The 288,358-nt window shown below is 40.8% G+C and overlaps 9 protein-coding genes and 2 pseudogenes across 19 annotated transcripts; 9 read left to right on the top strand and 2 right to left on the bottom strand.

The window, feature by feature from the left end:
- Positions 1-10,134: 10,134 nt before the first annotated feature.
- On the top strand, positions 10,135-11,172 carry LOC140531861 (taste receptor type 2 member 39-like; annotated as a pseudogene).
- A 21,574-nt stretch (positions 11,173-32,746) lies between these two features.
- Positions 32,747-33,715, top strand: TAS2R40 (taste 2 receptor member 40). The gene has a single exon (XM_072650531.1). The coding sequence runs from the start codon at positions 32,747-32,749 to the stop codon at positions 33,713-33,715; it is 969 nt and encodes a 322-aa protein (XP_072506632.1).
- Positions 33,716-65,937: 32,222 nt separating this feature from the next.
- Positions 65,938-72,658, top strand: GSTK1 (glutathione S-transferase kappa 1). Of its 3 annotated transcripts, none has more exons than XM_072652490.1 (8): positions 65,938-66,215; positions 66,975-67,056; positions 67,391-67,519; positions 68,172-68,272; positions 69,190-69,225; positions 71,336-71,452; positions 71,834-71,927; positions 72,347-72,658. In XM_072652490.1, exons 1-8 carry the CDS (start codon positions 66,144-66,146, stop codon positions 72,394-72,396), a joined length of 681 nt encoding a protein of 226 aa, XP_072508591.1. In that variant the 5' UTR covers positions 65,938-66,143; the 3' UTR covers positions 72,397-72,658. The 3 variants fall into 3 exon arrangements, with proteins under 3 accessions (XP_072508591.1, XP_072508590.1, XP_072508592.1); XM_072652489.1 differs by having other exon boundaries at positions 72,310-72,658; XM_072652491.1 differs by having other exon boundaries at positions 65,991-66,215; positions 66,975-67,275; positions 72,310-72,658.
- Positions 72,659-79,264: 6,606 nt separating this feature from the next.
- LOC140533125 (glutathione S-transferase kappa 1-like) lies at positions 79,265-85,656 on the top strand (annotated as a pseudogene).
- Positions 85,657-93,381: 7,725 nt separating this feature from the next.
- TMEM139 (transmembrane protein 139) lies at positions 93,382-98,865 on the top strand. The gene is made up of 3 exons (XM_072652488.1): positions 93,382-93,550; positions 94,849-95,098; positions 95,310-98,865. Exons 2-3 carry the CDS (start codon positions 94,866-94,868, stop codon positions 95,698-95,700), a joined length of 624 nt encoding a protein of 207 aa, XP_072508589.1. The 5' UTR covers positions 93,382-93,550; positions 94,849-94,865; the 3' UTR covers positions 95,701-98,865.
- Positions 98,866-99,472: 607 nt separating this feature from the next.
- Positions 99,473-114,932, top strand: CASP2 (caspase 2). 5 transcript variants are annotated; one of them, XM_072652480.1, is made up of 12 exons: positions 99,473-99,613; positions 99,961-100,047; positions 102,579-102,729; positions 103,129-103,296; positions 103,469-103,550; positions 104,026-104,120; positions 104,418-104,594; positions 109,459-109,587; positions 109,742-109,832; positions 111,917-112,066; positions 112,434-112,543; positions 112,728-114,932. In XM_072652480.1, the coding sequence occupies exons 3-12, from the start codon at positions 102,580-102,582 to the stop codon at positions 112,860-112,862; spliced, it is 1,287 nt and encodes a 428-aa protein (XP_072508581.1). In that variant the 5' UTR covers positions 99,473-99,613; positions 99,961-100,047; position 102,579; the 3' UTR covers positions 112,863-114,932. The 5 variants fall into 5 exon arrangements, with proteins under 5 accessions (XP_072508581.1, XP_072508580.1, XP_072508584.1 ...); XM_072652482.1 differs by lacking the exon at positions 99,473-99,613 and adding an exon at positions 100,376-100,479 and having other exon boundaries at positions 99,975-100,047; XM_072652479.1 differs by lacking the exon at positions 99,961-100,047 and having other exon boundaries at positions 99,476-99,613.
- Positions 114,933-115,516: 584 nt separating this feature from the next.
- CLCN1 (chloride voltage-gated channel 1) lies at positions 115,517-152,488 on the top strand. Its single transcript, XM_072652487.1, has 23 exons — positions 115,517-120,114; positions 126,086-126,215; positions 126,747-126,878; positions 127,279-127,407; positions 127,657-127,790; positions 128,002-128,079; positions 129,230-129,308; positions 134,804-134,929; positions 135,247-135,331; positions 135,546-135,647; positions 136,084-136,168; positions 136,731-136,880; positions 137,758-137,827; positions 138,025-138,135; positions 139,301-139,514; positions 140,583-140,716; positions 141,892-142,139; positions 142,574-142,676; positions 142,934-143,013; positions 143,218-143,256; positions 150,757-150,861; positions 151,071-151,157; positions 151,777-152,488. The coding sequence occupies exons 1-23, from the start codon at positions 119,938-119,940 to the stop codon at positions 152,146-152,148; spliced, it is 2,970 nt and encodes a 989-aa protein (XP_072508588.1). The 5' UTR covers positions 115,517-119,937; the 3' UTR covers positions 152,149-152,488.
- Positions 152,489-152,777: 289 nt separating this feature from the next.
- On the bottom strand, positions 152,778-163,916 carry FAM131B (family with sequence similarity 131 member B). Of its 2 annotated transcripts, none has more exons than XM_072652485.1 (7): positions 163,810-163,916; positions 161,148-161,257; positions 160,699-160,734; positions 159,512-159,605; positions 158,989-159,186; positions 157,596-157,739; positions 152,778-157,351 (listed from the first exon to the last, which is right to left on the bottom strand). In XM_072652485.1, the coding sequence occupies exons 2-7, from the start codon at positions 161,199-161,201 to the stop codon at positions 156,885-156,887; spliced, it is 993 nt and encodes a 330-aa protein (XP_072508586.1). In that variant the 5' UTR covers positions 161,202-161,257; positions 163,810-163,916; the 3' UTR covers positions 152,778-156,884. The 2 variants fall into 2 exon arrangements, with proteins under 2 accessions (XP_072508586.1, XP_072508585.1); XM_072652484.1 differs by lacking the exon at positions 163,810-163,916 and adding an exon at positions 163,446-163,655.
- Positions 163,917-164,099: 183 nt separating this feature from the next.
- Positions 164,100-181,432, top strand: TAS2R60 (taste 2 receptor member 60). 3 transcript variants are annotated; one of them, XR_011976807.1, is made up of 4 exons: positions 164,100-164,180; positions 168,652-168,862; positions 177,490-177,568; positions 178,872-181,432. XR_011976807.1 is itself a non-coding variant. In XM_072652486.1 (2 exons), the coding sequence occupies exon 1, from the start codon at positions 171,178-171,180 to the stop codon at positions 172,084-172,086; it is 909 nt and encodes a 302-aa protein (XP_072508587.1). In that variant the 5' UTR covers positions 170,080-171,177; the 3' UTR covers positions 172,087-177,568; positions 178,872-181,432. The 3 variants fall into 3 exon arrangements, 1 of the variants encoding a protein (XP_072508587.1); XR_011976806.1 differs by lacking the exon at positions 164,100-164,180 and having other exon boundaries at positions 168,363-168,862; XM_072652486.1 differs by lacking the exons at positions 164,100-164,180; positions 168,652-168,862 and having other exon boundaries at positions 170,080-177,568.
- A 49,700-nt stretch (positions 181,433-231,132) lies between these two features.
- Positions 231,133-240,924, top strand: ZYX (zyxin). Its single transcript, XM_072652478.1, has 11 exons — positions 231,133-231,147; positions 231,526-231,631; positions 231,801-232,020; positions 232,482-232,672; positions 232,929-233,021; positions 233,338-233,835; positions 237,445-237,565; positions 237,767-237,936; positions 238,127-238,305; positions 239,607-239,727; positions 240,296-240,924. The coding sequence occupies exons 3-11, from the start codon at positions 231,813-231,815 to the stop codon at positions 240,398-240,400; spliced, it is 1,686 nt and encodes a 561-aa protein (XP_072508579.1). The 5' UTR covers positions 231,133-231,147; positions 231,526-231,631; positions 231,801-231,812; the 3' UTR covers positions 240,401-240,924.
- A 78-nt stretch (positions 240,925-241,002) lies between these two features.
- Positions 241,003-259,995, bottom strand: EPHA1 (EPH receptor A1). 2 transcript variants are annotated; one of them, XM_072652476.1, is made up of 18 exons: positions 259,838-259,995; positions 258,569-258,636; positions 256,055-256,336; positions 255,501-255,912; positions 252,102-252,257; positions 251,440-251,784; positions 251,131-251,258; positions 250,792-250,942; positions 249,343-249,439; positions 248,937-248,992; positions 247,910-248,035; positions 245,016-245,201; positions 244,655-244,716; positions 244,160-244,369; positions 243,689-243,838; positions 243,156-243,349; positions 241,547-241,702; positions 241,003-241,381 (listed from the first exon to the last, which is right to left on the bottom strand). In XM_072652476.1, the coding sequence occupies exons 1-18, from the start codon at positions 259,917-259,919 to the stop codon at positions 241,303-241,305; spliced, it is 2,940 nt and encodes a 979-aa protein (XP_072508577.1). In that variant the 5' UTR covers positions 259,920-259,995; the 3' UTR covers positions 241,003-241,302. The 2 variants fall into 2 exon arrangements, with proteins under 2 accessions (XP_072508577.1, XP_072508578.1); XM_072652477.1 differs by having other exon boundaries at positions 256,091-256,336.
- Between the last annotated feature and the right edge of the window lie 28,363 nt (positions 259,996-288,358).

The following is a 288,358-nucleotide window of genomic DNA, read 5'->3' as shown; positions in this document are numbered from 1 at the left end:
GAGAACCTAGTGACTAGCTGCAGTCAATTAACCTCAGTGCCCTCAACAGCTGGGGTATCAATGCCCTAAGCTGAAATGGCAGCAAGTCCCCAGTACCCTTAATGGCAAATTCCCTAGCCCTCACCTAGCTAAGGTTTTTGCATTAATGGCTCAGGTTCTCCACATTCATGGATCTATGGATGATGATACAAGTACTTTTTCTCTGTCATATGGGGAAGTCAGGGAGTCTTTCCTATTCACCACCGCCTCAACTCACACTAATAAGGAATTGAGTTAATAATTACTTTTAAATAAAGGTAAAATCTCCTCTTCCTTTTCCACCTCAACTTCAAGTAAATTTATCTTTCTCCTTACGGACAAAAGGAACTCCTTCTCCCCAATTTCTCCCACTACTATCATTAGCTTCATAAGTCAGAATTAGCAACTGTCATATTTTTGTAGGGAATAATTAAGATAGATGGGAATTGAAAAGGTTACAACTAAAGTAACAAAAGTGTGAGCACTAGTTAATTTGTACTGGCAATATGGGAGAAACAGATGCTTCTGTCTCTTCCTATACTGACTGGAAAGAAGGATATCAGGTAACATATCAGGGAATTAGTGACTTTGAGCCTCTAAGGGATAGAAGGAAGAAGTAGGGCCCAGGTGGTACCTTGCAGTTCAATCCTCAGCAACATATGAGTGGCCACTGATAATCTTTGGGTTATTCCCTGCTAGCTCCCCCTCTCCAATTTCTGCATCAGCAACCCACAATAGTTCTGGTGCATAGGGGTAAATAACTGAGGGAGGAGGGAGAAGTCAGAGAAGGATTCCAATGATGTGTTGTGCCCCTCTCACACCTCTGCCATGTCTTGCACTTCTCTATGAACAAGTATGCTTAAATAAGTCTCTCCCATTTGCCTACTCTCTCCTCCTTCCTACAAGCCTATGGACCCTTTCCTTGGACTGCCATTCAGATTTAGAAGTTTAGCTCCTGGGAACAGAAGGACATATTCTGTGGTCACTGACAAGCAGGAATATGGATCAAATTCTCTGAATCCTTGCTCTTCCACAGGGAAGCCCATTTCTAATATTCCCCAAATCCTTTCTGCCAAGACTACTCCCCCTAGACCAATTCCAAGGACCTCAAAAAAGGAAAAAAATACATTATCCTCCTCATTCTGTGGTTGCTGCTTTATATCTCCCATAAGACCCTTAAAGGATCAAATCAGAGTAGACCCTCAGACTTGAAGATCTAGGTCAATATCATGTATCCAGCAGGATATTCTCCTCCTAGAAGTGTCTATTTCTTCTGGGCATGGGCAAATCAGATTACATCTTTTAAATGACTAAACAACCTATAAGATCCATTAGAACTCTTAACAGTCTGTAAGTCTGAAACTCTAATGATTTTTGCTGCCCCATCTTCCTTCTCAAGCATTGCCTTCTCTCTACAGATGCCCTCAGAAGTCAGTAACCTTTATAACTGCCTGCAGAGACTGCAGCAGAGCAGCTGTGGCATTCTCTTTGAATTTGGGATGTCTTCTCTTTGACCACAATGCTCCCATATAGGTTAGTTAGCACCATGCTTCTCTCTTATAATGGAAATAAATCTGTTCTTGGAGTCAGAATTTGGATAAATAACTCTGCCAGAAAATAGTTGTGTGACTTTGGAGAGCTCATTTTATTTTTCATCTTACTTTCCTTGTTTTTAAAATAAGGGAGACCTACACTGAATGGCCTTAAAGATGTCAGCAATTTCTGAAACTCTAGGGTTCTTTCCATACATACTTTAAAAAAATATTTCAATTAACAAAAATTGATCTCCTCCTCCTCCCTTACCCACTATAGGAAAAAAGAAAAAAGAAAACCCCAAACTAAACTACCCTCACTCTTACTCCCTCCTCTTTCTCTTCTCCCTGTTTTCTTCTGTTTCTGGTTGAACATAATATATTTCTACTCTAAATTCTTTATAACCTGTGTGTCTTGCTTTTCTTTGATCAATTCAGATGAGAGTGGGGTTTCAGTTCTGCTAGTTTCCTATAATCTCTCATTTGCATAAATTTCTTGTACCCCAATTGTATGAGATAATGCTTTCCCCATTTCTTCCTCCCCTTTTTTTCTCTGGTCATCCTTTTTATTCTGTCTCTTTTCTTTGTTCTAATACAATAAAAAAGAAAAAGAAAAAATCATTCCTAGGCTCTCTGTCTCATTTGACTCCTTCTAGAACTACTAGTGACATCAGGGTTCTGAGGATATCCATATCATCCCTCCCAATCAGAATAGGATGCTTCATCCTTGTAAAGCCCCTTCCAATTGCTCATTTGTACATGCCTTTCTTTTTTTTTACTCTAGTGAGTAAAAAAAATTTCACCACAAATAATTTTCACCAGGAATGCCTTGCAGTTTTCTGTTTCATTAAAGATCCATTTTGAGGGACAGAACCAAAATAGCAGCGTAACAGCATAGACTTTTTAGAGCTCTCCCACCAAGCCCAGCCAAATACCTGTAAAAATGGCTCTAAACAAATTCTGGAAGTGTAGAACACACAGAATGATGGAGTGAAACAAATCTCCAGCCCAAGACAGCCTGGAAGATTGTGAGGAAGTGTCTGTCACACCATGCAGGGGCCAGGGCACAGACAAGCCTCAGAAGTGCTGGTACAGACAGCACCTGAGCAGGCCTTAGGGAGACTGAATCTCTCACACCTGTGGCAGTTTCCAGACTTCAGGACCCCAAAACTCTGAGGAAAAATTGGAAGGTCAGTGGAAAAAGCCTGTGGGACTAGTATGGGAGAGTGAAGTGATCCAGCCCCAGCCCCAGGGTGGCAAAGGGGGAAGAGGGCAGAGGACCCTGAGGCAACCACAGCAGTAGGAGGGGCAGAGACAGCAACTGTTTCTGGAGCTCTAGGCCCACAGATTGTGGGGAGATCTGAGTAGCTGACAGTATACCTCCCACCCCTACTGGAAACAGAGATCTACCTTGACAAAGAGCTCAAAAGTCAAGTAAATGGCTGGGGAAATAATCAAAAACTAAAAAAAAAGAATCAGATTATGGAATCTTACTTTAGTGACAAGGAAGACCAAAGCATGCAAACAGAAGAAAACAAAGTCAAAGCTCCTCCATCCAAAGCCCCCAAGAAAAAAAATTGGTCTCAAGCCATGGAAGAGCTCAAAAAAGATTTTGAAAATCAAGTAAGAGAAGTACAGCAAAAATTGGGAAGAGAAATGAGAATGATGCAAGAAAATGATGAAAAATGGAACAACTTGCTTAATAAAAGGAGACTCAAAAAATGCTGAAGAAAATAACACTTTAAAAAATAGACTAACCCAAATGGCAAAAGAGATCCAAAAATCCAATGAAGAAAAGAATACCCTAAAAAACAGAATGGGCCAGATGGAAAAGGAGATCCAAAAAGCTCACTGAAGAAAATAATTCCTTAAAGATTAGAATGGAGCATAAAGAAGACTTTATGAAAAATCAAGAAATTATAAAATAAAACCAAAAGCAAGAAAAAGTAGCAGACAAAGTGAAATATCTCATTGGAAAAACTACTGACCTAGAAAATAGATCCAGGAGAAACAATTTAAGAATTATGGGACTACCTGAAAACTATGGTCAAAAAAAGAGTCTAGACATCATCTTTCATGAAATCATCATAGAAACCTGCCCTAATACTCTAGAACCACAGTGTAAAATAAATATTGAAAGAATCAACCAATCACTTTCTGAAAGAGATCTAAAAAGAAAAACTCCTAGGAATATTGTGGTCAAATTCTAAAGTTCCTGTTATCAAGGAGAAAGTATTGCAAGCAGCCAGAAAGAAACAATTCATGTATTGTGGAAATATAATCAGGATAACACAAGATCTAGCAGCTTCTACATTAAGGGATAGAAGGGCTTGGAATATGATATTCCAGAAGTCAAAGAGCTAGGATTAAAACCAAGAAGCATCTACATAACAAAACTGAGTATAATACTTCAGGGGAAAAAATGGTCACTCAATGAAATAGAGGACTTTCAAGTATTCTTGATGAAAAGACCAGAGCTAAATTTAAAATTTGACTTTCAAACACATGAATCAAGAGAAGCACAAAAAGGTAAACAGGAAAGAGAAATCATAAAGGACTTACTAAAGTTGAACTGTTTACATTTCTACATGGAAAGATAATATTTGCAACTCTTGAGACTTTTCTCAGTATTTGTGTAGTTTGAGTGATTATATACATATGGACAGAAAGCACAGGGTGAGTTGAATAGGAAAGGATGATATCAAAAAAAATAAAATTAAAGGGAGAGAGAGGAATATATTGGGAGGAGAAAGGGAGAAATGGAATGGGGCAAATTATCTCTCATAAAAGAGGCAAGAAAAAGCTTTTTTAATGGAGGGGGGAAAGGGGAAGGTGAGAAGGAAAAAGTGAAGCTTACTCTCATCATATTTGACTTAAGGAGAGAATAACATGAACAATCAATTTGGCATGAAAATCTATCTTACACTATAGGAAAGCAGGAGAGAAGGGGACAAATGGGATGAGGGGAGATGATAGAAGGGAGGACAAATGGGAGGAGGGGGCAATTAGAAGTAAACACTTTTGGGGAAGGAGTAGGTCAAAAGAGAGAATAGAAAAAATAGGGGGCAGGATAGGATGGAGGGAAATATAGTTAGTCTTTCACAATATGATATTTATGGAAGTTTTTTGCATAATTAGACATGGATAACCTATATTGAGTTCCTTGACTTCTCAGTGGGAATGGGTGGGGAGGGAGGAAGGGGGAGAAGTTGGAACTCAAAGCTTTAAAAACGAATGTTTAAATTTCTTTTTACATGCAACTGGGAAATAAGGAATACAGGTAATGGGGTATAGAAATCTATCTTGCCCTACAAGAAAATAGAGGACATGGGGATAAGGAAAGGGAGGGGTGTGATAGAAGGGAGGGCAGATTGGGGGAAGAATTATTGGAAATGCACATTGTCTTGGGGTAGAGGGAGGGGAGAGATGGGGAGAAAATCTGGAACTCAAAATCTTATGAAAATGAATGTTGAAAACCAAAAATAAATAAATAATTTTTTTAAAAAGTTTCATTTCATTTTGCACAATTAAAATTTGTTTTGCTGGGTAACTTACTCGTGGTTGCAAGCTTATGTCTTTTGACATATGAAATAGCATATTCCACGTTTTGTGCTTCTTTATACTGGTAGTTGCAAAATCTTGTGTGATCTTGATATGATTTATCAGTGCTTAAACATTTAGTTTCTGGTTTATTGCAGTATTTTTTCTGACCTAGAAGCTCTGAATTTTGGCTATGACATTCCTAGGACCTTTTATTTGGGTTTTTTTTCAAGAGGGTGATTGGTGGATTCTTTTTATTTTTACTTTGCCCTCTGGTTTTAATATATCTGTACAGTTTTATTTTATGATTTCTTGAAATATAATATCTAGGCTCTTTTTTGGCAGTGGCTTTTAGATACACTTAAATTAGGTCACCTTTTTATGATATGAAATACATTCTATTTTCTTCCCTTTTTTCAATCTTTTTTTAAAAATAATATTTCTTGTTGGCTGATGGATTAATTAATTTTTGTTAAGTCAATTTGAAACTCAGGAGTCTCTTACTTGAATTAGATCTTATAACACTTGGGGTAAGGTATTAATTTTTTTTCCAAGTGTCTCATTTCCTTCATAATTTTTCTATTTTCATTTTCATTTCATTTATAATATTTTTTAAATTCATTTTATTTTTGAAAGAAGCCTTCACTGATCTTGTGGGCAAGTAGAATTTATCTTTGAAGCTTAGCTTGCAATTTGGTAAAAATTCCTAGATTTCCCAATCATTACTCAGGCTGACAGGCTTCTTAAATCTTTTATTCAAGCAATTATCGAGGAAAGAAAGCGTCTACTGCTTTCCTTCTTCTCCTTCATCTTGGCTCCAAAAATTCTTCTTAATAAGAAGACTATTGTTGAGGGTAGAGCCAAGATGGCAGAGTGAGAGCAACTACTCACCTAAGCTCTAAGACCAACTCCTTCAGATACCTCTAAAAAGAGAAACTGAACAAATTTTAGATGACAGAATGCAACAGGAGACAGAGTATGGCAGATTTCCAAACCAGGACAGACTGGAAGGTCAACAAAATGGACTTGTTACATGGGCCTGGGCGAGCGCATAGCACATAGGATGTACTAGTGCAGACCCTGCCATAGCAAAGCTGAGAAGGAATCCCAGGGCGATGTGAAGCAGCATCAGTACTGTGGAATTTCAAACATATCAGCCCAAGAGAGGAGCCCAGTGGAACTGAGCTAAAGAGAACTGCAAAACCCCAGGTAACTGCAGCAGCCCTCCAGAGACTGTCAGCGCTCAGATTAAATGTCTGTAAGTCACCTACTTGAACTTCTGGGAGCCAAGATAGCATAGTGATTGGCAAATGCTCTACCCCTCTGCTTGTTGAGATTGAAAAACTCAGAGGATATTTCCCCAGGAAAAATCCTGGAACAGTGGGATCAGCACTGTTCACCGTGGGATCAGCAAAATCTCAAAAGGGGTACGTAGTACACTGGTTGAAGGGGATCAGTGCAGGACAGGAGTTGTTCCAGACAGCCCTAACTCAGTGAACTGGGAAGAGCTCCTGAGCCCCAGGGGGGTGGAGCCTGCAATCTTCAAATCATGACTCCAGGCATGCCTCAGCACAGTCAGGGGAATAGGGAAGACACTAGCACAAATGGGGTTCAACAACCACTGAACCTGCCTGTGCTTAGGAGAGGAGACTTCCTGTGGCCAAATCACCCCTAGCCCACACTTAATGAAACTAGCTCCAGGTAACTCTGGGGAAACTCAGAAAGATTGCACCTGGTCTCTGCTTTGGCATATCAGCCACCTCAGCACCACGTAAGCTGCAGCAGTCTAGCTTCTAGCTGAAAGAACCAGAAGCCACAATACACAAAGCCTCAAGTTCTAAGCACAAGAACACTGGGACAGAGCCCTCTGTGTCCCAGAAGCAGAGATTCACTTTAAAAACCAGGAAAAGGGTGATCATCATGAGTAAGAAGCAAACCAGAAAAGATAAGACTACAGAATCTTTCTGTGGAGACAAGGACCAAAACATTAACACCAAAGAGGGCAGTATTGAGACTGTACTCCCATCTGAAACTTCAGAAGGGAATATGAACTGGTCTCAAGCCCAAAAAACAATCTTGGAAGAGCTCAGGAAAGATTTTAAAAGCCAAATTAGGGACGCAGAAGAAAAAGTGACCAACGATTTTAAAAATATGAAAAAGGAAATCATGAAAGAATTTAAAGGGAAAATTGGGCAAATGAAAAAGGGAGCACAAAACCTAACTGGGAAAACTGGACGAATGGAAAAGGAAGAATAAAAACTAACTGGAGAAAAGAACTCCTTAAAAGGAACAATTGGACAGATGGAAATGGAGATGCAAAAGTTAACTGAAGAAAACAATTTGATAAAAATTAGAATTGGACAAATAGAAACTAATGACACTATGAGACATCAGCAATCAATCAAACAAAATCTAAAGAATGAAAAGATAGAAGAAAATGTAAAATATCTAAGTGGAAAAACAACTGACACAGAAAATAGATCCAGCAGAGAAAAATCTAAGAATTATTGGTCTACTAGAAAGTTGCCAGGTCCTAGATACAGAGGGTAAAATAGTCATCAAAAGAATCCACCGTTAATCTCTTGAAAAGTATCCAAAACTGAAAACACCAGGGAATATCACTGTCAAATTTCAGAACTATAAAGTGAAGGAGAAAATACTGCAGGCCACCAGAAAGAAACAATTCAAAGATCAAGGAGCTACCCTCAGGATCACACATGACCTTGCAGCTTCTACATTAAAAGATCAGAGGAACTGGAATATTATATTACATAAGGCAAAGGAGTTGGGGCTACAAGAAAGATCAATTACACAGCAAAATTGAGCACAATATTTCAGGCAAGGAGATGAACATTCAATGAATAACGGATTTTCAGAACTTCCTGATGGAAAAGCCAGAGCTCAATAGAAAATTCAATTTTCAAACATAAGTGTCATGAGAGGCATAAAAAGGTAAACAGGAAAAAAACTGGTTATTTAATATGAACAAGCTGTTTATATCTCTATAAGGGAAGATGATACATGTTAATTTTGAGAATTATATATTTATTATGACATATAAAATAGATATACATAGATAGAGGGAGTAGGTATAAAGTAAATCATGTAATGATAAAAATGTGATTTAAGGGCGCAAAGGGACTGGAATGGGAGATGTGAAAAAGAAGAGGCAGAAAAAGGTAAATTACATCACAAAAAGAGGCACAGAAACATATTACAGTAGAGGGAAAGAGGGAAGGGAGATGAACATAGTTTGAGATTTACTCTCATCTGATTAGGTTCAAGGAGGGAAAAACAAACTCAGTTAAGTGTAGAAATCTAGCTAGCTCTACAGGCAGTGGCAGGGGAAAGTGTAAAGAAAAGGGAGGAGAGGCTAAAAGGGAGGGAAGAAGTAGTAAGGGAAAAAGGGAGCAAAAGGGAGGGGGCCTGAAGGAAGGGAGGGAAGACTGAGGGAGGTGGTAGTCAAAAATTAAAACTCTATTGTGGAGGGAAATGGAGAATGGAGAACTAAAAGCAGGGGGAAAAGGATAGATGAAAAGACACAGATATTAATCATAACTGTGAATGTGAATGGGAAGAACTCTCCCATAAAATGGAAATGGATAGCAGAATGGATTAAAAACCATAATTCAACAATATATTGTTTATAAGAAACACATTTGAAATGGGGGGATACACACAGGGTAAAGGTAAAAGATTTGAGCAGAATATATATTGTGCTTCAGCTGATGTAAAGAAGCAGGGGTAGCAATCCTAATCTCAGACAAAGCAAAAGCAGAAATAGATCTAATCAAAAGAGATAAGGAAGGAAACTATATCCTGCTAAAAGACACCATAGACAATGAAGCAATATCATTACTAAACATATATGCTCCAAGTGAAATAGTATCCAAATTCTTAGAGGAGAAGTTAAGGGAGTTTACAGGAAGAAATAGACAGCAAAACCATACTAGTAAGGCATCACAACCTCCCCCTCTCTGAACTTGATAAATCTAACCTCAAAATAAACTAGAAAGAAGTTAAGGCATTAAATAAAATGCTGGATAAGGTAGAGATGAAAGATCTCTGGAGAAAAGTGAAGGGGATAGAAAGGAATATATCTTTTGCTCAGTGGTACATGGCACATATACAAAAATGGACCATGTACTAGGGCATAAAAACATCACAATACAGTGCAGAAAGGCAGAGATAGTCAATGCATCCCTCTCAGATCATAATGCAATAAAAATTATATGTAATAAAAGGTCATGAAAAGATAAACCAAAAATTAATTGGTAAGTAAATAATAGCCCACTCAGGAAAATGGAAGAATTTCTATTTCCATTTTTCTTACTATGATATTTCATTAAATGATTTGATTTGAATTAATTATGTCCATTGGCTGACTATCAGTGGGAACTCAAGAGCTACGGTTTTGAATAAAGAACTACAGAATACCAGTGGTACCTTTTCATAGTTTTTCAAGGGGAACCTTTTTGTAAATCAAGGTGTCCCCAGATGCTGTGCAAAACACTTTATAAACTTAAAATATCATATAATTATCGTTATAATATACAAAAAGACACATCTAAGCTTTAAAAGTCAAGTTGGTCATGAAAGAAATTCTTTTACTCTGGGTCTTCTATAAGAGTTGTTAGTGTCTACTTTTTTATGCAACTCTCTGTAGTCACAGATTAGAAATGATGATTTGGCAAACTAATGAAATAATTCCTGAGACCTCCAAAGGACAAGATTTCAAGGCAGTATCATTGAATTTGAAAGAAGAGAGTAAAATAGTTCAACTCTACTTGAGTCCTTTCCAGAATCCCCTGGCTAGTCCACTGACAACGTGTCTTAAAATAGAGAGATACCTGGGAATGAAATCCTTCAATCATTTGCATATCTAGGCTCAGAGCTAAGAATCCTGAAATAAACAAATCATGTGAATTTAGAAATGTTATATCAATTGCTTCCAATAAGATTAATTCTGGGTACTACTAGGGATCTGCCAGTCAGGTGCCTGAACAACATCTTTCCTCCTAAAATAGAAGATTTGTAGCTGATGATGATTGAAACTTACAGCTTCCCAGAAGATAAGCCATAAATATTTGTAATTACCATATCTTTCACAATTCCAGGAATGGAGTGCATCATTGGCATTATTAGGAACAGTTTCATTACAGTTATAAATGGGGCTAAGTGGATTCAGAACAGAAAGTTCTCCACAAATGGTAGGATTTTGTTTGTCCTCAGCTCATCTAGAATTGTTTTCCAGAGTTGCATGATTATAGAAAGCTCTGTATCTTTAATATTCCCATCCTTTTACAAAGAAGATAATATCTATAATACATTCAAAGTCATTTTCATGTTCTTGACTTTTTGCAGCCTCTGGTTTGCTACTTGGCTCAAAATCTTCTACTTTGTAAAGATTGTCAATTTCAACAACCCCCTGTTCCTCAGGCTAAAGTGGAGAATCACTGGATTAATGCCCTGGCTACTGTGGTCATCAGTAATCATTTCCTTCTGCTATAGTGTCCTTTTTTCCCAGTAGATACATAATACATCCTGCAATCACTTAAACCCTGACCCATGCTCCATTTCCACAAAGAAGACATACATCATCAACAGCAACATGATTAACTTGGCTATTATCTACAATGTGGGAAAGTTCATTCCTCTCATCCTGTTCATGTTTGCAGCCATCCTGTTGATCATCTCTCTCAAGAGACATACCCTACAGATGGAGAGCAATACTACAAGTTCTAGGCATCCCAGCATGGAGGCTCACACAGGAGCCATCAAATCCATAAGTTCCTTCCTCCTCTACATTCTGAATTGTGTTGCTTTGCTGCTCTTCATGTCTAATATTTTTGATAATGACAGTTTCTGCATTGCATTCTGCAAAATCATTATGGGTGCCTATCCCTGTAGTCACTCAGCAATCCAAGCTAAGAAAAGCCTGGGGAAGGTTTCCGTGCCAAATTTGTTCTTGCTATTTTTCCTCATGCAGCTGGACCCTGTCAGGAAAGTGAAGATGAATTTTTCACTTAAGACTCTGAGTTTTCACCATAGAGTCCCCTTGCCTCCTGGGATACCATTCTGAGTCATCATTTGCATTATGTTTTCCTTTGCTTCTCCCTTTCCCTGCCATAGCTGAAGACAGGATTTGGAACTTGAGTTTTTGTTTCCCCTTTTCCACAACACTGCATGGCCCCTCTCCTACAAGTGAAGGTATGAATTACTTAATGGAGGATATCCTCACCAGGAAGGTCATATTAAGTATTTTATCTCCATCCTGTAAAAGGATCACCTATAAATAGAAAGACTTAAAAATGGGGCTAGGCTGCATACCTGACCTATTTGTCCACAAAGAACAATCCCTGTGTTTGTTGTCCTTTTCTTCCTATTGAATGCACATACAGAGTTCCCATAATGAGATTGTGTGACTAGAGATTTAGTCATGTAAGACAAAACGGCACATTCATCTACTCCACCTTAGATTTCAGATGTGATTTTTCCTTATCACACATATTTTTCTTGATTAACACAAAATGATATAATAAAGCAAAAATAAAATGATACAGCCAGGAAATTCCAAGAATGTGGTGAGTTTGAACTTTGCCTCATGTGCTTCCTCTCTCCTCTCAGTACTAAGTGACTTCTACAACTTGTATAAGTGATGCTTTGTACTGGACTGAGAAAGGGAAATAAATCCAGGTCTTCCCAAAGTCTTGGAGAAGAAAGCTGGAAGGAAAAGGTTTGTAACTAAAAGTTATATGACTCGAAAAGATGACAGTACAAAATGATTCCTTCTGACTGAGGGACAGTACCAAACAATCCCACCTAAATTATGTGGCTTATCAGGTAGCTAAGTGGCATAATGGATACAAGTCAAACATGGAGTCAGGAATTTGAATTTTAATCTTGTCTCAGACATTTACTAGCTCTGCGACTTTGAACAAGTCAATTAACTGCCTCAATTTCCTCATTTTTAAAATTGAGATAATAGCACCTACCCTATAGAATCATTGTGACATCAAATAAGATATCATATATAAAGCCCTTTGTAAACCTTAAAACCATCTACCTTAATGATATCCGTGACTGTTGTGCATACCTATTACTACCACATGAGTACTGTTAATCCAGTCAGAAGAAATAATTATACACATCAGAATAGGTGAGTGTTTTAACAAGGCAGGGGTGTGCTGGAGCCAGCTCTAGCCAGTTTGTTAAAACGAATTGTTAAATTTTCAGTATGCATGTTTATACCTCAGAAATCAGCAATTACTATAAACCAGGTTTGATTTGTTGTTTTGTTGATTGTCTAGACTTTATAAAGTATTAATAATGCACATTAAACTTAAAGGTGGTATATCCGTTTTCCCCTACCCAGAAAGTCCAACTGTTAAATATTTATTAGCAAACCCTTCTACTGCTCTATAAATATCACTTGAGCCCAACATAAGAGTAATAGAAGACTCAGAGAACTAGATCATAACCAGACTGGAGACTTAGTGACTCCAGAATAATAAGAACAAGAACAACAATAATGAAAGTTGGGGTATATAAAAATTATATTAAACATAATTCTACCTACAAACAGCTTGCAATCTAGCAGGAAGGTGGAGGGGACATCATAATATACACAAATAACTATAATTCAAAATAACACAAATGGCATGAACTAGGAGTCAACAACAATAATAATAACTGGCATTTAATTAGTGCAAAGTGCTTTACACACATTATCTCATTTGAGTCTCACAAAAACCCTTCAACAAGGTGAGTATAGACAAGGGACAGCAGAGAAACATGGCCTCAGGATTTCCACAGTCAAAATAGGCAAAAGTTGTAAAAAGAATGTTTTGGTGAATGAGATCAGACTCTGCAGAGAAGACTTGGGTAAACTTAGAGGGAAGGATTTCAGATGAATGGTCAAGATGGAAAACATAATGCAGATAGAAGAGAAAATGATGGTGTAGAAGTGGAGGCAATAGGCAGAGGCTACACATGTGCAGAATTTGAGTAACAGTGAAAGGGATGGGAGATACAATGGTTGCTAAAAGCAAGAGCAAAGTAGATTTCTTTTTCATTTCATAAGAGCAATAATTCTCAAAGAGGTTTTTTTTTTAATTCACTTTACTAAATATTAAGTTTCTGCCATTTTCAGAGCATTGTGTGAGACACTGGGAGACAAAAAATTATGTAAAGCTTATTCCCAGAGATGAAGCCAAAATGGCAGAATCAAGATGGTAAAGACAGAGAATCACCTGAACTCTCCTAATTCCTCTCCAAAGAATGTTAAAATAATGCCTCAAAAATGAATTCTGCAGCAGGATAGCCAATAAAAGGATGGGTAAAACAGAAATTGAAAGAATCTACCAATCACCTCCTAAAAGAGATCTCAAAATGAAAACTACCAGGAATACTATAGCCAAATTACAGAACTTCCAGTTCAAGGGAAAAAAATATTGCAAGAACCAGAAACAATTAAAATATCAAGGAGCCACAGTCAAGATAACATGAGATTTATCAGCTTCTATCTTAAATGATCATAGGGTTTAGAATATAATATTCAGGAGGGCAAAGAACTAGGATTACAACCAAGAATCAACTATCCAGCAAAACTGAGTATAATCCTTCAAAGGGAAAAAATAGTTAATTAAATTGAAAATTTTCAAGCATTCTTGATGAAAAGACCAGAGCTGAACAGACAAATAAAATTGACAAATACAAAACTGAAGAGAAGCACAAAAAGGAAAAAGAAAAAAGTCATAAGGGATTCAATAAGGTTAAATTGTTTACATTTCTACATGGAAAGATGGAATTTGTAACTCCTAAGAACTTAATCATTAATAAGACAATTAGAAGAAATGTACATAGACAGAAAGCATGGGTGTGGGTTGACTATGATTGGATGCTATCCAAAAAAATAAAATTAAAAGTTGAGAAAAAAGATACATTGGGAAAAGGGGAAGGGAGAGGTAAAACAGGATAAATTATCTCACATAAAAGAGGCACAAAAGAGTTTTTACAGTAGAAAGGAAAATGGGGGAAGGCAATACTTGAACCTTACTCCCATTGAAATTGGCTCAAAATAAGAATAGCATTCACTCTCAGTGGAGTATAAAAATCCATCTAAACCTATAAGGAAGTAGGAGGGGAAGGGGATAAAAAAGGAGGTATTGTTAGAAGAGGGTGGATTGGAAGATGCAGTACTTTGAAGCAAAATATTTTTGAAGAGGGACAGAGTGAAAGGAGAGAGAAAGAGAAGGATAAATGGGAGAGGGGAAATCAGGATAGAGGGAAATTCATTGTAATCATAACTGTGAAGGTGAATGAGATAAATCCACCTCTGAACTGGAAGCAGATAAAAGAGTAGACTAGAAACCAAAATCCTACAATATATTGTTTATGAGAAACACTCTTGAAGCAGTATACACACATACAAAATAAACCTAAAAGTAAAGGAGGAGATCTATTATGCCTCAACTGAAGTAAAAAAGAGGGGGTGAAGGTGTTAGTAATCATGATCTCAGACAAAACAAAAATAGATCCAATTAAAAGAGAAAAGCAGGGAAACTATATTTTGCTAAAAGATGATACCATAGACAATGAAGCAATATACATGCGCACCAAATGGTATAGCATCAAAATTTTTTAAGGAAGAGTTAAATGAATCACAGGAGGAAACAGTAAAACTAGTTTAGTGGGAAAACCACAACTTTTACCACTCAGAACTTGACAAATCTAACCAAAAAAATAAACAAGAAGGAAGTTAAGAAGGTGAATAGAATTTTAGAAAAGTTAGTATGATAGATCTCTGAAGAAAACGGAATTGTAATAAAAAAAATATAACTTTTTCTCAGTGATACACAGCACCTATACAAAAATTAATCATATATTAGAGCACAAAAACCTCACAGTCAAATGCAGAAAAACAAAAATACTAAATGTTTCCTTTTCACATCATAATGCAATAAAAATTCAGTAAAGGGCTGTGAATCACAGATTAAAAAGTCAACTGGAAACTAAACAATTTAATCCTAAAGAATGACTAGATCTAGGAACAAAACATGGAAACAATAATTTAATTAAAGACAAGGACAACAATGAGACAACATATCAAAATTTATGGGATATAGCCAAAGTAGTACTTAGGAGACAATTTATATCTCTAAATGCATACATCAATAAAATTGAGAAAAAGCAGATCAATGAATTAAGCATGCTACTAAGACAAATGCAAAAACAAGCATCAACTTGGAAATTGAAAGAGACATTAATAAAATTGAAAGTAAGAAAACCATTGAACTAATAAGTAAGGGTAGGAGCTGATTCTATGAAAAAAAGCAATAAAACAGGTAAACCATTGATTAATTTGATTTTTTAAAAACAAAGAAGAAAATCAAATTACCAGTATCAAAAATCAAAAAGGAAAATTTGCTATCAGCAAAGAGGAAATTAAAGTAATTAATAGGAGCTATTTTGCCCAATTATATGTCAACAAATAGACAATCTAAGTGAAATGAATGAATATTTACAAAAATATAAATTGCCCAAATTAACAGAAGAGGAAATACAATACTTAAATAGATCTATCCTTTAAAAAAAAATTGATAGGAGGGCAGAGTCAAGATGGTGGAGTAACAGCACCAGCTTTCTAGAGCTCTCCCACCAAGCCCAGACAAATACCTGTAAAAAATGGCTCTAAGCAAATTCTAGAGCTGCAGAACCCACAGAATGATGTGGTGAAGCAAATCTCCAGCCCAAGACAGCCTGGAAGGTCACTGGGAAGTATCTATTGTACCATGCTAGGAGCAGAGCACAGTCCACTGTGGGCCATACGTGCACAGAGGGGACCTGAGCAGGCATTGGGGAGACTGAATCTCTCATACCTATGGTGGTTTCCAGACTTCAGAAAGTCTGGAAGGTGAGTGGGAAAAGCCTGTGGGACCAGTGCAGGACAGTGGAGTGATCCAGCCCCAGGGTGGCAGAGGGGGGAGGGGGCAGAGGAACCTAAGGCAGCTACAGCAGCAGGAGAGGCAGAGACAGCAACTGTTTCTGGAGCTCTAGGCCCACAGATTGTGGGGGGGATCTGAGTGGCTGACAGTACACAACCCCCCACTCCCACTGAAAGCAGAGAACTATCTTGACAAAGAGCTCAAAAATCAAGTAAAGAGCTGGGGAAATGAACAAAAACCAAAAAAAGAATGAGACTATAGAATCCTACTTTGGTGACAAGAAAGACCAAAGCATGCAAACAGAAGAAAACAAAGTCAAAGTTTATCCATCTAAGACCTCCAAGAAAAATATGAATTGGTCTCAGGCCATGGAAGAGCTCCAAAAGGATTTTGAAAATCAAGTAAGAGAAGTAGAGCAAAAATTGGGAAGAGAAATGAGAGTGATACAAGAAAATCATGAAAAATGAGTCAACTGCTTGCTAAAAAAAAAGATGAAATTAAAGCTAAAATAGATCTAATCAAAAAAGAAAAATAGGGAAACTACACTATATGTCAGTCATATTAATCAATATTACTTTAGACTATTCAAAATCATTAGATAGTATAAGGTCAGAATACTCCTGTAGTATAGGAAGCCCTTTCTAGAAAAATCAAGGATGAAGCAAGGATGGACATTATTACCACTACTATTCAATACTGTAATTAAAAAAATTCACTATATCAATAAGAGAAGAAAAAGAAATTGAACTTATTAGAATGTGGCATAAGGAAAAAAACTATCACTCTTTGCAGATGATATGATGTTACACTTAAATAAATCAACTAAAAACTAGTTGAGATAATTAACAACTTTAGCAAAGTTACAGGATAAAAAATAAGCACACCTAAATCACCAGAATTTTAGGAAAACATTGTACACTGTAAGAGCAATATTGTAAGATGATCGGTTATGAAGCTATTCTCAGCAATACAATGGTTTAGACAATTCCAAAGGATTTAGGATGAAAAATGCCATCCACTACCAGAGAAAAAATTGATGGAGTCTGAATGCAAATAAAAGCATACTTTTGAAACTTTATTTTTCTTGGGTTTTTTTGCTTCTATTTTCTTTCATAACATGACTGATATCGAAATATATTTTGGATGACTACACATACATAACCTATATTAAATTGTTTGCTTTTTCAATGAAGAAGGGAAGAAGGAAGGGAGAGAAAGAACTTGGAACCCAAATTTTTTTTAAATGAATGTTAAAAATGTTTACATGTAATTGGAAAAAATAAAATATTTTTAAAATAGATGTATTCCTTGCCTTCATGCAGCTTCCCAACTAGCATGAAAGGAGATAGGAAATGGTAACATATACAAATATTTGTAATTCAGAATAATGCATAAGTGCATAAACTAGGAGTAAACAATATTCTTATATGGTGTAATATTTATATGTAATAAAAGTCATTATTGTCATATGGTAATAGGATAAATCCCTGGAAAAGGTAGCATTTAAAACCAAAATTTAAAGAAAATGGGTATTATTTCAACAGGCAAAGATGGGAGCAAAGTGAAAGGTAGAAGGGAATACAAGGAATGGTATAAATAAAAGTGTAAAGATAGGAAATCATAGGGAATCTATATAACGTAAGTAGTCCAATTTGACTAGTGTATAGATAAGAATAGTATGAAATAAGACTGAATTGTACAATGATTCCTTATAATAAAGGGCCTTGAACACCATGCAAAGGATTTAAAAATTGTCAAGTAGGTAATAGGAATATATTAAGGATTTTGATCAAAGGAGTGACATAACCAGAAATGTATCTAAGAAAGATAAGTTTGGCAGAAATGTTAGATTTTATTAGATTAAATGTTATTATTTTATTAACTATTTTATTTTTAATTATTAAATATTAGGCAGATTAAAGGGAGGAACAAGTCAATGTGGAAGGATGTCACAATAGACCAGGCAAGTAGCAGATAGGGAATAATGGGAAATAATGAGGAATAATAGGGATAATGACCAGAATATGGATGTAAGAGATGCTATATAGATAGGAATTAAGGAACTGAGGAAAGTTTTAGGGGATATAGGTTAGAATAGTTTAACACTAGGGTCCATTAGTTTTTTAAGGTTTGTTAATTGCTTTACATATGCAATCTGATTTGATCCTCATAATAACCCAGTGGGGCAGGTACTGTTATTGTCACCATTTCACAATGAGGAAACTGTCTTCTTGACTCCAAATCCACTGTACCACTTAGCCAAAATTTAGTGATTCTCCAAGGAAATGGGAAAAGTCAAACATCAAAGTTTTGAATGCGTAATGGATGGGTAATAAATGCTGCCATTGACAGAAAGGGAAATCACAATGAACTCCTCTCCCCCCCCCTCCCCATTTTACAGAAGTAGAAGCCAAACAAAGGGGAATATGCTGTCTAGTCTGAGGTCATGGTGTTGTTGGGTGCAATGGTTCTAGCCTTTGCAAATGTATAGAAAGTACAGTATAGGTCTGGAGGTAGGGAATAACAAAAGGCTGGGGCAATGGACTGAGTTTTTTATCAGAAAGTAATGGCCTGATTTGTCCTCAAAGACTGTTCTCTTTCACCCTGGAAGAAAACTCCAATGCAGAAATCCTTGAATACGCTGAACTTAAACCTAAATCAGAAGAGAGGCAACCTCATTGGCAGAAGACTCTGTGCCAGTAGAAATCAGAGGTAATAATCAGACAATATGAACTCTGACCACCTAAGGAAAGCAGTAATTTCAGCCTTTGCAGATGTAGTTCATTTCAACAGAAGATCCTGGTACTAAAATACTTGTCATCAAGTTGCATTATATTAGAGAGAACATTATAAGACTGAGGGAATTGGATTCTTGTGAATTACTTGTTGTTATACATGTAATCAAAGAACTTTGGATTTAGAGTGAGACAGCATGGCTTCAAATTGTTCTGTTACTTACTGCGTGACATCAGACAGGTTACTTAACCTCTTTGTCCTCAGTTTCCTCATTTCAAAATGAAAGTATGGAATTGTTATCTCCAAGATTCTTTCTAGTTTTAAATCTATGATCTATAAGAATACATGACTGTTTTTTCCTCCTTTCTGAAAACCTTACTTAACCCTTCTATCACATGCCAAAGCCTACAAGCACTCAAAGCTCACCATCAAGTTCCCTCTAAACCTTTAATCCTCCAGGCTAAGGATTCTAAGCTCATTTAAACTATTCTTTTATAGTGTGTTCTACAGGCCTCTCACCCTACTTGCCTTCTTGTGGATATGCTCCAGTTTTGCTATGCTTCTTCTAAAATTTTGTGTGAAGAACTAAACACGTTGTAACAAATATGATGTGACAAGAACACAGTCTAGTTAACAGTTACATTTCTCATTCTAAACACTACACCATTCTTAATGAAACCTCAAATAGCACATTTTGGCTTCCATCTTACACTATTATATTGAGTTTGTGATCTATTAAAACTCCTAAACATTTTTCACATAGATTGTGTTTGTGAAGTTGATTTTGGGAACCTTTTCAAAATATATATTTCTATTAAATGTCTTCTTATTATAACTAAACAGGTATGCTAGCCTGTTGAGATCTTTTTAGATCAGATTCTCACTTAATATATTAATAACTATCTCACAGTTTATCTCTGTATATTTGAGAAACATGTCATTTTGCCTTCGTCTTAGTTATTTGTAAAAATAAAAAGGCTGAATAGCAAATCAACAAGGACAGATCATTCAATCAGCAAGCACTTATTCTGCCAGCTTAATAAGTGCCAGACACCATGTTAGGTGCTGAGAATGTAAAGAAAAAAATTAATTAGTTGACTCCTTTTTAGACCTTCCTTGAAGCCAACAACAATTCATTAAATAACTATTCTTCAGATATAGTCATTTTAGTCCCCAAAGCACCTAATTTTATCAACATATATCTATATAACCTTTCCACAAGGCTAGTGGAAGGGTTCAAGCTCACACTCCTGATCCTAGAAGTCAGTGATAAAAGAAATCGGTTCCTCGGAGCCCATAAACAGACTACCATCAGTCTCTATTTTGTCCTCCCCATGGAAGCTAGGAATGTTTTGAAGGAGAATTCCATAGCTTTATTATTTTAGAGAATATCACACACACACACACACACACACACACATACACACATATACACACACAAATATGAAGATGAGAAAAATGTGATGTACAACCACTCCCCAAACTTGAGGTCAATTCAGGAATGTAAATAGGAGAGAGGTTAAGAGAAAGGGGTGCAATTTCATAACTAATTCATCATCACTTTTGGTCTTCCACTGGATTTATCCTTAGAAAAGTTATTTGATCCATTCCATTTCATTCCTTTCATGTAGCCATGGGTGAAGAGGTTCTGGAGACTGGCTGCCACCTGCTGCTTGTGATTACTGGTTCCTAATTTGGGTCTTGTCCCATCAGTCTCAAAGAGAACCATGACATCAAGAAGATGATGCCATGACTTGCAATTGAATCTGAATTCAGTGACAGAGGGTCATACAAGTCACCAGCTTCATTTTCTCTTCCAGAGCCATGTGGGTCCAGTGGTCAGATATTGATCAGGATGACTGGAGATGGCTCTGGGAGCTGGAAGAGACATTGGCCTTTTTAAGCTAAGATGTTCTCACTTTGAGTGAGACAACACCCATTCAGTGATTAGGCCTCTTTAAGATGTGAGTCTATATAGTGAAAATATATGTGTAGATCCTATATAGAATTATATGCCATCTCGGGGAGGGAGGGGGGAAGTGGGGATAGGTAGGGGGAAAAAAATCTAAGTTTTATGGTAGTGATTGTAGAATACTAAAAATAAATAAAATTAATATTAAATAAAAGATGTGTCAAGATATGGACCCCTTAATAAAAAAAAAATTCAAAACAGGAGGGGAATACCCTCAGGGTTGCTAGCCAAAGGAGAAACAGTTAATATTAACATATTTTGGGACTACCTCATGGTGAAATCAAGGGTGGGATGGGGGAAAGATCAGAATCTAAGGAAAATGCACAAGCTATCTACTAGGACTACAGGAGTCAACACTGGGTGAATGAGTCAAATCTAAAGTGGGGTGCAATTTCTGAGCGACAAGACTAGCGGTTTCTAAGAGTTACATATGTTATATAAGTTGGTGAAACAGAGGAAGGACAAACTCCTTCCCACAATGCTCCTTTGCTCCCCAGCTGACATAAACTGACATTGATCCTTGAAAAGCACTCTCAGATATACAACTCCTTCCCACAATCCTTCCTCCCATTTCTATTTCTTTGAAATCATTGAGGATGGTGAGAAGATTGGATAATGAGATGATTGGGCCTGCAAGTTCTTTTACTTTTTAATTTTGTTCTATCTGAATAAATCATGTGACTGCTAAAAGTTGATTATCTAAGGCTCATGAATAAGGTTAATTAAAAATAACAAGAAATTTCCTAAATATGAGATGCAGAGAGCATGTTCAGATGCAGAGGCAGTGATTAAGCTATAATGAGATTTCCATTATTTTAATTTTTCAAAGTGATACTCTATTACTTTTCACCTAAAACAAACAAAAACCAGTATCTAGCCATTAGCCAGTTCCAGACTAGAGTAGAAGTAGTCTAAGCTCACCCTCTGGTGAGCAACAAAAATATTGCAGGCTTTGAGAAAACCAGCTCATGCCCACTGATTCTCCTCTGACAAAATCATTTGGCTAGTGAGAAGCATCACCCCATGACCAATAAGATCTTACATAAGTAAGTAACTCAAAGTCTACTTTTTTTAGGTTGCAAAAACCAGAAAAACTATCCAAGTATAAGCTGATATTTTTAGTGCAGCCTCAAAGATGTCCACAAAGTAGGCAACTGGCACACACTTATTCAAAGAATATTTAAAGAGTCTTTTCCTCTACCAAATCAAATGGCCTTTATACTCAACACCCAACAAACACAATAGAATTCTGTATATCTCTACAATCAATTGTGAGATGGTAAATTATGGTTCATTTGTTTGTGTATACTTGCTTATTCTCTACCAATAGCTTAATCAAGTATGCCTTCATTGTGTGGAAATAATTTTTATAAAATTTTAATAGCTGGGAACGTGAGAATATATAGGTCAGTAGTCATTAATGGTTTTTGTCTTCCTTTTTACTGTATTAATAAAGTCCAAGATTTCTCCCACATCACTGGAATATTCACTCTTCCCTTTCAAATACCTTCTGAATCAAGGCTTTGATGTATTTTCCATGGTGACACCTTTGGTACATTAACTCCTCTATGGATGGTTGGGCCAATCAGTCTGTTTTTCATTTTTATTCTTTTAGGGCTGCTTCTATAAGCTTATCTATCTCTTGGATAAGCACATCTGGAACTATGATGTCAAAAGTCAGGTGTGGAATTTCTTGGCCTTTATTTTTCCAAAACTATTTTTAATGTTTTAAAAAGTTATGATATCAGATCAACAAGGTAGCAGGGCATAGTGGATAGAAAAAAAAATGATTTTGGAATCAGAAAGACTTGGATTCAAGTCCTTCTTATGATAATATTAGTTGTGCAAACTTAGGCAAATCACTTGACCTCTCAGTTCTCCCAGGCAATTATAAGGATCTAAGTTGCAGAGAAGGTACCAACCTATATTACTAAAGGAAACTCTTCACTGGTAGCTCCTTACACTAATGAAATCACAGATCCAGTCTAAAACTAAAAATTAAATCATCCATATACTCAGGGAAAGTAGTATAATATCATTCATATATGTATGTATGTTTATACATATATGTATGTATATGCATATATTGTATTATATTTTATCTCGAATTTTTTGTTAATTTATTTTTATTTTCAGTTCCAAATTTTCTCCCTTCCTCTACCCTGTATCCCACTCATACAGAAAGGAAGAAATATGATACCCATTGTACATATGAAGTCATGCAAAACATTTTGGTATCAGCCATATTGTGAGGGAGGGAAAAGCAAAAAAAAAAAAGTGAAAACATATGCTTCAATTTGCACTCAGGAGATCATCAGTTTTCTCTCTGGAGGTGGATAGCATTTTTTATCATGAGTTTTTTGAAATTGGCAAGAACAATGTCATTCTAAGATTCCAAAAATTAGATGCAATACTGCCTTGGGTTAGGGGTATGTGGGAGGAGATACCACTGTTTTCACAAAGGAAGAGAAAAAAAATTGCTGCTTTCTTTATTTGTGGTGTTTCTTTTTTTGTTATTTTATCTAGGACATATACCCCAAGGAAATCAAAGGCAAAAAGGTCCCATAGATACCACAATAGTCAGAGCAACATTTTCTATTAGTAAAGAACTGTAAAAAAAAAAAAAAAAAAAAAAAGTAAATGCCAACCAAATGAGAGATGGATAAGCAAACTGTTCTACACCTATGTAACTGGATGCTATCACTGTGATGTAAATGATAAGATGAACACAAGGCAACAGAATAAGCAGAAGCAGGAAAACATGCAAAATAACTATAACGATGTTATGGAAATGCTTTTTTTAATTTCTCAAGTTCAAAATAAAATAAGTTTAAAAAAAGAAAAAGAAAAACGTAAATGGTACTCAACATTTATTAAGTGTCTCCTGTGTGAGAGACACTACACTAAGTCATAAGGATGCAAAGAAAGGTAAAAGACCGTCCCGGGCCTCAAAGATCTCACAATCTGACACAAATAAGCTATAAATGAATGGGAGGAAATAATTAAAAGAAGAAAGGCACTAGAATTTAAGAGGGATCAGGAAAAGTTTCCTATAGAAGGTAGGATTTTAGCCAACACTTGGAGGGAGTCAAGAAAGTTGGGAAGTAGAGATAAAGGAGAATATTTCAGACATAGGGAACAGTCACTGAAAATCCCTAGTGCTGGGAGATGGGGTGTCCTGTTTGAGGAATGGTAAGGAAGCCAGTGTGTCTCTGTATCACAAAGTATGCCTGGGTGAGAAAGGTGCAAGAAGATTGGAAATGTAGGAGGGGTCCAGGTTGTGAGGGGCTTTGAATGCCAAACATAGGCTTTATAAGTGATCCACTAGTGTTTACTGAGTAGGGGTGTAATATGGTCAGATCTGTGTTTTAAGAAAATCACTTTTTCAAGTGGGGGCCAAGTTTGGCCCCCAAAAATGGATTAAAAAAATGAACTCCCCCCAGCTACTTTGTAGAAGTTATGGATATGGAATATTGTATAAACTGTCAGACTCGATTGATATGTTGGTGTCCTCCCTGGACTCCTTTCCCCCTCCCTTTCTTTTTTTAATCTCTGTTATAAAGGATGGTTTTCTGCAGGAGACTAGAGGAAAGAGATCTATCTTACAAAGAATGTGATATAAAAGCAAAAGCTAACAGTAAAAAAAAATCTAAAAACGAAAATCTCAGAAAAGCATGGGAAGACATATAAACAGGCACAGTTAAGCAAGCAGAGATAGAGAAACTGTATACACAATGACTAAAGAACCAAAAAAAAAACCACTGTAAACCATAATGACTGTATTTGTACATACACACACATACATGTGTGCGTTCCCTCAATACCATTTGAAGACAGTAAGGTTCTGAAAGGGTTTGTGTTTTTAAGAGTTTAATGCTACATCATCTTACAATCCATTCCAGTTTTTCAAACAAATTTATCTTTGTATGTTTCTCTTGAGTCTTGTGTTTGCATTTCACAGATCCTACTCTATTCTGGTCTTTTCATCAGACAGACTTGAGAATCCTCTTTTCCATTAAGGATCGTTTTTTCTTTTTTCCATATAGGATTATACTCAGCTTTTCAGGACAAATCATTCTTGGATATGTCAGCATCTGTTGCCTTCTGCAATATTGCAATCCAAGATCTTCTCTTATTTAGAGTAGAAGCTGCCAGATTTTGTGTAAATCTGACTAGTTCTTTCTGAGGGCTTGCAGTATTTTTTTTCCTTTGACATGGGAGCCCTAGATTTTAGCTATGACATTCCCGGGAGTTTTCTTTTTGTTTTGTTTTTTTCCAAAAACTCGCTTTATCCTCATATCCTAATGCGTATTGGAAGATTTGATTTGCAATATTTTTAATGTAGCAATGAAGTTGTTTTTTAATAATAGTTTTCAGGGAGTCCAGGGAAACCTCATTACCTCATCTTGACCTTTTCTTCAGTTCAGTTGTTTTTCATACCAGCTATCTTTCATTTATATTCTATTTTTTCAGTCTTTGTATTTTGTCTAATATTTCTTGTTGTCTCACGGAGTCACTGATTTCTGTTCTGTTTGTTCTACAGTCTCAGGATTTTATTTCTTGTGTTTCTTTTCACTGCTTTGTGGATGTTGCTCAGTCAAGCCTAATTCCTCATGACCCCATGAACTATATTGTCCATGGAGTTTTCTTGGCAAAGATACCAGAGTGGTCTCTCATTTCATTTTCCAATGGATCAAGGCAGACAGATATTAAATGATTTGCCCAGGGCCACACAGCTAGCAAGAATCTTGAGGCCAGATTTTAATTTAGGTCTTCCAGACTAAATGTGCTCAGTCCTTTATCCTCTGAGACACCTAGGTGCCTCATTTCTCTTCTAAAGTGTTTATAATCTTTCCAATTCTTTTCTCCAGAAATTTTTCTTTTCTTTACTCTATTGCTTTATTTCTTAGATATTAATGTAGTCCTTGTGAAAAAGAGTTTTGCTCTTTGTGTCACAGTTTGCAGCTGTTCCAGAGTTACTCCTTTCTTCTTTGGTGGAATCTTTAAATCTACTATTTGTGTGTGTGTACACATATGTACACACATATGTGTGAATATATGTATACATGTGTATATGTGTGTGTAGATATGAATATAAATGTTATTTTGTTCTTTGGTTTACTCAGATTTCCTGAATTGGGGTTTTGTTCCTTAGCTAGACTTTGTTCCCTGTTGACTACACTGAAAGATCCTAGATTCCACTGTTCTTTTGCAAGTTTTCATAAATTTATTTTAAAAACACATAATAAAATTATGGTTATAATTATAAGCAATACCACAAGGAATTTCTGGTTTTGTTAGAGTCAGAGAGGATGAAGAAGAAATGTGCGAATGGAATAAAAAGGCAAATTAGATGTAATTAAATATCCATACACCTGTGGGCACAGAAAATTAGCAGTTCTTTAAAGTGATATCTAGATTATTGTGAATCTAAACCAACATTTACTCTACGAAGAGGGCAATGTACCTCAAGGCTAGACCAGATTAAAACTTGGATTAACAGACTGATTTAGGTTAGCAGGAGTGTGTTCCTTTTGAGAGACACATCCCATAACTCATTAGTCTACAATCCTGGAGTTGTTTTCTACTATTTCTTACACTTCCATCTGCACTCAGTGCCATCAATCTATTCTCCAGTTTCTGGTTTGAATAAGCCACTGATTTATTTGCAGTCTCTGGGGCCACTGGGCCCTGAGATGCAAACAACCAGCTCTCCCTATTGAGAGTTGGTAGTAACAGAATCCTTCCCCAATTTGCATGCTCCTGGCATGCAGGTTTTTTACTGGGCCACATATTTTACAGCTATTGGTTGTTGTTTTACATCTCTGTGACAGCCCCTAACGAACTTGGGAGTGAAAAGGATCATAAGATCCTGGAAAGAACCATAGCAGTCACATAGTCCAATCCTCTTATTGTATAGGTGAGGAAACAGAGAAGACTAAATGACATACCTGAGATCCTACAAGTAAATGGCAAAATCAGAATGTCTTGTGACTCTAAGCTCACCATACTTTCAACAGCAGCACATTGCCTTCCAAGGGAATGTAGGTGAAAGTCAAAGGATATTTGGAGATGATACAGATCTTCCAGTTGAGCAAAAATTAGTGACTAAAGGAGAAATTCTTTGTGGGAAGAGAAAATTACAGTCTGAGGGGTAGTAGAAGCTGAAGATCAGATCTGGAATCTTCTCATACTGAACGATATTATAGGTAGGGCAGCTAGCTGGTGGTGCATCAGATACAGCAAACCAGGTCTGGAGTCTGAAAGACCTAAGTTCAAATCTGGCCTCATATGATTACTAGCTGTGGGACTGTAGGCAAGTCCCTTAACCTCTGTTTGCCTTGGTTTCCATATTTGTAAAATGGGAATAATGAGAGCACCTACTTCCCAGGGCTATTGTGAGGATTAAATAAGATAATATTTGTAAAGTGCTTAGCACAGTTCCTGGTGTATAGTAAATGCTATAAATGTTAGCTATCATCATCATCATCATCACTATTATAAGTTAACTCCTGTCAGGGAAGATTCTAGAATTTGGAAATTCTGTTCATTTACCTAGGTGGCTCTCTATCTAGAAAGAAGAAATGCTATAATGACAGGTTGTTCAGTTCCTACCACTTCCTTATACTTTTCTATTGGTCAATAAATCTAGATCCTTAAGGAGAGTGTGTCTATAATTTCTAGTGTCAACAACTGGTCTTGAATTGCCATAAAAAGTGCTCCACTTATATCAACCAATCCATGCTGATTTTTCAATACTTCTTAATAGTTGATTGAATTCCTTTGGATATTGCCTTTTGATTCAACTTTTATATCATAGCCTTCACAGGTTTCAACTGGCATAAGCCACTTTAGGTTACATTCAACAAATTCAATGGCATTTGCTTGGTGTCAACATCTACAACTGTTTAGAAAAATGATGTTTGATTATTCCAAAAGTATTTCTGTGTATTTTAAACATGTTCACCAAGTATTCTGAGGTTGATGAATCCTCTTTCTCCTTTTGATGAGGAAACAATAATTTTTCTATAGTGAATTTAGGATAATAGGTCCTTCGGTTTCATTAATATTGTATGGAATTTTGGCTGAGATACCCTCCAAATCTGTTGTTACATACTCTACAGTTTCAAAAGCACATGCTAATATTGATATTTTGCATATTTTAATTTCTTTAACTTCTTCCTCCCCCTTTAGCTTTGTATTGCAGAATTACAGCTTTCTCCTTGATGACTTTCTGCTTCCATTGGTTCAATAAATCTCCTGGTGATAAATGAACTAAGTAAATGAAGATCAAAGTGACAAACGTTGGAGAGTATGTGAAAAATTGGGATGCTAATTCATTGCTGTTGGAATTGTGAACTAATCCAACCTTTTTGGAGAGTAATCTGGAAATATGCTCAGAGTTATTAAACTTCCATGCCCTCTGACCCATAAATAGCACTATTAGGTCTAACTCCAAAGATAATTAGGGGAAAAGGAAAAGAATCTATATGTATTTTCTTTGTGGTAGCAAAGAACTGGAAATTGTGGGGATGTCTCTCAATTAAGGAATGGTTGAACAACTTATCGTACATGATTCTGATGAAATACTATTGTGCTGTAAGAAATGATGAGCTCAATGATCTTAGAACAACATGGATAGACTTGTATGAAATAAAACGAGTAAAATGAGCAGAACCAAGAGAATACGGTATACAGTAACAACACTATTATTTTAAGAACAAGTTTGAGTGACAAAATCATTTTGACTATTACAAGTACCTAAATTAATTACAAAGAGCATATGAAAGAAGACACTATATGCATCCAAAGAAAGAACTGATAAATAGAAGTGTGTATAGAATGGCTTTGCATACACACACACACATACACACACATGCATGCACATATATATATATACACACACATTATATGTGTGTACATAAATATATATATTTACATGCATATATACACATATCTGTATGTAATGGGGCCATTTCTAGGGAAGGAAGGAGGAAAGAAAAAAAGAAAGTTACAAAATAACTTCATTATATATTTAAAAGGAACTGAATGATAGATTTTCAGTTTCATATACAATCACCTTTTTTTATATTCTACTATGTTATAGAAATTCTTTTATTTCTTAAGTTGAAAACAAAATAAATATTTTTTTAAAAAAGCAACTGGACTAGTCCAAGTATATGTAGAGTAAGTCTAGCCTGGAAAGAAGAGAATTTTATAGGGATCTTCAAGATAACTAAAAGAGGAGAGTTCAAACATTTGGAAAAATTTAAAAGAACGTATTATTATTTAAAAAAAAAAAAACAATTAAGCAATTGCCAATAGCTGGTATCTCATATGTCTACTTTCCTATCTTTATAAAATAATCTCCTCATATACTGAGGACATTCTTGATGAAATTATGAGAAGAAAAGTGAGCTTTCACAAATGTTTTCTAGTGGGCCCCATCTTAACTATCACAAAACAGGCATAAAGGCAAAATACTATAAAAGATCACTCTACAGAAAAGTAGTGGATAGAGCCTGGAACTAGTGTAAGGGAAACCTGAACTTCAAATTCAGCCTGAAATTCTTACTGGCTATGTGACCCTAGACAACTCACTTAACTTCTGCTTGAGTTTCCTTAATCATAAAATGGGGGGTCATAATAGCATCTAACAGGGTTTTGTGAGAATGAAATGGAATAATATTTATAAAGCATTTAGCACAGTACCTGGCATGTAGCAGGCACTTAATTATTGCATGCTCCCTTATTGTCTCTTTACTATTTAAAAAATTATTTGATTTTGTCAAGCAAAATATCATCTTAAAGTCTCTCCTCTAAAACAGTATCTTCCATGCTTATACAAAAATCATGCAAGTTTCCTTGAAAGATGTAGTAATAGTGCTAATTTTGTTTAGTGCTCTGATTATTAATATCAAGAGAATCATAAAACAAGGAGATATATGTTCACCAAAGGTGTTTGCCATTAATATGGAGAAGGACAAAGGCAAAACCCAGGTCAAGGAGATATTCACTAGAAATGATGAGGGCTTTCCTATCAATGATGATAGCTGTACTTAGTATGGGACCTGGCACATGAAAAGCTCTTAATAGATATTGATCAAATGGCAAAATCTTTATGATGTTCCTGTTTATATATGATATTACACTTAATTTCATCAAACTCTGAAATATTGCAGAACTTCCTAATTGGCAATGCCATTCGTTCCAAAGAGTTCAGTCTAATGTCACACAGTAAAAACCAAGTGGACATAAGTTTGGCAAGCTTTTAAATGTACAACCTATAGTGTTGGTCTGTCAATGCATATGCATGCGCGCACACATACACACACACACACACACACACACACACACGAATTGAACAGGGGGAAAACAGACTAGATTGTTTTGATAATTTGTGTGGTACTTTTAATGTCTAAGATTCTCAACAAAACAGATTTAACATCTATAATTTTCTGTAATGTTATATAGCTGTGATTTCTAGAATAACATGGTCTCTGAGAAATTGAAGCTATTGGTCATCCAAAATGCAATGAAGAGGTACAATGTGCACATGAGCAGGCTGAAAAATTTTATCAACCAAAAATAGCACAAAAATAGTGCTCTGATATGAAGATGTCATACATGGGGCCTACACCACTCCCAAGTACAGCCCAAAACAGATGAAAATGTAATTGGAAAATATTTAACAATATAAGTAAAAATATAATAAAATACAGATAGTATTACATTTTTTTAAAAAGACAACATGCAGCCTGCAGGATTTCAAATATATGGTTCAGTGGTCTATTTTCCATTGTTTGATACCACTGCTCTAAAGAATATTATTGTGAACATTATTGTACCATAAGAAATGACAAAATAGATAGTCTCACAGGAAACTGAGAAGAGATCTATGATCATGTCACCTCCTTTTCATGCCATATATTTCTCTGGTCATATCCTTATAAAATTACAGTCCCTCTGAAAATAGTCTTATCTTAATTTCATAAGGATATGACCAGAGAAATATACGGCATGAAAAGGAGGTGACATGATCAGGTAATAAGAATGGTGAGACCAGCAGATGACAATATACATATTCAACTGTAGCCATACAATATGGAGAAATCCAGATGAAGGTCCCAAATTTACTGTACAGTACTTATAGGCAAACCTAGTTAAGAACTACCTTAGATGAGAAGGTATAAATGGATTGTGATCTATACCTTTGGCAGGACTACCCACATGTATGAAATCATGGACCTATCAAAATATTGAAATATTGACAAAGCTGAGGGAAAGGAGACTAGTATTTTGAAGGAACTTTAAACCAAGACACATGTGGGTCAGAAGTGATGCTCACACATAGTAAGAGTGAAGAAGGTGTTAGGGATATTTAGCTTGGAGAAGTCTTGCCAGAGGAAAGAGGAGTTTTCAAACGTGTGAAGATATGTCATACAGAAAAGAGATAATACATTTTGCTTGGCCTCAGAAGGTAGAACAAAGGATAATGGGTAGAAGTTTCTCAAAGGTAAATTTTTACTCAATATAAAAAACATTTCTCTTACTACAACTGTCCAAAAATGGAATGGGTCCCTTGGTAGATAGTAGATAGTAGTAGATAGTCAATTCTCTATCACAGAAGGTCTTCAAGTAGAACCTACATGGCAACTTAACAAGAATGTGAATAAAAGGAACCCTTGCCCAGTGGCTAATCTCTGACAGTTCTTTCCAACTCATAGTCTATCATTCAGCCACAACTGTAATTCTCTAGAACTTATGTTTATTTTTAAAAGAGACTGCTAAGTGGCATAACGGACAGAGAACTAGGCCTGGAGTCAAGAGTTCAAATTTAGTCTCAGATCCTTACCATCTGTGTGACCCTGGGCAAGTCACTTAACATCCATCTGCCTCAGTTTCCTCAACTATAAAATGAGATTATAACCCTTAAAGGCTTTTGTGAGGATGAAATGATGTAATATTTGTTAAAAATAAAATAAAATAAAATAAAATAAAACCTTAGCACAGTGCCTGAAACATGGTAGGTGCTTAAAAAAATGCATATTCCCTCGCTCCCACACGTTGTAATTGGTTACACACACACACGCACACACGCACACACGCATGCACATGCACACACTGTAAGTGATTACACCCACACACCTACACATCTGTTATGTTTTATTTCTGATTTTTATGAAGTAATTCTAAGGATATGTCCCTTTCTTTCTGATGCCCTCCAAAGAATAAAATATAGGACTCTACATGGCCAAGTCCTGATGGTAATATGAGCAATGATCAGGGCAAATGGAAATATTGTCACAGAACCTTTTTCTAAACATAGTTAAGTAAACTGGTATTTTACTTTGATTTTTCTATTCATTGTTTCATCCCACCATGCTTTCCTGAAGAAATCTGATCCTAAAGTAGCAGCATCTAAGGAATAGGCAATCCAGAAATTCTTATATATAGGCATGAAGATAATATAGACCCAGAATTTCTCATCAGAGAAAGAAAATAAATAAACTTCAGGGCAACTAAGTCAGTAATCTGACCTGCTTCCAAAGTCAAAGGAGGACATTTAAAAGGCCAGTAAACCCAGGTTGAAGAAGGATTCTTCAAAGCCATCAAAGACTGATCAAGGTAAATTGGGCTACATGTTACACAAGGATGGCATATTGGCTATTCCACCAGACATGGAGATGGAGGGACTAATGTGGATTCTGGAGCCAGAAATAAACTGTGACGTCAACTCTTCTCCAGTTCTTTGTAACACGCCCAAATATAATGTGTCTGTGACAAATGGAGACAGGACCAGTAACCAAATTCTGTAGTCATTTGCATTCCCAGCCTCTCAACTTGTGGGCATGTGACAAGTAAATTTAGAAAAATTGGAAATGATCATTAACTGAGTTCAATAAGCTACAGGTACCTTGAGCATCTATCAGCCAGAGGATTATGAAACAAATGTGAACTGAAACCTCGATCTGAGAGTGAAGTCAAGGACACCAAAAAAAATGGCAAGAATAACTACTGATTATACAGATAATGATATATCTAAACTTTTCCTTTTGATCACCTTAATAGTCCCAGGAATTGAGTGTATCACTGGCATGATTGGGAATGGTTTCATTGTGACTACAAATGCCGTTGAGTGGTTCCGGAGCAAAACCATCTCCACTAGTGATTCTATTTTGACAGTTCTGAGCTGTTCAAGGATCCTGCTACAGTTTTGGATGATAATGGAAAATACTTACAGTTTAGTATTCCGACTTTCTTATAATCAAAATACATTGTATAAAACTTTCAAAATCATCTACATGTTCCTGACCTATTCCAACCTCTGGTTTGCTGCTTGGCTCAGTGTTTTCTACTGTGTCAGGATTGCCAACTTCACCCATCCCCTGTTCCTTAGACTAAGGTGGAGAATCGCTGGATTGATGCCCTGGCTCCTCTGTCTATCAGTACTCATTTCTTTGTTCTGCAGTCTTCCCCTTTCAAAGGATATATACAATGTTTATGTTAACACTTCCATCCAAGTTTCCTCCTCCAATGTTAGAGAAAAGAAATACTTTACAGAGACCAATGTGGTTAACTTAGCTATTATCTACAACCTGACCATTTTCATTCCTCTAATCATGTTCTTCTGTGCAGCTATCCTATTGATCATCTCTCTCAAGAGACACACACTGCAAATGAAGAGTAATGCCACAGGTACCAGAAATCCCAGCATGGAAGCTCACATGAGGGCAATCAAAGCTATTAGCTTCTTCTTCCTCCTCTACATTGTCAATTTTGTGGCACTGATCCTCTATATGGCCAATGTCCTTAAAACCAACAGTTTTGGAAGTGCTTTGTGCAAAATTATCATGGCTGCCTACCCTGCTGGTCACTCAGTTCTCCTGATCTTTGGCAATCCCAAACTAAGGAGGACCTTAAAGAATCTTCAATACAATATTAAGTTCAGCCTAAAAGTGTGGAAGTAGTAAATGGTACCCAGGAAAGTCAACAGGGACTTATCTAACAAGCCTGGCCTTTTCCTCATACAGTCTTCAGTGACTCCTATTGCCTCTAGGACAAAATATTCACATCTCTGCCTAGCCTTTAAAGTTCTGCAAAGTCTGTCCCCAACTTACCTTTCCAGAATTATCTCACACTACCCCTCTCCATGCATTCCGTATTCCAACCAAACTGGCCTACTTTCTTTCCCTAGAACTAGATATTCCATCTCCCACCTACATGTTTTTGCCCTTGTCCCCATTCTTGCAATACACTCCCTATTCAACTCTGTGTTCTAAAATCCTGTTTCCTCACCTCTTTTGGGAAATTTTTTGTGATATCACTAGTTACAAGTGCTTTATTCCTCCTCAAGTAATCTTTTATTTATATAGATGTTCACATACATTTCCTCAATAGAATGTAAGCTCCTTGGGGTCAGGCATGAGTTTTTATTTTAGTCTCGTGAATGTCTCATGTCCAGCACAGTGTCTTGTATGTAGTAGGTACTTAATAAAAGCTTGTTGAATTGAATTGCTTTTCCCACTCCCATACCTAAAGGAATCTCTAGCTATCTGAGAGTTAGGGAGTAGACCATTAGACTCTTTTTGTAAATTATAATTATGGATAAAAATTGTTAAGGAGGTGTCACTGTACCTCCAAGCATATGTACTTTCTTCCTCAAAAAAAAAAAAAGTTGACCTATAAAACTAAACTCTTCATCCCCAAACCCTTAAGCAAAAACCTCAAAAAGGAATTTTTTTTTTTTTAATACTTTGTGATCTCAAAACAAACAAAGAAATTTAACCAAACCCTTGTATTCTACATTACCATCACCAGGTCACTCCATACCACCCCGATTCCTTCCCTATCTCCACCTCCCCCACCCGCTCCCCCCCCCACACACCCCCCCACACACAATGTACAAGCTACATAGACAATGTTTAACTAAAGTGGAAGTACCAGAAAAATAAAATATTTATAGAGTCTTTTTTGCTTCAAATGCTTTTTGATAAAATTACTATTTATTGGCATCATATTTAAGCTTAGTACAATTATATCAGGGAAATGTAAAGTCTAGTTCTCTCAAGGTGGAAAGGCTTTGGTTATGGGTCATGGACCACGTACTTTTTATCCAAAGACTAGCCTAGCAGCTTATCTCTAGGTTGTCTGCAATGATGAAATTTTCTGCCACAACACTAGAGAAACAGCAATTGAGTAGCTGCAATCTCTGTCAGTGAAAAGAATGTCTACCACCACAATGAAATCATCAGTCCTGGAAGTTTCTAAGGAAATATATGTAGTGTAAAGAAGTAGCTAGTTTAGATGGTGTTTCAGTCCTAAGAAAACAACCAATATATTTCTAAATGATGACACATTAATAAAGGGTTAACCTATGTTAGAACATGGTTCTTTCCTTTCAATTCCTAATTCCATTGCCTCCACCATAAGCATCCCAGTTGAGGCATTGTGGCAAAGTAGATAGAGGGTTGGATTTAGAATCTGGAAAGTTGGCATTCAAATCTTACCTCTAATATTATCTGTATGACCCAAGGTTAATTACTTAACTTCTCTGGATCTCAGTTTCGTCATCTATGAAAAAAGTGTCAGTCTACTTCTAGTTTTAAATAGTTTAAATATAGTCTCTGAGTCCCTTCTAGCTTTAAATCTATGATCCTATGATCTCTCCCTCCTCAAACTTTATTAGACCACTTTGTCTGAATCTTTCCTTATCGTTATCATATTCCAATTCATATCATATTAATTTGGGCACAAATATATCGGTATTCCCATTAGACATCTTAAGTCCTTAATGGCACAGACTACATCAGTTTTTTTTCCTCTTTAATTCTCTAATCCCTAGCATTATGCTTTGTACATAATGGGAACATTATACATATTTCCTGAATTGAGTTTCATTAAATATGTGTATCCTTTTTTAAATGGGGTTTCCAAACCCATCACAGAGTAACACAGAAAAGGCTCCAAATTTACCAAGCCACTAATTTGAACTGTTCCAGGACAGGAGAATAAATAAGACTTCTAGCATTCTGATTCAAAAACAAGCAAACAAAAAACTGTACAAAAATTGTTGAATCGATCAGAAAACATTGTCAGATTATGTTATATACAATTGTAAAAACTCTACCCTAGGGTTGCCACCACATTTAATCCTTTACAATTTACTTCATCATCACTTTATTTTAAATACCTGTGAGATGGAAAGATCACACAAAGGGAGGACTTAGAGAATCTCCTGTCCTGAAACAAATTGACTTCTGGCAGAGCTGACAGTAGGAGCAGCTAGGTGACACAGTGAACAGAACACTGGACTTGGACTCCTGAGTTCAAATCCAGCCACAGAAACTCCCACTGTGTGATCCTGGGCAAGTTACTTAACCCTGTTTGCCTCAGTTTCCTCAACTGTGTGTGTTCGTCCTGTGTTGCCAAAGAAGAACATGCCATCAGAGAATGATGACATGACCTGCACTTGACTTTGTTTTGAGTGAGGGAGGGCTGTGCAAGTCACCAGCCTCATTTCTCCTCCAGAGTCATCTGAATCCAGTGACCAGATATTCATCAGGATGACTGGAGATGACCCAGGATGAGGCAATTGGGTTAAATGCTTCAGCCAAGGTCACACAGCTAGTGAACGTCAGTTGTCTGAGGTGAGATTTGAAGTCGGGGCCTCCTGACGCCTGCACTGGTGCTCTATCCACTGCACCACCTAGCTTCCCCTTCCTCATCTAAAATGAGCTGCAGAAGGAAATGACATTTCAGTATTTTTGCCAAGAAAACTTCAAATGGAGTCACAAAGAGTTGGGTATTACTGAAACAACTGAACAACAGCAGTAACAAAGAGCTGGTAGTTCCAAACGAAGATCCAAACTGGAACACCTTGGAGTCTAGGACAAGAAGGTAAAACCTGGAGCTGTCCCAAGAAATCTGGAATACCATGTCTCCCAAGTCCTTAGCCTACAAAGGATGGGGTGAATTGTTTTATGATCTCTAGATCTGGAAGAATACAGTTGATCTAAGGAGCAGTTTCTGATCAACTCAATTAACTTGCTGAAGAGCAAAGGGATCTTGACTTTACAAAGGGTTTCAATTCCAAACTTCTCTATTTCTGTTGAGGGCATTCTTTCAGTCACACAGGTCTGGCAGGCTCCTCAATTCTTCCTTCTTTCCTTCTCCACCTCCAGCTGGCAAGTAATACCCTTGTATCTTCCTCTTTTCCCACATTCACACAGCTTCTATGTTTGAGCTATGTCTACCTCAAATCTTTATAACCACTTGCCAAGACTACTGCAATAGCCTCCTACTTGATTTCCATAAATAATAATAATTATTATTATTATAATGAACAAACAGTGCTAGCTAACATTTATATAGTGCTTGCTATGTGCCAGGTACTGTAGTAAGCACTTTTTTTATAAAATATTACCTCATCTCATTTCTTTGTTATTTGGTATTTCATTTTTCCCCCACTATGTATAAAAACAATTTTTAACATTGGTTAAAACACATTCACACAGGGTCCTCCCCACAGCCCATCAAATACCTGTAGAGAGGGACTCTCAACAAATTTTGGAGCAGCAGAAGTGGAGAACAACAGAGTGGAGGAGATTTCCAACCCACAGTGACCTGAAAGGCCCATGGAAACATCTGTTGCACCAGAAACAGAGCCTAGCATGGAGCCCAGCCTAGCCTTGGCCAAGCAGCATGGCACTACGAGACACAGGGAGGAGGACACCTCGGGGGCAGAATCTCCAGTTGCAGTAGAGGGTCCTCAGATCCCTTGGCCAACAGGTGCCAAAGATCAGTGACGGGGTTTTATCAGCTGGCCAGGAAGGGAGAAAGGCCTTCCCATAGCTCCAGCAGCAGGCAGCAGCCACAGAGCCTGCACAGCAGCCCATACAGAAGCTCTGCTGGTGGAGTGTAAAAACCCCTGGGGGCATTGAAGAGCTAAGTCTTACCTCAGCACTGGGTGGAGGCTCTGGCCAAGCTGGTCTTTGTCTCTAACTGAATGGTGGCCCTGACCATCCAGCTTGTCTGAAAATCAGCCCCCAGTGCTGACTTGGGAACTGGAGGCCAGGTGGCTATAGAGAGGTAACTGTTAAAATTCTGGGGATAAAAATCCCTCCCTGTGTCCAGACCAGTACACACTTGATTGTGCCACCTGGGAGGAACTAAGATCTCACAGATTCCCAGAGTATACCCTACTCTTGACAAAGGACTCAAAAGTCAAGTAACTGGTTGGGAAAATGCCCAAAAAAGGGGAAAAAAAATAAGACCATAGAAGGTTACTTTCTTGGTGAAGAGATATCTTCTCCCATCCTTTTGGATGAGGAAGAACAATGCTTACCATCAGGGAAAGACATAGAAGTCAAGGCTTCTGTATCCCAAACATCCAAAGTAAATATTCAAAGGACTCAGGCCATAGAAGAGCTCAAAAAGCATTTTGAAAATCAAGTTCGAGAGGTGGAGGAAAAACTGGGAAGAGAAATGAGAGAGATGCAAGAAAAGTAGGAAAAGCAGGTCAACACCTTGCTAAAGGAGACCCAAAAAAATGCTGAAGAAAATAACACCTTGAAAAATAGGCTAACTCAATTGGCAAAAGAGGTTCAAAAAGCCAATGAGAAGAAGAATGCTTTTAAAAGTGGAATTAGCCAAATGGAAAAGGAGGTCCAAAAGCTCACTGAAGAAAATAGTTCTTTAAAAATCAGAATGGAACAGATGGAGGCTAATGACTTTATGAGAAACCAAGAAATCACAAAAACAAAACCAAAAGAATGAAAAAATGGAAGATAATGTGAAATATCTCATTAGAAAAAACAACTGACCTGGAAAATAGATCCAGGAGAGAGAATTTAAAAATTATGGGACTACCTGAAAGCCACGATCAAAAAAAGAGCCTAGACATCATCTTTCATGAAATAATCAAGGAAAACTGCGCTGATATTCTAAAACCAGAGGGAAAAATAAATATTGAAAAAATCCACCGATCACCACCTGAAGGAGATCCAAAAAGAGAAACTCTTAGGAACATTGTGGCCAAATTCCAGAGTTCCCTGGTCAAAGTGAAAATATTGCAAGCAGCTAGAAAGAAACAATTCAAGTATTGTGGAAATACAATCAGGATAACACAAGATCTAGCAGCTTCTACATTAAGGGATAGAAGAGCGTGGAATATGATATTCCAGAAGTCAAAGACCTAGGACTAAAACCAAGAATCACCTACCCAGCAAAACTGAGTATAATACTTCAGGGAACAAAATGGTCTTTCAATGAAATTGAGGACTTTCAAGCACTCTTGATGAAAAGACCAGAGCTGAAAAGAAAATTTGACCTTCAAACACAAGAATGAAGAGAAGCATGAAAAGATAAACAGCAAAGAGAAGTCATAAGGGACTTACTAAAGTTGAACTGTTTACATTCCTACATGGAAAGACAATATTTGTAACTCTTGAAACTTTTCAGTATCTGGGTAGTGGGTGGGATTACACACACACACACACACACACACACACACACACACACATAAAAACACGAGTGAGTTGAATAGGATGGGATCATATCTTAAAAAAATGAAATTAAGCGATGAGAGAGAAATATATTGGGAGGAAAAAGGGAGAAATGTAATGGGGAAAATTATATCTCATAAAAGAGGCAAGCAAAAGACATTTCAGTGGAGGGAAAAAGAGGGGAGGTGAGAGAAAAACATGAAGCTTACTCTCATCACATTCGACTAAAGGAAGAAATAAAATGCACACTCATTTTGGTATGAAAACCTATCTTACAATGCAGAAAAGTGAGGGAGAAGGAGATAAGAAGGGTGGGGGGGATGATGGAAGGGAGGGCAGTGGGAGGAGGAAGCAATTTGAGGTCAACACTCTTGGGGAGGGACAGGATCCAAAGAGAGAACAGAAGCAATGGGGGGCAGGATAGGATGGAGGGAAATATAGTTAGTCTTACACAACATGACTATTATGGAAGTCATTTGCAAAACTACACAGATATAGCCTATACTGAATTGCTTGCTTCCCAAAGGGAATGGGTGGGGAGGGATGGATGAAGAGAAGTTGGAAGTCAAAGTTTTAGGAACAACTGTCGAGTATTGTTCTTACTACTAGGAAATAAGAAATACAGGTAATGGGGTATAGAAAGTTATCTGGCCCTACAGGACAAAAGAGAAGATGAGGACAAGGGAAGGGAAGGATGTTAGAAGAGAGGGCAGATTGGTGATAGGGGCAATTAGAATGTTTGGAGTTTTGGGGTAGGGGGGAAGAAATGGGGAGGAAATTTGGAACCCAAAATTTTGTGAAAATGAATGTTAAAAGTTAAATAAAGAAAGAAAGAAAATAAATTTAGGGTGAAAAAGACAAGAAAAAAAGTTTTGAGTTTCAAATTCTCTCTCTCTCTCCTCCTCCCTCGAAAAGGCAAGCAATTTGATATAAATTACACATGTGCAGTCATGCAAAATATATTTCCATACTAATTAGGATATGAAAGAAAATACAGACCAAAAAAGGAAAATAAATTTTAAAAAAAAGTATGCTTCTGTCAGCACTCAGACTCTATTTCTTTCTCTGGAGGTAAATAGCATTTTTTATCATAAGTCCTTCAAAACTGTCTTCGATCAATGTACTGCTGAGAATAGGGAAGTCATTCACAGTTGATAATTATACAGTACTACTGTTACTTTATATAATGTTCTCCTGGTTCTGCTCATTTCATTTTACATCAATTCATGTAAGTCTTTTCAGGTTTTTCTGAGAGCATCTTGCTCATCCTTTCTTATTGTACAATAGTATTCCATCACAATCATATACCATAACTTTTTCAGTCATTCCTCAACTGATGTGGATCTCCTCAATTTCCAGTTCTTTGCCATCTTCAAAAAAAGCTACTATAAAAATATTTTGTATACACAGAAGTCCTTTTCCCTTTATAGCACTTTGGGATAAAGACTGGTAGTACTGTTGCTGAGTCAATGGGTATGCACAGTTTTATAACCCTTTGGGAAATATTTCTAAATTGTTCTCCAGAATCATAGAATCAGTTTATAACTCTGTCAAAAATGCATTAGTGTCTCAATTTTCCCACATCCACTTCAACATTTGTCATTTTCCTTTTCTGTCATATTAACCAAACTGATAGGTGTGGGGTGGTACTTAAGAGATATTTTAATTTGCATTTCTCTAATCAATAGAGATTTAGAGAATTTTGTTTCATATGAATATAGATAGTTTTGATTCCTTTGTCTGAAAACTGCCTGTTCATATCCTTTGACCATTTATCAACTAGGGAATGGCTCTTTTATTTAAATTTGACTCAATTTTCTATGCATTTGAGAAATGAGTCCTTTATCAGTGAAACTTGCTATAAAATTTTTTCACAGTTATGATTACCAACTGTATTTCCCTTCATTTTATTCTCTCTCTCTCTCTCTCTCCCTCCCTCTCTCTCCTTTCACCCTCTCCATCCTCAAAAGAATTTTGCTTTTGACTACCACCTCCCTCAATCTTCTTTTTCCTTCTGTTGGCATCACCTCTGCCCCATTCTCTTATCCTTTTCTTCTCCTACTTTCCTGTAAGGAATGTGTATGATATTTCCTCTTTGAGTCAGTTCTGATGAGAGTCAGGTTCAAGTATTCCTCCTCACCTCCCTTATCTTGCCTTCCACTGTAATCATATTTAATTCACACCCATGTCCTCTTTCTATGTTATACTCCTTCTGACTGGCCTATTAATGAAAAAACTCTTAGGAGTTCCAAGTATCAATTTCACATGTAAGAATATAAACAGTTTAACCTTATTGAATGTGTTACGATTTCTCTTTCCAGTTTACCATTTTATGCTTCTCTTCAGCTCTCTGTTTGAATGTCAAATTTTCTATTCAGCTCTGGTCTTTTCATCAGGAAAGCTTAAAAATCCTCAATTACATTAAAGGTCCATTTTACCCCTGATAGATAATACTCAGTTTTGCTAGGGAAATGATTCTTGTTTGTAATTCTAGCTTCTTCACCCTTCTGGATATCGTATTCCAAGCCCTCTGATCCTTTAATGTAGAAGTTACTAAATAAATATTGTGTTCTTCTGACTGTGGCTCCACAAAATTTGTATTGTTTCTTTATGGCTGCATGCAATTTTTCTCCTTGACTTGGGAGCTCTGTTGGCTCCTGAGAGTTTTAATTTTAGGATCTCTTTCAGGAGATGATCAGTAGGTTCTTTTTTTTCTTTTTTTAAAATTTATTTAGTATTTTATTTTCCCCAGTTCATGTAAAAATAATTTTTAGCATTCCTTTTTAAAACTTTGAGATCCAAATTTTCTTCCCTTTTCCCTCCCCATCCCCTTCATTGAGAAGCAATTCAATATACGTTATACATATGTAATCATGCAAAGCATTTCCATATTAGTCATGCTGTGAAAGAAAACAGGCCAAAAAGAGAACTTCAAGAAAAATAAAGTTAAAAAAAAGTATGTTTCAATCTGTATTTAGACACCATCAGTTCTTTCTTTGGGATCGACAGCATTTTTCGTAAGTCCTTCAGAGTTGTCTTGGATTGCTGTATTGCTGAGAAGAGCTAAGTCATTCACAGCTGATCACCTTACAATATTGCTGTTACTTTGTATATAGTACATGTCACTTTGCATCAGCTCCTGTGTCTTTCCAGGTTCTTCTAAGAGTATCCTGTTAATAATTTCTTATAGGACAATAGCATTCCATCATAATAGTATACCACAATTTGTTCAGCCATTCCACAATTGATGGGCATTCCCCCTCAGTTTCTAATTCTTTGCCCCCAGAAATGATCTGCTATAAATATTTTTGTACACATAGGTCCTTTTTATTTTGTTTTTTTTTAATCTCTTTTGGGATACAGACCTAGTAGTGGTATTGCTAAGTCAAAGAGTATGTATGGTTTTATAGTTTTGGGGGCACAGTTCCAAATTGTTCTATAGAATGTTGAATCAGTTCACAACTCTGCCAACAGTGTATTAATTAGACTGTGAGCTCCTTAAAAGCAGAAACTGTCTTTTACTTTCTTTGTATCCTCAGCATTTCACACAGTTCCTGACTTAAATGACTATATTACACATAAATGGAACCATAATCTCACTGATATGGGTATTTCTTTCAATAATGAAGGGCACAAGCCATTCAGTGGAGGAACAGCAGAGCCATCATCCAACACCTAGGCAAAGACCTAATAGAAAACAGCACCAAACAATAAATAGGCCCAAAGAAAGCAACACAATGGCATCACCAGAAGCTACATGTAACCTTGAAGCATGAGCATACAAATTATCCCTCCACCACTGAACTTTTGACACATCTTCTCTCAGTGTATACCTCCACAGGTAACCCTTATACATATTCATTCTTTCCACTGATGCTGTCCATATTTCTGCAAATGTATCTCTAGTTCATGGGATAAATTTCCCACTGCTACTTTTCTTACTCTTATTTCTTACTTACCCTATTTAATTAAATGGATTTGCTTTTAACTTATGGTGTCCTCTGGCTTGTTAGTAAAATTAAACACATCTGTAGGGGCTTATAAGCTATAGTTTGATTGGATACAAACCCATACAGATATATTGCCTGTGCATAGCTTTTCTGGGGGTCTTATTACAAGAGGAGTGCCCCAGACACCATACTTATATTTCAAGCACAGCAAGCAAAATCCATCAAAAATCTCAAACATTGAATGTTCTTTGTATTTTACAAAGAAATTCCCTTTTGAAAACAGTGTGATGCCTTTTCTTTACCAGACTGGTAACATTATATGGTTTTCTTTAGTTATGTAGTTTTGCCATCAAAATGGAAATTAATGTTAAACATATGCTACAAAATGCACTTTAAAGGTCACATGCCTCTGAAACTGCACAGGAGATTTTCCAGGTGGGTAGCTATACTATAATAATTGCCCATACAGAATGACAGGAGAATGTGAAGGACTCAGTCACATGAGTAGAAGTCAGCACTAGGAATTTTTCAGGGGAGTGACTAAAGCATCTTAGAATTTACTATAATAAAGGAAAGAAACTTTGGCATAATCTAACCCTAGATTTGAGGATATTACCTTTCAATAGGGTCAGAGAGAGAATAACTATTCCCTGGACTAAAGGCATACAAGGAAAGTTCACCCACGAGGAGCAAGAATGAAATTCTGAAGACACAATTATAAATTATTCCAATGAGGAGAAAAGAGGGGAAATGTCAAAAGATATGGTCATGGATGCACAAGGAACTCATCCACCTTAGATGCAAGATCATACCACTTAGATGAGTAGGGAGTCTGCAACTACAATCCCGGCAAGATGGTAGAACATGTGTCATAACACTCTCAATAAAGATAGTGAATTTGCTACTAAAGAAGAAAGCATGAGCGAGCTCTGTGGCCCCCTCTGTTAAGTTTCCATATCTGGTCTTCCAGATGCCTATCACTCTCCTTCACCAAAGAGCTTCACCATCATAAGAGCGCAAGAGCTGGGCACTCTTCTCTTGAGTGAGAAAAACAGGAATCAGCTCAGCAAGTAAAGAAAAATGGACCAGGACAGCTCTCACCAACATTTACTTAGCCCTAAGTCTAGTAAATGCTGTCATATGGGGACTCTGGAGCAACATGAGCCAAAAACCAAGACCAATAGACAATGGGAGCAGCTATGTGGTGTTATGGATAGAGCACTGAGCCTCAAGTCAGGGAGACCTGAGTTCAAATCCAGCCTCAGACATTTTAACAACTGCATGACATTGGGCAAGTCACTTAATCCTATTTGCCTCAGTTCCTCATCTGTAAAATGAGCTAGGAGGGGGGAAGGAAAAAAAACTTACATGATAATATTCTTGTATATTTAAAAGGAATAGTAATTTGTACATGGTAGGTTTCCAGCTTCATGTGTAATCATCTTTTTTAATTGTACTATGTTATGAACATGATTGTTTTATTCTATAAATTTTAAAAAATAGTAAAAGACCAACATAGGTAAAGATAAAAGACTAACATAAGCCCTTTAGTCAAGGAAATCACATTCTACTGAGGGAGGAGGAGGAGGAAGGTGGAACATAAGCAAGGGACAAGTTGGATTATATGAACAGAAAAGAGATCTGTAAAAGGTGATCTAAGATTTGTGCAGGAAAGAATCTCTCACTCACACACACACACACACACACACACACACACACACACACACACACTCTCTCTCTCTCTCTCTCTCTCTCTCTCTCTCTCTCTCTCTCTCTCTCCCTCCCTCCCCACCTACCAGGTTCAGTGCATGTAGTGCTACACTTTGATTCAGATCTACTAGCTGTGTGACCCTGGGCAATTCACTTCAATCTTTGCCCTCCTCAATTTCCTCATCCTCATGGGGATAATAACACTGACCTCTCAGAAGTATAAGGATCAAAACAAAGTGCTGTATAAATGAGAGCTATTGTTATAGTTGTGAGATCAAGAAAAAGTTTCATCTAAAGTAGTGAAAGGGAAACCTGAGGTTGGCCTTGAAGGATGAAAAGAATTTCCACAAATGAAGACATGAAGGAAGCTTGCTATAGGTTCAGAGAATAGCCTATGAAAATGCACAGTGGTGATAAAGAACAGGATAAGAGGGGGAAATAACAGTAAAAAGTCCAGTGTGACTGCAGCAGAGTACTTGAATAAAGGTTGGAGAGATAGGCTGGAGCCATATATGGAGAGATTTATATGCCAAATAAGAATCTTCATTTTATCTTTTGGATAATAATAATTAATACTAATAAGTAATACCTAATATTTACACACTGCTTTAAGGTTTGCAAAGCACAGTATATATATATATATATATATATATATATATATATATATATATATATATATATATATATATATATATATATATATATATTATCTCATTTGAGCTTCACAACAGATTTTTGAGGTAGACCTTATCATTATCACTATTTTACAAATGCAGGTGAAACTAAAAGAGATAAAATTGCTTTCTCAGAATCAAAAATTTAGTAACTGTCTGAGGAAGGATTCAAATCAAAGTTTTCTTGACTTGAAGTCTACCTCTTCATTCCAAAAACATTGAAGACTGTTGAGCAAGAGAGTCACGTGATCAGACCTACGCATTGAGAAAGGTATTTGGGCAGTTGTATAAAGGACGAATTGGAAGGGGATGACGCTAGGGGCAGGGAGATTACTTGGCAGTAAACCAATATTAGAGGGATGAAGACCTGAGTCAAGGCGGGCAGTGCAAGGAGAGAGGTGGTAATGAGTGTGAAAGATGCTGTGGAGGGAGAATTTAAAGAATTTGTTGGCAAAGATGTAGTGTAAAGTGGAAGGACAAGTCAGGTAACTGAGTCAGGTAACTAGGTGATTTGGACACATTGTGTAAGAGAAAGACATCTAGGTGAATACATCCACATAGGCATTTAGAAATGTCTCCCATGGGCAATGGAGAGACAAGCAGAGGCAGAGAGAGGGAGGGAGGGAGAGAGAGAGAGAGAGAAAGAGAGAGAAAGAGAGAGAGAGAGAGACCACAAGTACTAGGAGTCATCTGTGCTCAGGTCTTCATCCTCGAGGTCTCTCACCTTGCCTTAAGAGACTTTACACAGCTCCCATCTGAATAACTGTGACTAGGGAGACAATGAAATCACCTAGAGAGAAGGTATAGAGAAATGAATTGATTAGGAGTCACCTGGAGAATAATTGCAGTAAAGAAATGATAGGTTCTTAAAGGAAATTACAGCTAATGAAGTGGGATATGACATTAGCCTTTGAATCTATTGATTCTCTCATCTATTCCTTTTGTACCTTAACTAGGCAAAAAGAGGGGCAGCTAAGTGTCACAGTGAATAAAGCAATGGGCCTGGAGTCTTCATGACAGTTTAAATCTGACCTCAGACACTAGTCTGACAAGCTACGTGGGCAAGTCACTCAACTCTGTTTGCCTGTTTTCTCATCTGTAAAAATGAGCTGGAGGAGGAAATGGCAAACTACTCCAGTATCTTTGCCAAGAAAACCCCGGTGAGGTCACAAAAAGTACAAACAGGATTGAAAAATGACTGGTCAACAATGAAGACAGAAATTGAGGCTGGGCAGACAGTAGATCTAACCCAGGGAATCAATCTATATTTTTATGGTCTCAATGAATGAATTAACCATTTGGTTCAATTCATAATGACAACAGAAAACCCTATATATGTTAAGTGAATTCTGGCAGGGTGTTGTTCTTTCTGATAGCAGGTCTTATTGGGTCAATTAGTAGAGATGATTAAGAGAGCATGAGAGGAAAATAACATGTTTGCTCCATATCCCAGAATGACCCAGATGAGGCTTGGGGATACAAATCAAGCAAAGATCCTATTACCACCAGTGCTTACCAGAAAAAAACTATTGTTTGCATCTCTGGATCAGATCTCTCAGAAAGTGCAAATAAATCAGTGGTTTATTCAAACTAGAAACTAAAATGTAGATTGATATCCTTAGGTGCAGCTGGAACCGGTCTGAGAGAGAGTCTTTTTAAAAAAAAATAGATCAGTAAGTTACCCTAGGAAATCCTAGAACATTCAGTAATTTGACTCAGGTCACCTTCCAACCAGTTCCCTTTCCCCAGTACCCCAAGAGAATAGTACCAACTAGCCACATCTCAACTAGTTAGCAACATGTGAGGAGACTACAGTATGATGCTCTGTTTACTCATCACACTCATAACTCCAAAAGTATGAGCAGAATCCAAGAAGTTACCTTTGAAAATATTGGCAGAGCAACAGAAGCACTTCTACCCAATAGTAGCAAGCCTGAAATGGTTTTAAGTCTCCAAAATCTTATTCCAGCAGTCACTGTCAAAATATCCTTGAGAAAATTTGGCCAGTTTCAAGAGACTATGGCAGGCAGCTGAGAGAGGAGACCACATAGTCAGAGGAAAGAAGGATGTTCATTTTCAGAAGCATAGAATGCAATTGGCTGATGTGGCCTTAGAGATCTTTCAATTTGATCCCCTAGCTTACCTAAGAGGAAAATTTTATAGATGGATAAACTAAAGTGGAAAATGTAGTTAATCTAAGCCCTTACCTTTTCTCCTCTTTTCACAGAGATGAGACAGTACAGGTGTGGAATATTGTATATATTGTCAGATTCAGTCAATTTACTTGCAATATACTTTGCAGATCTGCCTTACTTCCCTTGTTCTTTTTTTTATTCTTTGTTTTAAAATGATCCCCAAAAATCAATAAAAATTTTTCAAAATAATGATCCATTGATTATCCTATCCCACATTACTTTAGTGAGGTAAGAACACTTCTAGATTAAATTTCCCACGCAGAACTAAGTGTGAAAGGCCTGACTGCCTCCTTGAATCAGACATTTCAAATAGACTCATTTTTTCCTGTTTAGGTAAGACATTTGGGTATACCCTGAGGAGTTTGCTATAGAAGCAGGAGCTAGTTCAGAATGGGAGAGAGACTTTGAGTATTTAGCTGTGGAGAAGTGGGGACATCAAGAACCAAGCAAGAAAAGTAGAACTGAGCTGTGGCATGGAAAGGAAAGATGATTAAGGACCATCCATCCAAAGGCATCTCAGAGTGGAAGATTCAGGCTGATATCACCAGTGGCATCCACCTCCTCAAGGCCTGAGGAAAGAAAGTTCTAAGAAAAAGTCTGCTCCCTTTCCTAATTCACCTCCCAGTGATGCTATAACACAGTGATGTCAAACTCAAAAAGAAATAGGGCCACTAAACCATACATAAGGATTCCTGAGAGCCCATATTGACTTAGAAAACCACACATTAACATTACCTATGTTTTATTGAATTTTCATGTATCTTCTTAAAAATTTTCCAGTTATATTTTAATCTAGTTTAGGACACACATGGGAGGAATGTGGGCCACATATTTGATACCTCTGCTGTAATGTACTCTCCTAATTTTTTATCTAAATGTTTCCAGTATCCATGATTTCTGAGCCATGATGGCAGCCCAGGATTTTTTGAATCAAACTGCAAAGGCCCCCAGACCACAAGCTATAAGCCAGGGAGAGCATCTAAGTACTCAGAAGTCATTTGTATGAGACTTTCGTTGAAAAAAAAAATCATAATAATTTAGTCACTTTGAAAAAGTTCATCTGTCAGCTGAAGGTCATACAGCAGAGTAAGCAGGGATGGGGCATCTCTTTTCAGAAGCTCATAGTACTATAAAATTCACGTCATGGAAACAGGACAGCATAAATATAAGGGCATAGGCCCAGGTAGGTTCAATCAGTTTCCTTCAGATCCAGGCAGAGGACCAAGCCGGTTGGCTGCTACAGCACCCTCTGGTGTTGAATAGTGGACCTTTCATGGATAAATCCACAAGAGGCTTGAGGGTATTAAAGTTCAGCTACTTCACTCTGTGGTTTAGAAGAACAAGGATACAGCCACACTCACCTTAAGCTAATCATAGACTTTGTGGATAGCATACCAAACCCTGGTAGAACACTTGAATCCAAGATCAATATAACGAAGCACAGACTTCTAGCTCATTATCTTACTTAAGACCCAATTTTGTTCTGACTCAGGGAAATGAAGCAGTACACAAAGCCACAACCCAAGCAAACAGCTATGTCTAGACTCTAGACAAATGGGGGAATAGGGTCATGGCAATAAAGGGCTGGGAGTTTTTGCAAAGGACTGAGCCTGGAGTCAGGAAAACCTGAATTCAAATCCTGCCTCAGACACTTACTAGCTTTGAGATCCTGGGCAAGGCACTTAATCATGTTTGCCTCAGTTTCCTCATCTGTAAAATGAACTGGAGAAGGACATGGCAAACTACTCTAGTATCTTTACCAAGAAAATCCCAAATGGGATCATGAAGAGTAGGATACAAATGAATAATAGTTGTCACCTAGACACTAGGGTTGCTAAGCTTCAATTATATAGCCATGCCTCGTACCTGCCGTGCCTATCCTAGACAACTGAGTTAGGAAAGGAAGGGAAGGGAAGGAAAAAAACATTAATTATGCACCAACTATGTGCCAGGCATGGCACTTTTACAAATATTATCTCATTTGACCCTTATAACAATCCTAGGAGATGGTTGATATGATTATCCCCATTTTACAGTAAAGCAAACTGAGGCAGACAGAAGTTAAATAACTTGCCCAGGCTCATATAGCTAACAAGTATCCAAGGCTGGATTTGGACTCAAGTTTTCCTGACTTCAGTCCCAATATTCTGTCCATGCACCACCCTAGCTGCCCTTTGTTAGGAAAGCACATACTTTGTGCTACCTAAAAATTCTTCCTCTGGGCATGGGGCAATATTGCAGGGGCTTTGTATATGCCTCTCTCTTGTCTCAGAGTAATAGAATCATTAATTTAAACTGCAAAAGGCCATTATGTTTTATCAAATTTGTCCTCCCCCCATTTTACTGTTGAAAAAATTGCGGTCCAAAGAAATGAAGAGGAGGTAACTTTCTTAAGGTCATGTAGTTAGTAAGCAGCAAACCTAGAATTTGAACCTTTGACTCTAAATGAAATACTCTTTCCACCATACCACAGTGCCCTCCTGAAATAATCTGGAAATCCCATTATGACCTTTAATCTGTTTAGTGAAATAGACAGATGACTAATATGGAAATAAGTTTTGCATGATTGTACATGTATCATCTATATCACACTGCTTACTATCTCAGAGAGGAGGGAGGAGAAAGAGGGGAATTTGGAACTCAAATTTTTTTTTAAATGAACATTAAAAATCGTCCTTACGTATAATTGATAAAAAATAAAATTGCATTTAAAAATAGCCTTTTAGAATAGAAAGGTCATTAGGGATCATCTAGTCCAATTTCCTCCTCTCTAACTCATTCATGCAACAATTATTTAAATTTTTATAATAATTATTTAAATAATTGCTGTCTTCAAGGAGCTTATAATCTGAACTGATGAGGAACATTCAGACCCAAAGACATAAAAGTGAGTAGCCAAAAAGCTAATTCTGCTTTCTTCTCTTCAACTTACCTCTTACTCAGCCAATCAATAAATAAATATTTATTTAGAGCCCATTCTGTGGTAGGCAGTGCACTAAGTGCTGGGCGTATAAAAAGAAGAGGATAAAGTCCCTACCCTAAAGGCACTTACAGTCTACTGGAGAGACAACATGCAAACAAATATATACCAAGTAAACTACATACAGGATAAATAGAAAGCAATTAGCAGAGGGAAAGCACTGGAGGTTTAACAAGGCTTCCAGTTAAAGATAGGATTTTAGTTGATACTAGTTCAAGGCTCAAAATTCAGGTTACTCTCCCCATTCCCTGTTACGGTTCTACTTTTTTTTTTTTATTAGGGAGATTTCCAATGAGCAATTCAATTAAAGAACTGATACTGATCCCCAAATCCTGAGGTCAATGGATGATCAAATGAGTTGAATGATTAAGTTATTGGTGCTAATAACAATTCATGTTTATATAGCACTCTGATATTCAAAAAGTACTTTTCCTTACAATAACCTTGTAAGAAAGGAAATTCATTTTATTATACCCATTCTATAGATGAGGCTGAGGTTTAGAGAGTTTAAGTAAATTGTCCAAGATCGCACAATTAGTGAAGTGCCTACACTAAATATAGAATTGAGGTCTCTTGGTTCTAAGAGCAATGCTCTTCCTCTCTGAGTAGGAGCTCTGCTCACGTTCCCAGGTTTTCTTCAGTGACTCATCACTTATGATAATCATAACTAGTTATGATGATGATGGGGAAGGATTCTTTTTCCCCCACCATCTCCCAAAATTCTTCCCCTTCCATTAGAGTGGTCAGGGAATTTCCAAACTGCACTTCCCTGCAGATAGATTATAGAAAGGGAATAAAGAAAAAGGATAATGTGTTCAGGATCACCAGCTCTGGGTCTTGGAACTGTACCAAATGGAACCTGGGGAAGCTTGAGAAGGATGAGACCATCTGTAGCACCAATGCAATATCCACAATGCCTGCGGTGGCTATGAATATGCCGGCACGGTTCTAAATCATAAAGTATAACAGACTCTCCACACAGAAGACAGAACCAAAACATTTATTCAAACACCAGAAAGCCGAAGCCCAACACTGGAAAACCAAATCCATCACAGGAACAAAGAAATCTATGCACAATAACAAGTACTGCCATCTCCAAGCCTTCCCTCTGTTAGGCTTCCCACAAACCATCTCCCTTAAACAAATCACAAACAGGCTCTCCCACTCCTGCTAGTTGCTGCCTGCTCTTTCTTTCCCAGCTCTGACTCATTTTATGTGAACCAGGCAGGTCACAAGGGCCTATTCATGAGAAATTAATGGGAAAGATCTTCCCATTTAAATTACCATTATACCATCTCCCCATCCATTGCACCAAATTTGGGGATTTTCACTAGCTTCCAGTCTCTGAGGCTCAAGATCTGCCTCTTCTACACTGATCTAAGTCTCTAAGCACTACAGATTTGTTGAGTTTTGAGCTTCTCCTTCTCTAGTCCTTTCCACAGGCAGGCAGAGTCGAGGACTGTGGCAAACAAAGTCTTAGACCTTGGCAGCCTGAAGCCCCTGCAGTATCCATCCCCAAAAATCAGCCAGTATAGTGTTTAGCAGAAAAGACACCAAGCCATCCTGTGTGATCAGCAAGAAGTCTTTCTCAAGGAAAAAGTATAAGGAAACAGGCTGCCCTGAGAATTATACACTCATGCACAGATCCCATCACTTTCTAGTGGCTTAAAAATGTGTTTTCTTCATGGGAACTTCTCAGAGTGAAACAGCATTTCAGAAACATCTACAACAAATGTATATAACATAATCTCCAACCAAATTCTATCATATGTAGATTACAAAATGGAAGGATACGTTTTCATTTTTATCAAAAGTCAGTCTTGAATAAACTAAGTCTGTGCATTCCATCAAATGTTGGAGCTGGAAAAGATCTTCAAGATGAAATCCAATCCTCTTCTCCTTCCCCTAATTTCACAAATGGGAAATTGACACTCAAGATATTTAAGTGATCTGTCCGAGGTCATACAGCTAGGACCCATCACTGCTGGCTGGAATGTGAGCTCAGGTCATGTAATTCTCAATTGAGTGCCATTTCCCCTGGGTTATATAACCTCCTCTGTCTCTAGTCTCATTTTAATGTGTAGCCCAAGATTCTACATCAAGCTTGATGTGGCTTGCTTGTCTTCCTACAGGCCCCTTCTTTTAGCATCTACAAACAACTTAGAGGAAAAAAAAATTTTAATCTAGTAAGAAAATTGGAGATCATGACATATGGCAATAAATTGAAGGAAATTATTATATTTAATTTAGAGCAGTGAAAATTTAATGGAGATTTGATGGCTATTTTCTAATATTTAAAAGCTACCATGGGAAAGAGTGGGAAATAGTAGATTTCCCTTACTGGAGGCATTCAGACAAAGACTAGGTATCGTCAAGGGCACTATAGAGGGAATATCTCCTCAGTTACAGGTTCAACAAATTGATCCCCTAGTCCTCTGATTCTGTGACCTCTAAGGTCCCTTCCAACTCTTCTATTCTGTGATGTTTTTAAAGTGTAGTTTGTAAGTAACAGTTCTGCACAAGAACACTCAAAGGTTACATATAAGCAGGTTACCAAACCTCACATGCATTCTAAACATTTCGGCTCAAGGTTAGCACAAAAATGGCTTAGCCAGTATTATTTATACACTTCAATCTGTATTATTCATTTGCTTCTCCAGTCTTCCTCAAGTCTCACATAATTCTGAGAACAATGACAATGAAAGAGCTCTCCCCCCTTCATAGGTACATACTTGATGTCTTAAATGTTCGTACAATAATCTCATGTTCAGCCAGGTTACTCCAAGAACAGAGCGAGTTTTTTCATCACCAAGTTACACTTTTCCCTTTGATAGTTTTAAAGTGTTTGCAACTTTTACCTTTTCAAATCTGAGTTCATCAGAGGTGGTCCAAGGGGCAAGCAAATCATGAAGGTGCAGATACATGGGCAGCATTGCGGAGGTTCAGCAGTTTGTATCCAAGGCTTCTTCAGGAAAAGATGGAAGTTTGGGCAGATGGAATCAAGACTAAAAGGAAAGAGAAGTATATGAATACAGTATCTAAGCCTATTAAGGAAGCAATTATAAATAACAAGTGTGTTTTGTCTATTTTTTTCTTTTCTTTTAAAGGGGCCATCTCCATGACTACTTTTAATGAAACCTATTCATTGAATGGGCCTAAAGGGGCCAAGGTCTCCCAGTGCATCATGGGTCATCTCCAGTCATGCTGAGGAATATCTGGTCACTGGATTCAGATGGCTCTGGAGGAGATGTGAGGCTGGTGACTTCGCACAGCCCTCCTTCACTCAAAACAAAGTCAAATGTAAGTCATGTCATCATTTCTCTGATGGCATGGTCTTCTTTGAAAACAAAGGATGAACACAACATAAATAACAAATGATTGTTGATCGATATTTTCTCCACTACTACAAAGGTTACAAATGCAATGTTTGGTTGCTCTCCTTATCCAAAGATATCAATTTTATATGTTCCTTGGAATGGCTTCCCTCTCCATTTCTGCTCTTCTTCAATAGAGCCTGCTGCAATAAACACACACACACACACACACACACACACAGACCTACACACACGCACGCACGCACACACAGACACACACACACACACACACACACACACCAGAGCAAGTGGGTTTTTTTTTCCTTTTCTCATGAGCAAACTTGGGAAAAGAACCTATTAATCTATTCCCATCTAATACTAAACTTGTAGGATTCTTTGAAGGGGTCTGCTCCTTCTCACTCTCTCATGTGTTTCACAAGGCTTATAATAAGCCATCACCTGCTATTTTACAACAGCTTTCACAGCTCTAGAACCAAAAGGAACATTAGAGGCCTCCTAGTACAACCTCTTTCATTTACAGATAAGGAAACTGAGGCTCAAATATTAATTCTGGTCCTCTGATCCTAGAACTAGTATTCCTTCTATTCTATTGAACTTCCTCCTTCTATCCCAGAAGTTCAACAACTATTGTGTTCTACTCTGAAAAATCACAAGATCACCTATACTAGGTAAATAGTATGTTAATTCTAGTGACTTTAGTTTAAGTCTTTGTGGGAAAATCAATTGCCTTTTGAGTTCCCAAATCTCTGTTGATTCCAGAATCTAAAATGATAGAAATAGTTTAGTAGTGTAATTCTTTGTTATTTATAAAATGGAGCAACCTTGAAAGGAAGGTATTGTAACCATTATCATCTCCATTTTTGAGAGGAGGAAATTGAGGCTGAGAGAGGTGATAGGACTTACCCACGATCACATAGTAAATACAAAGCCAGGATTCAAACAGCAAGCCATTCCCACACAATGTGTAGAAACTTCCCTTCTTTGTCAAATTAGAACTTGTTAAAGAGAAGTTCTTTAGGGATTCAACCCTATAGTCACCTCCATCCTACAACCTCCAAGCTTTCTCTACATGACTTAGACTCAATTTATTGATTTTTTTAAAATTTTTTTGCTTGTTTTTATCTCTTTCTTTAGCTCTTCCAGGAATCTTGATGGCTTGTGTCCAATCTGCACTTTTCTTTGATGTTTTCGAGTATAAATGTTTTCATAAAGTTCTTTTCTTCTGAGTTTGTGCCTTGAGTTTACCTATCACAATACCAGCTTTTTATGGTCGAGTTCTTTGCTGTTGTTGTTGTTTGTTCATTTTTTATGCCTATTTCTTTACTTTTAACTTTATATTAGAGTTGGGTTCTGCTCAACTGGGGGTGAAGAGGTATTGTCAGAAGCTTCAGACTTTGTCATCCTGATGTTTCCATAACTAGTTCTGGGAGTCTGTAAGTTCTCAGTGTTTCCAAGGTACGTAGTCCAGAGAGAGGTATGGTCACGGTTTTCCTGGTCTGCAGTAAGGCTCACCTTCCTTGCAACTGCAAGCACTAGCTGTCCTTTCCACCATGGAACTGCGACCTGGAACTAGAGCCCCTACTCTGCCCTGGAAGTTGAGGTTAGAGTCTCTACTCCCTTGTGACCACAAGCATTCCTCTCCCCTCTGGAACTATTATCCAGAGCTAGGTAATGGGCAATGGAGTTCCCAGGCATCACAACATCCTGAGCTCAGTGGCAACACAGGAGTTCCCTGTAATCTCTTTCTGACCAGCTGTCCAATCCTCTTAGCATGTCTGGGCTGTGAGAGCTTCTGAAGCTGCTGCTGCTGCTGCTGTCACAGCCACTTCTACTGGCACCACCACTGCCTTTGCAGCAGTCTCCAAGGTCCTCAGCTGGTGATACTGTAGCATGTGCTCCTGGTCTGACCCCACTCAGTGTCACAGACCTCTCCTTCCAACCTCTGAAGCCGTCTTGAGCTGGAAAAATATGCACCTTTACCTTTTTCAGCTAAGCCGCTCCAAAATTCAATTTGATGTGTTCTTTTGAAATTGTTTGGAGGAAAATGTTGGGAGAGTTCAGCTGGAAAGTCATAAGAAATGGAAAAGGAAATAAAGATAATTTGAAGAAAGAATCTGAGGAACATTAATAACTGAGTGAAATAGGAAAGTTTTACTATAGGAAATGGCAAGTGAGGTGAACCATGAAGAAATTTCTACATAGTCTTTTCTCAAGATACACATGTCCCCCATCATTAGGCTCAATTTGAATAGGTCACACAAATCATTTGCCTGATCTATGGATTCTGGAGACTCCCCACGAGAGGGAGCCATTCCTCCTCATTTGATCTGAGCAGAACCAGAGTGCCTACTTTGCTTTGCTCTTCCACTGGAGAAGTAGCCTCGAGAACCCACATGCTCTTCATTTTACATTTCTTATGACTCACTGGCATATAAACAATAATGCCATGTCCTAGGGAAGTAAGTAATAATAAAGGTTTCACCACAACAAGCAGCCTAGCTCTTTTTTTTTTTAATTTTGTGGGGGTTTTTTTTCTGAACAGTCCCTGTAATCTCTTTCATGACCCAGTTTCCTGATAATATATATATAGTTATAACTGCCACCTTTTATACAGCATTTTAAGGTTTACAAAGCACTTTACAAATATCTCATTTTTATCCTCACAGCAACCCTGGGAGAGAGGTGCTATTATTATCCCCATTTTACAAATGAGGAAACTGAGGCAGAGGTTAAATGACTTGCCCAGAGTTACACGGCCAGTTAGTGTTGAAGGTCAGTTTTGAATTAGGGTTTCCCTGACCTCCAGGAACAGTACTTTATCCAACTGCACTATCCAGCTGCCTAAGTCATGAGCTCAGATCTTGACTTCTTCCAGAAGCAGTCAAATTCAGGGACAAGAAGCCCCATCCTCTCCTAGGATATAAAAAGGGAGAAAAAATACCTAGGAAGTAACTAAATCAGAAAAGCAGTAATAATATCATAAGATTTCCTTTAAAGGTTAGAAAGAAAACTTTAAAATAAGGGTCAATTTATACCCACAGAACACCAAAATCAATTATTGTTTATGGATAATTCCAATTTTCATCTTCACATCTTTGATACCTAGAAGTTCTAGCAGGAGGAAATCTGGGACTCAGGTCCAGGCTTCTACAAGAATAATACAAATCAAGGAAAAGACAGATTATGAACGCTATGTGAAAGATCCCAGAATCTAGGAATCTCCTTAAGGAAACTGTACCTCATACAATGGCTCCCCTGATAAGGCCTCCAGAAGATCCTGACTCATAAGAAACAAAGCTACCCAACAGGTATTTATTCAGAAGTCTCCTTTTCACCATAAGGATGCATTAAGGAACACTGAGGCCTGCAAGCCCAAACCCTGATGTGAACAGTTTGATAATTTTCCCACTTATGGCATATAATGTTTCTCCTTTAAAACCCAGAATGCCACAGTTGTTAAAAAGAAATACAAATTAACAACCAAATGAATAAAACTTTGAAATTTCTAATGGAAAAATGCTCATTAAAAACAAACCTCTGAGATTTCACCTAAAACCCTTCAAATGAGCAAGGAGAATTAAAGACAACATAATTCAACATTGATCCGGCCATGGTAAGAGAAGCATGTTATTACATAGCTGGTAACATGAAGTGGCTCAGCCTTCTTGGAAAGTAACATGGAATTATGCAACAAGAATTACAAAAATATACGTACCTTTTTACCTGGCAGTCTCATACTGGGACTATACCCCCAAAAAGTTTATTGCTAGAGAAACGAGCTCTCTGGTCAAAAATACATCAAGCAGTATAATTTATGGGAGCAAAAAATGGAAAGAAATGAGATATACATAAATTGGGGAGAGTTGAACAAATTATGGTATATGAATATAATTGAGTATTATCGAGCCATAGGACAAGATGAATTTTAATAATTTAAAGAAACATGAACATTTTCATGAAATGATACAGAAAGAAAAAAAAGCAGAGATAAAATAAACAATATACATATTGATAGCTGTCAATATAACAATAAGCAATAAATTTATGCTATATACAAATTAAGGTCAGAAATCATCATGAAAACAAGAATAATGTAAGAGCTTTATATTAATGTTAATGTACACATCTTTTGGTATAGAATTAAAACCTGGCAAATAGTTACTTACCAACATATTATAATCATTCATAACCTCTTAAGGGAGCGGTATGTTTGCTTCATCTTTCATGCTCGCTTTTTTGTCTTTTCTTATGCTCTTGTTTACACAAGTGTCTGAGACACAAATGAGTATCTGCATTTTTAAATGGAACTTAAAACTAATATCAATACATTTTCAAAGAAATAGAATGTTACCACAATAAACTAGGTAGGGAAAATGATCAATGGGAGGAGGAAAGTTTCTGGGTATAATTAGTTTTTATACCATGGCTACAGAAGTAATTATATTGACAAAAGGGAAAGTAAGAGAACTTGGTGAGATATCTTGTCTCAGCAATGTGGTTCAAGGAAGTCTGGTTACCTAGATGACTTTCCTTGAATGTTGTATGTTTCTGAATGTCGTACACCTAGGAAAACTCTTGTGGACTGGTCTGTGCTATGTGACAGCTAAAGCTGTTAACATGGGCCTACAGGCCACATACAGTCCACAACACTCTAGAATGCAGCCCAAACCAGATTAAAATGTAACTGGGAAATATTTAACAAAATAAATTAAAATGCAATACGTGAAACCCCAGTCTCAAAGCCCATTGGCGTAGAGCTCTCTCTTTATTGGTGGAGATGAATGTCCTGCCCTGCATGAGGGGCAGAGTAGAGTTTGCAAGAGGGAGACAGAGTTTTCAGTTTTCTTCAAGTTTCGAGTTGCTTCAAGACCTAGGGTCTCTTTAAATGCTTCTGCTTCCAGCTTTTGGAGAGAAGGTGGATGAGGCCAACTCCCCTTCAGTTTACAGAAGGAAAAGACTCTGGGAAGAAGTTGATGTAAGAGGATCTAACAGTCTCCATCTTGTCCCTTGTGCCCAGCTATACTAGAGACTTCAGAAACTTCCCCTTGGGTGAGATTTAAGACTTTTCTCTTGGTTGAGTTGAGTCACCTTGCTCCCAGAGGGAGCACTCTATATTGTCTGGTTTATTCTCCTATGTATACCTTCTTGAATTGTTATTTCACTACAGAGTTGGATAATAGGTTTTCTTGGCTAAGTGCTATGTGTGTTCATTGTAGAACTGGCATATGGGGGGAAACAGGTCAAGCCTTGGATATAAGAAGCTTGGGGTCCTCTTTTCTCCCACCAAATAAGAAACAGAAACTAGAAGTTAGACTGAATCTGATTAATTTCCCTTCCCTGGAGAACTGGGGAGCAACAAGGCTACCTAAGGAAGGGTGAACTAGCCCAAATCAGAAGATCAGAAAAGGAGCAAATCAAAACTGGTAGGATCAGGTTGTGAGTGGCTACTGCATTTCCAACCAGTATAAAATAGGGAGACCCAGACTTAGACATTATTTTTAAATTTTTCTTAAAAGAAAACTCAAGGTCAGTTTTGTTGTTTTCTCTTACTTCATCCCCAGATTAAACCCATTGTTAAATCTTGTGTACTTCCCCCACCCTAATTCAAGCCTAGCTCTTGCCTAGAATGTTAGATTAGATTCCTAACTAATCTCCCTCTCTTTATTCTCTCTCCTCTATAAATGATCCTTCATATATGTCTGACTGACCAGGTCTTTCCTCTGTTCAAATAACTTCAGGGAGTCCCTGTTGCCTTTAAGATAAAATATGAACTCCTCTGTCTGGCATTTAAGTCCATCCACTATCTGGTACATTCAAGCCAAACTAGCATGTCCACAGTATTTATAAAGCACTTCTCATCTCTGCCTTTTAGAACATTTTCCTTCCTTCAAGGATCAACTGAGTTGCTGCCTACTACCGGTAAAGCCTGATCCCACCATGTGAAATTATTCTCCCTCTCCTCAAAAGTACCTGGAACATTTTGTCTGGTTCAGTCACTATACTTTTTATTATAATAATTGTATTATATACATATGTATGTATATGTATATAATATACATATGTACATATATATGTGTATATGTGTTATATACATATCTATATTGTACCTTCTTCTCCCCTATTCTCAATCAGGAGAATGTGAGCATTCCTTGACGGCAAGAAGGGGACAGTTTTTATGTTTGTATCCTTTTGACCAGTGTAACAATAACCAACCTGAGGGTTCTAGATTGTCTCCTTTCCACCAAGCAGCCACTCTGCTTTGGATCCATGTATGCATTGACTAGACTCAGTCCTGGGGAAGGCAGACATTCAAAGAGAGGGGCCAGGCTCTGTTTCATACTTTGTGGTTCTTTAAATGCCCACCCTGGTACTCCAAGGAAAAATATGTAAAGCTTAGCATTGGACTCATTTCTAGAGTCTCTCAAAAGAAGGAAATAGAATGGTAATAATATGTAGGATAGGTCAGCTAAGGGACAGTTTTTTTTTAATTTCCTTCACACATAAACACACATGTGCATGAGTGTGCAAAACACAGTATTCACTGATAGAGATTCAAAAGAGGATACACTAATAATACTGATATACTCTCCTGGGCAGTTGAAACATAAAACTATCGTGGTATTAAGCAAAGCATGGGATCATTAATTTGGCAATTCATATATCACCTCAGCCCTGCACTGTCCAAAAATCTCCCTCCAACTCCATGTCTTCTGGCAAACAAGGTGATGGATTGAGCTTCTGCCCCTGACAGTAGTAATCCTCTCCCATTTAGAAACTTCCTCTGTTGCCAATCAGCTCTGATCAAGAGAAGAAGACTCTCTAGACCTCTTAGACTCACAAAAGGCAACCCTTCCTTCCTGGGACTGCTGTTTAGCTACCTAAGTTCAAAGAAAAAAGCAGAAAGCAGAAAAGGCAGTCAGGCATAGGCTTAGCTCACTTAGCCAATTCCAAATGAAAACATTTGGTAATCTCCAATTACCAAATGAAAACATTCACCATGCAGGGAGGGAAGGGAAGGAAAAGCAATTTCTCTCCTACTTCTTCAAAGGAGAGTCAAAGAGAAGCAGAAAAAGTCTCTCCTTTTTAACTTCTAATAGTATCTCACCCTCCTTACAGCTAGGGAGACTATAAGGGATCTGGGAGGTTTAGTGACTTTTCGAATTACAACGTTCAGGATCTTCCTTTTGGTCATGGATTTCAGGTAGCCCAATAATTATTAAATTATCTCTTGTCTGTTTTTCAGGTCAGTTGTTTCTGCTTTGAGAAACCTTCCATTTTCTTTTGTCCCCCAGTCTTATGGCTTTTTAAAAAATATTTCTTTTTGTCTCGTGGAGGCTCATAGCTTCTATTTTGGTCAATTCTAATTTTAAGGGAGTTATTTTCTTGGGTAAGTATTAAGCTTTGGGAATAACATTTTTTTAACCTTTTCCCAAATTGAGGTTGGAATATAACCTTTTTAAGCAAGGACTACATGCTTTTTTTTTATCCCCTGTTCTTTGCTCAGTACTTAGTACAGAGCAAGCACTTAATAAATGTTTTTCATTCATTCATGGATGCATACATTCATTCATCCATTTCCTAAATTGACGTCAAGGGTAGGGCCAAATTAGAATCACAATCTTCCATTCTTAATTGGTTAGAAAGCTGGAGCTATGGAGCTATTTGATGATTTATTTTCTTGCTATTTTAAGTAAATTGTTCTTATTATATAATATGTCATCACATACTAATAGCAAAAATTGGTCTTCTCAGGAAGAATTCCAAGTGGGAATGAGAGCTCAGAACATTACAGCAAGTAGTTTGAACCCAAAGCTGAATAGATTCTCAGCATATGTTTCTCTGTGTGTGACTGATCAGAGAACTTTTAGGAGTTTGTTTTTAAACCCAGGGCAGGGGTTCTTAACCTGGGGTTCAAGAAATATTGGGGGGTTTTATATATATTTATATATAAACATATACATGTTTATATATATATTTTATATATTTTTGACATATTTCAATATAATTGGTTTTATAACCCTATGTGTTTTATCTCATGCATTTAAAAATATTATACTGAAAAGAAATTCATAGGCTTAACCAGATTGCCAATGGAGTCCATGACATAAACAAGGTTAAGAAGCCCTGATCTAGAGGTTTCTTTGGTATTCATACTGAATACTTAGTCTAGAAAGCAATGAAGCCAGCTAACATTCAAAAGCTGAAAATTTGCCCTATCTTTCAACATTTGATCAGAGAAAAAAAAATGGAGCTGGCTGAATGGTATGGTTTTATAGAATTATAGAATTCTATAATTTATAGAATTATAAATTTCAAAAGCCTTACCTATAGAGACTTAATTATGGTTACTATAGCTTTAAGAGTCATATTAAATGTTGTGGGAATACAAGTTTTCATTGTGAGTTTGGGTAGATTTTTAAGAGTTTTTGTTTGAGAGAAGTGGGATGGAGAGGAAAAGCATTTGTTAAATGTGAACTATGTGTGGAAGATACTATTTTCCTGTCATGACTGTAGAGAAGCGAGAGAATACAAAAGGAAAGAGAATGAACAGGCCTTATTTCTCGATGGAACTCTTTTAACTTTCATCTCCAAAAGAAGACAAACAGAATTCTTACAAAGAGACTTTCTTGATTTATTATCCTGAATGAACTAAATTCATTTTGAAATTGATTGTGATTTTGATCTCAGAAGTAAAGAGAATCACTGCAGCAGTCTTGTATCCTACATCCCAGCTCCTAAAATTCAGGACTCAATGGATGAGATTTGTCATCCTTTTACCCTGCACTCCCACCTAATCTCAATCACTCATTCAACAAATATATACATACAGGTAGAATAATATATATAGACATATATAATAAACAAATATTGAATTCTATGGATATAAAACATTATACACGCACATAACATATGCATATACGCATAAAATACAAATGCATGATATATAAATACTGTGTACAATACACTATGCTAGGCTCCTTTGAGAGGTACAAAGAATATAATTCCATACCTTACAGCCCAAAAGGCACACTTGTTCCAACCTACTGTATCAGCAAGGACTCCAGCTTACACAGGAGGACCTGCTGCACAGGTCCTTAGATCTGCTTTTCTAGAAGGAAAGCAGTGTTTGAGGGGTCAACAAACACTTTAATCAAGTACATATTCCAATAGAGAAATTCCAAACAGGATCAACAGACAGGGCTTCCAACTGTCTGACCACAGGCAATACATACATCATTACTGGAGGGAGAAGCACCAACATCTGGGTTTTCAAAGCCAGGGGCCTCCTTAGCTACTACCCAGAGTCTCATCTGGCACATGAATCTTCTTACAAAAACTAAGCCCCAAAGCAAAATGTCATCTCAGAATATATATGCTCTTTTCAGAGCCAGAGGGCATGACCCCTCATGACCCAGTGCTTCATTAGCAATCAGCAAAAGGTGTGGGCCTACCTAGGAAACAAGCCTCCGCCAATCAAGCCTCCCTCAATTGCCCCACCTGAGGCCTATACATGGGTGCGAAAATTTTTAGCTCTCATTACACTTAACTGTTCCATAGGACTCCATTTCACTTATAAGAAATTCTAGGCATACTGGAATTTTTCAAGGTTTTTTTTTTTTTTCAGTTAAAAAACTTTATTTTCTCTCCCTTTCACCTCCACCTCCATTGGAAAAAGAAAGAAAAAAAAAGAAAAAGAAAATCCTTGTAACAAATATGCAGAGTCAAATAAAATTAATTCCTGCACTGGCCAAGTCCAAAAATAACATGACCCATCCTTCACCCTGAATCTATCATGTCCTAGTCAAGAATGGGTAACATGCTTCATCACTGATCTTTTGGAATTATAATTGGACACTGTATTGATTAGAGTTCTTAAGTCTTTCAAAGCTGTCTTTACAATGTTGCTGTTATTGTCAAAATTGTTCTATTTCTGTTCATGTCACCCTGATTCAGTTCAAGTTCTACCAGGTCCTTTTTCTGAAATAGTCCATTGTATCATTTCTTAGGGCAAAATAGTTTTCCATTACATTACATTTCCATTACATTAATAGACATAATTTGTTCAGCCATTCCCCCAATTGGTGGTTACCCTCTTTGTTTCTATTTCTTTGCCACTCCAAAAAGATATATTTCTTTTAGGGGGGGAGGTTTCCACTTTTTCTCTGATCTCTTTAGAGTTTAGACCTAGTAGTAATATTGCTGGGTCATTGTGTATATACAGTTAAGTAACTTTGAGGAAAGAGTTCTAAATTGCTTTTCAAAATGGTTAGACTAACTCACAGCTGCATCAACAGAACAGCAATGCTCTATTTTCCTGAAGCCCATACAACATTTGTCACTTTTCTCTTTTTGTCATATTTGCCCATTTGAGGGATGAAAGGTGAAACCTCGGAACAGCATTAATTTCTTTAATGATTTAGTAATGTTAAAGCATCCTTCATATGATTCTTGATGACTTGGTTTTCTTCCTCAAAAATTTGGCTATTCATATCCTTTGACCATTTATCAATTGAGAAATGGCTATTATTCTAGTAATTTTTATCAGTTCATTTATATATCTTGGAAAGATATATAAATTATCAGAGAAACTTGCCTCAAAGACATATTTTTCCCACTTATCTGTGTTCCTTATAATTCAGCTGCATTGGTTTGGTCAAAAAACTTTTTATTTTATGTAATCGAAATTATTCATTTTCTCTTCTGTGGTCCTCTCTATTCAATGTTTGGTCATGAACTGCTCTATCAATAGTTCTGAAAAGGAATTTTGTCCTTGTTCCTTTAATCTGTTTATGATATTATCCTTTATATCCATATTTGGAGTTTATCTTGGCATATGGTGATGAGGTGCTGGTCTCCACCTACTTTCTGCCAGACTGTTTTCCAGTTTTCCCAGCAATTTCTATCTAGTAGTGAGTTCTTACTCCAGTAGCTCATGTCTTTAGGTTTATTAATTACTAGGTTACTATATTCTCTTACTTCTGTATGTTGGGCACCTAATCTATTTCACTGATTAACCTATTTTTTTTTAAACAGTAGCAAATCATGTTAATAATTTCTTCCTAGTACAGTTTCAGATCTGGTATTTCTAAGCCTCCTTCCTTCTCTCTCTCTTTTTCAATTATTTTCCTTGAGATTCTTGACCTTTTGTTCCTCCTATTTCATTATAATTTTTTTCTAGCTCTATAATCTTTTTGGTAATATGGCATGGTGCTGAATAAGCAGATGAATTAAGGTAGCATTGTCATTTTTATTTTATTGACTTGACCTAACCATGAGCAATTGATATTTCTCCATTTATCTGGGTCTCAATTTCCGGAAAGATTGTTTTAGATTATTCTCCCTTTCCATCCTGCTTCCTCCAGTCTCTCATGCCTAAAGAGGACTTAAGGCCCTTCTCAATACCTGCCACCCCCTCCTTCCAAGCTTGATCTTCTGAAGTCTCATTCTTTCTTCTAGGCTCAAATTGCACTTAAACCACCCTTCTCTTTTGCATTTATCTCTTTCACCTATCAAAATTATTTTTCTGCTTTTTCTTCTCTTCATTACATTCTAAGCGCCTTAAACAGCCGCATTTGCAACAAATCTCTTTTGGATCTCCGAAGGGCTTGAATGTTGTAAGACTTAACAAACCTTTGTTGACATAAAATGAGAATTGCTGTCAGGTTCACTGTAAAAGGTCTTTCCAGGCTCCGTCCCTAGTAGGACCTCAGCCCCAGCTCTCCCCAGCTCTCCCCAGTGCCCTGCGGGCAGCCCAGAGATGCTTCCTCCACCTGGCCTGCGGGCAAACTTCGCATAGACCCACCCTGGGCGGCCACGAGGAGGCAGCAAGAGCCCATCAAAGTACCAACGTGGCTCCTCCTCCGGGGCCTCCGCCGCCAAGCTTGGCCACCCTCCCCTCTTCCAATCACTACTGCTCTGCTAGGGGCGGATCCCGCCCAGAACCCGTTGAGTCTAGGAGAAATAGAGAGCACCTTTCCAAAAGTAAAATTAAAAAAAGACTCCCTGCGGGCTGCCGCACCGCCGTCCTACTGCTCCAAAAACCAAGACCATGGCAAGCTTGCCTAGGAAGCTGGAGCTGTTCTACGATGTGCTGTCCCCCTATTCCTGGCTGGGCTTTGAGGTGACTGTGGTTCAGGGGGGCTGCGGGGTACCCCCGAACGCACGGACCCGGAGAGGTAGATTGGGTATTTGCGGAGGGGGCTGAGGCTTAGGACTTGGGGGGAGGTCACTGAAGCAAAAGGTAAAAATGTCCAACTTCCGGCTACTAGGGCAGCTGGGCCAGCCCAGACTGGGTGAGGTGAATCAGCGCTGAAGGTTACTCCGTAAGCGCTGTCCCTGAGAATCAAATAGAGTTTGTTTATTTTTTTCTCCTGCTCTACAGAAAAAAGAAAAAAAAAAGATGAAAGAAAAACTCAACTAGCAGAAATTATGATCACTCAACCCCGTCCCCAACAATTCTTTGTCTCAGTTTTCTTATCCAGAAACACAAGCTACTGTCTCCTTTCTTATCCACCATTACTCCTCTGGGGAAGAGGGAAAAACCATTAGAGCAATGGGACTGTGATCCTAAACTGAATTAATCTCTTGGCCACTCCACCCCATATGAGTGGTGAGGTGTAAGTCAGCCCCTGACCCTGTGCGGAGATTGTTCCCCAGCCTCCGGATAGATGAGATAAGCTCCCAGAGCCCCAACTTGAGAAATTATCCCAACTTGAGCCAACAGATTACCCAACCCTGCCAGGAAGAGGGTAGGGGGAACAGTTGCACAGTTATCAGTGATCCTGAAAAATTCACATCTTTATGACGCCACCACTACCCACTCCACAGTCCTGAAAGCATACACAAGGTCGGTCTGCAATCATTGTTGTCTCCCTGGCAGATCCTGTGTCGGTATCGGAACATCTGGAACATCAACCTTCATCTGCGCCCAACCTACATCGCAGGAATCATGAGGAGCAGTGGTAGGGAAAGAATCCCAAGGAAGGGAATGTAGTGCCCAGAATGAGTGCCCAGGGAGGGGTTTTACAAAAGAAGTATCATAGGAGTTGGCTCCATCTGAGTTCTTCGATTGCTGTCATCAAGTTTCTCCCTCATTTTCCTTCTGAATCCCCAACCTAAGGGATATGAGGAGTTTTCTCACCCAAGTCCTCAGTGATCCAACAAAATAGAAATTCCATGAGGTCAGGAACTATGTATTCTTTTTGTCTTTGTGACTCCACATCCAAGCACATTACCTTGTATGTAGCTGGTATTTTTAAAATGTTAACAGAAATGAATTGAATGTCTCACTCACAGGGAACAGACCACCTGCCTTGATACCCCAAAAGGGCAAATACATGTTTATGGACCTCCAATACCTAAGGGAGTTCTACCAGGTTCCCATCCAGGCTCCCAAGGATTTCTTCTCTGTCATACTAGAAAAAGGTAGGTGTAGGTGGGTGTGGGTTGGTGAAGAAAAGGAGAGGAAAGACATGAAGATGAGGCAGAAGGGCAAGGAAGTTAGCATGAAGAAATAATGGATAAGAGCCAAGTTACTAAAGTTGAGCAAAAGATCTCTAGGATCTACTAAAGGGCATAGACAAAATATTCTGGACAACCAGAACTATGTAAACAAGGAATTGTAGGAAAATGCAGAGGAAATGGGGAAAATAGAAGTGTTGGTATATAATGGATAGGGGAAGATAGGAAAAATTGATTTGGCCGGAGGAAGACCCAGAGGAAGATGATGTGCAGTTAGGGAAGAGGCAAAAGAGATCCATCTGTCTCTATGCAATAGAAGAAACTATATAATACCAGAACTGGTTCTAGACTGAGAATCCAGTGAAACTTAGGTTCAGATCCTTCCCCTTAATATGTGCTAGGCATGTGAACATGGGCAAATCACCTGACTATTCTAAGCCTCTGTTTTTTCTTCTGTAAAATGGGGATAATAATACCCAGAATACCTATTTCGTGTGAGGTTTCAATTAGCTAAATGTTCTCTGCAGATCTTAGAATGATGTACAAATCTAGACTGCTATGGAGGTGGTGGTGGTTGTTATTCCCTTGTCTCCCATCTCTGACTTCTTTCTCTCAGGGAGCCTGACTGCCATGCGATTCCTCACTGCTGTCAACATGGAGAACCCTGAGATATTAGAGAGAGTGTCTCGAGAGTTGTGGATGCGTGTCTGGTCACGAGTGAGTTTCTTAAATTTTTTTCAATTATCAAAAATCTATTTTCTTTCCCACCTATTCTCCCTGCCCCAGTGGAGAGACAAATAAGTAAAACCCCTTAACAAGCATAGTCAAGCAAAACAAATTTCTAGAGTGGCAATTATCCAAAAAATACATGTGCCATTCTGCACCCTCAGTCCATCCCACCCCCTTCCCCCCTGCTAGAAGTGTAGGCATTATTCTGTATCATCAGTACTCATGATTTGGTCTTTGCATTGTTCAGTTTATTTTATAAAACAATTACCAAGCATACTTTTTTCCCTCCCTTCTTCCCCATCCACTGAAAAAGAAAAAAGTATAGAACTCTTTTATTACATAAACACAGTTAAAATAAATTCTCATGTTGGTCATATCTAAAAATGTATTTCATATTCTAAATAGTAATTAATCATCTTTTTTCATAAAGTGTGCAGCACTCTTCTTTATCAGTCCTCTGCAATTAGAGAAGAATGTATTAAGTTTATCAGAATTCTTAAGTTTCAGAATTTTTTATTTTTAAATATAAGTGGTTCTTATGGTTCTGCTCACTTCATTCTGCATCAGTTCCTATAAATCATCCCATGTTGCTTTTAAATCATCTTTTTCCTCATTTATTACAAACACTAGATTTTCTTTAAATTCACATACCACAGTTTATTCAAAAATCTAATTCCTGGATTAGACTTTCTAAAATTCCCTGGCCTCTGCATGGGCTTGGCTCCTTTATCAAAAGGAGGAGGGATTCCTTTAACTGTTTTCCTTTATAGTAGTCCATCAGATTAATTTACTTTAGCACCAGTATTTTCCCTGCACCCAAAGTCCACAGCCACATATATCTCCTCTGTATCCCCTGTCCAGGACTTATCTCCCTTTCCCAACTGTATTCTGTCCTTTACTCCTAGGATGAAGATATTACCAAACCTCAGAGTATCCTGGCTGTAAGTATCCCATTTCTGTCCTTATTTTCCCTAACTGAAGTTCTGAGAGGCAGCTAAGTTCACAGTAGGTAGTCTACCTACCAGTACTGGAATTATGAAGACCAGAGTTCAAATTTGGCCTCAGACTCTTACTAGATGAATGACCCTAGGCAAGTCATTTAATCTATATTTGCCTCAATTTCCTTATCTGTGGAGTGGGAATAATAATGGCATCTGCCTCCCAGGGTTGTTGTAAGGATCAAATGAGGTAATAAGGTAAAGCATTTGACACATAGTAAACTCTATGTAAATGTTAGTTATCATCATCATCATCATTCTTACAAATGAGCATCTTTCTTAGGTGAAATATAACATGCTCTGGGGCAATAAAGTATCCAGGGAAGCAAGGTCAAATGACTGACAGATAGAAAGCAGAAATTTGGACAGCAAAATCTTTATATGGTGAGACAGGAAGGGATCACAGTTAAAATATATCTGAAAAGAGACCTCCGTAGTCAGACTCTCACTGAGGGCCCCAACCCAAGCCTCAGCTGGTCATTGTTTGGGGTTTTTTGGCTCAAAGTGAATGTAAATAGCAATTGTTTCTGTTCGGACCAGAAACTCTGAGGGTCTTCCCCTCCCAGATTGATTTTTTTTTTTTTGAGCAAGTGAAAGAGGCCACTTTTTGCTTCATTTCTTACCTAGCCTTAATTACTGAATGAGTATTATGTCAGACAAACTGAGACCTAGGAAGGACCTTAGCTTAAAAAGGCCAAGGTCTCCCACAGCATCCAGTCATCTCCTACCATCCTGATCAGTGCCTTACCACTGGACCCAGTTGGCTTTGGAGGAGAGACTGAGGCTGGTGACTTTGCACAGCCCTACCTCACTTAAATCCAGTTCACTGGTAAGTCAAGACATCACATTCCTGATGTCTCTGGTCCTCTGAGAACAAAGGACAAACAACGATAACAGTGGTGAAAACAGAAAAAGGGAATGGAGTGTGTAGGAAGTCAGACAAAGAGAGAGAGGACATCCAGCAGCTTCTTAGAGGAGGGGATGCTTGTAAGTGTTAAAAGTTCTCAGAACCTTCCTTGTACATGGAAAATCTGAAGGTAATACCACAAAAAATCAAAGGGTTCAGATTGGTATTATTGATCTGAAAGATGAACAATAATAACTCAAAACAGTAATCTTTCTTTTGGCCAGAAAGAGGAGAATGCAAGTTTTCATAACTCAGGCCTGAACCACAGATTGTATCCATTGAAGTGAAATAAGAAGCCAATCTTTAACCAGATTGAGTCAGACTTGAAGGTCTTTCCTCAAAAAACCACTCCACAAATGTTATCCCCATTTTCAAATGAGTGAGCTATGAAGCAGTTAAATGCCTTGGCCTGAGTTTCATAGGTAATAAGCGATAGAAGCAGGATCCAAACCCAACTCCCTGATTCCTAGAAGAGCATTCTTTTCATTTGACCACTATTAGCATTTTGCTAATGTTAAGCATGTATCTCAATCATTTCTTGATAGCTGTGGGGTTAGAGCAGAAAGGATGAGAGATTGTAGCAAGAGCTGCCATCTGATAGACCAGGCTTTATAGAACAAGTCATTTGCTGCTGTCCCTCATTACCTGGCCTTCTTCTCTAAGGTTTTCAAGATTCCCAGTAGGGAGGGGAATGTAGCCCCTCCCTTGCTCCATGAGCCATTCAGCACCTTTATATCTCAAGGCTTCAGGAAAAAGAAAAGTCATTCTTCTAAAGTTTGAGGATTCTTGGACTGAAAGGGATCAAAGAAGGAGGCAGCAAATAATATTAGAAAGAATGATCTTGAACTGGGAGTTTGGAAAACTTTGTGACAAAGTCTTTGGCCTTGGGCAAATTGCTTTCCCTTTCTGGGTCTTAGTTGTGTTACCTGTCAAAAAACAGAGTTGGACTAAATGTTCTCTTAAGTCTTATGAAGACTCAAAATCAAGGTCAAGATAATGGTCATGATGTTAGGAATCTTCATAGACAAAGCCAGAAGCATGTACTATTTACTCCTGACTTTACACTAAGCAGGAGGAGTTCAGATCTAGAGGTTAACCCTTCCACCCAAACTTAATTATATTCCTTTGTCTACCTCACTTCCACAGGCTGCAGAGAAAGCAGGACTTTCTGAAAAACAGGCTAAGAGTCTGCTGGAAAAGTGTTCAAGTGACCAAGTGAAGAATATTCTAAAAGAGACCACAGATGCAGCCTTCAATTATGGGGTGAGGAACCTTGGCCCCAAAACTCAGCCCATGATCCTGGAATGAGCTCTAATGTGTCTACAGACTTCTTCTCATGGACCTCCCTCCCCATATGGCACCTTGCCATTTCCCACCAGTCTTAGCCACCTTAAACCCATGGGAAGAAAGTAAATGAGGGAAGTAGAAAAGGAAAGAAAGGATGAGATAGAGAGGGACTAATGTTAAAAGACAGAAAGAGAGAGACTCTCCTGCCTGTTTCTTGTTAATCCTTTGCCATCTGCACTGATACTGGGCCCCACACCCCTATTTCCCTTGATCAATCAGAAGTCAACAGTGACTCCCACCTTTCAGGGTCCTCTTCCTTGTCTTTTCTGTATGGTACTGTGATCATTCTTTCTCCAGGCCTTTGGGCTGCCCATCGTAGTGGTCCACCTGGATAACAAAGCCCATATGCTCTTTGGCTCTGACAGGATGGAGCTTCTGGCCCATCTGCTAGGTGAGTTGGACACACTTTCCTTTACCATTGTTAAGATATTCCTTGCCCCATGGTCCTGCTTACCTGCCAAACTCACCAGTGAGAAAGAGGTTAGAGGAAGCAGGTGTTCTTGAACAGCAAGTTTTCATTAAGTTTCCAAGAGGCAGAGCCTTGTACTGGACACTTCAAATGAGAACAGGCTCTATCTTGAAAAGTGGAAGCAATCTCTGTTGTAAGGAAACTGTGTATATTGTAGAAGATACGCAGAGAAGCCATCTGCTCCTTTAAACCAAGAATTGCCCCTTCCAAGAATTCCCTGGATCCTTGAGGGCAAGAGAAGGGATGAGGGAAGAGAATAATGGATAACCTATTTTGTGCAGACCCAGATACTCCCTTCCTTTAGGACTGTGTGTAGAAGGTGCCTGGTTTTGTCCTTCCAGGGGAACGGTGGCTGGGCCCAGTGCCCAGCTCTGTGAAAAACAAACTCTGAGCCCTTTAGAGAAGAAGAGATGCTGCCCAACCCTAGGAGCCAGCCCCTTGATCCCCACAGCATCCCCATCATGGAATCCAGGATGCTGGGGCTCTGCATTCCCATAGTCTCATGTTTGGAGGAAATGTGGTATGGCATCCTGAACTTGCATTCCTGGGGTTGTCCTATTCCTACTGCTCACAAGTGCCTTAGGTAGGACCCCAGCTTTCATTGTTTCAACCAAATAAACTCCCCACTGGGGAAGATACTTGTGTGCCTTTCACTATCTGGTGTGTGTCGTATATTCTTAATTCTGTATCTGTTCTTCTCTGGAGTTAATTAAAAGAAGTTCCCCTGTAACTTCCAAGACTGAGTGCCAAGGGAGAGAGAAAAATGACAAACAAGAAAATCACTCATTATACAGATGAAGAAGACTTGTCCAAAGTCACATAACCAGTAATCTGCAAAGGCAGGACTTCCATATCAGGCTACCTATCTTTTGAACATCTTCAGTGGTGGCAAATCTTTATCCTCTGACAATGATGTAAGTTATGGAAACAGCTGGAAATAGTTTGTCAAGGTGAATACAATTCCCTTCTACAAATCATCTTTTGGTAAATCTGCCGGCATATACTAGACTTGCTCAACCATTGGTCTAAAGACTGTGCCAGCTACAAGGAAAGGTGAAACACTCTAGGTTAAAGTGGGGCTGTGCCAGAGACCATATTGAATTTATGGACGGACCACCACAAGCCATTTTGATTCCTAGAGTGACCTAGACCCAGAAGTGATGAGCTGAGAAATGATTGGTCTCTAGGCAGAGATATCAGGTTATGTTACTCACTGGAAGATGAATAATATATAAGATCACAATTAATACAGAATTGGAAAGGACTTCAGAAGTCATCAACCCCTACCTAAACATGAATTACCTGTCCCTCATGTCCTCTACGAGGTCTGTCAGAGCACCAAGAAGCCATATTCAGAAACACACAGTGCTTGGCAGCTGCCACAATAAAATAGAGGAGAACTTGGAATGTGATATTCAGGAGAAAACTGAACATAAACCTATAAGGGGAAAGATAGAGCTTTAATGAGATATGGGACTACCAAGAATTCCTCATGAAAAGCCATAGCTGAGTAGAAACTTTGAACTGCAAATACAGGAGTCAAGAAAATGTAAATTTATTTTATAAACTGGAAGAAACTGATGAATTGTTTACATTCTAAGAGGAAAAAAAACAAGTGTCCTCTCACATTCCTGTCTTCAAGGGTCATAGGGAAAGTTGTATAAGACAGGCAGTATGACCGAAGGTATTCCATTTGGATGATTTGTAAAAGAGAAAATGGAAGGGAAACGGGAATAAATGAGGAGGAAAAAAGGAGGAAGAAGAAAACTTACATTATCATAAATAATAAGAATCCATAAGGTGAAGTATATAAAAATGCACAGGAAAGGTGGGAAGAATGGGCATCTCATGAACCTCCCTTTCCTATCTGCAGGACAAAGAAAAATTGAACACACACACACACACATGCACATGCACACACACGCACACACACAGACTCTGGTATGGAAAAAAACATTAAATTCACCAAGAAAACAGGTAGAGATAGAGAGAATAAAGAGGTGGGATTTAAGAGGAATAAGAAAAACAAACTTCCAACATCAAAATATATTATCAAGGAACTAAAAGGAATATGAAAAAATTAGGAAAAATTAACATAAGAGAGCATATTAATAAAAAATTTCAAAAACATATTTACATCAATAGATGCTGAAAAGGTTTTTGACAAAGTTCAACACCCATTTCTGTTGAAATACCAAAAAGTATAAGAATAACCGGAAGTTTCAGTAATGTGGTAAATTGTTATCTATCTAAAATCCAAAAATAAATAAAAATAAAAGCCAGAACCAGTATTGTATGTAATAAACATGAAAGGCCTTTCTATTAAAATTAGGTGTAAAGATATCCACAAACACTATAGCATGAGAAATCTTAGCTGTAGGGAAAAGAGACTAAACAGGAGCAAAGAGTAAACAAACAGTGATTTTTTACAAATGATATGCTGACTACTTAGAGATGCTTAAAGAGCCAGCTAAAAAGTTATTTGGTGCAATAACCAGAAAAGTATCAGGATATAAAATAAACCTACACAAATTATTAGCATCTCTGCATATTACCAACAAAACCATCAGGACAAGCTAGAAAGAGGAATTCCATCCAAAATAACTACAGAAATTTACAATATAAATAAATGTACCCACCAGGACACACACAGCAATACAGCTACAGAATACTGTTTACAGAAATGCACAGACCTAAGTAATTGGAGAAACATTAATTGCTTGTGCTTAGGTGATGACAATAAAATAAAAATGACAATGATAATTAAATTAATTTAATTTATTCTATACCAAATCAATCAAACTACCAAGTGATTACTTTTTTAAATTTTATTTTATTTTTATTCCAAAGTTGACAAATAATACCTCTCAAAAAATGACCATTTCCATATACTTGTAAGAACAAAAGAAGACTGTAAATGCAATTGCAAATCTTTGTTACACAGAGTTTGTTTTTCTTGTTAAGTGTAATAAATTCAACATGTAACTTTCAAAGCTCTTTTGCTTTGATTTCCTCTGGATTTCCTTCTCCATTTTTTTTTAGGGAGAAGGGACCAAGGGAAATATTGCTACTCTTTTCCCTTTTACCTCCTCTCTCCCCGAAAAAAACTTTTTGCCAGATCTTACAAAGTGATGGCATAACCTTCAAGAACCTCAAGTAACTCCATACCACAGTGAGATGCATAGCTTAATAAAAAAAAAAAAAAAGGTTGATTCAATTGAAATAAATTTAATTTCAGATAAAATGTGCTGACCCCATGCACATCACTGTGCAACAGAAAACTCCCTAGGATATGTATCTACTAAATATCTGATCCCTCATGACTTCATGCACTCATCAGTCAGGCAGGCAGTCAAGAAGCATTGTTTAGCTTTTTGTCGTTCAGTCATGTCAATTTTCCATGACCCAATTTGGGGTTTTCTTGCCAAAGATACTGGAATAGTTCACCATTTCCTTCTCCAGTTCATTTTACTGATGAAGAAACTGAGGCAAAACTACATGACTTGTCCAGGGTCACGTAGCTTATAAGCATCTGAGGGCAGATTTGAACTCAGGAAGAAGGGCCTTTCTGACTTCAAGCTCAGTGCTCTATCCATTGTGCCACTTAGTTGCCTATTGTTTAAGCTCCTTCTATATGCCAGGCATTTGCTAAGTGTTGAGGATACAAAGATAAGGTTTATAATACCTTTTCTTCACTATATTGTGAAATATGCAGCATAAGTTTTATAAGGTTTGTGTTTTGTTTTGTTTTTTACTGGCCTTATGATCTTTATCAGTAGAAGGAGAACCCAAAGGGGATATTCTTCTACAGGGTAGATCAGCACCTAATCTACACATTTCAATCTTAGAGACTTTTCTAGTCACCAAGCAGTAAAGTGAGTTGCCCAGAGTCACACATCAGGGGCTGGTCTTGAACTCAGATCATCCTGACTCAGAAGCCAGCTTTCTATACACCACAATAACCCCCAGTCTATGTGTTACTCTCCCCATTTTACAAACAGAAAAATAGACACAGAGGTGAAATATCTGCCTAAGGTCCTACGGTGAACAGAGGCCAAATTTCTTATGCTGCTATAAAGATTTGATGCATAACATTTACTTACATTTAGCTGTTTTAACAAGGACACAGGTTTTGCTATCAATTTGATTGGTCTAGACCTGTGATTTCATCAGTTTCAAGGGCTCCCTAAAGTGAAGGAACTTTGTCTGCCAAGGCAGATCTGTTTTGCAATTTATAGTCTTGAAATTGTCTGTGACATTGAGAAGAAGCTGGTGGCACAATAGATAGAGTGCTGGGCCTGCAGTCAGGAAGACCCGGAGTTCAAACGTGGTCTCAATCACTGACTAGCTGTGTGACCTTGGGAAAATCACATCACAGGTGCTTTATAAATGCCTACTTCTTTCCCTTCAAGTTTGTGTAAAAAAAAAAAAAAATATCAGGACTTGAACCAGCTCAAGGACTGAGCTCTCAGTCCATTATGGTACAGATCTCTTTAACAGCCATAAATGTGTGCAGGGAGCGGAGGGGTGAGAGTGGAAGGGGGGTAAACTCAAACAGTTGCCCAGTCTGAGAAACAAGTGAGCATCTCACCACAAGTTTCCATGAGTAGGGCACACTGCTGCCCTTAGTTGACAAAATACCAAAGTCCCTTTCTGAACACAGAATAAACTACATTGAGGCTGCAGTTTCAAAAACAAGTCATTTGTGACCTATAATAAATAAATGACAGTCAAGCATATAGCTCTGACTATCCTGATAGAAACTGGATGTTGCCAAACACAGAGCAGTGATCATCTGCTTATAGAATACTAGACTTGGATTCCAGAAGACCTAAGTTTAAAACCTTCCTCACTCTGTGCCTCAGTTTCCTCATCTGTAAAATGAAGGAATTAGACTGGAAGACCACTCAGTTCCCTTCTATGATTCTATAACTTTAACCATTTTCTCAGTAGCAATATTTATCCATGTGTGAAAGAAAAACTGACTACTTCATGGTTATTTGAGGAATTGATGAATAAACTGTGATATAGAAATATGATGTAACATTATTGGAGGCTGCTAGGTGGTACAGTGGATAGAGCACCAGTGTTGGAGTCAGGAGAACTTATCTTCCTGAATTCAATCCTGCCCCATACACTTACTAACTGTGTGACCTTGGAAAAGTCATTTTACCTTGTTTGCCTCAGTTTCTTCCCCTGTAAAATGAGCTGAAGAAGGAAATGGCAAATTACTCCAATGTCTTTGCCAACCAAACCCCAAATGGGATCATGAAGAGTCAGACACAACTGAAAAACCACTAAACAAATTGTGTTATAGAAATATAGTATAACATGATTATATGCTCAGAAGTGGTGAGTATAAACTAATTTGAGGAACTTGGAGAAAGTTGTAGGAAATGATGAGAGAGAATTAAGCAGTACAAGAAGAAAAATATATACAATGAATACAATAATTTTTAAAATTGAAAGGAGACTGAATACTGAGTAGTTGTACTGATCCTAATACTTGTATTTGGTCCTAGAGAGTAGAAAGTGACATACACTTCCGTCCTTTCAAGAGACAGTGTATGTCAGGATGTGACATACACTCTCATTCAAAAACCATCACTTAGATTTATTTAATTTTCTATGGTGGAGGGGTGCTTTCTGTTTCAAATGACTATAATATAAATCAAAAGTCATCAATTAAACATTTTTCAAAACACATAAATCTTTATTGAGATTTTTAAAATAATTCTTATTTATAAAATTTTTGACAGTTATATAATGCTTTACAGTTTACAGAACACTACATACCTGACTTCATTTGATTCTTACTCTAACCTTGTAAGCTAGGAAGTTCAAGTAATAGTATCCTTATTTTACAATGAGGAAACTAAAGCTCAGAGAGGTCAAATGACTTGCCCAAGGTCACATAGCTAAGAGGGGAGAACCTTGGTCTTTCCAGTACAGGTCTCTGTCTTCTGATGTGAAATTCATGGCTATACTAGATTTCAAACAATTCCTTTGTATTTTTCTGTAACTATCACTGTTGCTTCTGAGTACACTGGGGTATATCTAGGAAGGGTAGTTGGGAGGGTAGATTTTCTTTTGTAGAAATGAAAACATTTCTATAAAATCTTTTCAGAGGCTCTGAAATATACCTGTGTTAATCTCTGCTCAACTGCTTCAGACTGTCACTCATACTTCTTTAAATCTCAGCTGAAGGGATTGGCTCTCATAGTCTTCCAATTCTGCCAAGTTCTCTGAAACCTCTTTCAAAATACCTGTAATGCTTTCTCATTATTTGATCCCTGACTCAGAAACAACTGGTATGATGGTCAAATCCTTCCTCCTGGGAAATAAAGTTGAAATTTTGAAGATTTTTGCTGTGAATATAAAGCAATGGATTCAGACTTTCCAAATTTACTTTCAAAACCTAAGACTTCTTTACCATATTTACTTAAATTCACCTAAGAAGTGAAGAAACCTACTAACATTCAAAAGCTACCATAGAGTTTTAGAGTGCAAAAAAAAAGAACCTCATTTCTCAAGTTGGGAAACTGGGACCTAGCAAGGTTAAGTGATTTCCTTCACAAAATTATGGCAGTCAGAACTAGAAACCACTTTTTTGACTCCTTATCTTTTATTCTGTCCATGGCAAGGCATTTCCAAGATGCTTGATCTTTATTCTTTGGCAGGTTACCTGCTGTTTGAGTGGAGATATTTTGTCATGTGAGCAGAACAAATAAATAATAAAACTTAATAAAGAGCAGAACAAAACAAAATGGGGGAGATTTTATTTGTCTTTTTAGCCTTCCTGAATGAATATTGGCTTCTCTAAGGCAACATCAGTTAGTTCACTATGCTGAATTCCTTTTTCAATTCAAATCACGTACTTTGAGCACCAGCCCAGGGATTGGCACCTATGACTCAGAGGGCAGTTTTCTGGCCATCTCTGTACCATCCAGGATCCACCTCTCCATGGAACTCAAATTCCATGGGGGCTCTCTGGTGAGCATTTACTTGATCTTACCTGGCTCCAGATCCACCAAATGACTTGCCAACCACCTTCACACTACGCTGCCTGTATGAACACTTCCTACCTCCTTCCTCTCCCCCTTCCCCCACTTGCCTAGTTCTGAAAACAGCAATCAAATCAAAATGACCATTTCTAGAAAGAACTGTCAATCTACTCAGGCCCCACTTACTCAAAATAACCTTTCTTGATCATCATGTTCTCAGTATTCTCTCCCTGCTCATATTATTATATATTTATTTTTCTATTTACATGTTGCAGTGCTAAGTCCTTCAAAGTAGATATCATTTTTCCTTTTTGTCTTTCAGTTCCCAGCATCTAGTATAGTATTTTGCCCATAGCAAACTATTGGATGTAAGGAGGGGTAGAGAACACTGCTGCCCCCCCAAAAGAAAAGGAGCATGGCCCCAAAGCCTCATCTCCTCAGAGTCATCACCCATGTCAAGCCAGCCAAGGGAAGCTAGAGCTCTTCTACCATTTGATGACCCCCTATTCCTGGCTAAGCTTCACAGGTATACTCCTGGAGTAATAAATTTGAATTGAAAAATGAATTAAATCGAATTGAAGCAGGAGTCTTGTTCCTGTTTTGGTAAAACTTCAATTCAATCCAGTGAATATTTATGAAGCACCTACTATGTGTCAACAATGTGCTAAGCGCTGGAGACACAAAAAGAAGCAAAACACAGTCCCTGCCCTCAAGGAGCTTACAAACCAATAGAGGAGATAATTTAAAATATATATATTTGCATATATATGTATATATACACATATACATGTGTATCTTCATACATATATATATGTGTGTCTACAAATACGTACATATACGTGTGTATATAGGTTGATAGCTATAGACAGATATATCTTGATATCCGATTAACACCATCCTGCAGTGGTTCCCAGTTTATAAGTCCAGAGCTTATGGGTGATTCTGAATACATAAACACATCGAACCGCATCGCTCTCAGATTTATTCCGCTCCAGTGAGATGCAGGGACAGTCACTATAACAGGGAAAACCCGGGATCCCCTAAATAAGTGACGCCACGCAAAGACGGCATCGCTGCACCGAGGCACGTAAAAGGCAATACCGGAGGCTCAGTCTCACTTGGCTAAGTAGCGCCCAGCAGCTGCAGCGCCGCCGCCCAGGGCTCCGCACGTCTGACCCTCTGCTAAGCTCCCAGCACAGGCTCTGCGGGTGGCCGCGCAGAGGTGGTGGGAGCCCAGAGAACGGCTGGCCCGGCTCCTCCTCCTCCTCTGGGGCTTCCGTCGCTAGACTCGTGCGCGCTCCTTCTCCCAACCGAGTCTCCCAGTTGCAGGGACTGGTCCCACCGGGTGGAAGGAGGGGTAAAAAGCGCCGCAGCCCATCCTACCCTACCCCTAAAAAGGAGCGTGGCTGGTTGCCGCGGTGAGACCCCTCGGCTGCCCAGAGCCACCACCATGCGGAACCCGCCGAGGAAGCTGGAGCTCTTCTACTGCGTGCTGGTCCCCTATTCTTGGCTAACCTTCGAGGCGACATTCCTCCGCGGCGGAGGGAAAGGGGACATTGAGGTGGGGGCTTAGGGTCGAGGAGGAGAGGGGGCAGTGGGGCAGCACCGGGGCAGCACCGGGACATCACCGGGACATCACCGGGATAGCGGTTAGACCTGAACCAACTCTGAATCCCCAGCTGCTGAGCAGCCTTGGGTTTTTGATGAGGAGATGGAGAAAGGGAGATTAGGGCTGAGAGGTGATGAGGACAGAAGCAGTGAGGCTGTATCTCCATCCTACTCTGAAATAAAAAGAAAAAGGAAAAAATAAAACGGGAAGTTGTGTGTCTCCCCCACACACACACCCTACTCCTTTTGCCAGTCCTCGCCCCAAGTTGACCCACTGCCTTCACAGACCCAGATGGCAGCCTCCTCCTGCCTATACATCGCTCAGCCTTCAGAAGGATAATCCCAACTTCCCTTGATCTCTTGGGAACAACTCAAGGGAATGATGATGTCCCTGGCCTTGTGAGGAGATTGGTTCCCCAGTCCCTGGATGGCACGTGGTCTGAGCTGGATAAGTTCACAAAGACTAAAATAGAGAGACTATGCCAACTGGAACCAAAGATTCTCCAGCTCTGCCCCAGGTAGCCCATGCCAAGGGCCAGGGATTATTAGCCTATTTAGCCCATAGACAACTCACAATCTTTTTGATCTCTATCAAAACATCTGGAACATAAGCCTGAAGCTTCGACCAAGTTTCCTAGTAGGGATAATGAAAGACAGTGGTATGGAGGAATACCAAGGAAAAGTGTGTGGTGGTCAGAAAATCTGAGTGCCCATAAAGATGGTGTAAAAAAAGAGAAGTGTCAGCCCAAAGGATCTAAGTTCTGTGGCTTTCTTATGTTTCTGGCCTTCGCTAGAAAATGTCTCTCCCCAGAAGTTTCAGTGGCCTACTGGAATGAAAACTCCTTGAGAGCACAAACTTTTTTCTTTTTATATCTCCACAGATTTGAATATTGTCTTGCACAAAAGAGATATTTAGTGAATGTTTGTAGAATTGAATTAAAATGACTCACCTGCAGGGAACCCACGATCTGTCTTAGTACCCTGGAAACAGAAATACTTGATGGATAAACTCCAGTACCTGGCAGAATTTTACCAACTTCCCCTTGTGATTCCCAGAGATCTTTGAGGAGTGATCATAGATAAAGGTGGATGCCTTGTGTGTTTGTGTGGGTGGATGAAGGGAAGGAAAAGAATGAAGATGGAGCATGACAGAGCAAGGGGTTAGGAGGAAAAAAGAGTGGTCCAAGGAAGATGCTTGAGTGGCTAGGGTTTAGCAAGAAGTGCTCTAGGGATACTGAAAGGTAAAAAGAACACGTTTTGAGTAGGGAAAGAACTTTGTCTGTTTAGATGAACAGCCTTGGATAAACAGGGAATTGTAGAAAAATAGAAGGGAAAGGGAAGGAACAGAAATATCAATATATAAAGGATAGCTGACAATAAGAAAACTTGATTCTGGTGAACCTAGAGGCTAAAGATAGTAACCAATAGAAAAGCAGGAAAGTAAATATTATATGTTATACATATTATAAAAATATAATCATAATATTATAATTATATAACAATATACATCATATGTGTGTATATATGCATATATCTGAATGTATGAAAGAGGAAATAATATCATAGGAGAAGAGTTGGTATGTTATAGCAAACTGGCTTCTGACTGGAGGTCTGGAGAGATCTGGATTCAAATTCTTCCTCTTAACACTTAATGCATGTTGCAGGGGCAGCTAGGTGATGCAGTGGATAGAGCACCAGTGCAGGAGTCAGGAGGACCTGAGTTCAAATCTCACCTCAGTCACTTGACAATCACTAGCTGTGTGACCTTGGGCAAGTCACTTAACCCCAGTTGCCTTATCCTGGGTCATCTCCAGTCATCCTGATGAATATATCTGGTCACTGGATTCAGATGGCTCTGGAGGAGAAGTGAGACTGGTGACCTGCACAGCCCTCCCTCACTCAAAACAAAGTCAAGAGCAAGTCATGTCATTATTTCTCAGATGGCACGATCTTCTTAGACAATAAAGGACGAACACACACAATACATGTTGTGACCATGAGAAAGTCACTTAACCTGTCTCTAAGCCTCTTTCTTCATCTGCAAAATGAATCCTACCTAGAATCCTACCCCATAGTGTTGTCGTGAGGTTAAAATGTGGTAATGAGCTTTAGAAACTTTAGAATGCTGAATAAATCTGTTGTTATTTTTGTTATTATTATTATTCACTTCCCACACATCTCTGGCCTCTTTCCATCAGGGAGCCTGGATACCATGAGATTCGTCAGTTGTTCCAAAATGGAGAAGCCTGAGATGTTGGAGAAAGCGTCTAGGGAGCTGTGGATGTGCATCTGATTATGGGTGAGATGCTCAGAGATTCCAACTCCCCCCTTACCTGCCCAACTTTTGGGTTCTACTCTCTACAATTTCTCTTCTCTAGATGGTAAATATATTCAATTCTTGTGACTCTGTGCCTTTAGAGTACTCCATTGATTTACATACGTATTGTCCCTGTATCTATATCCATAGTCCTATATACCCCCACAATATCCCCTATTAATCCTTCTTTTGATTCTCCAATTCTTCATTACTCCCAGCATGAAGATATCATGGAATCCCAGAGCATCCAGACTGTAAGTATCACAGCTTTGCCCCTTTTTACCCTATCTGAAGTGTGGGGTTGTTGAAGGACAAATGAGGGTCATTTCTCTTAGGTGGAAGACAGCATTGTGTTCTGGGGTGATATCTAAAAATCAGGAGGCAAATGACCAAATGACCAACAGTAAAATCTCTGCACAAATCACAATTGAAATTCATTTGAAAAGAGACCTCAGTGGTGAAAAGGAGAAAGGCAGTGGAGTGTGTAGGAGCATTCAGATAAGGAGAGGGAAGACATCCAGCAGCTTCCTGGAGGAGAGGATGGTCATCATGTTTAAAGTTCTAAGAACCAACAGATTATATTCAGTGAAGTGAAATAAGAAGCCCATCTTTAACCAGACCGAGTCAAACTCTAGTATAAAGCTTTAAGGTTTATGAATACTTTCCTCAAAAACAACTCCACAAATGGTATCCCTGTTTTCAGATGGGGGAACTGTAACTCCAGACAATCAAATGTCTTGGCCTGAGTTCCATAGCTAATAAGCAGTAGAAGGAGGATTCAAACCCAGCTCCTTGATTCCTAGAAGAGCATTCTTTTCATTTGACCACTATTAGCATTTGCTAATGTTTAAGCACTAAAGTATCTTGATAATTTCTTGATAGTTCTGGGCTTAGAGCAGAAGGGATCAGGGGCTGTAGCAAGGGCTCTCTTCTGAGAGATCAGGGTTTATGATGGACCTCCAGGTCAGTCCCTGCTCTTTACCTGGGCCTCTTCTCCACTGCTTGACTTTTCTCTAAAGTTTAAGGACCCTTGGAATAAGGAGGCAGCAAAGAATATTAGAAAGAAAGATCCTGAACTAAGAGTTAGGAGAGCTCTGTAACTCTGGGTCAAAGTCTTTGGTCCTGGACAAGTCATTTTCCCTCTCTAGGACTTGGCTTATTTATCTCTCAAAAGATGGAGTTGAACTAGACATTCTCTCAAGTTTTGAATAGCCCCAAAGTCCAGTGGAAAGAAATAGGCATGTTATTCTGATGCTTTCAGAGGGCAAAACCAGAGATAGATGGATCGATATTTAGATAGATATGTATGTATGAATATGTATGTAAATATATGTATGTATATATGTGTATACACATATCCATATACATATATATGTAAATGGATCTGGATCAGGAATAAAGAATATGTTTGTATATATGTGTGCGTATGTATCTACATAATCAACACACACATACTCTTTATTCCTGAGATCCATGACCAGGAGGAGTTCAGATCTAGAAGCTAATCCTTCCACCCCACTCTACTATTGTCTTTCACCTACCTCACTTCCACAGGCTGCAGAGAAAGCAAAATTTTCTGAGGAACACACTAAATATCTACTGGAAAAATGTTCCACTAAAGAGGTAAAGAAGAAACTAAGAGAGACCACAAATACAGCCTGCAGATATGGGGTGAGCAGGCTTGGTCCTCTATGACCCAAAACCCTGCTTATGATCCTTGAAGATACTGGATAAGACATTCTGATGAACTTTAGAATTTATTTCCTCAAGCCCACCTTCCCAATATAACACTTTCCCATTCTTCACCAGTATCAGTCATCTAATAAATGCATAGGAAGAAAGGAAAAGAGAGAAATAGATAAGGAAAGAAGAGATGAGATAGAGAGGTGCCCATGTTAAGAGACAGAAAGAAAGAGACTCTCCTGCCTGTCTCCTGTGTGATCCTTTGCCATCTGCATTGATACTGGGTCCTCTACTCCTACTTCCCTTTGTGAATCTTAAGTCAACATTGACTCCCACCCTTCAGATCCTCTTCCTTGTCTTTTCTGTGTGGTACTATGATCATTCTTTCTCCAGGCCTTTGGGCTACCCACTGTAGTGTTCCACATGCATGACAAATCCCACATGTTCTTTGGCTCTGATAGAATGGAGCTGCTGACCCATCTGCTAGGTGAGTTGGAGACACTTTGTCTTACCATTGTTAAGACATTCCTTGTCCCACAGCCCTGCCTACCTGCCAAAGTACCAGTGAGGCAGAGATTAGAAGAAGGAGGTACTCTTGAGCAAAAAGTTTTCATTAAGTTTCCAAGAGGCAGAGCCTTGTACTAGACACTTCAAATAGGAACAGGGTTCTTTCTTAAAAAGTAGAAGTAATTTCTATTGTAAAGAAACTGTATATGTTGTAGAAGATATGGAGAAGTCATCTGTTCCTTGAAACCAAAAATGAGTCCTTCCAAGAATTCCCTGGGTCCCTGAGGGCAAGAGAAAGGAAGAGAATAGTGTGCAGCATGCTTTACCAGGACCCAGGGATTCCCTTCTTTAAGGACTGTCTGTAGAAAGTACATGGTTTTCTCCATCCAGGGGAACAGTGGCAGGGTCCAGTACCCAATATTATGAAAGGCAAACTCTCAGCAATTGATTAGAAGGAGAAGCTGCCCAATCCTAGGAGCCAGATCCCTCCTCCTCACAATATCCCTTTCATGAAATTCAGGATGCTAGGGCTCTTCATTCCTATATTTTCATGTTTGTGGGGAAAAGGTATGGTATCCTGAACTTAGATCCCTGAAGTTGTCCTGTTCCTTGTACTCAAAAGTGCTTTAGGCCTCCAACCTTCATGGTTAAAATAAAATAAAGTCCCTAGTAGGGAATATGCTCATGTGTCTATCACTGTTCTGGTATGTTTTGTGTATTCTTGATTTTGCATCAACACTTGTTCTGCTTTGGAGTTCATAAAAGAATGTCTCCATAACTGTTTGACCCACACATCAGGAGAAGGAGCCTAGTGGGAAGAAGAAAAATCACTCATTGTAGAGCATTTGAAAACCAAAGAAAAAGCTGAAAGCAGTCACTTATCCAAAATCTTATAGCTTAGTCTGTAGCAAAGCCAAGATTTTGAAAGTATGCTGCCTGTCTTCTGAATATCCTCACTGATGGCAAATTTTTGTTCTTCAGAATTGATTTGAGTTGTAGAAATAGCAAAATATAATCTGTTGAAGTGTCTCCAATACACATCTATAATTCATCTTCTGAAAAGCTGCCAGAGAACAGTAACTTTGGTCAACTATGGGGTTTGACTCATTTGATACTTCTTATGATTAGACAGATGAACTGAGACTGGGTCAGCTCTAATAAAAGTTAAAACTGTACAGGTCAGAATTGGGCCATGCTTGAGAAATGGCTGCTATGAGCTGGAGACTGCCTGGAGTGACCAAGACTCACAAGGGAGTTGGGAATTGACTGGCCTCTAGCCAAAGGAACCAAATTACATTACTGACTGAAATATGAATAGTGGTTGTAAAGTCATGGTATCACAGGGCTGGGAGGAGTCTCAGAGGCCATCTGGTTTAACCGATACCTAAACCAAAACTTCCTCCACAACATACATTATAAATTGTTAGCTAGGTTTAAAGACCTGGTGATGGGGAACCCATCACTCCCTCCCAAAGCATCCCATTCTTCTTTTTTTATAATTCTTATGGTCATTTTCCTTACCTCGCACCTCAATCTCTCTAATATCCACTAGCTCTGCCCTCCAGCACTAAGCAGAAAAAAAGCCCAATTCCTCTTCTGCAGAACAGGTTTTTTTGAATACTTGATGACAACTAACATGTTTCCCCTAAAGCTTCATGTCTCTAGGCTAATCATCACTAGATGCTTCACTTTATGCCAGTATGATATGGTCTCTAGGCCCCTTAACATTCTGTTTACCTTCCTCTGGATATGCTCAAGTTGGGAATTTCTTTCCTAAAATGTGCATAATCATATCTTCAAATCAGGAACCTAAAGCATATAAGGTTGTTATTTGTCTGGGCCTGCAAACTTAGGCATTCGTGTATTCAGTTGTTGTATTGCGCTATTTTATTTACTCTTTTGATTCATCTTTCCCATATCATCCTCCTTGATGGAAAAAAAAAGCAAAGAAAAATAGGAGTGGAGTGAATCTTCCTTTTGTCATCTACTAATATTAGAACATTCTCCCCAAAGAGTGGAATGACCCTCCCTTGTTCTTGTTAAAGTTTAAACATAAATAGGAAAAAGCCCTTTTTTGTACAATTTTTTCATGAAACTTAGCCAGTCTAGGGGCTTTTATGTTATTTTATATTCATCATTTTGCACATAAAATCTTGAACTTGCAAAGAACTTTGGAAGTCAACCTGGTACAACCTCCATTCCCAAGTACCTGTCTTTTCTATATTTATAGCTTTGTGATTACACTTTACACAACAACTGCAACAGACTATCCCTCAGAAACCATAGTTATTTACGTAAAGGGATTTTGCACAGTTGTGACAGAACTCATTCTGTGAGGAATCTGGGAGGGGACCGATTATGATTCTGGAAAAACAGTTAATTGTGTTAATTTGAGAGAGACTGACAGCACATAGAGAAAAGACTAAGATAACTTCTTTTCTGAGAGAAATTGCTTTAATTTGTATCTTGTGAAGAAACAGAGAGTTACTGAGAAGTGCCTGATGGGTGAGATTATGTTTCCCGAAACTTAGAAGGTAGAAATTCCAGTGATGGTTAGAAGTGACTTTCACAGCTGATATATTATGAATAATTTTTTATCTTTGGTTTATTGTTTGTTACTCTTAATAAATTGCATAGCCAGTAACCTTGTTGTTTGTTTAAGTCTAAAGAATTGGGAGTGAGGGGAGAAGTAATATAGAGAATTCAACAAAAACTTATGGGAAAAGAAGTTTCTCTAGTTTATTAAATAGATAGTATTTAATAACTGGGTTGAAGGCTCAGAGCTAAATAATTATTAAGAGGTTGTAAATTTCAGTAATTAATGAGGAAATATCAAATTGCCTTGGAACCTGAAGAATGAAGAAGGAAATTGAGCCAGTAGCAGATAGAAAGAGGGGTAATCATCCCATGAAAATTACATGTAGGATTATGAAAATTGTAGGGAGACTTAGCAGGTAGGTCAGAGAACAAGCATGCAATTATATAGATTGACTAGGGGGGATTGTCAGGAAGCCCCAAAATCAGAGACAGATATGCAGGGAGGAGAGAGAGGGCATTTATTAAACCTTTACTATGTGTCAGGCAACTTACCAAGCACTAGGTATATATAGGTATTCATATGAAAACAAACAAGATTGCTCCTGCCCTGGAAAAGCTTGCATTCTCAAGGGAGAAGACAGCAGAGAGATACTGGAAAGAGAAGGGGCATGCAGAGGAGAATGCAGAAAGTGACGAGTGGCCTGGTTCCTGGCAAGATGATGATGGTGATGGTGGTGTGATGACGATATTTACATAGTGCTATGTGCTAGGCATTGTGTTAAACACTTTGCAGTTTTTAATCTCATTTGATCCTCACAACAACCCTGTGAAGTAGGTGCTATTACTAGCCCCCTTTCACTTATGAGGAAACTGAGGCAGATGGGTTAAGTGACTTGCCCAGGGTCACACAGTTAGTAAATGCTGAGACCAGATTTTTTACCTATCAGAGAGTGGAGCCAGAAATGGCTTCCTGATTTCTGATGGAGCAAAGATGGTTGGAGACAAAAGACAGGATGGAGTACTGCATTAAATTCTGACCAGTATGTTTTTTTAGTAAAGTTATTAATAACAAGACTGAATAGAGGAGAGCCACCTGGATGATAACAGGCCTTGAGAGCATGACATGAAAATCTGCTCCAGGAACTAGCAATGGTTATTCTGTAGAAAAGAAGTCAAGAGAGATAGAAGAGTTATCTCGAAGTATTTGGAAGAGAGATTAGAATTTGCTCTGTTTGGCCTCTCCTGGTACAGATTGAGGAGCAATGACTAGAAGTTGTAAAGAGGGAAATCTGGGCTTGATGTCAGTGAACAAGCATTTATTAAGTGTTAAGGCTTTCCCAAAGTCCACTGGTATGGGACTCAGAGCCCCATGTGTTTACCATGTTTTTGGTACTGAGCTAAGCCATACAAAGAAAAGTCAACCCTCAGCCCCACCAAAAAACTAAAAATAAAATAAACACAAAAAAACAGTACTCACTGTCCTCAAGGAACTCACAGTCTAATGGGAGAGACCACATGAAAACAACTACATAGGAGATGTAGACTGGATAAAATGGAGAACGTCTCAGAGAAATGACACCATCTGCTTCTACCTCTCTGGAAGCTTTTGAGCAAAGCCTGGATGACCACCTGCCAGGTATGGTATAGAAGCATTGTTTTTCAGGCAGTGGTTTAAATTGGAAGGCTTTTGTACTCCCTTCCCTTTCTGACTTTCTGTGATTGTGTGTTGGGGGAGTGGCCGAGGTAGGAAATGGGGAATGACTAGCAGTTAGGGACAGATCAGGAACCAAAGGTCATGGGCATGGAATAAGGGACCTGAGACTAAACAGACAGAAACAACAACAAAACAGGAGGCAGGGTCAGGCTCAAGAAATCTAGAGAGCTAGACAATCGGAGTCTTCTTCCTTGAACTCTGAGATCACTTGGTAGAGTATTCTTTATGAGAGTGCATTTGGTGCTGGTATAAAACACAATCGACCTAAAACAGTGCCCTCATCCTCTCTACACCCACTCAGATCCAGTCAGATCATTGTGGACTATCTTTCCACACATCCTTCAGGCCACAGGTTGCCTTTTCACAAATTTATTTGAATTTGAAATTAATTTTTAGTTTATCTCACCTGTTTATAAATGTGGTACATAAGTATGGATCATAAAATCATATGATTTTGGGGTCTGGAAAGAACTTGAAAGATCACCTAGTCTAACCTCCTTATTTTACATACACAAAAGTTGGGGCAGGAGAGATAAAGTAATTTATCTAAGGTTACACAATAAGAAGCAGAGCCTGGATGGCTATTGTCAGAGGAGTGACCATTATTATTACAGAGACTTATAGGGCTCAGGGACAAACAGATGGCACAGAAATTGAAGGTGGTCAAACAAGTCAGATACCTGGCAGAGGAGACCGTCTTGCTGGGCACTTCCTACCCCCCACTTCCTAACCCATCTGCACTTTTCTCTGCATTTATTCCATCCTGAATAATAGAACCATAGATTGTTAGAACTCCAAGGGTGTTTAGAGAGTCATCTCTCTCATTTTAAAGAAGAGAAAAGTGAGTCCTACTTTCAGTGACTGTCCAAGTCACACAACTTAAGTGGGAGAGTTAGGTTTCATCTTGGGTCTTGTGATGTTCATGCTAATCCCCTTGAATTCAAGAATGGCTATCATACAGGATAGGAATGATCCTTCTTTCACTCATTCATTATGATAATTTTGAAAAAGATTAACAATCCTAAATAAGACACAGACATTTCCCCCTCAATATAGTCACTGTTCTCCAGAAGTTTACAATCTATTAAAAGAGCCCCATGTAAACAACCACAATACAAAGTAAGCCAGAAAAAATAGATTTCAATAAATTGTTATAAATTTCACAGCAGAGAAATATCACTTCTAGCTAAAATGATAAGGAAAGGCTTCATTAAGTAGCCTTTCAGCTAACCCTTAAAGGCTGCCCAAACTTCAACAGTCTGAAATCAGAGAGGGGTCTATTATGAGAGAGGGAAACCACATAAGGAAAGGCATAGAGACTAGAAAATGAGGTGTATATTTTGGAAATGGAGATTAGTATAGTTTACTCATAAATTAAGTAAGAAAGAGAAGACTGGAACTAGATATGTAGGGGACTTTGAATGCTAGGCTGAGTCTGAAATCTATGATGAGAATGATGAAGAGCCACTGAATATTTTTATCATCAGAGTGATTTGATCAGATCTGCACACCATGGAAAGATTAATTAATAAGGCAGCAGTGGGTAGGAAAGATTAAAGAAACATGGGCTTAAATCTGGGAGACCTTAGAAATTATTTATTTCACCCTTTACTTCCTACAGATAAGGAATTGAGGCCCAGAAGAAGTCACTTGCCCCAAGTCACAAGTTAGTAAATGGAAAATTTGGGATTCAAAACCAGGCCCTCCCATTCAAAGCTAGTGCTCCTTTCATGGATACCTCTAGGGAGCAGAAACTGAGGGTGAGGAGATAGTAAAAGACTAGGCAAGGTAACTATGATTCTTGTCAGAAAATAATGTATCTCATGCAAGGGTGGGGTCCTTTGACTGAATCCAAATTTCACAGAACAAATCCCCTTATTAAAGGTTTTGTTTTGTAAAACTTGGATTCAGTCAAAAGGCTGCACCCAAGGACCTAGAAGGCCACATGTATCCTCGAGGTCACAGGTTCCCCACCGGGAAGAAATCTGAAGTGGGAGTGGTAACAAGAAACCAGGCCTGGATTTCACTAGTTGTTATAAACTTGGACAAATAAATCTCTGCAGTGGTCTAGGCCTTTGTTCCCTCATCTATTACATGAGAGGGTTCAGATAAGATGATCTCTTGGGTTTCCTCCAGCTCTGAAATGTAATAAAACTCACCTAGTCCTCGAGATAACTATTCTTCTCCTACCACCAGCCCCACACTTTGGATAAAAGACATCAAGAGATAGACACAAGAGAAATTGAGATTTAGGCTGATACCTCAGTTACAAAAAAACATTCCTTGTGTCACTTTGAGGCAATATAATAGTCATTCAGCAGTCAAATATGCTGGCAGAGCCACCAGACCTACAGTCTCTCTGGAGCCTTTTACCTATAACATGGTCATATGATGGAAGAAGGACAAGACAAGGCACTTCCTTATAAAAGCATAGATAAACCTACACCTAAAAAATGAAACAATGGAATCACCTAAAAACAAAGAGGTGCAGAATCATCTAAGGAATGAAATACTCTCTCCCTTCTCCTCTCAGTGAAGACTTTTCTTTGAGGGATGGGAGAAGGAGGCAGATTTGAATGTAAAAAGTCAGAGGGTAGGAAGGGGTGAGGCTGAGACTGTCAAGAATTGGTGGGGAAGTGGAGATGGGGATCAGAGTTCAGTTAGGAAAAGGAGTTGGGGACAAGGGAGGTAGGACAAGGTCTGTCACATCTGTATTGACAAGGGTAGAGTTGATTGCTTCAAATTTCCTTCTTTAAAAAAATGTCTAAGGACGCACCACCCCCAGCTCACCCTCTCCCCATTGGACAAGACAGTCATAGAGGGGTCATCAGGACCCCCCTCACTGTTAGATAAGAAGACCTTATACTGGTATAGCATTTTACAGAGAGACAGCCAGCACCTTGTTCCTAGGGCCCTTGGCTCCCTCCCTTTTCCACATCCCTCCCTTCTCCTGAGCCTCTCCTTTTCTCATCCAGCACGCACTCTGCCCAATCTGTTTCACTTGTCACTTAGCCAACACACACCCTTCAGCGTACTCTCCCTAGGATTCTCTGCTGTGGTTGTAAAGAGTCCAACAATACACACATCATACCAGGGGGATAGGAAAACTAGGAGGAGGGGAAGAACACAACACACAGACTAATGGGGTTCTCTCTAGCACCCTCAAACTCTCTTAGCCCTCACCTTTCATTTCTACCAACTCAAAATGAAACATGGCAGGATCATAGGATCATAGATTCAGAGCTAGGAGGAAACTTAGCTATCACTATTTAGTCCAATTCTTTTGTTTTATGGATGAGGAAACTGAGGCCCACGGAGATTAAATAACCTATTCAAAGCACATGGGTACCAAGTATCAGAATTTCAAATCCCAAAAGGAATTCAAATCCACCTTTTGTGATTCCAAAGCCAGTATACTTGCAATTGCATCATGTGACATCATCATCATCTTCCCCTTCTATCTCAGATACATACCCCAGGAGAGAAAGAGAGGAGATTTAACTCTAAGAGCTTGTGCTAGTTTTCCTGAAGCAGATCTGCCCCTCTGAACCCCCATTTCTTCATCGATATTTATTAGTTCCTGGAGTGCAAGGAGTCTTGTTTTCTTTATTCAGGTCTGGAGAGCAAATACTCTAGGCAGGGGGCTTCAATCTTCCCCCACTCAACCCTTTTCTCCCTTTCAGACTGACCAATGAATGGGCCCTGTATTCTTCTAACCCTAGTAGGAAGAGGACATTGTTCACTATTATAAGAGACAGAACCTGGGAAACACCGAAGGTCATGTGGGACAGGATTGCTGTAGTTAGTCAGGTAATGAATCTACTGTGAGACAGAGGACACTTTGCCCCTATGTGCAAAGAGCTGGGCAGTGGGGGTGGTGAAGCCACTCCCATTTAAGGCTTTTTGGAGCATGGAGGTAGAGGTTGGAGAACTATATTTGGAGGTGGGGCTGAATGTCAGGGTTCAAAAAGGGGGAAAACGTAGAGGTGTCCTGCTGAGATAAAAACCGGAGGGACTGGGGCGGAGGAAAGGGGTGGGGCTGGTGGACTCCTCCCCTAATACCACCTGATTTCAAAGGAGACTGGCCAAAGACAGGTGAGCTGTACTTACAGACCTGAGGCTGGTGACTGAAGATGAAGAAAGAAGGAAACCTCTAACTTGGGAGATGGGGGAGGTAATCATGCCCTTTTCTTGGCCCCTTTCCCTGACCAAGGGCTCCCTGCTCGTTGGAGCTACTGGATTTGGCTGTAGGGGGCGGAGAGGGAGAGAATGTAGAATTCTGTCCTGGGCTGGGGCTATAAGGAAAGGGTTTTCTGTGCTAGATTCTGGGTGGGGACTCAAGGATCCTGACCTCAAGAAAGATTTTGGAGGAAGGGGGCATAGGTAGATACAGAGAAGAGAAAGAGTTTAGGCTTCTATGTGTCCCAGTTCTTTCAAAGATCCCCTGTCATGTATCCCTGTACTTGTGGTGCTTCGTCTTTGTAGGTGAAGCCTGGTTGGCACAGTATGTGGGGGGAGGAGGGGACTACAACCCCACCCAAAAGGAACAGAGACTGGGGGGAAGGAGGGGAGTCAGACTGAGAAACTGGCATATGTGTTGGTGGAGAGGTAGGGGGAAAGGTAGTACAGGAAATTAATAATGTAAGGACATCAAGCCCCCTCACCTAGATTCCAGAAATTCCTATGTGCATTGAGGCCTGAGGCAGTATCTACCAGTCCAGAGGACTGGAAAAGAGAGAATTGGGGCTACCTAGGAAAACTTTATTAAGGGAAAGGAGACTGGGGGTTCCAACCAGGGAATGTTGGAGCCTCATGTATTGAATCAGGAGGGTAGTTAAAATTAACTTTGTGTAGGGGCTGAGAAAAGCATTCTGGGTTACTTTCTTCTTTGTACTATTAACTGTGTTGTCACTATTAGTCACACTGACCCCTACCCATACCCATACCCTCAAAGTGTGATTGGCATAGAGCAGGGGTTCTTGGTCTTATTTGTGTCATGGCCTCTTTTGGCAGACTGGTAAAGCTTAGTGACCCCTTCTCAGAGTAATGTTTTTATATCATTGGAGGAAATGCTAAATTTTTGTTAGAGGTTAGTAGAAACAAATCTGTAATTTTTTTTCCAAGTTCATGAATCATCTGAAATCTATCCCAGTCCTCTTCTATTGAGTATAAAAATACAAAATATGGTCCACCTAGTATCTGACACCATTTCCCATTCTCCACCCTCCCGAAGCTTTTCTCTTGGTCCTGATTCTGGCTACTAGTATAGACATAGCAATTATGTTTTTCGTAAAAATTTTAAGCAATTTATTCTGCGTTGAACTTTAAACAAGAGAGGCAAATATGCATGCCATTATAACTACTTACACTTAGAAACGAATTTCTGAGTAACCATAGCTATAGTATCCCATTAGTTACTCTGTGTCTATACTCTTCTTTTCTCTAAACGTTCCTTTGCCTTTCTTTTTTCAGGATCCCAGGCAGGAGCAATGTTTCCAGGTCAAGTGTGGAGAAAACTGGTGAAGCCACTGATTCTCTTGTGCTGTTCCTTCATCCTCCTAGGGTTAGCCCTGGTGGGCCTGCAGCCGACCATCAAACCTATTGCTTATTTCTTCCTCACCTTAGGTGGACTTCTTCTCCTTATCTGCTTCCTCTTTTGCTTCGTGGAATGGAGGCTCCAGACAGTGCAAACAGATACCACAGGGGCCTTGAGCTCAGCACGGTAAATTGGGGGCAAGGAGAATAGATGGAGGTACACATATGCCTTGGGCTCCTTCCACTAACTCTGCTCCTATGTCTCAGATATGGGTGGTCTGCTCCCCTACACCACTGGGTTCAGAAAGGGGAAGAACTAGCAAAAGTGGGTAAGGGAATCCCAAGGGTCTCCCAGGGTTTGGTTGGTGGAGTACTGACCCTATCTATCACCTTCTCAGGGACAATGCAGCCTTTGAAGTACCTAGCTATGAGGAAGCTGCGGTATCACCTCAGGGCCCCAATTCAGATTTGGGTGAGCCCCCACCATACAGCACTGTGATCCCCTCACAGCTTCAGGAAGAGGCATCTAACCATTTAGAAGGACTCACAGGAGCTACTATAGAAAGGCGGGGAAGATCAGAAGGTACAATGACTCAGACAGAAGGTTCTTTGGGCACCCCAATCAATCTCCAGCTTCCGGGGCACCAGATAAGGTCTGACACACCCCCACTGCAAAGTCTGCCACCTTTGGAACCTCTCACCCCACCCCCAGCATATGAGTTCAGACCTAATTACCAAGATATCAATGATGATGATGTATTCTATGAAGAGGGCTGGATGCCTCCCTAAAGCTGTGTTCCCTGAACATAAAAGATTTCCCCATTAGTGATCTTCTTTACCTGGATATCCTGAGCAGGCATTGGTACCTGGCAAGAGGAAGAGGCCATCAAGGTGCAATTCCTCTCCCAGACATATGATATGACTGGCACCTCTATTTTGTGTCCATGCTTTGTGCCCACAGTGACAGGGTCTAAATGGCTTCCCCATTTTAATCCTGTAATGACGGGGGTGGACTGGTAAAACCACAGAGAAGGGGAAATGGGGGGTTTCTGTGTTGCTCTTGCCATCCTAATTTCACAAGAAGATGGAGGAACTGTATTTAAAAACCCAACTCTTATCACTAGTTGTAACCTTGGACAAGTCACTCAATAACCAAACTTTGAAGTTAAAGAGACTATAGAGGTAAGCTAGTCTGACTTTATCTGAGTAGGAATCCTTTCTCTGACATTCCTGGCAAGAAGTCATTCAACCTCTCCTTGAGGACTTCCAGTGAAGGGGAATCCACCACCTCCTGAAGCAGCCTTTTCCACTTTGGAACAGTTCTTATGGTTTACAAAGTTCTTCCTCCCACTGAGCCAAAAACTGCCTCTCTCAAACTTCCACCTATTGTTTCTTGCTTTGCTTTGTAGCCAATCAGAGTCTAATTCCTCCTCCTTATAACCCAATCACAGACTAGCTTGCCATCATGTTCTCTCTCCCTGAGTCTTTTTTTCCCCAGACTAAACACTATTTATTTCTTCAGTTGATACTCATTTAGAATGTTCTCCCATCTTCTCATCATTGCTATTTATTCTTTGCACCGTTTGTCAAAAGACAGTCGTAAAATCTTGTCCTCAGAACTGAACATAATACTCCGGATGTGAATTAAGCAGGGTGTTCTGACCTCCCTACTTCTATTCATTTAATCTAAGTTTTCATTAACTTTCCTGACTTTTGTGTCACACTGTTGACTCATAGAATTTATTAACTTCTAGGACCTCTACATTTTTTTTATACACAATCCTAACTTCTTCCTTATTTGATTTTTTTGTACTCATGAGTAGAACTCTATATTTAACCCTATTAAATGTCATCTTATTAAATTCAGCTCTAGCCTCAACCTCAAAAGCCTTAGATTCCTCATTCTTAAAATCAGAATAACAGTTGTGTCAACAAATTCAAAATGTTGTCAAGATCAAATAAGGAAACCTATAAAGTGCTTTGTAAAGTGCAACAATTCATGATTTAATTATTTTGCTGTCCTCCCACTCAATCAATCAAATATTTAATAACTGACTACTATGTAGCACTGTACTAGGCACTGATGATACAAGTATCAGGTTCAAAACACTCCCTCCTTACAAGGAGTTTATTAATGAAGAGAGTATATATAAAAATACGTACAGCATAAAGTTAACAAATGTATATATACATAACATACATACACATGTAACATAATATACATGTGTGTAAATACAGATGTATGTATATATAGATATAGCTGTACACACACATACATTAGAAAAATACAAGGTAATTTGGAAAGGAGGGCACTAACAGTTGGGAGTATCAGGAAAGATTTCGTGAAGAAGATGATGCCTGAGATACTTAAAGGAAAAAGAAGAATTATGAGGTATGGGTAAATGGGGAATACATTCCAAGCATGGGGAACAGCCAGTGATAAGGCACAGAGAAGTGAGTGACATGGAGCGTTGTGAGTGAGAAACAGAGAAGCCTGGTTTCACCTCCTCATGAGCACAGAAAGGGGAGTAATATGTTGATATTAAGGAGATGTGTTGCCATTATAGAGATGCTGCAGAGGTAGAAATGGTTAAGATTTGGCAAATGCTTGGATATTTGGGGTAAAAAGATGTTAGGAGTCCAGGATAGTGCTGAGATTATGAACCTGAAATATTGGAAGGATGGTGGTATCTGACAGAAATAGGGAACTCATCTGATGATGAGTATATATCTGAATTTAGGTGAAAGGAAACTGCTAATTGCTACATAGGTATGAACAATTATTATTGTTATTCGTATTATTTCCAGGGAGAGTTCTGTTAAGGTCCTGGCCAGGTAAACTTGGTTCAGGAATTAGAAGATCCATAAGACCTTTACTGTGGGGATCAAGAAGCCAAGCCAAAGCACAGCATTTTGTATCCAAAAGAGCACCTGACTGGGAGTGAGGAAACCTGGATTCTAATCCAGACTCTGGCACCAATTTGATATTAGGCAAGTTAATTGAATGAATGAACAAAGCTTTCATGAAGTATTTACTAGTACAAAGCACTTTGCTCAGTTCTGGGGATACAAATTTTTAGAAAAAGAGAGAGAATCCCTGCTTTCAAGGAATTCACATTCTAATGAGAAAAACAGCATATATGAAAGAGTCTAGCTGCAAATACAAAAGATGGAAAAGTCCCAAGGTCCTCAAGGGTACAGCAGTAGCAAAGCAGATACTTCTTCTCTAATGTCACTATAAAATGTTATCAATTTCTGATGCTGAACCATTTGACAGTGCCAAGGACTTTGAGGACAAAAACTTTCTTTTCTGGATGACTGTAGTACCTGTAGGCCAGGTTGCCTCTCCCTAGATGCTGGACGAGGGTACTGGGTTGGAAGCATTTCTATCCCTAAGTCTCTTGGGTTCAGGGTCCTGGGCTGTCCGACCATCTCTGCCCTGTGTGAGCCCTGGAATTGATTGGCAGGACCCCTCTCTTGCAGATGATGGCTGGCAGGGCTGGGCTGGAAGCAGGCAGGACCAGCGGGCTGGGAGGTGTGGCCAATCTCAGAGCTTCTGTGCCTATCTGATTATGGTTGCTGGTGGTGATGAGGAAGGTGGGCCCTCCCTTCACTAAGATTTTTCAGCGATGGCTGTGAAGGGTGGGTAGAAAGTAGGTCTGATGGTTCGGGGCACACTCCTGGGCTCAGGGTGCCGGGCTGTCTCCCTCTGCTACCCTCTGTCTGTCCTCCTAACGAGTCAAATTGTTTTTCTGTTTCAAGTTACATAACCCTCTTCTAACTCGAGGCGAGTGGGAGGCAGATAAATGTTTAACGACCGACTCTCCAAAATCACAACAAAATTTAAATCTGAACAATTAACAAAACAATAAATCAAGCCCTTATTTGTCATGTTTGCACATTTCTGGGGTTTAAAGGATCACACTGAAAATTAAATAAACGGCTTTCAACACACCCTGGAACTTCATTCTTTCTTTGGTTGCCCTGAGATCGGAAATGAGATAAGGGCCTGCTCGGCCATTAAAACAGCCCAGGGACCCGGTAGCCCAGGAACCTGGATTCAAGGTCAAGGTCTGCTACTTTTGAACCGGCATGACCTTGGGTCAATCAAAGCTGTCTCTGAGCCTCAGTTTCCACCTCGGGAAAGTGAGAGTGGAGGGGGGGGAGTGAGGTTCTAGGAGTTCATTAAGCCTACTTCCGCTGGCTGTTACTTTAAAAAAAAAAAGGGTTGTTTAAAGGAAGGGAGGTGGTGGGTGGGGTCTTAGAATGGGCGGGCAAATACGTCAGTTTCCGCGGGAATCTACGACCAATCCAATCCCGACGTGGGGAGCGAGCACGTCGTCTCCGTCTTTCCCCGCCTCTTCTGCATCTTCTTCCGGGGGGAGGTCGAAAGCTCCGGAGCGGGGAGCTCTGCGCCTGCGCACGCCTCCCCGTGGCGGCTAGAGTGCTGTAGCTAAAGGTTTGGTCCCGGGACTGAGGTGGAAATGGCCGCGCGCAGGCGCGTTCAGCATCGCGAAGGAGGAGGGAGGAGCTAAAGAAAGCGTCGGGGGCGGGAGCGTGGGACCCGAGGGGGCGTTTCATTTGTTTGTGGAGTGGGCGGCTCTCGCCCGGGCTGAGAAAGGCGGGAAATGGCGGAGGCGCGCGCAGGAGCCCGCCCAGGCCTCGGCCGAAGGGGGTCGACGGCTGTGGACGGGGGGCGCAGGTGAGTGGAGCCCGCGTCAGTCCGAGCAGCCCGGGCAGCCCGAGTCGGGCCTGCTTCTCCAGGCCCGGCGGGGAACCCCGAACCTTGGCCGCGGCTCGCTGCCGGAGGGGCCTGACCCCCGACCCCTGACCCCCAACCCAGGGGGCGCCGACCCCTTCCCCACGGGAGGGCCTGATGCCCGCTAAGGGCGGAGAAAGCCCCTCCTGGGAACCAGCTACCACCTTCCCTTTCCCGTAGGCAGGAAACAGGCATTTGTTAAGCGTCTACTAGGTGCGGTGAGCTGTGCAGACGGTCCCATTGATATCCCCGGGAGGAAGGGAGGGACTCTTATTGGCTCCGTTTTACAGATGAGGAAACTGAGTCAGACTTCCATCCGCTCACATCCTTCGGGACAGTTGCAGGTGTTTGAGGCCCGGGGTCCAGCGCCTCGTAGGGTAAGCTCGGGAGGTGGGGGAGTAGTGGGCACCCACCCCTAGCTCGGCCCCTACCTGCCAGCGAGCTCCCAGGCCCGGGCGTGGTGAGGGAACACATCAGCGCTCCCAGCCTCCTTCGGGGAGGGGGCGGGGTCTGAGCCCCCTGAATCCCCCGGTACCGAAGGAAAAATTGAGAGGGACCTGTAAAAGGCAGGGACTCCTAACCTGGCTGTGGGGGGAGGAAGGGGAGGGTGTCATGGATCTCTTAGACCCAGAATAATGCCACAAAATACAGTGTTGCAAAGGAAACCAGTTCTATTGAAATGCAATTATTTAAATATTTTTAAAGGAAAAAAAATAATTCATGCACCAGCCCCCACCTTGCAAGTCATAAACCCCTGGACTGAGGCTTGGATCAGATGGCCTCTGAGTTTCCCGTGCTCTATTACCAACGTAATTGTTTTTTTTTTACATATTTGTTTATACTTAAAAGGGTTCCAGGCCATTCATTTTGCCTGGAAGAGCAAAAGAAAGAAGATATCCCTGAATTAAAATCGAATAATTAGTGTTGCGTTTCTTTATATATCCCAGTCATTTGTTTTAAATTTTTTTATATCTTTTGTTTTTATGTCCACTTCTTTTCTGAATATCAGTTCACTTTTAGTATATCTAAATGGCAGTTGACACTTTCCTGTCCACTGTGCTAAACAATGGAAGGTCAAAACTTTGGATTTAAATACTGGGTCTGTTACTTTTGCCTGGGTGACCAGGAACAGATAATTTCATCTCTCCAGGACTAGATGGCTTTAAAGGCCATTCCACTTCTAAACCTGAGCAAACCATGAATTGCCTAGTTCTTGAGAGATTTAGTGTGTAGCTAAATGGATGGTATAGAAAATAAGTTCCTGCTCCCTCCCTTAGTTCTACAAGCATTATAATTTTGTGATTCTGAGAGTTAAAGGATTACAAAGAAAGGTATAATCACTGTAGGCCAAGTTGGAGTTTTCACTGAGGAGGTTGGCCTCCAGTCAAGAAATGTTGAGTGTACCCACCATGAGTGGAACACACTCTAGTATTTGGTAGTGGTATGAAGACTAATAAGATTTGATTCCTGCCCTTGAGGGATTTATGGCCTAGGACAGGAAAGCTTCCACTGGGGCTTTAAGGAGAATAAAATTAGAGCAATGCAGAGGGGATTCCAAATATGGGACTGTCAGATTAGAGTTTTCATGGTACTTTTTCCTCACCTTTTGGTACCCCTCTTCATATGCTTTTATACCCTCCCACACATTTGTCTTACCAGTTTATCCATATCTCTGAACTAGACCCTTGGCTACATTTGTCAACTTGTTACCAGTTTACTCTCACTTTCTATTAATAAATGGCATTATGTTGTCTTCCCATATAACAGACTTTCATTTTAAGAGTCCTTTTGAGAATAAGTTGGCAGGTCTTTGGTCGAGCTGTTCTGGGGTAGATAAGTTACCTGTTACAGTCTCCTTTTCCCAAATTGATACAGTAGTATTCAGGTGTTAGGAAATTATTATGTTCCCTCAAGATAAATGGTTTAACATTCCAAGTCAGTGTGAGTAATTGTGGAAAACCTACATTTTCAAATGTCTGTCTACTCTAGAACTTCAAGTTACTTTGAGGATGATGATGAATAATGTTCGTTCTGTGCAAAATTTCTTTTGCAGAAGTGACTTGTTTGTGTGATTTTTTTTCCTGAAAATATTGATAATTTTTGAGATGTTAGTATTATTGCCTTCCAAGTAAAATTATCTTTAGTTATCCTGATACCTTACCTGTACACAATTTTTTGCATATTGTCTCTCCCCTCTTAAGCTGTTTGCAGTATCAATGAGACCCATAGAACTGAGACATCTGTTTTTCTATAATATCATGGCCTTATCACTTAGTAACATTGATTTACTACTTCCTGTCACAGTCTTTTCCTGTCACCCTCTTGCCAGATTCTGACAGTTACTGCAATGTCATTTCCCATTGAGATTGAGTTCTTTTTAACCCAGTTAAAGTTTCATCAGCTTAATTAGACCAGAGATACTGTTTTCACTTAAAAACAGTTTTCATCATGAAATTGTGTAGACTGTGTCTAAAGTTGCTGTATTTTCTTACTAGGCTCATTTTAAACAAATCTGTTGCCAATCTCAGTCAATGATGTCCGTTAGATTTAAGATTTTCCTCTCTTTGCAGAATCCTTTGAAGAAACTGATTTCTCTAAACCCTGAGACCTCACCCAGCCATATATACACCTCTATCAAACTGCATTGTATATGCAGACCTTGAAGTGTGTAAGAAGGAGTTGTATTCTGGGGTAACAGATTTCTTTAAAAGGCCATGTCTATATTTTCTTTATAGACATAATAAAAACAGAATAAAATATATACAAAACTGAGGCTTTGTTAGTCCCATCCCTCTGTTATTCCTCCACCTCATCTCTCCATAATTCCCTCCTTCCTCTCCATCCCCCATGGAAGCAAAAAAGATTCCTTCTCTTGCCAATTTCCTTTCCTTTTCACTTTTCTTAATAGGATGTTGGGAGTCTGGGGAATGGAGCAGAAACATCAGGAAGCTCTGAAGAAGAACCGAGTTGTGCTGGCCAAGCAACTGTTGCTTAGTGAACTCTTAGAGCACCTCTTAGAGAAGGACATCATTACCTTAGAGATGAGAGAGCTTATCCAGGTAGCTGGAGTTTGGAGAGGCATAGCTTAGAGAGAGAAATAGGTTGAGTGTGAGGGAGTGGTACAATGTATGAGCAAGAGGAAAAAGAGGACATGGCCTTATGGAGGGGGTAGAGCTACAGAAACCCTAGGGATACCAAAGATGGTATAGGGTCTCAGGAGCAGGGAAGGGATTGTATTCAATTTTCCTACAAATAATTGGTAAGTTGGGTGATGGTACTTTTCATCACTTTTATTTCCAAACATACCCCTCCTCTATTCATTGAGCCATATCTTATAACTAAGATTTCAAAAGAAAGAAGGAAAAGTAGTTTGGTAAACCTTACTGGGAGTGGGAGGTAGTCTGTGATATGGGGTAAGCGAACATGATTTCTTTTTTTCATCTTTTTGTCTGCCCCAGGCCAAAGTAGGCAGTTTCAGCCAGAATGTCGAATTCCTTAATTTGCTTCCCAAGAGGGGTCCCCATGCTTTTGGGGCTTTCTGTGATGCCTTACGGGAAACCAAGCAAGGGCACCTGGAGGAGCTGTTGCACAGAACCCTCTGCAGCTTTCAGCATTTATTGCCACCGGTATGGGGTATTGGGAATATGATATTTGGGGAAGGAATCCTTCCCAAGTGAGCTTTGTGTTGGCAGTCTTGGATCTATCACAGGGGATTTGGAATATTGAAATAAGATATAGCTGTAGATATAACTGGAATGTCTCTTAAGATTTAGCATGGAAACTGTTGTTTTCTTACAGTTGGGCTGTGATGATGACTCAAGTCTCCTTCTCCCAGTGTGTGAATCCTGTCCCCCTCACAAGCAACTCCGCCTCTCTGTAGGTGAGGATTCAGAGGAGGGGATGATAATTGGATTCCTCATTTCTTATTTGGTTTGACATGGATCACCAAGCCTCCTCTTTCCTCTGTTCTGAAGTTAGTACTTTTAGTTAGTTGGCCAGGACCCAATAAAACTATTGTTTGGATGGATGCCAAGTGTGGCCCCTACCCTATCAGTAGTGAAATGGTTGGTATTCATTAGTCATCTAGCACAGGCTTTCATATACCATGACCATGAAAAGCAACCTGTCTTTCCCCCTGCCTATTTCTGCAAATAGGAAGTCCCCATGATTAGTTGGTCCTTGCATCTGTGGATCTTCCTTAATAAAACTAAGCTTGTTTTTCTAGAACAAGAAATGAAATTACATTCAACTTCTGATTGTAATAATTGAAGCTTTTCCCTCAGAGATAAGAAAAACGATTAAGTTGTAATGCTGGGTTTAACCTTGCAGTTTGAAACTATTTGTCTGTGCCTCAGAGACCATGGAACATTCTCTGGACAATGGAGATGGACCCCCCAGCCTCCAGGTGAAACCTTGCACCCCAGAGTTTTATCGAACACATCACCATTTGGTGAGTCTTACGGAATGACTTGATATGGGAAAGAAGGGGATCCCCTACTTGGAAATGTAGTGTCCATTTTTGTCCACCTCCCCTTTCTGGCCGTGTCAGGCTAAGCAGTAAGTCCTGATGGATGGTTTCCTTGTGTGTAGACCCTCTTATTAGTCCCAGTAGGATGAGAGGAAAAAAAGAATAAAATAGATTCCCTGTCTTCTTGGAGCTTGGAAGAGATAGTTCTTACCCTTGGATAGCTTTTTGGTGAAAACATGGTCTTGGTTCTCACAATCTAACCTAGCCTTTCCTACACAGGCCTATAGATTGCAATCTCGACCTCGTGGCCTAGCACTGGTGCTGAGCAATGTACACTTCAGTGGGGAGAAAGACTTGGAGTTCCGATCTGGTGGGGATGTGGATCACAGTTCGCTGGTAGCCCTCTTCAAGCTCTTGGACTATGATGTTCATGTCCTGCATGATCAGACTGCACAGGTACTACCTGGGAAATGGGAGGAAGGCATTTTGCAATTGTTTAAAGAAGAAAAGCTTGGAACCAAGTGCACAAGGGCTCACAAGGTTAGATAAAGGAGATAAAATATCCCTTTTTTAGAACTTCTGCTGTTACTGTGTACATTGTCACTTAGGGGGCCCTGTGTCACTTTGTAATTTAGTAACAATGGGTAAGACCAACTTACTACTTGAGAATCGTTTTCATAGAGTACCAATGTCCTTCGTGCAATTATGTGTTTAACCTCTTGTGGTAGTTAGATTATAGCTTTAGGCATTGCTTTTCACCTAGTTTGACCAGGGCTCCTTAGGTCCTATGGGATCTAACTATACTGATCACACTCAGAAGAAAGTGATTTCTAAACCAGAATGCCAGTTCTTTTACAATGGAAAATATACTTGTCCCAGTAACCAAGACTAGTCTGTAGTAGGAATTCATTTCTTGGTGAACACAGAAGACTAAAGTAGTGAACAGAAAGTTGCTTGGTGAGCCCAGGATTAGAAAATAAGCAAGTTAATTGTATGTTCTGATGGTTATCCAGGATCAAATGCCTTCTCCCTTGAGCAAGGCTATAGGATGCACTAACAAATTCTGATCCTTTTTCAGTATTCCTTATTGGCATCAAGCCAACTTTAATGGCATCACCTGACTCCTGTTACATATTCCAAGATTACAGTTATTTAACTTTAGTGGAGATATGAAACACAAATAAAGTTCCAGTTCAACATCTCGTGGTCTAGAGGTAACCCTATATTTTCAAAGATTATGCCAGCAGATCACAGGCCCCTGCCAAACTGAAAAGTTGCCTTATATATACCTGAGAATTTTGTAAGTTTGAAGAGGCTGACCAATAAGTGATCATTTTTCTTAGCCACAACAACTCATACAGACCAAGTCATAGAGGAGTTGTGATCTGATTTGGTGGAACTTGAAATACTAAAATAAATTTCACAATTTTTGCTTTTTATAACTATCTTATTTTTATGTTTTTTGCTGTTACTTCACCTTGCTTCACTTTATTTCTGAATGTAACCCTTTCACCTCCACTATCCATTAGCCATCCCTTATAGCAAAGAATTTTTAAAATTAGTGGAAAAGTAGCATGGCAAAACCAATTAATGTGTCAGTTGTGTGATAGAGTTGAAGCAATATTCCATACTAATAGTCATTCCACTCTGCAAAGAGGGGAGGGAGATGAATTTTTTTTTTTTTAGTTCTTTAGGCCCAAGCTCAGTTATTATAGTTGTACATTGTTCTGTTTCTTTTTTTGTTCTTTCCATGTACATTATTATAATAATTGTATATATTGTGTTCCTGGGCCTGTTTATATCACTGTACATCAGTTCATATAAAACTTTCCATGTTTCTTTGCCAAGATTTTGTTGTTTGCTTTTAATACCAGGATAATAATATTTGAACAAACTTAGTTTTGATTTGTTAGCCATAGTATATATTCTTTTAATATTTTTTGTTGTTATATCAACTATATTTCCCCTGGTTCCTTCCCACCCAATCATCCTTTATGACATATTTTCTAAAAAAAGAAAGAAAATAAGAGAAAAGAGGGGAGGGAGAAATTCAGCAAAATCAATATATCAGAAAAACTTGTCAGACATCCTGCAGAGGAATCAGGGGAGATATATTCTCATTTCTCTTCTTTGGGGCCAGATTTGATTTTTACAATTTTATAGCATTCATTTCTTATTGAGTTTTGGTGATTATTCTTTCCACTTACATTGTTGTAGCTGTATTTATTGTTTTCCTGTCTCTGTTTACTTGCAATCAGTTAATATAAATCTTCCCATGCTTCTTTGTATTCATCATATTTATTTCTTACCACATAGTAATATTCCATTATATTCATGTACCACAATTTGTTTAGTCATTCCACAATGGAAATTTCTTATTCGTTTAAGTCCATTTATGTTACTAAATCAGTTTTTATCTACCTGTTCTTGTTTTCTTAAGTAGAACTTTATCATAATCTTAATAAATAATAGTCAAACTTTTTTTATCTGGCTAAACGTATAATTTTGGAGTGTGGGGGGGGTAGTGGAGTGTTTAAGGATAAGGAAGATTCTAGCATGTTTATAGACAAAGGAAAAGGAATAAATTTTAATTCACTAGCGATGTGCAGCCATTCTACCACAAGTAAGTAGTTTTTGAAAAGTGTATATTTAAAAAAAGAAAAACATTTCAATGTAAATCTGTAGGTTGAGTGATGACTTGTACATTCAACTTAGAGGGGTGACCTGTTATAGTGCATGAGTTTGACAGTGCTTGTGATACTTAGCTTTCAATAAAGGATTTTCATTTTTCTAAACAACAGAAAAAAACATACAAGTAAAGTATGGGTTTGAAATGATTGATAGTTAAATTAATAATTTTTAATTTTAGGGTCTGCTGTTTATGTAAGAGAAAGCATGCTATTTTTCTGGTTTCACACACCAAAATTAGAATTGCTTTGCTGGCTCCATTTTTCCCAATATATGGATGTTTCTAAATTCAGCAAACATGAGCATCTCCCTATTGACAGATAAGTTATGTTCTAGGATTTATTCAGCATTCATTCATTTATTCAACACATGTTTGGAATTTGGAACACATTTTCCTGTGGAAACAGTGTTTAAAATGGTGCTTAGAATTGACACAGAAGTCTATTTAAGCCATGTGGCTTAAATTTAGCTGAATTCATACTTAACTTTGAATTGGCATAGATCTGTTGTCTTTTTTCTGTTTGTTTCTTCCATTGTTTCACCTGTGTTTTCAGTCAGACAAGTTTTTGTGGTCCTTTCTGGGAGTCTAACCACTGTGCATATCATTGTTTTTGTGAGAAAATGCTTCAGCAGCTAGAATGAGATCAAGTAGCAGAAGGATTGCATCTTCCTCCTCTCTTTGTCCCTACCACAATGCAGTGGTGACTAATAAAAAAAAAAAATCATTCTGGGGTCATTTGTCACTCGAGGAAGCTTACCTCCATGATATGTTTGTATAACTTTCATAAATCAGGGTGTGTTTATTAAGAATTTCTGCTGTATAGGTGTTTAATCCACTAATTCATGAATCTGGCTCTTTACTTTTAAAAGTATTTTTCATTTTTGTTTTCAAAAACTCTTGTCCCCTTTTATCTGGATTTATAAACACATACTTTGGTAAATATATTTTCCTCTGAATTTTTCGTGTTAGGAAATTGAGTGATCACATTAACCATGCCTCCTTTCTAGTAGGTTTAGTACCTTTTGAATCTGACATTTTAAGCTAAAATATCAGTCTGAATTTTATGTAATATATTCAGTTATGTTGTATCTAACTCATTGATGACAGCAGAGAGAAGAGGCTTCTATGTAAATACTGCTGTTGGGAGAGCTAGGTGAGAGCAAGTAATATGCAAGAATCCAGATTGGTAATAGAAGGAATGCAACATAGGAAAATCAAAGGTAGTCAAATATTGGAGGTCATGATTTGAGCTGAAGACCCCAGGTCCTGGTGGACAGATTATAACAATTGTAATCAATATAGTAAAGTGAGCTTGATTCTGAGATAGTCGAGGCTTTTTCTGTATTCCATAACAGGTTAACGACTGATCCATTCAGGAGGTAAGGTGCATTTAGAGTTACTTTGAGGCCACAGATTAGGCTGTATCAGTTACTACACTCACCTTCCACTAGAGGGCAAGAGAACAGTGGTATGTCCTTACACTAAACAGATTATTTCCTTGAAGAAAGTGCCATTTGAGTAACAACTTTTTCCTCATTATATTTTTTATTAGAATACAGGAATAACCAATTTTTGTGTTAAGGAAGTTCAATCATTTTTATAGTGTAGTTTATAAGATATATTTCTGCCTCATATTTTCAACTATTTTTCTGTATTTTTCAGATGCTGCCATAACTATTACATTAATTATTGATACCTGCTGCTTTCGATAAGTTTTTTTAAGCTATGAGTATATTTTCCACAAAATCAATTTGAATTTAACTTGATATTTTCACTGTACTTAAATTATGAATAATATAAAATCAGTAACTTCCTTGAATTACCATTGAGAGTATTTAGCATTAATACAGTATGAAAAATTGGTTAAAAGTGAAATAAAAATAAATTTGGAGGGAGATTAACATAGGAAGAGGTAGCCCTCAGAAAAGATAGCCGTGTATATTTTGTTCAAGTATTTAATTCTTTCCCACAGTCTACTGTATATACTAAGTTTTTTGAGGAGGTTGTCCAGTGTTTTTTGATGTCAGGTAATATTGACCAAAGGAGAGAAATTCTTCTGTGTCTACTTGTTAGGAAGAAAATGAATGAGAACCCTAGGTCTAGGTACTAACTAGTTTATTGTGGTAAAGATATCTGTCTATCTTGTAGGTAATAAAATATGTAAATTATGGGTGAGCAGATATTCTTTTGAATGCTATTCCTAACATATCAGTCTGAATTCTTACTATAAGATTTGTCTTTGTTGGACATCAGACAATCACAAAAACATCATCCCTATCTTTGGAAATCTTACTGACTCAACATACAAATAATGTATTGCACCTAACTGAAGAAGATTTTACTGTTCACATATTCAGCATGCTTTTTTTATGGTAGATATGTGCTTCATTCATGCTTTTACTTGATAACCCTTATACCTATATGTCTTTATATAAAATGTCTTTCTAAGAGTTCAGTAATTTGAGAAGAAGTAGACCTTAAAATGGGACCTAAAACTGGCCTTAGTAATACCATGCTCTTTCCCATTGACAGTAGGATATATTGAGATATCTGTATAAGAAAAATTTAAAATTGTGGGCTAATTGAAGATCTTGCCTGATTGTTAAGTCATATGGGAATTTTATCTTTCAGGAGATGCATGAGAAGCTCCAGAGGTTTGCACAGCTGTCAGCTCACCAGAGCACAGATTCTTGTATGGTTGCACTCCTTTCTCATGGCATAGAAGGTGGCATCTATGGTGTAGATGGCAAGCTACTCCAGGTACTTGAGTTATCTAGACAGACCAACAAAACTAGGGTTTCTCAATTCTATCCCCTTCTTACATGTAGCAGCTATTCTAAGTATTGTGGAACTCCAAAAGTAGAGTACTGAGGATTGCTTAACTCACTTTTTTCATCTACACTTTCTGCTTCAGCTCCAAGAAGTTTTTCAGCTCTTTGACAATGCCAACTGCCCAAACCTGCAGAATAAGCCCAAGATGTTTTTCATCCAGGCCTGTCGTGGAGGTATGTACTGCAGCCAGCCCAGTGCCTGGGTAGTGGTTCCTGAGCAGCCCCCTTGCTGGCTCTCACTTTCCTGTTTGCTCCTCTCAGGTGCTATTGGATCCCATGGGCACCCCATTCTGTTCACTGCTGCCACCGCCTTTCTCACTCTGTAAGTGTCTTTCCCTGTGCATGGGCTGTGCTAGGACTTGGGCAGCCCATGGCTGTCAAGTTAGTCAGCTCTTTATCCTGCATCTTTATGTCCTGTTCTCATCAGAGCACTCTTAACAGCATCCGCATTTTCCTATTAGGCCTCTCTCTCTCTTTAGTTCTTAACTCTGAGATATTCTCTCTTTGGGTGAGAGTTATGAATAACAAAGTTCTCTATATCTCATCTCTGCCTCTCCTACTTTTATTTCTTCCCTACTTCCCTTCTGTCTTCTCCTTTAAACCCCACTCATCTGTCTCTGTCTTTCCCTTCTTTGTGCCTCTTTCTTTTCTTTCTTAAAATTCTTGACTACCTCTGCATTCTGCAGGTGATCTAGAAGTTACTAAACTTCTGTGCTCTCCAGCTTTTGGACCAGATTGCTGCCTGAAGTGCTTCTCTTTCCCTTATTTCAATGCATTCTAACCTTTTTCTTCTCCTGCATGAGGTTTTTCCAGCTCCCTTAGGAGCTAGGACCTTGAGCATTCTAGTCTTCCATGGCTTCCAACCAATGCAAGCACCTATTTTGAGTCTGTTATGCTAAGAACTGTTAGGGACAGAAAAGAAGATGTGGTCCCTTTCTTCAAAGTGTTTATAGTATAGTTTGTGAGATAAGATACATATCTGTGAAACAAAAAAATTTCTAAAGCAACACATAAGCAAAGATGCAGTGGTGTGGTAAACTGCAAATATAAGCACTGAAGTAAGAGGAAAAGCTCATTGTGGGGGAAGTTACAAGCAGCTGAGGGGATCAAAAAAGGCTTCATGCAGAAGTTGGCTCTTGAGCAGACCCTTGAATAAAACTAGGGCTTCTAAGAGATGAAGGTGAGAGGTGGAGAACAATACAAATATGGAGGACAACCAGGGCAAAGGCAGGAGAGGTGGAAGATGGAGGATTGTGTGTGAATCTGTAAGAAGTCTCATTTGGCTGGACTGGAGTGTGTGAGGTGTAGTTATATAAATGAGGCTGAGAAGATAAACATCAAGTTAGGTTGTGAAGAGCTCTAAGTGCCAAAGAGAGGTGTTCCTATTTGATTCTAGAGGTGATAGGCAACCACTGTAGCTTGATCTGTGGTTTAAGAAACCACATTTTTTAAAAATTTTTTTAAGAAACGCATTTTGGCATCTGTGGAGGATTGACTGGAGCAGGGAGAGTCTTGGGACAAGGATGCCAATTCTTGAATGTTGAAGTAGTCCAGGCAAGAGATGATGAGAATCATAGTTTGGGGTAGTGAGTAGATGAGTCGAGCCAAGGGGGCAGATGTGGAGATAGAAACAAGATATGGCAAGTAATTGAATATTTGGGATGAACTTTCTGGGATTGGAAAAATTTTCTTTCCCTCTAATACATTCATGTACCCATTCTCACTCCACCTTCCCAACTTTTCCATAAAACCTCTGTGGAGTAACCAAGTATCTGTGGTAATTGGAACCTTACCTGCTTGCCATTTTCTCTTGAAGAAAGACTGTATATGTTGGCTTTCACCTCATCTCTCCTTCCCCAATTCTGTTGATTTCAATCCCTGACTCCTCTGTGAGTCTTAGGAAGAGGGAAATACTGTGAGACTCAGAAACTCTTTCTGCTAGAGCAAGCCAGGAGGCAAGAGGCTGAATCATCCTAGAACTGTGGTAAAAGCATTTGCTTTTTCTTTCTGTACAAAGGCAGATGATGGATCAGATGACTTGTAAAGTCCCTTCCACGGTATGGAATCTTAACAGAACTGGAAGGAGCTTAGGACTATTACAGTTGTGTTATGTCAGAAGAGGGAGAGACACTTGTACCTATCTAGCACAAGCTGGCTAAGGCAGGAACCAGAGATGGCTATCCACCTTGGGAAGGGAGGGAATTTTGGTTTCCCGTTGTCAGGTCCAGGGTTATGTGTTTTTTCCGTTCTCCCTGCAGATGAGACAGACCGAGGGGTAGACCTTCGAGATGGAAAAGAACATGTAGCCTCTCCAGGGTGTGAGGAAAGTGATGCTGGCAAAGAAAAGATCCTGAAAATGCGACTGCCCACACGGTCTGATATGATCTGTGGCTATGCATGCCTCAAAGGTACTTGAGGTTCTAGAGTACAGCTTCTTAAACTTCTTTCACTTGTGATCCCTTTGGTGCTTCTTAAACTGTGGGTCATCACCCCATATGGGTCAGTTTAAGAAGCACTGTTCTAGAGCAAAGGGGAAGGGAAGGGAGTAGGCCTTTATATAGCAAATGCTATGTTCCAGGCACTGGGCTAAGTGCTTTTGACAGTGCAGTGGCAAAGGGAGAGGGAGGTGATGAAGGAGTCTTCAGGTCCCCTACTCAGTTTGGTCCTATTTTAGGATAGACTATGGAATGGAGAATAAGCCTGAAGCGGGGGGGGGGGGGGTGGCGCACAGGCGGAGATGTCTCTCATTCTAACATAGTCCTGATCTGATTGTAGGCACTGCTGCCATGCGGAACACCAAGAGGGGATCCTGGTACATTGAGGCCCTGACACAAGTATTCTCTGAAAGGGCTCGAGATATGCATGTGGCAGACATGTTGGTTAAGGCGAGTGTCCCTGTTGGTTGAGTTTGCATGTCTTCATAGTTTTTCCTGTCTTCATTTTGCCTTCTTTCCTGCCTCCATAGTCTTCCTTCCCTGTTACAGCTTGCCTTGCTTTTTTGTAATGTAATTTTGATGTAAAAAGCCTGAAGTCTTTGACTTGAAACTTAGCCAATTTCTTCTTCTCCAGGTTAATGCGCTTATCAAAGATCGAGAAGGCTATGCCCCTGGTACAGAGTTTCATCGATGTAAAGAGATGTCTGAGTACTCCAGCACCCTCTGCCGCCACCTCTACTTATTTCCAGGACATCCTCCCACACGATGAGCACCCATCCTCTCATTTTACCCAGAGTGAGACTATGGGAGGCATGATTGGAACTGTCCTTCAAAATGGACCATTTATTCCTCCCCCTCAGGGAAAATGGGATTCTTCCAGGCTTGTTTTATATACCCTTTATCTTCCACTTTGAAGATGGGACCTGCAGGCCAGATCCTCTTGTGTGTGAAAGTCTAGAGCTATTTCTTGGCAATCTCTGGTCAGAGTCACTGCCAGGAGGAGTGCTTAAGGTATACAATAAGGGAGCCTGGCAGGTAGTTCTAGAACACAATGCTTTTATGGGGTAAGTGAGTTTCAGTCCTAAGTACTAGTGTTGAATACTCAAGCCCCAGCCCTAGCCTTTTGCGGATTTTGAGTTCACTCCCCAGGATTATTGTGAATAGCACTTTGATCATTGTTTTTGTTATGTGAGTTAAGCCATTTTAATGCTTTTCTCCAGTTATTATCCTTTCGGTTTTCAAACACTACTTTCCTTGCCATTCAGGGATATTTTGGATAATGGACTTTACTACCTAATTCAAAATCTATGATTTCTTCATTCTGAGTATTCTCCACTGTTACATAATGAAACCCCTCCATGATTTAGTAAGTAGTAGTTTAGAATTATCATGGTCAAAACATAATTGCCTCCATTCAATTTGGTCATGTTTCTTTTGAAACTTAACTAGATTTCTCTTTGAATAAGAGACATGGGAACCATCACTAGGTCCATTTTTAAAAGCCTTTCCAGCTTAGTGTAGGATCTGTCTGCTAGAGTTTCTATTTCACTAGCTTAAGTCTTTGAGAACCCAGTAGATATCATTTATAAGGGGGTATTTAGTCTTAGAGGGCCAAGCACAACTCAAGACACTGTATCTACAGTAATGACCTATGCATTCTCCTTTTTAGTACTGTAAGGCCTCCCTGTTAGGAGGGGACTGTCTTCCCCTGTTCACCTATTTGGAATTTACTCTAGCCCAATGCTGGAGAAGGGTGAAAGCTACCCTTATTCAAGTGATTAAGGTAATTCTTTCTTAGTCCTCCCCAGGGAGTTTCCCTGGTTTCATACATATAGTTACTTTTTCTTGTATTTTCCCTTTGAAATGGGCAATACAAAGAAAGAATGGAGAATGGATGGGAATGATACCTCAGAGTAATCTAATTCCTTTTTTTCCTTCATCTCCTATCCTGAGTTGTCACCAAGTCCCATTTTCTTCCTTTCAGATGCTTTGCCTTCCTCACTGTTTCCATTTCCCATCCAGTCTACGTTTTCCATGTTTTCTGCCAGGATTGCTATAAGAACCTCCTGGTTAGTATTCCTACTTCCAGTTTTTCACCCTCTATTCCATATGCTACTGTTAGATAAATTTTCTAAATTATTCCCCTGCTAAAGAAACTACAGACTCTCAAACCCTGACTAGTTTTTAAATATCATCTTACTGCCTAGCCTCACTGGATATATTCCAGCTTTCCTTCCTATATTCCCCATAGGCACCCCCTGTACCTCTCAAGCTAGTATTCTCACTTACTTTCCACAACATTCGGTGCCTTTGCTCATATTATCATCCCACCTTTAATGCCCTCCCTCCTTCCCTGTACTTCTGAAAAGCCTTACCTATCCTTTGGTTCAGCTCAGTTCCCACCTCAGTGAAGCCTTTTTTGAATTCCCTTTGCACTTAATAGTACCACAGTTTAGTACTTAACTGTGTTCTGATTTTTTGATGTATGTTTGTTACAGCTGCTCAAAGAAACTAAGCTTCTTGAGAGCAGCGACCATGTGTCATACTTATGTAGCCCCCATAGTGTGGGTACATAGTAAATATAAAGATCATGTATTACACTTTTATCTCCCACAGTGCCCTGCACTATGCAAGGGTCTAAAGGTGCTCAATAAATACTATTGATTGGAGTTGGGGTAGAGGCCCTCCAGGGAAGGTATTTTTTTTTCCAACCTGTCTGCTTAATCCTTGCCTAGGGATTAGTATGATGTGGAAGCATCTGGAAATGAGTCTCTCTTCACTTCCCACTGCCAGGGTTTTGTATTGCTTTCTGGTGCCAAATAAATACTCATGTTTGTTACCAAGTGTCCCCAACACCTCTGTCCCTTTGGCTAACCACATGCCTGAAATCTTTCATTTACCTTGCAAACCTACTTCTCCACCAGCTAATTTCTTCACGTTACCTCCAGAACCTCCCGAAAAAAAAACAACCCCCCCATCCTGCTCTTATGATAATGAACTAACTACACTTCACCTCTGTCATTCTGACCTATGGACAACTACATCAAGCATACAGAGGCCTATCTGAATTAAATCCTAGGAAATTTGGCAGGTGTTAGGTCAGGTAGGTTCAATAAGTCTGTCAAGAGTGTAGAGTAAATGTCTACAGTAGGATTCCATTTCTCTATCTGCATTGGGCTGTGGCCTTGAAGCAGCATATGGGGTCTTGATATATACTTAAAGGAATAACTAGTGGCAGGAAGTAGTGATTGAACTGCATAGAAGTAGGACAGATTTGGGGATCAAAGAGTCAGGATTGGAGTGAATAAAAGGCAATGAGCTTTGGTGACCTTGGTAAAATAGAAGGTGGGGTGAAATGATAGGAATAATAGATTGGTTGTTAAGTTGGTTATAGATTGTAGTGAATTTGTGCAACAATGATGGGAAAAAATATATAAAGATAAGGAACTAGGGTGCCTTGTAAAAGAGCCCTTCCTCTTACCCTTCCCTCCTAAAAAAAGAAGTTAGTGACCCAGTGGAATCACTAATAGGAAAAATAGGCTGAAGGAGATTGACCAGGGTAGTTGTTAACAATTTAGTGTGAGCTTGGAAGGAAATCACTAGTGGAATTCCAGCCCCAGAGATTTGTGTTTGTACTATTTCGTATATTTATCAGTGACTTGGATTTAGGTATAGATGGCATATTTATGTTTGCCACATTTATAGGTGACAACAGAGGGATAACTACTGAAATACAAAATCATCATCTAAAAAGATCCCAACAAGCCAAAAGCTGGGTGAGATCTGATACCCTGAAATTTAATATGGATAATGGAAAGTCTTATACTTGGATTCATAAAGTCAACCTTGTAAAGTACAAGGTGGGGAAGGCTTGACTAGATTGTAGTTCATCAGATGAGTGTAGTATGTTAAGGCACTTAATGTTGTTCTGTTTATCCTTTGTCCTTGAAGAGGACCATGATATCAAGATGATGACATGATTTGCCCTTGACTTTGATCTTGAAAAGGAGGACTGTGCAAGGTCACCATCCTCATCTCCTTGAAAGCCATCTGGGTCCAGTGGCTTGATACTCATTGGATAACTGGAGATGGCCCAGGATGCAATGTGAGACCCTGGCCATTTTAGGCTAAAGTCTTAACAGATACTCACTTTGAGTGAGATACCTAATGTATTTAATATATGTGTAATGGAAGCCTTCAAAGCTAATGCATCTTAGTTTGCATTCAGAGAAACATGATGTGTTGGATTAAGGAGGTGATAGTCATTGACAAACTGGAGAGTCCTAATGCTCATGAGTAGTCTCCACTTCACATCATGAGTGTAGGTGGAAGGAACTTGGGATATTTAACCTGGAGAAAAGTATACTGGGCAAGGAGTGGTGGAAGAGGACATGAAGGTTTGGGTTTGAGTTAGGACAAACTTCCTCACAATTAAAGCTATTTAAAAGTAGAGTAACTTGTCCAGGGAGGCAGTGGGATTTGCTTTACTGGAGCTAGCTTGGCAAAAGCTAGATGGCTACTTGTTGGCAATGTTGTGGAAAGAAATTCCCCATTGTGAGGGCAGGGTTCTATGTAAGTATTTGAGGGGGTGGAATTGAAAAAACTCTTAAGATAGTTTGAGGTATCAGCAGATCAGGGGAAAGTAAGACAGATGAAACAAAGTTGTTCAATGAGACTAAAGTGGGGAAAGGGATTTGTAGAGTGAGGCTGTTTTTCAGTAGTGTGATTAAGAGATGGAGTAAATCCTGTCTCTGAACTGAGGATTCTTTGTCTTTCTCCCACCCCCTTCAACAAGGATTATAGAGATTGGATTGCACAACTCTGTCCCCCTCTCCCTCCTCACCTTCATCTAAAAGGATGTTCTCATAAAATTATCTCTCTCCCTATATTGGAAGGTATCCTTCTCTTTCCCCTACTCACTTCTTTAGAGTTTAGTGGGTAAGAAGTAGGAAAGAGTGGCAAAAGTAAAAAGGAAGATCATGTCAGATGAGAATAAGAGGGAGTTACTTGCTTTATCCCCCAAAATCCATAGAAACCAATCTTAAGATATCAGAGTGAGGAAGTACCATTGATAAGAAAGGTGTCCCTAAATCCTTTGCCTCAGCAAGTTCCCAGATAAGCTCCTTTTCCCTATCCCCCAGTATCCAGACTCTGGCTCAGAAAATCTCATGCCTCCCTACTTGTGAGCCTCAGGCTTTCCTCCAGCCTTCAACATAAAACACACATAATCTGTTTCTTGGTCTTCTCTTCACATTTCTCGTTTTATCCCTTCCTTTTATCGTAATATCTTTTGGTTATGAGAAATGCCCTAATTCAGTAGATAGATCAACTTTCCAAAGCATCCCTGCAGCATTGATATAAGCCCCTTAATCTCAAATCCCTAACCTACTTGCTGTCTTCCCAGACCTTGGCCAAACCCATATAGAGCTTGTAGCTCATTGACTCGGAAATTCAGGAAGTTGCTTCATTTCCTCGAAACTGTTTTCTCTCCTGGTCTCTACTCTCCAATTTGAGAAGCCAGCAGTGGATTAGCAACTATATGAACTGACCAAGTACATGACACCTTTCTCCCACCTATCGACTCCAACTCAAATGTAGAGAGGGAGCTCTAATCCTAGGCATTGTCTTTGAGGTTGTCAGGCTCTTCAAAAGTATTTCTTTACTGTCAAAGTCCCTACCTTTGTATGTATAGTAGGAGTGTGTGCATACATATGTGTGTATGTTTATATATATATATATATATGTATGTATATATATAGATGCATACAAACATACATTAATGTATACACACACATACACAGAGAATTATTTTCCCTAGGATGAGAATCTTTTCTGGTTCTGCAACTACTTTGAGTGATGCTCTAACTCCTCCTTAAGTCACCATTATGTCCCTGCCCACTTCTCCTGTATTCCTCACATATATTCCTCACATATATTCCTGCTACAGAAGGAACTTTGGGTTGCTGTAAGATGTTTATAAAGCTGGTACATGTTTAGTGACCCATTCCTTTCTCCTCCCTTCCCTAACCCTATATGATTTTACTGGTCTTGGCCAGAATTAAATTGAAGGCTAGACCTTTGGGTTTCTCCTTCATGCCATCCCAGAACTCTGGGACAAACCCATACAAATGTCCCCAGAACCCTGTATTACTTTTGTAACACATCATTTCCCATGTTCATACCAATACCACACCTTGCCTCCCATCATCTTGAGGTTTGATCTGCCTGTTCATTTATAAGTTGTCGTTGAGATGCAGGATGTGGGGATATGGGAGTATGGTGGGAGGGTTGATGTATGAGACAAGAGAAAATGTCCCAGGGAGGTGGGGGTGGAGGGAACGTTAGGCTTGTTAGGTTTGACCCTTATCCCGACACATTTATGGAGCTGTAGTGGGCATGGCATAGTTTGCTTGTGCATTGTCTCTTAAGTTTCTGTCAGGCTCATCATGAGTAGGCCTACATATGTGTGTCCTACTCACACATCAGCCCCCAAAACTCACAGCAGACCCTAGATTATAGATTCCCAACCTTTTCCAGTCCCTTTTCTCCAGGATTTTAGTGAAGCTTCCTGTATCCCTTACTCAACATGAAATATTAAAAATTTTAGATCTTACAGCACATATGCACAAGAGAAATAAAGATTAACTTTTCATAAATTGTTCCCTTTGTAGCCTACCATACCCTGTGAGGGTATACATACCCCTCTGCTCTACATCTCTACTTTTCAAATCCTAAATTCAGTCCTATTCCTCTGACTATACTATTCTTTCTATAACTAAGACATCCTGCCAGCTTTCTGAAAACACAGCCCTTCCCACTCTCTGGCTAATACTGTAGAGAAGGTGGCGTTCATAAATCAGCCTGGGATGTGGGAGAGATCAGAGTCCAAGGTCATTATCCCTCTGTTTCCCACAGGCACTTCACACCTCAGGTAGATAAAGGCAGGGACACGGGAATAGCATCAGAGTAGTAATAGCTTTTACTGAACACATGGAAACTAGAAAGATGGAGGAACAAAGGGACTCAAACAGACAGACAAAGGTAGACAGGTGGAAGATGTTGCCAAAGGGTACCAGCCCTTTGAAAGGTAGAGGGCTCGGGATGGGGCAGCAAATAGAGATGGCAGAGCAGCGCCAGCTCCTTTCCAAGGTGAGTACTGACTGGACGTCATCCATCCACTGACCATCGAACCCTTCTTGACCATCATCCTTTCTCACTCTCCCTCCCCTACCCCGAGTGAAGGATGTAGAGGAGATTAGATGAAAGTCCTGAACAAGACTTCATCCTGGCTTCCAAATCAGAGGGACAGATTTTTGCTCGATAGAAAAACTTTCTAACAATAAGATCTGTTCCCATATGGAAAGGACTGTCTTTGTGTGGGTAGTGCCTCATTTCTGGAAGCACTGAAGCAGAGGCTGGATGATCATTTGTGAAGGATGTTGTAAAAAAGATTCCTGTTCAGGTATGAAGCAGACTGAGTAACCTTCCAGTGATGAGACTGTGAGTCCATGTCTGGTATGTTTGGCAGGGAGAGTTGAAAAAAAGGAACATCTATGCCCTCATTAGTGTTAAACTGGAGGAGACACTTGGCAGTGGGATGGGGAAGGGTACTCTTCTCGGGGAGTCCCCTGTGGGCCCTTCCCTTCCCCCCTCCTCACACCTGTTTTGACCCCAAGCAGATCAAATGTGGCAGTGGGGGGGTCATGTGACAGGGGGTGGCTATAAATAGTAGGAGGGTGGGCATGTTGCCCTAGACTCCTTGGGGCCAAGTAGGAGGTGAGGTTCAAGGAACTGTTGGGGAATAGGGGGTCAGTCAGGCCGGGGCCCAGTCTGAGGCTGGGATCATGTCCCGTGCTGGGTCACTGAGACCAGGAGGAGAATCAAGCTGGTGGGGTAGTGCCCCTCAGTACCAGTATGTCTCCTTTGAGCACTGCACCAGTTATGGCCTGCCCTCTGAGAACGGGATCCATGAGCACAGACCTCAGGGGAATACAGGCCCCCGGTCCAACATTCATCCACAGGTATGACGATGGGTTGGAGGGAAATTAGACTTGTTGGGGGAGGGGGAAGTAGGTGGCAAGAAACAGAAAAGGTGCTATGTGAAAGGAGAATTGAACAGATTTGGGACAAGGGGGAAGGAGACTGGGCACAGACTAAGGGAACTAGGAGATAGGGAGAGGAAATAGCAGAAGGTAGAAAGATATTAATATCTTAAAACTGGAGAACAAGTTTTAAAAACACTGTCTTTTTCCCTGTCTCAGAAGTGGAGCTGGATATACTGAGGCCAAGAGAAACAGACATGTCTGTAATTATGTACACATGTTCACATGTGAATTACCTTACATTGCAAAAATAGGCATGTTATGAGTGATCTTTACTTGTACACCCATCACTATGCTCTCCTACTCTCCCCATCTCCCTTTACCACTATGTACACATCAATGTTTGGTTTCCAATCTGTTCTCACTATCATGCATGCATGCATACATGTTTTTATAGAACATTTTGAATTGCATAGGGGCATACATACCCATATGTCCACAACATACTTTCTGAATTGTGTAGAATTATGTATTCTGCTGTGGTTACACCTACCTATGTGCAGACATGCCCACTGCCTTTACACCTATACACAAACATGCCAACACATGCATATATAAGCTATAGAAACTGCTGTTACTTCTAGTGGACACCCCACTCCCCACCTGTGGAAATAAACGCAAGAGTGGAGAAGGTTGAGAAATTGATTAAATGGCCATATTTCAGGTTCAGGATGTTATAGCAAACTTGCTTCATTTAAAGACGGATATCAATTGAACACCTCTGTCCCTGGCATTAGAGTAGCTAGTTGATGCAGTGGATAGAGTGCCAGGCCTGAGGTCAGGAAGATATCTTCCTGAGTTCAACTCCAGTCTCAGACACTTACTAGCTGTGTGACCCTGGGCAAGTCACGTCATCTCTGCCGCCCTCAATTCCTCATCTATAAATGAGTTGGAGAAGAAAATGGCAAACCACTCCAATATCTTTGCTGAGAAAACCCCGAATGAGGTCACAAAAAGTTGGACATGACTGAAAGGACCAAACAACAAAATCCATGGCAATACACCTGGCATGAAAGATGTGCCCTTACTCATGAGGAGTTTACAGTCTAGTTGAAAGAAACTGGACATGTATGAATGAAAAGAGAATACAAGATGCTATTGAAATATGAAGTGAATAATACAGTGTCGTTGGGATTTAGAAGAGGGAGCCATCACTGGAGACTAATAATTCCTAAATTTATGCTAGAATGCAAATTGGAGGTAGAGGAGTGAGGAGGAAACCTAGAAAAGACAGTTGGAGCAAAGACAGACATAGCCAGAGGGAGGAAGAAATCAGGAGAGGTGGAAGGAACCAACTCAGCTGGGGGAAAGAATTGTGGTGTGGCAAGTAAATATGACTGAATAAGGTAGGTGGAAGAAAGAGAAGAGATAGTAGGAAAGAAAAATGGAAATAGGGCTCAATGAGGAAGACAATATATTAATGAAGGATATTTGGGGAACATGTCAAAAAAAAGAGGAAGCCAACAATGAGAAGTACTTTACTTCATGGGGCATTTTGTTGCCTTGGGATGAAGGGGACTCTTGCAGAAGGGGCAGAAGTTCTAGTGTTCTACCAATAAATTTAAAGATGTTTGAATAGCCACTTTGCGTCCAACAAGAGACTACAATTTAGTGGGAAAGATAAGAAAAGTCTGTTTTAAATATTAGAGAGCAGCACAAGACAGTATAAAATTAAGTGATAAACTGATACCAACTAAAAGTGTAATGGTGTTTTTGAGCTGCCAGAGGCTGCAGGGTTCCACCTAGGTACTAACTGCACAGCTTTATCTTCTGTGAGTCTCAGTTTCCTCATTTATAAAATTGGGATAAACTCCTGCCCCTACTTACCACACTGACACAGTTGTATCAGATGAGATCATGTATAACAATGTGCTTTGTAGACAAAGTGAAGCACTATTTCATTGTCAGCAGTTATCCACAGTGTGGTTGAGCTTCCTTTTGACTTTGAAATTCTGTGATTCTTTGGGTTGAAATGGTCAGAGAAGGCTTCATGGAGAATTGTTTCACTTAAACTGAGGCTCTGAAAGATGTAGCATTTCAGCAAGGAGAACAGCCCAAAGAAAGATTTCTGGGTGGGAAGCATGACATTTCAGGGAAAAGAAGGCACTGGCCTATCCAGGAGTGGCAGTACAAGCTGTTAAGTAGTAAAGCATATCAGAAAAGAGGTGAGGTGACATAAAAGGCCTTGAAAATCAGGCTAGAATTTTGTTTCTCCCTTTCCCTGTCCTTTTCTCTCCTCTTCCTTGGGGTAAAGGGTTAGCGCTAAGCCAAAGGGTACATATTTAGCTCTTTTAATCTCCTCCCATCCAGGGTCTGATGTCAACCCTCCCTCCCTGCTGTACATACCTACTTCCCCCTCAGCCTGGGACCCAGAGGAAATCAAGCATCAGGGCCAAAGAAAGTTAAGCAGCTAGCTTTGGGAAGTGGATTCAGTTTTATCAGCCTTGTCTTTGCTGTCAGAGCCCCAGGTGGAGGAGCAGAAACAGCCACTGCCCCAGTAATTAACTCAATGCAGCGAATAAGATGCCCCTAGGAAGGTCTGTGTCTGTCCAGGACTATGAGCTGAAGTTTCCAAACTCAGTGCCTTTTATTGTGAAACCTGATCTCCTACACCAGGCTCTCAGAACCAGCCCTATGGCCTGAACTGACCCTAGTCCCAGAGGATGAGTGGTTGCAGGAGGAATGTCATAGGATCTATATCCCCTCACCATTGTACAGATGCTTGACACTGAGGTGGTAAGGAGGTTGTTTGCTGAACAACCCCCCTTGGTCCTTCTCTGAAACCTCATAACATCTGCTAGATGGAAGGACCTTTGGAGTAAAGGGTTCCTAGGCTATGGAGATCTTCACTCTCAGCCACCACACGTTAGTTGATCTCTGGTTATCTTACTCTGGGGAAAAGTGGATTGATAGCTGTGGAACTTGTTCCAGTTTTGAGTTATTAATTCACCAGGATCTATAGACACAGAGGGAAGGATGGGAAAGATTAAGTGGAAAAAGGGAAGTGAAAGGGGAAGCGTGAGGGAGGGAAGCATCCATGCACTATCTCTCTTTACCTTGATAGGACAACTGAGGCTGTACACACCAAGACAAAGATAGTATAATTTTATAGGTCAGGATGGTCTGGCAAGATAGGATAGGGAGATAGGGAAAGGTCTTGAAGGATTCTATAGGGAAAGGAGCTGGGGAGATGGCCAATATTTTATTATTATGAATAAAATGTATATAAAAGTATCTAATTAACATGGCTTGATTAGAGCCCAAAGTTTTGTGTATTTTGGACCAGAAAAAAAGACTTGACTCTAACACTCAATGCTTCTTGCCTTGCTGTCCAATCGTTTCAGTCATGTCTGACTACACAGTGATCCCATTTGGGGTTTTCTTGTCAAAGATACTTAAATGACTTGCCACTTCCTTCTTCAGCTCATTTTATAGATGAGGAAATTAAGGCAAGCCGGGTTTAATGACTTGCCCAGCGTCACACAGCTAGTAAGTGTCTGAGGCCAGATTTGAACTCAGAGAGACAAGTCTTCCTGATTCTGGGCCCAGCACTCTATCCCTGCCCGATGCCAAAACAAAAAGAAATTGGGAGGTGGATGACAAAAGAAGAAGAGTGGATAGAAAAAGATGGTGATAGAGGGACAAAGGCAGGGGTAGGAAAGACAGAGTCCAGAGGATGTGGAATAAGTGAAGAGGGAGAAATTAGGAATGAATGAGCAAAGGGTAAGAGTGGAGAGTTAAAGATGGAGGAAAAGTTAGACATAGAGAATAAAAGATGGATAGATGGATGAATGGTAGCCCCAACTACTGATGCCTGCTTTTTGATGGTTGAAGAAGCCTATACTCCTAACCTCTTCTATTTCTGTGAGTGGCTCTATCTCTCTCCATCTGCCTCAATTTAACAAACATTGAGTACCTACCAAGTACAAGGCCCAATCCTAGATGACATGTATCCAAAGACAAAAAAAAAATCAGTCTTTGCCCTCTAAGACAATGACAAACTTTTTTGGTTGTGTACTCTCATCAGTAACCAAAAAAAAAGAAATGATGACTCATCTACAATATATGTATATTTATTTATAAATTATATGCTTTAGCTACTATTCTAATATGTTGACATAAAATGTTCACAGAATAGAAATAGGGTAGAGATAAATAATATTTCAAAGAGTTTTGTTTGATTTCTTTAACTGTACAAAAACATTTTGTTCTCACTGAAAATATTGATTGAATATACATCATTATTTTAGAAGACCTTTTGGTTTAACACTTTGTGATAACAGCAATTCAAAGGTCTGCTTCTACATTCAGTTTATTGATTTTTAATAACTATCATAACTGGAAGAAGATACCTCACAATGATATATAGAGCCAGGAACAGTGGTATATGCCTGTAATTCCATTTGAGGCTGAGGCTGGTGGATCTGTTGAGCTCCAGATTTCTAAGCTGCAGAGGATTAAACCAACTGGGGTCCACCTAAAGTTCAATACTACAATGGTAGCACTCAAGATTGGAGGGCCATCAAGTTGCCTATTGAGGAAGCTAGGTGGTGCAGTGCCTAGTGTGCTGGACCTAGAATCAGGAAGCCCTGAATTCAAATCTATCTCTAGACACTAGCCATATGACCCTGGGCAAGTCACTTAATCTCTGTCTTCCTCAGTTTCCTCAACTGTAAAATGAGCATAATCATACCTACCTGGAAGAGTTGTGAGGATCAAAATAATATTTTTAAAACACAGCACAGTTGCCAGGTACATAATAGGCGCTATATAAATGGTTATTCCCTTTCCCTCTCTAACACCTAACCTCTTCTCCCTACCCAAGGAAAAATGAAGTAGCCCTTCTTGGAAATGGAATAGGTCAAAGCTTCCTGACCCAGCAGTAGTGGGGTCAGACCTATGAGTGGCTGCTATATTTCCAGCCTGGGTGAAATAGAAAGACCCAGTCTTAAGTAAAATAAAAATCTAAAAATAAAATGTGTGTGTGTGTGTGTGTGTGTGTGTGTAGGTACAAATCAAACATACTGTTTCTTAGCTAAATCTAAATACTTATTTTCAATCCCAATTAAGGTAATTAAGGTAAAGTTTTGATAAAAGGAGGAAATTTCCATCATTAGGGAACTGGTCTGTGGTCTCTGAAGGACACATCCCAGGCCCAAAGGGTGACTGTACCAGGTAGGGAGAAGAGAGCTGATGTTGCCCAGGTAGCTCTAATTTCCTAGTTGTGAGTGACCTTCTTACTTGCTTCCAAATTGTCCAATGAGTGTTTATTTTGGGGGGGAGGGGGGCAGGGTATTAGGAGCAGGTTGCAGAGCCAAAAGAGTTCTGTGTATGGTGACCTGAGCACCAAGCCCACAAGTAGTCCCCAAAACCTTGCCTTAACTCTTTCTCTAGCAGTTCCTCTCAGACTGTCCTTGCTGCAGTTTTCTGGTCTATTATAAGCCTCCTTTTTCCCCACTCTCCTGAGGATATGATGTGAGGGGAAAAGAAGAACCTGAGCAAGTCTGGAAAAGCACCTAAGCCCAGTTCGGGGGAGATCAGACTTGTGTGCAGCAGGTACTGCTGCTAGTGTCACAGTAAAGGGGTGAGTCAAGCCCAGACAAGGCTCACCTTTCTGACTGCCTGAGGACCAGTGGGTGGCTGAGTATTAATGTCTGGGATGGACACTGGCAGGGAAAGGAGAGCCCAGAGCTGGGCAAGGGTTGTCATTGTACTCAACCACTCTGCAGCTCTCTACACTTCTAATTCCTGACAATGCCCCAAACAAATGGATTATCTTGGGTACTTAGGGGATGTTTTAAGGACCATTGCTCTAGGAACACACATACTCACTTTCCCTTTTCTTGGGTGAAGAGCAAAAACTAATTTGCTTCTTTCCTTTCTTACCTAGATCTATGGCCACCACCCAGAACAACCCTTGGATTTCTCTAGCAGGGAAAAGAACATGGCAAGTCCAGGGCAGAAGGCCCCCAGCTCTGCCATGGACGGCAGTGAGGAAGATCACCATTCCAAATGCCAAGGTAGTAGGGACTGGGGCAGAAGGGATTTGGGGAGCAATGGAGGTACAGAAATCAGGGGCAAGTTAGTCATCTGCCTAAGAAGTGTCATAAACCAGGATTAGAATCTAGGTTTCTTGACAGAAAACTCAGAGCTTTTCCCACGGCAACATAAAAATAGCTATCATTTATATAGTGCCTACTATGTGGCAGGTACTTTATAACCATTGTCCCCTTATATTTTTATGATCATTATTTGATCCTCACAACAACCCTGGGAAGTAAATGCTGTTCTTATCTTCATTTTGCAGTTGTAGAAACTGAGGCAAACAGAGGTTAAGCAACTTGACTAAAGTCAGATAGCTAGTAAGTTTCAGAGGGTGGAAATGAACTCAGGTCTCCTTAACTCCAGACCCAATTCTTTATCCACTGCACCACCAATAAGATACCATCAAAGAGAGAGAATGATACTAAACACAAAATGTAGGAGGGCCCCTTGGGACTCTTCCAATTGTCTATTTGAAGCTGGCCCACCTTGATCTTCCTCTTCCTCAGACTGTGCCCATCGAATGGGACAAATCGTGCGAAGGAAATTGGGAGAGGACTGGATCTTCCTGGTATTGCTAGGATTGGTTATGGCACTGGTTAGCTGGAGCATGGACTATGTCAGTGCCAAGAGTCTGCTGGGTATGTCTGATCCCTTGACCACAACATTCTAGGCCTTGACCCCCAATTCTCTCAGTTCCCAGTTGCTAGTGGATCCTAAGTCCGTTTCTGGGACTTACCTGTTCTTCTGTTCCCCTAATTTATGGGGATAAGATAATTCTAAGATTACTTCCAGCTCTAATTTTCTATGATTCTTCATGTGTTTCTTGGGTCTCTGATCCAAGATGGGCTTATATCATGGGTGAGGGGCAGAATGCCACAAAATGAGGGTCCAGCCCTGCCCTCTTTTTGTCTCTTTAAGTCCCTGAAATTCTGTCCTCATCAGTATTCTCTTGAGCTGTGGTTACCTTTTTGTCTGTCAATCTATCTGTATTTATTTTTTCTGTTCTCCATGTCTGATTGTTTGCCTATACTTCCGCAGCCTACAAGTGGACATACAAGCAGATGAAGCCCAACCTTGCCCTTCAGTACCTGGCTTGGGTCACGTTCCCACTCACCCTCATCCTCTTCAGTGCCCTCTTTTGCCACCTCATTGCCCCACAGGCTGTTGGTGAGATCATCACACTAGACTCCCAAAATTTCCACCCCACTAATCTGTAGAACTCTTTCTTCTCCCCATTCCTGAAAGCTCATTCCTCAGTTTCCTTGAATCTACTGTTGACTCTTTCCCTTCCATTTCCTACTAGCTTCCACTGGTCCCTCATGACTAGACTCTCCTACCCTTCTCCTGGCTAGCATATCCCTTTCAGATCTCAGGGTCAGCCTTAAGCTTGTCAGCCTTGTCGTTCTCCATGTATAGGCTCTGGGATCCCTGAGATGAAGACCATTCTTCGTGGGGTAGTTCTAAAGGAATATCTCACTCTTAAGGCCTTGGTGGCCAAAGTCGTTGCACTGACTGCTGGTCTAGGAAGTGGCATCCCTGTGGGCAAAGAGGTAGGCACAATTGATAGTAGGGTAAGACTACGGGAGAGCTGGGAGGGAGTGACAGAGAGGTAAAAAGGACCTACCTGGAGTAGTGTCATGAGGACATGAGGTATAATGAGAAACATGGGGAACAAGCTAAACTAGGAATTCATAGGCACTGGATAGCTGTCCGACATTAACTTCTGATCCTCTTTCTCTCTCCCTCATGATTCTCCTCTAGGGTCCATTTGTGCACATTGCCAGCATCTGTGCTGCTGTTTTAAGCAAGTTTATGTCTATGTTCTGTGGTGTGTATGAGGTAAGGACTGGGAGGTAGATTGAAGAAGAGGCCAGCCTGGGAAAGGGGAGTTGGGCTAGCTGCTATAATGGAGCCAGATTCCTATTGGGGGGAGGGGAAGGGAAGCATCGCCTTTGCTCTGGGCTGGCCATGATGCTAGGTGAGGTATTGAGGGGAGGGAGGGGCAATGCACTAACCCAGGCTTTAACCCTTAAAATCCGTGGACCTTTGAACCATCATATCCTCCCTCTGCCCTGGTCTGTACCTGTTCCCATACCTGTTCTGTCTTTTCTTGTGACTCCTTGCCATGTCACTTCCCAACAATCTCTTTTTCTTCCATATATTGTCCCTCTGTGCTGCCCCTTCACATCTCCATCTTCTCTCCTGTGCTGATCCCACCCTTTTATGTACCCTCCCCTATGTTGGTCCCTCTCCCCTCTCCTGCCCCATCCCGCCTGCTTCTCTGTTGCAGACCGTGCCTGAGCAGCTTGATCTCCTGGTGTCAGCCTGTGCGGTGGGCGTGGGATGCTGCTTTGCGGCCCCCATTGGAGGCAAGTTTTACTTCCTCCCTTACCCTGATTGCATTGCTTGAGCAAGATTTGGGGGTGGTAGAAGGGGTGTGGCTTTAGGGGCAAGGTATAGAGGATGGCCTTGATTTCCGTAGCAGGAGATGGGGTAAGGACAGGGGTTAGCCATTCAGAGAGTAAACATGGACCTCCAGCCAGGCATCAGCACTTCCTACCAAGGAGAGTATTTCCTAAGGAGCATTGGGAAATGGCTTCCTATTTCTCATAACCCCGAGGATGCTGGCTCTATCTGAAGTCACTCCATGTCTCTCTCTAATGTTAATTCCTGTTCTGGCTGGTTTCTCTGAGTGAAGCTGGTGTTATTAGAGATTGACTACCTTGTCTGTCTAGGCTCTCTGAACTTTTACATCTTTTCCTGTTTCTGGAGGAATGCTATGAGAGGTCATTTCCTGTTTGTCACATTTGCTGATTTTTTTCCCATCTGGAGCAGTAAGGTTTCAGGGGTCATAGAGACTGATGGGGTCACTATAACCAGCCTCAGCCCCATGACTCAGGCCTCTCACTCTGCCCTGTTTTCTGTCTCTCTCTATCCATCACTCTCTCATCTCTTCTATCCGTTCCTTTACCTGTCTCTTCCCCAGTAGCAGCCATACTATTACGCTGACATCCTGACGGTGGGCTGTGCCGTGGGAGTTGGCTGTTGCTTTGGGACGCCGCTTGGAGGCAAGTGATTTCTGACATACTGACCAATTCCCCCATTCCCTTTCTAACCTGAGTTTCCAACTTCCTTTCCGCTCTTCTCTCCCTACTAGTGTTAGGAAATTATATGTATATATGGGTGTGGGTATGAATGGGGGGGGAGGGAGGTATAAGTATGTGTATATACACTGTATGTGACATATAATATGTGTAGTATATGCATAGCTAAAGCTATATATTGTGTGAACACACTAGAAGTTGGCAGGACCAAAGACTCCGCACATATCCTTCCTGCAGGGTACCCCTGTCCCAATTCCCCTAGTCCTGCCCCATTCTGCCCTTTAAAAGTCAACAATTCCATCCCCCTGCTTCTAGCCATAATAATTATTCTTAGTACTGCTATTATATTACTTATCCTCTAGGGAAATTTGCCAGCTTTTTAATGACTCACACCCTCTTGCTAACAGGAAGTTCCTCTTTCTACCCAACCTCAGTTCCTTTTTGCTGCAATATAAATCTTGTTTTGTCATCAGTAGCCAGGGAAAAGCAGCTGGTCATCAGCCTCTTTATCAACCTTTTAAACACACAAAGCCAGAAATGCAGCGTTCCATTAGGTTCTCAGATACCCAGAATCATCATCTTTTCTTATTTTCAAATATAGACCCTGGTTTCTTTGGTCCTTGTCTAGATATTTCTTTTCATCCTCTGACATTTTCACCAATAACACTCCGGAACAAAGATGGATTTTCCTACCCTATTATTTTGGACAAATGTTCTTTAAACTGGTGGGCAAGAAGGGGAGTCGCCCAAACTGGTGTTTTATGTTCCTGCCCAGACTTCTGCTCTGGCTTCCTGTGCAGCAAGGAATTAGTATTGGGATGCTAGGATTGGACCAAGTAACTTAGCTCTTTTCTTGGAACCTCCCAAATTGCTTTGCATTTTGTTTTGACAATTTCAGAATTTAGGTGGTCTTTGCTGAAGTAATTGAGTCATCTTAGATGAAGGATGAAAGGTAAGTGGGAGTTCCAGAGCTGAGGTTAGCTCTCTTCCCACCTATTAGGCAAGCAAAACTCCTCCACATTTTCTTTATAATGAGTAACAGATTAATCAGTGAGGCCCAGAAAAAGAAGTATTTGTACTAGTTTGCCCAGTATACACACTTAGTAGTAACCAGAACCAAAGCCATCCCATTGGACAAGGGGATAGACTTTATTAATAAAATTACTTAGACTTTATTAGACTGAACATTGCTTTGGAAAATATTCTTTCCAGTAATATTTTTACTTGTAATTTTAAAGAAGAGAGGACAGAGCTGCAAGACGGTGATAAAACAATACTAAGTTGGAGGAACAAAACAGTGGAGAAAAAAAAGATATCTATTCCCTGAGGATGAGGCATTGGACTAAGTGAATCTCTAAGGTCCCTTCCAGCTCTCACATTGTATGTCTAAAATGTCAGCAGCATGAGGCATCTTTTCCATTATGCAAATGAAATCAGTGCTTTCAGTCAAGGAGCCAATATTCCCAAGGTTAAGATGACTAAGATGACCTGGATCAGGAGAGGAATGCTAAAGACAAAAGATTCAAGAGACTGACAAGTATGTATGTGTTTGTGTGTGTGTGTATACATATTTGTCTGTAGGTCATGTCATTATTCCATTACAATTCTAATTCATTCTGATCCATTTGATCTTGGGTCACATTCCAATGACTCAAATGCCAATGCTCCTTCCACCATACCAGATTACTTTGTTACAATCCTATTGTGTTACTTGAGAAGGGGTAATACATGAAGACTGTCCTCTTCACAAAAAAATATTCTCTAGGCACACTGGAAGCAATGTTAAAGAACGAATAAAGGCTCATATGGGAATAATAGGATATGAAACACCAGGCAAGTACAAAGATACATTCCATGAATCTGTGTGTCCCTCCCAGGGCCTACAGTCTTTTGTATGCTTTTTTTTCCTGGTTCAGATTCATGATTTTATCAGTGTAGGGAACTTCTTTCAAGAAAAATCTTTCTAGCAATGCAAATCTGGGACTTTTCTGCTAACTTATGGTCCTAGAGAATTGTCTGGAAGACACAGAGATGCCCCAGGCCCCACAGCAAGTGTGTGTCACAGGTGAACCTGGATCTTCTTTGCTCTGAAACTGTGTTTCTGTCCACTATATATCATGTTGCCTCTTATAGTCCTTTGTACATGGTAGGGCCTGAATAAATGATTATTGGATCAGATTTGTCATACTAAAAACAAAATTTTATACTAAAGGGGACTGTTTAATGTCCAGAGGGGACAAATTCATTAATTAAGGTTCTATTTGCTTTTCTGTTGTCAGCTTCAATCACTGTAGTCATTAGTGTCTATCAGTAAATCCGAATTTCCATTAAGTCCCTCAGAATTCAACACTCCTGTTATACCCATAGGAGCCTTATTCAACTTTTAGCTATCTACTAGGCCTAAAGAATATTTTTGGAATGGAGTTTGTTGGTTTGTTTAAGTGGTTTTCTTTTAAGTGTTAAATCAGCTGAATTCCTATGAAACAAAGAGATTTGCCTTTGAACAAGAACTCTTAATTTCAGCATAAGGATCCCTCCCTCTATCTTTCTCCTCCCCCACTGGAATGAGCAAAGAATGCTCTTTTCCTTCCTGTAGATTAGTACATGGCAAAGACCCAGCCCATGGGGAGATACAGACTGCAGTAAGCTATTCCTAGCCTCGGATATTGGAGGCATCCAACTGTCAACTTTGAGAAGCATGCTAAGGTGCCTCATGGTCCTAGCATAAACACAGATACAGATGATATCACTAATGCTCTAAGGAGAAAAAAATCAGACTTAGAACACACACATACGCACACGCACACACACACACACACACACGCAAGATATGTCATCTGTTGAGTTCTTAGATAAAAAAATGGGGGAAAAGTGGCCAGATAATCCCAAATGGTGAGTGATTCCCAAATCATTTCCTGTTTGTTATGCTTTGGGAGCTCATTTCTAATTATAATCAGGTTAGGTTAATGTTAAACTTAGTTTTCATGTCCTGAATGAATACACTGATTGACAGCAGGGGAAGTGTCCGAGAAGTGAGCTGAGGCAAAGGGTGCCATCCAGGGTGGCTTATTGGCCAGATACGACCAAGGAATCAGTCAGTCTACAGCTGGACCGTCAAAAGTGGGCCATCCTTTGTTGCCAATAAAGGAAAGAAGAGGAACTTGCTTCATCTGATTTCTCAAGATATCACTGTGACTAAATGTCTTAGGATCACAGGAAATTTTGACTTGGGAGGGATCTCAGAGACCCTCTAGTCCAACCCTCTCATTTTACAGATGAGGAAACTGAGGCCCAAGGTGGCTGAGAGACTTATCCATGGACCTAGAATTTCCAAGTGACAGAGGCAGAATTTCAGATCAGCTCTTCCCAACACCCTATCTACTTTGCCATAAACATTGCTATCTATACCGTGGTAGACCACTGACCTGCCTGAAAACTAGCATTTCTACTCTTAGACTCAATAGACTTTTCAGGCTGCAACAGACCTTACAGAGGTAACCCTCCCCTCTTGCAGATGAGGAAAATGAGGCCTAGAGAGGGAAACTTGGGCAAAGAGTAATTCACCCCTCATCACAGAGATAAGTAAACAGCAGAATCAGGACTTGATCTTGGGTCACAGTCCAATGACTCAAATGCCAATGCTCCTTCCACTATAACCAATTACTTTGTTAAAATCCTATTGTGTTACTTGAGAAAGGGTAATACATGAAGACTCTGTCCTCTTCACAAAAATTATTTGTTAAGCGGTCACCTGTCAAAGCCAGGTAAACTGAGGAAAACTTGATGAAATGAGAGGAAGTAGGCAGGGGGACAAAAGAGGAATAAATGGTTAAAAAGTAATTGGTATTACTTGAAGAAACTAGGCCAAGTAGGGGCCTTGGGGAGTTGCTACCTAGGCACTGCTTACCAGTATGGGGGTAAAAAGCAGGATGTTTTGTAGTTCTTGTTTTGGAAGTGCTTTAGAGTTTACTAAACATACTATATTGTCTTCCTCTTTTAGACTGCCTTCTGAATCACAAGTTTTTCTAGATCTAGTCGTGTTTCCCACCCACCCTGTTTGTCTAGGGTCTCAGTTCTCAGTTTTGATAAAGATGAAGTTAAAAAGCAAAACAAACACTGAAAAGGCCCCTTTGGTGTCTCTGTTATGAGTTTGTTCTCAATTCATCTCATCAAGGGCCAGCATCTTCTTTCATCTTTGCTGTTTATAGATTAAAAAAAAATCCTGTCAGCTTCTATAAATTGCATCTTATACCAGCATCATCATCTTCTCTTACGTTTTCCCTACCAACCCTTGTGTTTCCTTTGTTTTTTGCTCCTGTCTCCACTCTTGCTAGTATTCCTAACCTGAAATTAGATAACTAACTTTTGTCCTATGAGCCCCACCTTTCTTTGGCACAGGCATGGGCTTGTTTCTGTGGTATCCACCTCTCCCATACTCCTTTGACCCTGGACTTCCCTGCTGAAGAGCTTTTTCAGCTAATTCTTGAATTTGTTTTTCCTTCCTTTTCTCTCCTCTTCTTCCCTCTCCACCCTTCTTCTCCCTTTTCTACCTCACCCTTTCCTCTCCCTTTTCCTTCCCTCCTTTTCTCTCCTCTCACCTCCCCTCACCTCTTCCCTCACCTGTTTCTCTTTTTCATTCCTCTCCTCTCCTCCATGTCCTTTATTCAGAATCTGGAACTTGAACTATCTGATCGTCTTAAATAAAACCCTCTTCATGTTTATATATATACAAAAGAAGGATATTCCTAATTATTTCATCAAACTTCTGCCCTAGACAGTTGCCCTCCTGGTACTTTGAGTCTTGTGCCTAGTGACTGACTTTAGTAGAATGCCCATAACTCTGGTACTCTGGCTTCATAATTCTGTTCAGGGCATGTGTATATCTCAAAGAACCTTACCACTTCCCTGGATCTAGCGGTTTCTCTCAGACTAACATGGAAGTCCCAAGGTTGGGGGAAGGGGGTAGATTGATTGAGAAAATTCTCATTCCCTCACAAGCACCATTTCTTCCTTCCTCATCACCCCCACTGCATTCAGAAGCATAAGTAGGACATTTTTTTGTGAGAAATAATATGGACAATGTAACAGAACTGGGGAGAAAGTGTTGGTTACCTTTAAATAAGTGAGTGGCCCCTAGTACCTGAGTCCTGAGTGTGGTCATGGCCACACTGTATGTGTGCCTTCCATCCTTCCTGAGTGTTGAAGGATGGGATCCACAGCTGTTATTACCCTCATATTTTGCTCACACCAGTCCTCCATTTTGGGTAGAACCATGGTTGCGATTTGTGGAATTTATGCATGGCTTGCCATAAAGCTAGGAAGACCAGGGTTGAGAGAGACTGCTGATCCCTCCTCCTTCCTCAATATCCACATTTACAGCAGAAAATCCTTCCAGCTCTGGGTTGAGGTTGTCAGATTGTTTTTGCCCTGGTCTGACACTGGACCCCATGACTCAACAGGAGTGCTGTTTAGCATTGAAGTTACTTCCACCTATTTTGCTGTCCGAAATTACTGGCGAGGATTCTTTGCGGCTACATTCAGTGCCTTTGTCTTCCGTGTCCTGGCAGTATGGAACAAAGATGCTGGTAAAAGGGGTGAGGGGAGGGTGGCAGGTCTGTGGGAGTGGTGTATAGAATATGGGTGCTAACAATGGGGGGGGTGGTCAGGGGAGGCTTGGGAGGCATCTAGGTGGGACAGATATGTTGGTAATCATGGGGGAAAGAACAAAGAATTCATACATTAGGAAAATAAGGGCAAGGTGATGAGAAGAGGAGATAAGGACCTAGAGATTAGTGTGAAGGAGACATAAAGGAATTGGGAAGTGCCTTATACTTACACTGACTATCTTCCTCTCTCCATTTTTGTATCGTCTCTCCCTCTCCCTCTCCCCGTTGCCCTACAGTTACCATCACAGCCCTATTCAGAACCAACTTCCGAATGGATTTTCCCTTTGACCTACAAGAGCTTCCTGCTTTTGCCATCATTGGGTCAGTGTGGCTAATTGGAGAAGGGGGTGAAAGGGATTTAGTGTGGGCATAAACTGAGAAGGAGGCAGGTCCCTACAGGAGGAAGGGAGGGCCCTGGTAGGGAGGGCCTTGAGAGGGAAGTCTGATGCCTCTTCCTTTTGGAGGGGGGGTAGTATTGTAATCCTTTGATCCTTTTAGTCAGGTTTCATCTACTTAATTTCATGTCTCCTCCCAGGATCTGCTGTGGGTTCTTGGGTGCTGTGTTTGTCTATCTGCATCGACAGGTTATGCTGGGAGTCCGAAGGCATAAGGCTCTCAGCCGGTTCCTTGCTAAGCAGTGAGTCACTGATCTCTAAAGGCCCACCTTCTAACCGTATTCATTTTCTGCCACTCTTTGCCCCCTACTAAAAGCCACTCCTTCAGTGTCTCTGGAGGGCATTATACACTTCCTCAGCAGGACTTGGACTTCTATCCAGGAAGAAACTTGATATTTCAGGGTTGAGGGAGGGAGGGAGGAGGGAGGAGGGGCAGAACTAAGGGACATTTCTCTCTTTCCCAGTCCAGTTCCTGTAAAACCAACCTCTGTCCCTTTTGAAGGCAGTCATTTGGGGGAGGAGAAAAACTCTTTGGTCAGGGAATTGTGACTGTAGGCAATAACCATTTGTAATGCAGACCCTCCCAAATCAAGCTCTATGATTTGGGGTAAGGTGGAGGAATGGGTTCTTGGGAGGGGACTGGGTTGGGGGCAAGTGTCAGTTCTATTTCCCTTGCAGCCGCCTGCTGTACCCAGGGATTGTCACTTTCATCATTGCCACATTCACCTTCCCCCCTGGAATAGGCCAGTTCATGGCTGGAGAGGTCAGCTATAGGGAAACTGGGGGAGGGTCTCTAAAGCCAGCCAAGCATATGCCAGCATTAGGGACTCAGGCTGTAGCTATTCCTTTTCTCTTGGGGGAAGCTAGGTGGAGCAGGGGATAGAGCACCAGTGAAGGAGTCAGGAGGACCTGAGTTAAAATCTCATCTCAGACACTTGACACTCACTAGCTGTGTGACCTTGGGCAAGTCACTTAACCCCAAAGTCATCCTGATGAATATCTGGTCACTGGATTCAGATGGGTCTGGAGGAGAAGTGAGACTGGTGACCTACACAGCCCTTCCTCACTCAAAACAAAGTCAAGTGCAAGTCATGTCGTTATTTCTCTGATGGCATGGTCTTCTTTGGCAACGAAGAACGAACATACATTCCTTTTCTCAGGGGGTTCCTGGACATTCATTCCAGTCACTGCCCAAGGGAGAGTCTTGCCTTGATCCTGAGTAAAAAGCGGGTTAGCTCCCTGGGAGGAGATGGTGACTTTTCTGAGAAAGAGGCTAAGTTTTTGGAGACCCCCTCCCCCATGTAACTCTCCCCCTTCATTAATAGCTTATGCCCCGAGAAGCCATCAGTTCTTTGTTTGACAATTACACATGGGTGAAACATGCAGGTGACCCCCAAAGCCTGGGCTCCTCAGCTGTTTGGATCCACCCCCAGGTCAGCGTCATCATAGTCATCCTCCTCTTCTTTATCATGAAGGTATTATTCCTTTACTCTTCTAACCCTCCTGATCACCCAACCCTCTACTCATACCCAGTGTGGAATCCCAGAGATGTGGGGGTAGGAGCAGGATGAAGGATGGGAGTTCAATCTGATTCTCCCACCTTCCTGAAAAGACAGAATGTCACAAAAGTAAGGACTTTTGCTGACCTCTAAGGAGTGAACCATTGTCAAGGGAAATGGTTCCCTTGGAGGCACACTGTAAAGTACAGTTTGCTGCTTAGCAAATCAAATATAAAATCTAAGTTGGTCATATGATCATCCACAAAGTCATTCAGATTGTTTATAGCTTAGAGCTTGTTTCATGAAGTGTAGAACAGGTGTGGACAAAGGTAGACCCAAAGGCTTCAAGCAGCTTTCTTGTAATGAACATTCTGGGTTTAAGGGAAACTTGAGGACTTAGATCAGTCTTGAGGCAATGGGGAAGGAAAAGGAACTCTGGTCCTCTTATGCTTTCTCCCAGTTCAGTTCCTGATTGACTCTGAAGAATATAGTCACTTTAACTAAGACATATGGTTAGATATTGGGAGTGACTTCCTGATGAGCAAGATGGGGATGTATCAGAAAGAGAAGCCAAGGAATGGAGGAAAGTGCAGAATTAGGGAGCAGACACTTGAGGAGTCCCTGAATCTCTAACTCTTTTTCTCTGCTCCCCCCTCCCCAGTCATCTAACCTTATGGATTGGAAGAAGGAATGGCAACATATTAATTTCCTAAGAATTTAGATAGTAATTGTGACTACTAGGAATGGGGACATAAAAAGGGGAAACTGCCGGGCTGGATTCAGGGAAAAGACTGTCTCAGCACTGGGGGAGGGAGCTGCCTTCTCCCTGCTCTGATATCTCTGTCTGACCCAGTTCTGGATGTCCATTGTGGCCACTACTATGCCCATCCCCTGTGGGGGCTTCATGCCTGTGTTTGTGCTGGGTGAGTTCTTAAAGGGTTGCAGGAGTCTGAGGTCCTGGGAGAGTGATGGAAAACTTGGTTTGGGGGTTCTGGGTTGAGTTTGGGGGCTCTGAGGAGGTGTTGGCTTGATTCTGGAAATCTAGGGGATAGGGGCTTTGGGTGGCTTAGAAGGACTCTAATGCTGTGCCCCTCATTTACACACTCCATCCCTCACCCAGGGGCAGCATTTGGGCGACTGGTGGGAGAAATCATGGCCATGCTCTTCCCTGATGGGATCCTATTTGATGGGATCATCTATAAGATTCTTCCTGGGGGCTATGCAGTAATTGGTGAGACTATTCACTCTCTCCTACCCTACTCTCTTTCCCCACCTCCATCTCCACACACAATCAAATACTCTAAACTCAAGGGCTGTGTCATTAGCAATTAGATGCCTCCACTCTCCTCATCCAGGAACTATTATTGAACAATAATTCTCCAGCTCCTCATACTTAGAGATTGTGTCCTAATAAAGGAGACATTCTCCACTGGATTCCTCTAACCTAGTGACTTCACTGTCATTGGTGAGAATTTTTCTAAAGTCCCTCCATACCATCTTTGGTGAGATTTTCCCAAATAACTTTATCCTCTAAGCCAGGAGGACACATTTTTATCAGTGGGACCCCTTCTCCTCTTCCCTTCCCCTACCCCATCAAAACCTCGACCCTCTAGAATCAGGAGACCCTGACTCAAGTCTCAGCTCTGCTGTTTACTAACTGCAATCATACCAGTTGTGGATTAAGGGCTGGGAAGGACCTTAGAAGTCACCCCAGTCCAGCCCTGTCATCTTTGCACACGGGTAACCAAAAAGCAGTTAAAAGCTGATCTGGGATTTGAATCCTGGACTTCTGATTCTCAATGAAATGCTCTTTTCATTATCCCAAGCTACCATCAATTAAATTTTCTGAGCTTCAGTTTCCTCATATGTATAATGGAGGGGAGAAGTGGATTAGACTAAATAATCACCAGTTTTCATAGTCCATGATACTATGAAAATCCCCATTTGCTAAAAATTCTCTATTTCATCAAGGCCATGCAGAGCTATAATGCCCACCTTCCAAAATGTTTAAGGTCAGGTCTCCCTCAGGTACACAAACACCAGCCACGGTGGCCTTCACAGTTACCATGTTCACTCCTCTTTTGCCCCTTCTTATGTCCCTTCCTGGTGACCAGCTAGTCCCCATAAACCCCTGCCATGTCTGCAGTAACATGTCTTCCCCTTTCCCCTGTATCATTCTCTCATAATTTTCCACTTCTATGCCCCTATCATGGATGTTCACTTCCATATGTTCTTTAGTGTCCTACACTTGCAGTGTACTCCTTATATTCTCCATGTGACCTCTTTTATATCTTCCCTTTCTGAGGGGGAGGAGCAGAGGGGAGGATTGATGCTATGTTTTTCCTAGAGTTGGGCAGCATTGACCAGTGTGGTACAACTCTATGTTCTAAATCCAGGGGCAGCAGCACTTACTGGTGCAGTGTCTCATACAGTTTCTACAGCAGTAATCTGCTTTGAGCTGACTGGCCAGATTGCCCACATCCTGCCCATGATGGTGGCTGTGATCCTTGCCAACATGGTAGCCCAAAGTCTACAGCCCTCACTCTATGACAGCATCATCCAGGTCAAGAAGCTTCCATATTTGCCTGATCTGGGCTGGAACCAGCTCAGGTCAGTAAGAATAACTAAGGTGGGGCAGGGAGACTGCGGCAGGGGGTGGTTGTGGTATTGGGAGAGGAGGAAACAGAGGGTATGTGGAGAATCTTTCCTGTTCAGTCAATCCAGAATTAGATTATGTCTGATACAGAGAAAGTGATTTCATTATCATTGGGAAAATGGAACACTGTGGGATTCAGAGGCAGAAGAGAATATAGGCAGTCCTGGTACTCTGCACAGGAGATTCCCAAGAGCAGTTTCATTAGGACTTTTGGGTCTTAAGAAGAGCTTTACCATTTTATGAAAACTAGGGTTTACTAGGAAGGAGGTATGTTGTATGGGATAGTGGAGAAAAATGCATAGCAGTAGTCAGTGGAGAGAGTTTGGGAGAGAGACTAGTTGATGCTTGAAAATACAGAGTAACTAGGGGGCCCCTGATATTTGGTCCAAAGTCTTTCTTCCCTCATGTTATCACTGTGATGCATAGGGAAGTTAGCTCAATTTCTATTTGTTGTTGTTCAGTCCTTTCATCTGTGTCTGACTTTCCATGACCCCATCTGAGGTTTTCTTGGTAAAAATAATGGAGTGGTTTGCTATCTCCTTCTCCAGATCATTTTACAGATGAGGAAACTGAGGCAAACAGGTTAAGTGACTTGTCTGGGGATTGTCAGTAGTGACAGGAATTGTCCAGGGTCACACAGCCAGTATCTGAGGCCAGATCTGAAGTCAGGTCTTCCTGACTCCAGACCCACTGTGCCACCTAGCTGTCCCCAGTGTTTGTTAATTAGTCTTGGTCTTTGGCTCATGTTGCTCTAGAGTCAACATGTACCAGACTTATGGAAGTAAACACTGGTGAGAGCTGTGGTCAGCTACACCCTAATGCTATTTCTCCATACTTGCTGAGCTGATTCCTGGTTTTCTCACTCAAGAGAAGTGTGCCTAGGTTTTGCACTCTTACGATGGTAAAGCCCTTTGGAGGGGGAGAGATAACCTTAAGAAAGGCATCTAGAAGACTGGACATGGGAACTTGTCAGATGGGGTTCAGCCAGAGCTCACTCATTATGCCTCCTTCTTCTCCAGCAGCAAATACACAATCTCTGTTGAGGACATTATGGTACGAGATGTGAAGTTTATTTCAGCCTCCTGTACTTATCGAGATTTGCGAGCCTTGCTTCAGGCCACTACTATCAAGACCTTACCATTAGTAGACTCCACAGGTCAGTGGAAAAGGAAAGAGGCATATTCCCGAAGGAAGAAGGGGGCTGGGAGTATGCACTCAGAGAACACTTGCTATAATGGAAGAGAAGTGACCTTTTCTCCTTGTGGACATCCTCAGTTGATGACAATTACCCAAATTTAGAGAGAAAAGTCTAAAGCTGGGACACAGACACAAGAAGACAATACCAAGACAGGCAGTGTTACATAGTGAAAAATTTGCTTTCCTACCTTCATGCAGCTCCCAGCTTGGCTGCCAGTGGCTGACTGTATGACACTAGGCAAGGCATTTAAGATCTTTGGAACTAAGTTGCATATTTGTAAAATGAGGGGGTTGGGCTAGATCACCACTGAGGTTTCTTTCAGCTCTGAAGCCATGATTCTAGAATTTAAGATATATTTTTAGCATAGTTATGCTGTCTTCCCAAAGTCTGAACTCATCACAAGTGTCTTAATGGGTTTCATTGTTTGGTGACTTCACATTTGTCTTGCTGATAGACCCAACTTTATTATTTTTTAAGACATAAACTTTAGCAAGATATTTTGTTCTTTAGAATTTCTCCAGCATTTCTCCTAGTATCTCATTCTTTCTTCCCAGACAACCATCCATATAACAAAAATTCTTTTTTTTTATTTAAAAAAGGACAGTTAAAAAAATTAGCAGACTCAATCAATACATCAAAAAAAGTCTGAAGACATATTCCATGTGCTATACTTGTGGACTTTCCTCCTCTGCAAAGCAATGGGAAGTGTCTTCTCACAGCCATTCTTTCGAGGCTATGCTTGTTCTATATGATTTTACAACATTCAATTTGGATTGTTTTGTGGCTGTTCTTTCTGTTGACATTGTTGGGGTCATTGTATATATTGTTTATAGACCATGGACAGCAACTTTCAAAGTGTGTGGTCATTTTATACCAACTGAAATGAGGGTGAAATGAAAGTTGAGGCCCAGAGAGGTGCTCAAGTGGCAGAGACATGATTCTAAGGCCTTCTGGTCTATCCAAATCATGTGCATTTTCCACTATGGTATGCACTGGAGTTGGATTGGATCCATCAAGAAATTTATTGGAGCTGGGTTTTTTTCTTCTGAAGAGCAGCTGATGGGCCTCCTTTGCTTTTAACTTAACATTGTTGACTTATGGAGGGCCTCCTGGTGATCATGGCTTTCCCCTAGACTCGATGATCTTGCTGGGCTCCGTGGAGCGATCAGAGCTGCAGTCCCTACTTCAGCGTCATTTGAGCCCTGAGCGGAGATTGCGGGAAGCCCAAGAGATGGCAAGAAAGTTGGCAGAACTGCCCTTCACTGGGCAAGTGAAGCAGGTGGGTCAGGAACTCCCTAGGAACCGTTCATCACAGGGCCGACCACAGTCCTTTGCCTTTGTGGATGAGGAGGAGGAGGAGGACATCAGCGGAAGGACAGAGGTGATGAAACTAGAGAGGCATGGGGAAGGTTTATCCTCTTTCTGTTCTGGGGATGAGGGGATATGGCAACCAGAGAAAGAGAGATTGGAAAGTAGAGGGGGGAAGGAGGGAGGAGGGAGGAAGGAAGAGAGAGAGATAGAAAGAGAAAGAGAGCAAGAGAGACAGAGAGACAGAGAGATACCTAAGAGACTAGGGGCTTGTGACTCTAGAACTAGGACCTGGAACCCAGGTATTTCTGAGATTTAACACTCATCAGAAGATTAGGTTGTAGGTGGTGGCAAGAGATAAGAGTACAGAAGGACACAAGAAAGACAGAGGAAATATGTGGGGCCTAGCTTTTGATAGACTGGTTAGGATACATCTAGGATGTGGGGGGGATGTGGGTTATGGGTGTGCATGCCTCCTTGCTGAACTCACTCTGCTGTATCTTACAGTTGCCTCCTTCTCCTCACCCTTTAACTGCTCCCTTGCCCCCTGAGGAGTCCAATGGGCCTTTGACCCCCAAAAAGTTGCAACCAGAAGCACAGGATACTGCTGGTAAGAAGCAGCTATTTCTTAACTCTTCCTTCCTGTGGCTATCCCCAACCTCTTCCACCTGCTATAGTGGGAATGGAGTATTCCTGTGTGTGGCTCTCAGGGAAGTCCTCAGAGAATAGGGAAGAGATGTCTCAGTTGAGAAAATGGAGGGAGTTATTTTAAGAGAAGGCCATCTGCAAGCATTGTCTGGAAGGACCCTAGCTACCCTCTGGGGGAAGCCCCAGGAAGGGTATCAGTCATTCCCTCCTTCTGTTAAGGCCAAAGGTTTCCCATCCTACGGTCTTTGCTTCGCTGCTTACTGGGAAATGGCTTCCACACCAAGAAGAGGACGCTACAGGTAAGGGAAATCTCTGAGGGACATTGTGGGAGAGGATCTCAGGGATAAGGATAGCTCCATAGAAGGGAGGGTGCACTTGGGGGGAGTGGATTGTTCCTCAGGTCACAAGTGCTGTGTCCTTGAGGTGGGGCCAGGTGGCCCTTATCTCGGCTAGGTGGCACTCTGAGGCTAGAGGTGACAGTGACCCCAAATCGATTCTTCCAGGATCCTGTCAACTTTGTGGACAACATGCCACCTGAAGAGGTAAATGTGGGACGTGGGTATCAATTGAATGAAGAGGAATGTGGGGAGTAATAGTTTGTGAGGGATAAGGAATAAGACAGGAACCATCATGGTTAAGGTTAGGGAAAGTCTAGGAATCAGATTTATGTTTTGGGTTCTATTGTCACTGAGTGACATTAGCTATCTAACTTCCTTGTAACTAGATTTTTTAAAATTTTAAAACAAAGGTAATAACATCTGCCTTACTTATTATGGGACCATAGGAAGTCCTTCTGATGAAATTAAATGCCCAGTCCAGCGCTAATTTCCTCCTTTGTTCTCTTTTGAGAGCCCCAGGGCTGGGTTGAGTGACTGCCATGGTCCACTGCCACCCAAGCTTTCTCTGGTGACTCATCCCTCAGGTAGTCCTTGGGGAGTGATTTTCAGGAATGCTATCACTACTACTTTACACATGGATACACACACACACATACACACACACACACACACACAGAGTAATAAAAGTGTGCTATTCTTCACCCAAATTCCAAGAAGGTGCTCCTCTTGCACTTCTCAGGGTTTATTGTATGGCTCAAAGTTGATAATAGATGTGAAAGGTTTTTCTTTGAAAATTTAAAATTCTATGCAAGATGGGGGTGGGGAAATAGGAGAGCAGGAGAGGGTGGCAAGATTCCTTTGGCATAGGGCTGGGGAGTTGTCCAAAGGGGAGATGAAGGACAAAGAGGTATAAACACATTGTTTGTAAAGGCAGGACTCCCACAGTACACATCAATGGATCTTAGATTTAGGCCTTAGAAGTCATTTAGTCTGATCCCCTTATTTTTTTTTTTTTTTTGGATAAACAAATAGCTCTTTTATTGCTGAGGGAATTAGAATTGGGACTCCAAGCATGACCTAACTGCTTTTCTTCACAAAATAGTATTAAAGTGCCCATATATGTGTCATTCCCATGATTAAATTAACATAGAACTTTCCCTTTCTTCCCCCAACCCTTCCTATGGCAGTGAGGAACTCATTCTGGCCAGATGGGAGGAAAGGGGCTGCTCCATCATGTCCAGATGACATGCCTGTGAAGGGGAAGGGACTGGTCTGAGGGAGACCTAGATGAGAACTCTCTGTGGTACAGAGGAAGATCATGAAATGTAAAGAGGACCCTTGTGCTGACTTCTTTTCTCTTCTGGAGACATAAAGCCCTGGACAAAGAAACCCTTCCTTTAAGCAGCCTTTGTGGGTCAGTTCACTCATTTTACAAATGAGGAAACTAAGGCTTAAAGAGGTCAAGTGACCTACTCAGGTGAAAACCAAGTCTTTCTTAGTCTAAGTCCTCTCCAAGGGTACCATACTTCTCTGTCCATGAGGTGATGTTGGGATTGTAGCAGGGAAGGTATTTAGGCCATATATAGTCAGTTACGTAAGAGCCTACAGTCTAGAGATCGCCATTATCTACGAGCACCACTAGATCCACCTGTGTAAGAACCTAGGGACAGGCAGAGTCTCAGTCTTAACATATGAAAGAAACTGTGAAACTGGAAGAAGTAGTTTTGTTAATCACTCAGGGTCTTTTAGGGGTGGGAGGTAGAACCTTGCCTAGATATAATACATAAAATCCTGTAGTTTTAACTAATATAGATCTTACCTAGACCCAAATGGTGCCAGACTGTAGGTGCTAATAACTTAAACATAAGAAGAGCTCTGTTTAAACTAAAACTTGTTGGAGGTGGGAAGTTAGTTAGTCATCCAATCTTTACTTTAAGACCTCTATGGCAGCCCATTCCTCTAGTCTAAATTTGACTCTCTACAGCTTCCCCTCATTGTTCTATAGGCCCTTCTTGTCCTGAGTCTAAGTAAAATAGATCTAGTCTCTCTTACAGGTGAACCATTCAAAACTGGAATACAGCTACCACATTCTCCCTAAGTTTCTTTTCTTTAGGCCAAAAATATCCAATTCTTTCAACCAACCCTCAAACAGCATGAACTCCTGGTCACCTTCCTCTAGATGATCTCTAGCTTATTAATATCCTTCGAGTAACATAGCTAATGCATGCAAAGTACTTTGCAAACCTTAAAAAATTATATCAATGTTCATTATTATTACTCTTGGAGCAGTTAAGTACAGTGAACAAGAAAATTGGACCTATGAGTCAGGAAGACCTGGGTTTAAAAGCCTGCCTCAGAAATTCACTATCTAGGTCAGCCTCGATAAGTCATTTTATCACTGTTAGACTCAGTTTCTTCTTCTGCGAAATGAGGATAATTGTAGTGCCTACCTCCCTAGATTGTTGCGAGAATCAAATGAGTTAATAGATATAAAGAGTTTTGTAAACTAAAGTGCTATGTAAATGCGAGCTATTATCATTGTATTATTATCATTGACTTCCTAAAATGGAGTGCCCAAACTGAACACAATACTCTAGGTGTATCCTGATCAGGGCAGAATACAATGATTTTGCTATGCTTCTTTTAATGAAGTCCTAATGAGTGCAGAAGAGCAGAAGCTGAGATGGACAAATTACCTGCCATCATGGCCAACCAATAAGTTGGACAATTGTGACATGGCAGGAAATAACCACAGAATCACAGGTTAATAAGAATGCCTAGCATTTATACAGTACTGTAAGGTCTGCTTGGTGCTTTCCCTATGTCCTTTGTACTTCACAATAACCCTGTGAGGATGTTAGACTTGGAAGGTACCTTAGCAATCATCTGGTCTAATTCCCTTACTTTACAGATGAAGAAAACTAGGCCCAGAGAGTTTGTGATTTTCCCAAGATCACACAGCTATTAAGTGGCCTTCTGACTCCAAGTCCAATCTTTTTTCTAGTGTGTGAAAAGTTTGGGTAATTTGAATATAGACCAAAACAGATCACTTAGCTCTCAGACTTGATGTTGCTTTGGCTCTTAGGGGAAGACCCTAAAATGAAAGCTACCAGTATTGTAGGATATAATAAAAGACAGTAGCCAGCATGGTAGTCTTTTGCTCATAGACATTCTATGTAATGGGATCTTCTACTGGGGAATCACACACTTGGCATAAGACCAGACTCTTGTACAGTATTCCCTGTACTTACAGCTAATTCACTTAATTCAGATTCTATTTATAGCACTACCCATTTCTAAGAGTCTATTAGATCATTTTTTTGGGTAGCTGGGTTAAGGAATAGACAGGTGGGATCAATGCCCTTGAGAGGGTCACAGCTCCCTTCTAGTCCTCCTTCTCACCTTGTCCATATCACCACTCTTTCTTGTCACTTAGCACAATTAATTCTTGAAATACTTGGGATGCTACTTCTAGTGGGAATAGGGCAGCTGCTATACATGGCCCTACTTCAGACCCTGTGCATGTTGCTGATGCCAAGAAACAAAAGCAAACACCAGTTTGCTTGAGCATAGCCTAGAGTAGCTTCCAGGAAAGTAATTTTGCGAGTCCAGAGAAAACTCATATACTCCACCTACATGTTAGTAATCTTGTCTAGTAGTATGGTACTTAGCTCAGTGAGGTGATTGAAAATATAAGAATGGCACAGTATACCAACTAGATGCCCAGGCCTTTTTGAAAACAGGTAAACTGACATCATGAACTGACTGAAAAAGAATAGGACAGGAAAATATTTATTATATCCTAAACTTCACTGCTAGGCTTTTTTTTTATAATGGCCATTTTTCAGTTCCAGTCAGAAAGCTATCCCCATTTGTCTTCCGAATTAATTTTTCTTACTTTGTCCTATCTTTCTCAAGCCTTTGAAGGTTTACAAAGTGTTCTATGAACACTGAGATAGATAGTGCTGATAATATTACCTCCACCTCCACCTTAGAGATGTGGAAGACTAGGACTCAGAGATGTTAAATTGACTTGCCTGGATTAATATTAGCAAGTGCTGGAGCTCCAACTCAAATAATCTGTCATGACTGAAGACTAGTGGTCTTTCAAGTTAGACCAAGCTGTTTTATTTTGTTGTGTTTTATTTAGTTCAGGAAGAGTTAAGATTGTGGGGAGCTAGGTAATAATAAAGGGGACTTGAATTACTCAGACACAGCGTGGTGGAACACCTCACCATGAGGGGATATGAGCAGAGGCTTTTGGCCAGAACAAATGATGACTTACAGGAAGAAATAGTCCTAGAATTCATTTATATGTTGCACTTGGTCCTGAATAGTGAACAAGAACTGGGGCAGGAGGTAACTGAGGGTGAGTGATAATAGCACAATGAAATTCAGTATCCTGGTGAGAGACAGAATGATTAAAAAAAAATCTATCGTTCGGTTATTCAGTTTTAGAAAAAAAGGAACTCTGACAAAATTCAAGCAATAGGAAAAAATGGAAAAGGAAGAATTTAAAAAAGTAACCTACAGGAAGCATGGATCCTATTGTTTAAAAACAATTTCTTGGAAGTCTACAATAAATAGTTTTGAGGATGAAAATATCAAGTGTTTGGTCTGGGGGAGAGGTGAACCATACATGACTAACAGAGGAAAAGACATTTTCCCCTACAGAATAGACTCAAGGGAAGAGAACAGTTCCCTATTTGGACGGAGTGGCATGCCAACATATAAGTGGGTTCTAGAACTAGCTCTCTCTGAAGCCATCATGAGGATCTAATCTAAATGAGGAACACTTTTCAAATGACTCAGAAAGAATCCCTTGTAAGTGACCAGGGTTCAGTTCTGTAGCCAATATTATTCTACATTTTAATAACTGATCAGGACAGCTAAGTGTTCAGAGAGCTCCAAGACTGTAAGTAATGATGGTTAGCATTTATGTATCATTTTAAGGTTTTAAAATTGCTTTACAAATATTATCTCATTTTATCTCCGTGACAGTAGGAGGTTGGTGCTATTATTATTTCATTTTGCAATTGAGGAAACTGAGGCAGACAGAGTTTAAGTGACTTGCCCAAGGTCACACAGCTAGGCAGTGTCTAAGTCAGGATTTGAAGGTCTTCCTGCCTCTAGAGCTTTATCCACCAAACCATCCACAAATGATAGATTCAGGGTGTTAAAGTCAGAAAGGATCTTTGAGATCATTTAGTTCCATCTTCGTGGGCAGCTAGGTGGCACAGTGGATAAAGTACTAGGCCTAGAGTCAGGAAGAATCATCTTCCTAAGTTTATATCTGGCCTCCAACATTTACTAACTATGTGACCCTGGGCAAGTCACTGAACCCTGTTTGTCTTAGTTTCCTCATCTGTAAAAAGAGCTGGAGAAGGGAATGGTAAACCACTCTAGTATCTTTGCCAAGAAAACCCCAAATAGGGTCACAAAGAGTTGAACACAACTGAACAACTCCCCAAAGTCATGCTGTTGACTAATGACAGAGCAGTGACTAAACACCAAGTCATCTGATATGAATTCTCCAGCTCTTTATACTATCCTATGTTGCCTTGTTGTCCTTAAACTTATAAGGTGCTGCTTAGTGTATCTTCTTAAGGAATCATGGATATTTCCTTGGGGGATCCCACTGTGGCATAAAACCCATGGTGCACAACATAGGATTCTGGGCAATAAATCATTGGCAACCTTCACACCTCTGGTGCCTAAGGATACGATGCCTTGCCATAGAATCCATGGTATAAATGTTTGGTGAGCCCTTTGAGGGATACTGAATCACCACTTGGAATTTCATGTGTACCTTTGGTTGTCACACTGCGAGACAGACATAATAGAAGGGGCAGGGATTGCCAAGGGGAATCTACTACCAGTCTAGAATTCTTCAACTGGGGAAAAAAAAAAGACTTCGAGAGTGGTACAGTGCAAATCTTGTTAAATCATAAAGGAAACAAGGTGACATTATACTGGGGTATGTTTTAGTAGGGAATTTCCTTTAGTGCATGAGTTGGACTAGATTGCCACTGAAATCCCTTCCAGCTCTCAAATTCTGTGTTTCCAGGTGAACAAGGCCTTGCTTAACAAATCCTTGTGTATGCTAGATATTGGGGGCATCCCCAGAAGCTTGAAAGAGGTTGTTTAGAGCAAACAATATGACATCTGATTGCACTCAGTGGATAGCAAACATCAGGAGTTCCTTACCCCTAATAGATAATACAGACTGTGTATATGGTGTATGTGTATAATATACACATGTGTATGTACATATATATGTGTGTGTGTGTATGTATAGGTATATATACACACATTTTATATTCATATATACACATTCTAACTTTCTCTTATATATGTGTATACATACACATATGCATTCTATATTTGTATTCATTTATATACATTTTAATTTTCTCTTATACATGTGTATATACATATAAATACATACATTCTAATTTTCTCCTATACATATATGTATACAAGCACACACATATATCCAGCCTACAAAATGTAGGTCAGCATCTGTTCTGTAATATATAGATAGTCTTAGAGAGTTTCCAGGTTTACTGAGAGGTTTAGTGAGCCAGTATATGTCTGAGGTGACACTTAAATCCTAGTGATTCTGACTCAAAGGTCAGAACTCTCCACTCCTTCACACTGCCATGTTTTAAATAAATTCATAGGCAGATCCATAATGAATTATCTAATATAAGGAAGAAGCACAATCTAACAGCTTTCTGCTACACATATACATATGCTACTGTCAGACATAGGAACACATGGCTAGAACGAAGGGTGACCCAGTGTGTCAGCCTTATGGTTTTAGGAGAGGGTTTAGTTCCTTGGTTTCAGGGAGAAGTCTATGGGAGTCTTGTGTTTGTTTATTGTTTCCTTCAGATCATAGATCTAGAATTAGAAGGGACTTTGGAAATCATCTCATTCAAGTTCCTCATTTTATAGATGAGAAAACTGAGACTCAGAGAGGTTTAGTGACTTTTTCAAGATCACACAGGTTGTAAATGGCAGAGACAATGAAAACTCAGGTCCTGCGATTCCAAGACCATCACTCTTTTCGTTGCCCCACAATGACAAAGCAGATTCCAGGGGTTGGAAGGGACTCTGGAGGAACAGAAAGGAACAGAAAGGAAACATATAACTAGATATGAGGAGCTTTGAGTGGTAGTACTTGAGTAATGAATGGGTGGGGGGCAGGGAAGAAGGAATCAGCATTCTGTTAAATGTCTACTATGTTCTGGGCACTATGCTAAGCCCTTTATAAATATCTCATTTGAGCTATACAACAATCCTATGAGATAGGTGCTATTATTATCTCCATTTTACAGTTGAAGAAGCTGAGGCAAATGGAGGTTAAGTAAGTTGACCAAGGTTACACAGCTAGTGAGTGTCTAAAGCTGGATTTGAACTCAGGTCTCCCTGATTCTGGGTTCAGTGTTCTATCTACTGAGCCACTACCAGCCTCTGGGCAAGAAAGGAAGGTAACATTTTTCCTAAAGGGTCTCCATGGGCTGAAAGAGTTTAAATGACAAAAAATTTGATGATGATAGTGGTTGACATAGGAAGCTGAATGCTGGGGCCAGGAAGTCTCTTGGTAGGGTAGATCAGGAGCTCTGTGGCATCAGAGTTTGGTATAATCGAGTGCTGTGGTGACTCTCTGACATCTTATTCTCCTTCCTGGCCCTACAGATTGAGGCTTGGGAGCAGGAACAGCTGAACCAACCTGTCTGCTTTGATTACTGCTGCATAGACCCCTCTCCCTTCCAGCTGGTGGAGCGGACATCCCTGCACAAAGTTAAACCCTAATGCCTCCCTTCTTTCCTTGGTTCCCAATGTGACTTCTCAGCCCTGGATGAAAATGGCATAATCATTCATTTGGTGGGGGGAGGGAGGGAGGTACAGGCAAACTGAAAAAGCAGTTATAGCTTTTGAGTCTTTGGTGGGAGGTATGGAGGGCTGCCATGCTGTTGATCTGACCCTAATTCTCTGATCCTTCCACCCAGACTCACACGCTGTTCTCACTACTTGGCCTCCATCTTGCCTATGTGACTAGCATGGGGAAACTCCGGGGTGTACTGGCTTTGGAAGAGGTAACGGTGACATGTATCCCATCTCCTTATGAATGGAATAAGGCACAAAATCTGGGGTGGGGGACATAAAGAACAGGGTGCTGAGAACAGGTGAGGTGCCAATGCTCTATCAAGTTCCTTTGAGCATATTAACCCCAATTTTCCTCCCATATCTCCCCAGAGAGCCCAAGAACCTAACCTCTCCCACTTCCAATGCTGAAATCCAGAGCCCTGATAGACTTTGGCTTCTCTTCTGTGGCCTGAAGGGGGCAGAGTTCCTCATTCTAGAGATGCTCTGACATATTTATTCATAGGACAATGGTTGGGGAGATGACTTAGGGCACAGCTTCAGTCAAGGGGAAAGAGAGAGAGGGAATGATGAGGAGCGATGGGGAGGTGATACTAATTCGGTAAGGGATAAAAGGAAAGGATGTAGGTACAGAGTATTGATTGATATGTTCCATTCCTCTCTCCATCCATATTTGCTCTTAATACTGTCTCCTTTGATTTCTGCCCTATTGGTCTCTATCTTACTCTGTTATCTTTTTCTTTCTTCCCATTTCCCTTTCCCTGTCACTGCCTTCCACTCCTCTGTTTTTCCATGTCTTTTTCCCCTCTCTCATATCCTACCACTCTCTAGTTACAGAAAGCCATTGAAGGACACACCAAGTCAGGAGTCCAGCTTCGACCCCCCCTTGCCAGTTTCCGTAATACTACTACTACCCGGAAGACCCCAGATGAGCCACCCCTACCCTCTGATGGTTGGAGCCTTCCAGAAGACAGCACTAGGGGTGGTGAGATAGAGGGCATGATGGTTCCAGCCTATCCTGAAACTCCAGAGTCACCCTCCCCTGTCCCTCCTGCCTCCACTGGAGGACTCCCTGCAGAAGGAGAACTAGAGGAGCTAGAGCTAGGGGGAACCTCTGGACCGGAAGAGGACCTGGCTGACATTTTACAAGGCCCCAGCCTTCGATCCACTGATGAAGAGGATGAAGACGAACTGACCCTTTGATATCTAACCCAGTTACCTTCTCATTTGTAATGGAGAGATACCCCTAAGGAAAGGCCCTGGGTTCTCTAATAGTCTTAAAGGAGGAGTTGTAACCTGGTCAGGGAATAACCATGATCAATGTCCCAGTTGCCTTCATCCACCTCACCTGAGTCCTGGCCAGGTGGTCTTGATCCCAAGATCTTTCTATCTTTCCCCCTCCCCACATCTGTCTGTGCTTCAGTTTCCATGAGATCAGGCTGAGGGGGCCCAGAATGGTAGTTCTTTCAAGCTCTTCTGTTGAAGAATTAGGGAGAGGGGCTCCCTTTGGGGTCCTCTCAATAAACCTACAAACTGCAGAATCCCATCTGTTGCTGGTGCCTTCCTGATAACCCCTCTTCTTCCCCCCATTCTCTTTGCACTTGATCCCACCTGCTTCCCATTGGGATCCAAGTAGGAATGGGGGTGTAGATGGTGCATTTTTATGTGATGGTTTGGGCAAAGAAAGAGCATGGATCTTGGCAGAGGGTGCAGAGTGGGAGGGAATTAACTAGCTCTCAGAGGGGTAAGAGGAAAGGAGGAATAACACTAAAAAAATTTACTGAGGCCCTCTAGTCAAGACTGTCCCTTGGGGAATGCAGAGCAGACCACGCTGAGTGCCAACACTTTTTATTCAGGCGAAATTTGGTTAAGATGAATGTCAAGGTCAGCCTTCAAGAAGAGAGATATGCCACAAAAGGGCTGGGGGAGGAGGCTGTTGTTGCCAGGCAGCCAGCACCAGTCCCCCCAGTCATGTGCCCAAGCTTCATGGTTTTTGTTGTTGTTTTTAAGCACCAGCTGGTACAGCCACCACTTTCTCCCCCCTCCCCGACTCAGCCTCTTTGCAGCATCAGCTGCCTAGTCACCCCTAACATCTTCCTTGGGTGGAGAGCAGGACAGTCACCTCAATTTGCCACATCCCAAAGATATCTTAGAGGGTCATCCATTCATTTTCCTTTGTACTGGAAGCCACCCAGCCCAGCTGGAGTTACTGAATGTTAGAGCCATAAAGAAATTCAAAGACCTTCCAGTTCAATTCCCTCCCACCCAAACCTATTTTTCCAAATGAAAAAATGGAAACTCAAGAGGTTAGATGATTTGCTAAAGTCACCCAGCCCTTCTTAATGCCTGGGATATCTACAGAAGTCATCCCAGACACCCTTGCTTTCAGCTCCCTTTCTCAGTTTGACTGTCTAGTTGTTCCCCTTCCTCAGATGGCCACTCCTCCTATTCCCGCCCCACCCTTGCCAAATAAACCACAGTCAGAGTCAAAATATGAGACCACATCCTGTTTAGTGCCAATGAACATGACCCCTGGCCCGCCCCCAACATTATTCCCCATACCTCCCTAGTATAGAGAAGGGGCTGCAAAACGCAAAATGCAGCCCCCTATCCCTAAAGGAGACAGGGCTGAGGCAGGAATACAGAAGACAGAGGGTAGGATATCCACTCCTACCCCATGCCTATTTATATATATATATATATATATACTTCAATACTGAAGTAAGTCTGAGTTTATATAATCTGTAATATCATATATATATATATAATTCTCTCTTTGATATATGTCATAGAATCTCTCTTGGGGATGGAGGGGTGGTCACATTAAGAAAACATGCAAAGAAAACTGGCCACAAAAGTGTGTGTTCCCCAGAGCTGGAAGACAGAAAGTGTAGGATGTGTATGTATGTGGGGAAAGGTCCTCATTTCCTTCCCCCTCCCCAAACATGCCCAGGAAGACTCCCTCCTTCATGGAAGGATGAGGAGGAGGAGACAGGATAAAGTGATGAATGAAGGTGTATGTTTTTCCTTGTTAAATAAAGTGAATATTGATTAAAAATGCCCCACTCCCACCCCATCATTAGCAAGAGCAATTTCATTCACAATATAAAAAAACAGCCCCCAGCTGCTGCAAAACGTGCTGCAAGATCTGGTCCCCCAAAGAAAAGCACCCCAGCACCCCACCCCAAACATCCTCCCTTCTGCACATGCCCCTCCCCCCTACAAAAATTTTTATAATTAACCCCCTCATGCATTCCCCCCCAGGCAAAATCAAGGGGCAGATCCTCCCCCAATCTACCTCCCTACATCTCCTCCTTTATTATGGTGTGTGTGTGGGGGGGTGCTTGTCAGAATGGCAGATACCTTTCCTGCCCTTTGGCCTGCAATGATCCCTTTCTAGCATCCGTGAGCAGGTAATTCTTTTCCCAGAGATGAACCTGCCTATTTACCCTTATTTTGGAATTTCCTCCCCGGCATGGTTTTGCCAGGAGGAAGGCTTGAGCCTTCAGCCTCTTGATTTCCTTCCCAATGGCCTCTACTAGAAAGGAACTGCAGGAAACAGACTTCACATAGGGTGGGCCTCTCTCTCCCTAGGGGACCCATAATGGGCTCAGGGACAGAGATGTAGACTTGGTCCAGAACAAAAAGGGAATGATACATTTCTTGATCATAGGCTGGGTGAGGAGAAACACTGGATCCTGGCTGGAGAGGAGGGATGGAAGATGAGTTTTTAGGAAAGTAAGAGCAGGGGAGGTTGGGGTGGCAGGAGGAGATGCACAGTACTTACTGAAGCACTTGGAAAAGCACTCCTCCTGTTGATGCCTCAGTGAGTCTGGTCACTCACACTCAAATACCTCTTGGTTTTCTAGGAATTGTCATTCAGGCAAGTCTGATGGCTAAACCCACTCCTACATGCCCCCCCAAGATTGTTATTGGAGTGACTGTCCCTTTCTTCTCCAAGCCTTCCAACCCCCAGAGGAGACAACTAGATGAGATCTGCCATGTGCTTAGTGGAAGAGGATGGTCACAGAACAGGCAGACAACCATCCCAAGACCTCTGATTCCAGATGATAATCAGAAGGATCTCATGGGCATCTCTGCTCTAGACCAGGCCTAGGGCAACTGGAAAGAATGTTTCCCAAAAAGTAGCAAGTCATATAACACACCCAGGAGGATTGCCATAAGGGCTGGTACCTGGGGAGCAAGGGAAGAGGGGAGAATAGAGGAGACATGGCACCTTAATTGACTTCTTAGACTTTCTTCCTTTCCAGGGTGCCTTCTTTTGCCAAGGATTTGTATAATGAGTGGCACACTGGAGTATAGAGGGGTATGTCAGTACAGAAGATGAGAGATATAGGAGGGCAGAGTTCAGTTTAATTACCTGTTCAGTCTCCTAGTAGCTGCCTCATTCTCCCCTCCTCCCCTTTAGATCTCTGAACTACCTATCAAAGCCCTGGGGTCCTAGAGCTTAGACTGGTCCCACAATAGACCCAAGGGGTCCCAGAACAACCCAAACACTCTGGGGATGTAAGAGAATGATGATTTCTGGAGTGTGTGCCATACCATCAGACCCCTGCCTATGATGGAAGACCCTGGATCACTACCTATCAGTCTGGAGTGGGAAGGGTTAAGCCATATAAATAGCACTCTGTGGGGTTCTAGATGAAGGGGCAGAACACCCTCCATCCCCAGCAAATGACCCCACTCCAGTCTGGACACTAGGTCCCCCAAACCCCACTATCTCACTCATCCCTGAGTCCCCAAGAATATATAAAAATGTAGAAAAGGCAAAGAGAAAAGTGTAAACAGCTCCAGAGAAGAGAGGGGAATGGATGGGGGACACAGCCCCAAAGCTCAGCCCCCTTGCCAGGGTACCTGAATCAGTATCCTGAGGCCATGTCCCACTTCTCTGCCCAGAGGCGGGCTCCCCAGGCAGAAGCCAGCAGGGCAGGAGGGGTAGGGATGGAAGAAAAGAAGGCTGACACTGAAAGCCAATCAATGCCGCAGCCACCAACCCAGTTAGGGCAGCCCTTAGAGCCTTAGAATCACCTCTCTGACCAAAGCATGTTCTACATCCCAGATGCCAAGCCTGATCCAGAGGGTGATGCTGCTATCTCAGGACAAGTTCTTGACCTCCACTATGATATTCTTTTTACCTGGATGAATCACAACTGGAAATATCCAAGTGTCCTGGCAAACACATTATTGATCCTCAACCTCTGCCTGAAGGCAGCTTCTTTATCCTGGCATTGCAAGTTTCTTCCAAGGAGAGAACCACACAACCACTAACAACATGGGGACTCTTCTTTCTATGTAGCTTCTGCACTCACTTCAAAAGTGGATCCCTTGAAGCGGCATCCACTAGAACTATAGCCAAGTGCCCAGGTGATCTGTTCCTTAGTGTAAGAATAAGCTGGGACCATGGCCACAAAGAACAGTCTGAATAATCAGCCATACTGGGAGGGTGGCAAAGAGGCATCTAGGCTGCCAAAGCCCAGGCCTGGAAGACTAAATGAAAGGGAATGAAGTATTGAGGTCCAATCTGTATCCACAGGCTCCCTATTCCTTATCCAGTTTCTATCATCCATAGACATTGTCTCCATCTCCATTGCCATAGGCTTCATCTACAAATGGATCAGTATTTGCAGGCCCCATGTACCATAGTCACAGCCTTGACATTAACTGCTCAAGGTTCCATATCCACACAGTTGTGTCTCTGTCTCAATTATCAGCCCCACAGTCTTTTGATCTTAAGCAGGGATAACTTCTTTCCTGATATCTTCCATTGCAGGGGTCATGGGGAACTCCCAGGTCCCTCACTGCCCTATGACCCTGCCTTGGCTGTGCTGTTCCCCTTTGCCCTCAGGATGTTTGATGCAGCAATGCCCCTCTGGTAAAATTGGGGAGGGGGAGGGCAGGAGCACATAGATGGGAGGGAACTAATTGTTGGCCTCTCCCTCCTCTTCATCAAAAGACTGTACCCCTGAGGATGTAACATCTGATATTTTCCTACTAAGGACAGCAGATGCCTCAGGCTCCTCTCGTGGGGACAGTGATTCCAGATCCCGGCATCCTGCATCTTCCTCCTCTTCAGCAGGCATTTGCCTCTTCTCAGGCAGATCTCTTATGGGATCCATTCCACCCACTCCTGAAGACCAGTCAGGGTCTCCTCCCAGTAAGGGCTGGGGCCCCTGGGCTGAGTGCCCAGGTGGAGGCTGGGAAGGCCCTACTTCATGCAAACTGGGTTGGGAGTCATCAAAGGCTGGTCCAAGGTAAGAACCAGTGGCTGGAGAGGCTATGAGAGACTGGTCACTTGCCTCCCAGGCATCTGAAGAACCCAAACAATACATGCCTTGAGATACATAGGAATGTGGCCATCCATCCAGTGGGGCCTGGGCTAGGGCATCTGTGAAGAGAAGGATATAAGAAGGGGAGGTCACACGAGTCACAGGCAGCTAAAAAGGTTAGATGGTGGCCATGGGGAATATAGAGGGCATGTGGGGGAATCATGGTGCAATGGGTGATAGATAGGACTAAAAGAACTAGGATACCAATCATAGTCTGGGCATAAGTGACAAGGTTTGGGAGGTCTTAAAACTCAGGAAGAGGTCCTGATCTTTAGGAAATAATGTTCTAGAAACATCTCTTACCCTGACTTTCCATTAGCTCCTGATAGTTATCACTGTAGTTGCAGCCCAATGGCTCCTGGGCAGAATTAACACTCATATCTTCACCATCCATGGAAGACCAAGCCATGAGTGTAGCCTCAGAGATAGCAAACTGTTCCATGACCCCTGGGGAAAAAAGACAATGAATTATCACAGGAAACACTTCTAACCATAGACATAGAACTGGGGTCATCTCAATACAGCTCTCAAATTAGGGATAAAAATGAGGAAAAACTCCTAGGTATTGCAATTGAGAAATTCTAAGTGGAAAGGGTAGGGGCTCCTGCTAAGGAGTCCTTGGGGATAAGGAAGTTGGAACCAAGGGGGATTCCCAGAAAGATGTACTCTAAGGATTAAGACTGGAGATAGTCAAGTGTTTGTGTTTGAGTGTTTCTAGGAATAAGGATTAGGGAATTTTGGTGAGATGCTCCTAACAGATCACAGTTCAAGGTCTTCAAGAGTGACTCTGTGGGTAAATCAAGGTTGGGGGGCTTCAAAGGTCTTAATGGTGGGAGGGTGACATGAGAGAATTTCTCTAGAGATTAGCTGAGTTTAGGGGCCCTGACTGTAAGGAAATTTGTAAACAAGGAACTTTATTTTGCTAGGGTCAGGTTCCCCATTAAATCAACTTCCCTCCTGTGTTAGCATTCCCATGTCCTCCATATTCTTCTTGACCCAACACTCTAAGACTTCCTTAGCTAGAACGCAGAGCCCTGCAGTATGGTTTGCTATCCTGAAACGTCCACTGCAGCAGGTGTTCCATATTCCCCACCCAGGGAATGTAAGAATAGAAAGGACTTTAGAGATTATTTCATCCAACACCTCCATTTTACAGATGAAGAAACTCAGGTGTCTCTGCACCTGAAAGTAAAGTGACTTTCTGAAGGAGATTACACAACTAGTAAGATACATAGCTATGATTCAAACCAGATTCTACTGCTAGCTAAAACTTACCTGTCCCGTATCTCATACCCTTAGGACTCTACTCACAATGCTACTCCTATTACTTGTCATTGCTAGTTAATTTGATAAACTAATTTGTGGCAATGCACTAATAGATGAAGGATCACTACCATCCTCCTGTCTCCTTGGATAATGTGTTTGAACAGTGGCCTTCTGGGGACCTTTGTCTTTGTTTGCAGGTATAGGGCATGGAGGGAGTCACATGGAGGGAATGTGAGACCAGGAAGAGAAATATTCTAGGGCAAATAGGCACTCAAATCCCATAGAATTCTGTCTCTGCATAGGATCGGCCCCAGTAGGGGAGGACTTCAGTTGGAAAGATCAGGGTAAGAAGGCCAGAGAGACTTTTGAGTGACATATGTCTGGGGCCAGGATGTCGGGTGAGGATGTCCAAGACTGGCTATGAAGTTACCTGCAAGGAATCGAGCCTCCTTCTCGCCGTCACTGAGATCAGAGTAGGCATCCGTATCCCTTCGGACAGACTCATGACTGTGCTGTGGTTGAGCAGCTGGAGTCTTCCCCCAGCCCTGCCATTCGATCATGTGGGCCACTCGACCTTGCCCCATGGCTGTAGGCTTTGTCACGTGGTCCTTCATACTACGTGAGATCCCTAAGAAGCCAAAGGTACCCATTCCCTCCAGGCTATTGTTCAGGTCCCCAGACAGATCCTCCAAACCACCCATAATCCATGACCCTCCAACCAACAGACCCTTAGTACACAGGACAAACTCAGGGTGCTATCAATGGGGGCAATTTCTCAAAAGGCAGTGAAGAGAGGTAGAAGACTGAGAGGGAAAGTCTAGAAGTAAAGATAGGGATGGCATTGGGAGAAAATGGACAGAGTTCACAATAAGTGCCAAGGATAAGGAGACATATGGTTGTTGGGATTCCTTGTGTACAGAAGTGCTATGTAAGTCTCAGGACTGGGGTCTCACCTGAGAAAGATGACTTGGCCAAGGCCCCAATACCATAGGCATTGGAGTTCCGCTTCAGCTTGGGAAGGATGGAGGTCGTGTCCTCCATGGAAAGCTGAGGAAGGTGCAGAGAAACAACAGACAGACAACAGCAACAATAATAATAACTCACGTTTATATAGTGCTTCAAAGTTTACACAGTGCTTTCAAAATCCTGTGGTATGGGTACGACAGATATTATTATCCACATCCTACAAGTGAAGACCCTGAGATTCAATGATGTTCCCAAAGTCACATAATTAATAAGTGCTGGTGCTAGACAAAGGGTGTCTGGTTGGCAGGGGGACAGGGGAAGTTGAGTGTGGGTTCATTATTCAGAATTCAGGGTGTCCAGGGCAAGGAAAATGAGACTTACAGGGTTAGGTAAAAGGAGGCAGGGAGAAGATATTCTCCCAATAATCCAAATGAAGCAATCTTCTAAACTAAAAGGTAGGGTGGGTGTGTATGTTTGTGTGTTTATTCATGAGGGTATGTACTCCTGAGGGTGTGAAAGACTGTGTGTGTGTGTTTGTCCTTCATTGCTAAAGAACACCATGCCATCAGAGAAATGATGACATGACTTGCACTTGACTTTGTTTTGAGTGAGGGAGTGCTGTGCAGGTCACCAGCCTTACTTCTCCTCCAGAGCCATCGGAATCCAGTGACCAGATATTCATGAGGATGACTGGAGATGACCCAGGATGAGGCAACTGGGGTTAAGTGACTTGCCCAAGGTCACACAGCTAGTGAGTGTCAAGTGTCTGAGGTGCGATTTGAACTCAGGTCCTCCTGACTCTTGCACTGGTGCTCTATCCACTACACCACCTAGCTACCCCATGAAAGGCTGAGTCAGGCAGAGAATGGATAAAGGGGAGGAGCTAAGTAATGAAAGGAAGGGGAGATTCTAGGAGCAGTGAACCTTACTACTAGAGTGACAGAAGTTACTGTTAGTGGTTAGGAGATGGAGGGATAAGTAGAGGTAGACGATCCCATTCTCCTCAATGGAACTCAGTAAGACTTGAACTCGAGTCCTAAGTCTGACTGGGCTGTGGACGATTGGAGTGAGAAGGAGAGAGGAAGAGTTTTGCTTTCGTATTGGGGCAGGAAAACGAGAAGGATGTTAGGAGGGAAGCAGGTTAGGCCAGGGAGACTCCAGGACAAATACTCACATTGATGCCATCCCAGGAGAAATCTGTTCGAGTTTGCTGTGAGGAGACACAATAGAGAATACATCGTTTGAAGAATTGCTAGTAATGGCCGTAGAATCACTCCTTCCATTGAGCTCCCTCTTCACTACATAGCAGGGTCACCCATGTGTGGTGAAAAGGGATTGAGGCTAGTCTTAATTCTAAGATGAGAATCTGGGGATCCCTGGGGAGAGATTCTGGAGCATTCCTGGAGAGAGGTATCAGATTAGAGGATTGATAGGGTAACAACTGGTGAACACATGGGGAAAGGAATGGAAATTCTTAGGTCAGGACCTAGGAAGGTTTAAGAGGGGCAGGAGACTATACTACAACTACAAAGGATAGATCTCAGGGGGTTTGGGAGATATAAAGGAAGTTCATCGTAGGTAGGGAACATTTGGGATGGGGTTGGGGTGGGGTGAAGGCCTCACCTCAGTGGATGGCCGGTGGATGCTACTCCCATGCAGGGAGCTGGTGCTGTCCATGTTGATTTGGTCAACATCCTTCAGACCTTTCCAATCCACTGCAATCACCTCATTCCCTAGAGGCAGCCAGGGGCCAAAACTCAGCCTCTAGCCCCCCATACTCCATCTGGCACCACCACTGAGTCTAATCTGGGTACCAGCTCAGCCCCACTTCTGTAGAAAGGTTCAGAGTCCCCATTCCAACAAGCTCCACACCACCCCAACCCCGGCTAGAAAAACCTTGCCCTACAATCCCCATCCCTTCTCTCTAGTCCTCTAATACATTATTCAATGACTATTCTTATTCCTCCCAACATTTGATAGTAATAATAGTAATAACAATAAGCCAAATCTTAGCTTCAGATGAGCTAAAGAGAGCACACTATCGTAAAGCAAAGAGAAAACTTTCCATTGGGACTTTTTTTTTTCCCAGTAGGGGGTTACTAGTGAGGTGAACACAGAAATGAGGTGGTCAGTGCAAAGGATAGGATAGAGGAGTTTAGGCTAGGTTTAGGGAGGGCAGGATGAAGCTATTAATGAGGAATGGGCCTTATGATGGGAATAAAATTAAAGGTTGGGGGAGAAGGGAAGCTGTGGGCCCTGACATTCAGAGGAAAGCTAGAGGAAGAAAGGGAGGACTTGGAGACTATGTATGGAGCATTAAAGTGCCTCCTTCCTGAGGTTGCCCGCTTGGGGAAAAGGTGAAGCCAATGGGATGACTGGAAACATCTTGGTAAAGAAGTTGTCTGTGGCTCTGATATCACCACTGGGACCTCCTGGTTGGGGACAGGTCTCAGGGGAAGAGAAAATATTCAGTTTAAGATCCTAGTTGGTATAACTTGCATGGGATGGGGCTATAGGCAAAAAAAAAAAAAAAAAGACAGCTGAGCCCCTTATGTATGGAAAAGCTTCCCTGCACTGTTAGAAGTGTGGGGGTGGGGTGGGGTTTGGGGGGAAGCTAGTGGATCCAAAGGGCAAAAGGTCGAGGGGAGGGCAGGGAAAAAGAATGGGAAGTCTCAGAAAATAAGAGAGAATCTGGGGCGGGTTGGAGGTTCAGAAATATGCTTGATCAGTGTAGGGATCCTTAGAGGTGGGGAAAGGGGGAAGAAAGAGAAGAGGACATTAAATTTGTAGCAATAGGGAGAGCTGAGTCAGAGATGTGGGGGGCAGGAAGAGGAGGGCTGAGGAGAGGAGGTGAGAGTAGAGGAATAGGGGGTATCCATGGAAATGAATAAGGTCTCAAAGACATTAGGCATCAGGACAGTGACAATGTGAGTAACGCTGGGAATTATTCTCTCAGCCTGAGGTTATTGAGGGGGGTAAGTAGGAGAAGTTGGGAATTGGGGTGAGAACAATTTTGGAGACTGAGAAAGAGGGTCAGACAATTGCCAAGCAGTGTGAAGGGTATGGGGGCAGTTTTCCTGAGACCTTTTTTGACCAGCAGGAGCAAAGTGGAGGGAGGAGAGTACAAGAAACCTTCCTCTTCAACACCCATCCCCTAAAACCAGGTAAATAAAGTCAACGCCCCCTCAAGCTGCCCCCACCAACACTGGTACTGTCTTTTATATAGTTTTCCCCTAGATTCCTCTCTCCCCACCCCCTTCACCCCCCCAACCCAGAGTCAAACTCTTCCTCCTTCCCAATCCCATTCCCGTAGGACAAGGAACCCACCCACCTCCCTCGGTTACCGAATCCCCAAGGGTTGATCCCGCCCCCGCCCCAGAGGAAAATGCACGTGAACAAAGCAAATCTGGGGGAGGAAAAAAGAAAAGGCAGAAGAGAGGGAAAGACTAGGAGGGGGTAAAACACAGGGAGACAGATGAAAGGGAGGGGAAATGAAACGGGGGTATGAGAGAACCCAAAAGACACTCAGAGAAATTGAGCCAGGCGGTTGAGGGGAGACAGCAGTTAGAAGAGGAGACTGTTTTAGAAACGAAAAAGAGGGGATCTAGAGAAGGAGGCAGGGGCAGGGCGGGGGGCTAAGGTGATGGAGAAATGAGGAAATAGGGGTTGTAGGAGGAGGATGGAGGGAAGTGATGGGGACAGGGACAGAGGCGTGGGGAGGAGATGGAGGGAGGGAGGATGGAAGGAGAGATAGAGACAGGAGGGAGAGGTGAGTGATGGAGAGAGGGATGGAGGCACAGAGGGGGCGGAGAGAAAGGAGGATGGAGAGAGGGATGGAGAGAGGGGTGAGATGGGGGAGGGGGAGGGCCGAGGGAGCAGGCTGAGCCCAGCCCCCGCGCACTCCCCCGCCGCGGTACCCACCCACAGTCCGGGAGCCGATGCAGCCCATGACTCCGGGGGGCCGGGGCCGGGGCCCTCACAGGCGCTGGGCGGGCGCTGGGGGGAGCAGCCGGGGCCGTGCCGCCGCCCCAGCCGCTCTGCAGCGCCGCCGCCGTCTTCTCTGGGCTCCGGCTCGGCTCCCCCCTCCCTTCTCCTCCATCCCTCCCTCCGGCAGCCTCCGTCGCCGCTGCCGCCGCCGCCGCCGCCGCCGCCGCCGCCGCCGCCGCCGCCGCTTCGCTCCCCCCGCCCCAGCCCAGCTCGACTCAGCTCCCTCGGAGATGGGAGGGGGTGGGTCCGGGGATTGGCTGCTCCCGGGTTCTCCCCGCCCTCTGCCCCGGTCCGCTACCTGCACCCAGATGCAAGCTCCTGCTTCGCCTTCAGGCTCCATCCTCTGTCCAGCCCATGGGCTCTTTGGATGACTCTGTCCCTGTCTCTCCCATTCCCCTTCACTTGCTTCCCACAGTCACGATGCCCATCCTCCCTGCAGTCCCCCTGTCCAGCTTGAGGCGGAGCGGGGGTGGGGAGGATGCCAATGCCCAGTTTGGGTCTTAGGGCCCCATGTGGCTGCACATTTAAGTATAGCTGGACTCATTGTTGGAGAGAGATTGGGAGGCGGCGGGGAGACCGGGGCGAAGTCGTGACTGAGGGCCTTGTCCCCAAGGTTCCCATACAGCTGCTTTTCCTTCCAAAGATCCCATCTGGGACACACACACCAGGGTAATGATCTGCTGCTCCCGCTGCTTTGTATTGTTAGTTTACTGCTTCGTATGTGTAAGCTTTGTCTTCCTAACAAGACTGTTAACTCTGCGAGGGCGGCGCTGATGTGTTAAGCTTGGTTTTTGACATTCCATAAGTATTTATTGACTCATAATCCCAGCCCAAGCAGGAGTAGAAGGGGCTAGAAGAGGGAGATAATCCAACTTCAGGACTACTGGTAATGTATGTGTGGGAGAGGGGGAGGGTGGGACTGTCGGGAGCGACAGAAAGGATTCAAAGCCAAGTGCATTAGGGTATATGAAAGAGAGAGAATTCAAATCCAGGACCAGACGGGGAGTGAGTTAAGTATATTCGAAATTTGTTGAACGACTTTTGTAACAGATAAAACATATATCCTTATCTTCTGACAGAGCAAATATTACATTCTAGATCCCTATCCCTCTTTCCATATTATACTCCTACCCCATTTCATCAATAGTTCTCCAGGACAAAGATTGGTCAGAGTTCTATTGTCCTTTATTGTTGATTTTTATTTACAATTCTGTAATAACACTAATATAGTAAAATAGATATTTATAGAGAACTTTAAGGTTTGCAAACAACAACGTTGTAAAGTACATGCTGCAATTATTATGACCATGACTATTTTACACATGAGGAAATTATGATTCAGAGAAGCAACTTATATAGCTAGCAATTGTCACAAGTGGGATGGGAAGCCAGTTTCTCTAGTCGTTACATACATATTGTTCTTCAGGTCCTATTCTCTAATCATTATATATACTCTTTTCTTGGTTCCGCTTATTTTGCTCTGTAATAGCTCATGCAGGTTTTCCCATATTTCTCTGAATTCCTTATATAAATTGTCCTAGCACTATAATATATCATCTATTACCCTTGTATACCACAATTTCTTCAGCCGTTCCCCGATCAGTGGGCACCTACTTTGTTTCCAGTTTTTCACTACCACAAAAAGTGTTGCTATATGAATACACACGAGGAATTTCAGTCTGTCTTTGAATTAACTCACTGTGGGCATATACTGAAAGGGGATTCTGGGAGTCTTGTTTACCTTGAATGGTGGGCTGAATGTCGTAAAATGAAATGTCATAATGATAAATGTAAAGGCATGCGTCTGGTGGGTTAAAAAAATCAGCTGCATGGGTACAGGAAGATGTGGCTGGCCTGTAGTTGGTGTGGGAAAAGACCCTGGAGAGTTTAGTAGACAGTAAGATCAATGAGTCAATAATGTGATATAACAGCCTCTTAAAAAGTTAGTTCAATCTTAGGGTATATTAATGTAAAAAATATGTTTTTCTATTATAGATGGGTAGACCAACCTCTTAAGCATAACTATGGATCTCACTGACTCAAGAGTCTTTGTAGTGTTCCAAGGTTCTATGCAATTACCATTTGTGCCATTTGTGAATAGGAACACTTGGAGAACTGTGACACCACTAGAAAATCTTACTCTTTGCTAGGAGCTAAGAGATTTTATGGCAAATATGACATGGTCCCTGATTCCAGGGAGCTTACAATATAGAAAGAAAGATTATATACAGGTACACAAATAGCTAGAACATAAAATGGGTCATGATAAGTAAAAAGTGCAATGAACATTTTGAAGGAGAGATCCTTTTTGATTGGCAGAGGGGGATCTGGGGAAGCTTCATACTAGGATGAGAACTGCATGTGGTATAGTGGAAAGAGCACTAGATTTGAAATTAAGAGAACCTGTTCAAATCTAGACCTACTAGCTATGTGATCACCAGCAAGGCAATCAATCTTTCTCTGCCTCAGTTTCCTTCTGTATAAAATGTGGGTAATAATGGTTGAGGGCAGCTAGGTGGCACAGATCACTGAGCCTAGAGTCAAGAATATTCATCTCTCTGAGTTCAAATCGAAACTCAGACACTTACTAACTGTGTGGCCTTGGGCAAGTCACTTACCCCTGTCTGCCTCAGTTTCCTCGTCTGTAAAATGTACTGGAGAAGGAAATGGCAAACCACTCCAATATCTTTGCCAACAAAACCTCAAATGCCATCACAAAGAGTCAGATAGAACTAAAACAACTGAATAACAACAGTGATAGTTGAACTACTTGCCTCAGTGCTAATGGGAGGAAAATAATTCCAAAATATTAAAACATCATGTGAACATGAGCTATTATTTGAACCCAGTCTTGAAGGATAGTTAGGATTTTAATGGGAAGTGAGAAAGTAGGAGGGCATCTCATGCTTAGGGATTTAGACTTAGATGCAAGAGCTTTGTGGCCAAAGAATAATTCAATTTGACTTGAGAATATAGTATATGATAGAGACTAGTGATTGCTAAGACCAGAGACACAGGTTGTACTAGATTTAGGGAGACTTGCATGCCAAGCTAAGGGTCTTGAATATTAGAAAACTAGGAAGCATTGAAAGATTTTGATCAGGGGAATGGCACGATCAAATTTGTAGTTATGTCATAGTGGAAAGAGCACTAAATTTGGAATCAAATAGTTTGAGTAAAAATCAGGGATCTTAATTTATATCTATGCAAGTCCTTTCACTGATGTGGGCTTATAGGTAAACCTGTATGTAAAATGAGAGAGTTGGATTGGATTATCTATCCAGATACTTAGATCTGTCTGATCCCTTCCAACTCTGGTTCTGTGATAAAATTATTCTTATCATCCTGAAAGACTGGCATGCCTCCAATTCATGCATCCTATTGTTCATGATTTTTAAAAACTTTTCCTTGAATTTTCCCCTAGGCCCATATTTACCACTCCCTGGGTAGTCTCGAATCTTCTGATTTCATCTGGTCTTCCTATCTCACCATTTTTTTCTTTCTGAAGGTCATGACTTTTGTTCACCCAATTTTCCCCAGTTGCAAAATGAAGGATACTACCAACTAATGTATGATGGCAAAGAACTTAAACATCAATATCTCATTACATTAAAACAGGGAAGATATTATCTTGGCCAAGATATCTACAATGTTTCCCTTTCATTATATTATACTGAATTTCCATCCGTAGAGACTATTACATTTCATCAGTTCATATTTTAGAACTCCTGGACACCATGGTGCCAGGTGGGGCAAATAGGCACACCTGGTTGAAATAGAGGGGTGCTCCATGCCATGCCTAACAATTACCTAGATGTGTGCCTCACGGTGGTGGAGTTCTCTTATGAAAAAGCTCTGGTATATCTGATTGGGGAACTCCTTTTTCTTTGATCGTCTTTAAGACACTATCCATGTTTTAGCTCAGTGACCTTAGAAAATGTTGATTCAGACACCTAGTAGTATGTCCACAGTGTTATACAGATTTACTATCTACCTTCATGTTCAACTGAACTTGCATGTTGCCACAGTCAAATCAAACCTACAATTTCTTTCATCTCCCCTAAGCCAACACTAGACAATCCCTCCATTACTATTAATACCAGGGCAACCAGAAAAATGGTGTCAGTGTAGTTCATGTAACCAGTGGGAGGTTCATGAGACCTTAGAAAAGTACTGGGAAACAGCTGTTGTACTTTTTCATTCACTTCACTAATAGTGGACAGACATGTCCCAGCAACCTTTCCTAGAGGTCGTAAAAGGTTATTTTATTTTTAATTTTTTAAATTGTTATTGACATTTGTCGTTCAGTAATTTTTCAGTCATGTCTGAGTCTTCATTATCCCATTTGGGGTTTTGTTGGCAAAGATACTGGAGTGGTTTGCCATTTCCTTCTCCAGCTCATTTTATAGATGTAGAAACTGAGGCAAACAGGGTTAAGTGACTTGTCCAAGGTCACACAACTAGTAAGTGTCTAAAACTGGAGTTTAATTCAGAAAGATTTGTCTTCCTGATTCCAGGCCCAATACTCTCTCTGCCATGCCACCTAGCTGCCCCAAAATATGTTAGTGACATATTTTTAAAAACCAGCAGTACATATCCCTTTGTCTCTCGTACCCATTAAGCCATACCTGGTAACAAATATTTTCTTTTAAAAAAAGAGGGGGAAAAAAAGCAGTTCAGCAAAACTAACCAAAACATCAGTGGAGTCTGATAGCATATATGAAGTTCCACATTCATTGCCCACCACCTACACAAGGACAATGGAGAGGTGTGCTTTTCTCATCTCTTTTTGGTCGTTATAATTACATAATGTTTAGTTGGTTTTAATTGTTCCAATTTCATTTATATTGGAAGTTGAATTGGTCTATATGGTCCATTCTAGGGAACATGTGGTTGGAACTCTCCTGGAAACTTCCAGGGACTGCAGAGACATGGTGACTCAATGGTGCAGCCTTTTGGGATGACATTTTCTGACAACTTCAAGCCATGTGATAGCCCAGTACTGGAAGGACAACAGAAAACCCTCAGTAGCCCCTTTGTCCTCTCTCAGTTTCAATGGTGGCTGGGAGGTGGGATGATTCTGTGTCATTTAAAAGAAGATAGAACTTCTGATTGGTTCTCTCTTCCTTCACTGTTTCAGGTTCTGTAATGTAACTCCAAGACTTCCAGTGAGGGATGAGGAATAGGCTAGCCCTTTCCCACCCTAGTATCATGGCAGCTACCCTCATTTGTCAGCTAGAGAAGGAGTGGCTCCACTTGGGGAACTTGAGGCTGGACTCGTGGCTGCTCATTACGCTTTGTTTCCTTTCTTGAAATGGTGCCTGAGCATCAAAATTGAGATGGATATGAAGGTGAGCTATGGGTTACAGACAAGTTTGTTCAGTTCTAGTTGACCGACAGGAAGGTGAGTTTCTTCACTAGAACGTCAACAGAATTACTGAGCGTGATTTGGGTAATATGTAGAACAGAGACAAAATGTAGCTATGTCAATTCAATAGTCTCACATACTCCTTGATGTTCTTATGAGGCTTAATCATCAGCATCCTGGAGAGATCATAACAAAAGTTACTGAATTCTATTTTAAGTGATTCTGTTAATGTGTGCTGTTGAGTCTTTTGTGTTTTAGCATTTCTTTTGCATGTAGGAAAAAATACCTGTCTGGCACCTGATTTATATTTTACATTATTTTTCTACTCTCCTTTTTGGGGTGAGAGAGTCCTTAGATGTGAGCTAAAACCTGTCTTTTAAATAAATTGTCTGTAGGACCCAAAGGGAGTTTAGTCCTACTTTCATTAATTGTTAGACTCCTGCCATATTGAACCCAGTCTAACTGTGTATTTGGGTCCAGGGCTGAGAGTCTCATCATGTTACTGGATAAGGGAGCAATCATATTAGGTGTGATTGTGATCATTGTGTATAGTGTTTTCTTGATTCTGCTTCTAGTTTATAATAATTCATGGGAAAACATTTTAGTTAAATATGTGAATATATATTTGTATATAAATATGTAAATATATAAGGATTAAACTGAAAGCCATGGTCAAGTGGTGAAGTTACCAACGAAGTGTTGGAGATATCCAGGCACTTTCCTCTCAATTGAGTTTCACTTTTGATCTGACTCTGGACCAGAATTAGAGTGCTTCCCTTACTTTTCTTAGTTCTTTTCTCATTTTAGCGCTGGTATCCTCTCTCTTTTGCTCTTTTTTTTTGACTTGGGAACTTAGCCTTTAACTCCTATGGTGCTCTTCTTGCCTGTTTATATGCTTTATACCAGATCTTGATGTCTGGAGAATCTGCTCTTGGCTCTTGTGCTGAGTGCAGTTTCTTTTAGGAATAGAAAGTGGAGCTCTGGCTACATGTTTTGGAGAAGAGTTGCTATAGAAAAAGCTCTCCATGATTCCAAATGCCTCCTGTTGCTTTAAAAACTGCACAAATATGAGTTTTTCCATCACAAATATTTCTGGAGTTCCATAAGGGCATGGATGACAAATTGCCAGTAGATAATGGAAGATTGTAGTTTTACCTAAATTGGGTTGTCACTTTTCAAATGACAGCTGGTCATCTCCATTTGGATCCCGTGTGTTACAAATACATAATCTTTGCATTCACTGGGTTTCCAGTAGAATGAATATTTTCTGGAAAATCCACAATGTTCTAGAGATACTCTTGCCACTTTCCATGTCTGTGAGTGGGCATGGTGTGGGACACTTCTGTTATTCATACATATTAAATATGTGTTGATTGAATGAACGGATGAGGACAGATCTGCTAACTCAACTACTCTTTGCCCAACAACATTCCAGGAGAACTTTTCACTATTAGCTCTACAGATGGCACCAAGAGAACACTGAAGAACAGAATGCATAACATCATGCATAATATCCCTTGCTCAATTACTTTGTTCCCTAGTCAACTGCAAGTCATGTCATCATCCTGATATCAGAGTCCTCTTCAAGAATGAAGGACAAACACAATTTTGCTCCTTTCAAAGATGCAGAGATCATTTCGGGTAGAAGATAGTAAGAGGCTATGTTTTTAGAAAATTTTATCTTCCTTTCTTATTAGACTATCCAAAGGAACTAGATTCTGGTTCATCCTTGGTTCATCTAGTTCTTATGCTAGAAGGAGAAATGTGAGCAATCCAAAGGAACAGGTTAAAGAGGTAGGAGAATTGATAATTGTAGGAGATGGAGTTGAATGTAAGACCTTGGAAGATATTGACAGGAGTTGACCAGGTGTGAGGCCCATGGGAGATGGGAATATAGTGTTACAATAAAGGAGCCGTATAGTTTTCCAGTGTACATTGCACCCAGTGGCCTAATGCCATGTATCTTCTGATGTTGACTGACTGGGATGACAGAGGAATGGTAAGCAAATCACAGGCATTCATTTACTGGGGACTTTGGTAACTGAATCTTGGGAAGATTTGCATCCATTCTGAGGTGAAGGGACCTCTCCCTTTCTCTCATCAGATTATCTGCATCCTCTTCTCTGGCCCAACCTGAGCATTTGAGAAGAAAGGTAGCTGAAAGTACATTACAAATTAACAAGAGATTCTCCAGAAGAGTTCAAAAGTAGCAACCTTCGAAGACTTGCCTCCTGCTCTAAAACAACCAAGCTATCAACAATAGAAACGCTTCCAGGAGACAGAGTGCCTGAAAAGGATATGGTTGGAATAATTGCCTTTTTTTACTTCTTGTGTCTGGTACTGATTGTGGAGAATGGCTATATCCTTGTGGTGCTGGCCAAGAAATGGGTACGGTGTGGTACACTTCCCCCAAGTGATAAGATCTTGACCTTCTTGAGTGCATCTCGTTTCTTCCTGCAGTGGGTGATATGTGGAAGAAACCTGTATATCTTGCTCTATCCAATGGCCTTCCCATACAACCCTCTATATCAGTACATTTACTTCCAGTGGGATTTTTTTAACTCTGTTTCCATATGGTCCTCTGCTTTGCTCAGTGTCTTCTACTGTGTGAAAATTACAACCTTCACCTACCCTATCTTTCTCTGGCTGAAATGGAGGATCTCCAGGTATATGACCTGGTTATTGCTCGGCTCCCTTGGCCTCAGCTTTGCTATTGCCTGCCTGTTTTTCATAGGCAACTATTATATCTATTATGTCTGCTCGATGAGGAATCTGGTATTTGAGAATTACACTAGGAAAATTTTGAGAAGAAAATTGGAAATATACTACTTTTTTCCTCTGAAAATAATTACTTATTTAATTCCAGCCATCGTCTTCTTTACCTGTATGTTTTTGCTTATTGCTTCCCTGGAAAGACACAGACAGAAAATGCTGCATAGTGATTCTGGCCTCTCAGACTTCCAGACCCAGGTTCACACCAGAGCTCTCAAGACACTCATCTCCTTCTTCATCCTATTTACCTCCTATTTTTTAGCAGTAATGGTCAATAATGCAAATATCTTCCCCTCTTTGAAGTCATGGTACTGGGGATGGCAGATTTTGATTTACCTGTGCACAGCAATCCACTCCACAATTCTGATCCTGAATAACCCCCGACTAAGAGATGTGCTGAAGAGGAAGAGCTGCGTGAGAGATGGGATTTTCTAAGTCCCATTGGATAAAAGTCCACAGGGAGACCCTGGAGCTACAGATACAGAAGACAAGTTCCCTTTGCTCATTTCCTTAATTATCCTTACTTTACCATTGTTCCAATGAGATATCATTCTAATTCCAATGGAAAGAAGGGAATAAGGATGTCCCCATAATGCCAAGAGATATAGACTTAGAAGGAAAAGGGACCACATGGCTATACTCTGGCAATATCTATTTTGTGATACTTGAATTTTCCAATCAAAGAATCTTTGAATTGCATTTTCCTTTTTGCCCTGTCTTTCTGTAATAATAATCATTATTCTGGGAACTGGTCATGTGGATGCTCATCCACCCACTCATTTCATCTGTTGAATCATCCTGGAGAAGACATTCAGTGAAATGGTATCCAGTTTCCCTTGGTCAGCCTCAAATTGGGATATGCTTTCCTTCCTATGTGAAAGTGTTTCTCTGCCTGTTATCTGTTAATGCAATGTACACCTTGTTCCTCTGGAATGTCTTCATCAGAAGCAATAAGGTATAAAAGAAAAGGGTGGAAAATGTGGAGTTGCGGACCTGAAATTTGAATCTCGGCACTTCCACTTATTACCTATGTGACCTTGAGCAAGTCATCACTTTTCTAAGCCTCACTTCCTTCATCTTGAAAATGAGGGTGTTGGATTAGATGATTTTGAAGGTCTTTCCAGCTCTGAACATGTGAGCCAATAGGAGAAGGCACTGTTTCTCAGTTGCTGATGGATACTGATGCAACAGCATCAGTATCATCTTTGTAACTTGTACCTGGACCCTATTCAAATACGCAAGGGTGTGATTATCTAACCTAAAAAACCTTACTCTTCTACATTTTAGCTAACTACCTTCTTCTTCTTATAGTCTTTTCAACATTGAACCCATTTCTAGCATTTCAACTCTCTTTGGTTCATGTACAAAATATGACTTAATAATTAATGAGTTAATAATTAATGATCAGGTAAATGAAGGGGGGATTCCTTTAATAATTATAAGAGCTAACATTTATATAGAGCTCCAGGGTTTGCAAAGCACTTTACGTATGTCAGTCTATTTGATCCTCATAATAGTCCTGTGAGCTAGATGCTATTACTATCCCCATTTTTTCAGTCGTGTTTGATTTTTAGTGACCCCATTTGGGGTTTTGTTGTCAAAGATACTGAAGTAGTTTGCCATTTCTTTCTTTAGCTCATTTTACAGATGAGGAAACTGAGGCAAACAGGGTTAACTGACTTGCCCAGGGTAACACAGATAGTAAGTAAGTGTCCAAGGTCAGATTTTTAACTCAAGAATCTGAGTCTTCCTGACTGCAGATCTGGCACTCTATCCACTGTTCTATGTCTTTACAGATAAGGAAACTGAGACTGAGAGAGGTTAAGTAACTTGCTCAGGGTAACACACTTAGTAAAGTGCCAGAATCAGGATTCATACTCAGGACTTCTTGATTCCAGGTCCAGCACTATATTCCTTTTGTACATTCCTTTTGTGTGAGAAAGGTTTCTAGGCACCAGGAGCTAGCCTCTGGACTCTTCCAGCCTTGGTACATGTCACCTGCAAGAACTCTTTGTGTGGTCATGTGATCAGCTGACTCCCCTATGTCATTGATTCAACCTGCATTCCAGTTTTACTACTTGTAAGCCTTCATCTCAGTCTTGCCATTCACTCCCTTAGCACTTGACTAGAAGACATTCATCTAACAGCATCAGAAATATCTGCAGTCTATGTAGAACAGAGAAGAATCAAAGTTTTTAAAGACCGGGTCTAGTGGCTTTCAGAAATATGTGCAAACATTTCTTAGGTAACCCATGGTGGTGGTTGAGGCCTCTCTGCTTCTTATGTTGTGAGTGATTTGTAGTACACTGAGGTAGTTTGGCAAGGTAGGATGTAGCTCTTTGAGAATGATATGTTACTTTCTTCTTAGAAGGCTTGGAAAGACAGCTGAGTTGGGTTCAAAGATAGATCACTCTGAGTTAAAAGGACAGAATCTATGACAGGCACATTGTCCATAGCATGGAAGAAATAAATATCATTGAAGGGAAACTACAAAGAATTATGATGTGTTTTTCTGTGGGATTATTACAAAGATTGAGGCAGCTAGGTGGCTCAGGGGAAAGAGTACTGGACCTGGAATCAGAAAGACCTGAGTTCAAATCCAGTCTCAGACACTTACTAGCTGTGTGACTCTGGTCTAGTCACTTAACCTCTGTTTCCTTCCATCTAGTAGAGAAGGAAATAGTAAACCACTCTAGCATGTTTACCAAGAAAACCCCATAGAAAGTATGGTCCATGGATTCACAAAGAGTTGGCCACGGCTGAATCAAGTGAACAACGGCAACAAATTACAAAGGTGCTACTCTTGGGTGAGACTCTGGATGAATGTAAACCCCAGAGAAGATGGCACTATGCCAAGCTTACACAAGGACCCTGACTGCTGGGTGCATCTCTGGATATGTCTGGAAAGAAGTTGTTATCAAAGAAGATGAGCCCTAAAATGAAAAAAAAAATCCTTATCACTTTCTATGGGAAAGATCAGTAGTCATTTCTGTGACCGTCAGAGAAATTCTCCTGGTGCCATATCTATCTGTGCCAGCTACATGGCACAGTGTGTAGAATACCGAGCAAGGAGTCAGGAAGACCTGAATTCAAAGGTGGCATTTGATATTTCCTAGCTAGATGACCCTGGGCAAGTCACCTAATCTTTGCTTCAGTTTCCTTATCTGTAAAAAGGGGAAAATTACAGCATCTCCTTCCCAGGGTTGTCATGAGGATAAATGAGATCATTATTGTAAAGTGCTTAGCACAGTACCAGGCACATAATAATTGCTACATAAATACTAGGGATTACTCCCCGCACCAATGTAAGGGTACCCTGTATGGAGGGAAGATCCTGCGGAAGAGTGGTACAGAATGTATTGTGAATTGAAATATTGAGGAAAGCTTCCCTGGTAGGATAAGACTGTTCACTTGTAGATTTCACGTGGTAATGGGAAACATTCATTTTGGTATATCTAGATCTTGGATTACTTTAAGTTACTTAAGGCAGAATACTTAGTGTTTATTGTTTTTGCTACAGTATGTCCACAATAGTTGTACTTGTAAATTAGAAGCTGATACTAACCTTTTGGAATCTCTGGCCCCCAGAGATTTTGCCCAGATTTTTGGATTCAGTCTTCAGGAAAGATGATTTTGATACCTGGGCACTTTATGTTTTGCAATTAATTTTCTTTTACATCACTGCACTCTCTGACTCCCATAGAACTTTCTCTTGTAACAAAAACAAATAGTTTATTAACAAAAAACCACCAACCATGTCTGATAGTGCATGCAGGATTCTGTATCCATGATTCACCCCATTTCTATGAAGAAGAGGGATGAAGCAGTTTCATTGAGTCCTCTGGAATCAAGATTGATCATTACATAATTGAATTTTGATGTCTTTTAGTTGTATTTTCCTCTATGTTATTGTTTCTATCATGAATATTGTTCTCTTGTTTCTGCTTTGTTTGTTGCGTATGAGTTCTTTAGACCAGGCTCTGATGAATAGGTGACCTCCTCATTAAGGCCAATCCCTCCATATGTACCCTTAATTCCACAACCTCCCATGTTCTGCAACAGATTGCCATCCACTATCATTCCTTCCCTGCCTCTAATCTTCTATTAGTTCTTACCTGTTGTTTGTAAATATATCCAAATCTCTCTCATCCTTAAAAAAATTCTCACTACACCCTACAATTCTTACTAGCTTTTGTCTTATGTCTCTCCTTCCAATTTGAAACTCATTGCCTCCATTTCCTATCTAATTCTCTTCTAAACCTTCTGCAATCTGGCTTCTAATTTCACCTCACAGCTAAAACCCACTCTCCAAAGTTAGTGGTGATCTTTTAATTGACATGTTTTAAAGGCTTTTAACTCCATCTCCTTGATCTCTCTATAGCATCTGGCACTGTTGGCCACACTCTACTTTTGGACATTCTTTCTTCTTTGGGTTTTCATAACACTGCTCTCTTGGTTCTCCTGTGAATCCGATGACATCTTTTCAGTTTGCTTGATTATCATTCAAAGGTACATCCTCTAACTTTGGATGTATCCTAAGGCTCTGTCTTGCACTTTTCTCTTTTTTGTCTCTCTGCTCTTACATTTAATGACCTCATCAGCTCCCATGGGTTTAAGAGTCATCTCTATGTAAATGATTCTTATAACTATGAATGTACCCTTAAGTAGGCTATCAACTTTCAATCCCACATGAACTGCCTATTGGATATTTCAAATTGGATCTTCAGTAGGCATCTCAATTTAACATTAAAAAACAAAACATTTTGTTATATTATGCCCCAAACCCACCCCTTTCCTGAACTTTCTTATTTCTGTCTAGGGTATCGGAATCAATCAGGTTAACAAACAGCAGTCATTAGTCACTCTTCATTCTTACCCCAGAGATACAATAATTTGCCAATTCTTGTGCTCCCCGACATCTCTTACTTCCTTCCCTTTCTCTCCATGAACACATTCATGATCTGAAGCCTTGATCTGAGTTGGGTACCTCATTACCTTTCACTTAGCTAATTATATATATATATGTATGTATCCAATAGTAGTAACTCTAGGTCAAAGTACATTAAGTGTTTAGTAACTTTCTCACATAATTCCACATTGTTTTTTCAAAGTGATTGTACCAATTCATAGATCCAATAACAGTATATTAATGTGTCTGTCTTCCCATAGAAATGCCTATGTTAATGATTTCCATCTTTTGGAAATTTAACAACCAAGTAGGTTTGAAATAAAACCTTAAAATTGTTTTAATATATAATTCTTTTATTATTGGTGATTTGGAGCATTTAAAATTATGGTTATTATTTGCATATTTTCTTTTGAAAGTTGTTCATAGCAGAACCAGGAGAACATTGTACATAATAATATCAGCATTGTTCTATGATCAGCTATGAATGACTTAACTCTTCTCAGCACCACAAGGATTTAAGACATTTTCAAAAGAATTATGGAAAATGCTACCCTCATCCAGAGAAAGAACTGATGGAGTCTGAATGCAGATCAAAGCATGCTATTTTTCCCTTCATTTTTTTCATGTTTTTTTTTTCCTTTTGGAAGCTAGGTTTGTTTGTTTGGTTTTTTTTTTTGCAAACCGTTTCTTCTTCCACAACATGACTAATATGGAAATGTTTTTTTGCATGATTACATATATATAACCTCTATCCAATTGCTTGCCATCATAGGGAAGGGGGAGGAAAGGGAGGGAGAAAGAAAATTTAGGACTCAAAATTTTATTAAAAAATCAGTTAAAAATTATCTTTACATGCAATTTGAAAAAATAAAAAACTTAAAAAAAAAAAGTTGTTCATATCCTTTTGGTAATGTATTTTTTTTTTGTAGAGCTTGGAGATTCCACGACTTACTGATTCCTACTCCATCCTTCACCCACCCACAAAAGCTACCAAGTTCAAAGTGTATTGTGAGTCTGCATCCACTCAAAACTATACCTTAATATATCCTACCAATGCGTTTAATTTGAATGAGCACATCAGGGAATACAATTAGTTAAAAGCAAGAATAATTAAAATAGCATTGTAATAGCAATAGAACATTTCGCCACATGATCCTGGAGTGTACACTCCCACAAATGTACATAGTATCAGCAAGAAGAATGAAGAGAATTATACAAGCAGGGAAGATATACTCCTAAACAGCATATAACTGATTACCCTTATCCACTGATATCAAGAAGATGCTTAAAGTCAGGGCAGCGGGCAAACAAACATTGCCCTATGATCAATGGCCAAACCCTAGTTATGCTCATATATGCATCTGCACAGCTATATCTAGACCTGAGATAACCTTTGTAACCTCCCTACTGGGACTTCCTTTTAGGTCTGGATCCTTATATTTGTAATAGAGCTCCACTCTTGTTTGTATACTTAGATTCCCTGTTAACGTAATTTTCCCCCTGCCTGTTCTGGAACTTGGCACCAATCTCTGAGTATATATTTACACTGTGCTTCTGCTTGTTGTCTTTTCCCTAGTCTTTGTCTCTGTATTGATTAAGCAGAGTCTATATCTTGACTGTAATATCTAGTTGTCTGGACATCCCAGGGTTTTAAATTGGTCTTTATCCTCTCCCTTCCTGGTATCCTTGCCTTTCCTTTTGTCTATGGTAATGATCACCTGCTTGTGACTTCTTGAGGGACCTCCATACTCTCTGTCATGCCCCATTGGCCTTGTTCAAGTCTTTGTCTTGGCCCCTCTTGGAGTGTATTGTGTCACAGTCAACTGTGACACATATCAAGATCCAACATTAAATAAATCTTTAAAGCTTGTTTATCACCTCCATGATTTATACCTCATGTGGGGATTCTACTGTTGACATCCTCAAACCTGGCCCTCTCCTTGCTTGCTGGAAGAAGCCAGGGGAAAGGAAGAATGACCATAACTATAGTTTCTACATATGTAGAGTTTTAATATTTTCAAAGTGGTTTTTATCTCAAAATAGGATCAGTTTTCTGAGCCTGAGTCCACTGGTTTCTTCCATCATACTACAGTATGATACCAATAATCATACTTACTCAAGTCTTATATCCAAATATAATGGGAGTTATACCTGTTGTCTCCAATATTTAGAGGATCTGTTATTTCATCAGTGTGCATACTCCCTCCACTGTTGCAGATTTCAACTTCTCTTTGTCTTATTAGATGATCTTCATGAGCTGCTGTATAATACATATATGTATTTTAAATCATGTTGTTCTTTTGGCTGCCAGGCTCCAGTGATGAACTTCTGTAACTAGGCTGATCTTTGGATATCAGACGGATAATCTTTTCTTTGACCCAGCTTGAATGACCTGTCAGGGTCCAGTAAGCCCTTTGCTGACCTAGCCTGAGAATCCAGGATCATCTCTAAACCATGAGGAAGCACACAAGCAGATCTTTAATGGAGTATCCCATTATCATACTGTATAAAAGTGCATAGAACTCTAAATAAAGGAGTAGAGATGTTGATGGATATAAATGTCTAGAGGACCCTCTTCTCTTCCAGGCAATTCTGCTGGACTCTGTGTGGTGACTTCAGGGTATAGTAGAATTGGCCATGAAGATACAGGGCTTTGATCCAAGATCCTTTTCATCCTGGAAAAAAATGAATGCAAATCTCCCTTGGGCTCAAGTCACTGCTGTCCCCTTTGCATCTTTTTGATTTACATTGCATTTGACTAAATTTTTATCGAAGCTGAGTCAAAATGTTTCTGCCTGTAGACTGAATCCATCCATCTCTTTCTATCATGTTTGCAGATTCTGGGTTTTTTTTTTTCATTTTTACAATTTAATACTCCTCCCCAATGTCTTCCATATACCTCTGATCCCTTCAGTGTGGTTATTTATCCTTCTTGCCTTTAACTATGACCATAGAATTTACATTCATAAATTATTTTAGGGTTTTTGAAACTAATTTTTAAATAATCTGGTGATAGTTATCCCAAGTATGAAATAGTATGTAACGGTAGTCCAGCATAAAAAAATAGATAGGTACTCCCCCCCAACACACACACACACACACATACACACACACACACACACACACACACACACACAGATAGTAGAGACACCACAATAAAATCACTAGCCCAAGAATGGATCTATACTTAAATAGTAGCTATTTTACCATTGCTTAGGACTCACTAAGAAAGCTCCATAAGCTGTGGGACTAATGTTTTCACAGTAGATGTGCCTTATTTAGGTAGCTAAGTTCATCAGTCCATGGCTTATTTGACCAACTGAATCTTTCAGGAACATCCAAATGTCTGCCTAGAATGTCAGCCTTTCTTTCTACTTATCCCAAAGTAGATCAAAGACCAGCGTTCTAGACTGGGATGGGTAATCTGAGATCCCTGCTGAAAGAACAGCACAGAGGGAGAGGCCCTAATTCTACACTCTATTCTAAAGGAAGACACAGTTAGTTAGGTCAGTATCCCCTAAAACAAAGGACCCTTGGAGATAAGTGCACAGAGTCTCTCTGGAGAGCGTGAATGAAAACACTGCTTCCGAATTGGATACTGTGCATGAGAAGACAGTGATTCAATGGTAGGTACTCTGAAGAGGAATCAGGAGGGGGGGACTGTGTTAAGGGATCATGAAATGCATTTAATGTAGTAAAGTTGTTCCCAATGGGGGTAAATAAAGGTGGAAATCCAGTCCCAAGATCTATGGACCTGAATCCCTGGAATGGAGTATTCTGTAGGAATCCAGGTGGCATAAACCAAGAGGGACAGCTGCCTAATCTTTGAAGGGCAACACTGCTGTTAGGCAAGTATTAGAATGTGTTAACAGTATAGAACCAAAGGCTTCTTCTTCAGGGTGGCCAGGTTTCAGTGAAGCTTATTCGACAACGCTGGCTTGTTTATAGTATATTTAAAATTTCAGGTTGGTTTCCACTTGTCACTCAATACCCTTGACTCCTCCTATTGTCATCAGGTGTGTACTCTGGGAATGCAGTTTCATCTTAATAAGTCTTTGAGCCAGACAAAATGAGGGATGCAGGGTAATAATTTTTTTTAATCCCATATTGAATACTCAAGCCAAATACAGGGAAACTTTTTAAAAAGAAGGGTTTGGAGAACAAGATTAACACTTACCTGGTAAAGTATGTTGTGTCCAGCTTTTCCAGTATGTGATTGTTATGTTTTGGGGGTGGTCCAAAAGGCATCATGGTAAAACTGAAAAAAAACAAACCAATGGATTTCGAGTCAATAAACTTAGGTTATGAGTTGGGCTAAATGACTCCAAGATCCTTTCCAACTCAGATATTCTGTGATTCTTGCTCTGCCACTAATTGTGTGACCTCAGGAGAGTTATTGAGTCTTATTTAGTCTCAGTTTCTTAACCTGTAAAATATGAATAATAATGCTTGGAATACTTACAAGGGTTTGATGAGGCTAAAATGAGAATGTAGGTAAAAATAATTTTTAACCTCTAAAATGTGACATATATTGAGCTATTATTGTCCCCATTGTATCAGAAACTGTATGTTATACTACAATGTATGCGATAACTTAATTAGCTCTTTTTTTTGTTTGTTTTATCTGGACTACCATTCCCCCTGCATTGGCACAGATAATGAAAAGGTAACTTCAGGATGAAGTATCAAACTAACCAGCCAGTTTTTTAATGCTTGTTTCAGACGCACTGCTTTGATAAGAATCACAGGACATTTTAAGAATCTTTCACTGATCCAGCACATTGCCCTTATACAAGTAGAATCTGAGACTTCCAGAATCTGAAACTTCTCTAAAGATAACCACCAGTTTTCTATATAGACACTCACAAGGCTTCAAACACAGAAGAGGTTTAATTTACATATTAGAGGACACATGCATATTTATACACACCTACATGTATACATGTGTACACACAGGTATATGTATGCATGCCTGTTTATACCTCTATATAGTGTGTGCACATGTGTGTGTATTAGATACATGTACACGCACACACACACACACACACACACACACACACACACACACACCTAGGCACCTACATGGTGCAGTGGTTAGAGTGCTGGGCTCAGTTTCATGAGTTCAAATCTGGCCTTGGACACTTAATAGCTATGTGATGCTGGGCAAGTCACTTAACCATGTTTACCTCAGTTTCCTCAACAGAAAGTTTCAGACTAAAAACTGAAAAAATACTGAAAATGACAAAACAAAAACATTATTTACACAACATATGTATATGTAGATGTGGATTATATACATTACATATATACAGGAGTACATGTATACATATGCATATATATGTATGTATTTTATATCTATCACATATGAGCTCTCCTCTCCTTGGTAGGCTACCCTCTTCCCTCTAGGGAATTTTCTAGTCCCTTATGACTTGTGATGATTTGAGGTTCACTTTTCTTCATTGGTACTCCCTATCATATTGCATTGCCAAGGATCATGGGTCTTCTTGCTGTTAAGCCAATATTGTCTGTTCCTCATCCCTGTTCTCCCCTGTTTGATTCTCCTCCCTAGGATATCTTATAGACTCTTAAACAACAGCTGAACAATGAAGGGTTTACTCTGGAGTCCTAACTGACGGAGGAATGGTGTTTTCATGCCTCCAGACACCTGTTGTTTCATACCCTGCTCCTACAGTCTTACCCCTGACATAAAAAGGTCCCTTAACATAGCTGTGGAAACCTCTTTCTCCTTGATCCTCCAGTGGTCTCTGCCTCCCCCCCCAAAATGGCTCACACTTAGTCTGTAGCCATTTACCCTCCCTCCTTACCTGGGTCCATTCCAGATCTGAGACCTTACTTGTGATAGCATCGCCTACTAATTCTTGAGGTTTGCCGGTATCCAACTGGCCCACATGAAAGAGTCCTGAGTCTAGAGCCAGAGGACCTGGGCTCAAAATCTGCCTTTGATACACCTTCCCTTGAGTGATCTGGTGTGAGAACGTTAGCTTCTCTGAATCTCAGTTTTCTCATTTAAATAAGAGGGTAGGACTAGATCAGTGGTATGAAACTCGTAGCCAGCAGGCCACAGAGCAATGAAAACAGAAGGCACCATATCAGAGATAATGTGGTTTTCTAAGTCTATATGAGGTTAGCAGGAACTGGTTTCTATTTGAGTTTGACCCTACTGGACTAGATGGTCTCTGAGACCCCTCCTAGCTGGAGATACATGGTCCTATAACCCTTCCAGGGAAGCTAGGCTGGGCCATGAAAATCACCCCGAGGCTGTTTCTTGTAGCCTGCCAAAAGGGAAGTGAAGAACCAGATCCTTCAGAAATAGGTGCTTGTAACCAAGAAGGACCTGCTCTGAGGGAGAATGTGATTTTAAAAGATTTGTGCTACCCTTATTTCTGAATCCATTTCTCCTAATGAGGTCTACATCTCTGTAGTTGATGCCTGTTAGGGGCCACCTTATATACATGTATCAGAACAGCACAGCTTAGTACAGTATCTGGCACATAGTAGGTACTTAAGAAATGTTTACTGAATTGAAATGAATATATCCTATTAGGAAGAGGCTTTTTTCATACAGAGGCCAAAGGACAATTCCCAAAGGCCTGGAACAACTGAGGTCTCTACGGAAACTGGGGAAGGAGTCTTTATTGTACTTTTAAGACAAACTAATTTCTAAGAGAGAAGTGTGTGTGTGTGTGTGTGTGTGTGTGTGTGTGTGTGTGTGTGTGTGTGTGTGTGTGTGTGTGTGTGTGAGATGAGGTTTTGGTGGTGAAGAGGTCTGTCATCTCAGGCTGAGTCTTAGGTTCATTTTTTTCACATGCTTGTTTTAGAAACCTCCAGGGTAGAGGTGCTTCAGAATCCACCATGGTGACTCCTTTCCTGGGCCTGTGTTACTAGAGACTTCTCTTGCCCCACCCGGAGGGAAAGCGTGTAGCTTCCAGTGGTATTAGGTCACCCCCTAAGAGGTCACTCCTGGGTGGCCTCAAGGACCAGAAACTCCCTCCCTAGGGCAGAATTGATGAAAAATGCCAGGTGAAGCCTTAGGTATCGGCTAAGTGGATGACTGTCCATGAAAGATTTCCGGGACAGAGGGAGGCCCTCTAAATTCTTTCTCTCCCTTAGCTAATACCTTAAATTCGATTAACATTTTAGTCTAAAGTTTTTGATCGCTGCTTAAATATAAATACCTCAGGGAAGGTCTCACCTGAAGCTTGTAGTAGTTGCTTATGCTGCAACGAATCAAGAACTTGAGAAGCAGAAAAACATGAGCGCTAGACTCAGAGCTGGGGAAAGAGCCTCACTTAGGGGATAAAAAGAAGCTGGAGGGCTAGAAGATTGACTCCTTACTAAAGAATTTTGCCTTGAGCTGACCCTAAGGAGTCACTGATCTTTGCAAGTGATTGACTTTTCTACTGAATTTCCATCTCTGAAAATTAGCACACCACCCTATAGAGTTCAGTTCCCTCCTACTCCTCCCCTCCCCAAGTCTTTGGAGGGAAAAGAACAAAGGTTTAAAATAACAGTAAAAGGCAAAAATTACAAAATTGTACAATTTGAAGTGTAGCTCTGGTCTTTAGGGCTAAATTTAGGGAGGGATGCTAATTCATCTCAGTCCCTCTTAGCCTCTAAGGGCTGGGCAACACAGATAATGTAAGCCCCAGAGAGTTATCTGGTGGAATACCCATGCTCGCAGGACAGCATTGTTGGGAGGTTACATGGTACAATGGAGAAAGCCATGGATTCAGCAGATCAGAGTTCAAATCCCAGCTCTCATGTTTACTTCCTGTGTGAGCTCAAGCAAATCACTTCATCTCCTCGGGCCTCAGTTACCTCATTTGTCAAATAAGTTGAATAAGATGGCCCCCTCCTGGTTACAGTTCTCAGAGCTCAAGGTTCAAGCAGAGTCCTTTTATTACAAATGTTTGAATACCCCAGATAGAAACAGTTCCCAAAGTGGTTAAAAGCATTTCAGAAACATAAAAACATACAAGTTTCCAGAAGGAAGAGAAAAGGTAGTTGGCAAGGAGATTCTTAGGGGTCTCAGGGGTTCCTTGCCATGGTCTTAAAAATGCTCTTCTCTCCAAAAAGTCTTCAGCTGCATCCTAGATCAGTGCACCTGGGAGCAAAGTTAACCCCAATTGCCCCAAGTCTGCGTGACAGCTTCTTTCCTCACAACAGTCGTAGCTGGTATATGAGGTTAACTCATACCTCCAAGGTTCCACCAGTATCTTGACCCGTAACAGCTTCTGAGGTGGCTTGCAGCTTCACATCCATAATTCCATGATCCTGAGACCTGAGTGAAAAAGAAGGAAAATTAGCCAAGTGTTGTTGCAGACAGGTATGTACCTTGTAATCAGTAGTCAGCCTTAAGTGCCTACTATGTGCTACACTGTACTAAGTGCTGGAGTGGGGGGTATAGGGAGGTGGGAGGGCCAGGGAGGGATATAATTATAAATAAAAACAAAGGCAGTCCCTGCCATCAAGGAATTTATAATCTACTGGGAGAAGAAAACGCACAAAAGGAAACTGAAAAGGCAGGGTGGAGTGAGGAATATATAATCATGGAAAATACAAAAGGTACAGCAATTAAGTTATTAGAATGTTGTTTGTATTGTATGTATGTTTATGATTAACTGGTACTGGTTTGTTCGTAATGTAATGCCTAATTATTTTGTTTTTATAAAGTGCCTGATTAATATGTAAATACTTGATACGCGTGTGATAAGCAAGACATTTGGTAGATATTTAAGTAGGTTTTCTGATCCTCAACATTTATCAAGAAAATTCTCATATACCTGCTCTTAGGGCCTTCATGCTTTCAGTTTAGCCAGTGGGAAAATTCTCTTCATGCATTTTTTCCACTTGATTGACTTAAGGCCTGGTTCTCTCAGCTGGGTTTCCAGATAAGAATCTTCCAGATAAGAATGAAATGTGTCAACAAATGGATAGAACACCTGGTTGGAAGAGAACAATTGGGAATTGCCTCTGCCTCCGGGAAGATTAGGAGAGTTTAGCTCACTAATGGCCCTGCATTCAGCCAGAGTTCACTGGCTGTGAGATGCCAGGCCTTAAGATCCAACTGATCTGAAGCTGACTTGTCTCCTGAGAGAGGCCAACTGGAGTCTGGGGCAGTCATCTACAAACCTCCCCGGAGGCTCCTCTGAGAGAACATCAGCTCAGAGAGGACCCACTTTGCGCTGGAATCCGTCCAGTGTCACATGAGCTTTTCAAAACAATGTGATATCCAGGGTTCGTCAGGGCTGTGAGATGCCTTGACGCAGTAATGCAGCTTTTCAAACCTTTCATGATATACTTTTGGGATTCAAAGACTGGCCTAAGCTTACTTTCAATTTTTTTCTCACTTTTGAATTTTTGTTATTGTTGTTACTCAGTTTCATTCAACTCTCTGCATTTCCATTTGGGGTTTTCTTGGCAAAGATCCTGGAGTGGTTTGCCATTTCCTTCTCCTGCTCATTTTACAGATGAGGAAACTGAGGCAAACAGGGTGAGTCACTTGCCCAAGGTCACACAGCTGTGTGAGGTTGGATTTGAACTCAAGAAGAGTAGTTTTCCTGGCCCCAGATCCAGGCCTCTATCAACGGCACTACCCAAGATAGAGACAAAAAAAAGGTCCCTATTTTAGAAGTAAGAAACCCCAAAATAGGAATGCAAAGAAGTACAAATTATGTCCTTACCCTTGTGCAGTTTGTAATCTAATTGGGGCAATAAACATGTCTGAATGAGTTGGAGGTATATGAGCAGATTCTACCTGGTGAATATGCTATGGAGACTGAGAAAAGATGGAATTGTGTTGTAATCAAATAACATTTACAACAATTAATTTGATACATTAGCATAATCATTATTTATACATCATGGCAAATGATAGAGAAATGTCTCCGCTATATGCCATCCACCTTACTCTCTGGACAAGTGCTTTGTAATCCACACTGACAGTAAGTCTTCATTCCTTCCTTCATTCATCAATTTATTAAGTGCTTGTTGTGTGTGTGTATGTATCTATTATTCTTTTTTCCTTTGTTGTTTGGATTTGTGCATGTTCACCAGCTGGCCTCCTTGTACCCCAATTTCCATAATACTCACAGGACTGTTGTGAAGATGAAATGCTTTTGTATTCAGAAAGCTAAATGTAAACAATTGTTATTATGATGACCATCAGCCTGACCATTGGACTACTAGCTTTGCTCTGCCCTGCTATTGATCTCTGGTGGTTGATCTGAACTGGTTCAGCCCTGTGGTATTTATGTACAGCTGATTTGTATGACTTACCTGGCCTTTGACTCATCACTGAGTAGATCCTTGTGTTTTCTGTAGACTTTGCTTCCAAGGTCCGGGCATCCTGCCTGCTCTTCTCATCCAACTGCTGCCCCATGATCCAATATGACAGGAAAATAAGGCTATCCCTCAGGCTCTTAGCTGGGGAGCACTATAGATAGATTGACCATATTTTCTGGACCAAAAATTAAAATATGCCTTCTGGGATTCATAGGGTTAATAGGATTTTTTTCCATGATCCATGACTTTATTGATGTGAAAAGTCTTACAAAAGTATAAAAATGAAATCTCATGAGATCTATATTTTAAACACTGAAAATCTGAAAGGGCCATAGTAATACCATCTATTATTGGTATTGTTGCTACTAAACATTTAAAAAATCACCTTGATAGCTTTTTACAATTGCACAAGCTCTTATATTAGTACAACCAGTGTTGTCTTACTGGCTTGACAAGTAGCATTGCCTCAGCTAATTGTCACCCTTGAAATGGAGCCCTTACCACCATCTGTGCTGCCTACGCCACATGCACATGTGTGTACACAGCTTTAGATGCTCACAATATGGGCTTAGTTCCTATGCCTGCTTTTTTTTTTTTTTGGTGAGTAATCATGAGGTGTCTTCAGCCTGTGATTCTCCATCTTCTGTGGCTCTCAATCTTTCTTGACTTATATGTGTGTATATATGTGTGTGTGTGTGTGTGTGTGTGTGTGTGTGTGTGTGTGTGTGTGTGTGTAGGTATAGATATAGATATAGATATAGATATATCACAATGCTTACTGACTTGGTTCATGTATTTGCTATTTTTAAAAACAGAATTTCCAATTCTCTCTTTGGAGAGAAATTAGAGAAGAAAACTGGGCTATTCACAGAAAAATCTAGCATGTATGTTGTGATAGGACCAGTGTTTTCCTGATGCAGTTTTTTTCTTCCTACCCACAACATGGAGAGGCTTTACCTAAAAAAAAGCTAAAGCTTCCCTGGGGACCTAATTGGCCCCCCAGTTCTCTGATGCAGCTTCCTGATCATCTAAGGGCATAAAAAGATCCTGACATATGGAATCTAGATCTCTCAGACTTGGTGGATTTCTGGAGACCACATAAGTCACCATGTCCCTGACCATATCCTGCCCAGTTGACCAGACACATTTCCATATAGAGAGCCTCAGTGACACTGTATCCTAACCACTTATTGGTGCCATGTTAGGGCAAAGCAAACCTCCCTCTATTAACTATTCAATGACTCATAAGTGTCTAATTTCATCCCAACATTGAACCTGTACTAGAAGAGTGCTGGCATTACAGCTACCTCCAACATATGCCCATAAACCAACAATGTAGTCTTCCAAAACATTCAGGATATAGCTGTGTTCTAGGCCAACGGTGTCTCCATGAGCCCACGTCCGAACAGCTGCTACTGCTGCGTTCTCTGACAGCCATCCTGCTGCCCTTGCCCTGCTTTGCTGAAATATTTTTGATTACAGGGGTTGTTCTGCCAGCTAATTCCAGCTTCTTTTCCAGTCCTGCCTACCAGCCTACAGCTCAGGGAAGAGCTGGCATGGACTCATTAGTTTAGGCACTATTGCGCACCTAGGCATGAATTGCTCCTCTGTGGAATAAGGGAATTAAAATAAGAGACTATGGAAATTACAAGGGACAAGCTTGACCCCAAATACATATCTTGGAAGATATGTCCCCTTGAGTGTAGAGCATTATATATAGTTTTATAGTTTTAAAAATGTCTTGATTTTTTTCCCCTTCTTACTCTTTAAAAAAATTCAGTTATAAGGGATGATTCTTGGAGAAAAAGACAGAGACAGAAATGTAGGGAATATAAAAACAAAAGATATCAAAAAATATTAAAAGAAAAAAAATTTAAAGATAAAAATCTACCTTTACATTTTCTTTCAACTTTAAATCTATGATAATGTGATCCTGCAACCTGTAAAGTAGGGTTACTAAATCATACGATGGCTACTTGGCTTTTTTTTGGCAAATAAAATGATATAACACATGTAAAGTGCTTTGCAAACCTTAAAGCACTATACGAATATTAGCTGTTGTTGTTAACAACCTGTTTCTGCAAGGAGAGGAAGAGGAGATACAACTTTGGGGAATATGGGCCAAGCGATCCAGGATATGGATATGGGTTTCAGCTCAGGACAGGTAGCATCCAAGAATCAGTATCAAGGGAAATAGTTATCTCACTAAGCAACTCTGAGGTTTCATCTCATATCAAGCAAATAACAAAAATAACAAAAGAGAGGTAGGTAATAGTCAATGTTTGAAGGACTGTAAAAAGATAAGTTCACTTCTCTCAGGTCATGATGTTGCTCCCTTCTTTGGAGAAATGGGGAAATTTGGGAAAGGGATGGGTTTGGATAAGTTGAGCCTGAAATATCTTTAGAAGATCCAATTTGAAAAGCCTATGATGATGATGCAGGATTAAAGTTCAAGGAAGAGATGGGTTGAATTTATAGATCTGAGAGTCATCAACAACCAAGAAAACTGGTGAGGTCCCTAGAAGCATGGGAAGAGAAGAGAAGAGGGTCCAAGGCAGACCCTGGGTAACACCTACAGGGAGGTGTTCCTACAGGAACACCTAGGGAGCAGGATATGGATGATGATCCTGCAAAGAAGACTGAGAAGGAGCAGCGAGAGAAGTAGGAGAAAAACCAGAGGAGAGGAATGTCACAAAGCTTAGAGAAGTGAATAAATGCAGGAGGTGGTCAACAGTGTCACATGTAGCAGCTTGGTCTAGAAGAATCAGTCCTGAAAAAGTTCATTATATTTGTCAATCAAGACATCGTTAGTAACCTGCTACTCAGAGGATGGTCATGTTTCTGTCCACAATGGCGGCAGCAACAGTGGCTGTTCCAAGCAGAGACATAGTCCTGGTATTTCTGATTTGCTGCATGCCAGTCCACAGTCCAAATCCAAGATGAGCAGAAAGAAAAAAGGAAACTACTTCTACATGCTATTAGGTATAGCAGATACATGTACTCCAGCAATCCACCCCCACCTTACCCCCACTCTCTCCTGCCTCATGTCTTCCCCGGAATGGTCTTGAGGCAGAGCAATTTCTGTTTTCCTTCCTCTATCCTAGAGGGAACTTGAGCTATGTCCATTCTGTTCACTGTCACTCACTTACTGTTCCCTTCATTTGTGTCCCTTTGTGGAAACTTCCTGGATTCCATGGATCCCCCCCCCACCCCATGATGATAAGGCAATGAAGAAAGTCTGGGTATAATTATTATTATTAATAACAATAATAATAATGATAAATAATAACTCCCCTCAAAATCCAACCCATTGTCCATGCCATGGATATAGTGAGGGAAGAAGGCAAAGTAAGAGAATGTCAGCCATTGTGATACACTGGGGATTTCATTATAGGGGTTGTGAGTGCCTCATAAAAATCCTGAAACACTGTTGCATAAGGCTCTGGTGATATCTCTGATCTGGTTAGCATACTGGCCCATGTGATTAAATTACTCCTAAGAATCATAGAAACAGACAGGGTAGCCTAGGATTGCTGGCTGATCCTTTTCAAAACCATCTTAACGATCAGCTTGGCATAGCATATAGCAGAGTGGTTGATGCTCTTTCATGTTCTGGTACCATAAGAAGGCAAGAAGTCAGAATAAATCAGAAACATCAAACTCCACGTGCTGGAAATGTTTCAGTGCAGATGGCACTGACGACCAAAGTAGGCAAATGAACGCACAGGAAATGGACTGAAGACACAATACTTTCATTGTGTGCTAGAAGCTTATCTGAACAAAATTGGAAACATCTCACTAGTTATAGGTAAAGGCTTCATACAACTTTTTGTAAATAGCACTCTTTACCTAACGAACAACAGCAGCTACTACCACAATAACACTAGGCAGATATAAGATATGTAACATTGGATTCGTCTAATACAGAGCTTCCCAAACTTCTTTGGCCTGCCGTCTCCTTTAAAAGAAAATTACTCAGCCCCGCCCCCCCTGGGAATTTTTTTTCTTCACCCCTTTAATAGTTTTTTTAAAAAATTTGCATCATTTCAAAAATATTAAATATATGTATTTAAAATGACAAGTCTTAAGTTTAATCATTTATTGTAAATTTGTGGGGGTTCTCTTGCATTGAAATTTTGATGATGTAATATTGTATCATGTAACCATATTGTATCACTTTGTAAACAAGTCATTGCATGCACATATTCCTGCCTATTCTTGCTAGACTTCCTAACAATGAGCCACAAGCTCACCTGCCAACACTTGCTTATTAAGATTTGTCAGTGGACTTGACCACTGATTGGTTATAACTTTCATTTTGTGTGTTTATTTGGAAAATAATGTGATCACTACAACTGTGACTCAGTTACACAACAGACAAAACGTGTGGATGGTTTTTCAAATTTTCTTCTCTTCTTTCTTTATGCTTCCATTGCCCCCTTATTTTTATTTAACATCCCCTAATTACACCCAAGGCTACTACTGGTCTCCCTGGATTGTTCTAGCCAGATGTCCGAGCTGTACCCCCTCCCTCCCAGGAGAGTTTCACACACTTTGGGAACCTATGGAATATAACCAAAAGTGGATTAATTCGATGGAACCAATGAAATAACTAAGGTCCAAGAGTGGACTCAAAAGGCCTGCCATGGGTAACATCTGCATTGTGTGTGTTTGTCCTTCATTGCCAAAGAAGACCATGATGACAGAGAATGATGACATGACTTGCACTTGACTTTGTTTTGAGTGAGGGAGAGCTGTGCAGGTCACCAGCCTGACTTCTCCTCTAGAGCCATCTGAATCCAGTGACCAGATATTCATCAGGATGACTGGAGATGGCCAAGGACCAGGCAATTGGGGTTAAGTGACTTGCCCAAGATCACACAGCTAGTGAATGTCAAGTGCCTGAAGTGAGATTTGAACTCAGGTCCTCCTGACTCCTGCACTGGTGTTCTATCCACTGCACCACCTAGCTGCCCAACATCTGCATACACATTGGCAAACACATTGGCAAAGAAGCATTGAACAAATGACTGAGGCATGCATATTTGTTTGTGGAAATGGAAAAGTTTATTATGACAGTTCAGGACCAAGTATTGCAGATGGGTTGTCTTTAAAAGTATAGATTTAATCCAGGCATATTATGCATAGAAATCATAGAAGCTGTTCAATGTACCACTTATAGTCAGGGATGTGCTGTTAATTTAACAACTGGCTTTCTAAGGTAAAGTGTACAATAAAAACAGTTTTAAATTTAATCTGCATTATTAACATTTTCCCCCTTTCTTTTACTTTCTCACTCATTAAATTTCTTAAGTGTAGATAATCAAAAAAAAAAATAAATCGAGTCCTGATTTATGTAGCCTTTGTGATTTTGAAATTATAAATGCTCATGTTAAAAATTTAACAAGGGCTCTCCCCAGGTAGGAGCTGGTTCCAGCACAACATTGCTTATTACTGAAAAAAACAATCAACACCTATTGAATATCTAACAAGATATGATAGGAGGGCTAGAACTATGTTTTAAAAGCTTTTCCTACTCTGTGAATACAGACTGCAAAATATCCTTGCGAATTCAACCAAAAAAAAACCTCCAACGGAAGCAGAGTATTGATCTATAAAAACTTTAGAACAACATATTTAGTAGATGTGGCTATTCCAAATATTTAAAATCTCCCAAGTTTCAGGAAACAAAACACTTTTCCAACAAAAAGAAATTAAAACTGTATTTTGTAGGAATTGAATGAAGTCCATGTCATTTGCATCATCCTGTCTGCTTCTGGATTTTGCCAATGATGCTTTCACTGAAATTATAGATAATCTTATATCCTATAATTTTATTCATTGGCGAAAAGTTATTTTACCCACATGCATAGTAGTCCACAGGATATTAAAATGAGAGGAGAAGAATAACAGGACAGCTACTTATCCCAAAACCTTTTCTATCTGAGCTCCACTGAAAAGGAAGAGAAGAATAAGATGATGATGATGATGACTGGCCTTCTTGAGAAGTCAGTAAATAATCTGTTTTAGAACTAGACCTTTGAAACAGACAAAACTATTGCCTAATCATGCAGACGTGATCTAGAGAACTGAATGTTGATCTATAAATACTCAAAAACAATACTTTTAATAGATGTTGCTATGACAAATATATTCTCCAAGCTGTGTGGAGTAGAAAGCTTTCAAAATATAGAGACCTAGCATAAGCAATTAAAATGTGAGAGAACAGTACAAGGTGCATATCATCACTCTCTACCTGTACAATAGTCCACTAAATATTAAACAAAAAAAAAGATAGGATAATGATTTGTCCCAAGATTATTATTTCTACTTATCTTCCATAAAATAAAAGATGAGAAGAACAAGAATATAAGCAACATACCAATATTTCCTTGACTGGATGCCAGTCAGGTAGGATTGCTGAACATTTCTCTCTCTCTCTCTCTCTCTCTCTCTCTCTCTCTCTCTCTCTCTCTCTCTCTCTCTCTCAATTTATATATCTCTATCTCTATGTCTATATATACATACACACATATGTGTATGTGTACATACATGTATATATACATATATATCAAATACTAAGGGAGGAACTAAAAAAATGAATGCTAAAAATTATCTTAGTATTAAAAATAACACAATAAATTAGTAAGAGATGACTGGATTCTGTAGTAAATCTTGGCTGTTTGGCAACTCTACTGTCAGGACATCTAACATTATAAGTAAGTAGGTGGTGAAGCTGAACCTAGAGTTAGAAAGACCTGAGTTCAAATCCTGTATTAAACACTTACTAGCTATGTGACCCTGGATAAGTCACTCAACATCTCTCGGTTTTCTCATCTGTAAAATATTAATAATAGTACCCACCTCATAGAATTTTTATGAAGATCAAATAGATAGCATATGTAAGGTACTCTGTAAACTTTACAAAGCATTAGATAAATATTTATTGCTGTTATTATCATTATTACTTGAGTCTTCGTGCTGTGTGTTTGTCAGTAGCATTTGGCAAAGGTTCTTGGACAAAGAATCAGAGTTCTTTGAGACGGTCTCTATAAAACAAAGAAGTTGCATTAGATGATCTCTCAAGTTTCTTCCATCTTTAACATTCTATAATCCAATGAAATTTAATTGTCTCACCTTGGATGCTAACTAGAAGTGCCTTATACTCTCAGTGTCAACACTGATTCAACCTCTGTTTTAAAGATGAGCTCATTCAAACATCCTGCCTGGATCAGAGGATTTCATAGACTAAAAATCATCAAATAGCACCAGCCCAGGCTAACCCATGAGAAATAGGAGGAAAGTAACCCAAGATTTCTGTGTTCCTTACCTCTCTTCCCTAAAACCTTCCTCTCCAGGAGGACTAATGGGAATTAACTGTAAAGCCACTCATCTCTACCACATCCTATATCCTCTATATCCATCAATAAACATCTTTAGCTTTATAAGTATCTCAAGTAAATTGAACACCTTGTATTTCGAGTCCAAGGACCTTTTGACTGGTCCTTGGGGCTAATGCAGGGCTTACAATTCTGCATGTTTATTGTGCTCTGAATAAAGTTACACTTTTAAAAATGGCTCCCTGCTTAGTTGCTTTCCCAAACTGTATAAACTGTATATTCCAATAGAGCCAAACTCTTCATTTGGCTATATCTTTGGGTTTCATCACTGAAGCGTAGGGTAGTAGTGGTGGTGGTTGTTGTAGGGTGTGTATGTGTATGTGTGTGTGTGTGTGTGTTTTGCCTATTTAGTTTGTGTCCACATGGATTTGTCTAGATGTGGTACACATTGAGTCATGAATACATAGCTCAAAATACTACTCTGCCCATTCTTCTCCAAAGGAGACTGTTTCCTACAGGATGGAGGGCAGGACATTGGAGTCATGAGACTCCTCAAAGAGGGGGAACTGGGTTAAAATTTTAATATATGCAATATTCTACACTCTATTATACATTATCTATATAACAGAGGATTTTATATATGTATATATACATACATAGGTTTGTGTGTGTATATATACTCTAAATATGGTTAGTATGGGGGAAATAATTTTTAGGTTAAAGCTGTACTCTTGATCTCTATCCCTTAACAAGGAAAGAGTTCTCCAAACTATATATCCAAGGTTTGGGCCCCTTTCCACCAAAGGGACTACACATAGTGAATAGCCAATAAAACCATTTATTCAAAGTGATGTCAAAGAGAAAGCAAAGAAATTACATGCACAAAATTATACTAGACAACACATACAGTGAATGAGCTTTCTTATTGGAGCAAGACATAGCTAAACTGAGAAAGCATTACTTTCATTAACTCAAGCACTTCCAGACCATGAAAAGGCATCAAAGCAGGGCTTGGTTAAGGCTTACTTGGATTGTTTAGGGAAGCTATAATGTGGATATTCCCTCCATTAGTGAAAATTGCAACCTACTTGTACCTTCTTAGAATAGAAGCCTATAGTATTAAAATATGCATTGATTTCTTTGTAGAACCTCTAGCTGAAAGACAATTCCATGTTGTTGATCAACAAGGGGGAAATTAGCTCAATATGGAATCATTGTTAAATGACCTCTGGAGTCATTACTGTAGTTTTCTCCCAAGTATGTAACTTAGGTTTACCATGGAAAAATTCCTTATTCACAGATATATGTATATGTATATATAAGGAAGATGGGTGGAAGAAGAGCAGATATATATAACAAACCAGGAAATACATTTTTTGTCAGGAACATAGTAAGTGCTTAATAAATACTAATTGGTTGATTGATCTAATGAGCTATCAAAGATTCTTTATTGATGATGACAGTATCCAAATGCCCTTAGCCATAAATCATGTTGTGTTAGTATCATTAAATCCAGCTACGTTCATTCAGCTAGATGGTACAGTGTCTGGAGATTGAGTCTCAAATCAGGAAAAACTGAGTTCAAATCCAACCCCAGACACTTACTAGCTTTATGATTCTGGACAAGGCACTTAACCTCTGTGTGCCTTTGTTTCCTCAACTGTAAAATGGGGACAATAATAGCACCTACCTCCAACCCTTATTTTGAAAATCTAATGAGATATTTGTAAGGTACTTTGCAAGCCTTAAAGAGTTAAATAAATGCTAGAGATGATGATGATCTCATATAACCTCTACCTCCATTTTCTCAGCTATAAAATGGGGATAATTATAGTACTTAATTCCCAGGGTTGTTGTGAAGATCAAATGAGATAATATTTGGAAGCACTTAGCACACAGTGCCTGGGCAGCTAGGTGGTATAGTAGATAGAGTGTCAGGCTTGGAGTCAGAAAGACTCATCTTCCTAAGTTCACATCTGGCCTTAGATACTTACTTGCTGTGTGACCTGGGCCAGTCACTGTTTCTGGGCCAGAAATTGTTTGCCTCAGTTTCTTCATCTGTAAAATGAGCTGGAGAAGAAAATGGCAAGCCTCTCCAGAATCATTGCCAAGAACATCCCGAATGGGGTCACCAAGAGTTGGACACAACTAAAAAACAGCTGCACAACAAAAATAACAAAAGCTCAGTTCCTGGCACATAGTAAGCATTTAATAAATTCTTGTTTCTTTCCCCTTGTTCCCTTCCCTAACACTATAAAGCTCTGCTCAAACAAAATCTAGAGTCATTTGAGAGACACTACATTGACCAACTACATTTAAAATAAAGTCAATTAATTTATATTTATATATAATATAAATATGGAATATACAATACATATATATTAATGTTATTTATATTATATTTATAACAAAAATATATTTGTATATATGTGTGTAAATATGTGTATACATGTGTATATATATGTGTATTATATATGCATGTATATACAGATTTTGACATCCAATCAGCCAAATGAGTTAGTCTATCAAAATATGTATCTTCTGCAGGCACTACAGAAAGTCAGCAAGTGGAGTATAGGAGTAAATATAAAGAAGAGATCAGGCTGGATTTCATTGGGAGGTTGTGCAGCCCTTTCAGCACTCTCAGGCTGCTCCTTGACACAAAAGTGAACATTTTTCATAACCATATTCTCCCAAAGATGCTCTACAGCTGAGAATCTTGAAACACCACAATCTTTGAAGATTCAAAATTGCAGGTTACCCAAAGGGCAATGGAAAGACCTGTCCTGGGTGTAAGTAGACGGCTGCGTGTTACCAACAATACATGAGAAATGGCCTAAAAGCTGTCATTATGAATAGGTAAGACCAGAAAAGTAAGCTGACCAGTTACACGGTGAGAGTGAGGGATAACATATGGACAGAGTATATGCTGCACTGATTGCTTTAAATATTGCAAGAGACAAAGGATTGGTGCTATCAGACTGGATGGAGGATTTTTAGGAAGCCATGGATAGAACTGATGGAAAGGAGTAGAAATGGTGGGATCTACACAGATTTAAGGAATACCCATACAGCTGTGACAATAGATCAGAGAATGTAAGTATACTTAAGAAATATATAGTCATTTCTATTTTCTAAGAAGTCCTATGGGAGGTAGCATGGTGCAGTTGAAAGGGCATTAGAATTCGGAATTCAAAGATTGGGTTTGAATCCCAGTCTTGTCAATTATTACCTGCATGACTGTGGATGAGTCACAACCTCTCTGGGGTTCAATTTCCTCATCTATAAAGCAAAAAGATTAGACTAGAGGGCCTTTGAAGTTATTTGGAGAGGCAGTGTGGCACAATGGATATAGTAGCTGGACTTGAAATTAGAAAGATTTGGGTTCAAATCCTGTTTCAGATACTTACTGGCTATGTGACCTTGGGCAAGTCACTTAGCTTCTCTGTGCCTCTTCTTAGTTTCCTCATCTTAAAAATGAAGGAATTGGTTCCAACAGCTTCTGAGATCCTATCTAGGTCTAAATCTATGATCCTATTTGTATTTGTAAAATGAGTGGGTAGGATTAGATGATAGGTTTTCAAGTTTCTTGGTCTCAACATTCCTTTACATTCTTAAAAATTGCTGAAGACCCCAAAGAGCTTTTTGTTTATGTGGGTTATATCTATTGATATTTATGATATTAGAAAATAAAATGTGTTAGTAGCATAAAAATAGTTTTGACCTCTCAGGATCCCTTAGAGGGTTTCAGATCTCAAGGGTCTAGACCTCTTTTTGAGAACTACTGGATTAAATGAACACAAAGGTACCTTCCATATCTCAGTCTATGATACAGTGAGATTGTTGTTTACAAATCAGTCTCTCAACAGTTACTTGTTAATTGCCAACTCTGTCCCAGATGCCATGCTAAACACACACGCGCACACACACACACACACACACACACACACACACACATCAGTGCCTGCCCTCAAGGAGCTGATGTGTCAGCAAGTAGACTAGATTGTCTAAAACGTGGAATATAGAAGGGAGTTATGTATCATAAGGTCAGAAAGTGGGTTGGACTCAGGTGGAGAAGGGCTTCAGATATAAATAGAAGAGTTTGTATGTGAGTCTGGAGATAAAAGAGAACACATGAGTTTATTGAATAGGGAAGTAGCGTTGACACACTTGTAATTTAGGAATACCATTTTAGCTGTTTTGTAGTGACACCGATGGCCCTCTCTGAGAAGGAAGGCTGAGCAACAACCACAGAGAATGGATTGGAGTAGGGAGAGACTAGAGCCAGAGACCAACTAAGGATCTATTTAACCAGTCTGGACAAAACATGAGGAAAGCTTGAATAAAGATGGGTAGAGGAGTGGAAAGAAGGGGATAGATGTGAGAGATGTTGCAAAAATAATATTGAACAGATTTTTCTAACAACAGGACGAGAGAGAATGAAGAGTCGAGGACTCTGAGGTTGTGAACCAGGTTGACAGGGGAGATAACAGTATCCTTGACAGAGGGAAGTTCGCAAGAGAGGTGGGTTTTGGGGAAAAATATAGTGTCCAGTTTTGACAAATTGAGTATAATTTGTTATAGGGGAAAGGGTGCAGTTCTTTAATACCTCCACTAAAATTTTTGAGACATCCTGCAAACCACTGTTGGATACAATATATATCTCCATTGCTGAGTATAATTTATCAAGCCCATTACTGTCATAGTCAAAAGGTCCTGAGATTCTTGGTACATGTAACCCCCATGGAAGGAGGTTTAATAAAAGTACAAAGTGTTTTCTCCAAAAATGGAAGGGAAAAACTACCTTCCCACAAATTGGGGGAGCTTAAGGGACTGGGTCATAAGAACATAAAGATAAATTATGTGAGCAATACTTGGTAGAACAGAATTCTGACCAACATTATTTTTTAAAATGACTAAATTCAGAAATACAAGGTCTGACTAGTTAACAGTCTAAATCCTAGCAAATGGCAGCTGACTTAGGGTCAGGCTCTTCCTCTCCTCAAATAATCATCCTCCTTGAATAAATATGTGACTATAATAGTCTTTGGTCAAAACAATTAATTTGCATATTTCTACAAAGGCACCAAAGTAGAGGAGCATAGTGTGTGTGTTTTGATGGAAGGAGCCAAGGATTCAGAAGGCCTCAATTTCAGCCATAGCTCAGCTCTTACTAGATGGTTACTAGCTAATTATATCCCTTAGCAAGTCATTTAAGCTCTCTGAGCTTCAGGGTTTTTTAAAAATTTTATTGATGAATTTTGCTTTTCTGTTACAAATATTTTCAGATCATCCCTACTCCATGAGAGCTCCCTTGTAGTAAAATAAAACAATTCGGCAAAACTAACAACACAGTTCATCTGAAAGTATATGCCACATTCACAATACTAACCAATGTCTAATTTGATATAACACCTACTATATGCCAGCTATGGCTCTAGGTGCTTTATAAATAATATATCATTTGATCCTCATAAGAGCTTTCCAAGGTAGGTGTTGTCATTATCACCATTTTACATTCACAACTGTAGTAACCCCCAGCCTCTCTATTTTTAGTTGTTTTTTTTAAACAGCAGGAATCTATTTTTTCCACCCTCCATCCCATTAAAAGAAAGAAAAAAGGAAAACAAATTCCTTCTAACAAATAGACCTAGTCAACCAAAACAAATTCCCTTGTGGCTGTGTACAAAAATATATGTCTCATTCTGCATTCTAAGCCCACAATTTTCAAAGAAGCATAGGTGAGAGCTAGAATATGAGTCAACAATTTGATATGATATCTTATCAAGCTGAGGCGATCTTAGGCTGCAGCATCAAGAGATTTAGTGACAAGATGAGGGGGGTAACGGTGCTCCCTCTGTACTAGTCAAAAACCACATCTAGAGTGTTGTGTTCAACTCTAGATGCACATTTTCAGAAGAGAACATATAAGTGAGACTGTACAAAGGAGAGGGCACCTAAGTGGCACAGTGGATAGAGCACTAGCCCTGGAGGCAAGAAGACCCATCTTCCTGAGTTCAAATCTGGCCTCAGAAGTTTATCAGCTGTGTGACCCTGGGCAAGTCATTTAACCCTATTTGCCTCAGTTTCTTCATCTGTAAAATGAACTGGAGAAGAAAATGGCAAACTACTGTAGTTACCTTTGCCAACAGAACCCCAAATGGGGTCAAGATGAATCAAACATGACTAAACAAGTACAGAGGAAGGCAACTGGAAGGGTGAAAGATTTGGAGATCAGTCATGTTGTCTGAGGATTATTTGAAGGAATATTTAACTTGTAGTAGAGAAGATGTAGGGACAGAGATGTGAAAGGTTATAGTATGTGGGAGAAAGTTTAGATGAACCCTGCTGTGCCTTAGAGGGCAGAACTGGGAGCAATGGAAGGAGGATGCAAAAACATGGCTTGAGGTAACAAAAACAAAACAGCATCCTAGAAATTGGAGCTGCTCAAAAAGAAATGGGCTGGTCCTGAGATAGGGACTTCCCTCTCCTTAAAGATATTTAAGGGAAAGCTGATTCAAAATTTTTAGTTATGTGGTAGGGGACATTCTTGTTCAGGTTCTGTTAAAGACCTTAGCTTGAAAAGGCCAAGGTCTCCCACTGCCTCCAGGGCCACCTCCAGTTGTCCTGATGAATATCTGGCCACTGGATCCAGATGGCTCCAAAGGAGAAAGTGAGGCTAGTAACTTTGCCCAGCACTCCCTCACTTCAATTCAACTCACTTGCATGTCATGGCATCACCTCCCTGATGTCATGGTCCTCTTCGAGAATGAAGGATAAATAATAACAACAATAGGTAGAGGTTGGAACAACTGGCCTCTGAGGTTCTTTCCAACTTTAGAATTGTGTGATTATGTGATTTGATTATTGAAGATCTTAAATGACAGGCAGAGAAATTTGTATTTTTTCCTAGGTGCAATGGGGAGTAATAGAAGGTTATTTAGCAACTTGAGTAAGAGGAAGATTATTTGGTTAAACATAGGAGGGATGAATTAGAAAAGAAAAGGGATTAGACATAGAGAAACCTATCTCTAAGTTTAATTTCAGTAAAACAGGTCAGGAGAGGGGAGAGTGATGTAATGGCACATACAATAGGAAAAGAAGGAAAAGGATAATTGTACACTTGGAACTAAATTCAAATCTGAGGCTCTTCTAGAAGAAGAGGGTACTCTGTGCATGTCCTCTAAGGGATGATACAGTAATCAAGTTTCATCAACAGCAAATTACATCAGACTAACTTTATTTCCTTTTTTGACAGGGTTACTAAAGTAACAGAACAAGAAAATGCAGCTGAAATTATTTACCTAGATTTAGTAAAGGATTTGATAAAGTCTCTCATACTACTCTCTTAGAAAAGATGAAGAGATACAGAGATACATAGTTTCAGAACTGCTTAAATAGCTGGATTAAAAGAGTAATCATTAAGGCCAATTTAGAAGGCAGTCTCTCATGGAGGGTCCCAGACATTTGTGTTTTACCCTGCGCTAATATTTTTATCATTGACTTGGATAAAGGCAGAGAAAGCATGCTCATCAGATTTTCAGATGACACCAAGTTGGGTGGAATACTTAAAATACTACCTAATGGTGAGGATCCATGTAGATCTTGACAAGCTGGAACATCAGGTTGAAATTCATAAGACAGTATTTGGTAGGAAGAAATGTAAAGCATTATATCTGGGTCCAAAAAATCAACTTCACAAGTACAGGATGGGGGAGATGTGGTTAGAAGTCAGTTTGTCCAAGAAAGATTTAGGACTTTTAATGGACTATAGGTTCAATATGATTCAGCAGTGTGATGTGCAGTCAAAAAGTTAATGGAAATTTGGGCTGCATTTAGAAAGGTTTTTTTTTTTCATCTTTCAGCAACAAGATAACAGGTTCTCTGTCTTCTGCCTTCTTTAGACCATGTCTGAAAGATTATGTTCTGTACTGAGGATCATAGTTTTAGAAGGACCATTGAGAAGGTAGAGATAAACAGAGGAAGCAAATTAAGTAGGATGGTAAAGTGCCTGAATCCATGCCTATGAAGATCAGTTAAAAGTCCTAGGGATATTTAGCCTGGAGAAGTGAAGAATAAGGGGGACATAACTTTGTTCAAGTATCTAAAGAGCTGTCATATGGAAGAAGAATTAGAATTGTTCTTCTAGACCCCAGAGGGCAGAACTTGGAGCAATGAGTAGAAGATACAGAGAAAAATTTAGTCTTAATGTCGGAAAAAGAAACAAACAAAAACTCCAAAACAACTTCCTAACAATTAGAGCTGTCCAAAAGTGGAGTCAGCTGCCTGCATACATGCTGACATAATTACTATCCTCAGAAAAGAGACCCACTAGGGGCTTGTTATCAGCACAAGTCTAACATCACAGTCATAGATGTCATTATGGAACTGTTTAACTCCTGTGATAAAAGGTCAAAGTTCCGTTCTGCAGAGAGCATGTTCTTGAGGATTTAGCAATAGATGCCTTTTAGCGTTCTGTGATAAAGCCTTGCTTTGACATGGTAAGATAAAGCATCAATGGAATAGTAATGCACAGACACAGAGTCGGAACTGTTAAACTTTCCAGAACTCATTTTCATACTGGCAAGTCAGGCATCACAGATTGCATTTTCCGTCAGAAAAAGAAATGACTCAGCCTTTTGTGAAGAAAAACATAGCAGAAAAGTGAGCAGTCCCAGGAAGAATTTACTCTCCTTTTGGAGTAAGTATATCCTGGGCACATCATGATAGTAAACTGGCTTAAAAGCCAAGAAAGTCTGGGTTCAAGTCAAGCTTTGTCTTGACACGTGCTGGCTGTGTGTTCCTGGACAAGTCACTTAACTTCACAATGCCTTGGGCAACTTTCTAAGATCATAAGTTGCAGTGAAGATGCCAGCCTGCATTGGTAGAGGAATGAAATCACGGTCTAATTCCTCTCTCTCTCCTTGGAGCAAGCAAGGGTTGTACGTGTCCTATAGGAATAAAGAGTGGCAGTGATAATGTGGGCGAAATGAGGTTGACACTCCATACTTCTCTTGTTCCCCTCAGATACCTAATCCATTGAAATACTTTTAGGACTTCCCGAAGTCTTTCTCTAAGCTGACTTTGTATTGATTTCATGATCAGGAAATTTGTTCAAATATAATACTACATACATGAATGCACTGAAATATTAGTGCCGTAAGAAATGAAGGTGAAGAATTCAGAAAAGCAAGGGAATACATACAAACGGATGCAGTCTGAAACAAGTAGAATCAGGAAAAGAATATGCACAATGACTACAAAAATGTAAATAAAAAGAACAAAAATGACCTGGAACCAAACCTAATGCAATTATTATGACCAGGCTCGGCCCTGGGGAATAGTAAAGAAAATGAACCTCTTTCTCTTTCTGCAAGTAGAGGACTGTCTCTGTGGAACAGTACATTACAGTGTCAGATATAATATTGTCGTGGTTCGTTGGTTTTACTGAATTTTTTTCTTTAAAGATTTTCTTTTTACTGTGGGGGAAGGAAACATGCATTTATTGAGTGTCTACTATATGCCAGGCACTGGTGGGGTTTGTTTGTTTGTTTTGTTTTGTTTTTGTTTTTACAAATATCACATTTGATTTTCACAAACCTGTGAGGCTATTATCATTTCCATTTTTCATTTGAGGTAACAGGCAGAAAGCAGGTTAAGTGATTTGCCTAGAGATAGTAAGTGTCAGAGGCCAAATTTGAACTTAGGTCTTCCTGACTTAGGCCCATTGTTCTATCTACTGCATCACCTGCCATTACAAGGGCTGACTCATTGGATAGGGGAGGGAGGAAGAGATATATATTTGGAAATGAAGGTGGTAAAGAAAATAAATAGATCAACAAAGATTTTTTAAAAAAATACTGTACTACCCCTGGAATCCTAGAAGGTTGAGTTTCCAGGAAGTATTGCAAAAGCTGGTAACAGTAAGAGTAATAAACTGAAAAGGTTTACTTTGGAATTCCCCTTGATGGGAGGATTGAGGGTCTGCAGGAGCATCAATGATAATCAGTTTCTGGGAAGCTCATGATAAGGTCAAGTTTTGTAAAGCTTTATCTCTAGCAAGAAGCCCATGGAATTAAATGACCACAGGCATTTAATATGGCTGCTTCATCAGCACCTTATCAAGAGTGCATTTTATCTTTAATAGTGTCACAATTAATATAACTCATTGAGTTTTGTGACTGGTTTGTGGATATTGTGCTTGAGTTGATTCAACTGAGACAACTATAATAGGAACTGAGGTACATAAGATACAATTAATATATAAGATAGTCTTTGACCTTATAGAACTCAAGGTCTAGTAGAGGGATAATGACTGATATACAAAAGACTTTTTTTGGTGGTAGCGGTAATGGTGGTGGTGATGGGTGGTAGTGGTCTGGACTTGAGATTTCATTAGTTAAGAGTAGGGTTTTTAATTTGTCTTGTGCTGTGGACCCCTTTGGCAATCTGTTGAAGCTTATGGATCCCTTCTTAGAATAATGTGTTCTGGGGTTTAAAAAATTTTTTAAACATTAATACTTGAAGGAAATGTTAAATTTCAATTAAATGTTAGTGAAAATGAAGATGTAATTTTTTTTTGATATTCAAGTTCAGGGATCCCATAAAATCTATCCATAGAACTCTTGGAAGTCTATGAACTCCAATTTAAGATCTTTCTTATTAGAATGTGCTTGGTGGGAAAACTTCTACCAAGACATCTCTACAATTATTATATAATGTATATCTGAGACAATTGCCTAAAGTACTGAGAGGTTAAGTAACTGATTCGTCCAGGCCACACAACCAGGATGGGTGAGACCATACTTCCTTACTCACAAAGTGCTATAATTCAAAATGGAATCTGAGAACTAACTAATTTCTGACTGAATGGCTCCAAAAAGGCTTCATAGGGGAAAGGACATCTGAACTGAGTCTTAAGGGTTGGCTAGAATTTCAACAGGTAAAGATTTACAGGTGTGGTAGGGAAGGCATTTTTAAGCGCAGAATAGCCTGAGCAAAGGCATTAAGATGAGAAGAAACTGAGTGAGCACGATGAATTGTGAGAAGCACAACTGGCTAGAGTATAGAGTAGTATGGGATAAAGCTAGGAAGGTTCTACTTTACCCGTGTTAATATCAACTACTACTTCATTGATGTTGCTGGTACTGTCACTATAAAGGTTACAATAACAGTGGATTCTCATTTCTGGAATGCTCTCCAAATTCTACTTCGACAACTTGGAGGAGAAGAGACATGTGTCTCTTTCTAAAGTTCAACACGACCTTTGAGAAGCCCAAATATGACTTTTGCTGTTATAACCAATAGCCCAGAGCTGAAGCACTGGGTTTACTCAAATTGGATTAAACTTTGAGAAATACCCTTAAATATTTCATTTTTTGCTACAAGATCCCACTTAATTTCCCTGGAGAACATCAGAATATAGCTTTTGTCTAGGTCTCTTTTAAAAAGGTCATGTTTTGCAAGGCAAAACAAGCCAATGTTTGCCATATAAGCTCTCAGGGTAGTAATACATAACACATAAGATGAATTTTACCTTACTCAGATGAAAATAGGAAACCTAGAGGACTTTCAGGTAGACCATCAGGATATATACAATCAAGCTTACTCTCCTTCCCTCTTTGGTGGGTCTCTATTTTCTCCAGAGAGCTCTATGGTCCTCCTGTCTAGTGCCAACCTAAGACTGATATTCCATGACAATGGGAAAGTACTGAGGGGTCACTACAGCATTGACCTTCCATTCTCCTCCTAGACCTGTACAATCCACATAGTTCAGTGTTAGTGGAGAGCAAGATCCATATGCAACCACCTTTGCCTCCCCCTTGCTGCTCCTACTTGGTTCAGTAACTCCTCTTCTTTAAAGACTTGGTCCTAGTATTTGTCTGCTGCTACCTCATGGTTTCTTTTCCCCTAGAAGTCACACAGTTCCTTGAAAGCTTCATAGGTCAAGGAGCCAAGTGTGAGTCTCTGTAGCCATTCTCTAAATTTCTTAGCCCTGCTTCTCTCTGTCTCTTCGACTCTCTTTGAAAGGTTAAGTCTAAAAGCCTAGCCCTAGTGGGGTGAACTGTCCATGAATCAGTCAATCACCCTTGTTGTTGTTTGTCCTTCATTCTAGAAGAGTTCCATGACATCAGGAAGGTGATGTCATGATTTGCAAGTGAACTGGATTTAAGTGAGGGAGGAATGTGCAAGGTCACTAGCCTCATTCTCTCCTCTGGAGTCATCCTCCAGTGCCAAGATATAGGCGGCAATTTGGGGTGGCCCGGCTGCAGTGGGAGACCTTGACCTTTATAAGCTAAAGTCTTTAACAGGTCTCAGTTTGACTGAGGCATTACCCTTATGGTGGTTTCAAAGAGCCAAAGAGTACTCAGGGTAAGGAAATTTAACATCCTCAATGCCAAAAAACAAAGGCCATGCCTTTTAATCCTATTAATAAGGAGTTCATTTTGACCAGGCACCTCCTGAGAAAATCCTCTACATTGGAAACTCTCAATAACGAGAACTCACAGACCTCAATCTACAAATGCCAACCGGACTTATATTGTAGAGAAAGAAATCCTTAGTGGATTGTGTGTGTGTGTGTGTGTGTGTGTGTGTGTGTGTGTGTGTGTGTGTGTGTGTGTGTGTGTGTGTGTGTTGCCTTCTGGTTCAGAAAATACAGATGCTTTTTTCAAGAAGTTTGGTGGTGAAAGGGAGGAGAGAAGATTAGAAAATATTTCAAGGAGGTAGAAGGGTAGAAAACTTTTTAAGGCCTAGGGAGATCAGCACATGATCTCAAGATCAAGCACATGGAAAGAGAAGGGTTCTGGTGTTTCTCAGGGCACACGGCTGCTGACCTGGTGACACAGATTCATCATTGCCAAACCCTTTGATGTTTTCTTTTCTGAGAACCTCAGACAATTCACAGAACAGCCTGGCACACAAAACTTTCCCAGGGACACATAATAGGGGAATGCACAGAAACACAGGGAAAGCTACTCAAGGAATTTAGAATAAACTGCAGTTGAATTATTCTGCCATACAGATGTCTCATTTGACTTTCTTCTTTTCAAAATAAACAGCTCTACAACAGCAATAGAAGAGGAACATCAGTCCAGAAATTTCACCTTTCTGCCTTTTATTGGCTACCCTGCAGCTAGTCACTGAGAAAAATAAAGGCAGATGGGCTATATGGTTTTTGATGTTTCTACATCTCAGATACTCTCACTTCTGCAGTGTGGTAACAGTACCCCCTTCTAAACCTTTCCCTCCAGCTGATGGGAGTGGTGGGAGTGGCTATACCAGTCAGACTGAAGCCTCAAGGGCTAATTGTGTCCCAGTGGATGCAATTACTATCTCAATGGACTTTTACTCAAAGTTTGGATTTGAGCTGAGAAAGGACTTGACTGGCAGGAAGACTAAACCAGAACATTCTCACTATAGGCGTTCACTCATCTGAAGCCTCACAACTTCACCAAAAGATATTGGCCTGTGCCCTCAGCAAATGAGGACAGTGTGAATGGGCCCTGCTCTGATTACAGAACAACCCAACAGCAACAGGGACTCCAGTCTTCAGCAGCAGCTGGAGAGTGTCATACTTCTGATGTCACAGCACAATGCTCTTTGCACATCAGCAATATGCTGTGGAAAGGAGCCACTAGCAAGCCAAGGGACAGCCCCAGGGACTGGATGAATGTGCTTGTCTTTTTTTTAATGTAGTTTTTAAAAGCCACAATCATTGAAAGGCACAAACTTAATCCAAATGACCTTTATCATTCCCAAGTAATTCAATCCTAAACAGGAATTACAGAGAGCTCCAACTGAATCTCTTAAATCACGGCACACTGGGCAATCATGTTTGTTTATTTGAAGAATTCTTGTTTTTGTTATTCTGAACTTGAAAGACACCAACAAATGAACCTTTCCATGTACAAAGAACATTAAAAAGAGGATTATATATGGAACTTTGAATCTCCATTAGGTATAGCTTATTTTTTTAAAATGCGTAATAAATTGAACATGTTCATTTCAAAGTTGTACTGCTTTGTACTGTCTCCCTCTGAACTTCCTCTGATCTCTTCTGAGCATTTTTTATAAATGCTTCAAAGACACTCAGTTAAAACTTTTGGCATCATTGCCACTAACCTTCCTCCCTCCCAAATCCCACCCTTCCAATTTCAAACAATAACAATAAACCTTCTCATAACAAATAAGCAAAATAAGCACTCAAATTAGCCACTCTTTACCTCATGTTCATCACCTCTCTGTCAGAGGTGGTTTGCATGCTCCATCCTTGATCCTCTGGTTTCACACTTCGTCATTGCATTGATCAGAATTCTTTTATAAGTCTCTCAAGTTTGTTTTTCCTTATAGTGTTGTGGTTTCCTGTGGTCCTGTTACAAGCAAGCCATTTGCGGCATATAGCTTAACTAATTGTAGTACAAAATTGTAAACCAATCATTTAACAGAATACTAGCTAATCATACAGGAAGCAGGTTAGGCATCACTTCAAGTACCATCTGCTTTTTGGCAGGGGTCCTATGTGGCCCAGGTATGGTACGTCCCCCTCTTATGGAGAGGAGGGAACAATTTTAGGAATTGGCAGGATAAGTACCCAAGAGGAGAGAGGTAAGCTAAGTCAGGAAATATAGACAATCTGCCAAAAGTAAGTCCCATGAGCCTCCAATGACCGTATCCTTAGGACTGGTATAGTAACCTTGCCTCCCCTTGCTAAAGGCTGAAGGTTGGCAGGTGGATGGGTATGGAATTTATTTAGTTCCTATAAAAATTTCTCCTCAAATCAAATAAGAAAATGAAGATAGATTGTTTTGCAAATCTTAAAGGGCTTTATAAATGTCTATTTTTATTGTTTTTCCAGCACTCACTATAGCTTTTCTTTTGCAGCTCTTCCTTTTTATTTTTTCTTGGATACCTGAATTGTTCTAAGGGACACCCCAGTGATCGCCTCAACCCTTTTTGTATTTTCTGGAGCCTATGAGGACAAACTGCTGACCCTTGCACCTTTTCCTTCAATTTCTGTTCTCTCCACCTGAAATGGGTACCTAAACTTAAATGTTCTATCCTCTGGGAGCTTCTTTTCACCCCTGTAGTCCAGACCTCTTAGGACAATCCTATCAGCTCCAGAAGACCTTGATTTTTCCTTTTGGGGTTGCCATCACATGACTCCTTTCCCCATGGACCTAGGAATTGGACTCCTGCTCAGAGGAGTCTCAGTCATACTATACCCACTCATGGAGACCCACTCTTCTGGGAAAGGAGCTTTGACCAGATCTCCAGTAAAGGTGAGGGTTCTGCTTCCTGTACCATGGGGCCATGTGGTCAAGAACACTGTTTGGAAAATGTAGTTCCAATGTTTCGAGGACAGCTGTGTTTGGGAGGCCTGGGGCATTCAGTTTCTCCCAAATGGTCTAGTTCTATCTCTCTCATGCTTTTCTAAGGGTTACTTTCTATTGTCCCACCAGAGACCTCAAAGATAATGCTAGTGTAGATGATCAGGACCTGAAGCTTGGACGATGGTGTGTAGTATCACTAACCCTGAGAACCCCATAACAACTAGATGACCCCAGCTGCTCCAAGATTTTTTACCTGTCCAGTAGTGCTCTACTAAGATGATGATGATGATATCATACGTGTGTGTGTGTGTGTGGGTATGTATGTGTGTGTGTGTGTATGTGTGTGTAGAGACAGGCTTTGTAATCTATATGTGTATGTATACCTAAAGCACTGTATCTGGACATCCTATGACCTTCACTGGGGAAGGACATAGACATTAATTAGATCTTAATTAAATAGGAATAGAAGAAATAAACAGAAAACTGAGGTCCCAGGGAATGATCAGGAGATTTTCAAATTAGCTAAGACTGTAAGCAAACTTCGCCACTCCTATGATGCCCTTCTTTGAGAGGGTAGAACCCAGCCAATTCCACATCTTTAGGGTAAAGTGTGGGAGTAGGGCATGCGACTCGTTATGAGGAAAGACCATGTTATCTTTTTCTCTTTTTGGATCATTTGGGATAAGAATATTTTAGGGTCCCAGAGAAAGCATGACTAGAATAATTGACCTAGGTAAGTGCTAAGTAGTTAGGGCAGTAATAGGAATTTGGGAGTGAGGAGAGAGTTCTATCTAGTACGTTGCACTTCCTCCTCAGGGTTATATAAACAGTTGACTAAGATAGTTTTAAGTTTTGCTTTGCAAAACTTAATATTTGTTATTCAGTCAGGTCCACCTCCTCTCAACCCAATTTGGAATTATCTAAGCAAAGATACTGGAGTTGGTTTGCCATTTCCTTCTCCAGCTCATTTTATAGATAAGGAAACTGAGGCAAACAGGGTTAAATGACTTGCCCAGGGTCACACAGTGTCTGAGGCTGGATTTAAACTCAGGTCCTCCTGATTTCAGGCTTGGAACTCTATCCACTGAGCCACACAATATAATATATGTAAAAACATGCTGTCATTTGATTCTTCTAATCCCAAGAGGTAGATACTACAGTTATTATTCCCATTTTACAGACAGGCAACAAATGCTCAGGTTGAACTAAATGACTCCTATAATTCCTCTAGTTAACTTCCATGGGCATCACCTTCCTCATGTGTAAAATGAAGGCATTGGATCTGGCCATCTAGTCTAATCTCTTCATTTTTAGAAATGAAGAAACTGAGGCACAAGGAAGATAAGTCATATGTCCAGGATTATGGAGGCAGTAGATGATAAAAGTTAGGATTTAAACCCAGATCACCTGACTTCTAATTCAACACTTTCAGCTACCACATATCATCTACCCATGACTGTGTCTTAATAACCAGCTCACAGTAACCTAGGGAAGTTGGTGTCTGCTCCCACTGCCCCTGAAATACAGATGGAGGAAAAAAAATACAACCCATAACAAAGAAGAACTCAGCCAGAGGCAAAACTAAAGCAGCTGTGAGCCTTGGTAGTGGTGCTGCCTAATCACCTGCACAGGTCACTCCTGTTGTGCCACAAACTGACCGGCCACCCCCCGATGCTTCTGCAGCTGTTCACTCCATTTTTGTATTCTTTCCTTTAGGTCTGCCATAGTAGCCTCCATGATGCTCATGTTATAGAGCTCACGATGCACATCCACCTGAGAGAGAAGGGCTCAGAAGGTTTTGTCGTATTATGTTAATAATGTTAATGACCTTGTGACACAGTCATCCTTTCCCAAGCACTTCAGCGGTCTCTGTGCCCAGGACCTCACCTTGGAACCATAGTTGGCACTTAAGACTTCCAACATAACAAACATAATACAAGAGAATAAAGAGACACATAAGGAAAACCACCCAGAAACAGCAGTCCCCATGGACTACATTGTTCTAACCTATTATGAGTGTACAGTGGAAAGTACACTGTACTGACTCAGAAGAAGTGGGTCCAAATTCTACCTCCTTTACTTACTGCCTACGTGATCTTGGGCAAGTCACTATCTGAGCCTTAGTTTCTTCATCTGTAGAATGTGGGAGTTGGACCAAAATAGCCTCTGAGGTTCCTTCTATTTCTAGCTCTATAATCTTATGACCTTTACTTTCTAAAAATAGAGCTATTGGTTCTGCAAGAGCAAGAGAATGATGCAGACTAAGAAACACCAGCCTACAAATTCTGTCTCTCTCTGTTTCTCCCTGCTACCTGAAGTCAACTTCAGAATGAGTGAGAGCCTGGGCAGTATTCAGGGCTACCATCTCCAGATGTTGCTTTCCTTCCCTAACAATGGAATTCCTTGGCAACACTGGCAAATCTGTTAACAACTTCCTGTAGTCAGACTGTGTAAATGATATGAATGGTTTGGAAGCTGATTCTTTGTGGTGTAAACTATTTTGTCTTGAGAGACTATTGCAACATTCCCTTGGGATGACAACAAAAGATTTTCGTGAAGGAGCCACCATACTGTGCATTCCTGACATGGCTTCCAGTTATATGAATCTAGCATATTGAATCATTATAATCTTGAAAGATGCATAGTGGAAGAGAGTGGCAGTTAAGAGATGGGGCAGTTATTAGAAGAAGAAATGTGGGCTATCAGTAAATATTGTTTTTAATGCTTCAAATGTATAATATTTTTAAAATGTAAATTAAAAATGACTTCGAGATTTCACATCCTACCCATCAACTTAGCAAAAACAATAAAAGATGAAAATAGCTGATGTCAAAAGGGCTATGAGGAGTTAGACACTGGTATACAATTGGTGATGTTGTGAATTGGTCCAGCTGCTCTGTAGAACAATTTGAAATTGTGCAAGAAAAGTCTCTGAACTATGCAGGCTCTTGGATCAAGCAATCCTACCACGGGGCATATAGCTCACGGAGGTTAAGGATAGAAAGAAAGTTACCTTGTAAACCAAAATATTTGTAACAGAAATTAAAAAAGTATATTTACCTGATGCATTTTGTCTTTTTATCAGAGTCATTTCTGGGAGGGGTGGGGAAATCTCTTGTCACTAGAGATTGGATCCTCCCTGGTGATAGTAACAAATAAGCAAAAACCATCTGATACAGTGATCACATCTGACAATGTGTACAACATTCTGTCCAATTAGTCCCGTCTCAATGCCATAAGGAGGGAGATATGTTTCATTATCTACTCTCCAGAGTCTTCATTGATTTGTTATTGTTACTAGTGTTTTTGGATGAGACATGATTTCCTTCATAAAGGAGACGCTTAGGGAGGGGAATCCCCTCACCACCGCAGACTGGTACCTGATGTACAGTTTATGGTTTTGGTTACCTAGGGTACTAAGTGACTTGCCCAGGGTTATATAGCTAATATATTTTAGGGGCAGAACTTAAACCAAGGTTTTTCTAAAGTAGAGGCTACCTCTCTATCTACTATATCCTATTGCCTCTCTCCCTCATTGATTTTTTAAAAATTACTCAGAGTTTACTTCCTTTTAGTGATCTTTGTAGTTACACTAACATATATATATATATATATATATATATATATATATATAGAGAGAGAGAGAGAGAGAGAGAGAGAGAGAGAGAGAGAGAGAGAGAGAAAGAATTCTTTCAGTTCTGCTTATTTCATACAAATCATTCTGTTTCCCTGAATTTTTCACATTCGTATCTTCTTGCTCACTAATATTTCATTACATAAATATACCATATTATTTTTAGCCATTCCCTGAATGATGGGCACCATCTTTGCTTATAGTCCTTTACAAAACTCTGCTATGAAGATCTGGCTATTTCATATATTTTTCCTTCTGTCTTTTCTTCTCTGGATCACAAGCCTTGCCTGTACAGTTTAATCATTTCTATTGTATAATCCCAATTTGTCAAAGAGCATAGCTGGACAAATTTATAGCCCCACCAATAATAGACTACTATGCCAGTCTTCTCACATCTTGTCCAATATTGACTTCATTTTTTGCCATTTTTGTCAATTTGCATGATATGAGATAAAATCTCAGAACTTTACATTAACTTTCTCTGTTATTAATGATTTGGAATATATTTCCGCATTGTCATCTACATCTTGCAATCCTTTTATAAAATACTATTTATTCATGTCTTTTGACTACTTATCTATCAGGGAATGTTAGGGATTATGTATTTCATTAATTCCCCATCCATATAGCTAGTCTATCAGACTTTTATTTGTGATATTTGATAGAAATGGTTTAAATCTCTAATTCCTCTCCTAATCCTGTATTCATTGATTTTAATCATAAAAAGCTTTTTAAATTTTATGTTAGCAAGACTTTTTGTGGTAGTGAAAGACTAGAAGCAAAGTGGGAGCCCATCGATTAGAAAATGACTGAATGGATTGTGGTTTATGAATGTAATGGAATATTGTTGACCATAGAAAATGATAAAAATGAGGAATTCAGAGAAACATGGGAAGAGAGAAGAAGGTAAACAGAATGAGGAGAACAATATCCACGATGGCTACAATAATGTAAAAGGAAATGGCACTAAAACAGCTGATCTCAGATGAAATGCAAGGAACAATCATGGTCCCAGAGAAGAGATGCTGAAACATTCTTCTCTCATTTCGTTAATTGGAAAAGGGTCTATGGGCACCAAATATTAAGCACATACTGTCGTGTTGGTCAGTTTTACAGTACCATTTTTCTTTGTTCCGCAGCAGACTTTGAATAGAGGTTGCTAGGGATGTTATATTGGGAAACAATTGTAGCATAAAAAAAAAAAACATTTTAAAGAATGAATGGAAATCAAGTTTGGCCCCAAAGGAGATTTATGAGCAGACACTTCCTCCAGATTCTTGGCAAAGGTGAGGAACCATACATATAGATTTTTTGGATATATTAGGTTTGTTGACCTTTTTTTTTTCTTATTATTATAAGGGATGACTCTCTGACAGAGGGCAGAGAAGGGACACAATAGGAAATGTGGGTGATGTAAAAAGAAGAATATTTTTAAAATGTGTTTTTTTTTTTAAAGAATGAATAATGGACTCAACAAGTTTTCCAATGAGATTTGTGTGGAAATATTTTGGAAATGAGACCTTTATCACAGACACTAGTTGCAAAAATTCTTTCCCAGTTTTCTGCTTCCCTCCTAATCTTGGTTGTATTGGGTTTTTTTGTGCAAAACCTTTTCAATTTAATGTAATCAAAATTATCCATTTTGTACTTCATAATATTCTCTATCTCTTGTTTGGTTATAAATTTCTCCATTCTCCACAAACCTGATAAACACATCATTCCTTGCTCCTCTAGTTTGTTTATAGTATCAGCCTTTATACCTAGATCATGTATCCATTTGGACTTTATTCTTGTGTGGTATCAGCCATTAGTCTATGCCCAATTTCTGCCACACTATTATGCAGTTTTCCCAGCAGTTTTTGTCAAACAATGAGTTCTTATCCCAGAATCTGGGGTCCTTGGGTTTATCAAACAGCAGACTGCTATATTCATTGACTGCTGTGTCTTGAGTATCTAACCTATTCCACTGATCTATCCCTCTATTTCTTAAGCAGTATCAAGTGGTTTTCATGATTGCTGATTTAGAATATAATTTGAGATCTGGTAGGGTTGGACCTACCAGAGGCCTCATTTCCAAAATATAGAGAGAACTGAGTCTAATGTACAAGAATAAGAGTCATTCCCCAACTGATAAATAGTCAAAGGATATACAGGCAGTTTTCAGAAGAAGCAATTAAAGCTATCTGTAGTCATATGAAAAAATGCTGTAAATCACTATTGATTAGAGAAATGCAAATCAAAACAACTCTGAGGTACCACATAGGAAGGAGGATCATAAATGTTAGAGAAGATGTGGGAGAGTTGGAACACTAATTCATTGTTGGTGGAGCTGTGAGCTTATCCAACCACTCTGCAGAGCAATTTGGAACTATGCCCAGAGGGCTACAAAAATATACATACCCTTTGACCCAGCAATATTGCTTCTAGGACTGTATCCCAAAGAGATCATAAAAACGGGAAAGGGTCCCACATGTACAAAAATATTTATAGCAGCTGTCTTTATGGTGGCCAAGAACTGGAAATCAAGGAGATGCCCATCAACTGGGGAATGGCTAAACAAGTGGTGGTATATGAATATAATGGAATGAATACTATTGTGCTATAAGAAATTATGAACAAGAAGACTTCAGAGAGACCTGGAAGGACTTATATGAACTGATTCTGAGTGAAAGGAGCAAAAACAGGAGAACACTGTACACAGAAACAACCACAGTGTGTGAGGAATTTTTCTGGTAGACTTAGTACTTCACTGAAATGCATGGACTTAAAAAATTTCTAATGGACTCTTGAGGCAAAAAACCTTCCACATCCAGCAAAAAGAACTATGGAATTGGATCGCAAATAGAAACAGATCATTTTCTTTTGTATTATGTTATGTTTTGTTTCATTTTATGGTTTCTCCCATTCATTTTAATTCTTCTATGCAACGTGCATTTAATAGGAATGTAGGAGGTGACCCTCTATAGACTATACGCTGTCTCAGGGAGGGAGTGGGGAGGGAGGGAGGAATAAGGGGGAGGGAGTGGAAAAAAACCTAAGATGTATGGAAGCGATTGTCGAACACAGAAAACAAATAAAATCATTCAATTTAAAAAAAAAGAATGCATGTATAAAAACCATATGCTATTGCATGCCATCTTGAGGAAGGAGCGGAGAGAAAATCTAAGACCTATGGAAATGACTGTAGAAAGTTGAAAACAAATTTTTTTAAAAAAGGAAATATTATGGGAGGTATCTTTACTGATTATTGATGTACCACAGTCAGAGTCAACTTCTATTTTGTGTTCACGGCCAATTACAGAGCATATTGCCAGTGACCCAGTGAGGATGATAGAATTCTGAGATTCACTGAGTATGCAAATAGTCAAGATCACTTGATTCCAAGTGACTTGAACAGCTATGACAGTTTCTGGGCTTTACTTCTGTGAATTCTGAATGGCATACCTTTTCAAGGTGTCCTTGTATTTGTAGCATCTGCCTTCCACATCTTAGAGCCTACGATTAGAGCATTAGCCAAACCTGCCAAAAGTTGATCTGCTGATATTACAGAATCTCTATTACCTATGTTCTTATCATCCTCTTGGTGAGAAATTTCTGTCTTCATGGTACGAATAGCACTTACATTAGCAGCTGTTCCTTTAGCCTCCGTGCAAGGTAAAAATGTAGCTTTTTCTTTGGTTATTAGAAATTATAAATATGATTTAACTGAGACGTGCCATAGAGGGCTTCATCATGCATTTTGTAAATATGATCCCCCAGCTTGTTGTCTAAGAATTTTCCCACATTGCAGTGTTGAGAAAAATGATGCCGCTGTGCAATATAAATAGCAATGCCTCTAGCAGGCTGTTCATTCCATTTGTGAAATTTAAATCTCAGCCATACCCCTGATGGTCTCACTGAGTACACTTTCAATAATCCCACAAGGTCACCAAATGTCTTGGTCTTCTCTACAGAATAGAAATTGAAATATTAGGTGAGGTATGGGGGTGATCAAGAAGCTTATTATAGCAAATGCTTGAGGCCCCAGAGATGGCCAAGGCACAGCAAACTTCTGTTCAGGGCCCACTTATGTTTCAAGACAGAAGCAAAGCCATTGTGCACAGTAATCCCAGGTCAAACTCTTCAATATGACTTAAAGCAGTCAGAGTCTGCTCAGGTTCCAGAGTGAGGAACCACTAGCAATTGTTTACTGGGAGTACAGAAGTGTGGATTGATACTATCTATGGTTACTCAGTTTTAACAATGCTCCTTCCTCTGTCAGAAAAGTTGTCATATTTACTATTAGTAAAGAGTTTAGTAAAGGATAAGCAAACCTTCACATGAAAGAGCCAACTTTCACATGAGACTACTTTCATTGATGAGTATCTACTCTGGACAAAACACCAGCCTAAAAATTCTTACACGTATAACTACTGGAAATCCAAAGGAATCAAATAAGTAATTGGAATTCAAAGGAATAGATATGGGAAAGGTTGCATCACAGTGCCCCCTAGCATACATTACAGATAAAAAAAAATGTTTTGAAACCAGTCTCTGGTTTCAAGGTTCATACACAACCAAACAACAAACCTCCCAGTGACCTCCTCAATTGTCTTGACAACCCCTCTATTGTTCTACATCTGAAACCTAAAAGTAAACAAGGCAAATCTATTCTCAGGATGGACCTGCTCTCAGTACTGCTACAAGGGCAGGAATAACATAAATGATTTCAAATCCATTACTTAAAAAGAGTATATAGAAAATTACATTTTCTTATTTATTTGAAAGCATATAGATCAAGGCTAGTCATAGAAACCTGTGTACCAGATTCATGTCCCAGCCTTGTTTGAGCTTTCTGTCGGCAGGATTTGAATAAATATGGACTTTGAAATGGAATAAAGCCCCTCTTGGTAAAGGAAGCAGTTTTTGTATTGTTTTGTCCAAGTTCTCACATCTCATAATTGTTATCTATGACTTAGCCTAACAGGAGTCTGGCGTAGATGACAAGCAGTTCATTAAATAATTAATTTATGTTAGTTTCTAAATATATATTTGTTGATGCTTTTTAAAACAAATCAAAATCATTTTCCAAGATTGAGCTTCTGAAAAACAAAAAGAAACGATTCTTCTCGAATTCTTTCAGTACATCTATTAGCTCATCAGTGAGAAATCTGTTCGGTAGTACAGAGTGCAAACCATTTACACTTTGTTATTCTGTACAAGTTGAATCCATATTACCCCATAAATCCTGCACGTGAAGTCAGTCCTCTTAATCAGCAAGGACCCTTTCTCGACTCTTTTTACGTTATTTAGTTGTCTCAAACCTTCTCTCAGACCAAATCTTCCTTCTTCTTCACTCTAACTACAGCTTGAACTCTGTCCTGGGGACCCCTGGCTCTTAAGTCTTCATGCCCTGTTCTGACCATCTCTTCACTATGCTGTTTATATTCTAGCCTTCATCATCATCATCTCCCTCACAACTACTACTTTGGACTCTACCCCAACTCTGAGGGATGAACTTTTTTTTCTACCTTTATCTTGCCTGGAACTACTTCCTGGGCATCTCCACCCTATTCCACTATGTGAGTACCTCCTCTTTTCAGTTCCCCTTTATTTGTTGTTCCCCCCCTCCCCCACTAAATTGTAAACTTGAGGGCAAGGACTGACTCGCATGGTTTTATTTGTATCCTTGGCACTTAACACAGTGCATGGCACAGAGTAAGTACTTAATAGAGGATTCTCTCTCTCTCTCTCTCTCTCTCTCTCTCTCTCTCTCTCTCTCTCTCTCTCTCTCTCTCTCTCTCTCTCTCTCTCTCTCTCCCTCTCCCTCTGCCTCTCCCTCTCCCTCTCCCTCTCCCTCTCCCTCCCTCCCTCCCTGTCTCTCTCTCTCCATTGATTAGAATATAAACTCCTTGAGAACAAAGGATTCTTTTTCTATCTTTGTATCTCAGGAACTTAGCAGTCAGCTTGTTGGTTGATGTATCGATTTGCTCTCTCTCTCTTTCCTTCTCTACCCCCCACTAATTAAATCTTCCCTTATAACAGAGAAAAAGAAGTAAAACTGACCTACAAAATTACCACATCTGACAACATATGCTACATTCCAGAGCTACAGTTCCCTTTTTTCACTACTGAGAGGAGAAATGTGTTTCACCATCTGTTCTCTAAAACCAAGATTTTTCATTAGATTTAATCAGAATTCAGTTGCCTTTTAGTGGTCTTTTCACTTACCTTATTATAATCATTGTATATATTTTCCTGCTAGTTCTGTTTACTTTGCTGTCTATGAGTGCATACAAGCCTTCCCATGTTTCTTTTCATTTTGTTCAGCCATTCAATGAGAATCCACTTTGTTTCCAGTTCTTTTGCTGACATAAGATGTGCTACTGTGAATATTTTTTCTTTATGGGGCATCCCATTAGACTGCAAGCTTCTTGAGAGCAGGGATTGTTTTTTGCCTTTCTGTCCCCACCGATTACTGTGCCTGACACACAGCAGGTGCTTAATAAATACATGCTCACTGACTGACTTTGATCTCCTTGGCACACATGCTCAGTGGTGGGATCTCTAGGTCAGAAAGTGACTTTTCTCTCATATTTCCAATTGCTTTCCAGAAAGGTTGGATCAATTTCCAGCTCCACCAAGTTTACGTTAGTTTACCAAGTCTTCTCATAGTCCCTCCAACATTGATTATTTGTGTCTTTTACCATCTTTGCTAAATTGATGCCTGTGAGGTGAAATCTCAAAGTTGTTTTAACTTGAATTTTTCTTGTTGATGGTAATTTAGAGCACTTAAAAATATTGTTTGATAGTGTGTCTTCCTATAATCCATCCAATATTGACTATCTCTGTATTTTATTATTTTTGACAGTTGGATGGACATGAGGTGAAATCTCAGGGTTGTTTTAATTTTATTTCCTTTATTATTAGTGATTTGGAAAATGTTTGCTTATGGTTTTTGACTTTTTTTTTTGAAAATTACCATATTTCACCACATAATTATCACAGATTCACGTCAAATTTTGCAAGAAGTGGGATGTGACCATTATGTGAAGCTTTAAAAATTTTGCCCATATTACTTACTTGTCTTTCAGTTTTGGCCAGTCTTGCACCAACTTTTCACTCATTGAAAACCCTCTTTCTGAAACTCTGTTACCCTGTTGTTCATCCAGTGCAATCACTTTCAGCTTGAAGCCTGCAGAATAGTTTTTATATTTACCCACAATCAGAAAGAAATACTTTGCGCCTTAATGTATTACTGGCAGGTGAGGCGTACAATTCAGATAGCTGGGGAAAATGCAGGTCTTACCATATCACATGACTTACTCATGGCAGCTTTGCCTGCCCCTTGCACCTATGGCTCTTCGTTGGGTTGAGTGACAATATCGTTAGTACTACAGGACTCTAAACAGTCATGAAAGTCACAAGTTGGCTTTCTGAAATATACTGACAATACCTGTGGGCTGGAGAATTCTAGACTCACAATGTCTGACGGATAAATTACCAGGCCTAGAGGCCTGAGGGCTACCCGAGTCTTCCCTTACCTCTATCGGAGGTCTTCGGTTGGCCAAACCGGATGCTCGTATGAGAGAAAGGACGTTCCAGAGTCGAACAAGGGTTGAGCTTTATTTCAGGGTCTAGTTACAAGTGCAGGGGAATTCTTCCTTAGGAGGGAGCGAAGAATCTCCCAAGGAGGCAAAGATCTTACAATAAGAGATTGGAAGTAGAAGTGTAAGTGGGGAGAGAGCGGGAGGGGAGAGAGGAGAGAGGAAAAGCGGAGCCTTGTGTCCTGTCCGCTCCGCGCCCCTCCGCCCAAGAGAACTTTCAGGCTTTCCTGATCCTACTTAAACTCTTCAGCCACATAGTTTGCATCTGAATACCGTGCTGTTAGATAACAATAGTGTGCCCAGATCCGGGACAATCTCGAGGGCGGGGAGAGCTCTCTCCCATCACGTTTCTCACGGGAAGAGGCGGAAATACACGAGATAGCTCGGTTCACCTCGATTCCCAGTTGTTTCCTGGGGGGTCTCGTGAGAACTCTAAGATTTAGAAGTTCCCACCTTTACCCGCCCGAGACTGTGCACCTGGAATTGAGCTTCCATCCCCAGCAATAAATGCTATCCAGATGCCACTAGTGAATATCCTGCTGTTCTGTTTACCTTTTAAGCAGCGTGATGAACAGAATTATACCATGAGACAATTATGTGACAAAAGGTTATGAACCCTTTTTGAGACTGAAAAAAATAACAGGGTACAACAATTACTTGGTGATGATGATTATGCAGTGAAATACAGTGTCCATTTCCTTTAATTACTTTTCTATTGGGGAATGGTTCAAGACATTTACAGTGTCCCAAAAGTTTTAATGTGATTTTTAAGCCTTAATAGGTAAGATTTGGGGATCCTGTATTTGAGTCAATTCCCCATATATCTTGTATAGCAAACGTATTAGATCCTCGATACAAATATTTACACACACACACACACACACACACACACACACACACACACACGACATTTCCTCTTCTTATTATAGCTGCATGAGTTTCAATTGTACAAAACTTTAAAATTTAATGTAATCCTACCAATATGGAACAGTGGATTAAGAAATGGTCTTGGATTCAGGAAGACCTGGATTCAAGTTCTGCCTTTGACAGGCTTTGTGACCATGGGGAAAGCATTTAACTTCTTAGTGTCCCCCAGCAACTCTTTAAGATTATAAACTGCAGAAAAGGTACGGCCCTGCAGTGGAAATAGGAGTTGCCTTATTGTGTTTGTCCTTTGTTGCCGAAGAAGACCATGCCATCAGGGAAATGATGACATGACCTGCCATGTATCTAAAGTGACTAGTTTAGTCCCATTCATTGTCTATTTTATCTCTTATGATCATCTAGATCCCTTGTTTGGTTAAGAATTCTTCCTCTAGCCACAGTTCTAGCTAGTTTCATTCTTTTACTTTTATGATGCAACTCTTTTATTCTTATGCTATAAAAGTGTATATTCAGTGGACTTTATCAGCATATAGGTACTTGAAATTTCAGGTACTTTTCTTTTTTAATTGTGCAGTATATCAGTCTTGTGTCCATGGGGTTTTCAGGACAGAGATACTGGAGTGATTGCCATTTTCTTCTCCAGTGTCTCCAATTTACAGATGAGGAATTGAGACAAATAGGGGTTAAGTGATTTGCATAGTCACACAGCTACTGTCTTGAGCCTGGATTTGAACTCAGATCTTCCTGATCTCCTTTCCAGGTTCCCAGCAAATCTTATCACATAGCAAGCTCTTCTACCTGTGGTTTGTGTTTGTGAGTTTACAGATCACGAGGCTACCTATTCTGTTACTGCTGGGTCTTGCTGATCTAATATGTTCCACAATTAGTATTACTTTTACACAGCCAAATCAAGGATTTCTTTGGTCAGCTGTAAGAATGGAAAGAAGGAAGCTGGGGAAAGCAAGCAAGCAGTCCTCTCAAAGCACCTTGATCCTCTAAATCCTGTCTAGGAATCTTTCTTTAACTCAGACCACTCAGTTATTCCACTAACCCTGGAAAGTAAAGGAGCATTTGTAATCTTTAGCCCAAAGTTTCTTAGCCTTTTTGGGTCAAGGACCCCTTTGGGGAAACCAGTAGACTCCTTCTCAGAGTAACGTTCTTAAATGCATAAAAAAAAATACAGAGGATTACAAAGGTAACAAATTATATTGAAATAAAATTATCAATATATATATATATATATATAAACAAATTAATAGATCTGAGGTTAAGAAGTCCTTTATCTCATCTTTTATTTGAAACTGGGAAAAAGATGAGAATAGGGACAGAAATGAAGAGGGAATTAGGCAAAGCAGAAAGCTATTTTGAAGTCCTTCTGAGAACTGCTAGTTCCCTTTCTCCTTAATGTGTTTTTACAATGTCATACAAAAATGTAGACCTTAGTTGACTAGTACAGTACTATAAATTTGAATTAGAAGAATTATAAATAAAAAATATCTCCCCCTACTTTCTGAAATTTCCATTTAGGATTCATTTGATATAATAAGCAAATACTCCTGAAAACGCCTGAAAACAGAAGCTATCAACCATTCATCTCCATGGATTATTTCTTGGAATATGGACTATATAGGCAGGTTAATAGTGAGGGAATTTGAACTTTTTTTTTAATGTGTGTGGAGTGGGGTATATGGTGGGGGTAGGGTGGGTAGTGGAGGATAGGCAATGGGAAGGACTGAGAAGTACGAATGGGATGGATACGCCTCAGTGAGCTGGCTATTTTTGGCGAAATATTCTGGAACCTTGGCTTGTTCGTTAGTGAAAACCATAGTGTCTCAAAGTTATTGCCAGAAGATTTGGAGTTTTTGTTTTGTTTTGTCTAAATTAAGAACTTCAGGAATCCAAAGACTTCTGAATAGGGCAGCAATAATATGGAAGAAATTTTCCATGACAGAACACTGAATCAGAGGATCTCAATTCAATTCCTGGTGCTGTCACTTACCTAGGTATGTATGTGAACCCTGGGCAAGCCACATGTATTCTTGGAACCTCCCTTTCCCTCATCTATAAAATGAAGGCATTATCTTGATATCCTTGAAGATCCCTTCCAGTTCGAAACTTATCATATAGGTAAATAGATAAGGAAGCCTACAATCCCTTTTCTTATACTGAATCTATTTGATAAGATGATGATGTCAGTGAAGGGATACAATCATCTTTTTTTTTCCTTTTTCTTTCCCCCAGTGATTTCATCAATGTAGGGAGCTCCCTTTTGGGTGAGGTAACTCCTTCTACTAATACAGATGGGCAATTATTATGCAACTCCAGACTTCAAACTATATTATAAAGCAGCAGTCATTAAAACCATTTGGTATTGGTTAAAAATAGAGTCATTGGAACAGATAGACAGTGAAGAACCAGAAACAGTGGGACTCAATGACGCAACATTTCAAAACATAAATTTCTTAGGAAAGAACCTCTTATTTGATAAAAACCGCTGTGAAAACTGGAAAGCAAAATTGCATAAATTAGGCTTAGATCAAATCTTAAACCATATTCCACAATAAATCCTAAATGAAGTGATTTTAATATTAAAGATGATACCATAAAAAGATTAGAACACATTAGAAGGTAATGTGTTTTTCTCAGCTAGGGACAGGAAGTATCTTCTTAACCAAATAAAGTATAGAAGTAATTGCAAAAAATTTAATTAGATAACTTTGACTATATGAGATTGAAAATCTTTTACACAACCAAAATGAACAATAACTGGAATGTTATGGAGGAAGTATGTTTTTGGTTTTTTTTTTGGTGTTGGCATGTGACTTCCTTGCCAGGGTCCATTTTAACTGAAGTCAATATTATTTCTCTAACTAAATCATTCCTAACCTGGCCACCATTGCCTCATATGTGTTATCTTACTCTATTGGAATGTAAGCTCTTTGAGGTTACGGACTGTCTCATTTTTTTCTATTTGTATCTTAATCCATTAATATCCTGTTGTGGTTCCATGCTCTTGGAAATCCACAGAGTTCTCTGTCAGTTTCATGATGGCATGCTTTCCTGAATTCTGCATAATGGAAGATGCTCTCATGCTTTCCCAGTAATCCAATGAAGTGAAGCAGGATTGTGTGCTTGTTCCCATGCTTTTTAGCATGGTGTTTTCATGGATGTGGTTGATGGCCTTCAATGAAGATGAAAATAGCATCAAAGTCAGCTACTACACTGATAGTAAATTATTTAACTTGGAAAGGCCACATGCCAATACTAAAATGGAAGGAGAGGTGGTGTGTGACTTTTTGTTCACAGATTGTGCACTCAGTGTAGGCTCTGAATCTGAGAAGCAACAAAGTATGGATTAATTCTCTGCTACTTGTACTAATTTTGGCCTAACAATTGACTTAAAAAAACCCAGAGAGTCTCCATCAATCAGCACTAAATCATACATATTTGGGACCATCAGTTACAGCAAATGGAGAAGTTTAGAATTCTATGGATAAGATACCTTGGCAATATACTTTCCAGGGATGCACATATAGATGATGAATTTGACATAGTGATAGCTCAGTGTTTGGGAGGCTCCTAAGAAAAGTGTGAGAGAGAAGAAATATTAGACTGCCTACCAAACTGAAGGTCTACAGAGCCATAGTGCTGACCTCTTCAACCTCATTATTGTATGCCTGTGAAACCTGGACAGTATACCAGTGCCATGCCAAGAAACTAAATTACTTCCATTTGAATTGTCTTAGGATGATTCTGAAGATCACCTGACAGGATAAGGTATCAGACACCCAGATCCTTTCTCAAGTTGAACTATTACACATTCAAACTCTGTTTCTAAGAGCATAACTCCAATGGGCTGACCACTTCGTTCAAATGCTAAAAGTAGTTTTGCCTATAGGTCAATTTTATGGAGAACTCACACAAAGCAAGCACTAACATGGAAGTCAGAAGAATCATACAAGGACATTCTCAAGATCTCTCTGAAGAACTTCGGAATCAATTGTGAGACATAGGTGACACTGGCACAGGACTGCCCAGAATGGCATGCTGGAATGAAAGAAGGTGCTATGCTCTATGAATGAAGCATAATTGCAGTAGCTCAAAAGAAATGTGAAATACACAAATTTGGAGACATCTCCATTCCAAATGTTCATGTGGACTTTTTGTGCCCAACCTGTGATAGGGCCTTCTGACTCATATTGTTCTGATTAACCATAGGCAGATACACTGTACCTTGACCCCAAGATAATGATATCATTTTGGTCCTCATGCATGAAAGACCCCATTTTTACATCTATGAATGTATGTATACGTATATATATATACACATACATACATATATATATACACTTACATACATACATATACTTGTATATATATGTAAAAATGGATAGAGAGAGGGTGAGAGAGATTCATTTAGAGGGAGTCCAAATTCCTTTCTATTATTAATATCTTCCCTTTTGATTCATTTGCTTGTGCTCAAGGTCTTTTAACTGAGTTTTCTTCCTCTTATGATCTTTTGTATTCCACTATCGTTTACTTTCTGACTCCTTTCCCTTTGAGTTTTCTTGCTTGCGGCCTCATTCTCTAACCTAGGGTTCCCTGAGGGACAGAACTGGTCACAATTATATACCAGGGCACTTTCCTTTAAACTTGGAGGAGCCCCACACATTTTGGTACCCTGTCTTAGTTACTTTTGTCTCTTAGTTCTTTGATTGAGCGATGTCACCGCATAGCAAGCTGCGTGCCACTTTCGTAGGCAGAGAAAGTTTCTGGCTTTTGGTTTTAATCAATGCAGGGAAAAGAGTAGAGCTAATTAAGTTCTGTTGCAAGCTCAAGTATTACCTTGTGCAGCCCTGCCAGAATATGGTAGCCTGGAATGGGGGTGGGGTTGGGATGGGGAAAAGGTGCTGAGTGAGACTCTTAGGGATTAGCCTCTGTTGTTTCTTCATCAGGTTATTACCTTATTAGGGTTCTTGGTGTCTTAGACCATGGAGACAGCTGAAAGTCACTTATCTCTTACATATAGTTCCTATTTTGGAGAGGTTTATGAGGATTGGAGGAAGTATTTAGTCTTCTGTTTTGTTGGTCATGTTACTCAGAAGTCCTGCTTTTTCTATTTCTATTATAAGCTCAAAACAGTGCTTAAGAAGATCAAAAACGGGAAAAGCAGATGGATTATAGAAGAGCTTGTGCTGAATATTGAACAATTGTGGTGCCATTGGTGGACTAATTACATTGCATCTAAAGAAGATACTAAAAATGTAGGGGGAAAATCTTGGACTTTATTAATACTGAAAAAAGCAACCAAGAGACCATCAGAAACTAATCACCTATATACCTACTCTCCCATTTATACAAAATCCTTTTGAAAATCACCTATATAGTAATTGAGAGCATCCTTAACAAGGGTATTCAGGTAGGGAAATGACTTTTAGAAGCAATCTTCAGCTATGGACCACACCTTTACTATTTCAAAATGAAAGATTAGAGAATGTTAAGGTCCCATTTTACCCATTATTTGTTAATTATAAAAAAAACAACAACATTTGATTCATATGAACAAAATGCTTCCTTGTATGCTTTTTTACAACAAAATATCTCCCATCCATACATTTGTAAAAATATATTCACTAAAGACTGTCCTTCAAGGAAATCTCAAGAAATAATATAATGACAAGATCCTGGTTTGTTGGCTAGTTGGTTGTTGTTCTTCATTCTTGAAGAGGACCAAAATGACGTCACTATGCTAGAGTCAAGTTACAGTGTGTCCAACTATGGCTGATCAGACCAATAGGAGCTCAAAATGTTCTACCACTGAATGGGCACAAATACGTTATGTGAACATTTGGGGTGAATTCTCTAAATCTGCGCATCTCACGTTTCTTTTGAGCTATTTCAATTCTTCTTTGCTCATAGAGCCCTGCACCTACTCTGATGAGGGCAGGCCATGCTGAACGGTCCTGTGCCAGTAGATCCCATGTCACACAATCAATGCCAAAGTTCTTAAGGACACCCTGAGATTGTCCTTGTAATGTTCTTCTGACCACCATGTGAACCTTTGCCCTATGTGAGTTCTCCATAAAATAGTCTTTTTGGCAAGTGTTCGTTTTGCATTTGAAGAAATTCTGAAGATCACCTGGCAGGATCCTAGCCTAAAAGAGGCAGTTAGATAGCAGAGCAGCTCTAGAGACCTGGACCTGAGGTCCGGAAGACTTATCTTCCTGAATTCAAATCTGGCCTCAGACACTTACTAGCTGTATGACCCTGGACAATTCACTTAACCCTGTTTGCTGTAGGTATTCATCTGTAAAATCAGCTGGAGAAGATTTTGGCAAACCACTTCAGTATCTTTGCCAACAAAACCCAAATAAGGTCTTGAAGAATTAGACCTGGTCTAAAGTCCTTGGCCTCTCCTTAACGAAAAACAAAATAAAACTTATTGGTCTCCCTGCTTTTGAAGGTGTGGTCAATGCAAAGGAATAAACACCCTATTCCAAAGTTCTTGGTTTCATTCTTATCAAAGATCTAATTGAGTCAATCAAATTTAGGAAGGAAACCTGAAACCTTGAAACTAAGATTAGGTTGGTGACCAAACTAGGAGCTTGAATATCTTTGTGTGTGTGTGTGTGTGTGTGTGTGTGTGTGTGTGTGTGTGTGTGTGTGTGTGTGTGTATGTATGTATATAAATATATACATATGAAATAAACATATAAAGAACTTTGAAAGAAAGGCATTCAGATGACTGGGGGAGTGGGATATACCTTTGCCCTTTCTCCCCTTCCATTCATTTGTATATGGGACCAAAAAGAACCTTGAGGTTGAGAAAATCAGGGAACTTTTGCTGAGAGGGAAGTCTTTAAAGTATTTCTGAAGTGGTGATGCTTGGCAGTTGGAATATAAACAGATGTTATAAGGGTTTTCTGATCCTAAATTAGATAGAAGTTTGGAAGAGACCTTGCTTTTGGTGAAGTTTGGGTTGAAAAATAGATTTAATGCCTTGTGTGTGTTCATCCTTCGTTGCCATCAGAGAAATAACGACATGACTTGCACTTGACTTTGTTTTGAGTGAGGAAGGGCTGTGTAGGTCACCAACCTCACTTCTCCTCCAGACCCCTCTGAATCCAGTGACCAGATATTCATCAGGATGACTGGAGATGACCCAGAATGAGGCAGTTGGGGTTAAGTGACTTGCCCAAGGTCACACAGCTAGTGAGTGTCAAGCGTCTGAGATGAGATTTGAACTCAGGTCTTCCTGACTCCTGCACTGGTACTCTATGCACTGCACCACCCAGCTGCCCCTTAATGTTTTGTGGGCAAAAATTAGCTAACTATTTTGTAAATCAAAAGGACTTTGCCTCTGAAAGAAAATCTTTGTCTCTGAAGAGGAAAGTCTATATCATGACCATGACTCTGAATACTACCAAACTAATCAATGGGAAGGAAAACAATTAGCAGTGATGTGATGTGATGGCTCTGCATTTCTAAAAGATGTGAAGCCTTTGGACTTTAAGCTAAAAGAGTCATGGTGGAGAGCCCACCCCTCTCCTTCTTACAGCAAGAGATAACACACTTCAGCTGATGATTCTAGCTGGTTAGAAATTAGTAATAGAACAAAGCTATCCAATCTTGTATCTGGTGGATCCATATTTGGCAGGAACCATGTAGACCAACAGAAGACCATATAGCAGAAGCCAAGCAAGATCAGTGGGGAGTATTCCTAGGTGGAGCAGCATGGTAACATCTCCAGAAGACATCAGCAGCCCTAGGTTTCAAAGGTGTGAGTTGCCCATCCCTGGGTATACCCTGCGAATAAGTGTTTTCTACATATGTGCCCCTCCATACATGTTTCCTAGTTGTAGTTCACCTCTTCCAGTGATGGTGTGTGTTTATAGAAGAGTGTTATTCAGTTTTATGGGGGAATTATTCTAACGTTATTTCTTCTTATGAGGCTAATTCATTAAATGCCTTTGCATTCATCTACTGTTGTCTGCTCACTAACTAGTAACAATTAACAAATTAGGGGATAATGAACTATGATCTGAGTGGATGTGGACTCTGAGTACCGGAGACCCAATTGTGAGTGGGGTACTGAGGTGTTACCTTAGTATTATATAATTCTTGTACATAACATAGCCTGTGTAGCTTATAAGCAACTTGAGGTCAGTGTTTGTATTGGTTTTCATCTTTGAAATCCAGTGTCTTGCGTTGCATAGATACTTAATAAATACATTTAAATTGACTTTTTATTAAATTGATGAGGAAGGTAGTGGAAATGAAAATAAGGGAGCATGTAGGAGAGGTAGAAGGAGCTTAGAATGTGAAATACTTGAACACAGAAACAGTCCCTTTTGCTTGTACAGTAGTTGTATCCTATATTGCTTAGCACAGGACCTGGCACATGATAAGTACTGAATAAATGCCAATTGACTTGATACTCTTCAAAAGAAGAAAGTACAGCATTTGATAATGAGGGATAGACTACAGATGCTTACAGCACTGGAAGTCCCCATCCACCACTTACTTACTAGGTGTTTGTGGAGGAAAAAGTGAGGCTGGTGACCTTGCATAGCACTCCCTCACTCGAATCAAAGTCAACTGCAAGTCAGGTCATCATTTCCCTGATGTCATGGTCCTCTTCGAAAATGAAGGACAAGCACAATAACTTAGGTGTATGACCCTAGACAAGGTATTTACTACCCTTATGGCCTAAAGACTCTTCCTCTTTAAAAAGAGGGGTTGAAGTAGATCTAAGGTCCCTTTCATTTATAGTTTTCTTATTCAATGACGCTAGTTAGGTTTTCTTTCTGGCGGAGGGGGGGTAGGAGTGTGGGGGTGTGTGGAGAGATGCACCCAAACTGAATTGGTTTTGGCTTTTGTGTGTGTAAAAATACCTTTCTGACCTCTCCATATTCTCCCCCCAAACCTTCAATAACTGAAAAGACCACACCCACCTCCACTTCCCTTCAGTTTCAGGCCAGCCCAGTGCATGCCTCTAGCAATTCTGAGTCTTAAATTCACTAGCCCAGAGGGGCTTTTGGGGTGGAGCTCTGGCTAACCCGGAGCTGCTGAAAAGACGTATTTTGAACTCGTAGCTCAAGAGCTAGAAACCTTTCCTGGACCCCTAGGGAAATAGGGTCTGGTGATTTAGCAGTCCTTCCTCATTTCACTGCCCCGGCGCCCTCGGTCCCCCCATTGAAACGTGTGGATTTTGTCTAAGCGTGTACGTGTTGGCGGCGGCCGTGGGGAGAGGGTGGGAGGTGTGTTTAGTGGCTAGGAGCGGGTCTACGTCCTTTCTCCCTAGAGTCTAGACCCAGAGCAGGCGGTAGGCGGGAATTCTTGGGGACCTGGGTGGAGGAGGAGAACGGGGGGCGGGGAGACAGGGCTGGGGGGGCTAAGAGAACAGCTGGTTTGGACTGGAAGACCAAGTCAGGGGCAAAGGCTGGATCTGCTCCTTCGGCCCCCAGCCCGACTTTGGCCGCACAAAGCCGAACGGGGGTGGGAGGTGAGGATGGGGGTGGGATGGGGGGAACTGGGACAGTGAGTCAGACCTCCGGGAAGGAGGAGGGGGCCGCTGTGTGTTGGGGGGAGGTCAGGAAATGACATCAGCGGAGCGTGTTTTGGGAGGGCCGGCCCGTCTCTGACTCTGTAGCCCGCGGGGAGGTTTGCTGGGAGGAGGATCTTCTCTGCTTTCCCTGGTCCTGGGCGTGATCTGGGCCCCTTCCTGGGGGAGTTTCCTGCTCTCCCACCCCCCAGCCCAGCCCAGCCACCTCGTCTCCCCAGTTCTCCCCGCCTCCTGGCTCCAGATCTCCCCGCCTCCTCTCTGGGCCGCTCCTTGTATGGTCTCCCTGCCTCTGTGTCTCCCCGCCCTCCTTCCCCCCAGTCAGAAGCCGCTCGGGACGCCCGGACGGACGGAGTCACAGCTGGGCTGGACGTCGCACTGACCACTGTTCCTTCGTGCTGGCGGAATAGACGGGCCGAGCCCCGCGGTGAGAGAGGATGGGGTAGAGGGGACAGGCGGCCCCGGCCGCAAGTTCAGGGTGGGGGGTGGGGGGGGCCTGCGGGCCCTTCCCTGTCCCGGGGCTGGGGGCTCCAGAGCGGGCGGGGAGAGCCATCCATTCATCCTTCTGTCCATGGTAACTGCGGCCCTTCCTCCAGCCCAGCCTCCGCATGGCGGCCCCCCGGCCCCCCCCTGTCATCTCCGTCTCGGTCTCGGCGCCCGCCTTCTATGCCCCGCAGAAGAAGTTTGCCCCGGTCGTGGCCCCCAAACCCAAAGTGAACCCTTTCCGGGCCGGGGCTTCGGAGAACCCGCCAGGGCCCGGGGCCCAGAGGGCTCAGATGGGCAAGGTGGGGGAGATTCCTCCCCCACCCCCGGAAGGTAAGGACTTTGTGGGGGGATGTCTGGAAGCCAAGGGGTGCAAGGGATCGAGGAGCTTGTGTGGGTAGGGGTGGGGAGGTGGAGAGGGTATCGGGCCACTCGGTCTGAGCAGATGTTCTTACCTCATCTTGCAGCCCGTGGCCCCGAGCCAGGACTCCTGGGTCCATTTCAAATTCCTGGCCCGGGGGTGGGTGTGAGCGAGAATGTGTGTGGGGCATGGCTCTTTGAGTTTGCTTGTTAAACTGAAAGGGGGAGTGAGTTCCCTTCTCAGCAGGACTTCCTGACTTAAAACATACCTTCTTAATGGAAAGAGATCTCTTTATGGGGTACTGGGATACCCAGGACTTCAGAGGCCTGAACAGGATGCCCAGTAAACCTTAGGTCTTACCTCATTCCTTACAGGCCCTCCCAGTACAACTGGAGGAGGGCCTTGTTGATGAATCTCTTTCTCCTGCCTCTAGATTTCCCTCTGCCACCACCTCCATTGCTACCTGGGGATGATGGAGAGGCTTCTTTGGGAGGGCCCTTTCCGCCACCCCCTCCTCCATTTGAGGAGCCATTCCCCCCTGCTCCAGAAGAAGAGACATTCCCTTCCCCTCCACCTCCTCTGGAAGAAGAAGTGGGGGTTGAACCTCCAGCACCAGCCCATCAGGTGAGTGAAGGGAAAAGAGCACTGGGCTGAAATGGATACTCCATAAAAGGGCTATAGAAGGAGGCCTACTGTTTCTGCCTGGCTTTCTCCACTTATGGGCAGGGAAATATTCAGTGGGGGCAGGGAACTTTAGGAAACTTCCATATAGCCCTATAGGCTGTGTAGGATTGAATATCCTTGGGGGAGGGGAGTCCTGAAACTCAGTGTACGATGTATAAAGAAGTCTGCCTGGGTCCTCAAATTCTTTACTCCTCAGCCTAGAGGAAAGGTGAGCAGCATTGACCTGGAGATGGATTCTCTGTCCTCCCTTTTGGATGACATGGCCCGGAATGATCCCTTCAAGCCCAGGGTGAGGGATGGGGTAGGGAAAGTGGGGGAGGTCAGGAATGTATGTGTGTGTTTGGGGGCTGTGTCTTTGTAGATAAAGTGAACCTACATAGGTGTGTGTGTGTGTGTGTGTGTGTGTGTGTGTGTGTGTGTGTGTGTGTGTGTGTGTGTGTGTGTGTGTATTTGTGTGTGTAGATAAAGTGAACCTGCATAGGTGTGTGTGGGGGGGCTGTGTCTTTGTAGATAAACACAGTGAACCTACATAGGGGTGTGTGTGTGATAGGATAGACAACACCTTCTTCTAACTTAGTTCTCCCCCTAACTCCTCTCCCCTGCAGGTTTCATCTGGATCTGTGCCTCCCCCAGCTGCCCCCCAATTCCCTCCCAAGCCTAAAGTCCCATCTGCAGCTTCTGGCACAGCACCTCTTCCTCCTTGGCTGGCTCCTACTAGCCCTCCTCAGTCCCACTCTGTATCTGTGTCTAAGACCTTAACCACACAGCCTCGAGGTCCCCCAGCTCCAGCTCCACCAGTGGCTCCAGCTCCACCAGTGGCTCCACCTCCAGCTGTAGCTCCATCTGCAGTTCCACCCCCACCCCCAGCCCCTACCTCTACCCCCAAGTTTAATGCTGTGGCCCCCAAGTTCACTCCTGTGACCCCTAAGTTTAGTCCTCCAGCACCTGGGGGTCCCCCTCACAAGAAGGTGGGTCCTTCACCCCCCACTGCTGCAGGGTCCCCTCAACAGCCTCAGCCTCCCAGCTTCACCTATGCTCAACAGAGAGAGAAGCCCCGTGTGCAGGAGAAACAACGTCCCGTCCCGCCTCCTGCCCAGGACCAGGTGAGGGGAAACTACAGGGGTCTGAAAATAGGAGCAAGAGGAGAGGCTAAGCATAAAGTCAGAGCTTTCTGGAACCCAAAGTTAGAATGAGAGTGGGTGAATTTCTTCTGTGTGGAGTAGTGAGGCAACCAAAGTGAAGAAGGGAAACAGCACCTCCAGAGGAGGGACCTGGAAGGGTCTGGGTGTTTGGGTGGGGTAGGGTTGGGAGTGGGTAAGTAAAAGCACTAAATTTAGAGAGGCCTGAATGCTTAGTGTTTTAGTGGGGCTCTGAACTAAGTTGCTTTACTCTGGGCCTGAACTCAAGACTTCATCTCTAGGTCAACATTTAGATACTTTTCCACTTAGTCCTTTTTGAGTTCTTCCCCTTTAACAATGGGAGGCTAAAGGAGGCTGATCAACTGACTTTCTCTTATCAGCTGTCCGCTTTGTTTCCTGAAAGAGCATTACTCACTTTGTGGGGGTTGGCCTGGGCCTTGGGAGCTTTCTAGCAATAGCATCATTATTATCAACATTTATTAAGTAGCTACTAAGGTAATGTGCCACATGCCAGAGATTGTTAGTAAATAAGACGTGGGCTGTTTTTGAGAGGATGCCCATCTAGTTGGGGAGAACAGGATGCATACATAAAAATGCTTAGCTCATACTTTCTGTCCTGTGTCAAATAGTATGGAAAATAAATCTGGAATGGAGAGAAATTCCCCAGGGCTGAGCCATTTGGGGAAGCCTTCATGAAAGAAGTAGAACCAGAGCTGAGCATTGAAGGAAGGATAGAACTTAGGTGGAAAGGAAGGTGAGGGCATCCTGAGCTCTAGGGAATGGGAATATGGGGCAGAGTGAATAGTGAGAGGAAAAGCATGGATGTAGGAATGTGTGTGAAATGTTACAGGAACAGGTTGGCTTTGAATTTAGCTAGATTGGAAAGTTATTAGCTTTGGGGAGTAGTGGGAGATAAGTTTGGAACAGTTGGTAGGGGACTGATTAGATGTTCAACCTTTCTAATATTTTTCTGTAGGCAAAGGGAAGGTTTTTGATATGTGCGAAATAACATTTTAGGAAGATTGATTGAGAAGACATTCATAGGATAGGTTGTGGGGAGAGACTTGTTAGGAGACTGTTGTGTTATTTCAGGATTGAGGTACCTAGCAGGGCAGTGGGAAAGAAGGGGAGGATGGAGGTGAGAAATAAGAATTAACAGGTGCTGGTGACTTGATATGGGAGGAGTGGGAGGGATGACTTCAAGGCTTTCAGTGTAGATGACTGGGAGAATAAAGGCATTGTTGACAGATGAGAATAAATCAGAAGAAAGATCTGGTTTTGGGAAAAGTCTGTTTTAGTTATGTGTCAAAAAGCCATTTATGTAGAATTGTCCACTTGGAAGTTAAAATTGAGACTGAAGCAGAAACAGTCTGAGGACTAGACTGAGCAACACCCACTTTGAAGGAGGAAACACTTAAAGGGTACCAGAAATGACAATACAGCAATGACATGGAAGCTGGAAGAGAGAACTTCAGGAAATATGGGCTTGTCCACAGTGTTGGTCAAGGAGAATGAAATGTTAGGAAAGGCCAGGAGATCTGATAATTGGAAGATTACCTGGGATCTTTGACGCCTGTTTCAGTAGAGTGGTGGGAGCAAGTTATGAGAACTCGTGAGAAGCAGCAAATTTGACTGAAGACACGATGCTTTGGGGTAGTCAGGTTGAAAGAAGTTTTGGGGTGTTTTTTTTTTTTTTGATGTGTTTAAAATAGGGAAAACTTGTGAAGATATTACTAGGTAAAAAGACAGTGGAAATAAGGATTGGAAGTGAGGTAATTGGAACAATTGTTGGATGTGTAGCCAGAGGATCTGTCTTGTGTGGCTCAGCCTGTGTGACCTTGGACAAATATCTTAAGCTTTCTAGGCCACAAATTCCTCATCTATACAAAGGGGATCGGGTTGATTTTGACATAACGAGGAGGCAGTAGCGGATAGTTTTAAGACCCAAGATGGATGCCTACACCATGGAAAAGAAGTGTATATCTTTCTTTGAGATAGGCAGGAAGGAGGAGCAGGTGAAGGAAGATATTTTGAAAAGTGGTATTAAAAATAAGTGTGGCTTCAGAGATGTTTGGAGATAGAGGTGAATATGAGGGAACTTGAGCTCTCTTCATAAAGTAGGGGAATGAAGTCATGTGTTGGGAGTGAGGGGGTGGTGATGGAATGGAATGGAGATCTGGGGCTTGAAGGGTGGAAAAAGGTTTGAAACAGCTGCTGTGGGGAATGCAATAGAGAAAGTTGAATAACAACTGCGGAGCAGCAGTTGAGTCCAATTGAAGTCAGAGACCATGAATTTGTAGCAGAGTCAGCACTCTTTTCTCTAGTAGTATCCTGCAGATGGTATAATAGGATCTAGGATGCTGGTGTGGTCTGGGCTTTCACCTTGTCCCAAGTGTGCTGGGGCTTTCCTGGTGGATAGTTTTTCTGGGGGTGAGGGGTTAACTGGCTGGTCCACATAAAATTGTCCATCTATGACACCTCCTCCCTCCTCCTCCACTCCCCCCCCCCCCCCCGGGCTTTGGGCCCAGTCTGTGGACTTCAAAAGTGGACTCCTCATTCCAGCTTGGGGCCCTAAGGTCCCCAGTGTGAGAATTCAGAAGTGGGATGGTTAAGGGGCCCCATAGGCAGCATTTTGGGTTTAACCTGATCTTCCTGCCCTATGTTATATTTCTATGCTGGCAGAGTTGCTCAGCAGCGGTTGGGACGGGTAGGTGTGCCTCTGGTGTATATGTTCTTTGGAGATGGGGGCTATGCATGTGCTATAGGGGGTCTATGTATTTATGTATTCTGTGAGGCTTCTGTGTTTGGGTCCAGGGAGTCATTAAGTATCTTCCCTTGTTAATAACCCTAGTCATTAGGTGTTACCAAAGTTGGCTGAACCTATGAGAGCGTCCACTTAGTATTTTAAAAAATCTATTCAAAAGTATAGGTTTTGTACTGATTTCCATGCATTTGGTTTTAAAATTGTCATAGATGGTCTTTCTCAGTGGAGAATGTTGCTTATTCCTGCCCTCTCATAAGAGGTGTAATGGAAAGAGCCCTGGTCTTGGGCACTAGAAGATCCAGTTTCAGCCCCAGCTGTGCCACTGTGTGACTTTGGGCAAACTGGTATATTGCTGGACCAAGGTTTCTTTACCTGTAAAATGTCACAGTTATACTAAATGATTTCTAAGGTCCCTTCCATCTAGTGGAACTCTGTAATCTCTGGCCCTGGTATGTCTGTGGCGTGTATGTCCAGTGCTATGGTGATTTGAGCAACGTGTGTGGCCTGTATCTGCACAAGTCCTATTCCTCACTTGTCTGTGATACATCGCTTTGGGGGAAAAAAAAGGGATTAAAATGTGTCTAGGGGCTACATAAGCTCTGGAGTAAGTATGGGTGGCAATAACCTGTTTTCCTTCCTCCTGGGTAGATGTGGAGTGGGGGTGGTATGGGGAGCTAGGGCTTTAGTAATTAGGACAAAACCTCTTGGCAGTGGGTGGAGGGGCAGATGGTGAGACAGCTGGGGAAAACTGAAATGAAGGCCACGCTATAAGAATTTGTAGAGAAAAACTAAGGCTGTTGGGGTTCTAGGTGCGTCCTCCTGGGGCCCCAGGACCTCTGACTCTTCGGGAGGTAGAAGAGCTAGAAGAGTTGACCCAGCAGCTAATGAGGGACATGGAGCAGCCATCCAATAACAAGCTACCCACCGATGGTGAGACTGAGTTCCCCTCCACCCCCCACCCCCAATAAGGTCCTAAATAGGTCACCATCATTCCACTATGTTCCCGACCTCCCTGTCTCTAGCTAGCCTTTCTCCTGGTTGTTGTGACTGGTACCTTTTGGCTCCCCTCCCACATCCTTCCTGCCATTTACATTGTTACAGTGCTGCCTTCCTTCTCCCCCCCCCCCCCAGAGTATTGTGGTCGGTGCCACCAGGCCCTGGTACGTTCCCAGCCTGCAGTTCGGGCACTTGGGAGTCTTTTCCACGTCACATGCTTCACATGCCACCAGTGTGAGCGGCAGCTGCAGGGGCAGCAGTTCTATAGCCTTGAAGGGGCACCTTACTGTGAGCAGTGCTACGAGGTAAGGAAGCCACATGGGGAAACCTAGGAAACAGCTTGTGAGGAGATGGGAGAAGGGTGGTTGTATCCTGTCACTGGGAAGGAGGGTTTGGAACAGCCACCTTGTTCAAATCAAATACCATTCATAAAGTAGAGTACCTGGCAATTAAGAAATGCTGCTTGCCTTCCTTCCTTGTTCTACAAAAACCCAGAACACCCTGGAGAAGTGTAGCACATGTGGTCAGCCTATCACTGAGCGGATGCTGAGAGCCACAGGTCGGGCCTTCCATCCCCAGTGCTTTACCTGTGTGGTCTGTGCCTGCCCTCTGGAAGGGACCTCCTTCATTGTGGACCAAGCCAACCGGCCTCACTGTGTCCCTGACTATCACCGGTGAGCTGTAACTCTCAGATCTTGGAGTAAACCAGTCCTGTCTACCTTTGTTGTAGGGCCTGAGCTTTTTCCGCCTGACCCTGGTGAATTTCACAAGCTGGAGTGGGCCAGTTAACCTACCTTTGTCTATTTTTGTTCAGTTTTTCAGTTGTGTCCAACTCTTCTTGACTCCATTTGGGGTTTTCTTGGCAAAGATACTGGAGTGGTTTGCCATTTTCTTCTCCAGATCATTTTACAGATGAGGAAACTGAGGCTAAGAGGGTTAAGTGACTTGCCTAGGGTCACACAGCTAGGAAGTGTATGAGGCCAGATTTGAACTCAGGAAAGTGAGTCTTCTGACTCCAGGCTCTGCACTCTATCCACTGCACCATATAACTGCCTTGTATTTCATAGAGCATCGGAGTATACTGGACTGCTTCTCATACCCTTCTATTTCAGGATCTTCTTTGGGAGACATGTATATGTAGTTCCTTTTTTTATGCAAGTTCCCAGTTTATGCAAGGCTTATTATGTTCCAAGAGCTCCTTTTTAGAGCAGTTGTTTGGAACTCGAGTGCATTTTTCTGCAGAAACAATTATACGTATGTATATATATATGTATACACACATACGTATATAGTGGTTACATTCCCAGGCCAGTCCACAAAAGCCTCTTTCACTCATGTACTTCTCATTTGTAACAGTGTTCCAAGGACATGACCTTGACTTTCAATTTATGAGTAGAAACAGTTCTTTTTGCAGCCAGGTCACTGGGGACTTGTGCAGCTCTCAGCTCAGCTTAGAGTTGGAGGAGTACAGTTGGAGAGACAGTAACTAGGCAGATCTAACTCTCAGGGCAGGAATTAAAAATGAGAATCCTGCCTGGCTGGGGAGGACTTTCATGAGAGGGAAGCAACAAGGGCCTAGCTCTCATGTAAGTCTACCTGGAGGGGGAAATAATAGTAGTAGTAACTATAGCTAACGTTTATATAGCACTTATTGTGCTAAACACTTGGTAAATATTATTTTTATGATCCCCATTTTACAGATGAAGAAACTGAGGAGAGGGTGAAGTAACTTTCCCAGGGTCTTGGAGCTAAGTCTCTGAGGCTTGATTTGAATTTGGTTCTTCTGACTCCAGGGCACTTTATCCACTGTGCTAGATAGCATCCTATAAAAGGGAGACTTTACTTGCTGGATAACCTCCTGTTGTATTGCCTGGGTTGACTGACCTCCACATGACATGCCCTCAGACAAGAATCAACTTATCCTCCCACCCAAATCCCACCTGCCACTGACCCTGTTTCTCTTTACCCTCCACAGGCAGTATGCCCCACGATGCTCAGTTTGTGCTGAACCCATCATGCCAGAACCTGGCCGAGATGAGACTGTCCGAGTGGTAGCTCTTGACAAAAACTTCCACATGAAATGTTACAAGTGTGAGGTCAGAACAATCACAAGTCCTCTGCCCCGCCCAGTTTCCACATCTTGGTTTGGGTGGTGAGGACAGGACTTTACAATTAGAAACCAAAGGTGGTTTGAAAAAAATACCAGCCTGTAGAATATTCAGAAGTTGTCCAAGGAGGATAGAAGCTGAGATGTAGGTCATTCCCTCTTCCCTTCAAGATCCTTTCTCAGAGTGGAGTGGGTGGCCTTGACTTCATGACCCAGAAAGAATTTAGGAGAATAAATTGGGCAGGTGAGGCTTTCTAAGAGATTTGCAAGAGTCATCCTAGGGCAAGGTGGGGCAGGCTGCAAAGAAGGGTTTTTCCCTCTCCCCAGAGGAGTACACCCCTAATTGCCAATCCTACAAAAGGGAGGGGCTTGGAGCCCAGGAGAGGAAGTAAAAGGGTGGTGAGAAATGGGGGGAGGGAAAAGGCGGTGGCATGCTTAAATGCTGACCTAGTTTCAGCTCTGCTAGAGCCAGCGGTATGTGGGGGATATGGAACTATGAATACTGAGAAGAGATCATGCATTATGCTTTACCATCCTGTCCCACCCCCTTCCAACAGGACTGTGGGAAACCCCTGTCAATCGAGGCCGATGAGCATGGTTGTTTCCCTCTGGATGGACATGTACTGTGTCGTCACTGCCACACAACCCGGGCCCAGACATGAGGATGAACTCATTTTCATGAATCTTGGAAGAACCAGGATCTACTCCAGATCAGAGAACTACCTGCTTTCAGATCAAGTCTTCCTTCACTCAATTCATCCTCATTCCCCACCCTGAGCCACAAGAAAATTTACAGCTAGTCTTAATGCTAGCCCCTCTTAAGTTCTAAGGGGGGCAGGGAGATGAGGGAGAGCAGCAGAACCCGAGACCAATCACTTCATTTTCAATATCCCCTTTCCCACCTGGTACAAGGACCACCCCCTCTCATCTTCCAGGCTTCACGGCATCCTCTTGTACCCTCTTCTCTATCCCTTTCCTTTTTGGGGAGCCTGACAGCTTGGGCAGCGTTCTTGCTTTAGCTCCTACACTGAAGCTGTTGGCTGGCTCACTCCCAGCAACCTTTGTACTCTGTGGAGGGGCTTAAGGAAAGGCTCTATCCCAGAGGCTGTATTGATAGCACCTTCTTTGGACCACATATTGCGGGATTTTGGCCACAATTACAAATAAAGTATTCATCACCCCCACAGTTCCCTAGAATTCAGTGTCTGATCTATTATATAGACTAGGGTAGGAGGCAGCAAGCACCAGTAGCATGATAAAGGGATAGAGATCTGTCCTAAGCTATTTATTTACAAAAAAAAATGTATGTCACAGCTCACATTCAGATCTCCAAACCCATCTAATAGCCCCCTCCCCCCTACTGTTGCCCATAACTACCTACCTGTCTCCAAGTATAAAACAAGCCAACCTCCCCCAAACCACAGGGTGTAATTCCTCCATAGGAGGTGTGGGAAAGAGCAGCACCGATTTAGTATGAAGGATGAGGCATAAAAGATCACACCTTCAGCATGGCCTGCTGAAAATGGGCATCATAGGTAGGTTTCAAGTTCATCCTGTCCACAAATCAGTCCTTGAAACCCTGAATACTGCAGAGAATTCGCTTCTGATGTACAGGCTGTGTTATCCCCATCTGCTTCAGGTCCCTGTGTGGGTAGAGAGAGCAAGAAGGCAATTTTCTGAAACCAGGCCACAAAGAGCCCCTTCCTTGGCTCATCCATCCATCCATCCATCCCTCCCTCCCTCAGTCAATTCCAATGCCCACTCCCTGGTGTCCACCTGTTTCCTCCCCTGTACCCATCTTTGCTCACTCAGCATTTAGCTCCAGCACACACTCCATAGTGTCCAGCCCTGCAGATCGGAAGTGCAGAATATATCTTTTCATGCGGATGGATTCAAGCCATTCAGAGACGCTTCGGTATGGGATCCCATCTGAGCCACTTAGACTTGGCAGCCGAAGGGTGACTCTAGGGAGAGGAGGGATGGAGTTGTCATGCACCTGGAGATTCCAAGGCCTGGCCTTCTCTATCCCTTCTACAATTCTTCCCTTTATTGACCATTTTATAACTAGCTTTCACTTTCTTGTCTGGAATATTCGTAGCACTATTGGATTACACCCCAGCTTTCTACTTCCCTCCCCAGCAAGCATGTGTATGTTCAGGGAGTGCTGACTGCAACGATGGCAAAATATTGCACAACTAATCTACAAATCTGGATAATCTTTAACATGCCATATATCCTGCCAACCTTCAGCTGAGAAAAAAGATCATGTCCTCTTCCTGCACCCAGAGTTGGCTGAGTTGATCCCAGTCGAGGGGAAGTAGAATCAGATTATTAGCTGACCCATCAACCCTGCAAAGTCATTTCTGTGCCTGGGACTCAGGTAACTGGAAATCTGAAGTCAAGTATTCTTGACTTTTGGTGTGGCCATTTGGCAATGATTGTAACCTATCAATGTTGTTATTTGAAAGGCTGACTTATGGAAAAGATTATACATGTTTTGCTCACCCCAGGGTGGAAGTTAGAGGAAGGCTGGTTTTGGCTCAGTATAAAGAAAAGCTTTATAACAGTGAAGAGTTGCTTTAAAGGGTCAGTGGGCTACCTAGGAAGAGAGTGCATTCCCCAGCACTAGGTATCTTTAAGCAGAGGCTGGATGAACATTTTTTGGGATGATGTCAAGTGTTTGGATCAGATGACTTTCCAGTTTTCTTCTATAATTACAATTTCTGCTTCTTTCTATCCCAAGTGACACCCATGTTCCATATGATGGACTTTCCTGTACTGTTAGCTAGAGCCAAAAGTCATTAGGATGTTAAGCCTGCCAGGAAAAAGACAAACACATTCCAAAAAGATAGACAAGCAGTCCCCAAATTATGAACAGGGTGTGTTCCAAGACTTTGTTTGTACATTGGTTGTTTGGAAAATGTTTCCCTAGAAACAGTGTTAAAGGGTGGCTAAGTTTCCAGGAGAGCACACCAATGTCTGTTTAACCCATAGAGTATCTGAATGATAGACAGACCCTAATCTACATTTATATTTCTGTAGGAAAATGGCCCTGCAGGTAGATGAATATTCATATACTGTGGTTGTCTTCAAGTCGGAAACATTTGTAATTGCTACAAACATTTTTGAGATACCAGCTGCTGCTGCTTTTCATAGATGATCAAAAACTATTTTAGCTTATACTTCAAAAAAAGATTTCTACATATTTATCTGTAAGGTTTGTGTGTGTCCTATCCCTCTCACCAGAATAGGACTCTGTAACCTTAGGCAAGCCATTTGACTTCTGAACTTATCTACAAAATAACAGGGATAGAGGTCCCTCTCAGCTGTCTATCCATGATCCCACTCAGTATACAATATTGTCTTCTGGACTAGCCAGCTTTATTCTGCCCCTCACAATTACCCTTGTGTGATTACCGAGGGTCGAAGTTGGCAATGGTCCTCAGCGTATGGGGACTGGCAAGCAGCTGTTCCAGCTGTGTTTGGAGCTGTCGGAATCGTGGCCGGCAGGTTTGATCATAAGCCCAGCAGCATTTCATGAGATCATATAATGGGGCAGGACAGTCAACTGGAGGAGGCAGACGATAGCCATCTTCAATGCTCTTCATCACCTGAGTTGAAGCAGAGAAGGACAAGAAATGGGATTGGGCAATGGCAGTGGTGGTGGGAAGGACGTGGGATTCTGAGAAAAGTAGATGGAGTAGGTAGTAAAGAAAAGGAAAAAGAAGACATGAGACAGCACATGATAAAGTGGGGAAGAAAGACCCAAAAGGTGACTTGGAAGATGCAATAGAGACCTAAAGGAGGTGAAAAAGCATTTCTGTGGAAAGATAGTGGAGATATGATGGAGACTCAGGTAGGATGAGGAAAGTCAAGGGGGAAAGAGAAGAAAGCGGGGGTGGGGGGGTTACAGTTGGGAATGGGTATAGATAGGCTTGTCCTGAGCTTACCTCCTGATTGCTCATGTCCCCATATGGCTTATCTCCAAAGCTTAGCACCTCCCACATCACCACTCCAAAGCTCCACACATCACTGGCTGAGGTAAAGATTCGATGGGCAATAGCTTCAGGGGCTGTCCAACGGATTGGGATTTTCCCTCCCTGGAACAGGAAGGAGATATAAAGGTAATAATGACTATATGGCATTTTAAGGTTTGCAAAGCACTTGCCATGTAACTACATTTGATCCTCACAACTCTGTAAAGTAGGTCCTATTCTATTATTACCATCCCTACAGATGAGGAAATAGGCAACAGGATGAAAGTAGTTAAGTGGCTTGTTCAGGGTATTAAGTGGGTGAGGCAGGATTTAGACTCTTAAGTCTTCCTGACTCTAAGTCCAGCACTACTTTAAGAAGAGAGAATTCCAACCTATGTATGGGTGAGGAGAAGGGAGGGTGGGAGAAACACAAAGACATCTGACCTGGGTTTCATAAGTGCCATCTCGGTCATTATCCAGCAATCGAGTCAGGCCAAAGTCAGATACCTTGCAGCAAAGGTTCTGGCTCACCAGGATGTTTCTGGCAGCTAGGTCTCGGTGAACATACCTATGGTCACTCAAGTGGCTCATGCCAGAGGCGATCCCCTGCAGCATGGAGACCAGCTGTCCAGGGGCAAGTTGTTCTTCCTGTGACTGGTGTGGGAGAAGTAGGATAAAGGGGGAACATACATTTATAAAGTGCCAAGAATTATGCTAAGCACCTTACAAATATCTCATCTGGCTAGATTAAGCAGTGCTTTCTTTCCCATGAGCTGGAACTACCACCTTGAACTTTCTTTTATTAATTCTTCCCTCTTTCATCTCTCTGGGTTTTCCTCAGGTACCATCCAATCCAACTCCATCCAGTAGGGACCCAGTGACAAGGTTGACTTTAACCAACACTCCCTCCCTCACCCAATGGATTCAAACCCCCCTCACCCTCAAGAAGGCATCCAGAGCCCCATTCTCCATAAACTCCGTGATGATCATAATGGGCTTCCCTGGGACACAGAAAGCAGATGAAAAGTGACTTTACTCACATAATCCAACCTAGAATCTCAGTCTAGCTCCCAAGGTTCCCATCAACCACCTAATCTTAATTTTTAATCATAATCAGCTCCTAAATCCCACCACTGCAGACATTTCTTTTCATCCTATTATTCTTGGTGACACTCCATCTCTAGTTTAAGTGACCACACCTTATTTGTTCTCTTTGTACTCTTGGCTTTCCCTCCTCCCCCATATCCCAGATGATCAAATCCTGATGCCTGTCAACCTCCCACACCCCCTTCTTCCATACTCTTGGTGACCACGCCCTCCAGGTGCAGGATGTGTTGGTGATTAAACTGGCTCATGATAGTTGCCTCTCGAAGGAAATTCCACCAGTGACCATCGGGAGATGTGGCTTTCAAAGTCTTGATAGCTACCGTGAAACAGTCTTGGCCAGGAATTCTCAGAATCCCTCGATATACTTCCCCAAATTCTCCTGGAGATGGGGTGGAAGAAAGGAGACATCATGCCCTTCATGTGTCAAATGACATGTTTGCATGTATTTCAGTAACTAGCACTATCTTGCATATGTTATATAGACATAAGGAATGGACCTACGAAGTCACTGGTTCATAGGGAACTCCCTCTACCTGTGCAATTCTCTTCAACTTGTAGCCTTAGAGTATTGATTAAAGCAATGGGAGGTTTAAGTGATTCGTCCAGAGTCACAGAGTCAATATACGTCAGAGGCAGGACTCAAACCCAGTCTTCCTGACTGAAGCCAGCTCTCTACTGAGGATGCTATGCTGCATCTTACATAATATAGTTATTACTGATACGAAAACAATAAGGGATGACTTCCTCAAAATCAGATGGCCCACTGCTAAGATCCTGGGCCACTGAGTAAAGTGTTGAGTCTTTTCAGTTGTGTCCAACTCTTCATGGCCCTATTTGGGGTTTTGTTGACAAAGATGGCAGCTTGCCATTTCCTTCTCCGACTCATTTTACAGATGAAGAAACTGAGGCAAACAGGGTTAAGTAACTTGCCCAGGGTCACACAACTAATGAGTGTCGGAGGTCACATTTGAACTCAGGAAAATGAGTCCTCCTGATTCCAAGCTCAGTGCTATATCCACCGGGCCACCTATTAGCATTCTTCACTACACCAGTACCCTGACTCTTGCATAACATATAGGAGCTAGGTGGCTGAGAGACCTCAGATCAAATCCTGCCTTGGATGTTTACTAGCTATGTAACCCTGGGCAAGTCACACAAACTTCTCTCAGTCTCATTTTCCAAATCTTTAAAGGGATAATGTCACCTACTTCACAAGATTGTTGTGAGGATCAAATGAGATAATGTGTAAAACCATCTGCAAACCTTACTAGCTATTGGGAGGAGGTCTATGGGCATTTAACACTGCATATAATGTCATTTTTTCCTTTGATGTATTGACTATCTTTGACAAATTATTTTTCTTTTTTCACTTTATTTTTCTCTTAAAAAAAATCTTTGTTATAAGGAATAGCTCTCTGGGAGAGGACTGGGGAGAAGTGGAGGGAGACACAAGAAGATATTTTGGTGATGTAGAAACAAAAGATATTAATGAAAATCATCTTTCACAATCCCCATTACCTGAAAAGGACTAAATCACTTTTTAATTCAGGGCAAGTCTTTTCAATAGACCTAGATATTTTTACACACACACACACACACACACACACACACACACACACACACACACACACACACACACACACTCCCTAAGTGTATATATTTATTTTTGCCAACTAATACTTGAATATATAAACAATAAATTTCATCATATATGTATACATGTATATATACATATATAATATATGCATGTATATATTTTCTGTGTGTGTATCTACCTACATAAATTGCTTACTGATACCTCAAATCCCTTTGATAAGGCAGAAACCTTTAAAAAGAGATAAAAGGCTTTTAAAACACTTACTAGCTGTATAACCCTGGAAAAGTTGCTTAGTCTCTGAACCTCAGTTTCCTCATTTGTAAAATGGGGACAACAAAGCCTACTTAATAGGATTGTTGTGAGGACCAAATAAAATAACATGCAAAGTATTTTGCAAACTTGAAAGTACCATACAAATCTTGTTGTTAACATTTTTATCCAAATAAAAAATAAAACAAAACATTGACCACATGAAGAAGCGGTGCTGGATTTGAAATCCGAAATCTGGTTTGGAATGCAGGTTCTCCCACTTACTAGCTTTGAGACCTTGCACAAACCATTGCACTTCCTAGGACTCAGTTTTTTCATTTGTGAAAAAATGAGGGGACTAACCTATATGCCCTTTCAGCTTGCAGGCCACTGAGGGGGAGTGGGGTAGGGTGAAGAGGCAGAAAACTTCACTTGCCTTACAGTTTTACTCTGTAACAAGGTAAGGGCAAGTATAAGTGTATGAGACTCTGGATTTAGGGAACTCTTTTTTTCACCATATGTGAAAAGTTAATAATAACAAATCATAGCTAGCATTTATAGAGGACCTACTATATACCAGATCCTCTGCAAAGCACTTTAAAAATATCATTGCATTTGATCTTTACAACAACCCTTTACAACAACAGGTATTATTGTTATCCCATTTTATCATTCAGGAAACTGAGGCATACAGAGGTTAAATGACTTGCTCAAGGTCACATAGCTGGGAAGTATCTGAGGTTGGATTTGAACTTGGTTCTTCTTGGCTCCAAGGCCAGTGTTCTCTATCCACTTTACCACCAAGCTGAAGATGGACTCAATGGACTCTGTTCTAAAGGCTGTTCACTACCAGAGAATTCCTTAAAGTTGGTGTCACTCACACACATCCTATAGTTTTCATTATGTTCTAGTCACTTTTTTCCTCAAGGAGAGTGGTCTCAGAATTATTTTTTCCAAAAGGATTCACATAGGAATGTGAATGAGATGTGGTGTGAGAAGGGGTGTGGTCGATTCCTGAAGTCATAGTCCAGAGAAAAACATCCCCATTGCTAGAGGGATGGGAGCAAAAGCAGGATAAGATAGTTAATTTTGTGCCACCTGGGGGGTACTGTTGGGGTGCAGAAATACAAGTGTGTCTGTGTTTGTTGAGAGGAAGCTGAGGGTGATAGGGAAGGGAAATTCAGTGGTAGTGATATTAAGTGACTAGGCTGGTTGTAGACATGGGTTGTGTCAGAGCTCACCTTCCCCTATGACTGTGTCAACAGTCAGCCAGGTTGGATCAAGCTCCCGAGCGAAGTCTAAGGCACCCTGAGCAGGATCCTCATATGCCTGCAGGTCTACATAGGGCTTCAGCCAGAGCTTATCCTCTGAGACAAGAAGGAAGAGGGGTCAGCTAGAGATACTTAATGGGGTGGGGAGTTAGAGAAAATAAATTACACACTCCCCATTCATGTTTTTTCTATCCTCTCCCCCACTACCATGACTTCCTCCAAACAGCCCTATCATGGTTTAGGGGTGGGGGAGCTTCAATCTCTTGTTTCATGTCTACTGCCCTCCCACTTCCTACTACCATTCTCTGATGTTTTAATGTCCTCTATTCCTGAGAGTATGGGGGTGGAGTAGCAAAAGGACTAGGCCTTCTACTTAATTTCTCCTAAATGCCAAATTTCTTGCCTTCTCCTCTAGCTTCCACTGTCCAAACCAACTCTATTGCTCACACCTCCTCCACATTCCCTGTCAGTATGACCCATACTCCTTGGCTGTCCTCAACAGCTGGATGGGTCATTCTGTCCCCCCTCCCCCTGCTCTTCTGAAAGGGGGCTGAGGCTGGATCTCTAATGAGGTAACTGGGATAAGGTCTATCTGCCTCAGCTGGACATCCCCAAGTCCCATACCTCTTCTGCAGGCATGCATTCCCATCCTACAAGCTGTGACCCAGAGGGTAGCTGGGGTGGGGAAGACAGTTGGGGATGACTGAAGGAATGTTTGTATGAGTGAATGTGGGGAGGGGGGATGGTAATGGAGGGAGCCAAAGATCTAGCAGCTAATAATTACACCAGAGCTACACTGGTGCTATTAGCACAAGATTAATTAAACTAAAGTTAATTAAGTAGCGAAACTTGAGAGCCCTAGAGACAATCCCAAGCAAGCCTCTCCTGCCTCAGAAGCTCTGGAATTCTTCAGTCCCTTGCCCTAGCCTTCTCATCATCCCCATCATATTCACTGCCTCCTAGAGGATCAGGGGCCTTTGGCACTGCACTGACTTACCACGATCCCCACCATCAGAAGCACACTCTCGCTGCCCTTTTTGCTTTTGAGTTCTCCTGTAATTTAGGGGAAGGAGAAAGGAAAGGAAAAGAGAGTTTGTTATGGCCTTTCACATCTTCTACCCCCATCTCCCTATTCTCACACTTCCAGGGAGACCATGGGAACAGGTCTGTTCTCAGGGAACTCAATGGTATGTGCCTTCTTCTGGAATAATAGAAAAGGGTTTGTGTGGTGGTGGGGGAAGGCAGGGTGGGTTAGTGTTCTGACCTGAGTTAGTTTACTGGGTATTGGGGGAGAAGCAGAAGGGTGAGGGGACCTGGCGGAAGAATTAGAATTGTTACTGGAGTATGGAAACTATGAGTGGGAAGGTCAGTGGTCAGTGGTGAGGGGTCTGTTTTGCTCATACCTTGTGCGGAAGACCAGGAATCCAAGGATCAGAGCCAAAGCCAGCAACAAGCCAAAAACAACAGCCACAATCTCTCCCCCAGACAGGCCTTTAGAAACTGAGGACAAATGAGCCAAGATAAAGCATTCTGTAGCTTGGAACTACAGGGGACGAGGGGAGGCAAGAGAGTGAGGAGGGGAAAACGAGACGAATGAATGGAAATGAGGAAAGCGATTCTGTATTCACTGGAGTGCTGGGCTGGATATGCAGTTAATCACAGGAGCACTGGAAGGGAACATAGTGGCTGCCCAGTCAAATCATGTCCATGGAAGTGAGGAAGGGAGGATGATTTCTCTGGAGGGGTCAGTTACTGGTGGGGGGAGAAGGCTGGTGCATCTATGCAATATTATTCTATGGATCCCCAATGTGGCTGTACACGTTGAGTAGGGTCAGTCACCTGGGTCTGTCAGATTGTTCATGAAGGCTCTTTGTGGTCATATGTGGACAACTCATTGAGAAGAGGTGTGTGTGTGTGCGTGTGTGCGTGTGTGTGTGTGTGTGTGGTCATTCTTTTGGGAGCTGATAGTCATGTAATGTCCTGGAAGCTATATGTGGGGGTAAGAGCCAAGGTGAGCACTTGTAGCAGGGTTGGCGTGTGTGCATACATTTGCCACATATGACATCATTTCTGGCACCGTTATATATATGCGCATGTAAGTGGACGAAGGGAATAACTCACTGAGGGATGAGTTATATAGTTCCTTGCTGTAGAGGGTAATATGTTTGTTTAGGGAGAGTTCAGTCAGTGAGAAGGCTAGTATACATGGTATATATGGACCCCGAGTCAGGAAGAGTTTATTTGAATCCTGCCTCAGATACACACCAGCTCCATGAACCATAACCCAATTCAACTTGTTTCCTCATTTGTAAAGTGGGAACTCTTCTTATAGCTCCTATGTAAAAGAGATGGCCAAACGTAGAAGTGCTGTACACATGCTAGCTATTACTATGGACAAGAGATTGTTCATTGGAAAACTGGAGTACATGTGAGTTGTATGAGAGAACTAACTCACTGGGGGAGCTGGTGTAAATTTGTTGAGATCTCATTTAAATGACTATGTATGTGGAGGTAGATCCTTTACTGTGTATGTGTGTATGTATGTATGGGAGCACTGACAGCATGGGTTGTTGGTGTGTGGTCCCTGACTAGGGAGCTGCTGGCTGCAGGTAGGGTGGTAACTGTTGTGTGTGTGCATCTGTGTGGGCAGAGGTCACTTACAGGGAGGCTGAGGGGTGTGTGTGTGTGTGTGTGTGTGTGTGTGTGTGTGTGTGTGTGTGTGTGTGTGTGTGTGTGTGTGTGTGCACATGTGTGTGCATGGCAGTCACTCAAGGACTGTGCTTGTGTGTGGGGAAGGTGAGGTGTCTCACTGGAAGTACTGTAGGTTTAAGGTCAGAGGATTGATTACTCACCAGGAGGGCTGGTCCGAAATTCATGATCAGGAGAGAACGGTCCAGGACCCAGGGGAGTTAACGTGCGAACACGCACCACGTAGGTGGTGTCTGGCTGTAGCTCTGTTAGCGATACTCTGGGCTCTGCCACCATCTGGTACCTCTCCTCCTCCTACGTGGTGGGATGGGGTTCAGTGATGATAAGAACAGGACAGAAAGGGCTTTGTGGGGATACATCAGTGAGGAATAAGTAGTAAAGACCTCATCCTTTGGTTCCCCACCCTGGATTAGGGATGTGACTGGGCATGGATGTTGGAAAAGCTTTTTGGGGGGGGATTGGAGAGAGGGAGGGGTTCTGACCTGGTTCAGCACATGCAATTCATAGCTCAGGTTTACTCCAGGGCTGCGAGGTCGTGACCCTGCCCAGGAGAGCTCCAACCGTCGGGGCCCTCGATTCACCAGACTCAAGGACAGGCCAGACAGTGGTTCTGAATAGTGTAGTAGTTAAAGGCAGGATGTTGGCAGGGGGAGAGATCTTGGAGAGCCCAACCTAGGACTCTAGATTTCTCCTCCATCCCTTCTTCCTGCCCCTTAATGGTCTTTAGCACTCCTCCCTCATTTCTCTTTCCCAAATGTTGCTCTGGCTGTCCCCTTTCCAGATGCCCTCACCTGCATGTCCGATGCTAAGGCTGAGCGTAGTGCTAGGAGAACCATTGGGGTCCAGGTCAGATACCCCATTTTTGGCTTCAATACGAAAGGTGTAGTTGGCGTAGGGTTTCAGGCCATCGATTTGAACGGTAGGCAGGGTGAGTCCCTTGGTGCCAGGGGAGAAATGCACAGCTGCCCCACATGACTGGCATGGCCCCTCCTCTGGGGCTATCCCCTGACACTGTGCACACTCCACATTGTAGCTCACATCTTGACGACCTCCTGAATCTTTGGGGGGCTTCCAATGCAGAGAAAGCTGAGTCCCCGAAAGAGAGAAGCTGATATTTTGAGGGGCTGAGGGGGGACCTATGGGAGGGTATACAAAATCAGATAGCAGAAATCCCTAATATCAGTCACTCCTACCAATGAGACTCTTTGAAGTATAAAATTCTGGCATCATGATTGAAGAAAGAAACTCTCTTGCGGATTATGAGGTTTTCCTGAAGAAAATGGGGTGGAGAACTATGGTGACCCCAGTACATGGGAATTGTGTCAGCTGGTTTAGGGGAAGATGGGGAGTTTACCTGGTTGTTTTGGAGTGAGGAGACCCACTGCCAGGATAGCCCTCTATATAATCAGAAACCCACCCCTCCCTAGTTACCCAGGACACCCTCCCCACTCACGTGTGCATGCTACCTGGGGCCCTTCCCCAGGAGTTCTGTAGTGGCCACTCACACAGGTGCAGACTGAGGCCCCTGCAGACTTAGCTGTGCTGTGGGGAGGGCACTTGAGGCAGCTGGGGGTGTCCATCTCAGCACGGTAGAAATTGACAGGGCAGGCTAAAGGGGTGAAATGGAAAGCCAGCGTCAGCTTCTTTGATCATTTTGTTGGTTGGAGAGACAGCCACAATGGTGGCTGATCCATTGTTGGCTGATCCAAAAGGATCTGGATCACCAAGATCTAGAGCTGGAAGGCATCTCAGAGGCAAGCTGGTTCAACTTCTACATTTTACAGATTTAAAAAACTGAGGCCTGGGGAGGTCAAATAACACAAGTAGTATGTATCAGAGGAAGGATTTGAACCCAGCTCCTCTGACTCCAGAGGCAGTCTTCTATTCACTGTACCAGACCGTTTCCAAACTCCTCATTCTGACAGTCAAGGTCCAAGATACTTCTAGACATGTTCTAGAACGTGACCCCCATTTCACTTGTCCAAAAGTATCTTCTACTACTCTCCAGTAAGCATCTTCCAACACCTTTCAAACATGAAAAGTTACATAGTAGGTGCTACATTAAATGCTTGTTGACTTGATTTTATCTTACCTTGAAGGAATTCCCCCTCTTCTCTTCCTACCCATATTCAACTCATTCTTTCGGGAGCCAGTTCAAGTTTCTCACCTTCCAAAAAGTATCCCTAGATTAAACTCAGGGCTAGGGGATTTACTCCCTCATTTTGTAATTCTGTCAGCTCTTACGTGAAGCTCTTGGAGATGAACAAATTTGTTTCATGTACAGCTTTTCAAGAATAAAACTTTTTATAAATGTACAGGCAGCCAGGCCTGGAGTCTGGAAGACTTCAGTTCAAATTTGGCCTCACTTACTAGCTGTGTGACCCTGGGCAAGTCACTTAACCCTATTAGCCTCAGTTTCCTAAGCTGTAAAATGAGTTGGAGAAGGAAATGACAAATCACTCCTGTATCTTTGCCAAGAAAGCCCCAAACAGATTTTCGGAGAGTTGGATATGATTGAAACAACTCAACAACACCACTTATATGTGATTAGTGACCTAGAGCTCAACTTCTCATTAGAGTTTCAGGAAAGTTAAAGGACGGAAGAGAATGATCATATATTCCTTCTATTTTTGAAGTGATGAAAGATAGATGCAGCTATGCATCTCATTTTGTGAAGACTGTGCTCCTGAACGATTACATCTGAAGCATGTTTTTACCAATCTGGCTTTATTTTCTTAGAGTAAACAATTTCAGAGCCATCTGGACTTCACTAGACGACCTCTAAGTTTCCCAGTCCACTATTCTGACTAGTTGGTATGTCATGACCTCATAATTTCTTAAATATACCTCAACCATTAACAAGAGGTGGAGGAGGTGCTTATTAACAGGGTATGATTTTAATATCACTGATAATTCCCTTTTTCACCTAAGGCCCCAAATTTTACCGTCAGAGTTTCATTCCTTTAGTTGAAGACTTTGATCTCTGTCCAAATGAAAACACCCTGGGAAAGAGTTAATTTGCTTTCAGCCATGTATGCCAGATTATAAATGAGTTTAGAGGCAGCTAGGTGAGGAAATGGATAGAGCCCTGGGTCTTGAGTTAGGAAGATCCGTCACATCCAGTCTCAGACATATACTAGCTGTATGAACCTGGGCAAGTCACTTAACTTCTTTCTGTCTTAGTTTTGTGGTCTGTAAAATGGGGATAATAATAGCACCTGTTTTCCAGGGTTATCGTGAAGGAAAAAAAATCAGATATTGTTTGTAAAGTGCTTTGCCAACCTTAAAGTGAAATATAAATGCTAGTAATCCAACTCCTACTTCACCCTTACCCCTACCACAAACAAAACAAAACAAAACAATACTGGTCACTATAATGTAGAAAAGAAAGAGGTTTTAAGGGAACTATATATCTAAGGGGCATGACAGAGGGTGGGGATAGTGAAGGATCAGCCAACAGGGGAAAAGGGAGTAAATTTAGGAAACTGAGTGTGCCAAAAACCCAAGTGCCTACTTCCCAATTTTTGCCTCAGGTCAATAAAGTAGTATGAACAAGAGCTTGGAGTTTGGAGCCAGACAGAAAAGAGCTGTGAATACCAGAAGGAGGAGTCTGGAATTTTCTTGCATCATCTGAAAGCCATCGGACATTCCTGAGTATGACAGTTAGAAATCTGAAATCTGTGTTTTAGCAAGGTTATTATGGTGTAGGAGAGCATATAGGACAGCCTGGAAGGCGGAAGATACTGGAAGGAGGGAGACCAGTTAACAGGGTATTGCCATAGTCCAAGAGTAAAATGATATTGCTTCATTTCTGAGGGGGACTTAACCGATTGGTAGTGGGGCAGGATGGAATAAGGCATGAGCTTATGTAGTGGATAAAGGACCAAACAGAGTCAGGAACATGTGGGTTTCAATCTTGTCTCACCTACATACTACCTTGTGATCAAGGGCAAATCACTTAACCTGAACCTCAGTTTCCTCATCTGTAAAATGGAGATAATAGCACTTACTTTACAGGGTTGTTATGAGGATCAAATGAAATGTTATGTGTGTGCATATGCACACGTATATATTTCTGCAAACCTTAAAGTGCTATAAAACTGTGGGATAACTAGATGGCACAGTGGATAAAGCACCAGTCCTCGAGTCAGGAGGGCCTGAATTCAAATCCAACCTCACATACTTACTAGCTGTGTGACCCTGGGCAAGTCACTGAACCCTGATTGCCTCCAAAAAAAAAAAAGTGCTATATAAATAGGAATTACTATTGTTGCCATCATAATATTTCAGGGTAGGGTAGAGTTTTGACATGCCAGTTCCCATCTCCTGTCTCTACATAATAGAGAGCTGAGCGGCTGAACCGAAAGCTGAGAATAAAGGTTAGTTTGGCAGGGTCAGTACTTATTCCTACCTCTTTTTCAAACTGACTCTGTGATCCCAGTCTGGTCCATGACCTCCATCCATACTTACCTTCCCCTTCATTCTCCTTTCACAAAGTCATAGGACAGAGAGAATAATGGAAATGAATAATATTGATGATAAGAGTGGGAGATCCAGGATAGGATGAGAAGAGTGGAAAGCAAGCACCAATTCACATTTCTTTAAGGTTCTTAAGGCTCTTTAAGGTTTGCAAAGTCCTTTGCAAGTAGGACTGGAGAAAGAGAGAGGGATATGGAAGAGGCAAGCAGAGACAATTAAGGTAAAAGGTGGTGAGGCTTGTGGTCATAGGCAGACAGAACGGAGTCTTGAGGAGAGCGCAGGTACAAAACTGGAAAGAGTAGTGAGAATTCTTGTCTTGTCCTCCCCAATCATGATCTCTCATCCAGGTGCTCTTTTCTTCTCATGCCCTTACCAGTACATCCTTCAATGCCACTCTCATCCTTGACTTCCTCGTAGCCTGGTTTGCAGTAACATCGACCCACAAGTACCTGCCATTCTCCATCAGGGTTACAGTGCAATCGAGGAGCAGCTGATGGGGCAGGGGCCTTCTGGGCATGGGGCAGGCAGGTCCCTGACACCTCAACCAAGTCCGTAGGTGCTGGAGGGGTGTCAGGGAAGTGTGCTAGCTTACGCACAGTCTCAGCACAACGCTGGTAGAACACACGAACAGCCACGAGGGCCACACAAGCCCCTGGGTTGTGAAAAGCAAGGTAAAGGCCACGGCGAGTCAGGCGGCCCAACTGGCAACGCTCCACATTTAGCCGCACAGCACCAGTTGCCAGGTCCCGCATGGTAAAGCTCTGGTCTGCGGCCACTGTAGTCACCTGGGGAGATAAGAGAATTGGATGCTAGAGTCATGAAAGTATGTACTCCTCATTCTCAGGTAGTAAGGGTTATCTTAAGAGATCAGGTGGGCAAAAGGGATCAGTTGCTGGACTATGGGTGGATATGATGGGGCAATAGCACCTTCTGAAAGAGAGGTCGCCGGAGCTGGATGCCTACATCATGGTCACTTTCCATGTAGAAGAGGTTGAATGTCTCCTTGCAGCCCTGTGGTCCTGAGCCCCCTGGGAAACTCCTGCAGTCTCGAACAGTGAACTGAAGCTCAACATGGACTCGGGAAGCAGCCTCCCCTCGGTAGATCCAATTGGAGCGAAGCCAGTGGTCTGTGTCCCCTCTAGCCAGCACTGGGCAGTCTTGATACATGTACATGGGTGTCCCATTCAACATCTGTTGCACCTCACTCCACTGGATGGAGAGAATTTGTGTCAGTGTGTCCCTTCTCCCTCCTTCCACTCCATTTGTGAAGAAAGGTTGGAGTGGGGGGTTCAATATCAGACTCACTCTAGTCTCATCCTATTATCTTTACTATAATCAGCAAGATGTATATTGGGTTATACCTATAAAGCTGCAGGGCAGAATATCTAAGGCCCAGGCCACTGTTTTGCCCTTACCGCCCTGTCCCAATGAAGAAAGGGCAGCCAGAGTGGGGCTTCTTTGGTCTCAAGCTGTATCACTCCTGCCTCACCCTATTGAGACCAGGTTCAGTATACTCAATTCATGACTCACATTTATTACCTGCACCACAAGGCTGTGAAGACATCAGCAATGCTGGGAATTGCAGAGAATGAAATCTTCACAGGTAAAAGGGCACTTAATAATGGTGTATCATTAGGACTGCCTAATTAAAAAATTGGCCACATGGAACTTTGGTAGCAGGGATTGGTAAACTGAATGGCAAATGATATTTTAAAAGGCCAATTAGTGGTAGTGGTAGTGGTGTTGGTGGCTGGTGGTGGGAGAGGGCAGGATGTGAAGGGCCAGTTAGACTAATACCATCTCCCTACCTACTACCATGGGTACTGAAGACACAACTATGCCTATGGAACTCTAGGGACTTAGAAAGAACAGGGGAGAAAGGTGAGGTACTTAGACCTAAGCTGGGGTGTGGGGTGCTACAGGTGAAGAAGTTAAGCAGGCAGCTGGCATAGCAGTGGGGGAGCAATCATGACCAGGCTGTCATGGCCTCAGCTGGAGCTTGCAAACACAGCCTTTCTTAACTTCAACATGTCTGCCCTCAATTTCAGCAGTGACAAAACAGGAGACAGCAGAGACAAACAGATGTTCTGTACTAGCAATAAGTAGCCTTCACTAATCGGCTAAGTTGTCAGTTTCCCAAGTGCACCCTAGGAAGCCAGGAGGTTGGTGGCTGGTTATTTTTACTGACTTTTAAATTTGGGGAGGGGGTGTGGGATGAACAACTGAAGGAGAAATTCCCCTTGATCTGTTTAACTGAAGAGCCTACTCCTTTTCAGTCAAGGATAATTAGTTGCTAGAGAAATAGTTGGGGCTGGGAATGGGGGTGAGGTTGGGAGGGGGCGGGAGTTCAAGGGGCTGGTGGGAACCAGCAGGTGGGCTCGTAGCCATAGTTGTGGGGTGATTAGCTGGTTTATGGGATAAGGCGCCTATTAGGGCACGTCTCATTCAGGATTTCCTAAGCAGCCCCTCCTGGAGGATACATTATAGTTTAGTCCATTAACTCTAATTACAGGTCACACTGTGGGAGAGCAGAAAGAGTGGAGCCAGGACCCTAAAACGCACAGGAAAAGGGAACAGCAAACCCAGAATGAAGAGTCTAGCACCTAAGAAACTAGAGAGGGTAGATGCCATAAAATGAAAACTATGGCAATGCAGCCAAAGAGGAGAAAGGCCCAAAGAGAGAACCCCGGAGTTTTAGCCTGCTGGAGCAACCCCCTTTGATGTTTCACTGCTCCATGGCCCTAACACTAGAGATAAAACCCTTATACTCAGCTTTTTACAGCTGTGTGGTCCCCAAGACTCACCTAGCCCTTTTCATGGGATCTTGCTTCCCCTCTGATGACCAGGACCAGAGGGTAGGTTGTATATGGAACATGCATGACACCCCCCAGGATAGCACGATGAAGGGTTTGTGTTGGGGACTCCTGATCGCAATGATGTCAGCATACATCAAGAGTTTGGGAGCAAGGAAGAAAACTTGATATATTTATCCTTTTTGTAAGAGTAGCTGAGACAGCAACCATCAGACACAGACTAGGATTTTCCTCCACGCCTTCCCCCTCTTGCATAAATTTTGAGATCCTTTAAAGTCCTTACAGTGACCACCTCCTACTGGCAATTCCACTCCTTCCAATCACCCCCCCTCCTCATTTTGAGGAAACAGGAAAAGGGAGGAGTCAACCTAAGCTAGGTTATTTAGACATTCCCCATGGGGAGAAGTCTGGGCCCCCCCACCCCACCCTGCTCAGTAGGCTCTGACTCAGCCTCTATTCCACCCCCTTCCCCCCTTCCCCAACACACACCCCACAGCCGCCTCCCTGGGAGGCACTTCCAGTTTTTCCTGCTCTTTTCTTCTCTTCCTCCACCCACCTGCTTGTCCCATTTCCCACTAATCTGGAGCCTTCCCTAGTCCTAAAAGCCCTTCTCTCCCCTGGTACTCACCCCAGTCTCTGGTGGCTCCAGTAGCCAGCCTAGCTCTCCTTGTGCAGTGCTGGTGTCTAGCAGAGTTACTGTGGGGGGTGGAAAGGAATGTCAGACCATCCTGGTGAAGGGACCTGCTGAATGGATGTCTCCCTCCTCCCTTTTCACTTCCTCTTCCCCCCCCCCCCCCACCCTCACCTCCCATCAAACATCCTGCTTTTTCTTCAGCAAAACATGAACTAGCAATGAGGCGTATTCATACCTGTGAAACACAACACGTTACAAAGACAGAGTGTTTAGGAGAAGAGGAGACAATATATGGAAAGGGTTAGGATGCTGGACCCTCTGCTGGGTTCATTGCCAGAAGAATCTGGGGGTGGAGATTTCAGGTAGACTGGATGACAGACAAGATATACAACCCGTGCCCCCAGGGGACAGTCCATTTATCTAGGGTATACAGGCTTATAGAAAACAATATCTTAGGGAAGTCATTTAATCTCATTGGGCCTCAGTTTCCTCTTTTGTAACTGGACCAGATCTCTGATTCAACTTAAAAAAATTGTAATTCTATAAACTATCCCACAATTGCATGAAGGTGGGGACATGATGGCTTTGGCTTTCACAGTTTGAAGGGTGGTGGGGAGGTTTGGTATAAGGGACCCAGGAAATGCAGCCTGAAGCCCAGGAAAGGAAGGGAGGTCCTACTCCCTTTTTTATTACATACCATTAGAGTAGTGACAGTGGACTATGTATGGGAAAGGGTGAAGATTTGGGTTCTCAGGAGAGTTGTAGCCCAAAATATGAATCCCCCCAGAAGTAGAGGGTGATGATGGTCGGTACTCTTCTGGGGGTGGTGAGCTATCACAGGGGCTTTCTTCAGTTTTCACTTCCCTCCCAGCCCCCTCTCCATACCTTCCCCCCCCATCCCAAGGTCCTAGTGGCTAGCGGTGCTGTGAGGAGTGACTGACCCCAGGAACTACCACGTAGGGGTTAAAGAGCAAAGTTTGGCCTGGCAAGGCCATTAGCCTGGGCTGCCAGGGGAGGAGGGGTGTGTGTCACGGGAAAGGTGTGTGAGAGGCTGCAGGAAGCTCTGCAAAGAATGGGACCGGGGGGAACAGTGGAAACCAGAGTGTGCGCGCGCTCGGTGGAGAGCGTGTGTGTGGAGGGAGGGACGGGGGTGAGGGGGAGAGCAGGTGGTCCCCAGGGCCGGGGACTCGGGTAAGGGAGGGAGTTGGGGGAAGGGGAAGACCAAGAGGAAAGAAAAGATCTGCGGCGGAGGGATGTCAGTACCTTCTTTGGCGGGCGCCCCCGGGGGCAGCGGGGCGCAGAGCAGCAGCAAGAGCCCGAGCCCCAGGGGGCAGCGCCGCTCCATGGCGCCGGAGCCGGACCGGGACCTAGGGCCGGTCAGCCGGACTGGCGGAGCCGGGAAAAGCAGGGCGGGGGCGGGGGGAGGTGCCTTGACACAGGGCGGAGTTACGAGCCTCACCTGGCTCACCTTCTTAAAGGGCCAGTAGCATAGGCTCCAAAAATGCAGGAAGGAGGTAGCCCTACCTGAATAAAACTACCGATCCACCTAGTGGAGGCCACCTGGAACTGACTAACTGACAAATCGAACCCTAAACTCAGACCAATCCTCCCTAGGTTTGGATTCTGATAGTAATAACGTAAACCCGAAGGATTCCAATACTCAATCCATCAATCATTAACACAGGATAATAATGTTTATTAATCAGTATTAATGGGAATGCCAATTAATAATAAGCCATGGAGTCTGGACTTTATCCTTCATAGATCAGAACTAAAGCAAGTCCCCGTCTTTGCCGCAACCCCTCTAGGTGTTATTTTCCCCCATTAGAATGTATCTCTAGGGTGGAAACTATCTTGTTTGCTTTGTAATTGTATCCTCAGAGCTCATATCCGCAGCCTGTCACCTAGCGAGCACCAAACAAATGCTTCATCTACCTCGCTCCCTACCTTGAGTGCCTTACAATGTCAAATTCTTTTTGCATGCGTTTCTCGTTTTATAGATAGCATCTGAATCTCAAAGTTGCTGGAGGGAGCTGTCTTATGGATCACGGACTTTGGGAAAGACCTGGTTTGGAAAGGCCAACTTCACCCTGGACCATCTCCAGTTGTCTTGGCCTTTGTTTTGCCATTGGACTTAGACGACAGGAGAAGAGGGTGAAGGTGATGACTATGTTAGGTAGCTAGCTCTGCCCCACTCATCTCCAGTTCAGGAGCAAGTCAAGACATCACCTTCACCCTCCTGATGTCATTGGTCCTCTTGGAGAAGGAAGGACAAACGAGTTGGAAGGGATCTTGGTCTAATCTCATTTTATAGGGGAGAAAACTAAAGCCTACAGAAGTTAATGACTTGATTGGGATTGGATAGGTAGTAAGTAACAGAGTAAGATCAGACTTTGAAGTCTTTGTTTTGATTTTTCTCCACACTGCTGGTTCTCAAACCTTTTGGTTTCAGGACCCCTTTACTCTCTTAAAAATTATTGACGACTCTCCAAGGAGCTTTTATTAATGTGGATTATAGCTACTGATATTTATTGATATTTACCCTATTTAAAATTATAACAGTATTATTATGAAAATAGTTTAACCCCTCGAACCCTCTGAAAACTTCTCGAGAAACCCGGTGGTCGCCAAACCACACTTTAAGATCCACTCTACTCTACTTTTACGGATGAGGAAGTTGTGCCTCACAATGCTTGTGACTTATCAAGCTAGTAGATGGCTGAACAAGTCTCACAATTCTTGCAACTTAAAATTCAGGACTTTTTCTGCTATCACTTAGCACTCACTCTGTATAAGGCACTATGAATGCTTTCCCTCTTCACTGCTGTCTCTTGACTTTCCTGGCTTCCTTTGAGACTCAGCTCAAATTTTACCTTGTGCAGCATGCTTTTCCCAGTTGTCACCTTTCTCCCCAGCCCCCCCCCCCCCCCCAGCCTCCAGGGCCTTCCCACTGAGATTATCTTTCATTTAAACTATATACACTGTGTACATATGAAATGATTTGCATACTGAGTTCCCCATTTGATAGGGAACTCACTGTATTTTGCCTGTCTTTACACAGTGCCTGGTATATTGTTGTTACTCAGTTGTGTCAGTCACGTCTGACTCTTTGTGACCCTATTTGGGTTTTTTTGGCAAAGATACTGGAATGGTTTGCCATTTCCTTCTTCAACTCATTTTACAGATGAGGAAACTGAGGCAAACAGACTTACCCAGGTAGTAAGTGTCTGAGTTCACATTTTAACTCAGGAAGATGAGTCTTTCTGACCCCTGCCCTGGCATTCTATTCTCTGACATATAGAGTAAGGGCTTAATAAATCCTTGGTGACTGACTAACTACTTAAACACTATGAAGGATATAGGAGTAAATTTTAATTCAATTCAATAAGAATTTGTTAAATGCCCACTATGTGCAGATATAGCCCATGATGTATAAGCCATTAGGTTCCCAATCTAGGAGGTAGGTAAGACATGTGCACCAGTAACTGGAACATAAGGCAATAGGATAAGAACATTACAAAGTGCTAGAGGCATTGAGAGAAGGGACAACCTACTTCTGGTGGGGAGCAGGGAAGGTTTGTTGGGAGAGGTGACATTTGAGCTGGGCCTTGAAGGATGAGATTAGGGAGGCTATACCTGGAGGTGGAATGGCATGAGAAGAGAAAGGTGTGGAAAGAGGAAGGTGCAAGGTGTGTTCTGAGAATGACAAACAGACCTGTTTGGCTGGAGAGTGGAGTTCATGCTGGGGAGTGAGGAGTAGAAGATAGGGCCAGAAAGGTAGGTTGGGGCCAGATCTACCTCTGGAGGGCCTTAAATAGAGGCATGGGGTCTGGATTTTATTATGTAGTCATAGATCATAGATCTAGAATGGAAAGGGATTTCAGAAGTCATCTAGTCTAGTCTTCCCATTTAATTTATATTTTTAAAATTAACAAGCATTTGTCTCCCCCACCCTTGAAAAACAAAACAAAACAAAACCCTTGCAACAAACATGTATGGTGAAGTAAAACATGATCCACATTGGCCATGTCCCAGAATATTTCTTACTCTGCATCTTGAATCTATCACTTCTCTGTCAGGAGGTAGGTAATATACCATATTGGTTTCCTGAAATCATGGTTGATCAGAGTTCCTAAGTCTTTCAAAGTTGTTTGTTTTTGCAATGGTGTTATTATAAAAAATGTTTTCCTGGTCCTGCTCACTTCACTCTTGATCAGTTTATACCAACCTTTTGAGGTTGTCCCTTTCATCATTTCTTATAGTAAGATAGTATTTCGTTGTATCCGTATACCAATAGCTTGTTCAGCCATTCCCTAATTAATGGGCACTCCCTTAGTTTCTAGGTTATTGCCACAGAAAAAAGAACTCCATTCTTATTCTCTTACATATTTCCTTTTTCTTTCATCTCTTTGAGAGTATAGGCCTAGTAGCATCTCTAGGTCAAAGGGCAAGTACAATTTAGTAGTACAGCTACTTATTTTAGTACAGCTTCCTCATTTTAAAGCTGAGGAAACTGAGGCCCTGGGTAGTGAGGTGATTTGCCCAGGATCACTCTGGCAGGAACTTGCAAAGATGGGATTGGCACTCAGCATCTGGGGTCCAAGTTCAACAAACACTCTTTCCCTGCAGTGAAGGTTTTTGAACAAACATGTGACAGAGTTGAAAGATTATAGGTCTAAACATTGCCAGCTTCAACCCTACCCAGTAGTTCAAAGCAGTGTGTACAACTTGCCCTGTGCAGAAATAATACAGTTAAACAGCTACCAAGTTATATTCTTCTCCTTCCCTTCTTGTTATCAATGTGTGAATCACTTATAATCTGCTTATTAAGAGTCTGTGTAGGGGAAGAAAGGGAGGGTTAATTGCAGGCATTTTAGGGGAGTCAGGAAAGAAGTGACATCTATGTCCTGTCATTGGGAATGGAGCATTGTGATTGGATGATGACTGAATGGGAGAAAGGCATAGATGCTAGAGACTGCAATATTAAGGAGACTGGGGGGAAGAGAAGGGAACAATCTTTGTACATTCTTGATTAAGAAATCAGCTGTGCTGTGGCAACATACAGGATCTGCATCATGTAGTTTGTAGGATTATGAAATAGTGAGAGGCCCCTATGTTTGGGGATTGATTCGGGACTGTGACAAAGAGTGGTGGTGCCCAGTAAATAAAGCCAAATCTGGCAGGATGATACCGGGTGTCAGTACTGAATTTGTTCACATTGTGCATATCCCTTGTCTGGATCCATTGCACCTGTGGAAATTAAGGGCACTATGGGTCTTCACTTAAGAAACAGAAATTACATATTCGAGCAAACTGGAGAATGAAGTTCTATCTAATAAGTCAATCAGTCAACAAACATTGATTAACTGCTTCCTATGTGCCAAACACTGGGAATACAAAAAAATAAAAGGTTAAAAACCCAGTCATATTCAAGGAACTCTCATTCTAGTGGGGGAAACAAAATGCAAATGATTATGCACATAAATGACACATACGATGGGAAGTAACCTCACAGGGTGGGCACTAGCAGTGGGAGGTGGGTAGACTAGGAAAGTCCCCCGTAGATGGGAGGTTTGAGCTGAGTCTTAAAGGAAGCCAGGGAAACCAGGAGGTAGAGAAGAGGGGGGAAATATTCCAGACATGGGGGATAGTTGATGAACAGATACAGAGTAGAGAGATGGAAGAGCCGGGGGAGATAGCAAGAATGCCAGTGTGGTTGGATCTTAGCGTTCATGGAAGGGAGTGAAATGTAAAAAGAATGGAAGGTAGAAAGGTGGTCTGGTTTTGTTAAGAGCTTTAAATGCCGAGCAAAGGACTTCATATTTGATACTGGTGGTGATGTGAAGCTACTGAAGTTTATTGAATGATGAGGTGATATAGTCAGACCTTCATTTTAGGAAAATCACTTTGGCAGCTGAGTGGAATGGAATTTGGAGTGACTTGAGTCAAGAAAATCAACCAGAAGGCCATTACAATAGTCCAGGTGTGGTGTAGTCAGAGAGGGTTTGCACCAGGGTGGTGGTTGTGGGAGTGGAGAGGAGACAAGAAATAGTGGAGGAGAATTGATCTCTAGACATAAGAAAGCTACCTCTTGTATAAGACATAAGAATGTGCCTCTTATTCACCTTCACTTTTATAATATTCTGAACCTATCACAACCTAAGTCTAAACCATCATACCATGAGCAGGTAGAAAGAACACTAGATTTGAAGTAAAGAGCAACTTGGTTTTGAATCCTGCTTGTTTCTTACAGGCTGTGTGATCATAGGCAAGTCAGCCTGTCTGAACCTCAGTTTCTTAATCTGTAAAATGTTTGTGTGTGTGCGTGTGTGTGGTTAATAATACTTGTCCTGCTTCACAGGGTTATTCAGAAGAACAAATGTGATTACATACACACACACACACACACACACACACACACGGTACCCTTTTTAAATCTTGAATCATTTCATACATGTCTCTTTGTTTCCAGGAAGTGTAGGCTCAGATAGGTTAAGTGAATTGTCCATGCTCACACAACTTATAATGATATGTTAAAGGCAGAGTTTAAAGCCACACCCTATCAGACTGTACATCCTTTATACCGTACCATATGGTTTCTTGTGGTTATTGTTCAGTCGTTTTCAGTTGTGTCCAACTCTTCATGATCCTATTTGGGGTTTTCTTGACAAAGATACCAGAGTGGTTTGCTGTTTCCTTCTCTAGCTCATTTTATAGAGGAGGAAACTGAGACAAACTGGGTTAAATGACTTGCCTGGGGTCACACAGTTAGTAAATGTCTCAGGCCAGATTTGAACTCAGGAAGATGAGTCTTTCTGACTTTAGGCCCTCTATCCACTGTGCTACCTAGGCTGGCTTCTTTAAGAAAAGGTAAATATAAAACATATGTCTTCATTTATAAATTGACAACAAGGAACACAGCAACTTATTTAATAAATTCAACAAATAGAAGATTAATTTGTTTCATAATTTGCCCACTTAAAGTGAGGAGAGAGATATAGTCAAGACGATTGGAAAGAGGGAAATTAAGGGACATCACTGCGGGACAAAAGGAGGTGACCAATTCAGGAACAAATCTTACTTTCGAAAGTAAGAGTGTCCATCTTATTTTACTAACTAAAGGATCCTCTCAATCATGTAGTAATATCTCCATCTGCTGGAACATACATATTCTGCCCAGAGGGCAGGCACTTGGGGGGAGGGGAGTTGTTTTCCTAACTATGGGCATAAATGGGGAAGCAGCCTCTTCTGGAATTCTCCAGCCATGACAACAAACCCTCATCTTGCCAATATTGTCCCATGTCTGGGCACTATTCTACTGAGCCCTTCTTGCATTCCCTACAAACACTGAGTGACTTGGAACCTTTCAATCTCTGTTCCTGCCAAGGAAGCCAGAGGAAATTAAACTTTATGCCCGATCTGACCCACTGGCTGGGTGGTTTCCTCCCTTGAGCTAAGGCATTTTGTTTATGGAAGCTCATTTCTAAAGTGAAACTTTATTAAAAAGGTTACGGTACTGGGCTGTAGCATACATTTGTCTCTCAGCTAATTATCAAGTTACTTTGTTGAGGCCTTAATACATCAGATGTAGAATAGGTAAATTTTACTTGGTGGGAGTGTATGAAGTATAGAAATTGTAGCAAGAAAGAAAGGGCAGGCCCAGGTGGGTCTCTGAGTGTAGGGGCTCTGGGAAACCCAATTAGGAAGACAGAAAGGACACAAGGGGTTCTGAAAAGTTGGAAAGGATGCGAAGATAAACTTTGCTTATGATTTCCCATGCTTGCCCTGTCCTGATTCTTTTCTCTTCCTAGGTCCCTTTCCTCCCTTATTTTGATAATATACTATATTTTGATAATACACAAATATATTTGATAATATACCTTTATTTTGATAATATACATAAAAATATTTTAAATTCTGAATTTAAAATACACCTAGAGCATTTTCATATACACAAAAGGCAGAAAGGATTTTGTAAGAGACAGTGCATCTTTAATTTATGTCATTTGCTTTTTTAAAAAAAATATATGTATATATAGTAAAATCTACACGTTACTTTGTAATATATTATTATTTATTCTCCACCAGGCAGGCAACAGGGGAAAAACAGGGCAATTGCTACACTGGTTTATCCAGCTACTCATTCTATCTCTGTTACAATTTTAATTCTCTCAGGGGGTATTTGCATTTTGAAAGAAGAGCTTGGCAGACCAAATTAATCTCTAATTAGAGGAGGCACAGAGAGGTTATATGAGTTGCCACAGCTGGTCGGTATTGGAGCCAGGATTCAAATCTGGGTCTCCTGGCATCAAATGCAGCGTTCTTTCCACTACCCCATGCTCTGTTTCCCTTGAGGCCCACTGTCCCCACCCAGAACTCACAGAATACCAGGAAGCACAAGAAGCCCAGTGGATAAATGCTGCAGGAACTTGTTTGAACATTTACCTAAAATGTTAAGATAGAAGCATTTTGTCTTTGATTTTAAAAAAGAGAAAAAAATTGAACTTCAAAAAGAAGGGGTGTCCCATCTCATTTTACTAAACAAAGGCTCCTTTCTTAATTTCGTAATAATATCCCCATCTTTTGGAACACACATATTCTGCCCAAAGGGCAGGCATTTTTTTGGGGGGTTGTTTTCCTAACTATGGGCATAAATGGGGAAGCAGATGTACCCGTTATGTTGCCTTCTATACTCTTGATGTGCATGTTATTTTTCCTTCTTTATTCCAACTCATCCCTTCAACACAGGACCAGTCTTTTGGGTATTTGGGTCATGTGGCTCCACAGGAGTCAGGCGAAAACAAAACAAAACCCCTTTGTAGTCACTGAAATTATACAACTGTATATTGTTTACTTTATTGTAAATACTGGTGAACAGTGGTCAATAAATAGTTTTACAAATAGTTTACAGAAAAAAAAATAAGAAACTCACTATACTCTGACTTGATCAGACTACCCCTGAAGCATTGTGGTCACTTCTGGGCACCGTTGACATTTTAGGAAAGACTTTGAGAAGTTGGAGTGTATCCAGAGGAGGGTAACCAACATAGTGAATGCCTTGAATTCATGCCCTCTGAGCATCAGTTGAGGGAAGCAGTTGAAAGGAATGTTTAGATTGGAGAAAAGAAGACACAGTGGTAGAAGGGGTACAATGGCTGTCTTCAAATGTTTAAAGAGGAATTAGATTTGTTTGGCTCAAGCCCAGAGAACAGAACTAGAAACAATGGCTAGAAGTTGCAGAGAGGCCAATTTAGACTTCAGAAGGATTGAGTTGTCTGTCAGGTGGAGTGGGTGGCCTCAGGAAGCAGTGGGTTCCCATTCACTTTAGGCCCTTTGATAAAGTTGCATGACCGATTGTTAGTTATATCATAGTGGAGATCCTTTGTCCAGTCCTGGTTGGGTTAGATGACCTCTGTAGTCTATGCCAACCCTGGACTTCTATGATTCTTTGAATGGGTGCAGTGGATGTTGAGATATTTAGTGGCAATCTGTTGTCCCATTTCCATTAGCACTACAATCAACATGTAGTGGCAGGTATAGTTCCTAGGAGTAATCAACTAGACTCTGGGGAAGGGGTGGGGAGTAGGGGACTTGCCTTGCAAATCTGACCTGTTTAAATGACACAGATGTCACAACATGAAAACCTGGTGACGAGGTTGCCTATAATTGTGGAACGAGTGGCTTCTTGACTGGTCTGCTTGCTTGAGTGGACTGTTTTTATCTGCTTTGTTTCTTCTTGAGAGGCCTCACTCTTGCTTCAGGTAACTTCTTGAAGTCAGAGTCTATGTTCTGTTTCATCTTTGTACCTTTGCCCCCCGAAATAGCAGAATGCTGAGCACACATTAGGTGTTTAATAAATGTTTGCTGAGTCAGATGATTACCATGTATCTACAAACATTGTCTCTCTTTATACCTAAGGTTGCCTACAGCAAAATCTTGAACACACTTGCCTTTTACAGACAGCCTCCAACATAAGCCCTCCTAGAAATTATTTTTTAAAAGGCTAATATTTCTTCCCACACAGTATTTTTAACTGACAATTAACTGGGGTTTTAGACTAGAGCTTTAAAGTAGTTTCATTATAGGGCAGTATACACTTTTTAGGTGGAACAGAATTACTACGGTCTAATGATGTGGGGCCTTAGTTTCTTCACCTATCAAATGAGGGAACTGGACTAGATGACATTTAAGGCCCTGATTCGGTTTGAGAGGTTCAACAACTGCTCAAGGACCAGAGTATGGAATAAGGTCGTCTGGGATAAATTTATGAACTCAAGCAATCTTTAAGTCAAGTTGGCAAAAGTTTATTGTTATCCTATTCTTTGGGCAAAAGTTCTTAAGTAACCTGTGACCCTAAAGGGGTACAGTTAAAGTTTATATAGGATAAACTATGGTAAAACATGTGCCAAAAATGCTAACTAGGTGATGAGGGGCAGGATTAGGGAGTGTTTAAGTAGTGCTAGTTCTTAAAGGAACATGCATTTTTTTTGTATCTACTGCACAGACCTTTTACCCAGAGTTCACTGGGAAAAGCCTAAGGGGGAGCCACAGGGAGGTGTGGTTTTAGGCCTGCTACATCACTAAGTTAACTAGTAGTCAGGGCCCACTGAGGATTGCCCAGTCTGCCACCCATCAGTGTCTTGACAAGATAGATGTGAGGAGTATACATATGTTTAAAGTCTAGAATGCGCATAATGAGAAGTCCAGGATGCATATAATGAGGTGGGGAGTTGGTATAGATATTCCAGTGGGTACAGAATATCTTTATTAGCTTGTACAAAGCCAGTTCAAGGTAATAATTTCTACAGGTGCAGTTTGTTACTATACCAGGCAGAGAGATAAGTGTTTTACTGGGGCCCTCTCATGAGTAATGGCTGATTATGCAGCGTTCTTAGGCTGGAGAGAGGCTGCCAGGGAATAGTGTTTTGAGGTTAGGGAGAAATGTGATCTTGGACTTGAGATCCAAGCACAGGAACCCAAACACCCCATCAGTCCCTTCCAAATCTAAAGCTAAGATCTGAGGGTTCAGTAAAAAGGACAATGGATTTGATGTCAGAGGACCTGAGTTCAAATTCCAGATTTGCTATTTAACTGCTTATGTGACCTTGGACACTTAATCTCTGGACCTTAGTATCTTCATTTGTACAATTAGAAACTTATACCAGATTGGAGTTCTTAACTTGTGGTCCATGAACTTATTGTTTTTTAAAATATTTTGATAATTATATTTTAATATGATTGATTTCCTTTGTATTCCAACATATTTTATTTTATGCATTTAAAAAGTATTATTCTAGGAAAGGGCAAGTAGACTTCACTAAACTGCCAAGGGGTCTAGGGTACAAAAAAAGTGGTTAATGTAAATTAGTGAATGCAAAAACGGTACAAAAAATGGCTGCACTGGATGACCTCTATGAGTCTAGATGGAAAGATAAGAGCCTACATTTTTGGAAAACTCATGGCCATTCTTGTCACTGAATTAAGACCACAACCAGCCTTCTCTTTTCTACTCCTTAGAACTATCCCAGGGGAAGCCAATCTGCTCAGAACTGGAACGATTGACCTTATACTTTTAAAATTAGCATTCCTCACATATGGCTTATGTGACAAAAATATAGCTCTGCTTAGTCTCCAAATAGTTTATAACCTCCTGTCAACATTGCAGAGAACAGTAAGATTCTGTTCTTTGGTTCGCTGCCATGTGCTTCACCTTCAGGCCCCTTCCTCATTATTCCAGTAATTCCTCCAAACACAGTCAGTCATTAGAATGAGAGTGGATGGGTGGGATAGAGGGAGGTAGTTTTCAGGGATGTGCTAGAGCCAGTTCCAACTGGCTCATGAGAATGGATTGTTAAATTTTCAATGTGACTATTTACACCTTGGAAATGGCAAATGCTACAAATCAGGGTTTGACTTTTTTTTTTTTTGATTATTTAGATTTAAGAAAGGGATGGAGAAAATGTGTTATTCCTCCCTTTCCCCCCCATCCTGTATCACTGGTTGTTTTCCTGTAGTGGATATGAATATCTTTGTGTGAATATTTTTGAGTCTAATCTACATGAACTTTAATGCTCTAGGCATGTATGATTTTCCTGGTGTGGGTACTCCCTCCATTGAAGCAAACAGTAACATCTAGGCAGAGGCAAAAGAAAAATGACTAGAAAAAGAATCCTTTACCCTATGACTCATCTAATGATGACCCTCTCTGGACTCAGGCTGGTTCTCCTGTGATGCTAGGCCCATGGTTATGAATTTTCTAGCCTGGAAGGTAGAATCTGATGGAGCTTATGCTCTGCTGGAGTATGATTTTGGAGAGCCCAGGGTCACCTCCACATCACGATGAGGCAGTGAAGCCTTTATATAAAGGTATGTAATTACAAGTCCAGTCTGTTACTCACTTTTGACAAAAATAGCATAGGAATCAGGTTTTTAACAGTTATCTCTAGCTAATGCTACATCCCATTTCATCTTTACTTACGACACCATTACAAACTAAGAGCTTTCCTCATCACCAAGGAAGCAAGTTCTTTTTTATTTGAGCTCTAGGTCCAACCTGGGATCTTTTTTGCTCTTCTTAAAGTGACCCCTCACCCCCAAACCAGGCCTTTAGGGCCTTCTGGGATTCTGCCTACAGAATTTCCTCGAGGAAGATTCCCTTTTCTGACAGACAAGAAAACAACAGTCTAAGAGAGATTCCCCTGCCTCTCTTTACTAAATCCCTTCACATGCTTTAAAAGAAAACTCAAAAAGTTATATTGGGCACCTAGTATGTAAAAAAAAATAAACAGTACCTGCCTTTTGTGGCTCTCCGATAACATGCTTTGTAAAAAAGACAATTATTTTATTTTATTTTTTATTAACATACATTTATTTTGTCTCTCTCCTCCCCAATGAGGGGAAAAAAAGGAAAAAAGAAAACCCTTGTCATATATATGTATAGTCAAGCAAAACCATTTCCACATTGCCCAGGTCCGAAAGTGTTTGTCTCAGTCTGCATTTCAGCTCTGTTAGGAGTTGGGTAGCATGCTCCATCCTCAGTCATCGGGAATCACCTGCATGCATTTTTTTAAACCCTTGATTATCTGCAAGGTTCTTTGCATTTCTCTACTCCCAGAATCCCCAGTCTACTGCAGTAGTCTCTGTTTCCAGGTCCTTTTATTTTCTTAGGCAAACATTAGCATACACATTAGTACATCTAGCACCAAATTACATTTCAATTACTCTGGCTCCAGTTAGACTGGTCTTACTATCAATCCATGATTTTCTGTAGGGTTTCTCTTTTCCCTGTTTCCAGCTTCCAGGTAATTTGGTATTTGACTTACAGATAGTTGTTAGATTTTAACCCAGTTAGGGGAGCTACGGAAGAATGACAGGGTCAGACTTGTGCTTTAGGGAGATCACTTTAAGAGCAAGTGGAAGATGGAGTAGAGTTTGGGGAGATTTGTGGCAGGTAGACTAACACTTTTGTGATAGTCCAACCATGCTGTGGTGAGGGCCTGCCCCCAGGATACTTGCACAATCCAAGGAGTCATTTTAAAAGTACAAAATAAATTTCAGTTATTTTTATCTAAACAACTCAGTTTGAGGGGGGTAAATATTCTATCCAGCTCAGAATAAAACAGCAAATGTTACTTCTAAATGTAACCTCCTGGGAATTGTTAGATGATACAGATCTACTTCCTATAGCACCTTTCCAATGATGGGAAAAAAAAGGATTTTCAAGTGACAGCTAGTAAATTGACACCTTCCCCTCAACTCTCTGCCCATCATGAATCTAGTAGGTTTCTTTGCTCACTGGCGCTTGGTCAGCCTTATAGTTCCTCCTGTCACCGTCTGTCCCCATCCTTTGGCCAGAAGGTTTTATTTGTCCAAGGGAAGCCCCCTGGACACCTGACTTCTCCCAGCAAATCACTGCCAGAGTACTCCTGACTTTTGCTTTTCCTCTGCCAGGAACTGATGTCACTCCTTCTCAGGTTGCCAGCAGTTAATACCCAAAGGCATCATCACATACTGGCTGTTTACAAATCCATCATTCAGAAGTGAAAAACACAACTGAGGAAAGCCCTGTAATTAGTTATTATCAGTACCAGCATCGCCACCAAGCCTTCATAAAATACCTGATTGCCCCTGGCCTGTGCTGGGTGATGTACAAAGATAGTACCATAGACATAGTCCCTGCCCTTGGGTAATTCACAGCCTGAGACAGACGTAGTACCCTGGGTACAAACGGGAAGATAAGGTGACCAGATGGCCCAGTTTTACTTGGCGAGTCCTTTTTACATCCTTTGAGCCCTATTTGTTTGAAGGTCCCAGAAAAGCATATTTGACTTGCAACAAAAGCAGTAAAACTTCAGGGGCAAAATTCTAACCTTTTACTAAAAGAGTTTCAAGGATACTCCTTTGAAAGAGGTGCTACAGAAATAAGATAGTGGGTGTACTGCAGGAGAAAGATAGCTGGATTTGGAGTAAAGCCTGGGTTCAAATCCCAGCTTTGTTCTTTATAACCTGAGTAACTTTGAGCAAATGATTTCCTTTCTCTGGGCCTCAGTTTGCCAGTCTATAAAATGAGGGGAATGAACAAGGTGACTCATAAGGTTTCTGCCAGCTCTATGATCTTATATGCTTATTAAACTTTTGAATAACACCAGTTTCTCCAACTGAGATCAACTTACCCTCTAAGCATCGTGTTCTGTCTGCTCTTTCAGTTGCTCTATATCAAACCAAAATCCTATAGTAAAGGAAGTGATTTTGCATTTTGTGTGTGTGGGGGCATTTAATATTTATTTTAACTTGGTGAGCTGCTGTAGGGTGAAATGTTTTTGTTGTTTGGAAAGTAAAATTGCTATGATTTAATCATCCGGAACCATTGGGCCAGGGATTTTGCTCCTCTTGGGAAATGATGAATAAGAATATCTTATTATTTATGTAGAGAGGCAGTAAAATTTTGCAATGTTCAGAATACAGAGAAGTCAGGAAATTTTTCATTGCTGGCAGATATACATGATAAAATCAGGAATACTGGCCAAGAGGGTGGAGGACAATGACCTTGCCTTCTTGGGTAGCTTTTTCTCTTATTCATTTTCATTCCAAACAAAGAGGATTCAGGAGCAAATTTGGTTTCATTTTCTAAGTTTCTGCATAACTCCTGTGTGTGTGTTAAGTTCTCAAAATGTTTTTTTTTTGGGGGGGGGGCGGAGAGTACATGTGGGATTAAATAGAAGTTACTAGGAATTTCTAACATTAAATCAGGTGGTTGTCTGGGACAATAGACTCTAAATCAGCACCAGACATGGGCAGTCAAGAGACTAGATGTAATCTCAATATAGAGACATACTTCTTGGCTTTTTTTTTTTTTTTAACTTCTCTTAACTTAGAGTGCTGGGTCAAAGCCTCCTATGGTCATGTGGAACACTGTGCCAGTAGTTGGCCCAGAAAAGACGAAGCCTAGCCGACAGCAGCAAAGAACAGTTCAAGAACCAGAGATGCTCAACAAGACATGCAATGCCTACCATAGGCTTGATACCAGATACTGCTCAGATCACAGTTTGACACTACCAGGTGACATTAGCAGCCCTGCACTACTGCAGACATGAGTTGCTCTGGCCACACATGGGTCCTGACTGTAGGAGCTCCTGGCATGTGACTATTTTTGTTTGCCAACCACACATGATTCCTAATCATATATGTTCTCTACATATATGACTTTACCAAATGTATGCACGGAAGGAGTCTTTTTGTCATTTGATTTGCGATGCTGTTTGGTTAAATATTATTGTTTTGAACTGTGTCCTCTGACAGGCTGGTAAAAACAAACAGATTCCTGGGGGCATGAGATAAGGTTTTTGAGTCGGTGCTTACCCATATGGTGCTTTGAAGCTGGGGAGGATTTATTGGAGTGCTTCTTGTGATCAGGTCTGAATTTATTGAACTACATGTTATTATTATTATTTGCATAACCATAGTCTAAACTTAGTACTTTCATTTTTCTCACCATCTACTCTCATTTCAGACCTTTAAACTGGGCTTCCATCTTAGAGAGGAAAAAGAGACTAGATTTAGAATCAGAAGGACTAGATATGAATCCCAGTTCTTCTATTTTCTATTTGTGTGACCTTAAATCACTAAGCTCCTTAGGGCTCAGTTTCCTCAGGTGCAAAATCAGGGGGTTAGAGCAGATAACCTTTTGGAGTTGAATTCCATGATCTCAAGATCCTCTTACCTCTGAATATTTCTCATGGGTCTTCTGCCTCTTCCTCTTCTCTTCCTCTGAATGTAGATATTCCTGAGTGCTTCATCTATATATTTACCTCTTTACAACTTTTCACCCAGTTTCCCAAGAGGTGTGATAGATACTTTAAGGTTTACAAAGTATTTTACAAATGCTGTCTTATTAGATCCTTACAATAACACTGTGAAGTAGGTGCTGTTATTATCTCCATTTTATAAACAAACAAACTGAGGCTGAGTTAAGCAATTTACCCAGAGTTACACAGCTAAGTATCTGAAGTGGGACGGATTCCAACACAAGTTTTCCTGACTCCAAAGTCCAACACTTTATCTGTCTGTACTACTTAACTGCCTGCTGATTGTCCCAACACTGTGCTGATGGCTGTAGGTGCTCAGTCTTTTTAATGAACAAATGAACACAAAGTGACCACTGTACTTATCCATTCGTGCTTGGCTTGGTGCAGATTCTGTCAAGGCTTACCCAGTTGCAGAGGATAGTGTTCTGCTCATAACCTTTTCGTCAATATCATGGAAACACATTCATATCTTTTGTTGTTATGTTGTGGTTCAGCTGTGTATGTTGAAAGAGTTGGCATGTATTACTGTGTTAAATACCAAGAGGAAAAGGGAGTAGAGTCAGTCCTCTTTAGAGACTGAAAAGGAAAAAAATGAAGACCATGGAACCTTAAGGCAAAATCAAATGAAAGACCTTTTTTAATTTCAGTTCTCTGAAGAGATGCTTTTTTGAATACCCAGAGTTTCTCTTCTCTTATAGCAACTCTCAACTGGTACAAAATGCTACAAGGGGCTTTGGCAGAATTAAGGAAGTTTTCTGAGAAAGTAATACAAGATTTTATATTAGTGTGACTCTAGTCCCAAAGCCCATTGGTATGAAACTGCTGATTGGTGGAGATGAATGCCCTGCCCTGCATGAAGGGTTGGTTGGAATTGGGTAGAGTGGGAGAGAAATAGTAATTAATCAGCCATTTATTAAGTACCTATTATCTACAAAAGTACTCTGAATTTATTAGAAAAGAGATGGGAAAAATAATTTTGCTAAGGCTGGGAACAGGATTTGGGGTTGGGCAACTTGATAGAAAAGTATAATGAGAGCTTACATTAATGTCATAGTGCTTTACAAATGCCTTTACATACATTATCTCATTTGATCCCCCCACACCTGTGAGGTAGGTTGTGTAATTATTATTATTCTTATTTTGTATATGAAACTGAGGCTCAGAAAGTTTAGGGGAGACAAGGTGGTTCAGGGGAAAGAACATTTACCTGGAATTCAAAGGCACAAGAATCAAATTTTGCCTCAGACTCATTGCCTGGGTCATCCATCAGCAAGTCACTTAACCTCCTGGGGTCTCTCAACTACATCTTAAAAATGAAGGAATTGGCTCAGATGGCCTTTGAGGTGCCTGTCTTCTCTATAGCTATGATTCTTCTGTCATCTGCTGAAAGCCACACAGCTAATACAGGATAAGTTTTGAACTCTGGGTTCAAAATCTAGTGTTTTTTTCCATTTATTAGTAATCCTAACTAAAAAATTTTTTGTGGCTCTCTGTTTGGTCCAGAGGAAAAATCTAAAATATTTTTGGTAAATTTAAGGTAAATTTAAGGCCCCCTGTAATCTGGCTCCCACATACCTTTCCTAGTTGACCTAATATTCTCCCTTTCATGTACAAGTTGTTCATCTGGCCTCCTAATTATCCCCTGTGCACACCAATTCATTCTATGCCTTCTAGGCTTTCCCTAGGTAGTCCCTCAATGCACCTTCTTTTCTGTCACTTCTGTCTCTTGGAATCCCTAGTTTCTTTCAAGGTACTTCTCAAGCGTTCTCTCTTATACAAGCATTTTTCAGATTTTCTTCTTTCTCTTTCTCTTTGTTTCTTTCCCTGTTTCTCTCTCTGTCTTTCTGTCTGTATCTCTCCATCTGTCTCTGTCTTTCTGTCCTCCCACCTTTCTCCCTCTCCACTTTTCTCTCTGTCCTCACCCCAGAAGCATGTAAGCTCTTTAAGGATAGGGACTGTATTGCTTTCGTATTTTCATCCTCCACTGCTCCCATGGTATATTACAAGTAGCTGGTGATGAGCAACTTTAGTATCCTTCCTAAGTGGACAGTGCAGTGCACATAGAGTCAGGAAGACCTGATTTTTAATTCAACCTTAGACATTTACTAGATGTGTGACCCTGGGCAGGTCACTTCACCTCTGCCTGCCTCAGTTTCCTCCTCTATAAAATGGGATAATAATAGCACCTACTTCCCAAAGTTGTTGCGAGGATCAAATAAGATGCAATTTGTAAAACATTTTGCTTGTTGAATTGAATTACTATTTCTGCTGTTTGGTTCTACATGTTATTTTTTTTTATGATAAGGTATTTTAATTTTTAAAAGCAAAGCATTCATCATTATTTACAATTGGTAATAAGTGAATTAATAATCAAGTTTCTAAGATTCTAGTAAAGCATATTTGGTGTGTGTGGTGGGGGGAAATTTCTCCTTTAAGGTTACTTATTGGGATATGCTTAAATACTACCATCTAGTGGTAGTGAGAAATACTGAAAAGAAGAAATAAGGCCAGCTGCAAACAACTTCAGAAGAAGGAACTGAGAGGTTGAGAGCAGGGTGTCACAGTCCAGAAACTATGACTGTAAATAATGCTGTTTCCTTTTGGCACCAAGAAGCAAGTGGAAGGCCTGTGGAGGAGAATGACATCATGATGTTGAATTCTTGACAATAGTACATTTGGAGTGGCTCCACTTCCTTTCTGGGTTTTTCTGAGCTCACTGCAGCAACACAGATGGAACTATTTTGTGAGAGTGACATGTCTAATGCAAAAGTGTGAGGGAATTTTTCAGCATTTCCTAAATTATAGATCTTCATCCTCCTTTAATTTTTTTCAGCATCCCCTATTTTTCTTCATGCTCATAGGCTGGTGAAATGAAAAAAAGAAGCACCCTTTCCTTTTAATTCTAAAATGACTCCCTCCTATCTTCCCCATAATCCTACCTTCTCCAGAGCTCAATGGAAAATTTGATATGTAAGACACAAAAGAAACACAAGGTAAACATTAAAAATCTATCATAAGGGACTCAATATGATCAAACTGTTTGCTCCTTATGTATAAAAATGTTATCAGTCCTCTTAAGACTCTCATCATTACTTGGTAGTTTGAAAGAAAGGTCTGGGCTGAGCTGAGTTGGTTGCGTTGATTCTAAAAAATAAAACTGGATAGAGAGAGCTATAAAGGAGCAAATATTTCATATAAATGAGGCAAGAAATGAAGAAATGAGAGAGAGGAAGGAGGTGAAGGTGCAAGGCTGATAGTACTGGAACTTATTCTCATTCAACTGAATTAATGAAGGAATAACATGTACATCTAGAAGGGTATCAAACTGTTAAAAATTTATAAAGAGATAAGAAGGCAAGGGAATAGGATAAGGGAGGGACTTTTAGAAAAGCATGGAGATTAAAAATTAAGATGGTTGGGGAGAGGATAACGGAGGGAATCTTAGAGGGATGGGCAGATCCTGGAATAAAAAGGTTATGGGAGAAGATAAGGGATGGATTCTTGGAAAGGGTGCAGATTAGGGATTTAATGGTTAGAAGTAAATTGGAAGTATGAGAAAGAACTATGTAAAAGAGCAGCAGAGAAGGATAATAGTGAGGAAAAACAGATGGAGGGAAATACACAAATAGTAATTATAACTTTGTGAATGGGATGAAATCACCCATAAAACAGAAATGGATAGCAGAATGACTTAAAGATCACAATCCAACAATACATTGTTTATAAGAAACACATTTAAAATAAGAGATACACACAGTAAAAATAAAGAGCTGGAGTAGAATTTATTATGCTTCAGCACAGGTAGCAATAATGATCTCAGACAAAGTTAAATAGATTAATAAAAAAAAATAAACAGGGAAACTACATTATGATATATGATACCATAGACAATGAAGCAATATCAGCACTAAACCTATATGCACCAAATGCTATAGTATATAATTTTTTTGAGGAAAAGTTAAATGAATTACAGGTGTAAAAATTTTATAGTTAAATACAGAAAAGCAGAAATATTAAATGTATATTTTTCAGATCACAATGCAATAAAAAATATATGTAACAAGGGAACATGGAAATACAGAATCAAAATTACTTGGAAACTAAACAACCTAAAATTAAAGAATGAGTGGTTAAAGAACAAATCTTAGCAACAATACCTTCATTAAAGAATGATAATGAGACAACATATCAAAACCTATCAGATACAACAAAAGCCATAATCAGTGGAACATTTAGTCTCTAAATGATTATATGAATAAGTTACAGAAAAAGCAGACCAATGAACAGGGTGGGCAATTAAAAGATTAGAAAAAGGACAAACTAAAAATTCCCAATTAAACACTAAATTGTAAATCCTAAAAATTGGGTGTAAAAAAACCATTGAATTAAAAAATAAAGCTAAGAGTTGGTTTTATGAAAAAACCAACAAAATAGATAAACCACTGGTTAATATGATTTTGAAAAAGAGAGAAGAAAACTAAATTACTGGTTACTAGTATTAAATTTTATTCATCTTTTAATTTTTAATTGGAGAAATATCAATTATTCATGGGTAGGCAAGGTGAATATAATGAAAATGAGAATTTTACCTAATCTATTTATTCAAAACTATCCCAATTAAATTACCAAAAAATTTATTTTCCTTAATTCAAAAGAATAATACCAAAATTCATTTGAATGAATAAAATGTCTAGAATATCAAAGGAACTAATAAAAAAAAAGGAAGGAGTAAATCTTAAGCTATCTTATAAGGCTAGAATTATCAAAACTTTCTTGGTAGTGGCTAAGAAAAAGAAAGTTAGATCAGTGGAACTAAGTAGACATACAATGCACAGCAGCAAATGATTACAGTAACTTTGTGTTTGACATATGCAAAGACTTAAGTTTTTGGGATAAAAATTCATTATTTGGTCAAAATTGTTGGGAAACCTGGAAAGCAGTCTGGCAGAAATTATACATAGACCAATATCTTACATCGTTTGCCAAGATAAGGTCACAATGGATACATGACCTTGATATAAAGGGAGATATTATAAGAATATTTGAAGAAAATGGAACATATTACCTATCAGACTTATGGATAAGTGAACAATTTATGAATAAACAGTAGAGAATACTGTGAGGTGCAAAATGAATAATTTTGATTATATTAAGTTAAAAAGATTTTTTTTAAATAAATAAAACCAGCATAGCCAAGATCAAAAGATAATTGGGGAAATTTTTTTTGGCAGCTTTTCAAATAATAATCTCATATCTCAAATATATAAAGAGCTTTGTCAAATCTATAAGAATATGAATCATTCCCCAGTTGATAAATAGTTAGAGGATATGAGCAGGCAGGTTTCCAATGAAGAAAACAACACAATTTGTAGTCATGTGAACGAATGCTCTAAATCATTATTGATTAGAGAAATATAAATTAAAACAACCTTGAAATATCATTTTTACAGCTAAATTTTTTTTTACAAATTGGCTAAAATGATCAAAGGGGAAAGTGGCAAATGTTGGAGGGGATGTGGAAAAATTGGGACACATTCACTGTTGGTGGAACTGTGAACGGATCCAACCATTTTGGACAGCAATCTGGAATTATGACCAAAGTGTTATTAAACCATCTATACCAGGGGTGGGGAGCCTGTGGCCTCAAAGCTCTATCTGGCCCTCTAGGTCCTCAACTATGGCTCTTTGACTGAATCCAAACTTCACAGTACAAATCCCCTTAATAAAAGGACTTGATCATAAAATTTTGACTCAGACAAAAGGCTGTACCACACCCAAAGACTTAGAAGAGAATATGTGGTCTGAAGGTTCCTTGTTCCCCACCCATTGTCTATACCCTTTGACTTAGCAACAGCACTTCTTGGTATGTTTCCCAAGATGATTAGGAAAAACAGAAAAGAACCTAAACATCCTAAAATATTTATAGCAGTTCTATTTGTGGTGACAAAGAACTGGAAATTATGGGAGTGCCCATCCATTAGGGAATGGCTGACTAAGCTGAGGTATATGATTGTGATGGAATACTACTATGCTAAAGGAAATGATGAAATTGGTGATCTTAGAAAAACATGATAGACTTGCACGAAATAATGAGCAAAACCAAGAGAATGTTGTATACAGTAACAATATTGTTTTAAGAACAACTTTGAATGACTAAATCAATTTGAGTAATATATATACTTAAATCAAGTACAAAGGACCTATGAAAGAAGATGCTATCTGCCTCCAGAGAAAGATCTTGTAAATTGAAATGTGTGTGTGTGTGTGTGTGTGTGTGTGTGTGTGTGTGTGTGTGTGTGTAGGTAGCAAAGAAGGAGCTAGTAGATAGGGAAAGATATTGAAAATGAGAGAGGGGGAGATGATAGAGAGGCAATCTGAGAAAATAAGAGGTGATAGCATCAAGGGTACATGTCAAGAGATTTGTCTTGGCAAGGAAAAGAGCTATCTCTTCATGAGAGATGGGTGGAAAAGATACTGGAGGAAGACTTCTGAGGGATGAGACTTGAAAGGAGAGAGGAAGGAACTCAGTGAATAGTTTCACTTTTTTCTGGGGAGCATGAAATAAGGTTCTTAGATGGGATGCTTTAGAGGGCATAAGGAGAGATATCATGCCAGTCATGACAACACACCTGAGGACTGCTGCTATGAATAATTTTAAGGGTCTAATCACATAGTATAATGAACTCTCTATTCAGCAATAAACTAAACTTTGTTCAATAGAATAAAGCATAACATTCATAGCCACATCCTTAAGTAAAACATATCATCTAATACTAATAATATATATCTATCTCATAACATTCAGTATATCATATGATACATAGCATATATCATTGCATCCCCAAAGTCAGGGGCTCTCAGGCCAGGGTCTTCTCTAACACGATGCATCCTTAAGGGTAACAGAAAATATCATACCATTTACCCTCAGGCCACTGTAAGAACAATCCCCTTAATCAATACACAGTGTACAAGTAAAATCTTCTCTCATCTTGACTTGAGGCTGACTGCTAAACCCCATGGCCCCATCTCTGTGGGCCAAGTGCTCCCAGCTCTTGCCTGAGTTCACATGCAGGCAGCTCTCTGCTCCTTGTCTCAGCTCATGTGGATTGTTCTTCTCCAAACTCTTCCTGCTTCTGAGTGACAGCAGGCTCCAGGGACTCCTGCCCACAGCTTCTGTTTCTAGGAAAACAAAGCTTAACAGGGTTATAACAATATTTATATGCATTATCAGTGTCATCATCTCAGTTCAGTCATAAAGACCAACCACCAGGGCTTCTGTCTGAAAAATCAACAGATCAACAGACAGTTCTTCTGTCTGAAAAATCAACACAGACCAACAAACAGGACTTCTGTCTGAGAAATAAACACAGATCAACACACAGGGCTTCTGTCTGAGAAATTAACACAGATCAGCAGACAGAGCTCCTGCCATCATAAACATTCTTTCTTTTTTTTTTTTTTTGAAGTTTTTTTTGAATTTGATTTTTCATTTTTAACACAGTTTGTAACAGATAAAACAATTCAAACTTTTGGTCAGGTGATACTTCTTTTTAAAGCATTTACAATATGGACCAGAAAAGAATTTTTTTTAAAACATTAACCAACTGAGACACAAATAATATTTATGTTGCTAACTTCACAAACTTTTGACATAATTGTCTCCACAGTATTACTAAGAATTAAAGGACCCTAACTTATTGTTGTAGGTCTAAAGACCTATGCCTAATAGCTTAATTTTAGACTTAACCTTGGAAGTTCCCCTACCAATAATCTATAATTTAATAGATTTGGTATTAAGCTTATAAACCTTTTGACTATAGGAAATTGTCACCAGGAGTAGGGACATTGTAGGGATACAATATCTCCCCAACTTCATGTTGATTCCAGGCAGGATTAGATTGTCCACTTGCATTCAGTCAGGCTTAAAATCTGCCAGGTGTTAGTGGGGAAATTGAGTCAGGAGAATTCTACGTCAGCCCAGGCTGAGCAGCCGCTCTCCCACCCTTCCTGTGAGATCACCTTTTGCAGTTCATACCAGCATCTCCTCAGCTTACTGGCATCATGGATTGGAGGCTCAGACCACCTTTCTTGTTATCCATACCTGGAGTTAGACTCAGAAGAACAGTCACTTAATAGTCCCACAGCTTCTAAAAATGCAAGTTCCAATAACCAGGTTTCAAATATGATTATAATTTCACTTTGGCTAAGGAACATCTTTTGAGGCAAGTCTTAAGTGGCTTACATGCCTTTCTATACATGTTCCAGTTCCTGATTAAATAGCAATCATAAAATCAAATTTACCGTAAAACCTTAACTTTTCCATAGATGCCAAATTTTACCCGAGGTTACTTTCCTCTAGGAAATTTACACTAAAATTCTTTTCCTCAAACTAAAGATGTCATTGATTTATTCTCAGTAATTAATTCAGTCAATTGTTTTAATACTAATTGCTTTTACCTCACTTTGTAACATGTCCAATTTTTCTCCCTATCATTCCCCTCCCCCTACTTCCTAATACCTTGCATTCTGATTATTCCTTCCCTCAATGTATCCTCCCTTCTATCACACCCCACCCTTCCCTTATCCCCATCCTCTCTCTTTTCTTGTAGGGCAAGATAAATTTCTATACCCCATTCCCTGTAGTTGTTATTTCCCGATTATATGCAATAAAAATTCTCAACATTCTTTGTAATACTTTGAATTCCAATTTCTCTCCTTCCCCTTCTCCCTCGCCAGCCCCACTGAGAAGGGAAGCAATTCAATACAGACTAAATATGTGTTGTTTTGCAAATAATAATAATCATGTTGTGTAATACTAATTATATTGCCCTCTGTCTTACTCTATTCCCCCTTTATTTTTTCCCCCACCATTGACCTTGTCCCTTCTTAAAAGTGTTTATTTCTAGTGACTCCCTTCTCCCATTTGCCCTCCCTTCTAACATTCCCCTCACCCCACTTGCCACCTCCTCTCCTCCTTTCCTGTGGTGTGATATAAATTTTCATATCAAATTTAGTGGGCATGTTATTCCCTCCTTCAGCCACATGTGGAGAGAGTAGCTTCATTTTCCCCCTCTCCCTTTCTCCCTTTTCTCCTCCATTGAACAAGATTTTTCTTATCTCTTTTATGAGTTATAACCTGCCCTGTTCCATTTCTCCCTTTCTCTTCCTGGTATTTTCCTCCTTCACCCCTTAATTTTTATTTCATTTTATTTTGTGTGTGTGTGTGTGTGTGTGTGTGTGTGTGTGTGTGTGTGTGTGTATATCATCTCTTCTGATTCAACACATCCTGTACTCTCTATCTATATATGTGTCTGTGTGTCTGTGTGTGTGTGTATGTACAATCTCTCCATCTACCCAAATACTGAGAAAAAAATTCAAGAGTTATAAATATTTTCTTTCCATGTAGTAATGTAAACACTTCAGCTTTAGAGAGTCTTTTATGATTTTTCTTTCCTGTTTACCTTTTCATGTTTCTCATGATTCTTGTCTTGGGAAGTCAAATTTTCTATACAGATCTGGTCTTTTCCTCAATATGAATTATTGAAAGTCCTCTATGTCATTGAATGACCATTTATTCCCTTGAAGTATTATACTCAGATTTGCTAGGTAGGTGATTCTTGGTTTCAATCCCAGTTCCTTTGACCTCTGAAATATCCCATTCCAAGTCCTTCAATCCCTTAATGTTGAAGCTGCCAGATCCTGTGTTATCCTGATTGTATTTCCACAATACTCAAATTGTTTCTTTCTAGTTGCTTGCAGTATTTTCTCCTTGATCTGGGAACTCTGAAATTTGGCCACAATATTCCTAGAAGTTTCTCTGTTCAGGTCTCTTTCAAGAGGTGATCAGTGGATTGTTTCAATATTTATTTTGTCCTCTGATTCTAGAACATCAGGGCAGTTTTCCTTGATAATATCATGAAAGATAATGTCTAGGCTCTTTTTTTGATCATGGCTTTCAGGTAGTCCCATAATTTTTAAATTGTTTCTCCTGAATCTATTTTCTAGGTCAGTTGTTTTTCCAATGAGATGTTTCACATTATCTTCTATTTTTTCAAATTTTTGGTTTTGTTTACTAACTGCTTGGTTTATCTCATAGTCACTCATTTCCCTGAACTCAATTCTCTCTTTCAACGAATTATTTTGTTCAGTGAGGTTTTGAAACTTCTCCTCCATTTGACTAATTCTGCTTTTTAAAACCTCCTTCTCCTCATTGGTTTTTTGGACCTCTTTTTTCAATTCAGTTAGCCTCTTTTGAAAGGTGTTATTTTCCTCAGCATTTTTTTGGTTCTCCTTTAGTAAGCTGCTAACTTGTTTTTTAAGGTCTTTTATTGCTTGAGACCAGTTCAAGTTCCCTTTGGAGGCAGAGGCCTTGACGTCCTCTGACATTATGCCTTGTTCTTCCTCACCTGAAAGGATGGGGGGAGACACCTGTTCTCCAAGAAAGTAACCTTCTATGGTCTTATTTTTTTCCCCTTTTTTGGGCATTTTCCCAGCCAGTTACTTGACTTCTTAGTTTCTTCTCCACAACCTCCTCATCTCCAGTTCCTCCAAGCCAGCACTATGGACTGAGATTCAGATAAGCTGCTCCCAAGCCTCAGGGGCTTTAGGCAGGGGCAGGGCTGCTATTCAGTGTGAGATTAAGATCAACTGCTCAGGTGGGGGCAGGGTTGCCACACAGGTCTCAGTTCCCTCAGGGGGTTTACGATGAGACCTTCAACAATGGATGTGAGCTATTGCCTGCTGTAGGAGCCCTTGTTTGCTGCTGTCTCTACTGCTGCCACCTGAAGAGGCCTGAGTTATGGGGACACCCTGCTCCCTTCTTGACCAACCAAAAAGACCCTCTCACTGACCTTTGGCACCTGTAGGTTGAGGGATCTGCGCTGCTGGTGGAGATTCTGTCCCTGAAGCCTGCTCAGATCTGCTGCTTTAGGTACCATGTGGCCAAGGCAGGGCTGGGCTCTGCTCTGTGTCCCTTGAGCAACAGACCTTTCCCATCGGTTTTTTAGGTGTCTCTGGAATAGAAATCTCCTCCACTCCATTGTTCTGTGACTTCTGCTGCTCTAGAATTTGTTGAGAGTTCTTTACAGGTATTTTATGGCCTGTGGGGTAAGAGCTAGCATATGTTTGTCTTTCTCATAAACATTCTTTCTGTTAGGTCTCCCCACAATCAAGTTCCCCTAGCCCTCTCACACTTGCTTCTCAGCTCTGCTTCTCTCTCTACTCCTCCCCAACCAATACTATACACACACAGGCACACACACACACACACACACACATATGCTGTTTTCAATAAAATATCTTTGATTCATTCAATCAAAGGCACTTGATTGAAACTCAATCCAGAAAAACAGCAAAAAAAATTTTACTTTGCTTGCCCTTATAAGAGATGAGGATATTTAGAATAACCATTGCAGTGAATAAGATAACAAATTGATTGAGGGTATGCAAAAAGATTGCCCAGCTGCAGTGAAAGACCAATTGTAATAATGTATCATATCTTGTAGTGGACCAAGTCATCATGGTTTCATGATTATCTCTAGCTTCATTTGGTAGCCTGTGAATAAGACAGAAGAAATGAGGTATGAGTAAAACATACCACAAATGCAAAGGGTAGCCAAGGATGCAATGTTATCAGGTGGAGACTGGGGCTCAGTGAGAGCCAGAAGAAGGAAGGAGTGAAAAAGGAAAAGGTTTAAGGTGAAAGTCAATTCAGTAATTATGGAACAGGCATTCCATAGAGCACAGTAGGTGGGACAGGTATCTTTGAAGTGGAACATTTGGAGAGTAGAATTAAGAGGCACAAAAGTAAAAAGTGCATGAAGTTGGGGATGAGGAGTGAATTTTGCAACTCAATGGCTTGGTTCAGAACTATAGTGAAAAGAATATGAAGAGGCTAGAGTATGCCAATCATTGAGGGATAATTCCAGGTAGAGTATCTGTGGTTGTAAAGCAATTTATTAAGAGGCAAATGATTATATGAACTATTCAAAATCCTCCTTCAAGATTCAACCTTATGGCAAGTGGTGATATTTGGGTCTTGTAGGATCTACTTTGAGGCACTCAGGACCAGGAAAAGGTATGGAAGGTATGGCCTGATAGAGCCTGATCAGGAGTCAGGAGATGGCATTTAAAGATGTTTCTAGTCAAAGATTATCTCTGGAGCCCTGAAGAAGGCCTTAGGGGAGGAAGATTTGATCTTGAACTGATATTGAGATTGTTGGGAAGGTCTTAGAGGGAAGACAGAAAGGTTGGTGACAGGATCCGAAGCTGATATAGGCTTCATAGAGATCATTATGAAGACCTTGGAGGAAAGACGTGGTGTGTATGTGTGTGGAGGTTGTACAAGTAGTACGCAGATCCTGGGCTCATGAAGAACTTGCTGGTGAAGGTCTGGAGAGAAAACAGAGCATCCAGATCCAGGTGGCCAGATCCCAGGGTGACTTGGGAATCACTGGGAAGATCCTGGAAGGAAAGGATATTTCTAAACTCAAATGACATAGTAACCTAGGGTCCATGGAGTAGCAGGTGAGGAAGGAGTAGATTCAGTTTAAAAAAAAAAAAAGAAAGTCTAAAATTCCTAAGAATTTCTCTTGTTAGCTGGCTAAGTATAGTTGACTAGGGAGTCTAGTCAAAAAGAGTTGAAGTAGTGTTGGGGCTTTAACGCCAATGTGATACCTACAGCAGCCACCATGGATATGTATGCATATTTCCAAGGTAAATTCACAAAATATAAACTCTCTTTCTCAAAGATGAAACCAAAATATTTATTCAGATAAAAGAAATCCAATTCCACCATGGTTAAATTGAAGTTTGTACACATTGCTAATAAAGGGAGTACATCTATCCCCAAGCCTTTCCTCCATTAGGCTTCCCCACAAACAAATTCCTTAGACAAAATCACTCTCTCACTCACTCTAGCTGCTCTGCTCTGCCTGCTCTCTCTCAGCTCTACTTCTTTTTCTCAGCAGCACCTTTTCTGCTCCACCCACCATCAGCTCCATGTGACTCAAGCGATGGACTAGGTCAGAGCTCAAACCAGGTCACAAGGGCCTATTAAAGGACAAGGAAGATCTTCAAATTCCCTTATCATTACAGGGCTATAAACTAAAGAATTGTGGAAAAGAAGGTGAAGACCAGTAGATGGCAATTCAGTGGCAGCAATTCAGTAGAGTTCCTTTACAGAGATCAAGATGGAACTGATAATAGATTCACAAGGAACCTAAGCTCCAGAGGAAGCATCTCCCCTGGTGACACAACCAAAGGATATTGATTGGTCTGTGGGGGGCTGGGGCAGGGAGAACAAGCATCAGCATTAGAAACATGAATTATCCTGGTAATGCCTTTTGTCCATCCTTTCTCTCAGTGGAGATATGGTAGCCCTGGGTATATGAGAATCCTTCTTGTCACTTATTTTGCTGTGCTATCTAAGTAAATGTCTTTTGGTTTGGATGAATGTAATCTCTAGTTGGTTGGTAATGTT

Source organism: Notamacropus eugenii, chromosome 3 (genome assembly GCF_028372415.1).
Source record: "Notamacropus eugenii isolate mMacEug1 chromosome 3, mMacEug1.pri_v2, whole genome shotgun sequence".
NCBI lineage: Eukaryota > Metazoa > Chordata > Mammalia > Diprotodontia > Macropodidae > Notamacropus > Notamacropus eugenii.
The sequence above is the reverse complement of the archived record's forward strand: the minus strand, read 5'-3'. Positions and strand labels throughout refer to the sequence as shown.

What these genes read in the sequence shown, in the direction of transcription:
- FAM131B (XM_072652484.1), bottom strand. Translation starts at nt 163,473, where the DNA reads ATGGGCTGCATCGGCTCCCGGACTGTGG. An exon ending in TCCACCGGCCATCCACTGAG is followed by an intron (nt 160,735 to 161,147) that starts GTGAGGCCTTCA and finishes GTCTCCTCACAG; the next exon opens with CAAACTCGAACAGATTTCTC. An exon ending in TCTCCTGGGATGGCATCAAT is followed by an intron (nt 159,606 to 160,698) that starts GTGAGTATTTGT and finishes CACCTTCCTCAG; the next exon opens with CTTTCCATGGAGGACACGAC.
- TAS2R40 (XM_072650531.1), top strand. Translation starts at nt 32,747, where the DNA reads ATGGCAAGAATAACTACTGATTATACAGATAATGATATATCTAAACTT.
- TAS2R60 (XM_072652486.1), top strand. Translation starts at nt 171,178, where the DNA reads ATGGTTGGAATAATTGCCTTTTTTTACTTCTTGTGTCTGGTACTGATT.
- GSTK1 (XM_072652489.1), top strand. Translation starts at nt 66,144, where the DNA reads ATGGCAAGCTTGCCTAGGAAGCTGGAGCTGTTCTACGATGTGCTGTCC. An exon ending in AGGAATCATGAGGAGCAGTG is followed by an intron (nt 67,057 to 67,390) that starts GTAGGGAAAGAA and finishes TCTCACTCACAG; the next exon opens with GGAACAGACCACCTGCCTTG. An exon ending in GCTTCTGGCCCATCTGCTAG is followed by an intron (nt 71,928 to 72,309) that starts GTGAGTTGGACA and finishes CCCTTCCTTTAG; the next exon opens with GACTGTGTGTAGAAGGTGCC.
- TMEM139 (XM_072652488.1), top strand. Translation starts at nt 94,866, where the DNA reads ATGTTTCCAGGTCAAGTGTGGAGAAAACTGGTGAAGCCACTGATTCTC. An exon ending in GGGGCCTTGAGCTCAGCACG is followed by an intron (nt 95,099 to 95,309) that starts GTAAATTGGGGG and finishes TCACCTTCTCAG; the next exon opens with GGACAATGCAGCCTTTGAAG.
- EPHA1 (XM_072652476.1), bottom strand. Translation starts at nt 259,919, where the DNA reads ATGGAGCGGCGCTGCCCCCTGGGGCTCGGGCTCTTGCTGCTGCTCTGC. An exon ending in ATTTCGGACCAGCCCTCCTG is followed by an intron (nt 249,440 to 250,791) that starts GTGAGTAATCAA and finishes ATTTGTCCTCAG; the next exon opens with TTTCTAAAGGCCTGTCTGGG. An exon ending in GTGCTGGAGCTAAATGCTGA is followed by an intron (nt 241,382 to 241,546) that starts GTGAGCAAAGAT and finishes CTACCCACACAG; the next exon opens with GGACCTGAAGCAGATGGGGA.
- CLCN1 (XM_072652487.1), top strand. Translation starts at nt 119,938, where the DNA reads ATGTCCCGTGCTGGGTCACTGAGACCAGGAGGAGAATCAAGCTGGTGG. An exon ending in GGTCCAACATTCATCCACAG is followed by an intron (nt 120,115 to 126,085) that starts GTATGACGATGG and finishes TTTCTTACCTAG; the next exon opens with ATCTATGGCCACCACCCAGA. An exon ending in GCATCCCTGTGGGCAAAGAG is followed by an intron (nt 127,791 to 128,001) that starts GTAGGCACAATT and finishes ATTCTCCTCTAG; the next exon opens with GGTCCATTTGTGCACATTGC.
- ZYX (XM_072652478.1), top strand. Translation starts at nt 231,813, where the DNA reads ATGGCGGCCCCCCGGCCCCCCCCTGTCATCTCCGTCTCGGTCTCGGCG. An exon ending in ACTGTGAGCAGTGCTACGAG is followed by an intron (nt 237,937 to 238,126) that starts GTAAGGAAGCCA and finishes ACAAAAACCCAG; the next exon opens with AACACCCTGGAGAAGTGTAG. An exon ending in TGAAATGTTACAAGTGTGAG is followed by an intron (nt 239,728 to 240,295) that starts GTCAGAACAATC and finishes CCCTTCCAACAG; the next exon opens with GACTGTGGGAAACCCCTGTC.
- CASP2 (XM_072652479.1), top strand. Translation starts at nt 99,540, where the DNA reads ATGGCGGAGGCGCGCGCAGGAGCCCGCCCAGGCCTCGGCCGAAGGGGG. An exon ending in AGATGAGAGAGCTTATCCAG is followed by an intron (nt 102,730 to 103,128) that starts GTAGCTGGAGTT and finishes TGTCTGCCCCAG; the next exon opens with GCCAAAGTAGGCAGTTTCAG. An exon ending in TGGCAGACATGTTGGTTAAG is followed by an intron (nt 112,544 to 112,727) that starts GCGAGTGTCCCT and finishes CTTCTTCTCCAG; the next exon opens with GTTAATGCGCTTATCAAAGA.